Below are 282,873 nucleotides of genomic sequence, written 5' to 3'. Positions count from 1 at the left end.
CTTCACAACAGGACGTCATGGAGGTAGCTTTTAAATAAAGTCTGTTTTTTTAATTTATTTGTTGGGTTTCAGCCTTTACTTTGATAGAACAGTGGCGAGAAGACACTGGGAGAAAGACCAGGGCAGAAGACATGCAGTAAATGGCTGTGGGGCATAATCCAACCTGGGCCTCTATACTAGGCTTATGGCATTTGGGCCACTTGTTCAAATCAGTGAGCTAAAGCAGTGTTTGTAACCATGACAAGAGAAAGCAGCAAATGCTCTGGTTTTTCTGTTTGTGTGCATAAGTTACCTGCCTGGTCTTTGCTTGAAATTTATCCCTTAGGTCATTTTCACATTTCTTACTTTTTTTTATTTGTCATTATTTTAAAAATAGTTTGCATTTTTTGGCCAAAATAAAGATTCTTGATGAAGCCACCTTGGGCTCTTCAATATTGTCTTTGGCATTTTCACAGTTCTCAAATGTGTAGTAGATAAACAGGTTAATTTACTCTATTAACTCACGCTGCAATACTATGGGGAGCCAGTGTGTGCACATGCAAGTGAGCACAGTGTCCATATGAAAAAGCTGGAATTTAAACAAGTCCCTAAATAATAGTATCCATGTGGAGTTTAAGGCACCAGAAAAAAAGTTTGCCCAAACCAGAGTAATAATGATATGCTCAGCCATACAACATGTTCACATGTTCATCATCAACTCAAGGTGTGTGCAGGTTGATTTATTGATTTAAAACATAAAATATTTAAGTTTATAGACTGTAAAAACTTCTTGTGAGGAAAATATATGAAAGGATGAAGACAGCAAGCTGTTCATTGATGACTAAGAGTCAGAAGTACACCTGTATGTTTTCCAATGGTTGATTTTAGGAGTTAATTTTCACAGAAATGATATAGAGTATAAAATACAACGGTCTGTGTCAAACCACACTGTGTCAGCCTCTTCAGCAGTGTATTATAAGCCCTGCTGTACAGCTTTGTTTGCACATATAGTATAACCTAAATGGTGAACATGAGGAGAGGGAAGCTCTTTGGTGAACAACTGCTGACTACAGAACATACTGAGATTGTATCACCGCCTGTTGTTTCTGAATGGCTAGAGACGAGCAATGACTCCAAAAGACTCTGACTATTAATCATCGTGGACAGCCTGTATGATATGGGCACAGCTAACAGGAATGTGGGGGTGGGGGGTAAGGGGGAGGTGGGTTAAAGTCAGAGCCGCCTGGCTGATCATACAACAAACAGCATCCCACTAGAGACACAAGAGGCTCTGCCTACAACATCAGCCCAAAAGCACCCCATTTTCTGTACCTAAAGGGATGATTTATGAATGAAAACAGCCCGTTTTCAATTACATCTTAAGCCACTACCCCTACACCAGCATTTCCTCTTCTCCCACTCAACAAGCCATGACAAGACAAGTTTAGTCTTACTGCAAGGTAAGAGGTAAGCTTCCTCTTTACATACCTGCAGGGATCATAGCATCAGGGGGGTCTCTATATAACAAATAATGATAATTCCAAGGACATTATTAAAGTGACCATGAAGTAATAAAAAATGGTAGTGGCAGGAATCACTAATATGATGCACAATTGCCATGCGTGTTAGCTGTTTGGCTTCTTGGTCTTTTAGTAAGACACTCCACTGCTTTGGTGCTGATGGATTTATTGCAAAAACTCTGGGATGGACAGACATAAAAATTGTTGCAGAGATTCATAATCTTCAGACGGTGAATCCAGTGTGGAGCCCTAACTTAGATAACATGACTTTCTTCTGATAGCATCAACACGTCAAATTTGAATTGCATAAAACCTTGCGTGTGATGTTTAGTGGTAATAAGCAATTACCAAGATAACATTTTAAACCAACATTGTTATTGTTTTTAGCAATGTCATCATTTAACTCAAGGCAGTGCTACAAGCTTTGGTTCATTTACATACCTTTCTGTTTCCTGTTCAAGTGACTGAGTTTTTTTCTCAAACCCAGGGAGGCTGCTCATGTCCACATAACCATCTGTCTCATTGGCAGCAGACAGCACTCGACTGGGACGGACAAAGAAGTCTGTGAGAGGTATCTGCCGAACAGGCCTCCGCTGCGGCACCTGAAGGTTCTCGTAGTCTGAACTGATGACCGGAACATTCTCGTAGTCAGAGGTATCTGTGTTGGGGACGGAGATGGACCGAGGCTTGGTCAGGGGGAGAGGAGTGAAAGGCACACGAGAGCGATCCTCGAAGGACTCCACCCGGACAACGCTGCGATTGAGGAAGGCCACAGTGTTCCCTTTCCTTCTGCTTTCCTTGTAGAACAGGAAGGGAGAGGCCGGCTCAGGTGAAACTTGTAGTTTGCTGACTGAGCGTGAGTTCAGCTGCGGAGAGCTGTTTATGCTGCTTCTATCTAAATCCAGCAGTCTGCTGGGCGTACGGTGGCTGGACTCTGCTGAGGGCTTAAAGAACGATGGTTTGACATCGACCGCAGGCTTGTTTTCTGTCTTCCGCCTAAATTTAAGCATGAGAAAGCGCTTAAGGGAGGACTTCTTTTTCCTGTTTTTCTCTGATGAGTCCCCCTCAATGAGAAGGGAAGGAGAACTCTTTGTAATAGGCCTCTTAGTGATGTAGGCCAGCTCAAACGGAGGAGGGATATCCACTGCAGATGTAGGTGTGGATAGGGCACTGGATGAGAGAGGGGAGCACCTGGAGAAGCTTTCAGATGAACAAAGGGCACCTCTCTGTCTAGGAGATCCTTCCCTGTAGACACACAGAGATGAGTCTTGGCCCTCCATGGACAGGGAACGGGGGTACAGGGACAAATAATGGGGTTTTGAGTAACTTTTGTGCCGTGTTGAGTTTAACATGGGGCTGCTGCTCATTGCAGGTTGTCCAAATCCACTCGTGTAGGGCTTCTGAAGAAACTGCACTCCTGTATCCTCCACTTTATTAGTAATGCGGTGTGACAAAGAGTGGGATCGAATCCCGGTCACTTTCCTATCAAAAGGAAAACCATTTTCCGCATACAAACTTTTCCCTGGCTCCTCGTATAGATGCTCATCGCTGATGTCCTGCTCTGTGTCAGTGGTGTCATCCAGAAAGGGCACAATGTGGCCCTCCGAGTCATCATCGTCTCTGAAGACGTCAGAGTCGTTTGGGGACAGGAGCTGGCTTCCTGAGCATGAAGAGGTCAGTGAGGTATCGGCATCTGTTGGTACTGAGATGGATATCTGCCTGAACCTCGGCTGGAAGTACAAATGATTTAATATGTCTCCCACTGCATGAGAATTATGCTCTTCAGTTTTGACAGGCATCCTTTTCGGACATATCCTTACCTTGTTTTCATGAGTGTTGTTAATGTAATCCTGAGAACCCAAACACTCCGTTTGTATATTTTCGGCTGTTTCCTCATATTTCCTGGCTGATACTCCATGGCTGTTTAAAGAAGAAACGGTACTTTGTGTGAGTGCACTCTCTAGTGGTCCACAAGTTTTGTCTTTCCTTGACATCAAGTCTCGGTTTATAATGTCCTCCGAAGAGATGTAAAACGGCTCATAACCTGGATCGCCTTCTAAGCCAGTGTGTCTCTTAGCTGCACCAGAGATCTGTTTCTGGTCGTCAGGAGTGAAGTCATAAAAACGGGTGCGCTCTTGGCTTTCACCTTTTTCTTTAATCTTAGGGCTACACCTCAGCTTTAGGATGTTACAAGTGAAACCACAGTCAGAGACTGGTTCTACTTTCTCTTCATCTTCTGCTAGAAAAACACGCTTGTCATCAGCCTCAGTTGTGGTTTCTTCACCCAGGACATCAGGTTCATCTGTACAAGACTCAGTTAGATCGTCTGCTGTATTTGCATCCTCTTCAATTTGGCGCTGGTTCTTGTTCAGGTCTCGACTTTCACCAGAATAACAGCCTGCCTCCTCATCGATGCTGTTAACAGAAAAGTCTCCCACAGAGATGCCATCTGTGTCGGCCAGCGCCTCACCTGCATCGCAACCTTCAGCATCCATGTCCTCCGTCACGTCTGTGTCAATCATCTCCACTGCCTCCTCCGAGTCAGCCGTGGGTCTAGCATCACTGATCCAAAGTGTTTCCAGGGAATCAGCTTCCTCTGTCACAGCACTGTCAGTTAATCTCCAGTCCTCATCCATCTTCAGAATCATATCTTCATCTTCGTTTTCCTCCTCTGTCACATCTCTGTCCTCCAGCCCATGTGACCCCGATGGTGAGTCTGTTTGTGGTGATTTGAGGATGTAAGAGTTAAATTGTTGCTCCGTTGGCAATGTGTCTATAATTGCTTTGTTTAGACCATTCTCTGTCTTGTGCTCCTCATCAGCCTCACCATCTGAGGTTACCAGGCTGCCATTACTGCATCCTCCCTGGCTGCCATTTACCTCTGATGCGACTTTAGGTTTTGGGGCTATAGAAGGTTTAGGACCCCTGGCTGCAGACAGAAGGGGGAACAGCTTGGCGTGACAAACAAATCTTGGCTTGGGAGCAACAGAGGGCTTGGTGCAGTCTGAAAGAACAACAGGAAAAGGAAACTGTAAGATTATGTGCTTTAAAATAGATTGCAGGTCATTTGCATTGTTTCACTGTGACCTAAAACTGATTAAAGATTCACAAATGATAAAACTTTGAACCGTGTGTAAGAGTCATATTTAGCTGTGCACATTTTATTCACAAAATCTGTAGAATATTTCTTTGTAAAAATATATATATTTCCATACATGAAACTGACAGTACAAACCAAGATAGCTCCTCCAATTGGTACAGCTTGGTGGTGTAAGATTATAATAAAAAGATGCTAAATTAGTAATGTATACTTTGATATTCTTCAAGAAAGAATTGAAGGGAATTCCCTGATTCACTTCCTGTGATTCAAGCGAGAGACACTCCTGTCAGGCTGCCTGTACTGCTTTAAGAACAATAGGTCACTTTACATGTCGCAAAGGACAGTGCTAATAAATCAGCACATGTACTTCACGTGTATTCAATACATGAATTACATCAATACATTATGCAATGCACAATATCTATATAAAGGAAGTGTTAAAATAGGCAATTATGACAGTTGCCTATAAATAGAAAACATGCAGTTAAAGATTGATTTGAAGTTTTCAAACCCCAAGCTAGCTTCATTTTTTGCTAAAGCGCTCTCTTTTCTTCTATATAACCAACACCATACTTCCTTGTAAAATCAAGAAACACTGGGTAAAGGCACACTTTGATTTGCTCCATATCCTGTCTGTTGCTACAGCTGGAGTCATTCATTTACGAAGAAAGGAGCCAAAGTGAGATATATATATATATATATATATATATATATATATATATATATATATATATATATATATATATATATATATATATATATATATATATCTTTAAAAAGATGAATCTGTAAGATATAAGTAACTGTAAACTTCGTATGTCTTCTAATTTTCTAAAAATGTCGAAAGTGAAGCAGTTCGTGGCTCGAGGCAAATCGTCTCACCTGTGTTCATTTTTGGAAAGCGAGTATCTCCAACATCTCGTCCGCAAAATCAGTCAGGACACAAAAAGTAATAAAAATGGAGCAAACAGCAAACTCTGTTGAATAGTCTAAGCAGAGAGTGAGTGAGTGTGCCTCAACGCAGCCCTGCCTTCTGGGAGGGAAACGCTGCCCAGCTGATCGCTCGCTGGTGCGTCTTGGTGCGCGCCGGACGCGATTGGAAACTGGAATGAACCGCACTTGAGGAGAATCCCTGCACAGCAGCAGGTCCAGTCAAGTGTTGGAAATGTTACAGTCCGCCTACAAATGAATTTCAGCGATGATTGGTACTTTACTGTAATCAGTAAATATAACAGGGATGAGATTAAACGGAGTGATGTGGATGTTTTACGTAGACAGTCACTCAATTTATGTAAAAGAAACTTAATTTAACGCCTGTTCACGAGGTGGACTACACACAAAAACGATAATTCTGGGAAAATCCCATAAAAGCAAAAAATGCCACATTTTGTCCCAGGGTGTGTGTATATATATATATATGTCACTTATATCATCAAATATATATATATATATATATATATATATATATATATATATATATATATATATATATATATATATATATATATATATATATATATATATATATATATATATATATATATATATTTGATGATATTTGTTATCATCATATACTTTCTTATAGTTTCTATTTTTAGCAGTTACAAAGTAACCAAATGTTAAACATTATCACGAGATAATAAAACATACAACAAAGTCATGGCTTGCAACTTATGGGCGTTTTTTAAAGTTGTTCTTGTGAAACTGAGTGTTTGATTTATTAGTGTCAAATCAGAGCAACGACTGGATAATATTCTCATAAAACAGTTTTTCTTAGCAGCATAAAATATATTTGACATTTCAGAACAGCTCTCTTGCATTGATAAACCGGCTTTGTTTCCCTGCACGCCCATCTGTCCATCTGATTGCTGTACAACAGGCTCCTTTTTTGCACAACAGGAAGCTGCTCTCCCATGTTTCCTGCACAGCCCAACTTCACATCCTTAGCAGCCTATGGACATCATTTAACCCCTCCGTGCATTTTACTGTGACTCACCGGTGGTGAAGTAAGGGGAGTTATTTTTACTAATCAATTGTAGTCAGCTGGTGAAGATTTATAACACCAAAAATATGTGTGTGTTACAGCAGCAAACAGCAGGGTTAGGGGAGTGGCTCAGTGGGGGATAAGTCCAGCATGCGAAAAAGGGGGGAGTCAAGAAACAGCTGTTTTGACTCAAAAACACATAATTCACATCAAACAGAAAACAGCAAATGAATTGATCTCTTTTTCTTTTTTTAAATATCCTTTTTTCATATCACAAAACATGAGTGAAATTAGATTACAAAATGCTAGAAAGGCTAATCCAGGGCAAATCATATGTAGTAGACTTTGTGTCTCAAACATTTATAATGGACATTTCCTTGGCTGTTATCCCATTGTACATATTTAGTGGGTTACAAGTGAGCGGAGAGTTTATGTGGCCATGCAACATAAGGATGAATAGCCTCACATTTGATATTCTTCTGCATCACACTTTAAGATCAAAAATCAGTCCCCCGACAATGCCAGTCAATCTTGCATGCATTAAACTATAGAAAATATCATCTCTGATAACCCCACAATAGATGGTTTATCACAGCCCAACATAAAGCTTGAGATGCTCTGACGAAGAAACACAAAACTAGGCTGATTTCAAACAGTTGCCTAAATGAAAAGCACCCCAAATGTGCTGCTCTATGTGAGGCCGTGAATAGTCCTGTCATTAAGAGAGTGTTAGACTCATTACAAACATCATGTGGTTCCACCTTTGACCCTGATTTTGTTGGTGCAATAATTGTGTTTTCATATTGAGTCAATAAAGAGGGGAAGGTGAGCTCTAGCACCAAACAGTAATGACAGATCCGCTAAGAAAAACATGTTGAGGATGAGTGGGTGTTCTCACACACACACACACACAAACACGAGCGCACACAATAAAATAGGGTAAGGCTGGTGATGCTATTGTCAGTCTAAAGTACAGAGCTGAACAAACAATGAGTTAATTTGTCCCTCAGTACTTTGCAACTTCCCCAGTCTGTCGGCATCTGGCTGTTTTCCAAAACAGCTGGGCACAGCAAGTTTTTTTTAACAAAAATTGAGCATAAAGAAGAAAAAATGGTGTGAATTTAGGTATGCTTGTCTCAGGATCATTTACACTCTGCTCTGATACACTATTGTGCACTAGTGCAAACTCTGTCACTAAAGTACCTTCAATAAGTACCTAAAATAATTTTTTTAATTGGATTTGTTTGCAATAAGAAGAAGATAAGATCTCTCTAGACCTGCTCTTTAGGCATGCGGATAGGTGAAAAATTAAAGGATATCTTTGAATAAAGGAAATATTTCATCATAGGATAAAGGTGATTACTCTGAACAACTTTATATTGATTTGCAGTTAATCTCTCCTCTAAGAAGACAAGCCAGCAAAATACCCAAACACAGTATGACAAACCCATTGTCGGGTTTCCGAGCAGCGTGCCCCCACCACTTGGTGTGCCCATTGTTACATCCATCACTGTAATAGTACATATATATGACAGATAATAAGAAATCACTAAAGAACAATGAGTACATAACCTAATAGAGATATAGGCTACACATGTCACGTTATGTTGAAAATACACAATAACAACTAATGGATGAGAAAAGCAGTTTGTTTACAGTGAGGATGGAGATAAACTCAGAGGTTCATCTCCATCTGTGTGTCTCCTGTTTGTGTCAGACAAGAAAAGAGTGCGTCTGCTCCTCTCTCCTGCTCTGAGGTAAAACAATAAGGCCGAGGCTTAAAAAAGGAACTCCATCTTGATCTACTCCTTCCTGTCACTGTTTTCAAGCCTTTCAGTGAAACTACACACAGGGTGTAGTCAACAAACGTAAAGGATAATTCAAGTTATTTTCAATCAGGGCCTCATTGTCCTACTTTTTTATCAGCACTGAGAGGTTACTTGAGAGAAAAATGTCTCAAAACTAAAATCAGAAGGCAAGTAGGTAGCTAGTATAATATCCACACTGATGGATAACTAACAGGTAAACTTTATTTTTGTACATCCAGTGAAAAATAAAGGCGCATGTTCAGTATCCTTGAAAAGTTTTGTTGACTTTTCTCTCTTTGGCAACACTGAATCCAGTAAACTGACAGGGTCTGATAGGATGCAGGAAGAAACTTTTGTGTCATGGCGGTCTAATTTTAGTTTCCCTTCACATCATGACAAGGAAGAAAACACAGCTGGAAGGTTGTTTTTGTTCTTCTGTGAGAACTTTCATACAATAGTGTACAAGAAGTATACAATAGGGATAGTTTTTTACAAAGGAAAACTGTGACCATAAGGTTGTTGATGCAAAATTTTAAAACTGTCATTTCAAAAAAACAAAAGAAAAAATGAACTTAATTTAAACTCTGTCTTGAATATTTTGTGTGTTTCCTGTAATAAAATGTCAGTGTGTGTTTGCACGCAGAGGCCAAGTCGCTGAACTTCAGTAATAGCTCAGTGAAAACAAATATGCTGCTCCAAAAAACTTAAAGGAACACTTTTTAATCACAGTAAAGCATCAAGTCAGTTAAACTTCTGGGATGTTGATCTGGTCAGTTAAGTAGCAGAGGGGGGGGGTCATTAATCGGTTTTAGCTGCTTTGGTGTTAATGAAATTAACAACAGGTGAACTAGAGGGGCAACAATGAGACAATTCCCTAAAAATGTTTTATAGTTGGAGGCCATTGCCATTTTTTTTCCTGCTCATATTTTCTGACTGTTTTTTCACTGGTTTTGCATTTGGCTAGGGTCAGTGTCACTGCTGGTGACATGAGGTGATACCTTGCGCCTACAGAGGTTGCTGCAGGATGGCACATCAATATATGCCATTGCCAGAAGGTTTGCTGTGTCTCCCAGCACAGTCTCAAGAGCATGGAGGAGACCATTTCTCTCAAGGAAAGCTGGGCAAGGCTGTAAAATCTGCTCCTTTGTGCAAGAAGGAACAGGATTAGAACTGCCAGAGCTGCAAAATGAGCTGCAGCAGGTTACTGGTGTGAATGTCTCTGACCACACGATCAGAAAAAGAAGGTCCAACAACCCCTAGTGGGCTCTGTGCCCACTGCCCCATAGAGCTCGATTGGCTTTTGCCATAGAATACCAGAACTGGCAGGCCACCACCGGCACTCTTTGCTTTTCAGATATTAGAGCAGGTTCACCGCATGTGGCAAGAGTTTGCAGGCAGGTCCTAAAGGATGACAGAATTGATACCATTGATTGGCCCCCACACTCACCTGACCTAAATCCAGTAGAACACCTCTGGGACAATATATTTCATTCATCTGACAGTGCCAGGTTGTACCTCAGACTGTCCAGGACCTCAGTGATGCTTCCCACACTGATCATTTCATTTTTAATAAAACAATGTGGCATCCTTTCATTTATAACATATTACCAAACCCATATCAGTGTAGATAGAGTCTTTTCCCACTGAGATCTGATGGGTTTGCAAAGTGTTCCTTTGATTATTTAAGCGTTGTATTTCCAGAAGATTTGCAACAAAGTGAGGAAAAAAATGAGAACAAATGTTCAGTGTTTCACACTAAATCAGATTACATCAGGTGTTTTGTTGGACTAAATCTGTCTGTGTCTATATTAGAGGGATACAGAGTATCTAATTTGCTTAATGTACAGAAAGAAATGTGGATATTTTCATAAACGCACCATGTTCTCTGCCCTATCTCTTAGTAAACAAACAGAAAAACTAAAAATCAAAGTCCTTAAAGCAATGCAACAATAAGTAAAAATCAATATATTAACTAATTAATTAAATGATGGTCTCGTGTGGGAGTGAAACTCATGAAAAGTCTCATGGGTTATGCCTCTCCCATATTTCCCCCTTGAATACATAAATTTCCTAAGAGTTTGATGTGGTTTAGTTCTATGAGTATTTCATCTTTAGGAAATAAGGATACATTTACCATTTACCCAAGTGGACATGGCGCCTTGTGTATCTGCTACATCAACTGACATCCTCTGAATTCAATTCAATTCAATTTTGTTTATATAGCACCAAATCACAACAACAGTTGCCTCAAGGTGCTTTATACTGTAAAGTAGACCCTACAGTAATACATGCAGAGAAAAACCCAACAATCATATGACCTCCTATGAGCAAGCACTTTGGTGACAGTGGGAAGGAAAAACTCCCTTTTAATAGGAAGAAACCTCCAGCAGAAGCAGGCTCGGGGAGGGGCGGGGCCATCTGCCGCGACAGGTTGGGGTGAGAGAAGGAAGACAGGATAAAAGACATGCTGTGGAAGAGAGCCAGAGATTAATAACAAGTATGATTTCTGAATGAGTACTATATGTACTTATTCATATACAGTATTGGCTCTGCTGCATTGCATTAACTGAGACAACATGCATTAAGCAGCTGCACTGACACCATCATCTTGCCTTCTTTGAATTTGTGGAATGCGTCTGAGTCACAGACTCCATTTCACAACTTATAAGCATGAAATCCCTTTAATGTCCCTGATTTGGGTATTTCATTTCCAGTTTGTTTAATACATACTGAAATGTGTAAAAATGTGCTTTTTTACCTGATGAAGCTAACTGACTCCTGGCTGTGGCCTTGTATTTACCACAGAGATGCATTTGTGAAAGCTCAAAATTCTCAAATAAATACAGCAGTATTGACTAGAATGCTGATCTGTGCCTGCTGAATCTTTTAGTTTACTTTGGTTTCGGAAACTGTTGTTTGTGCTTAATTAATAATGAAGTGAAATCCAGCAGGAAAGAGGCTGTTTTACAGAGGTAGCATTAATTCTCTGCTGAAGGACACATTGAGATGCAAGCAGCCCCTTAACAGCTCCTGGATCTAACAATCAATACTGGGCATGTGACTCTGGAGCTAGCAAGAGTGACATCTTTGCTGCCAAGAAACACCGCCTCCGTTCTTTACAGCATCTAATTTAGGGAAGGTCACTGACTGCCATAGATCACCATCAAATTCAACTCAGTAGTCTGACTCTAGACACTTAGTTTTCAGCTGACACTTCTACTTTCCACATGTCACAAAACCTTCAAATTAGGTCACATGGCCCCCTTTTTTGTTAAGGTAAATAATGCATATAGTGTATTGTAACATGCACTTATAGCATTGTTTCTTCAGAAGTGTTGTTGAAGCCTGTGTGTCCCGTAGGAGGGGCGAAAAGTTGTCTAGCCAGCTAGCATCAGGTGATCTTTGTTGTTTATGTCTATTACTTTGATGTAATTGGTATGAGATGTTTGGTCAGAGGCTCAAGAAGTTGTAAAAGTTCACAAAATACTGCAGCTGGTGTGACAGTTGCAGTTAAAACACACTAATATGCGCAATATGTTTATGGAGCTTTATGCAAAAGGAGGACTTTTTTTTTCTCCAAATAACCAGCAGGTGCTGACTCGTCTGGTGCAAAAGTAAAAGTTACAAATAATCAGAAAGTAACAACGAAAAGGTCAGATCTCAACAAACATGTTCCATGAAATGTAATCATTACTTTCAAGTCTTTTTTAATCTTTTTTTTCTTTTAATTAAAAAAAAAAATTAGGTCCTACGTGAAGTAAATAAAGCAGTTTTTATTTTAGAGCTTGGCTCCCACTTACCTGGCAGACCTTCTGCACATATACACCAAACAAAGGTCTGTGACCCCCAAATTATAGAATGAGTTGGTCCTCCACTTTAAATCACATTTAAAAACACACACCAGAGTTAATATTAGTTAGTCAAGATAATTTTAGTCCGTTTTTTTTTTTTTGTTTGTTTGTTTAGCCTTTCTAGTTTTATTTATTGCATATTTTATTGTCTATTTTATACCAACCGGTTGTCCCTCACTCTTAACATCTGGTTTTAAAACCTAGGATGGCAGAAAAGTAGGTGATGTTATCGTGACAATATCCATCTTTCATTTACAGGTAATGACCAAATAATAGTTTACCAGAGTCCAAACACAGCACATTATCAGCTGAACAGACATAAAGACAAAAACTGGCAGCACCATTATTCAACTATATTACACACAAATTTAATTTCCACTTTCATACAATCAAATACCCAAAATCTATCTAAAATAAATCCATAAATATAATATATATACTATTTTTGCCATTTTAGGGTAAAAGTGAATATTAGATTGTTAAAACAATATCAAACATGGTAATATAAGAACTTTAGCAGCACTTTAAAAAGGAGTTACATTCCAAAAAGAAACCATATAACCACAACATGAAGCAGCAGAGCTCTGAAGTGTATCGTAAACACAAATGTCAAATGCTACTTGCAGGACTATTTGCTGCATCTGTTAACTGCAGGTAGAAAGCTTGCTGGGTGGTTTAGAGCAGCAGGAGAATGAGTAGACTTGCAATGAGTCCCCAGTCCCTTTCCTTCCTATTCACTCCTTTTTTTTCTCCCCTTTCACATGAGCAGAATTTATGAGGCCATTACGGGTGTGCATGCAATGTCAACAGTGCCCAGCTAATATCTTTATCCACCATCGTGAAGAGTGGGTGGTGTGTGTGTGTGTGTGTGTGTGTGTGTGTGTGTGTGTGTGTGTGTGTGTGTGTGTGTGTGTGTGTGTGTGTGTGTGTGTGTGTGTGTGTGTGTGTGTGTGTGTGTGTGGGTGGGTGGGAGAGTTGACAGGCGACACATACACTGCCCAGGAGACAAACTACCTCCAAGCTCACAGCTCAGCTCAGCCCAGAAGTACTGTATACACTTGATGCATTTTACACTCCTCAGCATCTCAGACACATTAGTTTGCTTCTATAAGGAAACAACTTCAGTAATGAATTCAGCACAAACCTTTTCTTTTAATAGAGGAAAAGTGAAAAGTGCTCAAAATCCCAGAGAATCAGGAGCAATGCAACAATACAAGTGAAGACATAAATGTACAGAAACACATCAGCTATCAGTTTTACCATAGATTCAAATCAGGTACACTTACTACTGTGTATACAGTTATTATATACAGTCTGATATTTAAACTTGTTTAATGATAGGATACATTCAAGTGTGACAAACATACAAAAAAAGGAAATCAGATCACATCACTTAAAAATAAGTATAGCATTATACTGCTTAATCATGTATAACTGCATAAAATACACTTTTTCTGCATTTTCTCACTTGCCTACAGAGTCTGTGGCTCTGAGCTTCTCACAGAGTGATGTGCTCAAATTGTCACAAATATTATTAATTTAGAAAAAAGCCCACTATTTAGCAGTTTTCAGTGAGCTTTACCAAAACTTACTCAAGGAGGACTATTATTGACTAAAGATTAATGCAGACTGATTTGGTATGTCTGTTAATATTCACCACAGTGATGAACTGAAAAACGCATCCCTGTTCATCTTAAACATGTCACCCAGCAGTGTGGTTTCTGTACCTTTATATTACTCATATACACTATACTCAAAGTCCTGGGTTCTTGTGTTGGACTTGATTCATTTATTTCAAACCTTAAAAGCAAACAAACATAAGCATATTAATGAAAAGATTAAATCCGTTTCTCCCAGTCGTTTTGCTTTGTGGTCCCTCATACAGCACTCAAATGCTGCCGGTACACTGATGGATCAGAATTAATTGTCTAATTATGTTATACACAATGTAATAGCAACCAGGGACATTTATATGTACAATTAATTTTTTCATTATTACTTTTGGGTAGCAATAAGTGTTTGCTTAATCAAGTAGGACAGTGAATGCAGTTTGTTGACTTGTTAGAAGTACTTATGGCATTTTTTTGGATACTAATACTGACTGCACTTTAGTCAGCTGATGCAACCATGAGTCTCTTAACCATACGTCTCACAAAGCAGCAGTATCAGGACCGAGTGGTTGCATTGGCAGTGGAACTGAAAAATTCTAATTGATATCACCCCCGTGTTAACAACATGTGATCAGAGGAGGCAGGAGGTGTTATTTAACAACATAAATTCAGCTGCCCCAAGTCGTGATGTGATCCGCAGCCAAACACTGTCATTACAGACTCCACGGCCCTTTTGTCCCCTCTTTCTCTGATCCATCTGCTGCTGGGGAGACATTGCAGCAGGCCTGCCATCAAGCTCACTGGCACCAGTCTGTTTTACATGTGGCTGTTTGACACAGTGCAGCAGGAGCACATTACGGCCTTGTGGCAAGAGGGGCTCAGTAGCCGTGGCAGCATTAGCTATCATTATGCTCACCAACTCATTACAGCTCACCGTGGGGTGATGCTGACAGAGCGACCCGGGCCTCCATCTGAAGCACATCCTCTCATGGTGTGGAGGTGGCAATACACATAAGTGTAAGACTGTTCACTGATGAACCATTAAGGAAGCCTACAGCAGCAAAGCAGTGCTCCCGTTGAGCAGTGTGGGATGTCGAGCTAATAATGTGATTTAATTGTCTGCTCCGTGCACAAATTTAATTTTTTTTTCTTTGTTGTTGTTGTATTTATTTTTTAATGGAGCTCTCTTTTTTAATTAATTATCTTTAGATGATGCTCATTGAAGATTTTTTTTAAAGGATGTTCTAATGACACATTTTGTTTGGGTGCCATTGCTATTCATTTTTATCAAGCCGTGGGGCAGCATGAGTTTCACCCATTTCTTTTGTAATAGCTGTAGCGAGAAGAAGTAGCAACAGTGGTAAAACAAAGGCATGAAGCCTGTTCTGATTTGTGTTTTCTTCTTTCTATCTCTCTGTTTCTGTTCCCCTGCAACTTTTCAATTAATTTCTATCATGTGGCATTTCTAGGAGGACTCTGGAATCAAATAAGTTGAAGCTCCTGCAGCGCTCCACAGCTGAGATAAGCACACAGAAGAACGCCGCGGATCCCAAAGCAGGAATCATGGATTGTTGAAAGGAAATGAAACCAAGCTGCTGTCCTTCTTTACAGAAGGTGAAATTAATTTTAGAGGCATAAAAATGCTTACGTGTCAGAAATTAAACATAATAAGCTCTAATGAATTTTAGATTTTCCACCAGTCTCTCTTTCAGGATTGCTGGACTTCACAAAAAGGCCCCCCTATTGTTTTATGACTCCAGTGAAGATCCAACTTTAAGTAACTTTGCTCAGTGAGCACATGCAGACACACACACACACACACACACACACACACACACACACACACACACCAATGTGTGCTTACCATCTTAACCTGCTCTCTGCATATCTTTAAAACTTTAATCTGATCTTTTAGTCAAATGTTTAGAAACTTCAGTTTATGTAAAAGAAAATCTCCAATACTTGACACATTCTTTCGCAATTTTTTGCATATAACAATTTCAGTAATCTGTCACTGTCTCTAAATGTCTCTGTTGGTTCAAATGTGCATGTCATTAATCAATAAACGTAATCCCTTATTACCGTTCAAGGAAACCCTGCTATTTCCTTTCTTACCGTTACATTAAACCTTAAAAACAAACCTCTTGATGAAAAAAACTTCTTGATGAAGGTTTCGTTTTATTACCAAACCTCCATCCAGCTCAGTGAACTTGCAGTTGTGTGTCCTGCACTGACAATTTATGAGTTTGATTGCTTTTCCATTTTGAGAGTTTAGTCCCCTGTTGTGCTGTTGATACTCTGCATCATAAAACTGCCCAGAGGATTAAAAACATCCCAAAGACCGGTGTGTCGTCTGAGCTCACAGCTCGCCTGGGCCTAACTAAAGTAATGCCGGTACAGTGTGAACAGATTTTTGGAAAGACCTGTGTGACGTTGTAGTGTAAGCTAAACCGTGAGATTTCAGGAAGTATATAGCTCATGGCCAAGAAGTAAGTAAATAATAATTATACAAAGAGTTTGCCTTCAGACAGAGGCAGGCCAGCTGTTTCCCTTCTTCCCAGTGAACAAGTGGCTGTAGCTGCACTTTTGATTTTAGTATCTCCACTACAAAGCCAAAAAAATCTAATTTGATCAATTTCGATTAATTACAGACTTGAGGACACAGAAAATGTTTGCCTCAATATATCAATATAATAATCAGGATCAGCTCCAAACTATACAAACTTTAATACAAAGAGTCAGTGTGAAACCTCTGCACTGCTCTAGTTTATCTGAACCTCTCTGGAGCACGAGGAGAGGATTTATTTGATCTCCCAGTGCCAGTAGTTTGATGTTGCAGGTAGAAGGGATAAACGCTGCAGCTCACTGGCCTGGTTTGCTTTTTATGTCAGTGTAAGTGCATTAACAGGGGGACAGACCTTCTCTTCCCACCTCTCTGGATCAGGGCCCTGCAGAGATTAGATCATCAGTTCAAGTCTAGAGGGCATCGCTGAGAAAGTGGTGCACATCACCCCCAGTTTGCAACCTTCAGCACTGAGTGGCTTCATAGTTGCATCAACACATGTGTGGCTGTTGGCGAAACTTAATGCTTTTGATTTACCCCCAAAAAATTATTAGGGGAAAAAAAACATCAGAGTGCATTGTAAGTATCCTTGATGTGCAGATCATTTATTGTCCATTAAGAAAATGGCTGATTGCCATTTTTGCTCACCCAGAGCAGAATTAAAATGCCACACAGAAATACAGAAATGATTTCCCAGTGTGGCTGATCCTTGAGAGAAAGGCAGATCTGTCAGCAGGACACACCTTCATGTCCCTAATAAGTGATTAGATTCATTAAAGTGATAAGTCAGCAAGTCAAATCTTGTTCAGTCTTTGGTAAAACTGCACACAAAAGGCACTGACTTACTTCTTGGCCCCACTCAGTTAAGGCTGTATGGTCAGATTAGTCGTGGTCAGTGTTCGGAGCCACTCACTTTGGACAGCAGTGACTGAAACTGAGAAATATTGACTTTGATTTTGAAATTTGATGACATTGACACATTTAATTTACCACTAGGTGCATCTTGGTCGTGCTGGGCTTTTAGACATGTCTTAGAGATTTAACAAGGTGTTAGAAACATTCCTCAGAGATTTTTGGTCCACATTGACATGATGGCGTCACACGGTTTCTGCAGATACGACAGCCGCACATCCATGATGCAATTTTCCTGTTACACTAGAACTCAAAGGTGCTCCACTGGATTGAGATCTGGAGACTGTGGAAGCCATTTGAGTTCAGGGAACTTACTGACATGTTCAGGAAATCAGTTTGAGATGATCTGAGCTCTGTGACATGGTGTGCTATCCTGCTGGAAGCAGCCACCAGAAGATCACTATGATAATAAAAGGAAGGACGTGATTGGCAACAGTAATGGGGTGGCTGTGATGTTTACGCAATATTTAGCTGTATTGGGGCCCAAAACCGTATCGGTAAAGCATTCCCCATACCATTTCACTCCTGAACTCTGATACAGACGGATCATTATCATTTTCTTTAAGCCAAATTCTGGCCCAATCGAGACTAATCTGGTCAGGCAATGCTTTGCCACTCTTCTGTTGTCCAATTTTAGTGAGCTTGTGTGAATTGTAGCCTCAGGTTCTTGTTCTGAGCTGACAGGAGTGGCACTTGGTGTGCTCTTCTTCTGCTTCAGCCCATCTGCTTCAAAGTTTGATGTCTTGTGCTCTCCTGCATACCTCGGTTGTGTCGAGTGGTTATTTTAGTTGCTGTTGCCTTCATTTCAGCTCGATGTAGTCTGGCCATTCTCTGACCTCTGGCATTAGCAAGAAGTTTTCACGCAGGGATCTGGTGCTCACTGGACATTTTCTCTTTTTTCCAATCAGCCTCTTTAAAGCCTGGAAACCATTGTGTGGGGAAATCCGGAGAGGACCAGGAGTTTCTGACATGTCTGGAACCAGCAATCACAGTCAATTAAAGTCATCATTCAAAGTCACTTAAGTCTAATTTCTTCCCCATTCTGAGGCTCAGTTCGAAGTTCAGCAGCTTGACTTGACTGTGTCTAGTTTTTAGCATGTGAGTAACTGTGTCAACAAGCAGTTGAAAAGTGTACCAGTGGCCAGTCAGTGTAAGCTTTAGATGACATACAAACAAAAACAAAATGAAAATCACTGTTTTCTAGTTTGATTGTTTGTTTTTTCATTTCACAGGCAACTTTTTTGGCAATAAACAGACTGTCCAAAGATTATACATGTCACTATTGTTATTACCTTAATTATGTTTATATAGAGTGAGTGATACTTCCAGCTTAATCCTTTTATCAGCACACTAATTTGCTTACAATGACCGTGCACCTGAAACATGATGCTGGTGTTCAGCAATTTAGATTGATTATGATCTACATATTACTCTTAGTGTTTTATCATGCTAACATTTGCTGAGCACACAGTGGAAGCCGAGGCTGATTAAGTGTCATTAGTTTGCATAAATCTGGTCATAAACCAAAGTACTGGACAAATTTAAACTCGGCCAGTTGTTGAGGGATTTCACTAAAAGCCACAAATATCACGTTTATGGTGGCTGTAAAGAAAAACCCAGAGCATTTTTAATATCCTGGGAAAAACAGTCTGTGATAATCACTCCAAAACCTGCTGAGTTATTTCAGTCTGGACCAAAAAAATGAACCAGCTGAGCGATACCATTAAAAGGAACCATGTGGGAGGAAATAAATTATTATTTTGCTCTTTAACTCACTATATGACTTTTAGTCTGTGAGGTCCTGTTACTATAGAAACATATTGTCACCCCACAGGCAGAAAATTTACCTGGCACCAGTTTAGCTTCAACAGTGCATACAAACACATGCTTGACAGAGATACACACACAAATACATCTACCTACCAGTGACACAGTGCTTCAGCTGTCTGAGAGTGCATGGACTCAATGTGAGACTAGAGTAACAAAAAGAGGAAAAAAAACATCATGTTTAAGGTTACAATTGGGTCAAAAATCTACCTCAACAGGAAGATAAACCCAATATGTGTTGGAGAGATCAACAAAACACACAATGCGCCAAACTAACATTCTCGTTAGAGAGGAAACAAGGGAGGGAGAACCCAGGCCAAATATCTAACTGGAAGGCTAATAGGGTGATGAGGGTCAAGTGGTAAATCAGGCTTTTTATTAATCCCTTGAATAGCTCCCTGGTGAGGTGTGTTGTGATTTTTCTGTGGAGCTGCACAGGGTCAGAGGTCAGAATGAGAAAACTGATAACCGTCTGTGTTATGTTTCAGCACATGTAAACCAACATTATCCCACGGCAGAAGTGCTGTCCTTTGTAACGTAATGCTGCATGCCTGAATCTCCGTTATAGGGTAATTTTAGATGCTTTTATGTAACAGCCTGCATTCAGCCCGCATTCAGAGTCAATCAGCATGATTAAAGCTAGTTTTGAGTCACTCTCATAACAGTGATGTGAGGTTATTTAGCTGAGCAGTTGTTATATTGGGCTCTGCTAAATTCTCTCCAAAGATGAACGATGGCCTGGATTTAGACATGTACACATGATCAAGAAGACCTGCTAAAGTTCAACCCGAGTATCAGAATGAAGAAAAAAAAAGTGATTTTAAGTTGTTAGTGCCAGACAGGCTGGTCTGAGTATTTCAGAAATTGCTCCTCTTCTGGGATTTTCCCACAGAACCATCTCAAGGGTTTACAGAGAACGGTGTGAAAAAAAGAAAATATCCAGTGAGTGGTAGTTCTCAGCGTGAACATGTCATGTTGATGCCAGAGCTCAGAGGACAATGGTCAGACTACTTCAAGCTCATAGCAACAAAATAGTAACTTAAATAAACAGTTTTCATAGCCAAGGTATGATTGCACATATCAAATATTAGAGATGGGTCACAGCAGCAGAAGACCACTCCTGTCAAATAAGAACAGGAAACTGAGGCTAATATTCACACAGGCTCACCATAACTGCACCTTTATTCAAGCATGTTTTTCCAAGAGAAGATTGGAGAAAAAAAGGTTTCCCAGTTTGGATTGGCAAAGGAATAAATCGAGGCATCAGAAGATGCTATGCCGAAGCCAGTTTTGAGACAAAGCATAAGAATTTCCTTAATAAATACTCAGTAAATAAACAACTAACAAAGGCTACTGCAACTCTTAAAGGAATAGTGAAGAAATCAATGAACCGTCACTTGAACTTCACATAAAAGTGTATGTGGTACCATCTGGTGGATATTTATATACTGCAACTAAATTACACACTCCCAGATTCCAAACAGCTCCGTGAGCCGACTGACATTAAACACAAATATGAATCATTTTGTGATATACTCTTGCAAGAAAAATTTATGAACCCCTTGGAAGGATTTAGCAGGATTTTTGTTTTGGTTACTCATAAAAGAACGGTTGATCTTCATCTAAGCAAAAACCCACAAATGGTTTTAACTTTATAGGATAGGATAAGCTTTATTTGTCAGTTGCAGTTGCCAGGAGCTGAAATGACAGACCTAGTCGACCATACAGACAATACATAATATACAAACTTACATTGGGGAGACAGGTCCGGCTAGGGAGCAAAAAAGGGGTAGACAGTGAGATATGTAACATATAGGGGCAAAGTTCAGGAGAAAAAAAAGGGGGTTTCTGCCCATGATGACTTCCAACAAGGGAGTCATCATGAGGAGAAAACAGGAAACTCCATAGCACATAAAGAAGCACAGATCATCACACTATACGCCATGAAACACAGACAAGCACCATAGGGGCGGGGATTACGCCGATGTACACAGCGGTCGCGAACGCTGCAGTTCCTCGCGCCTCCAGCTGAGCCGCTGTCTCCATCGAGCGAGGTAAGCATCCGGGGAAGGGAGTGTGGTGAGTGCATATCAGTATCAGTGTGCATGTGTGCATGTCGGGGTGTGTGTCCTTTCGCCTGTTAGGCAAAGATCAACAGTCCTACGCAGGTGGCCTTGATGAATAGGGCAGAGAGTCAGTTCGTTCTCATTATCGTCTCTCCTGGAAGAATGTTGTTGTTCTCCTCGGCGTCAACCTTCAAGCAGCTGGCGCCGTCAGGGGTGGAGGCATAGCCGCATTAGAGATGGAGGTAACTGGTTTAGGTCGAACGAACTGCATCCATTTTACACTCGTCCTAATGTCCATCACTGGTCTCCAGTCTCTCACTGGTCTCTCTTTTAAGAGCCGTGAGCTCCTCGAAGATCTTTCCCATATTTCGTTCAGTGCACTCACCGCTCTTCCCACAGTTTCGATCAGAGCGGCTAGCCTTGTGGGGTTTTGAACAGCAGTCACCTGCACGATGACAATTCATTTTTGATCATTTCTCTCCAGAAAACGGTGTAACTTCAGTATGTCAGGTCAAGGCAGAAGATCTCAGCTGGCTTCAGGTCACTGGTCTCTGCCTGACCTCTGACCCTGAAGTAACAAGGCATTGCATGACATCCCCTCAGTCATTCTTCGTAGCTGGATTAAAGTTTTGATATTCATGTGCAGTGCTTGAGCAGAAATTAATCATTAATCCCTTCTGTGACCAAAATACACACAAACACAAATGATGCACTCTTGATATTTATTAAATATCTAAACTCCAAAAAGCTGACATATTGTGTTTTATTGTTTTTGTGATTTACTCTATAAACAAAGAGCGAGAAAAAAAGAGCAGTGTTTAAACTCACAATATGACCCAACTACACATCAAGCAGTATTTAGACATCAGGTGGAGTTCCTGTAGAAGGACAACATGTCATCCAGACTTTGAGGAGGGCCCTGGTGGAGTTGCTGGGTTTGGCTGTCACCTGCAGGTTGCGCCTGGCTCTGCACCTGAGGTGGATACTGGGGTGGATATTGATGTGGGAACGGTGGTGGAAATGGAGGAAGGAGGTGAGGTGGGCTTGCAAACTGAGGAGTAGGTGGAGGAGGAAATGGAGGATAAAATAGCGGGTGAGGGGGATACTGGGGATGAAAGGGGGGAGCCGACAGCGACGAGCTGTCTGAGGGCGGTGGCTGTGCAGACGGGGGAGGGTTTGGTTGAGGTTCAGGAGGTGAAGATGCAGTTTTAGACCGAGGTTGTGGTTCTGCTTTGCTCTCAGAGATTCCTCCTGGAGCTCTTGCCCACTTGAAGGACATGTTGGATTTATTCTCCTCATTTTTATACTTTCCTGGTTTCGGCCTCTTGTCATCTGCAAAGTATGCAGACGGAGGTGCAAATTCAGTATCCCGCTCCTCCCGACGCCGACTTTTCCACTCAGTAAACATGAACTCTGAAAGGAAACAAAGACAAAAGCTAATGTTAGGGAGGTTACATTCCAGAAAACAGAGGTGCCTTGATCCTTAAAACTCCACCTAAAAGTGACATAAAGCCAATCTGTCAATCTATTATTGGATGGTGCTGAATTTATTAGAAGAACTAGCTAGGCTTTGATCCAAACAGCCAAGCAAATATGAATGGAATTTCCAGAAAACTGGCTGAAGAAGGATGCAAATAAATAACTACTTCCATCCACTTGTGCTGTGCTAATAATAGAAGCTGGACACTTCAGGATGAACAGCTGGTGGTAGTCATTTTTATAGTCAGAAGAGGCTGACTTTGGAGCACAGCTCAGTTGGAGTTATAGATAGTTGTAGACTTGCCTTTCCCTGATATTAAAGGTGATTATCAGCCCTGGTTCAAAGAGCAAATGAGCACTAACAAATTGCATAAAAGTGCAACTGTGACAGCAGTCAGTCACCTCTGACATTTACTGTCACCTGACCTGACTTGCCTTCACCACCTGCTCATAGACTGCATTAAGTCAATAAAAGCTCTCACACAGTCATTATGAGTCCTGTTCATAATGCAGATCAAGGAAAAGGAAATACAAGCAATGAGCACTGTGGGGCCTGGCTCTTCTCTATGCATCAAATGTCATGAGGAGTTTGGCGTCACCATTGTTGGCTGAATGTGGGTGTGCAGAGGGCAGAGTATGAGGCTGACCACACATTTCCGCGTGGTCTATTATCTATAACAGGAACGCTGACTTTTGGCACACAAATATCTTCAGCTTTTGTGCATTTGTACTTCTTTTAGCAGTTTTATAAATGAGACTCTCTGAAGTTTTCATCTGCAAACATAGTTGCTCTGCTCTGTATTTGCAATAATTTCCACAAATAAAAAAAAAAAATACACATCTCAACATTACTACAGCCTAAAGCAGTGTGAGCTCATCAAATGGAAAACCAAATAGTCTTTTTATTGGAGTACTGTATATTATACTATAACTATCAGTTGGGGACTTGAACTTTGGGTTTTTCACAACACATTTTGATTTGTTACAGAAGGACAAACAAGTGTTACTAATAATATCAATGTCTCTGTTTGAATCAAGGGTCCCAGTTAAATCATGCCAGTGACCCAGCATGCATGACACAGAAACCGCTGTATCTAAATAATGAATTAACTTCATCATCGACAGAAAAGAAAACATCCTATTTAACGTGTTATCTAGCTGAAACATACAGCACATTTATTATATTCATAACATGAAAGTGTTTTTTTTTTTTTAAATGAGACTTACCTTTGCCTCTGTCCCACTCTCTGACATGAGGAACTCCTGGTTTGGTGTCTCTCCTCTCCTGGATCTCCACTTCCACCTTCTTGAGTATGCTGACCTCTGGGCACTCCTCTGGTTGAGGGGAGGTCCCTGTTGTTTCAAATTCCTCTTCCTCTCCTGAAACCAAGAATTCATAACTGTTCTTACTAGCATTCGTGCGATCATTGAACTGAAGCCTGCAAACAAATTTTCTACACAAACAGCCGTGCAGATCCGAACCTTCATTCTCTTCTTCTTTCTCCTCTTCCTCTGTACCATCCAGCTTGGCCTTCTTCATCTTCCTCTGCCTTACCTTGGCTAGTCGAGCCTGTAGGATGGCCTGCTTCCTCTCCTTCAGTCGTTCTCTCTTTGTGCGCTGATCTGTAGTCTGCAGGACAGAACAGGTGGAATAAAACACTTATTAGATTATAAAGTAATAAATAATTCCTGATGGATCTAATTTAAATGACAATCACAATCTAAATATTTTTATTACATTATAAATGTTCAGTGTTGTAAACAGTTAAATAATTCCTTTATTAATTCTCTCCATTGTTATCAAATTATCTCTTTCTCTTGTATGTACAATTTTGCACTTCCTCACATAACAAGGCCTTCAATATGGGCCTGTGGTGCTTTTATCAATGTTTTTTTTTTATTATTCTTTATGCTGCTGCTATAACACAGTCATTCCCCTGGGATGAATAGAATATCTATATGTCCATCCCTCTATCAGAAACCATAATGCTGTCCTGGGCCGGCATTTTACATGTGTTTAATAGCTCACCTGATCTCTAAGCATGTCCAGAGTTTCTCTCTGTTTTTGCCGCTGCTCCTGATCCTGAGAGAATGCGTAGTACCCCACACCAAGGTCCCGAGCCTCTGAGATAAGAACAACAACAGTAAGACAACAGTTTCAAACCTGCAAACCAAACTTCCTCTGTTTCAAAGTGTAGCGTAGCATAAAAAAAGACCTTATTTTCAGTCCATAAATTCTTTTGGTATATATTATTTGGCAAAGAATTCAGTGGCGATTAAGCAAAACCCACAAAGATCTAACTTCAAACTCTCAAGATCACCATTAACTCTGTAGCCAACTATGAGGAAAGATGACACAGGCTCAATACTAATCTGTAACCACAAACAAATCGCCTTGTGGCTGACTGAGTGAAAGACGATGTAAGGGCTCAAAGCTCTTTGCTGTGACACTAACCCTGTTGTCTGATATCCTCATAGTGAATCGGTCCAACAGGCCTTTTCATTGCCTCCTCTTCCTCCCTCTCCCACTCCTGCCTCTGCAGCTCTCGTCGCATGTCTTCTGAGAGTAATGTCTTGTCTGATGAAGCTTTTCTACAGGGACCAGGCATATCCAAAAGAGTTAAGAGTTTCAAATATTTCATTACCATCCTTGAAGAAAAAAAAAAAATCACAATACATAAATAATTACCCTTTCCCTTGAAGGTCTTGGTCCATTTTCTTAAAGTCTGGCAGGTCTTTTTTCATGCACCGCCGAGATCGTCCCAAAGCATCCACAAAGTCCACCCTGCAGAGAAAAAAAATAGTTGTTTTTGTTTTTTTAAATATTGTGACAAATAACACAAGGCCTTTTGTTTATCTGTAATGTCAAAAAGCAGTGATAGAGTCTGATCACTCCTTCTATATTCGCAGAGCAAAAATTGTTATTTGCATATAGTGGCTGATAAAAACTTTCTGGCTTCTCAATCATTCAGTTCATGGTAGTCTAGAAAACTGAACTAAGTTTGTGAAGATGTCTCAGCTCTTATACAAGAGGCTTCTTCTGTTCTAAAAACAAAAGGTGGCAAGCCCCAGGTGCTTCTACAAACATTTGTGAAAGAATGGGTCGCTCTTAGGAGCTCCTTACCACCTGTGCAACAGGTTCAATTGTGAAATTTACTCGCTACTAAATATTCAACACTCAGCTGTTACTGGTATTATAACAAAATGGAACTAACTGTGAACAGCAGCAGCTCAGCCATGAAGGGGTAGACCATGTAAATTCACAGAGCAGTGTCAGCGGATGCTGAGGTGTACATTGTGCAGAGGTCGCCAACTTTCTGCAGAGTCAATCGCTACAGACCTACAAAATTCACGTGGCCTTCAGATTAGCTCAAGAATAGTGGGTAGCCAGCATAATGGAATGAGTTTCTATGGCCGAGCAGCTGCCACTGGATTCTACAGCAGTGGTTTCAGCTTCTTGGTTCCAGTGAAAGGAACTCTGCATACTGAGACGTTTTTGACAATTTCATTCTTTTAATATTGTGGAAATAGTTTGGGGATCGGCCCTTCCTGTTTCAACATGACTGAGCACCAGTGCACAAAGCAAGGTTGATAAAGACTTGGATGAGCAAGTTTGGAGTGGAAGAATTTGACTGGCCTGCACAGAATCCTGACCACTGCTGAATTAGAGTGCCAACTATGAGCCAGGCCTTCTCATCAAACATTATTGTCTGACCTTGCAAATGTGCTTCTAAAAGAATAGTCAAAAATTCCCATAAACTCACTCCTAAACCTGTGGAAAGCTGAAAGATATGAAGCTAAGCGTGGGCCAGTATTATCTTAAACCCTATGGATTAAGAAAGGAATGCCACTCAAGACAGACAAGTGAATATTTTTGGCAACATAATGTATTAGCAAATACTGGAAAACATATAAGCCTAATATTGATATGTTATATGATGCCAGCACAAGTTGAATATTGATGAATGCAATCAATGTGAAGTTACCATTCTTCATCCGGGTTCTCAGGAGGAGGGACGGGTGATGAGCTGAGTTGCTCCTCGTCCTCTTTCTCCTTCTGGGCAAGTGTTTCTCTCTTTTTGTCAATAATCTTCTGGGTGAAGTCAACAAGGAACAGCCCTTCCGTCTCTTCATCTGATGAGTTACACAACAAGGTAAATACAAAGTATGCCCACTTTGATGCTGTTGTAGCAGACATAAGGCACAAACAGTTCACCAACCAGGAAAGTCTCCTTTAGTCATCTGTTCGTAGAGTCTCGCCTTCTCCTCCAACTTCCGCCTGTCGAGAGAGTAGAAAAAAAAGCTGTGAGAGGTTTTGGTCCACCTGTTATACAGAAAAACTTCAGCAGTACTGAACTCACCTTGCTGTATCGATGGTGCTCCGCTCCTCTTCCAGCTGCTCTGCATCTTTAGCAGCTCTTGCTGAAACACCCGCATTTTGTTTATTCCAGATGTTGGGCTTCTGCAGAGGAACATGTGGAGAGGAAAATTAGAAACGTGAGTCAGTCATTGCACGCCATTATAAAAAAAACGTTCAGAAATCACTCGTGCTGTACCTTATCTTTTGATTTTGCTTTGAATCCTGCTCCAGAAGTTTCTTGTCCAAGTTTCTGCCGTTTGAACTGCTCCTGTTTCCTGTACAGCTCAGCTTTAAGGTCCACTAGCTGCACGAAATAAAACCGAAATTTAAGGTTTAGCTGTTTATTCTCCAAAGAAAAAAAAAACTAACAAACGTTATGTATTTCTTCTAAATACAGTCCATGCTCGTTGTATGTGCTGCTAGCAACCATGAGAGTAAGTTAGCTATGTTTATCCGTATAATTAAGCTTAAGCGTCTACAGTTTCTGTCAAACAAATATTTGAAGAGCTGCCTGTACATTCAACTCACCGATGAAGCAGTCACGTCTAAAGGTTTCTTCTTTTTATCCATTTCCCCTACACCTTAATCTCCAGTTTGTTGCTGTTTGCTGGAGTCCGACTTCTTCGTTGGTATTTCTGTTGCTACCAAACTGTCGCTTTACAGCCAACTAGTGGCGTCTCTCCGACACTGCACGCATTTCCGTTTCAAACGTTCATTCTTACTTTCACCGTTTTTGTTAAAAAGTAACTATAAACTAAAATAAAATGAGATGACTATTGTCTAGTCTAGATAAAGGAAAACAGATTTTATAAGGAAGGGAAAAAAAGTCGTGCAGACTCCCTCCTGCACGACTTTTAGTAGTTTTATAGTTTTCTTTTTCTTGTCTTTTTTGCTTTATGGGTGATTATATGCATTTATGTGCGAGATAGTTATGAAAATTGCTTTAATTGCAACAGGGCTATTGGCATTAATCCAAGGTTTAGAATCCAACACAATTTCAATATGTTTAGGAGGACAAAAGTGTCTGCACCCTTGTTGGGTAGAAGCTTTTTTGGATAAACTTACCATTTCCTCAATGAAAATTAAACACATCCCAAAAGTGTTTGGGGGGGGGGGGGGGGGGGGGGTTGTTTTTGAAATTGAGAGTTTTCATCAAAAGATGGGTACAGTGTGTTCATTAAGGGGTGGACATGGTCGGCAACAATACTCAGGTAAGCTGTGGAAATTAAAGGATGATCAGTTGGTATTGAGGGGGACAAAAATGTCCCCTGCAGACTGATCTGCTGTTATGAGACAGGATGGATACATGCTTCTGCTTATCCTTTTCAGGGTCGCGGGGAGCGCTAGAGCCTATCCCAGCTGTCATAGGGCGAGAGGCAGGGTACACCCTGCCAACACACAGGGACAGACAACCATTCACACTCACACATTCACACCGAGTGGCAATTTGGTTTATCCAATTAACCTATCCCCACAAGCTGCATGTCGGTGGACGGTGGGAGGAAGCCGGAGTACCCGGAGGGAACCTACGCAAACACGGGGAGAACATGCAAACTCCACACAGAAAGACTCAGGACCTTCTTGCTGTGCGGCAACAGTGCTAACTACCGTGCCACCGTGCTGCCTTGCTTTCAGACTGTTTATTGTTTATTTCCTGAACATCTTAATGTCACAGCCTCATTTTCCTATCCTGAGAAACCGAGTGCGGTCTTCTGTTGCTGTAACCCATCTGCTTCAAAATTGAATGTGCTGCAAATTCAGAGATGCTCTTCTGTGCACATTGGCTGTAACGAGGGACCGAGTTACTGCTTGACTACCAGTCAATGATTATTTTCTCTTTTTTCATACCATTCTCTGTAAACCCTATAGAAGGTTGTGAAATACTCAGGCCAGGCCATCTGGTGCTAACAACCATGCCACACTCAAAGTCACTTAAATCACCTTTCTTCCTCATTCTGATCTTCCATTTGAACTTCAGCAGGTCGTCTAGATCTTGTCTACATGGGTAAATGTATTGAGTTGAGGCTGATTAGATAATCGTGCTGAGTAATTGGACACGTGTACCTAACAAAGTATTGAGTAACCATATGATAGGTGTGATGCCTAAATAAGAAAAAAATTAAATACAGATTACTTTCCTAAATCAAAGAAATGTAATTACACTTCTTGGAGTAGCTGTCTGACCAATGCAAGTTTTTCCATTTCATATAAACTGTCCTTCATACTGTGTCTTATGCATGATGCTTTAGGCTTCGTGTATTTTGTCAATTGGTAGGCTGTTGATTTAAAAACTAAAAACCATTTTGAACCATCACAGTTCCACTGAAAGCACAATTACACAACACAAGCATGTAAATGTGAGTGAAAATCCTTGTAAATCAAATGCCACATGGCTGTGTCAATATCCGCTCCAGTTACTTTGGTTTATTTGTTTATTTCAGAGATATTAAAGTAGCATTCATTCCAGCTGAGCACTGATGTAATGATAACACTATGCTGATATAAATTTAAGTTTCCTGTCTAATCAAACATTAGATTATTGCTAACTTTATTACAGCTCTTGCCTGAGAGTCAGTGCTGCTGTAGAAGTCTGTGACTGCAATACTATTCTGTCCATAGCCCACTGATAAGATGTCCATCACACCTCATATCAGATCACAACACAGAAATGCCCACTTTGCTATCAGATTAAACATTTGAGCAGTCTTATGTTACCAAGATATGATCACACAACATCCTGTTACCGTTGTGTTCAGTGTTTTTTTTTTTTAAACCAGCATGAAGGAGGATGAAAGGTATATAAAGGTACGAAGATGGACAGAAAACAAAGAAAGTTAGATCCATATCAGAATCAGGTGAAAAGCATCAGAGCTGATTTTTAATAGACAACATCTTCATACTGTGTGCAGCAGATCCAGCAGTGGAGACGTTTTTCTTCCACCATGCTTCTGAAAAGAAACACCTGCCTGTTGGCTTTTCTCTTGTGTTCCTTGACCTTGTGGTGCAAGTCAACCAGTGCGGGCTCAAGCTTCCTCAGCCCATCACAGAAACCTCAGGTGAGATACTTTGTCCTAATTTATCTTTTTTTTTTAAACTACATTTTTATAAAATCTTTATGAAAACTTCACTCAGCGTTGGTTTCTTTTTAACGCTTGTAATAACCTATAAATATTTCAATGCTTCATGTTTTTTGTTTTCAGCCTTTGAGTTTAAACTTATTATCACCCATCATAACCACCAAAGCTTTAAGATGGACTAAAAATTAAAACTCTACCAGCTATTTAGACTGTGAACTCACCAACCAACCAGTGACATTATTCTGCACTGTACCTCACCCATGCCATTTGAATTAGGGAGGTTTTCTTATGTTAATTAAACCTCTTAAGTGGAAATTATTTCATAACAATGATGTCATTTTTAAATCACAGAACAAAGTGAAGTCCTCCAGAATCGGTCGCCAAGCCATGGAGGAGCCAAATCAAACCAATATGGACAAAACCATGACAGTGAGTTGGGGAAAAATACAAAACAAATACAGCCCATCTCCCAGCAGTCAATCCTGCAGCTTTGTGTTTTTTTTCTCTTCGGACCAGATAAGTGCGCCCTTTGAAATTGGCGTCACCTTGAGAGCAGAAGACTTGGCGGACTACATTGTAGAGCTGCAGGAGATTGTGCAACGCCTGCTGGGAAACACAGAATCAGCAGGTTGTCCCTTCTTTCTGGTTTATACAGTAAAAAAAGTGTTTCCTTTAAATATTACAATATATTTATATATATATATATTATTTTCCCCAGAGAGACCATCTCCTCGTTGAAGATCAGAGACTGTGTCAGTGTTTTCCATAATCAGCTTTAGTTATCTAAGTTATTAGACTGTGGTTAAATAACATGAAATACAAGATAAATGAATGATGCCTAAAACATTAAAATGCTTACCATGTGACCCTGTGTGTAAAATGGAACACATCAATCAGCCAAATAGCATTTCCTGGAGATTTCAGCCTCAAAGATTATGTTCATCATCAAGGGGTTGGTTCAGCTGTCATTATGAATTTCCCGGGGTGCAGCTTTAGGAAAAATGTCTCTCAAACACCCAAATGTTTAACTCACACTCTGACATTTTGCATTCATTATTAAAACTCCTGTGTCGGCAGAGAAATACGATCTAATGTTAGTCAACCTGTAAAAAATGATACCCTGTATAGATCACTACAGCACACACTATACCATCTGTCTCTTTAGGATTCGGGTATGCCTTATACAATAAAGCATCAATCAACCTTTTGTCTCACTGTATTATATTTAATGAGTCTTTAAATCAGAAGGTCTGTGATGCAACAGCTCATCCGGTTCATGATTTACAGGTTACCTGATGGGTGAATAACAGTTTTCTTGGTGGTAATTAGCTGTACTGCAAAAACTAACAATTAAAATCCACTGAGAAGTCAAGGAACCTCACAAACAGTTGTCCATCCATTTTCCGCCACTCACCCTGGGCTGGGCTGGCCGTGGGGGGCAGCAGCCTAAGCAGAGAAGCCCAGACTTCTCCCCAGCGCAGCTCAGGGAACACCAAGATATTCCCAGGCCAGTCGATTATATCTCTTGACTGGCCTGGGAATGTCTTTTTGCACGCAAAATTTATTAATAAGAATGTTTTGTTAACGACTTTGCTAAATAACCTGAACTGAATATTGTTGAATACATCAGGGAGAAAAAAGTGTAAGCCTTGTGCATAAACATTATGCTTGACTTTGAGTATGATTTGGGTGAAGACCCATTAGGTGACCACCGTGTGCCAGTTTGATTAAATTCTGACCCTCATGATATCATGGATCATGAATGTCTCACCATGTGAACTTTGGTTGTATGAGCTAAAAATATCAAGGAAACAGATACTTAGGATGCAAACACTTGAGTAAAGACTTAACTGGTACCTTTAAAGCTACAATTAAAAGGCTAAATGTCTTACAAAACACAAAATGACCATGTTTTTTTTTTTTAAAAGAAAAAAAGAAAAAGAAAAAGAAAAAAAAAAGGAAGGAGGATGTTGAAGAACATCTTGTCCAAACCTCAGTGACAGAGTTTACTCTGACCTTTTTAAAGGCTCTATAATAAGAAATGTGCTTAAAAAAATAAATAAATAAATAAAAAACTGGCAGGATGAACACACATCTGCTCACTCTTGATATTGTTTAGATTTAAAAAGAAAAAAAAGAGCACTTAGACAAATGTGTGTGACGAGCAGGGCGTCATTAAAGTGGAGTAATGGACCGCTCCCGCAGCCCCTCTCCTTCCCTCAATGCAGAATCAGCTTTGTTCAGTGTACACGTTTGCTCCACTGTAGACTATGCTTTCCTGTCTCCGTGCGCTCCTCCATCAGCACCAGTGTTCGCACTGATGACTAATTTAACAAAACATGTCTCAGAGAAAAAAGAAGCACTATTATAAAGACTTTTAATGCATCTCTACTGCATCACACCAAGGCAGCCAAACGTCCAGCAAACCAAACAAGCGAGCAATGTAAAACTACAGAAACACACATAAAAGAAAAACACAAACTGCTTAGAAATTAATCTATAATAACAACGGCATAAAAGAAATATTCAGATAAACAATTATACACTTGGATCTCTGTTAGACAAGAGATATTTTCATTCCAGTCAGGCTTGTCTCCTTTTTCTCTTTCAGGTTGTTTAAAATGAAATTTCTTCTCCACACGTCAACATCCATATATGGAGAATTGACAAATATAAAACAAAAACAGGAAACGTCTCTCTTCTTTCTTGCCAGTTTACAGCGTTTTCTCTAAAGGTCATATACCATACAGCTGAGTGGTGTTGTTTCGGATGGTGTCAAGGACAGTGGCCATGTCTTCCCCCTTCAGTAGGCTCAGCTCCCGCAGAGTATGGATGCCCATTCCAGGATGGGAAAACTGGCAGACACCTTTCCCAACCTATTAAAGAGCATGACATTCAAAAAGGTCAACATGGAGTCTCATAATAATTAATACCTCAAATATAACAACACGGATATTTGCTTTAAATTCTGATAGTAGTTTTAGACTCAATAGAAATATGTGCCCAGTTTCACTCCACTCTTGGAGGGAAAATTTCGTTTCAGATCAACAAGAGATCAAGCAGTCAAGGAACACAAGAGACAGGCCAACAGGCAGGAGGTTCTTTTCAGAAGCATGGTGGAACAAAAACGTCTCCACTGCTGGATCTGCTGCACACAGTATGATGATGTTGTCTGTTAAAAATCAGCTCTGATGCTTTACATCTGATTCTGATATAGATCAAACTTTCTTTGTTTTCCCAAGACTGTCGTCATACCATTATATACCTTTCATCCTCCTTTATGCTGGTTTAACAAAAAACAAAACAAAAAAAACACTGAACATAACGGTAACAGGATCTTTTGTGATCATATCTTGCTAACATAAGACTGTTCAAATGTTTAATCTGATAGCAAAGTGGGCATTTCTGTGTTGTGATCTGAGACCAAACTCTCTGAGAACTGACCACTTGTTGAGTCTGTGCCACAAAGAATTAAAGATCCTCTGAAGGCAAAAGCAGGTTTAACCAGCACTAGCATGGCGTACCTAATAAACTGTATGACATACCTCTAGTTTGTTCAATAATACATTTCTAATATTTTGCAATTTAAAAAAAAATGGCAGAAACCTTTTCTTTCATTAATGACACAAGATGTTTGTTTTGGATTTCCCGAGCCTCTATCTACACATACCTGTCTTGGCAGGAAATATGGCGCATCTGTCTCCAACACAATGCGATTCAGAGGGATCTGGGAAACGGCATTCCGGACCTCCGTAGCCCTCAAGTAGGTGATTAGGGCTGTGAATCCCACATACAAATTGGGGAATTCTGCCAGGAAGGGCTCAATCACTGGATAACTGTTTGTAAAACAGTGCCTGGAAAGCACAACGTAATTCAAATTAAAAGCCTGATTAAAGGCACTAAGATTTAAACTCCAAAGGTCTTTAGAGTTTAAAAATCCTCAGGTTGTCAGTTCTGATGTGGAAATGAGCAGAACAGCTGTTGTGTTTCAGACATATTAAATAATTCAAATTCACTTTATGACCGTTTTCTGTTCTTCTTCATCACCATCGAAAAATGACAACTATTACGAGTCAATTACAAAAAGGCTAGTCAGAAATAAAGTGCAAGCCTTTATCTTATTTCTCTAAACTGAAACATTTGAATTTCTTACAAAAAAAATAAGCAATTAATTTTAAGAAGAAGCTATAAAAAGAAAAACTGAGTTTAAAGGGTTTTACTCCACACACAACACACCTATGAATTTTGTACTCCCTGGGAACACACTTCTTCATGATTTTCAGCAGGTCGTCATCTGCATCCCTGCAGTGGATCACCAGAGGTTTCTGCATGGCCACGGCCAAACGCAGCTGCCGCTCAAACACCTTCACAGAGAAGCAGAGAAACAAAACAAAGACCACGACATTCTTATTTTCAATATCCAGGCATACGCTGCTCAAGAAAAACTGAGTCTCAAATTAGAAAATCCACTTCAGATTTTACCTTACCTCTTTCTGCGTTGAGGTGTCAGTAGAGTTTTTGTAGGAGTAGTCCAGGCCCATCTCACCAAAGGCCACGGCTTTTGGATGCCTCATCGCCGTCAGTATATTGCGCTCTTGAATACTCGAGTAGTTTTTGGCAAAATGCGGGTGGCACCCAAATGCCCCCCATACCATGTCTTCAGCCAGCAGACCTTCCCACAGCGCCTCTTTCACCATGATATCTGGGTTGCAGAAGTTTGTAATACAGCCTTGAAACTCTCCAGTGAAGCTACTCTGGTACAGCCTTCGAAAGCTGCTGAACGTCCCGCAGAAGCCAAGTTTTCCATAGAGCATGTCCAGATGGCAATGCGTGTCTATGAAGCCAGCTTCACTGCTTGAGCAGGGGTAGCTGGTCCATAAAGGTTCAGCCCCCAAGGACAGTCTTCTAGGAGTCCAAGTATGAGATGAGGAGTAACCAGGGTAACGCATGCGGAAAACACCGTCCGACTGCCTGCGTGAGGCTGTGGGGTCGAAGCACAGCTTTGACGCTCCCGTATTTGAGTGTCGGGGCAGAGCAAAGGGATCCGATGAACGTCCCCTAATGATGGATGAGCAAATATTGTCAGCCTCAACTGCAGATGCATTTAAAACGCTCACGTGCGGTGAGTGGGGCTGCTTCAGTGAGACAAAAACTTTCCTCTGTGGTGATGAGAAAGGCACCTCCATGTCTTTAGCAGCTGCCTCGAGGGTCCCAGTGGTTTCATTAGAGGGTGTAAACGTAAAAGTGGGAGTTACACCTCCCTCACTATCGACTAAAGTTTGATGTTGATCACAGCTCTGGTCAGATGAGAAACGAGATGAAGAATCTGGTATGTACTCTAGTGCAGGGAGGGCGGAGTCATGGTCCTCAGCTTCCAGCTCATTGTCTGGAGGAAATGGTCTGTCTTGGAAGGTCTTCTCCAGAGAAACAGAGTCCTCACTAACAAACATCCTGGGAAAATCCTCTCCTTCAACCACAAAACGCTGAAAAACAAAATCTTGATTCAGCGCCATGATAATTTTATGGTATGATACATTTAAAAACATTTTAAAATAAAAACTGAAGCTGCTTTAGAATTCAAAAGAATCAGTAACAACCAATGCACAACTAAAACATTATAACAAGAAGAAATGCTATATTACTTTTATTACAAGTTGTAGTTGCTTACCCTTCCATCTGTCTTTGGCTCTGAAGCATCACCTTTGATGTCTGAGTCTTCCAACACCTGCAGGGTGGGCCACTGATCTCCTTTGCTACCGCCTCGGTCCTCAGGTGCAGTGTCATACTGGCTCCAGGAGCTGTTAATATCCACAATGGTTGTCTCAAGGTAGGCTGGACTGGGACGTTCAGTCTGCAGAGGTGAAGACAAGCTGTTCATGTCAGTTCTGATGATATTAGTAGTGCTGCACGTTGTTTTTGTGTTTCCAAGGGCTGCCATCAGTGCCTTCCTGCAGATAGCCTTTAATCCCTCCTCAGGTGTCCTGTCTTTCTTCTTCAAGATAAAAGAGTGGGGTGGAGGTGGTGAAGCTTTCTGGATGTTTTTGGACTCTGGCTGTGCGGCTGAGGTGTTCATAGGTTTGTCCTGTGCCAAATTAACCACAAACAGATAATGTATTCACTGGAACCAAGCAACTTGTGAGACTCAAGATAGATTCAAAACATTCAATCTAAAATTATAATCCAATGGCAAAGGTTTACCTTCAAAGTTTTAAATGTTTCACTGTTTTTTCTGGAAAGCTTCCGCAGCTTAAGTTTGCCTACAGAGGGCAGACTTTCAGAGAGCACCTCGGCTTTTCTCTTGGGAGTATCCAGACTCAGTGCTCCAAGCCGCGCAGATCCTGGAGAATCACTGCAGGGCAAAGTTTCTGAATCTTCATTTTGCGTTATGGTCCGGCAAGGCGGTGTGACTGAGTCAGCGTTTCCACCCTGATGATGTGCTGGTGAAGTGACTGTAGTTCGGAGCCAGCTGAAGGCCACCTTCTTTCTTCTGCTATCCATGTCTAAGATCCTGATCCAAAACGCAGTTAGAAAAGGAATGAACACATCTGGATAAGCTTCTTGATAAAAATGACCACGGACTGGCTCTCATGCAATGATGATCATTTTATTAGCTTCTACACAACATTAACTCTACATAAAGTGGGCCCAACACTGGGTTACCTGGTTAAGAGAATTTCTTAAAAATTCATTCCACAGTAATCATATCTCTCCAATCTTACCAGCTCCTTTTATCAGTGTTGGCACGTTCTTACTGGAAGTTCAGAACAAGGACACCACATTCAGCAGTGGAGCTTCTGCACTGAATGTCATGCAAGCATTTTTATACTCTTATTTGACTTAATGAAGCTCTCCTGTTGTGGTGAAAACCTTTTTTGGTCTACCTATATCTGATTAGCAATTAAAAAGGAGATTGATTAAGAACTAGCCCTGTAATCACGGCTGTTATCATCCTGTTATCACAGCTAGAATTTCATGCTGGCCTAAAAGGATCTGCCCTACAGTGGTTTCGTTCCTATTTGTCAGAAAGGTTTTTTTATGTCAATATGGGCCCCCACAACTCCAAAATAGCCCCTCTTAAATACGGTGTACCTCAAGGCTCTATTTTGGGTCGTGCCCTGTTCGCACTCTATTTGTTGCCATTGGGCTCCATCTTCTCGCGGTACAGCATTTCATTTCATTGTTTTGCTGATGATTTGCAGATTTATCTACCTTTAAAAGCAGGGTCAGACCATTCGCAGCTCTTATTACGCTGCCTTGATGATGTCAAACAGTGGTTGTCATTAAATTTTTTTAAACTAAATGAAAATAAAACTGAGGTTGTCATTTTTGGCAACTTTAATCATATCGACAGCACTCTGGGCACCCTTTCCTCGTATTGTAAAACACATGTAAAAAACCTCGGTGTCTACATTGATGGTTCTTTTAAATTGAATAAGCAGGTGAGTGCAGTAGTTCAGTCCTGTTTTTTTCAGTTAAGACAGCTAGCCAAGGTAAAGCCATACCTTCCGGCTAACGTCTTTGAGCGTGTTATTCACCCTTTTCTTACTTGCAGATTGGACTACTGCAATTCATTGTATTATGGTCTAGATCAGGCCACCATCCATCATCTTCAGATGGTTCAAAATGCTGCTGCTCGCCTGCTAACTGGTACCAAACGGAGAGAGCATATAACCCCAGTTTTAGCTTCTTTACACTGGCTTCCTGTCTCCTACAGGATCCAATTTAAACTTCTACTTTTTGTTTTTAAGTCACTTAATGCCCGAGCCCCTCCTTACCTGTCTGAGCTCTCTGCCTATGCTCCAGGAAAAACCACGAGGTCTAGATCAAAACTAATGTTGTCCATCCCACAGACTAACCTCAAATCCCGTGGTGATAGATCCTTCTCTGTGGCAGGTCCTAGACTTTGGAATAGTCTCCCCTTAAATATTAGATCTGCACAAACACTTGAGCAATTTAAATCTTTACTAAAGACACATTTCTATGCCCTGGCTTTTAACACATTATGACCCAAGCATTTTGGTCTTATTTGAATTAGTTTAGTTATTGTTTTAATTCTTTTACTGTCCTTTTGTTTTTTATTGTTATTATTGTATTACATTGTTGCTTTTTAATACCATTTTTATATTGTTAAGCACTTTGTGCAGCATCGGCTGTTTGAAATGTGCTATATAAATAAATTTGACCTTGATCTTGTAAGCAGAAGCAATAATGCGAGTAAATCTATACTTATCAATATTAATCCCTAGGGGCTGATAATTCCCTGCTCGAACCACAGCTCTAAGTGGTCATATGCACTGTTAACCTGGAAAAGGCTCCGGAAAAGCGTGGATGTCTTACTTTATCATCTGACCTTAAACCCTTGTCTTTCAAACTAAGATCACGTAAATCCTAACACTAGCGTGAATATGGGCTTATCATTTCCCTGCACAAATCAATACACATCAACCCCAATACTGCAGCCAAAACTACAACTAAATACAAATGTATGTTTACAAAGAAACAGCTTTTTTCACAGCATTAACAAAAATAATCTGGCCTCAAATAAGTTTGAGTATCTCCATCTCAAAGTTCTGCAGAATGAGTAGCCATTCATTCATTAGTTCAGCTCGTCAAACCTATCCCTGTTTATTAATGAATTAACTTGCAGGGTTACTTGTGGGTCTATCTGTTTCTAAGTGCAGGGCTGGGCTCCGCTGGTTGCACCTGGAGGGAATTTTAGGTGATAAAATTATTAGCGGGATAAACAGTAAAACACAGCTTTAATAACCTATATACAGCAGGATTGTGTATTTTTTTTTAAAACTGTGACACTAAATTAACCGTGTGAAAGCACTCCGCGGGGGGGAAGCGCCTTGACGGTAAAACTTTGGCAATAACTGTGTGCTAGCTAGCAGCTTGACTGCCACAAAACTCCCGGTCACGAATGTTTGCAAACAATAATCATTACCTCAAAATATTCAATCCAACTAGTTAAATCAATATCACTATAATTATTTGACATTTATAAAACGTTAATCTAGCTAAGCCGCTTGTTTTAAGTAGCACTGCCTGACGTTGAGGAGCTATTACCTGGTGGGTCTCCGCGGTGGAAACGGCAATTAAAGCGTCAACCGGCAGCTTAAACGGCTCCTACGGAGATCGGTCTGTAAACAAAAGCACTGAAACGTTTCACTGTCTTCACGTATTATTAATGTATTGAGTTGAACCAAGAAAAGTTTGTTATAAAATTAACCACTAGGTGGCGATAAGAGCGCACATTTAAAAGTTCCTTTGCGCTTTCGTCACACAATCGTGTTAGATCTCGCGAGAATTGTTTACACCGGCTAAAGCAGCAATTACACATTAGTTTTCTCTATATTTTCCTTCCAATGAGCCAGCCTTTCTTGCTTCTTGTTTACGTTACTAATTAAAGTAGTCTTGAAAAGTAGTCCAGTATTCAGTCCAGTCTTTGTACCTGACAATTTTCCGAAAACATTTTTGTCTCTTTGTGAAGCTAGGCTTGATGTTTTGTGTCTGCTACTGAAGACTATAACTTAAAATTTCAGGTTGTTATCTCAAACTTTTGAACAGGGCATCGCAAAAATATCGAAGAAATAACTCAAAAATTACAAAATTACTTTAGAGTTTGAGTTATGTCCAAAGTTTGAGATAATTTTCAGTATTTTTTGGGTTCTGTTTTTGATTTTTATCAGAAGCAGAAAGAAGCTTCCATGTATGATCTATGAATTATTAACACATAAAAAAAAAACACGCCTATCTTCAGGAATTTGTAGGCGAGTGTTGTCCTGCACCAAAAGTTCACTTTACCAGAATAACAGGTCAAATTAAAGCAAACCAAAGTTTATTTTTGTGACACAGTGAATTAAACATTTTTAATTTTGTTTTTTTCATTTAAACCTTCCAAAAATGTAAAACAAGCTCTAAAGAGTGTGTGCAAAAATCAGCTGTATTCTGTATATTCACTTAAGAGGCATTTTTGAATGAATTGAAACTAAAGACAAAGTCAACCATAAAAAAGACGAATACAGCGTTTATAGCACAAGGGAATATACAAGATTTTCACTCAACTTATGAAGGTGATGAGAGGCGAGGCTTAACTTATTAAATTTAAATTTGCCATTATCATTATTACTTATGCTAAAAACAAAATAAAGATGTTTTGCTAAGAGAACTTGAGTAGGCTATATATCAAGTCTCTTTTGGAAATAAAATTTTGTAATTCGCCATACCTCATTACTTGTGCAGAAAAAAATAAGAAAATTAAACAAATTTCTAGAAGTATGTGTATTTCTGATAATACTTCTTTACAGATTTTCAAGTAAGTGCAAGCTCAGCTTTTCAAACTAATGTGGGCATCTTTAGAAGAGGTCTGGTGAACTGTTTCTTCAAACTTTTGGTAATCCCAGAAAGGTTTTATATGCACCCAAGCTGCATCCTTTACCTACAGGAATGAAAAGAAAAAGATGTCAATGTGTAAACTGGTCATGTATCATTATCCTTCCTTATAACAGCATCCCAGTCATGAACATTCCTGTATAAGAATGATCTCTTATACAATCATCTGCTGTGGTGCAGCAGATTTTGATTGTGAGAATCACTTGATTCATTTTATGGTCTGCCATCAAAAATGAGATTCACAATAGAACATAAAATTTTTCTATTGTGAGCATTAAATTGTGAAGACTTTGAGTATCTCATCATCTACTTAATATCATCAAAAGATTCAGGGAATCTAGAGAAATTTCTGTGCACAATGGACACAGCTGAAAAAAAAATCGAATACCCAGATGATGTACTTTTCAGGGAAGGCCTCACCTATTTTAGATAATGCTAAACCATATACTTGATCTACTACAACACCATGGCACCACAGTAGAACATTTAATACATTATGAAACGGAAAATATGAGAAAGAAGACCCAGAATTGCTGTGAAGCTAAAATCCTGTATCAGACAAGGTTAGGACAATATTCCTCCCCCAAACGTTCAACAGCTGGTCTCCTCTGTTCCCAGATGTTTACAGGCTGTTGTAAGGGAGAGGAGCTGACCGTACACATTGGTAAACACAGCCCTGTGTCGACTTTTTTGGGATGTGTTGCTGTCATCAAATTCAAAATAAGCAAATATTTATCTTAAACTGGTAGATTTTTCACAGTTTAAACATTTGATATGTTTTCCATGTTCTGTTGTGAGTCAAATATGAGTTTATGGGATTTGCAAATCACTGCATTCTGTCTTTATTTACATTTTACACAGTGTCACAACTTTTTTGGAACTCGGGACGTCAGTATCACATTAGATAATCCAGCAACACGTGCATGAAAGTTGCAATAAGCAGATTATTGTATGTGTTATATTTTGCTTCAGTCAGTACTAACATGTTGGACTCTTCTCCACAAGCCAGTAGCAGAAGCCCGTCCTAGCGCGCTCATTGAACACATTCCTGTACTGGGACATGTTTCGAGGTGAAACACTGGTTTTTTTTAATGTGCCTAAAGGGAAAAAACATAAACAAAATAAAGATTCAGCAGTGAGACCGATACCTAAATTAAGAGTTCATCACCAACTCTGATGTGACACCTGCTATATGCTCACTAGAGGGAGGGAAGAGAATCATTACCTGCACCTTCGTCTTGAGTCAGGGGAGGTAACGGGCTGCCGGTGGTGCGGTCTAGAGCAGAATTACCTCCATGAGACGGAGCCACTTAAATAAATTATAAAATCAAACACAAATTAGAAATTAGAGACATTTTTCTTGAAAAGGCCAGTTTCTTTTACTTGATTATTCTCACAAACCTGATTCTTTTAACAAGGATGGTGGAAGTGACGCAAAATAAACTGGTACCTATGTGGGAATAACCATGACACCAACTCACAGTAATTTATGATGTAGTAATCTGTCTGCGGCTCTGCAGGTAGGCAGGATTTCTTGTCGTTTTACTCTTACCATTGTTTTCATTTTGCTCCAGTGATCTGTCTGCAGGTGTGGGAAGACAACTGGGTGACTCCTCGGCCAAAATGTTTTGCTGGCGGAGAAAATGAAAAGGATGATGAACTCTGGATCCAAGATCTAATTATTTACAGTTGTGAGAGACGCAGAGAAAAGCTGAGGTCTTACAGCTCTCGCCTGAAACGACCTGAGTGCTGTTTTTTTTCCTTTTCCCCCGCCTGCATGCTCCTGATACACGGCACCCAGCTCAACTCGTTTCACACACACGCACACAACAATGTGTTGTGTTACTTTGTCACTTAGCAACATGTCTGGCAACAGTGCCCCTGCTGAGCAAACAGAAGCACGTTATGATTTCAGGTTGTGATCTGTTCCTGAAAGAGGGCATCCACATGTAGGCTGTGAGTGAGATGCTACAGAAGTGCCAACAGCATGAGGTTATTCGGGTATATTACACGTGAAGTCTGAGCAGTGTCATTGCTATTATGATACAATTTTCAAGTATTAATTTAAAAAAAGCCATATCATAAATTAATATAAAATATAAATGGATACATTTTTGTATTATTAACCAGAAGAGCAACAAATTAGAGACACTAATACATGTAACTCAGTGATATCCTGGTCGTTCCTTTATTTACTTGTTATCCTCACAGAAAGGGAAGCGGGCATGTATGACTGCACACAGAGGAGGTTACGTTGTTCGAGATGTCCTTGAGATGCTCATTGGATGTTTAATTGTTTTGTTTTTGATACAGCATACAGGATTGCATAAATTGCTTTTACACCTGTGTACCCATTTACGCTGTTACCTGTATTAATTATACCAACTTGTTAGAATTCATCTATTCTTGTTTTAAAATGTAAAGAAATGCATTAATTATCTTGGCATTAATTTACACACAGCTCTATTTAAGGTCCCACCACAGCACAACACCTTGATTGTTTTCTTTTTTAGCCATTCTTTTGTAGATTTGCTGCTGAGCCTGGGATTGTTGTCCTGTTGAATGAACCAGTTTGAGCAAAGCTTTACCTGTTGCACAAACAGCCTCACTGGATTCTGTTTTGGTATACAAAAGTGTTCCTGGTCTGTTCAATGACTGCAAGGTACCCAGGTTGTGTGGCTGGACAGTTGGCGTCTGTGTTTGGTTTTCTGGAAATGTGGCACTGTGCATCTCCTCTTTGCTCTCATCTGTCTAAAGGATATTGCTGCAGAAATCTTGTGGTTTGTTTAACTTTGCAAAGTTGATTTTTCTGAGCATTGCACATGTTTTTCAAAGGACTGCATAGACTCTTGTGAAAATGTGCTTTTCGAGGCAGTAAGTTAGGCACAGCTGACTACACTCAGCTAATTGCAGAGATGTGTAGAGGAGAGGATGGTCTGTATGGCATTGGTCTTTGTAATGTTTTAGTAGAGGACACTTCTTTTGACCACGTTGTAATTTTTGCAGCTTTTCTGTTACTGCTGAATCCAATGGCTTATCTCAGCACAGCAAGATCTGTATCTTCAACAGCAATGTGAAAGCAGTGCTTCTGTATGGGTCCGAGACGTGGCGGGTGACCAAGACCACTACCAGTAAGATACAGATTTTCATCAACAAATGCTTGAGACACATCCTCAACAGCAGATGGCCTGAGAAGATCTCAAACACAGACCTCTGGAAGAGAACCAGCCAGAACCCGGTCGGTCAAGACATCAAGAAGAGAAAATGGGGCTGGATAGGCCACACACTTCGAAAACCACTCGACAATGTCGCAAAGCAAGCACTGGACTGGAACCTACAAGGCAAAAAAGGAAAGTGGGGAGACCCAAACAGACTTGGAGAAGATCTGTCGAGAGCGAAGTGAAGGCCGTCGGAATGACGTGAACCCAGCTAAAGAGAGCAGCCCAGAACAGAGTCCGTTGGCGTGGTGTTGTTGCGGACCTATGCTCCCCCAGGAGTCAACAGGAAAATTGAATCCAATGGCTTAGCGGTCACCCTGAAATCTTCTTTTTCTTACAACTATTACTTCCTCACATCCCCTGGACATCCTGTGAAACACAACTGTTATACATTTGCTTTATTTAGAGACAGCACCAACAACTAAAACAGCAATGTAAACTGAAGAGTGTTCCAAGGTATCAAGGCGTCCATCCATTAATAAAACTTGTATATATTTTATTCAATATACAAATAAAACTCTTTTACATACAGCAGCAATGTGTCATCAGGAAAATTATTACAAAGAAGACAGAAAAGAAGACAAAAACAAGAGGATAAGCTCCTCGGTCACAGTATTTTCCCCACATTGGAAATCATCTGCGAGTTAACCTTTATGACAGTCTCACCTGTTCCTAATAACCCAATATTTCTGACAGATTACAGCTACAACAATAGAATACAACACAGCATCCATTTTTGAAGGGAATTGTGCAGGTATGGCAAGATAACCTCATATCAAGCATTACTAATAAGAATATGAACAACACAGATCTCTGAATTCTAATGTGGCTACATACAGAAGATGGATTTATATTACATATAACTCTTACTAAAAAAGGAAAAAACACATTTTCTTCTGTTCAACAACTGTGACAAACAAACAGAAGATCAAACTGAAACTGATTTCCAAAAAATGTGTTTATAGCCACTGTGAAGTAAGTCCTGTGTTTCATCTTTAAAGTTCTTTACGTTCTCGGAAAGTGCAAGAACATCTGTCCTTATGTGATAAATATCCATTCTGCCTTAATCATCACTCCTCCTGCCCTTGTGTGTTCTCTTTCAGATGTTGGGCTACTCGCTGGTTTATGCGTTGGAGATCTTTCAAAACACTCGGGCGATCTTCGAGCTCCTCGTGGAGGGACCACGCTATTTCCAAGCTCCTGTAGTCGTTTGGTCGCACAAGACGCCGAGTAACCTGAAGAGCTCGATCCTTGAGACTGTAAACTGTGTAAACAAACGCTTGTTAACAGTGTGGGATTTTTTGTCAACTCACAAATCCAAATATAGATCAGTTTGTCTCTAAATTTACCAAAACTTCTTATGCCAAAAGTGAATCAAACAATACTAACATCAGAGTTTCTTAATTAAAACATTACAACATCTGTCACACTATTTTGTGTGGTTTCCCCTGAAAATTGCTGATGAAAAAAAGAAAAACAACTGGTAAAATTTCTATAATATCCAGAGAAACTATTACGTATTTTTTCATGAAATTATCCTGTATGATTTGATCAATATGTCAATCACTCTGTATACTCTGAAACTAGCTTAATACACACTTACTACTAAATCATAATTGTATGGCACAGAGACTTCAGGTAATATAACTGATGTTTTACCTGGTAAACTGATATTGGCATATGTCACATTTCCACCCCCTGCTGGCTTAGGAAGAAACAGCTCTTTGCTGTTGACCTTGAGAGGGTCATCGGTCTCTGCATCTCTGAACATCCACGGGTGACCTGGAAAAGATACAAGCGGAAACACTGTTTAAGAGTTAAAGCCTGAGGCCTGTACTACGAACAGTTAACCCTGGGTTAACTGCACACTGGGGTGGTGGTTAAATTCCTGTCAGGGTATATCGCCATGATAACTTGCGTTGTCCTTTTGTTGTACCTTTTCGAGATTAGGGATCAACAGGTACAAAATCGCAGCCTAACGCTCACCATAAAATAGCGTAACCCAGAATGGTCCTAAGACCCCACCTACTGTACCAGAGCCACACCACTGTGCCTGCCTCTCTCTCCACATAGCGCTGTCGCCTCCGGTGAGAATCCTGACACCCTTCCCACACCCATCACTTTCATTGCAGACCAGGTTCAGATGCAAATGAGGAGACTCCACTCAGGCAAGTCTGCTGGACCAGACGGAGTGAGTCCCCGCATCCTCAAGGCCTGTGCCCCCCAGCTTTGTGGAGTCTTCCATAAGCTGTTCATGCTGAGTCTGGGTCTGCAGAGGGTCCCAGTGCTGTGGAAGACATCATGCCTCGTCCCTGCACCAAAGACGCCACGCCCCAGTGGCCCCCAGGACTACAGGCCTGTGGCATTGACCTCCCACATCATGAAGACTCTGGAAAGGCTCATCCTGGACCAGCTCCGACCCATTGTCAGACCACATCTGGACCCCCTTCAGTTCGCTTACCAGCCCCGTCTCCGAACTGAGGACGCCATCATCTATCTGCTTAATCGTGTCTACACCCATCTCGACCAGCCAGCGAGCACTGCGAGGGTCATGTTTTTTTACTTTTCCAGTGCTTCCAACACCATCAGGCCGACCCTCCTGGGAGATAAGCTGACAGCGATATAGGTGGATGCTTCTCTGGTGTCCTGGATTGTTGATTACCTGACCTCAGCAGAGATGATGAGACAGAGTACCGGGCTGTGGTCGACTCCTTTGTCCCGTGGTGTGAGCAGAATCATCTTCAGCTCAACGTGGCAAAGACCAAGAAACTGATCGTGGACTTCAGGAAGACCAGGAAACACTTGACCCCTGTTTCAATCCAGGGGGTCAATGTTGACATTGTGAATTACTATAAATACCTCAGAGTATACATAGACAATAAACTGGACTGGGCTAAAAACACCACAGCACTTTACAGGAAGGGCCAGAGTCGCCTCTATTTTCTTAAGGCGACTGAGGTCCTTCAACATCCGCCGGACAACACTCAGGATTTTCTACGAGTCTGTTGTGGCCAGTGCAATCCTCTATGCCGTTGCATGCTGGGGGAGCAGGCTGAGGGTCGCCTCATGCTAACAGGCTTATAAACTGATCCGTAAGGCCAGTAGTGTTGTGGGGATGGAGCTGGACTCCGTTAAGGTGGTGTCGGAGAGGTGGATGTTGTCCAAAATAAAGACAATGTTGGATAATACTTCCCACCCACTCCATGACATGCTGGTCAGTCACAGGATCCCGTTCAGTGAGAGGCTGAGAGTACCAAAGCACCACTGAACGACACAGGAAATCAGTTTTTCAGCACTATATACATATGAACAGTATAAAGAGAAAATATATATAATATGTACAAATATACAAGAGTAATGCTTTAAAGGTGATACTATTTCATGATTTTCGTGATACAATTCTAGGTTCAGTTTCCAAGACATGGCTTATTATTTTTATTATTATTATCATTATTATGAATCTCGGAATTAAAAGACAGACAAAATACTAAAACATATTATTTAAACAAAGAGACAATCATTAAAATTACACAAAAAACCTCCAGTCAATCAGTCAGTCAGTACAAGGTTCATTACAGAATTAAGCACAAATATCAATAGGAGCTGGCAACACAGATGATAATCAAAACAACTGAAAGCTCACTTCCAGTCTGTAAAGACATCATATGTAACAGACCTGCATAAAAACAGGTCTATATATATATGTGTGTGTGTGTTTGTAGTAAACCTAATCCTAGACATCCATCGTTTTCCTTTAGTCTGGGCTGGGTTCTTCTCTGAGAAAGCTGCGTTCAGGTGATACCAGCATTCCGAGAAAACTCATTGCTTTTTTACACAAAACAAAGCTTTAAATCTCTAGAAATACCTGAGTAAGCACCCTTGCTACAATAAAGCTACAAAGAGCCACTTGTTAGCTAATCGCTTTATGCACTGGTAACGTGCAAGCAGCCGTCTTACCGACGTAAGTGTGCATCCTCCGTCCAGTCCCTGGTTGTATGTCATTGTAAGGATGCGGTTCTCCCTGGTAATTTATCCACAAAGGCCGTACGACACGGGGACTATGGTTATAAAACAGCACTTTAACTGGTATCTGACTGTTCAGGGAACGAACCAGAGGAAGAGTCTCCTCTCTTTCTTGAGGCATTGGAGCTAAATAATGCTAAACTGTTATCGCAGCGAGAGTCGCGTTCTGTAGCTAACGCTAGCAAGTAGCTCCCTAAATGTTTACAATCGTCCGCGACGGCAGCTACTCGAAATTATAAAAATCGTATCAGTTAATCTGTCTAGTCGCTTACTTATCTTATAAAACAGAAAAAGTTAAAAACACTTTTAAACGCCACAGCGAGAAAATTACTTCTCAACTAGTTTGTTTACAGTCACTTTTCCGGTTGAAAGTGTGGAACGTTGAACTGTTCTGATCTCTGATTGGTCGTGACATGCAGTGGCTCGCTACAAGAGATGCGTTCAGTACGCGGTGTACGTGGTGCAGAAGCAGCAACAAGAAAATAAATTTCAAATGAAATCACAACAGGAAAACTGTCAGACTCTCACCCACCTCCACCTAGAAAATAAATAAAAGCAATTATATATATATATATATATATATATATATATATATATATATATATATATATATATATATATATATATATATATATATATATATATTTGCTTTATATATATGTGTGTGTGTGTGTGTGTGTGTGTGTGTGGTTAGAACTCTATATTTTACGTTCTAACCACTTTTACTAGACCTGATCTGTTAAGACTATATATATAATTGGTTTATATATATATATGTATGTGTGCGTGTGTGTGTGTGTGTGTGTGTGTGTGTGTGTGTGTGTGTGTGTGTGTGTGTGTGTGTGTGTGTGTTATTGGAATTGACTGGCCCTCGGATTACTCTGTGTGTTGTGGTTTATCGTCCGCCTAAATACCACAAGATGTTTATCTCTGAATTTGCTGACTTTTTGGGATCCATTCTTTTTAAATATGGTTCTGTTATTATTTCTGGTGATTTTAACATTCATGTCTGTTGTATGGATGATCAATTGGCTAATGATTTTCTTGCACTGACCGACTCTTTTAATCTTACTCAGTGGGTGAATGAGCCTACCCATGTTAAAGGCCACACCCTTGATTTGGTTTTCTCATACGATGTGGATATATGTATTAAGGAAATTCGAAACACTGGACTTTCTGACCATTCCCCGGTTATCTTCGATCTTGACCTAGATAACACCGGATCACGCTTTGAGGCTCCTCTTTGCCCTACGCGTACTGTGAATCCTGATACTGTGTTGAATTTCTCTAACTCTTTTGTGAACTCTCCATTTACTACGTCAGATTGTCTTACCCCACATACGCTTGAGAATTTTGCCAATACTCTATTAACTACATGCTCCTCTATCCTTGACATTGTAGCACCTATCAAAATGAAACGCCCCAGAACCTACTCACAATGTTGGTTAAATGATTCTGTTCGCGCTTTACGACGTATGTGTCGGCGGGATGAGAGGAGGTGGAGGAAAGATAATCTCCAGTCATCATATGACATTTTATGTATTAGCCGCTTGAAGTTTCAATCAGCTGCCAGAACGGCTAAAGCAGCTTTCCTATCTAAAATTATCACCACCAATGGCAACAATCCTCGAATTTTATTTAAAATTTTTAACTCTGTGGTCAACCCCTGCCCCTCTATGCCTCTGCCGTGCTCCCCGGGTCTTTGTGAAAAATTTTCAAGTTATTTTTTAGACAAAGTCGTATTTCTTAAATCTACTCTTCCTTTGGTGACAGATCGTATGTCCATTCCTGATTGTTCTACTACTTTTTGTCAATTTGAACCCGTTTCACTCTCTACTCTGAAGCATCTAATTGAGAAACTGAACAATACTAATCTTGTACATGATGTTCTTCCATCCCGTATAGTCAAGGACTGTTTTAGTGCAATTGGACCTTGTCTATTGTCCATATTGAACTCTTCCTTGCTTTCCGGTTATGTACCATCAGCTTTTAAACATGCTATAATCCAACCTGTTCTTAAAAAAAGTAACCTCGATCAAAATGATTATGCCAACTATAGGCCGATTTCTAAGCTTCCCTTCGTGGCCAAAATTCTTGAGAAGGTAGTTCTGCTTCAACTTCAGACCTACCTGGATGAGAATAACATTAATGATAAATTTCAATCGGCCTTCAAACAACATCACAGCACTGAATCAGCGCTGCTCCGAGTTTTTAATGACCTTTTATTAATGGCTGACAATGGACGCCCCTCTGTCCTAGTGCTATTGGATCTTTCATCGGCATTTGACATGGTTGACCATAACATACTATTGGCGAGACTAGAGCACACTGTAGGCATCAAGGGCGCTGCCTTGGATTGGTTTAAATCTTACCTCTCCAATCGGCTCTCTTCGGTTCACTTGGCCACCTCGTCTTCTTCCGCTGTACCTGTTTGCTGTGGTGTCCCCCAGGGATCTGTGTTAGGCCCTACCCTGTTCTCATTATATATGCTTCCTTTAAGTGCTATCTTTGAGAAATACCACATTGCTTTTCATTATTATGCCGATGACATCCAGATCTATTTTGAGTTAAATGATGATCTAGCTCTGTCCTTCAGTAGCTTTCGAGAGTGCATGTGTGAGGTCAAGCAATGGCTTCTGGCAAATACTCTTATCCTTAATGATAAGAAAACTGAAATTATGATCTTTGGTAGTGACGCTCTCCGTGCCAAACTTCGTGATGCCTTTGGTTTTCTCACTAGCTCTTTCTCTGACACTGTTAGGAATCTGGGTGTGCTACTTGACAGCTCATTTAAACTTGATAAACAAGTGTCTGCTGTCGTCAGATCCAGTTTTTACCAACTTCGCCTTATTTCTAAGGCCAAACACTATATCCCGCACAATGACCTGGAAAAGCTCATCCATGCCTTTGTAACGTCAAGGCTAGATTATTGTAATTCACTTTATTTTGGTCTCCACTCTACCCTTCTACATAGATTACAGACAGTCCAGAATGCCGCTGCACGCATTCTAACTAAAACTAAGAAGTTTGCTCACATCACTCCCGTCCTTGCTGATCTGCACTGGTTGCCTGTGAAATTTCGTATTCAATTTAAAATTCTGTTGCTTACTTTTAAAATTACTAATAACACAGGACCAAGCTATCTTAAGGAACTCTTAAACTCATATGCTCCTGCGAGGGCTTTAAGATCATCCTCACAGTTATTGTTGGTTCAGCCCAGATCTCGTTTGAAGTCTAGAGGTGATCGAGCGTTTGCTCTAGCTGCACCTGAGCTGTGGAACAATCTCCCGATTGGCATCCGGGCGTCTGATTCTATTCAATCTTTTAAATCACGGCTTAAAACATATCTGTTTGAACTTGCTTTTTCTACCAGTTAAATCCTGGCCTTGTTTGCAGTGAGTTATTCTATTAATTTTTCTGTTTGTCTTGCGTTGTCTTGCGTTGTCTATGTTCTCTATCACTGTGTTTGATGGTACAGCTTTACTTTGCTATAGCTATGTGCTATAGTTTACTCTTATTAGTGGTTTTTACCTGTGAACATAATTCCACACTTATATGATTCTGATGTTGGCTTTTAAATGTGCTCTATAAATAAAGATTGTTGTTGTTGTTGTTGTTGTTGTTGTTGTTGTGTGTGTGTGTGTGTGTGTGTGTGTGTGTGTGTGTGTGTGTGTGTGTGTGTGTGTGTGTGTGTGTGTGTGTGTGTGTGTGTGTGGTTAGAACTCTATATTTTACGTTCTAACCACTTTTACTAGACCAGATCTGTTAAGACTATGCATGCGAACCAAAGTTTCAGGTTATACAATAATAAATAAAAAGATATAATAACAGATTCTTTAATTGGTCTATTTATATTTGATAATACAAATGCATATAGGCCTAAAGTATTTACAATTGCTGAGTAAAGGATCTGTGGAGAAGAGATAAATCGGTCAAAATCAAGTAGGCTAAATAGTACTATATATACTATCCTATACTATTATACTTGATATTAAATATCAAAAAATCATTTTTAACATATTGAAAGTAAAAATGCAATAAAAATCACATGATATCTCTTCTTTAGCCTAAACAACAGTCCGCCAGCACTAATCTCCCATATGCTTTATACTTAATTATCAGGATTAACCCATGGCTTTTTTTATGTGTAAGAAATGCTAATCAGATTCAATGAATATGAGCTCCACCCAGTTTCATTCTGACATAAAATACTGAGGCACAGTAGAAACCTTCCAGATTAACACCAGACAGCATTCGCAAGCTGAACTCGACTGCAGGAGTAAAGCTTCCATTCGCCTTCAATATTATTTGAGGTTTAAGCAGGTATACAGAAATAAGCCACATTGCAGTTACTTCTATGGAACAGAATCTTCTTTTCAACAATATTTTATCATGGGAAATTACGTTTTGACTTTTGTTTGTTTGCATAAAATGAAAATATTCAATTTTTCCTTCATTTCAGATACTTTTCGTCAACATCGAAGGTCTTCAATCACAATGAATGACAGTGACTTTGTGGAGGCACAGGATGTGCCAAGAGATGAGAGCCTGGCCAAGGTGGAGATCGCGCTGCTCAGTGTCGTCTTCGTGAGCGCCGCCGTCCTCAACACCAGCCTGCTGCTCGTCCTGTGGAAACAGCGCAAACAGATGTCCAGAATGCGCGTCTTCGTGTTCCACCTGTGCCTGGCGGACCTGGTGGTCACTTTCTTCCAGGTGTGTCCGCAGCTTTTGTGGGACATCACAGACAGGTTCGTCGGACCGGACTTGGTGTGCCGACTTGTGAAATATTTGCAAGTTCTCGGCATGTTTTCATCGACCTACATGATCGTGGTGATGACAGTTGACAGGTACCAGGCTATCTGCAACCCGATGGTAAAGTTTCAGCGGACGCGCACGAGACTAAATGTCCACGTGTGCGTTGCGTGGGGGATTTCTCTGCTGGGCAGCTTGCCTCAGGTCTTCATTTTCTCACAGGTGGAGGTTACACCGGGTGTGTTTGATTGCTGGGCTACATTTATCCAGCCATGGGGGCTGCAGACTTACATCACCTGGACCACGCTGGTCATTTTTGTTTTACCCGTTATCACAGTTGTTGTTTGCCAAGTCCGCATCTGCCGAGTCATCCAGATCAACATCTACCAAAAGACTCAGCAGAAAGGAACGGTGGGTTTGCCATCCAGAGCCAGCGGTGTGGCTGGCATGTCGAAGGCTAGAGTGAAAACACTGAAGATGACGGTGGTCATAGTACTCGCTTATATTGTCTGCTGGGCTCCGTTTTTCACTGTCCAGCTGTGGTCCGCGTGGGACAAGCAGGCGCCTAAAGAAAGTAAGTATTGCGTATATTTGCTGTGTGATCGTCATAATCAATGTAGTTCATTTGGTCTTTTACGTTTTCTAATTACACAGAACCTGAGCATATTTACGCACAAACACAAATTACTAATCTCTAGGTGGCAGATGAGATTGCTTGGCAGACACGTGACACTTTGCCCTCCTCTTTTAATTCCAGCTGCTACTTTCACCATCCTGATGTTGCTTGCCAGCCTGAACAGCTGCGCGAATCCCTGCATTTACCTTTTGTTCAGCGGTCAGGTTCCCAAGAGGCTGGTGTCGCTCCTGTGCAGGAGGCATTCAGGCGGAAAGGACTCAGTGCACGAGGAAACGACGCTGGTCAGCACTTTGTATCTAAGCTTAAAAAATCCCCCCGAGTCCAAGTGAAGGTAGCGCATTACTAAAAATGGGAAACTCCTGCAGGGCAAACCGTGCAAAGTCTGCGCGCCTGGATATGCTGCCTCTCTGAATTTTAGCAACCGTTTCAAAGGGTGAAGGCAACGCATGCTGTATGTTATTTGGCACATAAAAAGATATAGTGTGTAGTAAAAAGCAGCCAACAAAGGCGAGAGAGTGAGAACAACATGCTGTTGGATAACAGCATCTGGAGAGACTAAACAACTGGTGTGGATCATCAAGCTGTTTGGATAAATCTTTTTACTTTGAGAAATAAAATGTTCATCCCATTTAGTGGTACCTGAATGAGCCAGTCTTTTCAGCCAGATTGGATTCAGCTGTATAGTGTTTTGCATACTGCCATATATAGAAACATTCCTTGAGTTGATTTCACCAATCTAAAGTAAATAAAATCTATTCATAGCTTTCCAAACGAAAGATTAAAAGCAAGCATATGTGTTTCACTGATGTAACAGAGAGGAAATAGAGGCACACTTTATGTTGGAACAAACTGTATTTAAAGATTGTGAAATATGTTTGTCAGCCCTTTAAATGTTTCTATGGTGAAAACCTACTCACTGTTCACAAAATCACACACCAGGTGCTTGTATTTTGTAAAATACTGTTCATGCCATGAACAACTTTGTTTATTTATGGAATAAAATGTTGTCACAAATGTGTTGCACTGCTGTTGTATAACACATGAGGTAGCCTTTGTAATCCTAAACATTTACAAATGATACAGATCGTATTTATGGCACTAATATTTAGATATAAGTCCATGCGGTCCCACCTAATGTTAATGTGTTTTAAAACAAGGATTGAATTGTCTACATTGTCAACATATCTTTCCACAAATATTACAGCTGGAAGAATGTAATCAAAAGACAAACAGACAGATGGACAACCCTGCGCTATGTCATGCAACATCTGCAGGTCATCAGAGTGAAAAACCTTCTTTGAAAGAGCAGCACGCCAAAGAGAGACATAGAATGAGAAAAATATGAAGCTCGGAATGTGGCCAGTTCATTGTCCAAGTCAGTCAGTAATTTTGATCAGGACTTCAGGTCAAACTAGAAAATTAGTCATCAGCAACAACAATTAGTTTCAGTGATTGAAGGCATATCCAACGTGTGCTACCTATATGACAGTGGAAAAAAGAGCATTGGTACTGAGCTGAAAAGTTTTGTTGGTTGCTTTGTAACTATGGGAGCTGCAATGGTCTAAATTTCATTTGAGGATCTTAAAATAACTGAACACTTTGACCTTCACAGCAGTGCTTCAGGTTTCACTGGAGTCCACAGGGACCTGCAGTAACGTAATTTTATTTTCCCTCCTAAATGTGTTTTTTGGGATATTATAAAGAAAGAGGCATCACAGCAGACACTAACTGGTGGCAGTTACTCGTGCACATATATGCTCACCTGAGCACTGAGGCAATCCGACAGCTTACGTTGGGAGTCTATCCAATTTTCTCTGGTAAATTTTTATGTGCTAACTTGTACCTCTGCATAAATTTACAACAGAAAGTATTTTATTTATATATCGAAAAACATACAATATAGGCATAATGCTTCAACACACTGGTTTTCTTTCAATATTATCACCAATGTTTCAACACAACCCAGAAATGATTTCCTCTTCTGTCCTCCTGTGTTTGTCTGGTATCTGATGCCAGAGTAAACAGTTCTGTCTGGTAGCAGGCTATTACCCCCCCCCCCCCCCCGTTTAGGTCAATAATAAATCAGGTTACTTTAATTCATCAACACTTGATTGCAGCTCATCAATATTTCTCATTAATAATATTGATGGGTGCAGTAATCAGCCAATCTTTTCAAATCAGTGTAGCTGCTGTTTTCTCAGGGGCCCAGGAACACATTGTTGCCCTTTGGTTCCACTGGATGTGAATGCAGCCCTGCAGTGATCTCATCTCTGCAGCAGCTCTCTGAAATCCAGGACGTCCACCATAAATAAATGCCAATGATAAAGAGCTAACGTGCATTTTCATATGGTAATATTCAATAACTTGTGAGTAAGACTGAACATTAGCTTTGAAATTTAATATCAGCTCATTATGCCATTTTAGCATCTCCGACGAGGGTCGGAGTGTCAACGAAAACCGTGAGGAAGGAGCACTTCCACCTGCTGTTGTGGTTGTGATTCGCCCATCTTGCCTGCCTGGATGAGGTGCGGCAGCTGGAATCAGAAAGATCAAACACCATGGCTAAAGTGAGCATAGAAACAAGACACAAGGTGGTGAGCCTGCACCAGCAAGGTCTCTCACAGGTAGAAATCTCGCGGCAGACAGGTGTTTCCAGATGTGCTGTTCAAGCTCTTCTGCAGAAGCACAAAGAAACGGGTACGGTTGAAGATCAGAAACGCAGCGGCCGACCGAGGAAGCTGAGTAAAGCGGACGAAAGACTCATTAAGATGACTTTGCAGCGAAATAGGAAGATCTCCAGTAGCGCCATCACCTCAGAGCTGGCGGTGACCAGCGGCACTCTGGTGCACCCGTCCACTGTGTGGAGGAGTCTGGCCAGGAGCGGTCTAAATGGGAGGAGAGGGAGCAAAAAGCAGGTCCGGATGTGTGAAACGAGCGAAGACAAGACACTCTCAGGTGAACAGAAACAGCAGAACTGGGATGACAATAAATGGGAGCAGGAGGTCTGGACTGAAGATTCAGAAGCTGAGATTTCTGACTCTAACACAGAGGCTGGAGAGCCACAGGACTGTGAGGAGACAGATTAGGCGACATGTGAAGCACGCTGGAGCTTCCTGATAGGTTTGGGATTGCATGTCTGCAAAATCAGGATCACATTATCCTGAGACAAGCATGTCAACAATCTCAGAGTTATATATTTATATAGATCAGTTCATGTTAAACTTAAAGCGCAAAACTATCATACATGTTCAGCTGCCGTGTGTTTGTATTCGTTTCAAAGAAAAATTATTATCTGAAATATATTTTTACACTTCAGTAGAAAGTGCAATAAATATGAGATGTTTGAGAAGTTGTTAAGTTCTCCTTGTTCTGCCTATTTAAAAAGTTTATTTTTATTTTAAAGAGGCAGGCATTCACCAGGTCACATAGACATATTTTTTTGTGAAAATTGGTGGACATCCATTTAATCCATGTTGCATGTGTTATCCTGTAAAAATGATTAACCTTTCCCCCCGTGGACCCTTTTATATTTGCTGCACCAATTCAGTTTCCCCAGGGATAGCAGTAATGTGCAGTCTGATCTTGAAATTGGTGGGTTTAACCTGATTAAAGGCCTTAACAAGATATGTATTTCACCATCACCTTCAGTTATTTGACACTCTTGTCTCGGTAAAAATACAAAGCTCAGTAAAGGCAGAAAGACAGACCATGTGTGAGACTGCAGGATATAGAAGAGAAGACAGCAGCTCATGTGCTTCGTTGTTTTCTGTGCTCCTCTCACACTTTTTAAATGCGCTGATTAGAAAAAAGCAAAACAAAATGGGAGCAGGATCTAAAAATGTAAGTGTCACTGTATGATTTTTAGAATTTTTGAGTTGTTTTGCAGCATGTGCTAAAATTGAAACCGGGACAATAAATGCAAGCATCCAAAAATCTACCAATTAAACCCTAAATTTAGAATCACACTGTTCATGGTGAGTTCACCTGGTGCTGCAGCACCCCTGAATATGTCTGGACACTTGTAGACAGCAATTTAATGTTTTATTGCAGGTACAGTTCAGGCTCGCTGTGAAACAAGCAGTCCATTCAGACTGCACAGGCACTCCATCTCAACCAGTATGGTTTGCTGTGTCTCCCTGCACAGTCTCAAGACCGGGGTAGACACAGGAAGACGTTTTTAGTCAGTCAGTTTTTACAACCCATGTAGTAGGCTCTCACTGGAATTAATGAATGCCACTCAGAAGTAACTATTGTTTTAGACAAAGAGCAGTTTGTTAGTTAAAATTTAACCATAGTATTATTTCAGGATGTAAACTTTGATAATAACTTTTGATTTTGAATAATTGTGGATAAGCCAAACATGATAGGAAGATTTCATTTTACTTTGAGTCCATATTATTGTTTCATATTAAATTAGTATTTTCACACCTGTTTGGTTTCTGCATACTTTTTCTTTATTACACTGCAACAGCACACATCTTAGACTCTGGCATCCAGGAGTAATGGAGGCTCTCCTTCTAGCTGTGGAGTCAAACAGTTTTCATATCATGTCTACGAGTGCATAGTACTATGCAGCCAGAGAGTCCTGTTTAGTTTAACTTGTGACATAACTGAAATAAATATTTGAAATATAATAAATTACTTCACCTGCACAAGAGACACGAGGAAGAAATGGAAATATGGAAAATGTTTTATGTCTAAATGATGGAAGTTGGGACAGAATCAGTATTAAAGCAGATTCAGCACTAAGAGAAAATCTAATAACCAATCTTAGTGAGACATCTAGAAATATCTTATTAGAGCTGTGTAACAGAGACTGGGAGGCTCTGTTAGCAGTGGTAGTAACAATGTGAAAACCAGGGAAAGATGAGAGAGAACTAGGAAATTACAGACCAGTAACTTAAAAAATCCAAATCTGCAAAACAATGGAGAATATATGAAATGAATGGTTAAAGTACTATATAGATAATAAAATTGAAAGTGGGCTTAGAAGAGGGAGAAGTACAACTGAACCAGCTTTATGTTTAAAACATGAAATTAGAAAAGGCAATGTAAACAAACAAAGTGCCATGACATACAATATGACACAATGTGAAGAGAAGGTCAACTAGTGAAAGTGAGGAAAATAGGCATTACAAATTATTACACAGATACATTTCTTTTAAAAACTACAGAAGGATAAATACATACATGTCATGGGAAGCTTTACACTGGAAAATGTAAGTAATCAAGAGTTGGTCGTGGTTTCATGAAAGGATTACATGGGTCACACACAATGAAGAAAAACAGTAAGAAATGCAAGAGTGTTAAATGTAATCATATGTTTAATTGAAAATAACTAAGCAGACAGGAATTCTATGAGGACCATATACAGCAGATTTATCAGGCCAGTATTAGATTATGGAGTATTGTAGTGTATGGTTCAGCATCAGATACATACAAACATACAATTGCACCCAGCGCACCTGCGTGTAAAACAACCCCAATAGCAGCATAATGAGCAGAGCTGGGTGGAATGCCACTAGAAATCAGAAGGGAGCAGCTAACACTAAATTGCTGAGCAAAGTTACAGGGCCATGAACGGGGTCATCCAACATGAGGCGTTCGTAAGAGCTTTATGGGAAAAGGAAAGAAAAAACAAAGCGCTTTGGCTTGTCTCAGAGAGCAACAGAACTTAAAATAGGCCAGTTAAACATTAGTCAGACCGTGCCATTACAGGCAAAAGAGCAACAAATACTTCCTGTCGCCACAGAAGAATTTACATTAATGGAAAAGAAAGAGTAAGGATGGGGATTTTATTTTAAACATACAGTACAGGCATACATTCATCAGCACTGCAGTTTTGTCCACATTGATGCAGATGCATCAATTAGAGTGATGGTCACTGTTTCTGAGTTTCTTATCAAAGTAGAGGAAAACATTACTGACAGATTATGAATGAACATGGGAGAAATGTTCATAGTACTTGAAGATGCAAGACCAATAACTTGACTCAAATTCACTCAAAACACTCACATAGTGTACAGTATATCTATCTATCTATCTACCTACCTACCTGTCTTCATGTATATACAATTTTAAAATGATCTTGTGTTTTCTTTCTCATTTCCCAGCACAGCCACCCCACCTTGTGTATATAGGTTATTTGAATAACTATAATAAAAAGACACTAATGATAGTTAATCAAGACAACTATTATGAGTGCCTTTTTGTTTGCACTGATGTTCATGAATAAAGTTCTTTTTTTAGAAAAAAAAATGTTTTAGTTAAACTCAGGCTGACAGGAATAAAGAGCATCGTGATGCAGAAAATGTTGAAAAGGTGGCAAAAGCAATGAAAGGACGAAATGAAAGGGTAATGGTTCTGGGGAGGAGCAGGAGAGATTCCCATCTGTCATTCGTAACAGGAAAACACCAAACATGTTGTATTATACTATGAAAAATATGAAGACAGGAGACGCAAAGTGGTCCAGAAACCTCAAGAAACTAAAAGTTAACCTGGCTGTTGAAGTCTTTAAGTGGTGAACGCTATCGGGACCAGCTGGTGGCGGTAATGCACCAATTAGATGTGTGCCAACCTCAAGTATGCATCAAGAAGAAGACGCAGAAGAAGACGCTCTTCCGCCTGCTGTTTTGGTTGTGATTCCCGTCGTCTGGTCTACCTGGTTAAGGTGAGGCTGCTGGGATCAGAAAGATCAAACACCATGGCTAAAGTGAGCATAGAAACGAGACACAAGGTGGTGAGCCTGCGCCAGCAAGGTCTCTCACAGGCGGAAATCTCGCGTCAGACAGGTGTTTCCAAACGTGCTGTTCAAGCTCTTCTGCAGAAGCACAAAAAAACGGGTACGGTTGAAGATCAGAAACGCAGCGGCCGACCGAGGAAACTAAGTAAAGCGGACGAAAGACTCATTAAGCTGACTTTCCTGGAGAATCGGACCATGTCCAGTAGCGCCATCACCTCAGAGCTGGCGGTGACCAGCGGCACTCTGGTGGACCCATCCACCGTGCGGAGATGTTTGGCCAGGAGCGGTCTTAATGGGAGGAGAGGGAGCAAAAAGCAGGTCCAGATGTGTGAATCGAGCGAAGACAAGACACTCTCAGGTGAACAGAAACAGGAGGACTTGGATGTCAACAAACTGAAGCAAGAGGAGGAGGAACAATGGGAGCAGGGGGAACAAGGGGAGCAGGAGAAGCAGGGGGAACAAAAGGTGTGGACTGGAGATTCAGCAGATGAGAGATCTTACTCCAACTCGGAGGGTGGAGACAGCCACAGCGACGAGAGGCTTTAGGCAGCCTGTGAAGCATGCTGGGACTGCATTTCTGCAACTGTTGTTGAGTTTTTTGTCTGAATGTGTGAATTCCTTAAAGATACATCATGGGGGGAATTCAGATGATTTACTTTCATGTTTTTTATTTGGTTACACATTACCGTTTGGTTTACTTCTTTCTATTTAGTCACTTTGTTAGTGTCTGTTTGCCTTTATGTATCTACATTATTGTGATCAGCCAAAGATCTCCTTTGTCTTTTGTCTGCTTTGTCAACTTTGGGCACTTTATGTCACTTTATCTTATCTCGGCCTTAAAAAAAAGTCAAGTTGTTTAATTTTATGTTGCATTTAGTTTAGTTTTTGATCTTTTTGTAAATTGTTTTTCACATTTTGGGGGTAGAGTAAAACTTACATGTGCCCTTCACGCTGCATAAGCAGAAAAGGAATCCGGTGCATGTCCTCAAACGATGTCACTTGAGTCTGCATGGCACAGGCGGAAGAATGGAAGTTTTAAAATAAACAAGGAAGTTAGAGAAGCGTGAGCTTGTTAGGCATATTCTTATAATAATCAGAAGACTGGGGATATATGCTTGAACCCAAATTAGCTGATAAAAGCAGAATGTTTAAAAAAATCTTCATTTTGACATGATGGCATCAAACAGCCGCTGCAGATTTGTCTGCTGCACATCCATGATGTGAATCTCCTGTTCCACCACATCCCAAAGATTCTCCATTGGGCTGATACCTGGTGATTTAGGTACTCGGTCATGTTTAGGGAACCAGTTTGAGATGATTTGAGCCATCAGACAATGGGTACAGTGTGGTCGTATAAGGATGGATGTGGTCAGCAGCCATACTCAGGTAAGCCGTGGCATTTAAACAATGCTCAGCTGATATTAGGGGGCCCAAAGTGCAAAGAAAATATTTGATACCATACCAGCAGCTATCCAAGGTGTTGTTTACACTAAATTCTGACACTACAAATGTCACAGCTTCTTTTTTCCCCCCAGTTTTCTGTTGTCCAGTTTTGGTTTGGTGACAGAAGAGGCACCCAGTGTGGTCTTCTGCTGCTGTAGTCCATCTGCTTCTAAGTTGGACCTGTTTTGCATTTAAAGATGCTCTCCTGCATACCTTGGTTGTAATGAGTGGTTATTTGAGTTACTGTTACCTTCCAATAAGATCAAAGCAGTCGAGCTATTCTCCTCTGATCTCTGGCATCAACAAGGTGTTTTCACCACTACTGGACATTTTCTGTTTTTCTGACCATTTTCTGTAAACCTGAGAGATGCATGTGTGGGAAAGTACCATCACTTCAGTAGTTTCCGAAATGCTCAGACCAGCCTGTCTGGCACCAACAACATTCAAAGTCATTTAAATCTGTCTCCCTTCTGATGACCAGTTTGAACTTTTGCAGGTTGTGCACCTGCCTAAATGCATGGCATTGCTGCAATATGATTGGCTAATTAGACGTGTGTTTAAAAGTGCTGAGCGGGTGTACCTAATAAAGTGACCTGTTAGCATATGTGTAATATATATAGATAGATAGATAGATAGATAGATAGATAGATATACACACACAACACATACATACATACACAGGTATATATATATTTTTTACAATATGAAACTTATGTGAGAATAAAAACCTCACTTTAATTAATAATAATGAGTCAGCTGTCATCAATTTGGACTAATTGTAAAAAAAAAAAAAAAAAGTACATTTACACTTACTCAAAAAATAATTAAAGCACTTTACCAGTTAGCCTATCAATGAGTATCTACATTTATATCTAAACAAATTCCAATAGAGAACTGTAGGGAGGATTTTCTATATTTACGTGATTTTTGTTGACCACAAATCGAGGAACGACTTTACAGAAACTGGTCGCAGACGACTAAGGAAAAAGCACCACCTCATCATCCCTTTCATAAAGGAGGAAAGAGAGAAACAAAACAACTGCTAAAGCCACAAAACAAGCTGACCAATATGCAAACAACAGTATGCTAAATATTTGTTTTCTGTGGTGTAGCAGTTTAAACATTTTCCTAACAAGCCTCCCCTCCTGGGAGGACACACAAATCCCCTGGGGGTTGCATCTGGAAGGGCATCTGGCGTAAAAATCTGCCAAATTAAATACTGCAGAGGTTCCTGCTGTGGTGACTGTGAATAATTTGTTTTTGTTTTGAATAATTTGTTTGTTTGTTTTTCAAATGGTCATCGTACGGTGCCTTCCATTTTTCGTATAAAAATGAATGAAGCTGTCTAATGTTTTACAGAGAAAAACAGGGGGGCAACATTCATGACAAAAATCATACTATGAGAAATATAGTATATGTAAGCATTTATTCTTGGAGGCATGGGTAAATTTTACTTATGGGACCTGTATTTTTGCTCAACTTATGTTAAATTCATAATGACATAGTGTAATATTTCATGTGTTTTTGTTCTGAGGGTGTATTAACCTCATTTAAGACCTGATAATGACCAGAAGATCTGGGATGAGGTGTTTTTACTTTTTAACCACGACCATAGGTCACGTAGTCCACGTGTGAAACCAAGTGAACATTTTTTTTTTTACTATAAATGCTCCTCTCCGATGGGCCCTCACGTTCAAGACCACAGTGGCTGACAATTCTCCGCTCCCATACATGGACTGATTAGATTCTCACACGTGCTACAGAATATCAATGATCCTCCAGCCACTTGCATCTGCATAGTTGCACGTAGTCACATCTGCATACTGCACGCTGCAATGAAGGCGCATGGTAGTTGGTTAGCTCTACCTGCATGTTACAGCTCAGCAGATCATCTCAAAAACCTCCCACAGATGTCCTCTTTAGACAAACATGAGACAAGAGCTACTGCTTGGAACCTGCGTGTTTATTTAAATTTGTGGTACAACGAATGGCTTGGTGAAACGAGCAAAGGCTTTTGCAAACAGATGATTTATCCAGTGAAGCATCCAGGTTATAGTTTTTAATATGTGAGTGTAAATCAGACGGCATGGCAAACACTCAAATCAGTTATATGATGGAGAATGTCATCAAAAGATCACAAGACAGTCATTTAAATTTCTGAGCTCCTCTCAAAGCGGATATATCTGCTCGACGAAACAAAGTGTTTTGATATGAAATATGAAGATTATGAGTAAAAGCTTAAAAAATAAATACTCGGAAGCTCACATTTTCAGATTTTTGAGGGAACAGCAATAATATGAAGATTGGTGATTGGATTACATCTAGATAAACTATTAAATAACAAAGGTATTTCCCCACCAAGTATCAATACAACTCTGTACACTTCATGTTTCAGCAGTAAGAATAACAAGGAAGAAATTTGAAATTGTAAGTTGCTCCCCTTTAGAGAAATAGATTCTTTTTTTAAATTGGCTTGTTAGTTTTTTTTTTTAATGCTGAGAGAAATATGACATGTCTGTTAGAAGAAAGCCCAGAACCAGCTGCTGGTTAGGTTAGCGTGAAGACTGGAAACCAGTGAGAACAACTAATGTGCCTCTGTCCTAAGGCCAAAACAAAAAACAAAAAAAAAACAAAAAAAAAAACTTTGTACCATCATCTCCTTTCTTTAAGGTTTAATAGTTAAGTAGTAATATTATGAGCCTCTGCCTGATTGAACCACTAATCTTGCTTTTCAATTTTTGAGTTAAATTACTGTCACATACAAGCAGTTTCCTCCAGCTTTCTGTTTAACAGGCAGTGGATGTGGCTTAAAGTGGCAATAATTACTTTAAATCCTCATTAAGAAAATGTGGATTACATAATGTACACATTTACACATTTGCCTGACAAGCAAACAATCCCTGGTTAAATCCCAGGAGGAGAAACATATCCCTTTGGGGTTGCATAAGGAAGGGTATCAACTGGAAGTCAAATATTTGGTGGCCCCCTTTGACTGATGCAGCAGCTGAAAGTAGCTATTACAATGTAGTGGCTATCAGAGGCTCCAATGATAAAAATTCTATGACTCCATCCTGAAAGAGCAGAAAGTATACTTGATTTAAACATGGCCAAGCACCTTCTGTCCCTTAAAGGACTTCTCCCGTTCCTGGGCAGCTTCTGTCTCATGACGGCTTTCTGGAAGACCTGTTTGGATCATTTGTACATCATTTGAGGGTAGGTGTAGCCAAATTTAAATGGGATATGTTCCTCGAATGTTTGGCACCAGTTCGCGGAGGTCTCTGGCTCTCACTGGATGAAATCGTAAGCAAACACGATGTTTCACCAAAACCCACAGGTGTTGCATGTGGTTTTAATGTTCGTCTGCAAATACTTCCTATACACTAGCCCAACTTGAAGAAAAATTGTGGCTTGAATAAATTAGCTGCAGAGCTGAGACAACTTTTACTGTGAAGGTGAACTTTCTCTATTTCCTGTCTGTGTCACACTCAGACACTTAAATTCAAACTACAACCACAGCAATATGCTAGCAACCAAAGCAATCACAAGGAGATTTTGGTCAACTAGTTGGCAGTTTTTCTCCTGGTGCCTGCTGGTTGCCATGGGGTCACTGAATAGGCCTGCACAACTGGATCTTTAGCAACCACTTCCCCAGCAGCTACCATTAACCCCCAGCAACCACTCTTAATCAGTTAGGAAATGCTCATTTTTCCCTTGTAACTGGTGGTTGCTAACCAGTCTGTAGATGCGCATACTACTATAGCTTACACCAGGCAGCAATAATAGAAGACTGCAGAACAACCAGAGTAACAATCAAGGGTAGAAAGAAACAGGGGGGGGGGGGGGGGGGGTAAACAGAAAGTGTTGCAGTTTTTGCAGCATTGCTGGAAGGGTAGAGGGGTAAAGTTAAAATGTATCTATTGCCAGTTTAATGTGATCCACAGACATGAACAATGTTTTCCTCTCTCAGCAGAAAAAGTGAAGAAAAAGACGCGTTTATCCAAAAAATGTTCTCTATCCAAAAACATGTCATCAGACAAACATTCGAGATGATTTCTCATTGTGTTACTCAGCTTACTCATAAAAAGATAATTTCCTAACAAAGAATCAGCAAAAGAGTTTTGCAAAAAAATAAATAAATTAGACTCTACAAACAGTCGGTCGACAGCCATAACAAATACTGCCCCAGTTTTACCGTACATAAATACAGACGTGAGCCATTACCCTTGCAACAGAATCCTGAAAACTGTCACCCTACAAACCCAAGAGAATATTAAAATAATAATAATAATAATAATAATATTAATAACTCTTAAATCTTATCATCATTTTGCCTTTCTGAATCCGATTCCTCGCACTTCAAAAGACACCGAGCTGGAGCGTAGGCACACCATTTTAACATACCACGCGTGAACAAACTAAAAGAAGGGTAAATGCTCCTCTTGCTCTGTCTCAGTGGGCTTTGACCTTTGATAAACAGTCTGCCGCAAGGCACCAATGCATCGCTAATTTTCACTCGTGCAATCAAAGATGATGCTCGTCTCCAGATGGGATAATGAGTCTCTAGTGAATACAAAACAGACACAGATTATATCAGATATATTACACAATATCATTATTGTCACTTCAGTTTCTTTTGTTTCGAACAAAACAAATCCACTGTGATAACAAATTGCAGTTTCACCAAACATCAATGAATATGTTAGCTTAATTTCCAACCTTCTTGCATACAAAAATACATCCGCTGTAATTCCAAAATTCAAAATATCTCCTATCGTGACAGATCTACACATACATGAGTGCACTCTCTTTCTAACAGTTTTCTCCACCGGTCTCTCGCAGCTGATAATAATATTAGAAATCCTATCTGAGAAACTCACAAAGGATCTGAATGCTAGACTATTAAATTACTGTGTGCGGATTTTACAACAGCTTAAAGTGGCCATCGCAGCTTGCCGACGACATCTCAATTTTAGCTGCATGCAGCCAGCTAAGACAGAGGAGAGGAGGTGAAGGTAAAGAGTATTATGCATTCAGCGTCCCCCTGTGGGTCTGTGTGTTCTTCTATTTGGAAAACAGCTGGAAAGAGGTGCAGATCAGGCAGCTGCATGCTGGGATCTTAACCACATATCATGGTCTATTCTGCAAGTCTCAGTTTGACTCTCACTCTAACAGACTGCTTTCAACCTCGACACTGCCTCCGCATTTTAAGAACCTTTTAGAATAATAATTACATCCAGCCTGTTCAAATATGCACTTAAAAATTGCCATCTGAAGGCCAAAATGACCTTTCTGCTAATATGCTGAATTTGTTGCCAGGGGTGACAGGCATTGTAATTGAAGAAACTGCAGCCAGACAGTGGCTAAAGATGCAGACTGTGGGAAGTTTGCAGGAATTTTCTGAATGAGGCAAATAGATGGTCTGGTATCACAGACAGAAGAGGCGAGAACCCTCTCTGCCCTCCTCCCCTTCACTCTGTGGGATACGAGGGAGCATGGCTGAACGGGTCAGACCCCAGAAACGAGGTGGAGACAAGTCCTTCTTGGTGGCTGTGAACTTCCAACCCATGTGGGATCCGCAGGTTCGACACTGAGCAATCGTCCAGGCGTACCTGAAAGCAATTAAAGTGCCACATTTTCACATTTGTGATCAGTAGTGCATACAGTACTGTGTATACTTTTGGCACTTTGCTACAAGCAGAAAGCCTGAAGAACTGTTGCTCAGGACCACTTTAAAAATTACAAGGAGGTCCGGCTCTTTGGAGGCAAGAAAACAATGCAAATAAAAAAATAAAGTGCAACTTAAGACTTATGCACTGTACTCTATTGCCGCATGATTAGATGACTTCCAAGTTCCAAGTTAATGCCAACACAGTCCTCCCTGTGAGTGTGCCATAAGAATAGATTCAACGATGTCTCAGTAAAAAACGCGCCGAATCACATGTACAGTAAAGGTGAAACATACAAATGAAAACTATGTACAGAAAGTCAAATATACCTTGAATTCACATAACTAAGAAGTTCACAGTATTACTCTGTAAGCCCAGAGTCAAAGCAAAAACAAAACAAAAGCAAACCATGTCTCAAGAAACTTCTAGAATAACTCTGTATTATACTGGAGTAGCCCATTTTATCATGTGGCAGAAAAAACATAAGTAGTGGTTTGCAACTACAGAAACTGTTGATTTTGCTCATCTGTGTATCAATATTCAGAGCATGCACAGCTGCTGGAGTTGTTTATGTGTACATCTCTCAGATGAGTCGGAATGAGGTCAGATCACGTTTGCACTGAAAAGTAAAATTGATCTAGAAGTCATTTGTGTCCAAACTCATTCCTCTTAAGAGTGTGACTGTTTTTGTCTGCGACAGAACCAAATCACAAGTCCCACTCTGGAGTCTGATTCGCCTGGTCGAATCTAAACCTCAACTTCTAAAACTCTGAAACAGATTCTTACAGGTCTGTTTAATTCTGTTATCATTCACCAAATCTCTCACAGTGTAGTTCAGCGATACAACCTTAAAAATATCTTAAAATTTTAAAAGAAAAACTGACATTACTGTCAGCATAAAGTGCTTTGCACAGGTATCATGTTGCAGGAATTTAAATTGGGTTATTTAATTACTAAATGAGCCCAGTGACAGCCTGATGGCCTGTCCAGGGATTACCCTCACTTTTGCCCTATGGCAGGTAGGACAGACTAACACCCTGTGACCCTGAATGGGAAAAGCAGGAGAAGAAGGATGAGCGGATTATTAGTGTAAGTAATTTGGAGGCTTCACTGACTGCAGAATCCAAGATTGCACAACCTGAACATGCATAAAGAGATGCACCATTGATAACCAAGTTGACACAAAGTACAGTACAAAGCATTTTAATTTCAGGCACTGAGCAGTGTCACAGCAACTTGCAGCTACACCAGATGCCATTAAATTCTAAGCCCTGGGCTGTGAGGTATCAAGAGATGTGTCTCTTACTTAAAACATCCATTTATGGAAAGCACACTCATGCTGTATGCTAAAAATATTTACCCTGGAAACCAGCTGTGCAGCGTAGATGGCCTTCCAACCAGGTTAAGGTTGTTGGCTTTGTAGACAGTCAGCGTTTCGTGGACGTAACCGTGAGGGTTGACGTACGCAGCCATGGGGCCGTACAAGGACAGGCTGCAGAGAGAGGCAGAGAGAGAGAGAGAGAGGCAGGTGGAAAATGTGTGAATTCAGTAAACTGTTGAGCCAAAACAAAACATCATGAAAGCGAGACACTGAAAATGAAAAGGGGAAACGGGCTTTAAGAGGTCTAAAATTGAAAATGCCAAAAAAGTTCAGCTGTGCTCATCATTTTTATATTAACAATGAAGACAAATTTTCTGTCTTCATCGTTTCCTTCTTAGAGCATTTTAACTCTTTTGGGTAATGTTTTCAGTGGAGCTTCTTAAGAACTTTGAATCTCATCTGTGCTATTTTCAGCTAAGCTAAAAATGCAACATAAAACTGCAGGCGTACGCATGACTCACACAATTTTAAAAACTGAATGCTTGACCACTAGATGGAAGGACTTTGGCTCTGATATACCGTGAAGGCATTTTACTGGCATGGTTGGTATCCACTTCCTGCCTTAGTGGGAGAAATCACCTCTCTCCTGTTGGTCATGATCTCTTTCAGAGTGACAGAAGAATATGAAAATAACATGAATCTTATGCTAAGACCTTAGCACCACCAGATAACAACCCATTTGGTCTGATTACACAGTGGCATCATTAAAACAGGGAGAGAAAAAAAATGAGGAAATGTCTTTTAGAGGAGTGGTGTTCATCTCCAGGACCAGTGAAGCTGTTATGTTAGGCTGAGGTTAAGGCTTCTTATGATGGGGGTTTTTTTTGCCTTTATTTGTCATCTACCTTTAGCTGGAGGAGAACATTTGCTCCTTTTCATGGAGCTAAGAGTGAAATTTGGAAACTCAAAAGGACTGCGCAAAAGTTTCAACTCATCCCTGGAGAAAAATGGGAAGAAAGTGCAGTGATTTATTAAAACATGTGCAATGATACAATGAAATACAGTATCTAAGGTAAAATAAGAGTTTGTAAAATGAGCTTGAAAGTCAATATTTACTATGATCACCTTTATACTTCAACACAGCCTGAACTTACTTATGAAAGCTTTCTTCTAATTTATTTAAGGAGTCTTCAGGAATAGTTCTCCAGGCTTCTTGAAGGACATTCAAAGAGCTTCTTTGACTGTCTTTTGTTTGTGCTGTCAAGATTACCCCACACTGTTTCAATAACCTGGAGAGGCTAAGCCAAGGCTGATATCGTTCCATTGTGCATTTTTCAAATTTGGATTCGTCTTTCAGACTTTCCGATATTGTTCATCTGCTGATGTTACTTCAGCCTGTCATTTCTTCTTTTGTCCTGTCCAGTTTTCCTACATTTCTTTAAGGACAGACCATAGACAATGGCAGGTTTTCCTAATATCTCTTTGCGAATCACCTTGTTGGTGCAAAAAAATACTATTTTATGCTGTAAACTGTATTATCTGTGGCATTTATTATAGAGTCAACAAAAACAAATGTGATTAAATTATGTGTTTTGTAGTAGGCTGACAGTAACAAAGTACCTAAAGACGCCATTTAAAATTGGTTGTTTGTATTACGTCTAGACACAATACTGGTTCATCACTTGAGCTAGGTGTCTTTTTTATGCTTGAATGATCCATAGGTCAGTGTTACGTGGCTTAATAAATAAAAACATTCCTCTCAAAATGGTCAGTTACAAGGTTTACACTGAAACGGAGTGAAAATGTCGAACGGAAAACTTCCAAAGACCTTCAGAAAAGCCTGAAGAACTATTGCTTAAAACAACTTGAAAAGGTTACAAGAAAGTCTGGCTGCTTGGAAGCAAAATATAAAGAAATGAAGATGACTCGAGACTTTTGCACAGTACTGTAAGTGGTAAAATTGTAAATTGACTGATTCTTGTATAGCTCTTTTCTACTCTCCTGGAGTACTCAAAGCGCTCTATACAACATGCCACATGCACCCAATCACACCCATTCTCACAAGCACTTTCTCTATACTGAGTGCTTCCTAACTACGGTCACGCACATTCATACTCCGATGGATGCATCGGAGAGCAACTTGGGGTTGCTCTCCGATGCCCAAGGACACTTGACATGCAGACTGGAGTAGCCAGGGATCGAACCACCAACCTTCCGATTAGTAGGTGACCAATTCTACCGCCTGGCTGCTCTACCGCTACAGCCAGGCGGTAGAGCAGCTCCTGTACAGCGCTAAACCCACACCATGAATAAGGTTTGAAGTATCAAAAGCCAAACACAATCAGAAATGACGCATCAAAAGACATTTTGATGTCCCACACACACAAACACACTAAGTATAATCAGCCCCAAAAACTTCATTTTCAGTCAGTCTTTAAAGCGGTAATTTGGTTACATTTAATGTACTTCTGCTCTGGCATTGAAAGAAGATGCATTAGCACCATACAGTATGTAAATTCGTCAGAGGCAGTGCTTCAACTATTAGTCTGCTTGCCTCTCTCACACATAATCACTCACTGACTCAAAATATATGGATGACAAAACAGAGAGTGCACTTTTCTCGTAAACCCCTAAGAATGTTCTGGGCAATTTCATGACTGTTCAAGGTTTTTTGTGTCACTGTTGGACAAACAGATTAACCATTACACAGCAAACCGTCAGAAAATGACATTATATAACAGTGTGCATATAAGAGAGTGCACTTAGACTGTGTGAGTGAGGAGGTGTAGAGAAGCACCACTTACTTTCCTGATGTAATCCCAGAGTTTACGTAACTCTCAGACAGACAAATTGGTCTTAACTTTGACGTGCTAATAATTTCAGTGATTACAATGAAGAAAAAAAAACAAGAAGAACTTGGATAATAAGACCTAATAAAACTGTCATAAACCTCCACCCCCAATTATGCCAGCTGCTCCGGAAACAACTCAAAAAACTATAAAAGTCTACTACACTCCATTATTGTTAAAAGCAGGAAAAACTGCCGACTTGAACATGGAAATCTGTGAAATCTGTGAAGTTGGTTACATCATCTTTTATTCTATTACTGAATCCAAATTTCCAGTGATGTGAGAAGGATGTTACTAGTGCTGAGACGGAACCACTATGTGCTGATCACTATCAACTACTATTTTAACAAAAATCAAAAACAAGCGCTCACCTGAAGATCTCATTTTTTGTGGTGATTTCCGTGTCCTGGCACTGTTTACAGCACAGCGACGTGCACTGAGGAGGAGGAGAGAAAAGAGGGTTTTAACAATATGTATACATGTCACATATTTTCAAAGCAAAGCGTCCACTGTTGAGGCTCATTGAGGGCGTTATATTAATCATGCCATTCGTCACGCTTCCACAAATGCGACTCAAAACATGGCCCGAGCTCAGGTCACGTCAGTGTCGTTGGTGAGAGGGATTATTATCCTCAATCAGAAAGAAGGGACAACAGATAATGGGCAAACACATTTAACGAGCACTTCACAAATCAAGCTTCAGCTTCTGATTCAACACAAGTGCGACACACTGATCACTGTTTATATAAACATGCCTGGAAAATCATTAACATTAACTTACCATCCTCCTCCTGAATCAGTCATCTGAGCTTGCTAACCAATTAGATGTTTGTTTGTTTTTCTAATTTTACTCCTTATTATTTGGATTTGGCTAACTGACTAGAGCCACACCTTTTTTTCTTTCTTTTTTTAAAACCATTTTTCATTCACAACATAGAAAACATGTTAGTAAATCAGTCTGTAAATGACTAAGAACTGACGAGAGGAATGTTGTCCTATTCTTCTCCGAGTCATTTGATGTTACGTACTGTATGTTTACACTGAGGAACAATTTGTTGCAGATTGGTGAAGGCCAGCCCATCTTTACTTCTGAGGAACTCTACCTCTCTAAGGTGCTTTTTTAAAAAAAATGTTATACCCACTCATGTTACTGGCCTCTTGTCAATTTAATTCATTAGTTGCAAAATGATTTCTTTTTAGTACCTTGCTTCCTTTCCCAGACTTTTTTGTTTTCATCCCAGCTTTCAGAGACATGGTGCTGCCATCAAACAGCTTAACATATCCTCTTACCCCAAACGGTCGCAGCAGATGGCCACCCCTCCAGGCCAGCCTAGTTCTGCTGGAGGTTTCTCCGTGTTAAAAGGGAGTTTTTCCTTCCCACTGTGGCCAAAGCGCTTGCTCATAGGGGGTCATATGATTTTGGGGTTTTTCTCTGAATTTATCATTGTAGGGTCTACCTTACAATATAACGCGCCTTGAGGCGACTGTTGTTGTGATTTATATTTAATATTTTTAAGTACCTTGATTGCAATCTTTTTTTTTTTTTAATTTGTTATTAGATTAAGACCCTGATATCATAGTGTGAGCCACTACGATATCAGATGTGTTGTCCATTCAGAGAGCCGCCGGTCATGGAAGAAAGGTGAAGAGCATATCAGGATGATTTGTGATGGAAGTAAAAGGAAAGGTGGCAGTGAGATCGGGTGTGTCATATACAGTTAGGTCCATAATTTGTTGTAATTAAGCACCTTTACACCACCACAGTGAGTTTCAAATTAAAGAATCAAGATTGTAGACTTTGAGCTTTAATTCCAGACGCTTCAAGTCCTGCATTAACTGTGTGGGGATTTCAGCCATTTTTATACAGTCTCCCATTTTCAGAGACTCAAAAGCAACTGGAAAAAAAATTACATAATTTGAATAAGGAGCCTAAAGTCTAAAACTCATGAAGAAGACTCTTGATTGGAGAACCTGACAGAACCTGACTTAGTTAGATGATCTTAACTTCCATATATTACATATACTTTATTTCTCATTAAATAACGGGGAAAAGGCTTCAACTAGCCTTGTCAGTCAATCGTCCAGTTCATTTTGTACCTCTGAAAATGAGGGACTATGCACATAAATTGCCAAAATTCCTAAACAGGTAATACAAAGCTTTCTGTAAAAAACCTTTGAATGAAAGCTAAAACGCTGCACTTCAATCACTTCAATCTTGAGTATATAAAATCCACTATGTTGGTGTACAGAGGCAAAATGACAAGAAATGTCACAGAAACTTATGGACTCAATTGCAGGTTCGAGATAAAAGGTCAGGAAGCAGAACTGTAGGTAGTTTCTCATGCGAAGGAGATTTACACTGGGAATGAAAATGATGGACAGGATTAGGAATGAGCATATTAGAGGGAAGGCTCAGGGACAAAATGGAGAGGAAGGAGAAATGATGGTTATCTTTAAGAGAAGGTTATTAAAGTTTGAGCTTCTGGGCAAGAGGGGAAAAAAAAGAAGGCACAAGAGGTTTGTGGATGTTGTGAGAGCAGACAGTCAGGTGCTGGACATGTGACAGAGCAAGACAAAAAAGACTGGGAGAGATGAAAATGGATGATCGACAATGTGGAATCCTAATGGGAGTATCTAAGAGAAGAAGGAGTAAACAATGTGTGTTTGATGCTGATGAAAGCCCCGTGAGGGCGTAACCCGTCTCCGTATTAACCAATACGCTACACAATATAGGAGCTTTAATGCAACTCCTCTCCTTCCCTTCTTTGATTTTACTCTCATTAAGCACTCACACATAGCTTTTTGTCATCCTCTTCAGATGAACACAAACAAAGTAGCTATTGCTGTTCTCCACTGAGCATGTGTGGAACATGTCTTCCTGTGCTCAAGTATGGCAATGACTGAAGAGGGCCTGAAGAATAGTCTCTGTAAATAGCGGAGCTGACTAAAGGGATTAGAAGAACAGCTACCAGACCAGAGATGATTTCAAATCATCTGGAGTGGGAGTTAAATGTTTTTGCCAAATGTAACAATTATGAAGCAATTTCAATCGCAGCAAAGTGATGAAACCACTGACCAGCATAAGTGTCCTTACTACAAAGCCATACTGCTAACACGGCTAAAAACAACCTGTGACTGCTTTGGCCCACATGACTGAGTAAAAGCAGATCTACAGTGGCCAGAGTGCTTTGTTTTGAGTTTTTTTCTTTAATTGAAATATGGATAGCTCTCTTGCTGTGTCCAACCTCTCCTTAAAATCAGATCAACCCCTTCAAGGTGACAAACAGCTGATGTTCACTGCATGCTAAATACCGGTCCATTAACCTTAAATGCTGCAATGGCTGCTTTTGACTCTGAAAACTGAAATATTGCAGCACTAACACATCTGTCAGCCCCCGTCAGACATGGTTAAATATAACAAGACACACCAGAGGGACACTGTGTGCTCAGTAAAGCACAAGTAGGAATCTTATCACTGCATAAGACAAATTATGTCTGAGGTTTGGGGCAGGTCAGCGAGGCTGTTGGTGACTCTTACTTACCCGATCCATAATGTCTAGCTCACAGCGAAGTCTCTGGATGGCGCTGCCAATCTTTAATAGCTGGAGCCGCAGAGCATCATCTATGGGCAGACAGGCTGCTACTCTGTAGGAGAAATCTGACAGAGCGTAGACAGAAGGACAAGAGAGCGATGAAATAAAGAGGACAGAAAGTACAACGAACACAAACAAATTGCGAGTGTGCATGTTTACATACAGATGAGGACAGAATTATTAGCCCCCCTAAAAAAGTAGTTCCCAATAGGGATTGCGTACCATATTTTACTTTGCACACAGAAACAAAACAATTTCACAAGAAACAGAAACAATCAGGTGAAAATTATTAACCCCCCTGATGCTAATAATCTATTGCGTATCCTTTTTTCTGGGTAACACCTTGCAGATATTTGTTGTGGTTTTCACACACGTCTTCTGAGCAATCCCAGCCCATTCTTCTTTGGTCAATCTCCACCACCCCCTCCTCCTTCTGGTCTTCGGTACACACCATAAATTTTCATTCAGATTCAAGCCAGGGCTTTGTGCAGACTAGCCAGTAATGTTCACTTTGGTCTTCTGATAGCAATTCTTCACCAGGAGCCATGTATGTTTTGAGTCACTGTGCTGGAAGACAAAGCAATGACCCAGAACCAGTTATGCTGCTGACTGCTTTCTTTTAAAATCTCCATGTCTTTCTTCTTTATTCCTTCCACCTTGATGAGATTCCTAGTTCCAGATGCACCGAAGAATCCCTACATGATACTCCGACCACCATGTTTCATTGTGGTGCTCTCTGGGCTGTCCACCGCTCTTCTTCCTCCAGATATAAGCAACGTTTCTGTGGCCAAATAGTTCTGCGTAATCTTTTTCCAGGTTGTCTTTAGCATATTTCAGTCTGGTTTAAAAGTGTCTTTTTCTACAGAAGTGGAGTTTTTCCCCTTCAGCAACCTTGCAGTCCATTCCTGTGCGGCGTTCCAGTGAGTGTCCTTTGATCCTACAATTTCTGACTTTGCTAAATCATTTACTAGTGTCTCTGCATTTTGTTCTGGGGTCTTTAAACACATCTCTCACTAGTTTTCATTCCAGAGCCTTTGGAAGCCTTTTTGGCTTCCTGCCTCTGCCAGGCTTGCTCTGTATTAATAGCTCTCTTTGAATTTATTATTGATACGTCTCACTCCAGTTCGTGACTCTCAGAAAACCTTGTATATCCATCTCCTGCCTTGTGACCATCAACAATTCCTTTTCTTAAATCTAAACTTATTTTATTTTATTTTTGGAACAACACTTTCTCAAGTGACATTCTGCAAAAAAACTAGTGTGTTTAGAAAAGCTAAGTAGAAATTCCCCTTGACTTTATCACTTTAATAATAGGGGAGGTAATAATTTTGTCTGCATCTGTACCTGTACCTTCTGGAATAAAATCAACATAGTCTGACCTACTGCATTCGCCGGGAGGGAATCATCCTTCAGATTCTCATCCCATTCATGAAGCTGTTTCTTCACCCTGTTCATGAGCGACTCCTGTGAGGTGAACCACCAAAAGCCGAGAAATCTTGGTTTATATTCATTTGTGTGTCATGTTTATATATAGAGGAGGAAGTGCCGCGGGCTGCAGTACTTACTGAATCATAGAGTGCGTAGACCCAGGGTGGCCATGGCGTCAGACTGGCACAGTGAAACTTTCTCTGTGGTCAATAACACATGTATCACTTAAATCAAATCTAATCTGATGATTATGGAAGCAACACAAGATCCGTCCCTTTGTCATATAGAGAAGTAAAAGTAGCATGTTCCAGGTCACGGTTTTGCACATGGGCTACTTTCACATCCAGTGTTAATGTCACCTGCACAGATACCTTAACATGTCATCTACTTATTCTCCTTTAACAGTAGACATTAACATTTTCTCCTACTAAAACAATCTAACACCTGCCAACACATCTGCACTAAGTCACTTTCTCTACTGTTTTTAACTGTATTGATTTATTTCACATCTTTACATTATGAAACACATCAGCTGCAACAACTAGTCAATTCATGTGAGTGAACTGGATTAAAATGAACTATGTACTAACTAAACACACCATAGGTTATATGTACAGGTTGTATTTGGAAATGTCAAACAATAAAGATTAGCATGCCCAACTCCAAACATGCTGAACCATAAAAATATCAAGCTAATTCAGCACTCAGTTAAATGTAGGCAGTATTTAATATTACAAGACAGAAAAAAGCCGCTTATCTTTTTTTTTACCACTTACAGTTTATGGAGGTAAAAATCCCAGAATTTTTGGACAATGACACATTTTTTGCAATTTTGCCTCAGTACTTCATCACAACAGATCTGAATCAGACAATCAAAATGCGTTTGAATTGGCAGAATTTCAGCTTTAATTCAAGTAGTTTTACTAACTGCATTAACAGTTTAGGAGTTAGAGACGTTTTTATCTTGGGTTTTTTTTAAATTGTTTTTAATAACAATTTTCAGGGGCTCAGAGGTAATTGGACAATTGAATGTTAATCAGTATAATGGGCAGATAAGGTCTCTTCCCTCGTTGGCGAGATGTTGTTGGAAGTGAGGGAGGCCATCATTAGACTGAAAAAAGTAAATAAACCTACGAGGGACAGCACAAACTTTAGGTCCAAATCAACAATCAAAGGCCTGAAAGACCACAGACGACCCCTACCAAATGATCATAACCAAATTAATTTAATAGCAACATCTGACCAAGTCAAGAACACTCAGTGAGATACAGTTGCATCATTGTCAAAGTCTACAATTAAGAGATGACTTCATGATTGGGAAAGGAGGATTTACAAGAAGGTGCAAACTACTGGTTACACTAAAGAACAAAAACACTGATAATCGCCAATGGTATGACTCACCCTAGTAGCAGAGACACCTGTGGGATCAATTTCAAAACCCTACATGAACTTCTTCTTGTGTTACTGCGTTTAAAAGATTTTCAGAAAACTTGACCTTGGGCTCAAACTCAAGGTCGTTGAGATTTTTATTAGCTGCACCCACTGTATTAAATTCAAACATTGTGATAACTCGAGAATGAGGCATTCACAAACTCACAATCATCCCGCTAACTGTGATGACGACAATACCCCTTCAGCCATAAGAGGACAGATTAGACTTTCCCAGAAAACATCTAAAGAAAACATCTAAAAGAGCCCGCGTCGGTCTAAAATAAGTTCTTTGGACAGATGAACCCAAGAAGAACTTGTACGAGCTAGGAAGAGAAAAGTATGGAGAAGGAAAAAAACAGCCCTTGAGCCAAATCAAAATACATCTGTGAAACATAGTGCAGGAAGTGTCATGATACAGGCATGTATCGTTTGCCAGTGGAACTGGACCACTAGTGTTTATTGACGATGTGACTGCTGATAGAAGCAGGAGGATGAATGACTGATAAAAGTGTACAGGGCTATGTCTGCTCAGATTCAACCAAATCCTGCACTTCACACTGCAAATGGACTATGACCCAAAGCATACTGCAAAAGCAAGCTGAGATTTTCTCAAGGCAAAATATTTTAGATATTCTTCGGTGGCCAAGTTAGTCACCTGATCTCAACCCAACAGAGCATGCTTTTCAGTTATCAAAGACAAAACTAAAGGCAGAGAGAGCCAAGGTCTAGCAGAGGATCTCAGGGGAGGAAACAGCTTTTGATTATGTCCACAGACTTTCATCAAGTATTAAAGACATTCCATGTAATTAACATTATGTTAGTTTGTCCAATTACTTTTAGGTAGTTAATGCAACATTTTAGGAAAAATTGTGATTTGATTTAAAATCTACTGTGGTGGTGTAGAGAGGCATAATCTTTTTTTATGTCACTGTCCAAAAACCTTTGGATCTAACAGTATAGGATTAGGGTGGGATTCAGTGAAAAGGATTCAGGTGAAAATGCTCATTTTGCTCATGATTCAAATGGAAACTTCACCACATATTTCTAGTAATTCTTTGAATGTATTTCAGGTCTTCACTTTCACACAAAACTAGACTTTGATTATTTAGTTGGTCCGCGCAGGACCTGACAGCTCGAGGGTCGTCAGGTCCTGCGCGGACCAACTGTGTGGGGTGATGGAGCACCTCTTCAACCTGAGCCTGAGGTTGGGAAGAGTCCCACAGCTCTGGAAAACCTCCTGTGTTGTACCAGTGCCAAAGACTTCACGCCCCAAGGACCTCAACAGCTACAGGCCGGTGGCTCTGACATCCCACCTGATGAAGACCCTGGAGCGGTTGGTCCTGGCTCAGCTTCGGCGCCTAATAAGCTCATCACTGGACCCACTTCAGTTTGCCTACCAGCCTGGCATTGGAGCGGATGATGCCGTCATTCACCTCCTACATCGTTCCCTCGCTCACCTGGAGACCGCTGGAAGCACTGTGAGAATCATGTTCTTTGATTTCTCCAGTGCCTTCAACACCATTCTTCCCTCGGTTCTAAAGGACAAGCTGGTGAACTCTGGAGTGGACCATCACCTCACTACCTGGATCCTGGACTACCTCACCGACCGACCACAGTATGTGAGGACTCAGGGCTGTGTGTCGGACAGGGTCGTCTGCAGTACGGGGGCCCCACAGGGAACGGTTCTGGCTCCGTTCCTCTTCACCATCTACACTGCAGACTTCTCCCACAATTCCACCCAGTGCTTCCTGCAGAAGTTCTCTGATGACTCTGCAATAGTGGCAAAATAGTGGACAGCTACAGGTACCTTGGTGTTCATCTGAACAATAGACTGGACTGGACTCATAACTCAGACGCCCTCTACAGGAAAGGGCAGAGCAGGCTGTACCTGCTGCGGAGACTCAGGTCGTTTGGAGTGGAGGGCCCACTCCTGAAGAAATTCTATGACTCTGTTGTGGCTTCTGCTATCTTTTATGGTGTGGTCTGCTGGGGCGGCAGCATCTCTGCTGGGGACAGGAAGAGACTGAACAGGGTGATCCGAAGGGCCAGCTCTGTTCTAGGATGCCCTCTGGACCCAGTGGAGGTGGTGAGTGACAGGAGAACGGCGGCTAAGCTGTCATCCCTGTTGGACAACATCTCCCACCCCATGCAGCAGACTGTGACAGCACTGAGCAGCTCCTTCAGTGGGAGACTGCGGCACCCACGGTGTGGGACGGAGAGATTTCGCAGGTCTTTCCTCCCCACTGCTGTCAGACTCCATAATAAAGACTTTAACTGATCAAGCACACACATCCATACATATGCAATAACACTAAGTGCAATAATCCTTTCTGTCATCGTTGTATTTTTACTCAGTTGTATATAGCATTTGTATTTGTATTCTATTTTTATCTTATTGTATATTTATTTTATTTTATTCTACTGGATATAGTATTTTATTTTATTCTATTCTGTACAGTTGTGTACTGTATTTATTCTTATTGTATTCTAATTTTTGCCTCATAACTTTTGCACTGTCCACTTCCTGCTGTGACAAAACAAATTTCCCACGTGTGGGACTAATAAAGGTTATCTTATCTTATCTTATCTTATCTTATCTTAAACAGGCACCGACTGATCTGATGTTTTACTGAACAGTTTCTCAAAGTGGAAAAATACATTTTGCATCTTAGATGAGGAAATTCATCTTAACTTTCTTGTCACTGTCATCTGATTCAAACATCTCCAAAAGTAGAAACTGTTACTTTTAGAAAGCGCACACAGATTTCACGTTTGTGCATGATTCTCTGTACCTGTTTGTAGTTATTCCACCAGCACTGAGCCTGTTTGCAGCTCTGACTTGGAGGTTTGGAAGAAGGGTGCATGTGGAGCCTGGACAGAGGCGTTAGCTGCACAGCGGAGAGGGGGTCTGGAAGGATTCGTTCTGGAAGGATCTGCACTTTAGCCTGTTTGATCCTGAGAAGAGGAACAAAAGCAGACAATAACAAAGACCCGTGACACAAAAGAAGGGAAATGTGAATGATGACAGCAGAATATGAGTGAAACTGAGCAGGCGAATAGTAGATTAAACAAATGGTGCACTGGCCAAACGCTACATTACAGGATGTTTGGATCATTGAGGTGATCACAAAAAGGTGCCATCTGGGTTTTTTCCTCACTCGACAATAAGAAATATTTTGCCAGTGCCCGACACAGATTATTCTCAGTGAACTTCGTGCAGAGAAATACAAAGCAAAGCCAGACCACAGAGAAACAAGAAACGCTGCCTCACAGCTGTAGGGCTAAATCCATGTCTGTCCAGACTTGACCTTTTAATCTGATCTAAAATATAATTACTAAGCCATTTCATCCCTTTACACATCTGAGAGACATTTTGTCATAGTCCCCTCCCAAAAAAAAGTAATAATTCAGACTCAAATATCAAATTATGAGCTTCCACATAATGAGCTTGGTGCCATTCTCAAAGAGGGGGGATAAAAGTCAACAGATTTTAAGGGTTTGTTAACTGGGGTGTAATTTCTGTAGCATGATACACATTTTGTTTATCAAACTATATAAAATATTGGGAAAATGCACAGACCTCTGTCAAATAAGGTAACACAGACTCACTGTCTCTACTGGATGTGACTGATAACCCTCCACCTCCACCCATGAAAGGCAGATTCTTATCCCTGACACACCCTACAAATATTTCCCTCTGCAGGAAATCTTAGAAACATTACAGGGAGGATGTTTACTGAAATAGAAAGAATAGACAGAAAAAGTACAAAGTATATTTTAATTTTAAACAAGTCCGAGCTGCAGCCTGTCAGCATCAACGGGGAGTGCGTGGAAAGGGTCTCCAGTTTCAAGTTTCTGGGTGTGCACATAGACACAGACCTCCAATGGAGCTCTAACACCTCTGCGATCTTAAAGAAGGCCCAACAGCGTCTCCACTTTCTGAGAATCCTCAGAAAAATGGACCTGAAGAAGGAGCTGCTGACCGTCTTCTACCGCTGCTCCATTGAAAGTGTGCTGACATATTGCATCGGTGTGTGGTTCTCCAGCTGCACCACAGCACACAGAAAGGCACTCCAGAGGGTCATCAACATGGCCCAAAAAATCATTGGACATCCTCTTCCCTCCCTGAAGGACCTGTACAGCACTCGCTGTCTCAAGAGGGCACGCAGCATCCTACGGGACTGCACACACCCAGGACACCGGGTGTTTAAGCTGCTGCCGTCTGGCAGGAGGTTCAGGCTGCTGAGGTCCCGAACAAATAGACTCAAGGACAGCTTTTACAACAGGGCAATAGCCCTGATCAATGTAAATAGCTGACCTGACTGGATACCTCCCTGGACTTTTTAGGGGGAGGTAACAATGTTTAAAACGATAACAATAATATTTATATTTATAACAAGGTGCAATAATAATTAATGTGCAATAATAACAGTGTGCAATACACATACACTTATTCTTCTTTTTTATACTAAGTTAATATACTGTGTTGTGTTGTTTGTTACGTTGTGATGTGTCATATCGGGCCGTGTTGTGTTATATGTAGTGCCGACGTAGGACAGTTTTTCCAATTTCATTGTACTACTGTACTATGTATGACTGTGCAATGACAATAAAGAGTTATCTTATCTTATCTTATCTTAAGAGAAAGAGCAGACTGCATGTAATTGAGTGATTGATTAAATGCTGTATTTTCCAAGAGTCACAACAGAAGGTCAACACAATCATGGCAACCACTGTATGTGTATTATATAACCTCAATTAGAGAAAAGGAAAATGCCTTAATAAAGCCTCATTTTTATGGACAGTATGTGCCGATGATTTCCAGGGAGGATGTGGGTTAATATGATCTATTACATGACTTCAATAGATACATCTTTATCAATGCTTCCTTTGTTTTCAGTCCAAAAAGACAATATGCTTTGCATTTACGCAGCTGCACTGAACTCTGGAATAAGTCAGAAACGTAAATCTGTTGTTGCAACAGCCCTCTTCACAAATTTCAACATGTGAGGATGATTCTAGAGGCGGTGAAAAAAAATATTGCAAAAGCATAGTATTGTGATTGTGATTTTGTGTGGTGATATTGTATGGATCTGGAGACACTAAATATTGATATTTTATTAAATACAATTAAAATACTCTGGGAGTACTATGCACGAGAGGGCATCTCATGCATCATCATCCTGTGATAATGTTAGCCAAGTAAACTTACATTATATAAGATAAGAGATAAGATAAGATAGAACTTTATTAATCCCTCGGGTGGGTTCCTCTGGGAAATTCGACTTCCAAAAAAAAAGCACAGCAACGACCAAAGTTACAGTTACAGAATTGTTATATATATATATATATATATATATATATATATATATATATATATATATATCATCTCAACCGAAAAACCATCCAACACTGGACACGCTTAGCTTGACAAAGCTACTTCCAAATTAAAAGCAAGCTAATGACTCAGTGACGCAAGTAAAAATAGGACTTATGGTGGCGAGATGGTTGCCCAGAACTTGAGTGTTGCACAGTCATGACCACTTGTGCAGTCATAAGGCAAATGCACAGATCACCCAATAGGAGACAACCTTTCTGCAAACAGTCACATTCTGATTTGAACTGACTGCAGTCACTCACAGAGAGATTGTTAAAGGTTTGCACAGACATGCTGTCTAATTTATAAATGCAGACAGTTTGCCATCAGTCTGAATGAGTCTTTGTCAATGAGCACAACTCGAGGGGACTCGACACAACTGGCTGTCAGCTGGTTGTATTCTGGTTTTGTTCCAATGGAAGAGGAAGACTGCTGAGCATAAATGTAATAGATAGATGTGAATTTCAGTTTATGTAGACAGCAACAGATATGCAAATTTCAATGATTTACCATTGAATTATTAGAAACAGACTGCGTGTACTTGCCAACTTGCCCCATTCAAAGGTAGACTGATTACAGACTTTTAGTGATAAGTGTTGTTATGTTTGACAATCTCATTTTGCAGCAAAAAGAAAAAAAAGAACTAAAATGACATAACATTATCTTACTGGATAAAAGGGATACTTTGCAGTTGATGATAAATTGCAATATACAGTATGTTATTAAAATACACAACATTTTGCAGAATGTTCAAAATCATAATAATCTCATATTGTGTAGTCTGTTTACCACCTCTTGGTAATATAGATAGGTATAGAGCTGACATCACCTCTACACATCCACATGCACATCCGCGCGATGCTGAATTGCTGTAATCTCTGGTTTCCACAAGCAAATGTTTTAAGAAACTACATTTCTTTTAAGTACATCTATTAGAGACAGCCTCCATGCTACTTGTTTTGAAGCAGTTTGTGACGCAATAAAAACCTGTGTTTCTAGTTGATTTTATCAAGTGTTAGATTGCCCCCTAGTGGTCAAATACTGTGTGACCGTTGACGGTGTGTCTCTGTGCCATTATTGACATAGTTTTCCTTCTCATCTAAATGTGTTTCTGACTAGTTGTCCGGCTGAAAACCTGCAGGTATGCAACTCCTGTAGAAAACAGCTGTCTCACTAAATGCAAGAAACAAAGTTTCCTTTTTTTACTGCAGAAACTCTGAATTAAACAAGAAAAATGTTTTGCACCCATTTTCTGTTCCACAGCTGGCTGCATTTTTTTCCTTTGCATATATTTGATTTCATTTGGCATTTTTTAAGGGTTATGTGTGGCTTTGTTGATTTGTCGCACATCTTTGAACCAGGGATTGGCAGTAAGAATTCAGCCCCCACCTTTGGTTTAATACTTTATGAGGGAACTTCAACTTACCCATCTGCTTGAGTTCTTATCTCGTGGACCTTAAATCGCTGCCTCCCTATAGCCTTCACTTTGACTGTTTCAATGCCGTACTCCTGCTCCTCTCTGTATGCATAGATTTCAGCCGTAGTTCCAAACTCTGCATCCGGCTCACCTGTATCGCTGCAGACACACATCAGATGCAGAAATTGAAATGAAATGCTGAGAATTATCCACCAGTGACCCACAAGAAACAGTTTACATAAAGAAGAGTCATGGAAATTTGCAGCTGTGGTCACAAGGTTACACACACACTCAACGTGGACATGAATGCCATAGTAATTTTGGCTTAAAAAAACAACAACAACAAAACAAACAAACATTAAAACAAGAATTAGAGTACACAAGCCTGAATTTATCTGGGATTTTCTATAACCCATTTTCTATAATCCACAGAGGATCTGCCACTCTTCTTGGCAGAATTGTTAAGAGTGCGTTTCAATTCATTGATTTCCTGGTATGGACCTGGCTTTTAAGTGTTGTTTACAAGTTTTCAATTGATTTGAGGTCTTTAGAAAGACCATTCCAGAAGCTTTTACCTGCTTTAGCCATTCCAAAACAAGTTTTTGTGTGTGTTTGGGATCATTGCCCTGCTGAAAGATGCAATTCTATACACGTTTTAACCATCTAGCTGTGAGTGAGTTAAAGTTGAAGAATTTAGAGGTGGTACACTTTCATTATTTCATGTACTTTGTGCCATGTACCAGAGCCACAGGCAACAAAACAAACCTGGACCATGATGCTATCACCACCATATTTATGCAGCTAGTACTGTGTTACTAGGTTTGCAGCCTCACCTGACGCCAGTGTCAGGTAAATAACATGTGACCACACCCTCATGCAATCACCTGAGGTGCAGGAAAATCTAAACACCTGTGCCACCATAACAAATAAACAAAACATAAACATTCATTTTGGTTTTATAGTGAGGTCCTTGGACTTTCCCATTGTTCTAAGTATTGGTCAATCCTGGGAAAGAGACACTACCAGTTGTAGTCAACCGTGATCAGAAATGAGATATTAATAGACCTAAGACTTGTCAGGTTAAAAGACACTGCATAACCTTCACATATTTGAAGATTTAAGTGAGTGTGTGTAAGCCAGAGTGTATAACTTTAACCCTCCATGGATTAGAGAAAATCCAAAAATAATTTCAAACTTCTGATATATGTTTTACAATCATTCAACCCTGGGGGAAAAAAACAGTTCAAAGACATCATTAAAAGCCCAAAATTGCAGTGACATTCATGCCTATGATGAGTGTGTGCAACCTTCTGACCACAACTGTATTTTCTTCAAATGAAAACAAAAAAATGCTTTCCATTTGTAGGAGTTGTGCATCTTTCCATGATTGCCAGCATACACAGAGATTTTAACAGCATCACACACCTGTGTGCGAGCACAGCAAAAGTGCGGTCTCTCTGGATGACGCTCCTCATCATGCTGACCTCCTGCGGCCTGAAGAGCTGCAGAGGCAGCGTCTGGCCCGGCACCAGCATCACAGCTGTGTGTGGCAGCACGGGAATGGTCTGACAGCTGTCGTCATCGTGGACCGTACGGCCATGAAACTCCTCCATGTCTGAACCCAGGTACTGGCACACAAAAAGGGGGTTAGATTAACACAGCAGCTGCAGAGAAACTAAAACTCTGAGAAGGATCACATGCATGAAAGCAAATCATGTAAAAAAAGATGTTAGAATAAGAGGGATTGTGATGCATGACTCACTGAATGTGATGTGGGAAGACTAGGGTCAAAGGTGATGATGTTGGGCTTTTCTGCCTCCTCACTGTCTCGATCTTCGGTCTCCATGTCATCCTCCTCTTCCTCCTCCTCATTGTCTGTCACAGCGCACAAGTGTACACAGAGAGGCTAAGTTAGGTAGCTCGTTGACAAGCCTTAGACGTAAAAGCTTCACCTTAATAAATCGCACTGATGGCATAATTGAAAAGAAAGCGAAAGCAGAGGGTTGAGACAGTGAGAGTGATCACTAACAGTGGCCTGCTGTGGAGGTGTGTTAGCTAGCATTTAGCAGGAGGAAGAGAAACGCACTGTCCCGGTGAAAACACCGAGCAGGCTTTCGGTCAGCTTAACGGGTACCTGGTAAGAGCTGTAACTGGTTCCCCATGTTGTCGTTGGCGTTGTCTTCCCCTCCACCCCTCTCGTCAGCCATATCCTTGTGTTTACAATACTAAGTCTTCTTCTACGGCGTATCAATGTGCAGGACCCGGTGGAAATATAGCGCCCCCCGGCGACATCGCTACATAATGTACACTGTTGAAATGCCATTTTACTACGGTGGCCCCGAGGGGCCAAACGAAAGCAGAATAAATGCAGCAAAAGCATAAAAAAACACGTCGGGGGAAAAAATAGAGAAAAAAGGAAACAAATTAAAAAAGAAATTAGAAATAATAAATAAATACAATTTTTTAAAAATGGCTCAAACGCGACAGCCAAAAAGTAAAATTTTAAAAGTAATTACTGGGTTTTATCTCACTTATTTGTGCAGCGATACAAATGTTCCAATGACAAAGATCATGAAAAAGTTCAATTTGGCTGCATGTCAGCAAAGTTATCTGACATTAGTGATGTTAGTTAGTACTTAATGCAGGTTCCACTTGCTTTTAAAGCTTTTACTTTATGATGCACGCCATTCAAAGATCGACTTTAACGTTAAAAAGACATTACGATTTTATGAATAACTAATGCCAGAATATTCACAAACAGAACAAGCTGAAACATGTAAAAAGGGTGTGAATGCTGCATAAACATTAGCAGACAGCTGTGGAGGACAGGAGGACCTTGACACTGAGCTTAAAATCACTTTTACAGCCCCGCAAAAACAGCACGATCAATTACACTAATGTTAATGTTAGTTCGGTTATTTCGGTTATGCTGCCTTAGCTGGTTCTGTTGGTGGTGTTGAGCCATATTTATTTTAAGAAGAAACAAGCAGACAGTTCACTTGTTAAGTTAAAAGAATAGTAGTTTATTCACAGGACCCAAACATTTGGCCAGTGTACAAACTTAACCACTTTATACTTAAATTTAGCTCTCATCTTATTTAGTACCCCTAATAAAATAAATACTAATAAAACAGGAAATACTCCCTGTGCTATTTTTGTACTAGTGTATATAGCCTGAGCCTGTCACCTTTCTGTCTGTCCTGCACCTTTCCCTTCTCTTTTTCTTTCTCTCTGATTGTAAAATAAAAGTATGAACATGTATTTATAAGTTAAACTTGTGTTTTAATCACACGTTTGATTTCCAGTCTGAGAACTAAGAGTGTTGAGAGTCAGGACAGACTGCGTGACATCTTGAGGAAGAAGCTGATAATCCTCCACAGAGCAGAGTGGCACAGGAGACGGGGAGGAGAGAGAGCCAGGAAACGAGCAGCTTTTATTGCTAAAACAACTGCTCGGGACAAACACAGCGGCCAGCTGAAATGCTCAATAGAGGAGGTGAGTCACTTCCTTCAAGACATCATGAGTGACCCACAGAGGGAACAAGATTTGGGACCTAATGAAGCTCTCGTCAACCCCCCATAGCAGAGTTTAAGTTGACAGAGCCAAGTTTGAAGGTGGTGTGTGAGGTCATCAAGTCAGCCTGCTCAGCATCCTCCCCAGGTCCCATAAGCACTGCCCAGTGCTTCTCTGACATCTGTGGAAGATCTTAAAGGTGATATGGCAGAGAGCAAGAGTTGATGACCAGTGGAGGTGCACAGAGGGAGTCTGGATTCCCAAAGAGGAGGACTCGAAAAACATCAACCAGTTTTGGAGCATCTCGCTATTGAGCGCAGAGGGGAAGGTTTTGTTTAGCATCGTCTCCCGGAGACTGACCGAGTTTCTTCTTAGAAGCAGCTACATTGATCCGTCAGTTCAGAACAGGGGGGGGGGGGGGGCTCCCAGTAGTTCCTGGTTGCCTAGAGCACACTAACGTAGTTACACACCTTATAAGAGGAGCCCACAAGAACAAGGGCGACCTAGCTGTTTTGTGGCTTGACCTGACAAATGCCTGTGGGTCTATCCCACACAAGCTGATTGGGCGTGCTCTACACCTCCACCATGTTCCCAGCAAAATCAAGCACCTGATCTTGGATTATTATGGCAATTTCAGACTGAGGGTCACTTCTGGGTCAGTGACTTCAGACTGGCATCGCCTCAGGAAAGGTATAATAACAGGCTGTACCATCTCAGTTATGCTCTTTGCTCTCGCAATGTACATGGTGGTCAAGGCCGCTGAGGTGGAGTGTAGAGGGCCGCTAACTAGGTCAGGACTGATGGCATCTCACCATCACGATGCCATCAGTCCCAGGGTGCAGGTGGATGTTATGAGGTCTTGAGAGTCTCATCTCAGGGGCAAGGATGAGTGTCAAACCTTCCAAGTCAAGATCTATGGTGCTGAAGAAGGGAAAGGTGACGGACAAGTTCCGGTTTTCAATCTCAGGAACTATAATCCCGTCCATAACGGAACAACCAGTCAAGAGCTTGGGAAAACTCTTTGACTCCAGCCTGAAAGACTCTGCTGCCATCTAGAAGGCAAATGTTACTGCACTAAATTCTGTAACTAAATTACAGTTACAATGATGTCGTTACTTGTGTTACAAAGGTTCTTCAGTTATCTGAAGACCAGTTGGTTAACAGTTGGTCGTATTTTACCCAGTAGGCAACGATCTGTAAATTAATTTAAATTATAAAACTCAAACAGAGATATATAGTCTTTCTGTGTATACTTATAAATTAAAAAAAAAAAAAAACAAACTCAAAAACTTTGGGATGCATATATTCCAGAAATCCACACATTCTGAATGAATAGCTACCATTGATAGGTACTATTCAAGTTAAAATTACCACACTTCTTAATGTCCAAAAGCTAACCTTATCTTCTGTGAAATTTTTCAGTTTTCAAAGCAATCAGATGGACCATACTGGACCGTTTGGCAGGTTACTTCATATCAAACCACGTGTTTGATATTCCTATAGTAAACCTTTACAGTCCAGCAGGTTTTGAAAAGAGAATGAGATAACGATGTAGTTTAAATTAGAATATACAGGAAATAGGGCATTTCATTTACAGTGGCATATACAAAGGGAAAGTTACTACATTTACTCAAATAGTCAGGTACTTAGCCTTGAATACACTGAATAGTGACTTTCTAATCCACATCTACTCATTATCAGTGTATATTAATGCCTGCAAAGGGGATATTTGTCCCTTTCAATACATTTCATACATTTTGCAAGAAATTTAATAGTATGAAATTTTAACTTTAATAACATGTCCATACTTGATCTTTTCATTCATAAAGTTTATTTCTAATGAGCAACTATGTAGCAGATTTTGCATTATGTCATTGGGCTAAAAACAAAGAACCAGAATGGTTGAAAATAGAGATGAAAAATAATGGAAATGAATGACTTGTTGTGGGATGGCCCTGAACAGCAGCATTTCATCAGCAAGATGCAATTTACAACTTGATTGAACTAAAAACACTGCCACCAGGATTCTGTGTCACAGCTGACCCTTTAGCAGTTCACACAGGAGTCAATCTTGACCTATGCTTTTAAACACAACGTGTACTATAAGTTGTCTTCCAACTGAAGGACTTTAACCTTTTTGATTTCAGATCGAAAGCAATTTTTCTAAAAGGCACTTGGATAAATCACCTGCAGTTACATTTGCCTCCAATTCTTTTCATCCAGCTAACACATTAACATTTAACACTCCCTGCATGCAGTTAGCCTGCCCGACAGCCCTGATAAAACCTACACATTGTGTAATTCAGTAGTGTCGAACTCCAGGCCTCAAGGGCCAGTGTCCTGGAGGTTTTAGATAACACCCTGGGTCAACACACCTGAATGAAATGATTAGTTCCTTACCAGGCTTCTAGACAACTGCAAGACATGTTGCCGTAATTTAGCCATTTGAATCAAGGACACATCCAACACCTGTAGTGTAATTTATTTCAAGTACAAGTCAGTCAACCTAGCCTTACTTTATAACATAAAAATCAAGAGGTTTAAACTGGTGGTAATTTAACAGTGTTCATTTATTGTTCAAAACACCACAAACAATTGTACAGAAACAAGATGCATTATGGTCCATGAACAACGCAGCTGTAGTCATGTTCTTCTCCAGCATCTTCACCATCTTCCAGTCAGACCGTCACAGCGGGCTCCGTGAAAAGCGTGGTCATCTGAAATCGGGGGTTTAGGCCTTTAATTTCGTTGATGGAACCGCCGAGCAATCCCCCTTCGTCCGCATGTCAGTCACCTGGAGAGGCTCAGATGTGATCACAGCTGGCAGGCAGGAGGAGGGGCTTACTTTGACCTCTGCCTCATCTTTCTCCTTTTACGCTTCAGCCTGTTGGAAAACAGCAGCTGTCAGTAAAACACTCAATAGCACAAGGACTAAGATAGTAACAAAAATTGTTAAACTATAATTCAGTAATACTAGTTATTGAGATTATGACCAAAACTGGACAGCCCTGTGATGCCCATCAATATCGGACCAATCATGTAAATTTCCCTTCAGCTGTTAAGGACAGGACAGGAGTGTTTTCTATTTAATGATTTTTATCACCACCTAGACCAAGCGAGTTTGTGAGTACATTGACATGTATTCATTTATTCATTCATTTTGTAAAGCTTTTTAACAGTGTTCCCTCAGTTACAAACCTGTACATCTTTAAATTAAACACTGACACTGTACAAACTTGGCTGAAAACTGAATTTCAGTTATTGGAGTAATGCTGCTCAGGAACTATATAACCCAGGTCATTTTCAGTAGATATAATTTTCCCTGCATCCAATTGAAACGTAGGGGCAAACAATTGTCAACATTTGAACAAGCCCAACCTAACATACTTTACAGTTAAAGCTCAATGATATCCACTAAATGTAAAATAAAACAAAAAAAAACAGACTTCCTTCCTTATAAACCTGACTTTTCCAAAGCCTAAACAATTGTGTTGTCTAGCCTAAATTTAAGCAGCTTGGATTAGGGAGCTGACAAAGACATTTTCTTTGTTTATCATGATGCTTACCTGCGCATACGCTTCTTCCTCCACTGAAAAAAGGGAGAAAAAGCACAGTCATTAAGAGTACATCAAGACCACATTTGCGCCACTACTTGGACAACATGCTTACTGTGATGCAGACAGTTACAGGGCCTCAGAACATGCAGTACATGTTTGTACTATAAAGCATTTCACAGTGGTGTTTGTCACGCTGCATGCAGATCTGTTTTCAAACACGCATGGCTGCCTGGGCTCAGCCAGCTAGCTACGGTGCCAACATTACAAGATGCCCCAAAGAAAAGCTTCTAGTAGTATTAGCATTTATACTACTATATGTAGCTAATGCCCTGTTATCACTTAAAATTCTATTAATATTTTAAGGAGCTGGGTAGCAGGGTATATTTAATGATATAAACACGAAGAGCTTAAGGAAGGAGCTAGCAGCATTAGCTGGCGCGGGAAGAGGACACAAACAGCTGAAATATCGATATTGGTTTGTTATCTCACCTTGGCTCTCATCGTGTGGAGAGGTTTCTGTGAAAACGAAAACAATTAGTGATCAGTAAGAGTGGATGACCGGTTAAATTAGCAGATTAAATTGGATCCTGTTAGCGGGGAATAAACTCAACATACCTCAAAGCGAGAAGAGCAACGGAAAGAGGATGTGACGAAGAAAACGAGCGGCTTTTAAAAGTGTCGTGACGTCATGTTCAGGCGACAGCTGAAGCGCCTCAGCTCAACGGGAAATGTAGTCCAACTGTTCAAATCGACGTACGAGCGAACCAGGTGATATTTTCCAACCACTTTTCCTGCTTTCTAAAGGCGACGACCTTCCGTTGAGCACAAAATTAACCCTGCAGTCGAGTTGGTTTTATTGATTTTATGTGTTGTTAAGACTCGCATTTTTTAGTGTACATTACTAACACAAAATTACTGAATCAGCTGTTAAAGTCATAAATATTAATCATAGTAATCGATTATTAATTAATAATGCAATATGTGTGTGTGTGTGTGTGTGTGTGTGTGTGTGTGTGTGTGTGTGTGTGTTGAAATACACATATTCATACACAATGGTGGACTAACACCAAAAAATAGCCACAAACCTGCTTTGAAGATCCTGTTTTATTTCAATGTCCCTTTAGAAGTTCACCTGGATCTTTCATTCATTCCAGCTGTTTTACACGTATATTTTGAAAGTGTTTAGAAATTTATCTAATAACCAGTATATGTGTGTTTCTAAATCAAACCAAATTAACTTTAGATTATCATTGAGTTAAATAAAGGTGATTTAAGTGAATTTAAACATAGTTCTTGGTGCTAGACAGGCTGGTCTGAGTATTTAAGAAACTGTTGAACTACTGGGATTTTTCCACACAACCACTTCCAGGCCCTACACAGAATGGTCCAAAAATATCCACAAATATCCAGTGAGCGGCAGTTGCCTGGGGGAACATGTTCTGTTGATGTCAGAGGTCAGACTGCTTCAAGCTGACATGAAGGAAATAGTAACTCAAATAAACACTTGTTACGATCAAGGTCGGCAGAAGAGCAGTTCAAACCATGAAACAGACGGACTACAGCAGCAGAACCACACTTATTCCCACTCCTGTCAGCTAAGAACTGGAAACTGAGGTTACAATTTGCACAGACTCAACAAACATTAGAAACAGCAGATTGAAACAACATCATCAGATCTGATGGTTCTCGAATACTGATGCAATATTTAGGATGCAGGGTCAGTACTTTGCATAAACAACACAAAAGCACAGCTTCGTTCTGCTGTGTATCAGCAGCTCAGGCTGCCTGTGGTGTAATGGCATGGTGGATATTTTCTTGGCACACTTCAGGCTCCTCAGTATCAGCAGAGCATTGTTTAAATACCACTGCCTACCTGAGTATTGTTTTTGACAATGTCCATCTTCTGACACCAGCTTCCAGAAGAATAACACATCATGATACAAAACTGTCTCAAACAGGATTCTTGAACAGTTTGTGTCGAGTTTCTGCTAATATCAGTATTTGCTTCATAGCTTAAAACAAACATTAAAAGACAAACAAAACGTCTAATTTTTGGACACAATCTGATGATCTTGATACTTTAGACTAGACATAATACAGCAATGCCCTGAAGAAATGATGAAAGACAAGTGTATGAAAATGTTTTTTTATTTCATAGATGTAAAGGTCCATTGCCCACTGACTGAGCTACAAAGCAGGATTTTCCGATTTCCAACATATTCACCTGTTGACAAATGTGACCCAACATTATCCCAGATCTCAAAAATCAAACTCTGACCAGAGATGATCTGCATGGTCCAACTCCTCTGAAGACACCCAGAAGAGTTTACCTAAAACCTGATCAGCTTTAGCTGTCATGCTTCACGAGACAAATGATGTAGTAAAGCAAATCACTGATAGAAAAGTTTTCTTTTTTTTCCTTTTCCTGTCGTTAAACTGGAACATACAGTTATAGAGTTCTCTCTTTTCATAAAATTCAAGGGGAATGGCAGTAAATGTAGCAGTTTGTTCCCTTAGGTCAAGCTGATTACAACTTTGTTGCCAGTATACTTAAAAATATTTGCTCTTCTGCTAATTCTGTTATTGCTTTTAAAAATCTAGTGTAGGTAAAACTTCGTAGCTTTAGCGAAAAATGTACTCCGGTCATTATTATAGAAGAATAAACCTCCAATACATAAAATCTAAGTAAAAACCAATTTGTAAGCATGTCTGTGTTTCTCAGGTCCTGCAGTCAGATCATTTGTAGATTGTAACAATTAATGAGAGATAAAATTATAATTTAACCCTTTACTGCATGGCGTGGTTAAGAAATGTCTTAATAATCAAGTGGATGAAAAATTAGCACTTAAAGTGAGCTTTAAAGGCGGCCAATCAAACCTCTGGATTTCCACATGAATGTAAAAGTCTGTTAACACATCTCCTGAAATGACTTTGTTGCCAAAGAGAAATGTGGCAAATCCCACACAACATGATACGACGCATTAAACAAATATGATGCAAGTTTCTGTTGGTATAATTCACAAACCTTATGCCAGTTTACTCCCATTAATGCCCACTTGTAAGCCCCAGTCCACTCAAAAATAAAGTTTTCAGCTGCCAACAATACAAGTGTAAAAAGGACTAATATACTTATAAATTTAAAAGAAAAATTAACATTCAGCAACAAATTTACTGAAACCATCTGTAAAGATTCTGTAGGATCCTCGGTGCTGTAACCCTTTTCATGAATGCAATAAAGGGTTAATAATTCACATAGGAATGTCAAATATTTATATGATGCCAATGCTCTTATGAATTGATCAGTTTAATTGGCTATACTGAGTTGAGAATGGGCAGCGAGTTCAGGGAAGTTTGTCATGTTTTCTCTTGCATTTCTTTGGAGTCTTGCATGTGTGGAAAGGCAGTTTTCATTCTGCGGCTTCTGTGTCCTCAGTCGGCTGTCCACTTGCGTTTTCTGCTGTCTTTGAGGCCTTAAAGATCAAACGAAATAAGTAAATCAGTAAAAGGAGGCATTGTTGTAGATTTTAGTCCCATCTTACCATATTCCAAAATTTGTTCGGAATGACCCGATTATGAGGGCTTATGATCTAGTTACTGAACTCGTTGCTTTTATGCACCCGCAACACCTTATGAAAGAATCCTATCATTTTAATTTTATGTAAACGATTCAGATCCACAAAAGCTGAACGATATATATCATGACATCGTTATGTTGCCTAACAACCACATACCAATAAGATTACCCCCCCATCAATTATGTACCCATAACACCTTTTAAAAGCATTATATCCAGGGGTGCACATAATTAGTCCGCAGGTGTGGATTCGCTGTCAAAATAAAAGACGCAAACCAGATAAGAAGTTGCAACGCACGTTTGCATACATATTAAAGGCACTGTTTTTGTCTGCTAGAGTGGGATCTTCACACCATATTCTGCACCACATCTCTGTGCGTTCATCATTTGTTGGAAGACAGCTCACCTCTTGCAACCACTTTTCCGAGAATACATGCTTCTTTTGCGGTTCGGACTCCTTCTGACATTTCTTTGGAGGTGGAGGAACACTAAAGTAATTGCTTAAAGGAGTTTGCTTCTTTGATATTTTTAAGAGTGCTAAACAAATGTCTGTCCTCCTCCAGAAAATCTTATGTACCCAAACGCGCATTTCAACTTCTTATCTGGGGCGTGTCTTTTATTTTGACAGCGAATGCGCACCTGCGGACCACTTATGTGCACCCTGATTATATCCTTTTCATTTCACAGCCAAAAGCGCCAACAGGCCAAACAGTACCGCAGCATGAGCATACACGAGTCTTCCTTGAGTTCATCTCCGTCCACAAACTACTGCTAAACAATCAGGGCACTTACCACTTTAATTTCACAACAATAACATCTCAGTCAGCAAACACTAAATACAGTCATTTTTGATATTTCCAAACTGTGATGTTTACCATATCAATATCAAATCACACCATCTGAAACATTAACTTATGACGTCAGGTTTAAATGCATTGGCATGTACTACTACTAATAATAAAATATTACCTTCTTTTTCTTTTTCTTCTGTGTTTTGCGGCTTGCAGAGCTCTGTAGTAAAGTCTAGAGAAGAGACAACAGTTTGACATGATGTGAACAAGACGTTTAATGAAATTGACTTATTGTATATATATTTATTATTGTTATTATCATTCTTACCTTTAGCTCTGGATCCTGAACTTCATGCTCTGACTTGTACAGCTCTGGGTCTAAAGGTCCGTTGGTGATTCTGTGAGGCCCATTGGCCATCAGCAGCACCGTGAACTTAAACTGAGCTACAACCTCTCCTGAGAACAAGATACAGGCGTAGGGTTAACAGCTTGTGAATAATTCAAACCTGTCTAGCAGAGAGCCAAGACGCTCACCCTCTTTCTCATGCAGCACACTGAAGGGCTGTAGCAACTCATGTTTGGCACACTCCACCACGCCGAGTCGGGCTTTGGCCTCATCCTCAAAAGCTCTGAATGAAAAATGGCTGTTAGCACCCAACTCGCTGTCAGCTGGCTACAAGTAAAGTGTGGTGTTCCCACCTGAGAGTGAAGGGCATGGCATCGAAACGTCGCTCAACCTCGCTGAAGAACGTACGAGAGGTCTTCATCTTTAAGCCGTACTGTTTACTCGGGTCCCTCTTATAAATCGTAGTCCGCAGACCCGAGTCTCTGGCCTAAAAGCAAATCGCATAGAACACAATACTTCAGTGCTGATTACTGGGAGCAGAATCATAACATCCATTCACAAACAAGAAGAAAAACAACAAACCTTTCCTTCTCCAGTGCTGATTAACACATCCACAGCGTAGACTTCATGTACCTCAAACTCTGCCTTCTCATGGTCTTTTCTGACAATCAACAGAAAGAGCAGGCAGTCAAAACACATTGCGAGCGTCAGTTTTATTCCACAATACAAACAGTCCCACAAAAATCATTCAAGTTACTCAGGAGGATCTCCCTCTAAATATTTTTCATTCCAATGCAGCACAACTACCGCTGTTGACATCGTCACACAGGCAGAAAAGCTGCGTACATGCACACAGTCACATTCTGGGGCAATGCCAATATTCAAAAATAATAACTTGGCCCATACCTACCCTGCACTGGACAGCAACACATTACATGAATATACATTTATGAAACTTTCTTTCTTTTAAATTCATGACTGAAAAAACTGTCACATAACCAGATTTTCTACAGTTGTACAAGAGTTAGCATCACAAAACAGATTTCTTGGGATTGCACTGGAAGGTGGATGAAGTTCAGCAGTGGGATTCTCCAAAACTGATCAAATTCAGTGGTGGGATAGCCTGAGCGAAAATATTTGTTTTCTGTTTTCCTCTGTTTTCTGTCTTTACAGAGAACTTGGATTTATTAAAAAAAGTCACAAGGCCATGCAGTATTTTATTTTTTTTAAATCTTTTCAAATGACGTGGGCATTTGTTATGCACGGCTCAGTGTGCACATCTACCATCTGGTTATCATTTTTCTATCATCCATATTAAGCCTGCTCTTTCCTCTTGCATTCATCCCTAGCAAGCAGGCTCACCCACCCTCATATAAATTCAGAGGAGACAGAGCAGTCTCTTTTGTAGGTGCGTTTGCTCCTTCAGTTGCTTTTAACAGTTTTGTTCATTATTACCTAAGCTGGGAGTTATCAGCAGCCCTGTTTCAGTTTTACTAGTTTATTAACATTATTTTTAGAAGATCAACCTGAATCCGAACCAGCCCACTGAGTGGTCGGTTCTCGGTCTTCCTCCTCTTGTTTGTTTTTGCGTTGGCTCCAGTTCTTCTTATTTGTATTCGATCTTTGTAAGTAATTATTTTTGAATTATTAAAAGTGCCTGCAACTGCAGCAGCTTTGTGGCATCTTGTGTATGTTAGGTTCCTTTGATTTGGGAGACTAACATGCATGTTAGGTTAACTGACGGTTCTAAATTGGTTGTAGGTGTGAACACGTGTGTGAAACTGTGTTTGTGTCTTTGTGATAGCTTCGTCATAGACTGGTGACCTTTTAAGGGTGTGCCCTCCCTCTCACACTGTTACAGCTAAGATAGGCTCCACCCAAACTATAACCCTGAATTGGACGAGTGGAAGAAAACTGAGGGAAATAGGGTGATTTTGTCTTTAGTTCATATTTATTGCAAAGATGTACCTTTGCTGGTCTGTTGGGTTCTGGATGATGGTCTTCTCTCCATCTATGACATGTTGCTTTAACTGATGAGACAGCATACCTTTAAAACAAAGAGATGGGCGGAACCCATAAGCTTAAAACATGAACTGTTTCCATGAAAACATTCCCATACATCTCATTAATCCCACACATCATCATCTTGTTATGTGAAGACAGACAGCACATTAAAATACAAAGGTTTTTATAGGAACCCACCCTCAATAGGTGTGCACTTGAACGACTGTGCGATCTTGTTCCAGGCTTCTGTCACTTGAGTGTTCTGAGGCAGAGAAAATTAATTACTTTCACATCCAAATTACATCTTTGTACGACATAACCGTTAAAATACATGTGAGACTGCAAATAAGTTTACACCTAGTTTGTAGCAGAACTAGTCTATGATGGTATTCGAGCCAGAAAAATGTGGACTAAAGAGTAGCAAAGAAGCACTACTGGAGCGAATTACACATCCATTAATTTTCTTCCACTTATCAAAAATGCATTAAAAGTAAGATCTGTGCCAAATTAATAATTACAAGTCATTTAGATGTTTTGATGACTAAAGCACACCCCTGCAGAGAATATTAGTCCTGATCACAGCTGACGTGGAAAAGCCTCATGAAACACTCAAACATACCTGGTTACCAGGTTTCACGAGGCGTAGCGCTGCTTCTGCGCATAGATGAGCTGCTTTGATCACATCAGCTTTCCGGCCTGTGACGGGGTTCTCCTGCATATAGAAAAACAAAAAAAGACGACTTCAGGACTCACATGAGATGATACAAAACTGTGACCAAGGTGTGATATGTACACGTGTCTGCTTTTTTGTTTTTTCACCTTACTGGCTCCCACGATAAAGCTGTGAGCAACATTGGCGATGAAGCCATCAACATGAACTCCGAGATCGCTACACAAAATCAGAAGAAAAGGAAAAACGAAAGAATTAACTAACTGTAGGATACAGATCATGCCTTTAATTAAGTGCTACCCGGCTGTCAAATGTACTAGTACTGATGCAGGAAGTAATCAGATCAAATCTACTGGGAAGGACAAAAGATCGTTCCACTTTGGAAAATTAGCTTAGTGAGGACTACAATAATAAGAGAAGGTCAGACAAAAATACACAATTTAATCTGCAATAAATGGAAGCTATAACCCAAGGTGAGTTTCTTTTTTGGCAGTAGATCAGCTGGAATATGGTGAAGGACTTATTATGAATTCAAGGCAACAGCATTACTGACTGTATTAAACTTTCCAGACGTGCCCAGCAAAGAGGTTAGCAGAGTGAGACACATTAAAAAAAACAAAAAATATAAAAACCACATCACGACACTTGAAGAAACATCTTTACAACACTGAATATCCACACACAGCACAAAGACGTTACAGAGGACAAAGACATTAGTGGCAACGCAACAACTAAGATGAATCGACTTTCTTTTTCAAAGCCAAATACTGCATTTGAGTAACGTCATATATGGGATTTAGCGGATAAGATGGGCAGTAAAGCTAACATCCGGCATACCGCCCGTTCTAAAAAGAAACCTTACTTGTCGTTTGCCACACACACAGCACACACAAGAGGCAAGACCATAGAGATGAAGGACACAATCAACAGCAAAGAGAAAGCGGAGCTATCACACAGAAAGTAGGGAGGACAATACATTGGGAGACTAGAGACACACGGGGGAAAGGAGGGGGTAACATTATTACAGTGCATGGTGCCTACATTTTGACCAGATCCCCATCTTTAAGTGTGTAGTCAGGGTCACTCTTCAGGGGAGAGAAGTGGCAAACACAGTTATTGACTGAGACGCTGGTAGGAAACGCAATGCCTAGAAGAGGGAGAAGAGAACCACCAAGTCTTCATTTGGAAATTATCCACAAATGTAATCAAGAAAGCCATACAAGAATGGAGTATGGAGGAGTATATCACTTAGAAGATCTACTCTGTCACCATGCTAGTTTTTAAAGCCCCTTCTGCTATTAGAGTTACTCGATGCTGTGCGAAATGACACAGAAAACACTGCCAACAGTTTGTTCTACTGGATCTAATTTCCTTGATGTGTCCACCTCGGGAAAACAAAACAAAACAAAACAAAAAAAAACACAAAAAACCCCACAAAAAACACAAAAACCCATAACGGGCAGATGCGGGCCTCACCTTTCTTCATTTCTTTTTCCTTCTTGAAGACCTTCCCGGTCTCCACCATTATATAGGCATCACCTTTTTCACAGAGACTGAGCACTGACACCCCGGGTTTGGCTGCTTCCATGACCAGACGGAGAGCCTCTGGATGAGACAGGAGGGAAGTCAGGCAGATTGATGCATTAGCTCACTATAAGTTTTTTTTTCTGATTATGTTAGCATGCTAGACCTATGACAGCTGAGATAAGCTCCAGACCACCACTGTAACACAAACACAGAGTGTAAATATAAACTGTGGTGGCCAGGATATGCATTTAATGTACTATGAGGTAGTGCCACAGCAAATATGTCCCATCTCCCGACTGCACTATCCATCCAAATAGATTAAATGGATAGATTTAAGTTTGTTTTTCATTACAGCATTAATCTGACCAAGTACCTCGACCTAATTACTGCTTAAATTGTTAAATACAACCATACATCTTGTGCGATGTTTGAGATCTATAGAATGCAGGTGTTTCCTGTGTTTTCATCATATAATGGAGCAGTGATCATGAAACCACAATGTGCTGGTCGTTAAATGCACAAAGAAGCCTTATGTGAATGATTTTAGAGCAAATTTCATGCTGTCGACTGACCATGAATGTAATCTGTCACCATAAACGTAGTTTAAAAGAGCTTCAGCTCATGACCGTTTACGTGACATTTACAGCCGAACACCGGTCACCATTCTGAGCTAGCTGGTTTGTTAGCATCCCACACTAGTTAGTGACACAGACAGCTGCCTGTAAGAAACCCTATCGCTGCTGTTGGGAAACAATAGCAGAAAGCCGAGCAGTCGTTCAGTTATTCAGTTAGAAGCAGCTTTCAACCGACCCGGCTGCACCTGGTAGCTAGCTAGATGTGATAGCATATGTGTGCTTCGAATCTAAACCACATGGTTGCTGCTATAGGGAACCAATGTTAGCTGCTGTACGACAGGCCGAAAAGAGCAGGTCGTCACATCCAGTCACCGACAGTTACTCGCTGACATTAACTTACGGTTAGCGATGTCACCGCCCATCTTGTACTTGGTGACGACCAGATCCTCGGCTATAGTCTGTTCTTGCTCGTCGTCGGACATCTTGGCAGTGTAGTCTGAAGTCGCTAGTCGGCTATGGACAGCGACAGTTCCCCTCGGCTCAGCTCTGACCGAAGCTGCTACCGCAAGCCCCTCCCACTTCACCCTGACGTAAAGCGACCCCAGCCCGCCAATAAAGTCGCGCTACCAACTGTTTAAACCATGGCTGTGAAACATCCGGCACGAGGGTCTCGACCGGCTCGCCAAATGGTGTAAAAGCTAGTTTCTCTCAGTTTTTGGACAACAACTGTGGGTTTTGGGGGTTTTTTTTTTGCTTCTAGCACCTTTTACAGGGTGTAACTGACTTCTCCCCCAGCTGTAGCTGAGAACAATGAAACATTAATAATTATATTTCTCCTGTGGGAGCATTTACCACTTGAGCAAATGTCTATAGCTCAGCCAAGGATATTTGTTAATCTGTAATTAGATGTGCGCCCTTTGACAGTTTGCACACTTTGCATCATTATACAGTTCACCAGCTCATTTAAAATAAAAATGTTGCAGTTCCATACCAAGTATTCAAAATATTTTTATTGAGTAAACATCTTTAAATGATTCTTCAAATGATATTGTCACAATTTCTTACCTGAAATCTCTTTATTTACAATGTAAACACAAAAATATAGCTTGTATCACATAATAAAAACAATTTTGATGTATAACAAAGGACAAAGCTGCAAAATAGTCACGTGTTGTTTGGGGGGGTTTGTACATTTTGTTACATGCTACATCTTTAACGTGGCTTTTGGTTGCTTTTCTCATTTCAGATCCTTCATGACTGTGTTTGAGAGGGAAGTCCATGAGATTTAAAATGTTCTTCATGTTGGCACAGCACTGGGCTTAAGAAACATCCTGCTGTGCCAGTATCCTGGGTTGTCGAAAGATCTGTCACCGACAGCAGGCTCCGTAACCCTGACTCCGGCCCGCATAGACTGGTGTTGCTCTCTGCGCCCCGCTGCCCCATTTTCCTCCCTCTGTAAGTTTTGATACACCACACCATCTCCGCCAGGTGGTGGGGCAGAAAAGCAGTCCATATCCTCGTATTCATCTGCCTCTGTCCCCTCTACATTCAGCTCTTTCTTGTCTTGAAGAGCCTGTCGCAGCTTTGGCTGCCTGTTTGTGTAATGATAGTTACCGTCCTCCACGTATTCATCCTCCTCCTCTTCCACCTTGCTGCTCATCCTCACAGGAGCTGGAGGAGGAGGAGGGTCACGTACTGGCGGACCTTCCAGCTTTTCACCACCTCTGATGTCCATGTATTCATACTCAACTTCACTGGAACCCTGCTGCTCGGAGTCAGAGTTGTCCTTGCTCCTGGTGTAGCTTCCCCTGACCTCCACCGACACACCGGTGTCACATGAGGACGCTGTCACGTGTGATGACATTGAAGAGGTTCGCTTCTTGTTCGGCTTCAGCCACTGGCTGCCTTGCCTGAGTGATACAGGTGTTAAACACACCTGCTTGTTCATGTACTCGTATTCTTCATCATCTGGGTCGTCCAGGAGCTCTGATGAACGAGACTTTCCCATCCTCCCAGGAGCAGCTCGCGATGAGAAAAGCAACGTATCTGAAAGAAACAGATAACAGTAAAAAACAAAGACTAGCTAAACTGGGGCTATAAAGACAAAGTATTTTAAACAGCTGGCTTAGTACAGCTAATCTTCTAGGGCTGCTGCTCATTTCCAAGTGGTAACTGTTAGTGTGTTGTAAATTAACAATTATGGTATCACCTCTCTCCGGGCTCCCTCCAGGAAGCACATATCCGTTTTGATCTTCTTCTTCCATCTCTGGTGAGGGAGTCTCAGGTGGCCCGCCGGACATGCTGTCTCTCTGCGACACATAAGCGCTGTCCTCACGATGACGTCTTCTTTTCAGGCTCCCTGCTAAGGGGAAGTCCTCACCCATCTCCATCTCCATTCCAGTGCCGCAGCCTTCCGAGCTCTCGGACACAGTACGGGCAGAATTTAGCCGAGAGCGTGACTGCCACATCGCCTACCCAACAAAACACAATCAGAACTCTATTGGCAAACTGGTAACAGCAGAAATCTTCAGTGGACTCGTTCTGGTCATGTGTATAAACACTACGAATTGGTTTAACAAAACAAAAGTCTCTTTTATCTACCTGTGTATGGTTGTCAACACCTGAGGTCATGGGCAGGTATCCAGTTCCGCTGGATGAATTAAGAATCACCTGTTATAAGAAAAGAGACAGTAAATGGATGATATCACACACACATACACACACACACATGCACATTCATTAAACACTTGAAGAAAAAAAAAATCGTGCATTGGGGAAATTTTGAGATTCAGTATCTTGCCCAGGAATATGATTTCTAAAGTTGACACTAAGTTAAGAGGAAAGTGGTATGCCCTACTTTGGGAGTGTCCATCCTAGAGTAACGATTGAGACTTTTTGCCATGTAGTAGTTGGCTGGAGACAAGTCATCTTCTTTCTCATCTGCCAACGGGTCCTCAAGGTTGACATCTACATCATCCAAGTCATCCAGGTCTGCACTTCGTTGGATGGGTTCATCTGGGGATGAGTCCTGTTGGCTACAGTCCTCCTGGCCAAACAAGGCAAATCATATATATATATATATATATATATATATATATCACATAGCAAACTACACATAGCTTTAACTGAAGCGCCACTTTACTGTACTGTGATGAAACTGTCTTACTTTGATCACCAAGTAGCGAGGTGGGTCTCTGGCCATTCTGGTAAATTCACTCGCCAGCTCCTTGAATGTTGGACGGACATTCTCATCAATCATCCAACCTGGAGAGTCATGAAAGGGCATCGGAACCAATTACAAAATGAAGAATTGACAGCCTACTTAATACTCGGCGGCTTTCAGTCATTTTCATATTTATTTTAATGTCTGTCAGGTTAAAATGTGCAAATTAGTTTTAACATTTTATTCATATGTCACGCCTAATGGACGTGGCAGATAAAAAATCAGAGGTTTATGAACCAAATCATCTTCTGAGCTCCATGAATTTATACTAAACTTAATGGCACACAGACATTTCAGTCCAGCATATTTTTTTTGCAATCCCTCAGTCCACGCCACTGGTATTTGCACTACTGGCTGCACATGAAAATGAGAAATACTAGTGAGGTACTCACACTTAACCATGACCATATAGACATCTATGGTGCAAATTTGAGGCTGGGGCAAACGCTCGCCCTTTTCCAGCAGATCGGGAACCTCCTGTGGTCGCATCGTTGAATACGGCTCTGCTCCATAAGACATCATTTCCCATATTGTCACACCTAAAGCAGGGTGAAGAATTTAGTGTGGCCTGCATTTACACTTCTCCTATACTGACTCCGAAATTTGCGTACTTTAATACGTGAGTATGAAACAATCTGGCGCTGGTAAAGCGCTTTAAAACTCACCATAACTCCAAACATCGCTCTGATGAGTGTATCTGCGGAACAAGATGCTCTCCAGGGCCATCCACCTGATTGGTGTCTAAGATTGTGAACAGAAAAGTTCTCTCTTGGTTACTTGAGTAAAAACAGCAGAACAAGCAGTCAAGTCTTTGAAAGAAAACAGCATAATGTTTTAAGGTGTGCAAGGTATTTAACACTGTTTAAAGAAGTGTGACCAGATGTCACGTTTTCTGCTAAGAAACAAAAACAAAAAAGAAAACAGACCTTGGGCTCGTTGCAATAGTACTTCTTGTCATCAGAGTAGAGCAGGTCTGCAATGCCATAGTCTGAAACCTGGGCAGTGAAATTATCATTCAGGAGTACATTTCTGGCAGCCAGATTCCTGTGAACCATCCTGTTCTCTTCCAGGTAATTCATACCCTGACAGGAGAGAGCAACAATGGTGGTGAAGTACTTGGAGGAATAAACCAAACTGTATACATATATATATATATATATATATATATATATATATATATACACACACATATATATATATATATATATATATACATATATATATATATACATATATACATATATACATATATATATACACATATACATATATATATATACACATATATATATATATATATATATATATATATACACATATACATATACACATATACATATATATATATATATATATATATATATATATATATATATATATACATATATATATATATATATATATATATATATATATATATATATATATATATATATATATATATATATATATATAAAAAGTTTGACATCAAACAAAAAATATTAAGCATCTTCCATACCTTTGCAATTTGAACACACCAGTTGAGCAGCCTCTGTGGGCTGAGCTTGCCCTTATTTTTCTTTACATGTGCCAGCAGCGAGCCTTGCCTGTTGAGCGGGATAACAAGTTGCAGGCTGTCACCGGGACAGATACCCAGGGTCCTGACAACGTTAATGTGGTTCAGACTTGCCATCGTCCTCATGTGCTGTAGCAACCGAATAAGTAGATCATTAGTGATTTAATTTAGTGTCAACAATCACCAAGATTTATGGTATTAAAGGAGGTGCTCCACAACAAAAAAATCTGTATAATCCATACTTTCAGTGTCAAATGCTCATCGCCTAGAAGCCTGGCATGTGGTTCTGCATAGGCAGTGAGTGATTGGTTCTGAAAATATATCTCTTTAGCACATTTCTTCTTTTTGTTATGTTTCTTACATCGGTCACTCCAGAGAATTTCCGACGACCACTGCGGTCATCAATCGTCTTAATGGCCACAGGAAGCTTCACTGTGTCGCCTTCAGGAATCCAAACACCCTGTGAGGTGCAGAGAGACAGATTCATAATTTGTTAAATAGAAAGTAAAATGCACAAGAGGAGCATTTTATAGGATTCTGTCTTTTCAAGTACCTTATGGACTGATCCAAACACTCCATTACCCAGGAGCCTGATCTTACGCAGCTCTGTAGGTTTAAGGGTCCGAGCTTCATATTTTGTCCCTTTATCTTCCAGGGGCTCAAAACTCTGCAGGCACACAGGGGCATGAATTATGACAAACCCAAAACAAGCACAGCGGCACAGTAACACTCGAATACAGATACTGACTTCGCTATTCATCATGTATCTTCTCATGGCGCGCTTGCGACGAATAGCGAGACTTCGGCGGTAGAGAATACTTAGCACGAAAATGGAGAAGGAAGCAAAGATGAGGGCAATCACTCCCAGTACGATAGCCGTGGTCATTTGCCTAAAGGCAGAGGAGAAAAGGGGCACAGTGTCAGCTCTTAATACTTGAATGTCAAAATTACATACAGCATATATCAGAATGAGAGGAGAACTTACCCTGAAATGTACCTAGATGATATTGTACAGTCCCCGATTCCTGGACCGGTGCACCTAAAAACAATAAACACAGGGGATCAGTTTAAAGAAGCAAATTGTGTGTGTCTAACTACATCATTCCACTTGTACTTACCTCTGGGTACAGTTGTTGTGGCAAGGTTTACAGTTGCCCTCCTTGTCTGGATATTTAAAGATGGTTCCCTCCTGCCCCATAACACCCTCAGGACACATGGAGACACAGTGTGGGCCATCTTTCAGGCTGGCACAAGCTAGACATTTATTTGCTCCCTGCAGACAAAAAAAAAAAGGGTGAATAAAAGCAGAAAGGTTTTTGCAAGAGTTGAAGGCGAGTGGCATTATGGTGGACAGCCATTTTTGTAAGGCCGCTAGGTGGCAGCAGAAGCCTTATGCCAGTTCTTTTCTTTTCTTTTTTTTTCCTTCTAGAAGTTTTAAGTCAAACATACCGGGCCTGTGCACGTCTCCTTCCCCTCCTGGACCTTACACTCAGGGTGACAGGGCAGACACTCCCCTGACTTAGTAGCAAACTCCCTCTGCTTCCTGCAATCGAGGCATAAACCCAGTTTCTATTCAAGTTCAAAGACTTACAGCAGACATTAGTCACATCTTAGGGCCAATGCTCAGGATTTTCCTTAACAATGTATAGACCTATACACAGTAATCACTCTTAGTCTTCACTTATAACACACTAGAAGTGGGCAGCAATGCATTTGAATCAGTCATTCGATTTGTCTCCCCTGTTGATTTGTACACAGAGAGCGCGGTGGATACGATTAAGCATGTACTTTATCTGTATTTGCACATAATCCAGCAATGTGGCACTTCAAACAGGGTGTGAGTATTTGTGCTTTAAAATGTAAATTCTGTTTAAAACTATCAGAAAATATCAATTCTCTAAATCACTGCTTGTTTCTTTAATACCACTCCTTCTTGTCATTCACTCTCTAACAACCTGCATACATGTTACACCGTTAAAGCTTTATATTAATAATCGCTTTATACGTCATTTTGTGAATACTGACCCAGTTAAGAACATGCAGTCTGGTACACAGGTTCCTCCCCTGCTGTATTTCTTACAGCTGACACACTGGTCTGGGCCCGGACCCCAGCAGCCATCAGAGGAGCACAGCGGGTGACACACATGCTTCTCTTTAACTAAGGACGCAACCAAAACAGAAACGATGTTATGAGCAGAGCCATTGTTCACAATCACGTCTTGCAAGTTTTAAATGGTCCGTCCCCACTCACCACATTCATCCTTCTTTTGGTTGTCGGTGACGTCTAAGAGCTTTGAACGTTTCTGTGGACGGGAGCCTAAAAGCCGTGTCCAGTTGACAGTATCATGATAGCAGAGATTCTTGTTTCCTTTAATGTACACGGCACCATCATTTATGTTTTGCAGCGAGCGCAACCCCAGCGAGGTCAGAGAATTGATCTTAACCACCATGAGTGCATAGCTCCTGTAGAACAGCAGGAAGTAAATAAAGGTCAGAAAGTGGATGAAAATGTTCCAATTTTGTTTAAAATACCACAAAATCAAAGTGAATATTGAAAGCCATATTTCTTTTAGGTTTAGCAGTTTTCAAGAACATGATGTCAGACATTATTTTTTAAGGTTTACAAACACAATTAATGCACTTTAGCTGTATTTGCAACAAAATCCAGCAGTGTGGCACTTTGTGTTTCTTGTTGTTCTTACTGATCACATTTAATGATGTAATATAATCTTTCACAGTGTGTTTTCTTTGAGAAGTTTGTCACCATCTATTCATTTTGATACCTTTTAGACACAATATGAATTCAGTGATTCGGTGTCTGAATGTCATGTTTTTCAAATTGCATAACCCGTGTACTTAAAAAGACAAACAGCCAACAAACATATTCATGTTTAATCTTCAGTATTTTCATGCATCATGTAGTATGTAGTATGGAAATACTACAACAAAACTGATACTGCGGTATCAATTTTGTAGAATCTACTTTGGTAAATTCTTTAGTTATATGTGAACTCATTAAAGCTGAGAAGGCGGTTTGTTTTTAATGCTTTAGTGCTTTTGGTTTCAGACGGGATTTAAACCCAGGTAAAAGTACTCTGATGTACCCCATCTTGCTTTCCTCTCATTTACTGAAGCTTGAGACCAGCCTGAAAAGAGCTTTTTCTTTGTCAAATTGATGTCAAAAACATGCTGCCTCTCCCAGCTTTAAAAAGTTGTGCCCACGGCCAGCTTAACCAAACAATCCCAGTGCTGAATTACCCCTGAAAAAAATCATACTGAAAAATACCAACACCACGGATTCGGACAGAACATTTGTAGGCTCTAAGAGGAGATAGAGAGATGTGAGCATGTGAAATCTTTACTGTACCTTTTACTAACCACTCCTCTAAACAGGATAACAAGATAGGATAAAAATTAGAAATAACAAAGAAAATAAAAACAAAATTACTTTTATATTCCAGCAAATACTCTGTCTGCATAACAATGCAGAAAAGACAAAAACAAAACAACTGTTTCTCACTTGTAAAGTTTTCTTCCCTGAATTGTTTGGAGGTTGGAGAAGACTGACAGGTCAGACATGCTTGCAGGCCACGACTGGATGTTGAGGAAGTCTGAAAACAGAGAGATTGTTTTTCAGAAGCCTCAACCAGACTGCAAATGGCATTAAATAACATAAAAAGATAAAAGCAGTCTAAGTGACAGTCTAAAAAAAAAGCACAACCCCACAACATACACACACCTGTAATCTCCTCCACTGTGTTGAAGATTTTCAGTTTTTCTGGATCAAGGGGTGGTACCTTGTTGTAGGCATCACTGAGCCAAAATGAAATAAGTAAGTAAAAGGAAAAGCATGTTGCAAAAACGTCAAAAAAGTGCAGGTTAATCTAGAGAAATTTTTTTTAAATCTTTGCTGCGTTTTATGAAAGAAAGTTTTTTTTACCCTTCTATTCCCGTCACCAGGAAGTTAAGACTTCCCTGGATCTTAGTGCAGTTTATGAAACTTTCTATGTTGCGAGCATCGACCGTTTCGCTGTTTGAATCAGTCCAGCTTGTGCCATGGCAAACTGGGAAAAAAAAAAAGATGAGAAGGAAACAGTTAATAACAGCAAAGCTGTAAGGTATCTGTAGAGAGAGCTTGAGTTCGATCTGCATGAAATACCTTTAGGGCAGAGGCCTTTGCAGGGCTCACATGTTTTCACACCATTTTTCTCCACTTCCATTTTATTAGATGGGCAGTTGCTCACACATGAACTGCCATCCACCACAAAGATTTCTATTAAAAAAACAGAAAACGCATGAGAATAAATGCATAAATGATCGTCAGTGACTGCGTTACGCCTTCAGTAAACACTGTGAAGAAAGCTGAACAGCGCAGTCATAACAATGATTAAAAATATATAAAAACAGCAATCTTACAGGAAGAAACTATGTATAAATTCTGAGTTTATGTGAATATTGTCATGTGTGGGACTCACTGGGGCATTGGGTCACACAAATAGAGCCGTACTGGTACTTGGCATTGGGGTTGGGCTCCATTCTATATGTAAGCCTGTTGTAGATCACAGTTTGTGGGCACTGAGGCACGCAGGAGCCCGAGTTGTTGAAGTTCCTGCAGGCCTGCAAAATGCAATTTATAACAGAGGAACGTTTTATTTTTACATCTGCGTTTTCTGTACTGCAACATGTGAAAATATCTTCTCATTAAAGCCTGTGGAAGACTTGGACTCACAAAGCAGTCTGTATCCTTGGGCCCAGTGCAACCTCCAGCACACTCAACGTGGCAGCACTCGCTCGGGTTTCTACCAAAGCAGCGGCCACTACACTGAGGGGCGCACACGGTCTTTGTCACTGTAAGAGAGTCGACGCTTGTAAAAACCTGGCGTGAAACTAAAACTGTACCGTAGATGCATATTAAACTTTTAACTTTGAAGTTACGTATATTATTAACAATGTGCAATGTAAATGAACAACTCTGGCAGCAGCCATGATTCATGTGTGAGACATCTCACAAGGTAACCAGTGCGTGGAAAATCAAGACATTAAAGATAAAGGTGCTTGATATGACTCACAGATCTGGCATGTGTCATTTCCTGGACCCCAGCATGGCACGTCTCCACAGGCTTTGTGACAAGGCTCTGAGATAAAAAAAAAAAACTCTCATTAGTTTCCGCATTTTAATACAAAACCAGAACAAAAGTCTTAAATTAAAGGAAAAGTTCAGATTTTGTTTTTTGTTTTAAATCCAAAGTTCAGCAGAAGAAAAAAATGAAACCTCAACAAGTTACAAGATGCAACTTGCAGCGCTGAAAAATGAAGCCTGCAGTTCCTCTAATGGCCAGTTGAGGGTGAATCCAAGTGCGAGTTAACCCCAATAAGACATTCATATTAAAATGTTTCGCCAGCGTAAACATAACATGTTTACAGACTTAAACAAAAAATGGTTTCTGTCTTTAGAACTAATTTGACCTTCTGTGCTTATTTTTTTTAATGACTCACATGTTTAAATTGTTTTAAGGCTTTGAAGTTTGAGACCAGGGGCTGCTAGACCACCACGTGTCTGCTAGGTGTCACCTCAGATGGTCCACTTTACCATGTTTGTCGTGTTTGCACCTTTTAAGGAGGTTTTTGGGTGTTTTCTGTGTGGTTAATTGCATCATTTTGTGGAGTGAAATTCTACTATTTTATTTGTATGTTAGTACAATTAGCAGGTATTTGTGTCTGTGTAATGCAATGCATCAGTCTATGGATGCACATTAACATTAAGCTTGCTAGTATTAGCTTAAGATTCCAACCTGTCGGCTAAAACGGATTCACTTCTGGCTCCTAAAAACAAGACGCAGACTGTCTAATGCTTTCACAAACCAGCGGATGAAGTCGTGGTGACTACATCCATCTATTATATGCACTCCAAAGAGTGGATCTTTTTAAGTTACCTATGTTTTTTGCTCCAATTTTCCTCGACAGTGATTTCTCCTCCTTTCACTGAGATTTGGCCGAGAGGCAGTAACACAGAAAGGGAAATAAGCACTGAAAAGACTGGAAAAACAGCTACCTCTTTCAGTTTAAAGTTCCATGTTTACCTTTGCTGAATTTCTGTTGAACTGTTTTATAGTGAAACGGAAATCTGAACCGATCCTTAAACATACCTGGTGCTCATATTTATGTGTGTAGTTACAACCCAGTGCACTCACTTTCAGGCCCATTGTCCTCTATCACAATTTGGGCTGTTCCATCCTTCACTATGTCCAGCCAGTTCACCTGCGGGGCATAGCTCAGATACTTATTCCGGATGATCTTCACTCCTCCCCTGAGGATCTCTGTAGAAGGTACACATAGGTGTAAATGGGGCAGTACAATTAGGAAAGCAAGCCCGAACAGGCCTGTGACTCATCCTAACAAACTCTGCCATTCTCTGTTTACTACACAGCAAACGTTTCATGTGCTGGAGCTCATGTTACACTGGCAGTTGAGCGGTTGAGCACATGGTACATTCCAGGGACTTCATATCACTCCTACACACACAAGCACACACACGGGCACAAACACACACACTGCTGCGTTTCAACAACCGGTATTCTAAAGGTGTGGCTGAACTGTGTAGGTGTGGGAGCTCCAACAGTAAGAGTGCCACATCCAACTTGACCTCTTATCTGCTCCAATCCAGCCTCCCACATGTTAAACACACTCTATACATCAAATGAGTGACTCTCTGTGTACCTGTGAGGTGAGTCAGGCCCAGTTCTTGAAGGCCATGCTCCCCATCCCTCTGATAGTTGACCATGACAGCCAAGGCATACTGGTCCTCATACAGTGTGCTGCCTCTGATGATGCGCAGGTGGTGCAGTGGGAGGCGGCTGAACTCATTGATAGCAAAAAGGATGTACCCTGTCACCTCCTTGATAGACTGCAAGGCAAAAGAAAAGAACAAGGAAGAGAAAAATGCAGTTTGTCAATTCTTCTGCTCAATCAAATTGTTATCAGGGTCACAAATCAGCAGGGGCGTGTTTGCTTACTGAGTTAGTCACTGACTTCAGTGGCATGACTAGCACAAAAGGAGTGGGGGCATAAATGAGCTCATTCTGGATTTGAGACAAAATCCATTACAGAGAGCGATCAAACACAACAGAATGAAAATGGTTGATTCACATCCTTACTCATCTTGTCAGTGACACAATTTGCAGTGAAAGCGGTAGTCAAACTCTCTCTTGGTTTGTTGTTTGTAATGTTTGCAACCTCACCTCCAGAAAGCTGAAGTCTCTGGTGTGGTCCATCATGGTGATCTCGAGGTTGCCCATCACAATGTCGCAGTTATTGTACCTCGTCTTCATCAAGTTGTACTGGATCTCTGAATTCCCAGTCGTGCTCAGAAAGTTCTTGGTGCCGTCACAAACGGTCACTGTGAAAAGCAAAGGTTCTTAGATTTAAAAAAAAAGTTTTTTCAGAAAAACATGTGTCCTCATTTCAAATAACCAGAAGAGTTGGGAATGACAGTAAACGCTGTAATGATTCATTAATCATCTGATTTTTAAAAGGCTATCCACGTCAGTATACAGCGAGCCATTTCCCACAACCTCCAGCACACTGCGTTACCTAGTTTATCATGTTCAGTTTTAACAGTTTAATTAATGAGCTAAAAATAAACACTTTCCATTCACGTTAGCACAGCAGAGAGATGTTCTGTCAATTAAAGAAACATATTTAGAAATGTGGCTGTTTGTGTGGCTGTGGAGATCACTCTGGGGTGGCTTTGGCTGTCTCCTCACTGTGTTGGTGTGTTTGACTCTAGCCTATAGGTTTACATAGCTAACTGGTGTGTGTATGTGTCAATGAGTTTCAGGTGAAATTGTTCGATACATTACTTTTTTTGGGTAATGACCTCAACACTGGTTACAGTCTTAAAATAAGCCCAAAAAACTGACTTATGAAACCGTAGTGCCGGCGCTGCGTGCCACTACCTTCAGATAGACCAAACTGGCTCCTATCAGAAAAGAAAGTGGAAGTCTTTAGTTTGACAAACAGACGCCACACAGCTACTTGGTGGGAACTTTTTTTTATATCTATATCTATGCATCTGTCCACATTTTTTCTGACTTGATTTTAAAGAAGTTTCAGACCTGTTTTTAAACTATAAACAAACCCGCAGAGGCCATCCATCCATGTTTAATTTATAAAACACGTCAAATGTATGCTTACTTTTAACAGGATAAACTTTAATTAGTTAACACAAAGCAGTGGTTGTTGGATCTTCTAATAAGACTCATGAGAAATTATATATGATTGAAATTATACTCTTTGTATTTTTCAACATTTCGGGTTAATTTCATGCCTTACAATATATATAAATATAAACAAATGTGTCTGTGTTTAAGAAAAACAAAACAAAACCCCAATAAGCATTCTAAGTGATCCCAAACTCAGGAGCAGTACTCTACATTTCATTCACCGTGTGAATATATTATTGTCCTGAGTACATTATTTACTCAGTTGAGATAAAGTGGGTAAAACTGCTAAACATCACTGGTGATTGAGCAATTATATCACAACACAAATAATCCCACAGAGGTTCTAATGAATCATTAATGAGTCAACAGCATAATTCCTTACAAAGTGTGCTTTATGCCACTTACTACACACCACTGTGTTTGGTGTGCTCAATATGAATAAATGTACTGTAACAGTTTGAAACGAGCTAAGGATTGTGCAGAGCATGCCCTTCTTTCCAATAAAAATACAAAGCCTTGTTTATGGTCTGTGGGACTTTAGCCATTCAGCATCACTCGAAGGCTGCTTTGCTATTCAAATGTTAGACGGGAGAGAAGCTGCTGAGAGAAAATGGAAGAACGGGAACACGGACGGTGAACAGAGTGTGGCTACTGATGTGAAACTCATAGAAAAGCAATACTTTGCACAGAAATATGCTTATGTATGATATGTCAGCTTTATGCACATCCAACTTACAGTTAGATCATACAATTATCTTTTAAACAACAGAGTGCTTCCAGTAACTTGGTTTGCTTTCCTACAACCTGATCCAACACCTTTGGGATGACCTGTAAGCCCAGCTTTAATAACTAACAGCACTCCCTATTACCTTCACTACATCTTGTGTGGTTGAAAGATGAGAAATTGCGCTACAACAATGATGTAAAATCTCATTAAAAAAAACTTTAAAAGGAATGCCCACATGCTCATGGTCTCAATGTATCAATCACATGCATTTCCTGCCAGTTAAGCCATTTTAGATCAAGAGAGAGGATTTTTGCCTCTTGGATTAAGTGATACTTAATAAAGTCAGACACCTGTTATTTTTAGGATGAAAAAAAAGCAGCCTTTGTGATCCCGGGGCAAGCTTGAAAGTCTTTGTAGGATACATTTACTTACAGTTTATGCCAAATTAACTATCAGCAGTTCGTGCTTGCAGCGTACTGGATATATGGACGACTATCCCAGGATTACTTTGTACTGAAACAAATTTACAGTAAAAGCAGAACAACAGGATCAACAAGGGCATAAAAAGACTAATGATTATTAACCTCACAGCAAAGGAACGCTGCGCAGGTCAAAGTGTGTGTGTGCGTGTGTACTTGTGTGATACAATGTTGCAAAAAGCATGTCATAAAGTCCCGATAAGGATTACTTTACTGTGTTTTTGAGAACACCATCTTCAAAAAAAACCCTAGCTCTGTACTAAAAATATGAAACGACTCAAATCAGAAAAATACGCTGCATGATGTTTAGCCATCATGTGTGCGTTTGCTTTTAACAGTTATTTTTAGATATCCTGCTCAGAAGCTCCTGTCACCAGTGCAATATAACAGAAACGACGAGTATTTGTTTATCCTGCTTTCCAGAAAATGATGTCTTACTCATAACACCTGCAAACTGTCCAGGACAGTTCACCGCCGTTCTAGGATGACAGCAGAAGCAGCATCTCGTGCTCAGCTTAAACACATAATGGTGAAGTGACATGAAACTCTGCAGATATTAGACATAAAGATGTGATTGCTCACCGTGCAGTCACACTTAGCTTGTGCAAACAGTTGTAAAATGTTCTCTTGGGCTCATGAGGAGCTTTGTTAAGTCTTGGAGAATAGCCCTGATTATGTGATCAGGGTTTACTCGGCTTGGACTGACAAAACACTTTAACAGGAAGCCTATGTTTCAAATTGGGGGTGAGAGTGAAGTTCACAAAAATAAAATCTGTGAAGGTTTACATCACCATTATCTGCTGTCATCCCAGTAATGTGGAGGTTAACTGGCCTTGACAATTTAGCAGTCACACAGCAGATTTGAAAGTGTGGGAAAGTTGGAAGTTTTCACACATTAGTCTAGGATTAAAGTTGTAGTTCTGTGGTTATCATGTGAAGATAATGCCAAACAAAAGTCTATAAGTCTATATTTTGCAACAAGTGAAAAAAAACTGTTCTACTTTTATTTCCTCTTGAGGCCTTTCCTTTTCATATTTTGCTTTGCTTTACTTTTGCTAATTAAAATCCAAATAATTGAAAGCTCACGCACAGCTCACAGGTCAAATTCTTTGTCTGCCCTACCCTGTGAGGTGCACAGTGCTATCAGTGGTTGACAATGTCTGAATTGCCTGTTGGGAAATACTTGCCAACACCTCTACACATAGTCCACAACCTTCTACCCAGTAACTTATATAGAGCATGCATAAGCACAGCCCTCTAGAAAGGGAAAAACCGGTGTGTACGCATGCAGGACTGTATGTGACAAAGTGTGTCTGTCATACAGGAAGTGCACAAAGTTGCAGCTGTGGGAGCTGAAAATCTCAACAAGCTGAGTGGGTTTTTCCTCTGTCAAAGGAGGACTTTCAGTGTTGGCAGATGGATGATGGAGAGAGAAAAAAAGAATGGAGTGGAGGGTTTAGAGTCAATGCACACACATTGACACACACGAACACAATGGCCCCATTTTGAAAGAGTGCAAAACAAGTGTCGTACTGTATCAAGATGTGCACCCAAACCTCTCTCTGTCCAAAGCCGACACTTTTTGTTTGTCACCCCAACTCTTTACAAACACTGAGGTATGTCAGCCTTCCTACTTAAATCCATCACTAACGAGCATGCACGAATTGTGAACTCACTTCAGCGTGTTGTCATTGTCCTGACAGGTAACCTAACACACGATGAAAACGCAGCACGGATCGGGTTTAGCTGTTATTTTCATTTGTCTGTTACCAAGGATTCAGTATTTGAAAAGAAAAGAGACAGCGAAAGAAAAGAATAGAGGGAGGAGGAGATAAACAAGCCTAATAAAAGCAGCTGAGACGATGAGGTAAACAGAAACTTGGCACAGGACGTACAGAGATTGCTGCATAACTCAGAAGTGAGCGTGCACACGCGTGCGCACGCGAACGCAAACACAGGCTCCTGAGCAACTCGCGAGGTATTGACTAGGCACAGATTGTGTGTAAATGAATTGGAAGACTCTTTACGTGCTCCACAAAGCATTGCTGAACACACCAAGACAGAGGGTTGCTTAACATCGCACTCTGGCAACAGGAGCAACAGCATATTTGCTTTTCGACACATCAGCTATTTGGTCAGGTCACACCTGCATGAGTGCAATTTTTAAAAGGTTCTAGTTTTTCTTTTTAAAAGACTTTTTTCCCTCCTAATATTAAAGGAAACCCCCTCTCTGATACACCTGAGAGACTGTTTTGCAAAGGTTGTGATATTCAGAGTATAAAATTCCTTGTTTTTCTTCTTGGGAAAACAACTGCATCCAAAAATGCAAGTACTACAACTTGGCTGCAGCAGTACAGTTCACTTAGAGTGTGCTTTATGTAACGCTGTCTTTTAGGCTTTGTGCTCAAAGGAGTGTGTGAACAGCATTTCATTTGCTTTATTGTAGAAAGCGACTTTGATGTTTCATATAAAAAAGACACAAAGAAAGCAGCCAACAAACCACAGGCCAGTGTTATGATTAATTTCTCTATTATTTAATATATTAATGACGGCATGTGTTTAATAACCAGGTCAAAAGGAATGAAGCTGTGCATTAGTGGTCCTCTTCAAGAGGTTTAGAGTCATTTCCCGCACTTTCATGAGTTGTTTTTTTTTTGGGAAGTGGCGATGACTACACAGTAAGTCACGGAACAGCACCTGCCAAGCATTGTTTTTTTCAGACACTAAGAAAAGAGACACACCTGGAAATTCACCTGTAAAAGCTGGCAAAAGCAATAACACAAAGTCAAAGTTCACAGCGTTCCTTCAGGACTCAAATCAAAACTCAAACATATCAGAATGCTTAGTGGTGACAGAGTGCATTTGTAACAGATCTAAAGAGACCACTGCAGACCATTCAGATCATCTGATTAGGATCTCCTGACTGTACCATGCTCTTACTTTACAATCAGAGGTGATCATGTATTGAGGTTGTAGCTCCCAAACTCTGGAACAGCCTTCTACTAAAAAAACTAATTTTTATAAGCCATTTTTCCCTTAATGTTTCCCCCAATATTCTGGGGCCATAGTTTTCATTGTGGCTGTCAAACATAAGGTCCGGGGATCAGAATCGACCTAGCGAAGACTGAAATCTGGCCCACTGGACAGCTTTAGAAAATGTAAGAGAGTGCACAGATTTTGATCTTTTAATTGTGTTTTCACAAGTTTTATGGCTTTTCCTATCAATTAAGACTGCCTACCTCCATGCCCGTCTATGCTACACCAAAGTTCCTGTTTTTGAACTATTAGTGAGTCCACTAGATTTACAAAACTTACTATATTTTATAAATGCAGGTCAGTCTGTGCATTTAACTTTTTTCTTTACACATTAATCACGTCGTTTCACTGATCGGGCCCACTTCAGAGCAAAGTGGGCCGTATGTGACCCGCGACGTAAACTGAGTCTGACATCGCTGGTTTAGGTCTTTTTGTGTGGGTGGAAGTTTATATGTTGTGTGTCCCTGTGGTTGAATATGTGGTTGAATATGTTGAAACGTGTACATCTTTAATGTGCAGCTTCTATAATTTCAAACTCTGAAGCACTTTGAAACTTTGTGTTTAGAAAAGTGCCACACAAATAAAGTTCTTTTTATTATCACTCAAGCACGGCAAACAACTAAAAGTTTCATGTATGTGAGCACTTTAAGTCTATGCTACCTTTACTTCCCATACACCTATATGACGTTTAATGCTTATGTGTTACTCTGAGAGCTGATCAATTGATTAATTATGTGGTAATAAAAGTGTAATTATTCTTGAAGAGAACATCTGTTGAAATTTTAGAATATAAATGATCAAACTATTAAACAGATGAGGGGAATAAAAACCCTGACAGATGATTCGCTAATGAAAATAATGACTAGTTGCCCTATATGAACCCACACATTAAGATGTGATCAGTTTCAGTGTGATGTCCCTTATAGATTAGGCTAAACTATGCCAAGAGCAAGCAGTAAACCAGCACTCGTGTTTTTTCTACTTCACACCACAAACTGTTGCCATCCATGTAAAGTTTGGGCACTTTTATTTTGCGATATTTTACTTAATAGCCACTGCAACTGCGGAACTATTAAAGAAATGCACATTTGGCTGTCAGTAAGGCAGAGAAGCTGGGCCACTCTGTCACAAACATGATAAAGCATATCGAGCCGTGGGAGAGGTGCAGGTGACTCACAGCAAACAAGTATGCAGAACAGGTTCTGCATATGAGGTCTGTGAGGACAGGTGATTACCTCTAACTAAGGTGGAAGTGAGAGGGGGTATTCATCGTTCCTCTCCCAGGCTAATGATAAAAATAAACGTGTGTGCGGGTGTTTATACCCACCTCCTTGAGTCTGAGCGCAGCAGAGCTGGAGTACACACGGCAGCAGGACGTAGAGCACCTGCTGCACCTTCTTCACAAGGACCTTCATTCTTATTCAAATCTCCAGGCTGGCGTCGAATCAAATAAACATCACCATCGTATTTATAGAGAAGAAATGTGTCCTTGAATCTTCCCAAATCCCCTCGTTGCTTCCGAGTCTGACCATTTAGACCACTACTCGGCTGTCGTTTTCTTAATCCTCTGCTTCAACTTGTTCTAGTCTTCACGAACAGGAGTACATCCAGTTAGAAAAACAAAACCAAACAAAACCTGTTTGTGTTTTCGCTACATTTGTCACAACCTTACTAGTCGACCGCTCGGGTTTGTGTGGAGAAGAGTCACTACATCGCGGTGATTGGAGCGCACCGCGGAGCCAATCAGTAGCGGGAGCGGCTGTTTTCCTCTAGCACTGATTTTTGTGGGCGGGAGCAAAATACACAATAGCATAAAAGAAAGCCAGTAGAAACATCGAAAACAACTTGAAAAATGCGTTCACACATTTGCTCCTATGTCCAGTTGGAAACTGTATTAAAAACGCGTGTTGCCTTCAGAAAACAGTTTCCCTCTCTGTACGTGAGGCCGATTGATCCACAGTTCTGTTGTCTACAGTTCAGTAATAATAATAATATTGGTGTGAATTAAAAATGACAATAAAATAGCAACAAATGTGTGCCACAATAGTGGTTCTGGGCCATTTTCTTCCTGCTGTTTGTCAACATGTGATGAATATTTCATGAAGACAACGTTTTTTGTTGATAGTGTGTGCGTGTATCTGTTATCATAATTTGTAAAGTGATTAAATGTAGCTAGACTTTGAGTGGGTAAATTCCCCAACATTATTCAGGCAAACAAGTTTGTGTTGTTGTTTTTATCATTCGTTAAATCACGTAAAATTCAGCCCTTCCGTCTTGTTTTCCTGCGCGTGTAAATAGCTTTATTATTACAGTCAGCGCATGCAAGTCACTCCCTCCCATTATATTCCTTTGCTACAGAAAACAACAACAAACGCTTAGATTGACGTCTTCAGTTTGTTCTCTGCTTCTTTGCATGTTCCACATATGATCTGATGGCATGTTTCTTCCATCTGTTTTCTTGATAACAGGACTTTGACCTCCTCAAAGTCTGAAAATGTACGATTGCTTTTTTAAAATTTTTTATTGCTGCATCATATCATTGCTCCTGCGTGATTTTACAGTTGTACTTGGGACTCCTTGCAAAGTTTGTTAAATGCTTGTATAACAAAGGCAGTTCTTGAATAGTTTCAGTACAGGGGAGTAAGTCAAACTGCACGTTTAAACCAAACTAATGTGAGGTATTGTAACAAAAAACAAAATCATATCTGTTGTCATCTTGTTTATCTTCACACAAACACCGTGTACCAGTTACAGTGGATGAGCGAGCTGAACAGCTCTGTGGAAACTGGCTCTTCCTGAACCTCCAGTTCATGTCACGCACACACTGCCATGCAAAATAACTTCAGTGGAAAACAAAGACTGACACACTGATTGCATAAATCTGATTGATGCAAGTTTGTTTTTTCTTCACATGTATAACCTCTCTCTCTCTCCCCCCCCCCCCCCCCCCCCCTGCCTAAAGGTAAGAAGGAAACTCAAAAACAAATGGTTAATGTTTTACCAATGACAGGAATCATTATCAAAAGCATTTCTTTCCTTTTTCTCTTCACAGAAGCTGCCTGCTTAGGAACAGAAGTTCAGAGAAACATTAAAAGACTTTAACATCTTTAATGGAACCTGATGCTCAAATTAACACTCTACTCTCAGGCTGTTTTACCAAAGAAAAATCTCACAGAAAGCTACTGAAGTGTAACTGAAGTATGTTGGTGCTTCAGGGCAAAGCTGAGAGTAGTGAAAGTAAATGGACTCGTTTTGCACCTGATGCAAACCTTGAAAAAGTGCATTAAACTGTTTTGTACACACCACTAAAATGTTCAGCTCCTAAATATGCACTTTTTCCATATGTCAATATTTGTCTTTATCTTCCTTTTGCTAAACTGGCAAATTCAATGAAACCTAGTCTGTTAAACATTTAAATCTCTTTACTCCCTCATGTGTCATGTGAAAAAGAAATGCTTCCCCGGACTCTTCTGTAGGAAATAAGAGCGATCAGACACTCTTGATTATTGGCCACTCTGATCACATCATGTAAAAGCAGGAGGTTTGGCAGCAAATTCAACCCAAGGTCAGACTGTGCAATGTTCAGACAAGTCAAGTTGAGTCAATTTACTTATAAGCACATTTAAAACCAACATAGGTTGACCAGAGTGCTGTAAACTTATAAGGAAAAAACTAGAGCAGGAAAATACAGAAAAATAGAAGAAATACAACAAAAAGAAAAGTGTCAAAACGCAGTCACATTTAAATGGTCTCCTCCTGTGCTTTACTCTGCTTCCTTGATCAGCTGACCTTAAAGACCTATTCAGGAATATGCATAGTTAAAAGTTCAGAAAGGTAAGTGGGTGCAAGGAACCCAAGAGCCACGTCTCAAACTCTACAAGACTCAGCTAGTATGTTAGATATTAAAATTCATGAAACTACAGTTAGACACGGGCTGAGAGGTTGTTTGGAAAGGTTGCTAGGATAAAGAACATGGCAGCAGGGCTCGGGTTAGCATCAAGTTGCATCTAAATAAACCACAAGACCTCTCAAACATCCCTTTGGAGTGAAGATGTTTGGGCATAATACACAGTGCTCTGTTTGGCAAAAACCACAGGATCAGCACAAGCGCCTCATACCAAGAGTCAAGCACAGTGGTGGAGGGGTGATGATTTGGGCTTGTTTTGCAGCCACAGGACTTGGACACTTTGCAGTCATTGAGTCCACCATGAACTCCCATGTGTACCAAAGTATTTTAGAGGCCAGTGAGACTGTCTAACATGTAAATCACACAATAGGACAATGATTGCAAGGACAGCAATAAATCTACAACAGAATGCCTGAAAATAAGGGAGCGGTGCATAAATGAATGCCTGCAAACCTCAATGGACTGAAAATTTAAATTAAAAAAAAGAAGAAGGCTGAAATTGCTCTACGACAAAACGAGACCCTGATTACAGAAAACAGTTACTTCAGCTTATGGCTGCTGAAGGTGGCGCTACAAACAGTGGACTCATTAGGTGCACTTTGTTTTTGTACTTCCTTTTTCACATGACAGTATATTTCCCCTTTCACTGCAGATTTAGGAATTATTTCATATGTTTTGTGAACAGATATCATTGTGGAACAGTGTCCTCTCCTGGTTGGAGCCTGTCACAGCAAGACATTTGTCACGTAGACATAGAGGCAGGTGTAACAGTGAAGTGGAGGAGTTGAAATACCTGTGGTCAGCAATCCAAGATATTGGACAGTGCACAAGACAGGTGAGTGCAGAATGAGAAGAGAGTGCAGGCAGGGTGGAGTAGGGTGGAGACGACTGTCAGGGGTGATTTGTGACAGAAGAATAGCAGCAAGAGAGGAAGTAGTTTACAAGGTGGTAGTGAGACCTGCTGCCATGTACGGTTTACAGACGGTGATACTGAGAAAAGGACTGAAAGCTGAGTTGGAGATGATAAGATTTTTACTAGGAGTGACCATAATGGACAGGATTGGAACATCAGAGGGACAGGTCAGGTCGAGCAGCTTGGAAACAAAGTCAGAGACGGGGATTGTGAATGTACTGGACAAAGCATGTTGACTATGAAGCTGCCAGAGAAGAAAATCAGAATCAGAATCAGAATACGTTATTGATACCTACGGGAAATTATTTTGGTTACAGTGCTCCAGTATAAACAGTAACAAAGACAGACAATACACTAAGTAAGAAATAGACACAATATATACATGCATATATATATACATATAAGTCACTTATTGATAAATAGCTGAATAAGAAAAAGAGCACGTGCAAAAAGGGTGTAGCTATTGCACTATACAGTGTGTTAAGTGGATGATTTGTACAGGCAGATGGCCACAGGCAGACGTGATTTCCTGTGTCATTCAGTGGTGCTTTTTGGTAATCTCAGTCTCTCACTGAATGTGCTCATGTAGCTGATCAGTATGTCATGGAGTGGGTGGGAGGTATTAACTAACATTGTCTTTATTTTGGACAACATCCATCTCTCCGACACCACCTTAAGGGAGTCCAGCTCCATCCCCACAATATTACTGGCCTTACGGATCAGTTTATTGAGTCTGTTGGCATCTGCGACCCTCAGCCTGCTCCCCCATCATGCAACACACAACAGACTCGTAGAAAATCTTTAGCATTGTCCGGCAGATGTTCAAAAGATAGAGGCGACTCTGGCCCTTCCTGTAAAGTTCTGTGGTGTTTTTAGCCCAGCCCAGTTTATTGTCAGTGTATACTCAGAGGTATTTATAGTCCTCCACAATGTCAGCATTGACCCCCTGGATTGAAACAGGGGTCAAGTGTTTCCTGGTCTTCCTAAAGTCCACGATCAATTCCTTGGTCTTTGCCACGTTGAGCTGAAGATGATTCTGCTCACAACACGTGACAAAGGAGTCGACCACAGCCCGGTACTCTGTCTCATCATCCCTGCTGATGCATCCAACCACTGTAGAGTCATCAGAAAACTTCTGAAGATGGCAGGTCTCTGTGCTGTGGCTGAAGTCTCTGGTGTAGAGGGTGAAGAGGAAGGGGGAGAGGATGACAACAAAACAAAGACAGCAAAGATTCATGGATGTGGAGAAGAGCTGGTGTGACAAAGGAAAATGCCAGGGTGAAATGGAGGCAGATGAGCTGCTGTGAAATCAGCCAAAAGAAGAAGAAGCTGTACGTATGTAACATTGAAGCCTATTAGTTCCCGCTCCCAGCTGATTCAGAAAATGGGTTTATTCGTAATACAGCAGGATTTTGGTTTCTTACATCACATACAGATGTCTCCATGCATTCAGCATTGAAACATGGTCTTCAACATTTTTTTTTAAATCTACTTGTGTAACTATAACGGTACAGAATGAATCATCAGAATCTTTTATTTCTCTGCACTGATTGTTTCACAGACACAGTCTACATCAAAGTTCATTTAAACCCCAAAGAGAACTGAAGAAATCTACCACCAAATATGAATCAAGTATACGGGCAAAAATCAAAAGAACACATTATACGACGAAATCTTTGCCTTACCATAGTGAGCTGTGGTGCGAAACCTGCCATTAGAGGGCAATAAGGAATAAATCATTCTTTACTGGTAAGTATGAAACCAAACTCTGTGAGAGGAAATCAATCGGAATATAAGGCCACAAAAACCAAAGGATCTAACTCATGGTTACAACAGATGCTGGATATGTGCTGATAAGTTGGTAGGGCGGATGCACAGCGTGTTGCACTGTGACTGGTATATGAGTGGCAGCAGTACCCATGTGTGGCACAAAGGAATCGTTTCATTGACAGGAGTCTGCGGATTCTGCTGGTATCAGTGGCGACGCCGCAATCCCGTCTGCTGTTCGGAAAGTTGGTGGTTTGTGAATTTCTGCAAACTACAAAATCAACATACAGTTTAAAGTTCAGTTCAGTTTAAAGAAGCAAATTGTGTGTGTCTAACTACATCATTCCACTTGTACTTACCTCTGGGTACAGTTGTTGTGGCAAGGTTTACAGTTGCCCTCCTTGTCTGGATATTTAAAGATGGTTCCCTCCTGCCCCATAACACCCTCAGGACACATGGAGACACAGTGTGGGCCATCCTTCAGGCTGGCACAAACTAGACATTTATTTGCTCCCTGCAGACAAAAAAAAAAAGGGTGAATAAAATCGGAAAGGTTTTTGCAAGAGTTGAAGGCGAGTGGCATTATGGTGGACAGCCATTTTTTGTAAGGCCGCTAGGTGGCAGCAGAAGCCCTATTCCAGTTCTTTTTTTTTTTTTCCCTTCTAGAAGTTTTATGTCAAACATACCGGGCCTGTGTACGTCTCCTTCTCCTCCTGGACCTTACACTCAGGGTGACAGGGCAGACACTCCCTTGACTTAGTAGCAAACTCCCTCTGCTAGTTTCTATTCAAGTTCAAAGACTTACAGCAGACATTAGTCACATCTTAGGGCCAGTGCTCAGGATTTTCCTTAACAATGTATAGACCTATACACAGTAATCACTCTTGATCTCCACTTATAACCAATGTTCCCTCTAATTTTTCATGTGTCTGAGCGAACACGCAAACTCCCTGAGCGATCCTTTGGACCACTGTGAGCAACAGCAGACGTGAGCACTGTGGTCATGCCAGCATCGAATCCATCCAACCATTACATGGTTTATTAAAATAATCAAATTACAGCATTTACATTTATGTTAGACTACTTTTAATTAACTGCTTTAGCCCACTTACAATGAAATTTTAAAAAAAAAATCTTGTTCATGACCAAAAATTAAGATGAACTTTTGCGAGATCTCGCAAAACAAACTCGCAAAAGTTTATCTTAATTTTTTTTTCTCCCATGTCCCTTGCGGGGCTCCGTAGTGTAGTATGTTAACACTATTGGAAGTAAAAATAACTTGAACTCCAATTTTGAAAACACAACTTTCTTTTTTCTTTTTTTTATAAAGCTCTGACTTGTATTATGAGTATGAGTCTGTGGTCTGGGAGAGAGTCCTGTAACTCTCTGTCTGCAAAATACAGTATATTGTTATGATGATTTCTGATATGAGGTTCAATTCTACGGTGGTGATCGCAGGGTGTGCACAGGTCAAGGGCCACTATGACCCTCCAGAAAATAACGAGGACAGGGGATGATCGTTCAGCTCTTTAATGGCAGATTTAGCGTGGGTTTGGGTATGTGTGTGTGGTTCTACAAACAGAATGGAAAAACAGAACACAAATTACAATCAAATTATAGACAACAATAATCACCATATAACATATTACAGCCACATACTTGTCTTATAGGCCCTACTACTAAGCTGGCGGCTTTTACTTATAGTCTGAACCATATTTGGCAACAAAGAAAATAAACATCTTTCCATCACTTAACTCTTGCGCCCCACTCACTTATGATGCCAACTAAAGAAGGCAAATACACATATCAAATCACCAACTCAAACCAAACTCAGTTTGGCCTAGGCGAACTTAGCTTAGCTAAGCCCGCTTAGCTTAGCGATAACTTAGCTTATAGAAAATGTACAAACAGAGGATGTCAGTATCTCAGCTGGTTTCCCACGACGAGAGACAAATCTTCTTAATGCTATTAGAAATGAGTCGGTGTTGATGCTAGACAGCACCTCAATATGAATGGCACGAGTAGTCAAGCATTTGAAGAGCAGGCCCCAGCGTTTTTCATTTCTCCGACTGTCATGTTCGGAGGCAATAAGACGCAGGGTTCTCAAGCACGAACCGCTTTTTATTGAATTGTAGCAGCAGAGTACGTGGCTACATCAATTTCTGGAAAACACATATACACACCGGTCTCCTAGCGACCTCTAGTGGCTGCCCTCATGGTAGCCTTACTAGGACAACATAAACAGATTTCACAACACCGACCAACCTTCACCTGCAGTGGCCCAAAGCAGCCGATGCCTGTTGAGAAGAAGGCTGGCTGATGTAATCGTAGGCGTGCAAGGGGAAGGTCAGCCATCTTTGGCTCCATTTTTAGCACTCAGGGCAGGAGCGCTGTTCACTTCTTATGACTTCATGGCCGCGAAGAATCCAGTATTTCCTTCTCAAATCTGCAAACAATCTCTCTGCTCCTGGGTGTTTCAAATCACTGTCAGCCTGTCGGATGAGTAGTCTGGTGACTGGATGTTTAGGGTCCAATACAACTGAGGAGCTCTCAGCAGAATAAGCTCAGCCTCCTTGTAGTTCTCTGATGTGAGATTGTCACCAGCTGCCCCGTGAAGGCACCTGGCTGTTTCTTCCAAAAGCTCGCTAAAACTGGTAAACTGCTGTGCATCAGGCAGGGAGATAGAGTCAGTAGACACAGCTAAGCAAGTTATTGGTTTACGCTGCTCCTCAGCAAAGTCTGTACATGGTGTGGCTGGGTGCTCTGGCCACTGGTCTCGATGTAGATGCAGAAACAGGGGCCCACATGCCCAACGGGACTGGACTGTGAGGTCTTGTAGCCTTTTACCCCTAGTTAGATCATCTGCCAGATTGTCACATGTTGTCGCATAACGCCAAGACTGTCTGTCTGTCAGTTCCTGGATCTCAGCTATCCGAGTTCCAACGAACACCTTGAAATGACAGGACTCTGACTGGATCCATGTTAGGACAGTGGTGGAGTCTGTCCATAACACCACTCTGCATAGTGGTAGGGTGAGTTCTTTGGTCAGCAGGCTAGCGAGTTGAGCTCCAGTCAAGGCTGCACATAGTTCCAAAAGTGGCATGGAGATCTGCCGTTTAGGAGCCACCCTAGAGCAGGCAGTCAGGAAAGCAACTTCCACCTTTCCAGCAGCATCTTCCGTCCGTAGGTAGGCAACACTTCCATATGCCTGTGGAGATGCATCGCAGAAGATGTGCAACTCACGTCTACTGTAGGATTTGTCCAGCTCTGGGCTCACATAACAACGTTGTAGACTGATGTTGTCCAGATGTTGCAGCTCACCTTCCCATTCGTTCCATGCAGAGCAGGTCACTTGGTAACAGGGGGTCATCCCACTCACGCTTTTTGTCCCACAACTGCTGGACTAGTACTCGCCCTCGTTGTGAAGGGGACGAGAAACCCTAGTGGGTCATACTGACTCGCCAGAACCCGGTAGAGGTTTCTCATGGTAGGAGGATTCCTCTCCAACTGCATTGTAGTGCAGAGTGTCAGAGCAGCACATCCAGCGCAGACCTAGAGCAGATTCTTGAGGGTCCATATCAGTTTGATTCAGCCACTGTACGCTGCTCTCCGATCTTATTTCCTTTGGTAGATGGCTGATGAGATCTGGAGTGCTGCTGGCCCACTGTCTTAGCTCAAATCCTCCCTCCTATAATAGTGACCGTAGTTTGTCCACAACCTTTGTTGCCACATCTGGAGAAGAGAAGCTCTGTAACCAGTTGTCAACATAAAAATTCTTCTCAATGGAGTCACGCACGTCATCTCCCTGGTCACTGTGGTCATGGACGTGTCGCTGGAGTGCATAAATTGCACAGCATGGTGAGCATGTTGTCCCAAAGGGGAGCACCTGCCATTCTACACCTTGGGATGGGTGTCTCTTTGCAGATCGCGCCAGATGAAACGTAGTAGTGGCCGGTCATCGGGCAGTAGCCTCACCTGGTGGAACATCCCCTTGATGTCACTGCTAACTGCGATGGAGCATTCTCTGAAGCGTAGCAGCACACCAAGAAGAGAGGCCCCCAGGTTCGGGCCTGGTAAAAGCAGCTCGTTGAGGTTCTGATCCCTATAGGTCAGGGGTCGGCAACCCGCAGCTCCGGAGCCGCATGCGGCTCTTTAGTCTTTATTTTGCGGCTCCGGGTGGTTTGGGAAATTAAATTAGAAGCATTTAGCTGAAGTGTTTTTTTTTTATGTTTAGTTCTTTTTTTAACTTGTAGTTCTAAATTGGAAGATTGTTGTGATTTTGAAATATAAAAATAAAATTATATCTTGTTTTTTTCATCGCTCAAAATAAGCGTCACACTCGCGGAAGCCGGTGTACCCGCTGAAACGGCATGCATTTATCGAGACTTTCGACCCCAGGTAGGCCAAATATGGATCTTCGGATCCATATTATGTCGGCAGCTGTTCTCCACCGTGAACTATGTTAAAAACAAACACCGCTCACGCCTCACAGATGACAGCTTACAGTCCTGCGTGAAGATGAAAGTGACTTCGTACAGCCCCAATTTGCAGACGCTGCGCACAGAGGTTTGGGACCAGAAGTCCCATTGTAAACATACCACGGCAGACCCGACAATGTTTGCATGAACACTCTTTTCAGCATCTCTTTATTGACCACTTTTCACACACGGTTGCTGTACGCATACAGCCAGCTGTAGCTTTGCAGCTCACAGCCTGACAACACAACAGCAGAGAGAGCACAGACTTTAAGGTGGCGAGACGTGATTGCGGGTGCCGCTGAGGTGCGTCCGACTCCCATACAGCGGCACTGCAGACCACGCCCCGCCACACACATTAACCAGGTAAAATACATATTTAGGCAGAATTTTGCAAATATCTATTTGTTTTAGCAGCATTGTGCTTTTTTTTCCAATTATTTTTTAAAAGTCAGATCAAGGCTCCAAAAGCCCAAAGGCGATATAAGGGTGGCGGCTCACAACAGTTTTTGTTTGCTACATGGATCATTTTAGTTCAGCTGGGTGTCTTTCCTTTTGTTATATTTCTTTATGAGTTCAAAATGTGTTAATTACATGAATAAAATGTAATTTTCTCTGTAGCACTTCATGGATTTCATAAGCAACACACCTTAGTTGATCTGTGGATTCTTTTAAAAAGCAGTTAAAAACTTTTCTGTTCAAACAAGCCTTTTGTTGATCTACGTATTTTATATTCTTTATATTATTTACATTTGATCTTTTACATTGTGTATAATGTCTATTGATTGTATTGTTTATTTTAATATTTGTGTACAGCGCTTTGTAACTGCCTGTCTGTGAAAAGCGCTTGATAAATAAACTTTACTTACTTACTTTAGTTGTTCACACAAAGCATAAAGGTAAAAAAACAAAATAATATATACAGTGTTATCTTCATTTTAGATTTCAAAAAGTATTTGCGGCTCCCAGTGTTTTCTTTTGCGTGGAAACCAGGTCCAAGTGGCTCTTTGGGTGTTAAAGGTTGCAGACCCCTGCTATAGGCGAATGAGCAATTAAACACCACACGGTTCTTTCCGTTGTGTGTCACCATGTGGTGGGGGATGAACCATGATTCTTTGGAGGCCCTCATTTCCTCTTCACTGATTTCTCTGACATAGCCTGCTGCTATCAACTTTGTAATCTTCGCTTGATAAGCTTTAGTCTTCTCTGGGTCTCGACTGAGGCACTTCTCCGTGCCACGTAGATTGGGGAGTACTGCTTCAGGTGGCTCCGGAGTGTAGGCATATCACTGACACGCAGAAGGGGAGTTGAATATCTGTTTACTCCCTCGACATTCAGTCTTGTCGTCTTTGCCTCCAAAACCCTCATAGCTTGCTCTTCCCTCCGAGACGTGTCACTAGTTTCTCACTCCGATATGGGAGAGTGTCGAGATGCCAAAGCCTATCTACTTGACTATGAAGCTCTGATTGAGGAGAGGCAGTTGAGAGGAAGAGGCACTGTCGCGGTTGAGCATAGTGCTTAAGGGAGGGGATTGGTGTTAACTCAAAAGACATGACGTCGTATTCTCATTCACAGCGCTTTATTCGTTCCGCCATTTTTTATACCCACCACAACAACAACACTTCGCGGGCAACAGTACTCTCGCGATAAAACAGAAAATAACAAGTTAACAATCTCCCTCTTTCTTAAAAAAAAATTAAATAAAAGTATAAACACACCCCTGTAAACATTTGTATACATATATGTATATATTTATATAAACAAAAAAAACATTTCAAAAGTGCTTTGCTTTACTTAAAGCATACTATCATTGCACACAATAAACAATGGTACATTTGAATGCAAAGACAACTTTGTAGACAAAGGATTACAGTATCCAGAGTCCTTCATCTAGCGCCTTTAGAAGGGTTAAAGGTGAAACTCCCTTTTTTGTCAGACAATCAGCAAGTTGAGATTTTGAATCTGACCAACAAACCTGTCTGATTTTCTTGGCTTGTATGAGCTCTTTAATGCTGCTCATTTCTAGCCTCAGTCTCTTCTCTGTAACCTGCTTAGTAGACTTGAGTGCATCAAACAAGGAATGATTATCAGTTACACAGATCAAAGGAAGAGCGTTTAGACCAGTGTTACCAGTTGTAAGCTCAGAAAAAAGTGTTGCCAGGAAGACAGCACTGTCTATTCCATCTGACATGGCAAGAGTTTCTCCTGCCAGTGTACTTCTGACCACGCGCCTGATTTTTTTAGACTGCCAGAAAAGAGAACAAAACTTTCCTCCTTTACCCATAAGGACGATTAATGCCCCTCCTTGAGTACCGCCATCAGGAAGGTTGCCAAATGAAGCATCACTGAAAACAACCAATGCCAGATCCTCACTGTTACCCAAGTGCCGAAACTTAAGAGTCACTTTCTCTGCCTTAAGTTTACGGATAACTTTGTTCACTTCATGAATGGACTGTACAGTTGCATCTTTGATATTAGATCCAAGGCTACATGTGTCAAACATAACATCAGGCCTTGTTTGTTTGGCAACCCACAAAATCTGTCCTATTTTTGACCTGAGTTGCTCACGTTCTGTTTCACTTAAGGAAGCCTCCCTCTGTACAGCCCGTGCTGCTTGTAACTGAACCGGTTGTAGGTTGTCAATGTAAAGTTGTTGATGCACCTCTATTACATCATTAACTGTACAAATGTCCATACCAACATAAGAAAAGCTGTCATGTTCTTCACGGCCCACAAGGAAGGTAGATCTCAGTACAGGAATGATATGAGTTGCAAAGTGACTTGAACCAGCCCAAAGGAAATCATCAACGTGACATGCAAGCACTCCTGTAACCTCAGATTGTTCATTCTGCCAATAGAACACTGCAGGATCAACCTGTGATATTTTACCACCAGTTTTGAGCATAATGTCTTTGACCTTATTGTACCAATAAAGTGAAGCATCTGCAAGTCCATAAACACACTTTTTCAGTTTCCATAGAACATTGTCCTTGCCAGCTTCAGGTGGGGGACGAAGATAGATGTCTCTTGACAGTTGCATTCCCTGCAAGAAGGCAGATTTAATGTCCATTGAATTTACTCTCCACTTGTTTTGACATATCACAGCTAGCACCAGTCTGAGGGACTCAGACGCACATGTTGGAGAGTCTTTCTGTAGTTCTTTAGTATTTACCTCTTCAAACCCCCGTGTCACAAGTCGAGCCTTTGGGACAACACCATTAGTAGTTTCTTTGAGTGTACAGACCCATTTAGTAGACACACATTTTTGACCCAGGTCTTTCATTTCATCAAACACACCATTACTTTGCCAGCTCTCAATCTCCTGCTGCTTAGCAGAATCAAAGGAAATATCTTTTGTTGTGAGTACATCTGCATCTCTGTTTTCAGCTTCAGTGCAAAGACCATCAACAAGTGACATGTCTACAGCTTTCTTTTCACCTTCACTACCATCATGCTCAAGATATTGCACATTGTACCAGTTTTTGTATTGCCCTTTTGCTTTTCCCACTCTGCCTAGCACTCTGGCTGTGTGTTGAACACCGTTGTCTCTGTTGGTAAAAGCAATCAGCTGTCCTTATCTTAACTTTACATTTGCAGAGACATGATCAGTGGGTGTAGAGGGCTCATTTGCAGTTTGTGTGACAGACATGTTTTCTGTAGTGTGTGTGACAGACATGTTTTCTGTAGTGTTAGTTTCTCTGTCAATAGTGTTAGTTTCTCTGTCAATAGTGTTAGTTTCTCTGTCAATAGTGATGTCTTCTTCCTCACTAATACTCTGTTCACCATCGGGTGTGTCAGTGTCATCATTTTCAACTGCGTCTTTGTTGTCATCATCAGTAGTACTGTGTGGTTTTTGTTTATCTCCAGTCTGTGAATCCACTTTAGTCAATCTTGACTGGTGTACTCTTACAAGAGTCCCCCCATGTCTTACAAATACAACAGTTCCATCCTGCCCAATAACTACACCTGGACCCTTCCACTCTGTACAGTCGACTCGTTTGTAGTATACTTTATCTCCTGCCTCATATTTGTCATCTGTAGGCCCAAGTTGTTTGGGTAGTGCTCTCCTGATCCTTTCTGAACACTCTGCCTCAGTAAATGCTTTCCTGGAAGCATGTAATGCTGAGATATGTTCAGCTACTCTTGCACTTACAGTTGTGCCCTCTAAGGCAGGTGGCTTATCCATCAACACAGAAGGAAGGTTGGGGTTTTGGCCAAACACAAGTTGATGTGGACTATAACCATGTACATTAAGCATACTGTTTTTGGCCATAAGGGCCCAGTCTAGCGCAGTGTGCCAGTCACATCCTCATTCCTTTTTTACCTTCAGGAGGATTTCTGTAAGTGTCATGTTATGTCTCTCCAGTAGTCCGTTGCTCCAGGGACTATACCCCGCCGTTGTTTTTACCTCAATGTTGAAGTTTTCAGCCATGTCCCGAATGTCTGTGTTGTTGAACTCTCCGTCGTTGTCTGTGTAGAGCCGTCTGGGGGCACCGTGAATGCTTATCCAGGTGTGAATGAAGGAGTTGACGATCTCTGCAGCTTTCTTTGTCTTTACGATGCTGCCGGCACTGAAGCGTGTGAAGTGGTCGATGATGTGAAGGTACCACACATTGGGCTCCAGCTCATGTAGATCCATCGCTACTGTCTCATTATACTCAGAAGCCAGGGGTAGACCAACAGCAGGTCTCGGCTTGGTTTTGCAATATTTCTGACAAATGTCACAGTCACGAACTATCTCTTGTAGAATAACTGCACATTGTTTATCTGTATTGCCAGAGCTTTGGATGAGCCCCAATAACCTCTCTGCAGATGCATGACCAAACTGCTTATGAAGTTTCACAAGGACTTTCTGTTTCTCTTTTGTAGACATTTCAGCAGTTACCATGAGAACTTCATTTTCATTGCAGCTTTCTGTAGTATTTTCATCTCTAATGTCCACACAATAGTGTCCCGAACTAGTGAGCTCTAGGGGAACAGGCTGCTTGAACATGACAACACTGTCATTCTCCATGTCTAGAACAGTCCCTGCTTTCTTGAGAGACGTTTTGCTCAGTAGTAGTGGAATGTCAACAGGAACTACTTCACTTTCAATGTCACATTTTGTTTGTCCAATTTTGGCTGGAAGTTTCACTTTTCTGCTGGAATACACTACAATTCCATCCCCAAAGCGAAATGGTCTGGAGCTGGGGGTTTCTGATTGCAACAGCTTGTTTACTTGGCCTTGGCTGAGGTCACGCATGTAACTATCTAGCCACTTCTGACCACAAACTGTACGTGTACATGCAGTATCAATAATGGCTGACCCCAGTGCCTCAGTCAGGAAGATTTCAGAGTCTGTCATTGAGGCTTTAGTGTACAAAGTAATGTTACACTCCTCCACTTTCCCATCTTCAGTTAGCTTTACTTGGTCACCATTACAATGAGGACAGTCTTTCGCCCAGTGGTAAGTGCTCTGACAAATAGCACATCTTGTTCGCTTGCCAAACTTGTCAACTGGGTTGGTACCTTGTAGTGGTTGTTGCTGTCCACTCCGCGATGAAGTACCGTTGTTTCGTTTGTATTTGGGACCTTTTTGTTCCGTAAGGAAAACTGCTTCTTGGTTCAGTTGAATTCCGCTGAAAACTCCGGTTACTTTCCCTCCGAAAATCCGTTTCAGTGCAGACTTCATAGACGCAAACGTTAAGTCCGTGCACGCTGTCAGTGCAAGCTGTCGACTTTTCTCATCAAGACAAGCTGTATCTAGAAGCTTAAATGCTAGCACAGCGTCAGGCAGCGTCATGTTGTACTTTTTCATCCGGTTATAACGCTGTTCAAAGTCTATAATGTAGTCTGCCATCGACATGCTGTGGTTCTTTGCAATGGAGTCAAAACACGAGTAGGCTTCATAAGCGCAGTCTTTCTCTTCTCTCTGAAACACCGCGTCAAGTTTTGCAAGTAGTATTTCCATACCGTCATCTTTGTCCAAATCTTCCGCGGGTATCTCCATGGCCGTTTCTCTGGCTCTTCCCTCGAGCCCCAGCGCCACCGCGAGTGCCTGTTTCTTTTTATCCAGCTCCGTAACTCGTCTCCAGATATTGACTTCATTCTTCCAGCATTCGTATGGCCTGGCTTCATCAAGCTTTGGTGGTACTTTGTAATTGGAAACCATCCTCTGCTACCAATGTTAACTCAAAAGACACGACGTCGTACTCTCATTCAGTTCAGTTCAGTTCAGTTCATTTTTATTTCAAACATTTCAAACATGTGCCTTCACAATCATTACAAAATATCATTCCATTATTTGTTTGAAAAGGAGTAGGCTGAAGTATTTACTTATTTGTCCCTACCCCCTCAAGTTTTACCTCTCATTCATTTAATTTTTTTTTGTCTTAAATTAAACAAACAACATATGAAACATATAAACATATGAAGTAAAACAAAACATAACATACATAAATCAAAAACAAGAAATTAGCAAGCAATTCACAGCGCTTTATTCGTTCCGCCATTTTTTATACCCACCACAACAACAACACTTCGCGGGCAACAGTACTCTCGCGATAAAACAGAAAATAACAAGTTAACAATTGGTCCCTGTAGTACCCAACCAAGTCTAGTCTTGACTGCAGCTGGTCCTCCAGGTAAGCCTAGGCGCACAGGTTTGATGGGCGTTACTAGGTGAGGACAGTCAGAGCCGATCAGAAGGAGTGGCTGGGCATTTGTGAAGGGCTGCAAGGGAAGCCTTCTCAAGTGTCTATATTTCTGTTGAAGTGCTTTCACGGGGTATGAATGCTCAGCCAAGCCTAGGTCATCAGCTGTGAAGGCTCTCTCAATGGTGAATGTTCTGGATGGTTGGCTGGCAGGGGAGACTTTGACTGTCACTGATGCACCATGCAAGGTTCTCAATCCTTGTCTCACCATACGTAGAGTAAGACTCTCTGCCATGCCCTGTAACTGCAGTCTTTGAGTGGCCTCAGGGAGAAGGATCGTCCTCTCAGATCCATCATCCAATATGGCGAATGTCTCCAGGGTGTGCTCACCGTTCTGCAGGAGCACTTTGGTTATCTTCAGAAGCACAGCGACGTGTTCCATTGGTGGATTGGGTGCAGCAGGTCTGAGATTCACTTCATGGAGGGCCTCTAGGTGTTTTCCCCTGCATGCCTTACACTGCATTTTAAGTCGACACTGAGCGGCCTGGTGGTGCCGCCCACAACACCAGCAGCGATTGTTGGACTTAATCCAAGTTGATTTCTGCTCCTTAGTCAGCATCTTGAAGTTGACACATTGATCTAGGAAGTGCAGAGTGTTATTACAATATGGACAATAAGCTGTGGGCTTGTCTTGGACCTCAGAAGTGTAAGGGGTTGTGGCTGAGGACCTTTGGGGGGCAGTGTTGTGTGTTGCACCGTGCAGCACGGTGGTAGTCCTTTTGGTGGCTCTTTTATCTCTTTTCATGCTGCTCCTGTCTCTCGAGCTCTCTTCTACCTTCTCTGTGTGATCTCCGCCCTCTTGAATGACCAGCTCATACTCCAGCCACTCTGCAAAGTCTCTCAATGATGGTATTCCATCTTTCTGTGGGTAAAGGTAGCGGCGGAAAGCAGCACGTAGGTCTTGGGGTAGCTTTCGTGTCAGTCTAGCAACATGAGACCCGCATTGCAGCTCTATGTGTCCATCTTCCCCAAGTTGCTCTAACATGCCGACCAGAGCACGGACTCTCAGTGCAAACCTTCTGAATCCAGTTGTGTCACCTGGGCGGATGCTGGGCTCATCCATAAGCTTTGCTATCCTCTGCAGTGACAGCTGGTGCGGCTGACCGTAATGTTTAGTGAGCGAGGCCATCGTGTCAGAGTAGGGGTGAGGTGAGTTACTGTAGGAGTCAGCAATTAAAAGAGCTTCCTCAAACTTAAGGTGGTCACATAAGACCTGATATTTGAACCTCTCGGTTGCATCAAAGGGGAGAATATTGTCTAGGGCAAGCCTTAATCTAGCAAACTGCCTGGGATCACCCTTCGTGAACTCTGGGATGGAGGGCGATGGTCCTCTGTAGGTCTTCTCCTTTACAGCTACAGCTGTAGTGGGAGCCAACACTTGTTCTGGGGGGAGCATGTTCGTGTCGAAACTAGGTCCAGCTAGTGATCGAGATAAGGGGGTGGACTGTGGTGCACAAGGCTGAAAGTCAGGAGCTTCAGTGGCTGAGGGTTGCTGTAACTGTAGCTCTTGTAAGCGTTGGCTATGCTCTTGTGCAATGGCTGGTAGCCGTGGAGGTGGAAAAGACTGTACCTCTGGTAGATCAGAATGATCTCTCGGGAGAAAAACTGGAGGTGGTGGTACTGGCCATTCTTCAGCTGCATCCTGTGTGTAGGATATATTGTGCTGCTCTGGTCTCAGGGGAAAAGGCTGTGTAGTTAGAGGTGTGGAGACCCAAGTGTCATCAGCTGAAATGTAGCCCCCTGGTTGCTGGGCAGAACGTAAGCAGGTTGGTTCCAACGTGGTGACATTACGGTCCATCTGCCTCCTCATGTCTCCTACCATCAGCTGAAGTTGCCTGTTGTCCTCCTGCAGTTGCTGCACAATGTTCATGAACTCCTGAGGGATGCTGGATGACACTGGGGTCTGTCCTGCAGCTCCAATAGAACCAGGAGTCTGGGTGAAGGGCGTCATCTTGGCGTATCCTTCTCTAGTCTGCTGTTGCTCCAATGTAGCAGTTGTGGCAGTGTGTAGCCTTCATACTGAGTCATCCATCCTGGAGGTCGCACAGCCCTCCATGGACGTGCACCTGCTCTCTGGGGGTCATAATCCATCTTCACTCTGTAATCACCTGATCCGGCTCGAAGGACCAATTTTGTTATGATGATTTCTGATATGAGGTTCAGTTCTACGGTGGTGATCGCAGGGTGTGCACAGGTCAAGTGCCACTATGACCCTCCAGAAAATAATGAGGACAGGGGATGATTGTTCAACTCTTTAATGGCAGATTTAGCGTGGGCGTGGGTATATGTGTGTGTGTGTGGTTCTACAAACAGAATGGAAAAACAGAACACAAATTACAATCAAATTATAGACAACAATAATCACAATATAATATATTACAGCCACATACTTGTCTTATAGGCCCTACTACTAAGCTGGCGGCTTTTACTTATAGTCTGAACCATATTTGGCAACAAAGAAAATAAACATCTTTCCATCACTTAACTCTTGTGCCCCACTCACTTATGATGCCAACTAAAGAAGGCAAATACACATAACAAATCACCAACTGAAACCGAACTCAGTATGGCCTAGGCGAACTTTGCTTAGCTTAGCGCGCTTAGCTTAGCGATAACTTATAGAAAATAAGAAAATGTATAGAAAATGTATAGAGTGATAAACATACAGGCTATCCTTCTTACACAAGAAATATCCTGAAACTCACCAGTCTTATGGACGCACACTCTCAATGAACCCACATAAACTGCTCCCGAGCATAACTTGTGATTCACACCGCCTCCATGAACACCATTTTTCATCCCAGTCAAAACATTACTCACAAAACGGCCGCGCCCTCTAATGGCGAGGCAGAAAACTGCATCACAGTCCTGCCTTCAGAACAATATAATGACCAATGTTGGGCAATTAATTATATAGTTACTTCTTCAAAAAAGTAACTGAGTTATGCAATATGTTTTTTGCAGCCGTTTACCTAAAAATGCAGCCAAGGCGGGTTTTTTTTTTTTTGTTAAAATAAACATTTTAAACTATTTACAGAACAATCAGGTGTTCTGCATCAAATTTGATGCCACACAAATTATTTGTGCCACTCCAAAAAAACATTTCTGTCCACTATGAGATAAAGAAGAACAACAGCTTGATACCTGCAGGCCTGACAACAGGAGATGTATCACTCCTGTAACACCTGTAACATTCAGCAGTCGCTGCACACTAACTACACAAGATTTGCACTAAACATCGCGAATCTCTCACGTCTCAAAACACCGCCACCCTTTCCTAAACAACTAAATGCCAGGTTGCCATATCATTTTTTGATTGGTCGACATGGTACATTGTTCGACCAATAGGAAAGGGTGGGGTTTTTTTTTTCCTGTTTTGTTTTTTCACTCACAGGCGGAGAGTGCTTTCGAGGTTTTCTTTATAAATCGCTGTTTTTACCGTTTCTTCCTGCAGTAAATATAAACAACGATAGTATTCAGGAAGAAAACCAAACATTACATATATTTTTATCATAAGTCTGGTTTTACGTGGCTTATCAACACAATTTAAAAACTGGTATAAAGTCCACACTTTTCCGTCATTTGTGCCGTCTGTCCTGCTCACATCTCCAATGGTTGTACACGTTGTCATTAACGTGGCTTCACTCCACATCAGCCACGTCGCTTTGCTACCGGTGTCGGCACACAAGGACGCTTTTTTTTTTTTTTTTTTTTTTTTTTTTTTGGCACACAAGGACGCTGTCATAGCCTGTCAACGACGTTGATTAGCTGCGTATATACAAATGTGAATCGCATTATTGGCTGAACTACGGGATAAGGTTGGCATCGTTCTAATCCCATACAGGAGCAGCCAGTCACTTACTGACTAACACTGCAAAACAAAAATTGTTAACATTTTAATTTTAATTTCAATTCAGGTTAGATTTTTTTTTTGTGCGCAACGCAGATTTCTGTGCGCAGAGACTGCACGCGCGCAGTTTAGAGGGAAAATTGTTTATAACACACTAGAATTGGGCGGCAATGCATTTGAATCAGTTATTCAATTTGTCTCCCCTGCTGATTTGTGCACAGAGAGCACGGTGGATACGATTAAGCATGTACTTTATCTGTATTTGCACATAATCTATTTGCAATGTGGCACTTCAAACAGGGTGCGAGTATTTGTGCTTTAAAATGTAAATTCTTTTTGAAACCATCAGAAAATATCAATTCTCTAAATCACTGCTTGTTTCTTTAATACCACTCCTTCTTGTCATTCACTCTCTAACAACCTGCATACATGTTACACCGTTAAAGCTTTATATTAATAATCGCTTTATACGTCATTTTGTGAATACTGACCCAGTTAAGAACATGCAGTCTGGTACACAGGTTCCTCCCCTGCTGTATTTCTTTCAGCTGACACACTGGTCTGGACCCGGACCCCAGCAGCCATCAGAGGAGCACAGCGGGTGACACACATGCTTCTCTTTAACTAAGGACGCAACCAAAACAGAAACGATGTTATGAGCAGAGCCATTGTTCACAATCACGTCTTGCAAGTTTTAAATGGTCCGCCCCCACTCACCACATTCACCCTTCTTTTGGTTGTTGGCCATGACTAAGAGCTTTGAACGTTTCTGTGGACGGGAGCCTAAAAGCCGTGTCCATTTGACAGTATCATGATAGCAGAGATTCTTGTTTCCTTTAATGTACACGGCACCATCATTTATGTTTTGCAGCGAGCGCAACCCCAGCGAGGTCAGAGAATTGATCTTAACCACCAGGAGTGCATAGCTCCTGTAGAACAGCAGGAAGTAAATAAAGGTCAGAAAGTGGATGAAAATGTTCCAATTTTGTTTAAAATACCACAAAATCAAAGTGAATATTGAAAGCCATATTTCTTTTAGGTTTAGCAGTTTTCAAGAACATGATGTCAGACATTATTTTTTAAGGTTTACAAACACAATTAATGCACTTTAGCTGTATTTGCACAAAATCCAGCAGTGTGGCACTTTGTGTTTCTTGTTGTTCTTACTGATCACATTTAATGATGTAATATAATCTTTCACAGTGTGTTTTCTTTGAGAAGTTTGTCACCATCTATTCATTTTGATACCTTTTAGACACAATATGAATTCAGTGATTCGGTGTCTGAATGTCATGTTTTTCAAATTGCATAACCCGTGTACTTAAAAAGACAAACAGCCAACAAACATATTCATGTTTAATCTTCAGTATTTTCATGCATCATGTAGTATGTAGTATGGAAATACTACAACAAAACTGATACTGCGGTATCAATTTTGTAGAATCTACTTTGGTAAATTCTTTAGTTATATGTGAACTCATTAAAGCTGAGAAGGCGGTTTGTTTTTAATGCTTTAGTGCTTTTGGTTTCAGACAGGATTTAAACCTAGGTAAAAGTACTCTGATGTACCCCATCTTGCTTTCCTCTCATTTACTGAAGCTTGAGACCAGCCTGAAAAGAGCTTTTTCTTTGTCAAATTGATGTCAAAAACATGCTGCCTCTCCCAGCTTTAAAAAGTTGTGCCCACGGCCGGCTTAACCAAACAATCCCAGTGCTGAATTACCCCTGAAAAAAATCATACTGAAAAATACCAACACCACGGATTCGGACAGAACATTTGTAGGCTCTAAGAGGAGATAGAGAGATGTGAGCATGTGAAATCTTTACTGTACCTTTTACTAATCACTCCTCTAAACAGGATAACAAGATAGGATAAAAATTAGAAATAACAAAGAAAATAAAAACAAAATTACTTTTATATTCCAGCAAATACTCTGTCTGCATAACAATGCAGAAAAGACAAAAACAAAACAACTGTTTCTCACTTGTAAAGTTTTCTTCCCTGAATTGTTTGGAGGTTGGAGAAGACTGACAGGTCAGACATGCTTGCAGGCCACGACTGGATGTTGAGGAAGTCTGAAAACAGAGAGATTGTTTTTCAGAAGCCTCAACCAGACTGCAAATGGCATTAAATAACATAAAAAGATAAAAGCAGTCTAAGTGACAGTCTAAAAAAAAAGCACAACCCCACAACATACACACACCTGTAATCTCCTCCACCGTGTTGAAGATTTTCAGTTTTTCTGGATCAAGGGGTGGTACCTTGTTGTAGTCATCACTGAGCCAAAATGAAATAAGTAAGTAAAAGGAAAAGCATGTTGCAAAAACGTCAAAAAAGTGCAGGTTGATCTAGAGAAATTTTTTTTTAAATCTTTGCTGCGTTTTATGAAAGAAAGTTTTTTTTACCCTTCTATTCCCGTCACCAGGAAGTTAAGACTTCCCTGGATCTTAGTGCAGTTTATAAAACTTTCTATGTTGCGAGCATCGACCGTTTCGCTGTTTGAATCAGTCCAGCTTGTGCCATGGCAAACTGGGAAAAAAAAAGATGAGAAGGAAACAGTTAATAACAGCAAAGCTGTAAGGTATCTGTAGAGAGAGCTTGAGTTCGATCTGCATGAAATACCTTTAGGGCAGAGGCCTTTGCAGGGCTCACATGTTTTCACACCATTTTTCTCCACTTCCATTTTATTAGATGGGCAGTTGCTCACACATGAACTGCCATCCACCACAACGTTTTCTATTAAAAAAAACAGAAAACACATGAGAATAAATGCATAAATGATCGTCAGTGACTGCGTTAAGCCTTCAGTAAACACTGTGAAGAAAGCTGAACAGCGCAGTCATAACAATGATTAAAAATATGTAAAAACAGCAATCTTACAGGAAGAAACTATGTATAAATTCTGAGTTTATGTGAATATTGTCATGTGTGGGACTCACTGGGGCATTGGGTCACACAAATAGAGCCGTACTGGTACTTGGCATTGGGGTTGGGCTCCATTCTATATGTAAGCCTGTTGTAGATCACAGTTTGTGGGCACTGAGGCACGCAGGAGCCCGAGTTGTTGAAGTTCCTGCAGGCCTGCAAAATGCAATTTATAACAGAGGAACATTTTATTTTTACATCTGCGTTTTCTGTACTGCAACATGTGAAAATATCTTCTCATTAAAGCCTGTGGAAGACTTGGACTCACAAAGCAGTCTGTATCCTTGGGCCCAGTGCAACCTCCAGCACACTCAACGTGGCAGCACTCGCTCGGGTTTCTACCAAAGCAGCGGCCACTACACTGAGGGGCGCACACGGTCTTTGTCACTGTAAGAGAGTCGACGCTTGTAAAAACCTGGCGTGAAACTAAAACTGTACTGTAGATGCATATTAAACTTTTAACTTTGAAGTTACGTATATTATTAACAATGTGCAATGTAAATGAACAACTCTGGCAGCAGCCATGATTCATGTGTGAGACATCTCACAAGGTAACCAGTGCGTGGAAAATCAAGACATTAAAGATAAAGGTGCTTGATATGACTCACAGATCTGGCATGTGTCATTTCCTGGACCCCAGCATGGCACGTCTCCACAGGCTTTGTGACAAGGCTCTGAGATAAAAAAAAAAAACAAACTCTTATTAGTTTCCGCATTTTAATACAAAACCAGAACAAAAGTCTTAAATTAAAGGAAAAGTTCAGATTTTGTTTTTTGTTTTAAATCCAAAGTTCAGCAGAAGAAAAAAATGAAACCTCAACAAGTTACAAGATGCAACTTGCAGCGCTGAAAAATGAAGCCTGCAGTTCCTCTAATGGCCAGTTGAGGGTGAATCCAAGTGCGAGTTAACTCCAATAAGACGTTTCGCCAGTGTAAACATGTTTACAGACTTAAACAAAAAATGGTTTCTGTCTTTAGAACTAATTTGACCTTCTGTGCTTATTTTTTTTAATGACTCACATGTTTAAATTGTTTTAAGGCTTTGAAGTTTGAGACCAGGGGCTGCTAGACCACCACGTGTCTGCTAGGTGTCACCTCAGATGGTCCACTTTACCATGTTTGTCGTGTTTGCACCTTTTAAGGAGGTTTTTGGGTGTTTTCTGTGTGGTTAATTGCATCATTTTGTGGAGTGAAATTCTACTATTTTATTTGTATGTTAGTACAATTAGCAGGTATTTGTGTCTGGGTAATGCAATGCATCAGTCTATGGATGCACATTAACATTAAGCTTGCTAGTATTAGCTTAAGATTCTAACCTGTCGGCTCAAACGGATTCACTTCTGGCTCCTAAAAACAAGACGCAGATATATCTATGTGTGTAGTTACAACCCAGTGCACTCACTTTCAGGCCCATTGTCCTCTATCACAATTTGGGCTGTTCCATCCTTCACTATGTCCAGCCAATTCACCTGCGGGGCGTAGCTCAGATACTTATTCCGGATGATCTTCACTCCTCCCCTGAGGATCTCTGTAGAAGGTACACATAGGTGTAAATGGGGCAGTACAATTAGGAAAGCAAGCCCGAACAGGCCTGTGCCTCATCCTAACAAACTCTGCCATTCTCTGTTTACTACACAGCAAACGTATCATGTGCTGGAGCTCATGTTACACTGGCAGTTGAGCGGTTGAGCACATGGTACATTCCAGGGACTTCATATCACTTCTATACACACAAGCACACACACGGGCACAAACACACACACTGCTGCGTTTCAACAACCGGTATTCTAAAGGTGTGGCTGAACTGTGTAGATGTGGGAGCTCCAACAGTAAGAGTGCCACATCCAACTTGACCTCTTATCTGCTCCAATCCAGCCTCCCACATGTTAAACACACTCTATACATCAAATGAGTGACTCTCTGTGTACCTGTGAGGTGAGTCAGGCCCAGTTCTTGAAGGCCATGCTCCCCATCCCTCTGATAGTTGACCATGACAGCCAAGGCATACTGGTCCTCATACAGTGTGCTGCCTCTGATGATGCGCAGGTGGTGCAGTGGGAGGCGGCTGAACTCATTGATAGCAAAAAGGATGTACCCTGTCACCTCCTTGATAGACTGCAAGGCAAAAGAAAAGAACAAGGAAGAGAAAAATGTAATTTGTCAATTCTTCTGCTCAATCAAATTGTTATCAGGGTCACAAATCAGCAGGGGCGTGTTTGCTTACTGAGTTAGTCACTGACTTCAGTGGCATGACTAGCACAAAAGGGGTGGGGGCATAAATGAGCTCATTCTGGATTTGAGACAAAATCCATTACAGAGAGCGATCAAACACAACAGAATGAAAATGGTTGATTCACATCCTTACTCATCTTGTCGGTGACACCTTTGCAGTGAAAGGAATAATGGTAAGGCAAGCCAAGGCAAGTTTATTTGTATAGCACAATTCAACAACAAGGTGATTCAAAGTGCTTTACAGAGACATTAGAAACAAAACCAAATAAAAAGCATGATTTAAAATTGATTAAAACAAGCAAACAAACAAACTAATTAACAAACAAACAAACAAAACTGTATATAAAATCAAAACAGATAAAATCAGAACAGTAGATAAAATCAGTAGTTAAAATATAAGTTTTGAAATTTAAGCTTAAACGTGTGGATTTGGTGCTTTATTCAAATGCAGCTGAGAATAGGTGAGTCTTCAACCTGGATTTAAATAAACTGAGTGTTTCAGCTGATCTGAGGCTTTCTGGGAGTTTGTTCCAGATATAAGGAGCATAAAAGCTGAATGCAGCTTCTCCGTGTCTGGTTCTGACTCTGGGAACTGATAAAAAACCGGATCCAGATGACCTGAGGGATCTGGAAGGTTCATACTGGGTCAGGAGGTCACTGATGTATTTTGGTCCTAAACCATTCAGAGCTTTATAGGCCAGCATCAGAACTTTAAAGTCTATCCTCTGACGGACAGGCAGCCAGTGTAAAGACCTCAGAGCTGGACTGATGTGGTCCACTTTTTTGGTCTTAGTGAGGACTCGAGCAGCAGAGTTCTAAATGAGCTGTAGTTGTCTGACTGGTTTTTTTAGGTAGACCTGTAAAGATGCTGTTACAGTAATCAAGCCTACTAAAGATGAATGCATGGACTAGTTTTTCCAGGTCCTGTTGAGACATCAGATCTTTTATCCTTGAAATATTCTTGAGGTGATAGTAAGCTGATTTTGTTATTGTCTTAATGTGTTTTTCTAAGTTTGGGTCTGCATCCATCACTACACCCAAATTTCTCGCCTGGTTTGTGGTTTTTAGATGTATAGATTGAAGTTCTCTGGTGACCTGTAATCATTTTTCTTTGGCGCCAAAGACTATTACCTCAGCTTTGTTTTTGTTTAGCTGGAGAAAATGGTAGTCAAACTCTCTCTTGGTTTGTTGTTCGTAATGTTTGCAACCTCACCTCCAGAAAGTTGAAGTCTCTGGTGTGGCCCATCATGGTGATCTCGAGGTTTCCTATCACAATGTCGCAGTTATTGTACCTCGTCTTCATCAAGTTGTACATGATTTCTGAATTTCCCATCGTGCTCAGAAAGTTCTTGGTGCCGTCACAAACGGTCACTGCGAAAAGCAAAGGTTCTTAGATTTTTTAAAAAAAAGCGAATTCATTAATCATCTGATTTTTAAAAGGCTATCCACGTCAGTATACAGCGAGCCATTTCCCACAACCTCCAGCACACTGCGTTACCTAGTTTATCATGTTCAGTTTTAACAGTTTAATTAATGAGCTAAAAATAAACACTTTCCATTCACGTTAGCACAGCAGAGAGATGTTCTGTCAATTAAAGAAACATATTTAGAAATGTGGCTGTTTGTGTGGCTGTGGAGATCACTCTGGGGTGGCTTTGGGCTGTCTCCTCACTGTGTTGGTGTGTTTGACTCTAGCCTATAGGTTTACATAGCTAACTGGTGTGTGTATGTGTCAATGAGTTTCAGGTGAAATTGTTCGATACATTACTTTTTTTGGGTAATGACCTCAACACTGGTTACAGTCTACAATCTGGTTACAGGGTACAATCCCAAAACACTAACTTATGAAACCGTAGTGCCAGCGCTGCGTGCCACTACCTTCAGATAGACCAAACTGGCTCCTATCAGAAAAGAAAGTGGAAGCCTTCAGTTTGACAAACAGACACCACACAGCTACTTGGTTTCTTGGATATCTGTATCTAGGCATCTGTTCACACCTTTCTGGCTTGATTTTAAAGATCAACTTGCAAGTTTAAGAGCCGTTTTTAAACTATAAAAAAAAAACCCACAGACAGTAGCGATTTTTGATAAGGGCGACATGGGCGGTTGCCCAGGGCGGCATCGTGGTGGGGGCAGCATCACGGGCATCGGCCAAAAAAAAAAGGAGGAAAAAAAAGGAAAGGAAAGAAAAGAAAAGAAAACATCATGCCAGCGCATTTTGGGGATGTCATAGGCACCGATCGGTGGGAGTAAGGGCGCCCTCAGTTTGCGAGGTGTGCCTGCTGCTTGCGGCACAGGGAGGAGAGGGGCGGGGCGACGGGGGATTCTCTGGCTGGCTGGAGCGGCATTTAATAACCAGGGGCCCGTTCTTCGTACCTCGCTAAGTAAGTTAGCTGGATTAGATTGTTGACGATTTCGCGTGATCTTTGATCGTTCGGTTCTCCGAAGCTCATCCGGGACTTGCTGTCATAGCAACAGAGCTGTAAGCGTAAACCTGCTCGGGAGCAGGTTTACTTTATGTAAACAGGATTAGATCGCGGCCACTCAGGTATGTCCGCTTCATTTATACGAAAGCAACAGCGATATTTTTCCACTGTTTTTCCATAAATAAATATTATCAATGTAACTAAAGATAATGCAGTATTTGATTCTTTTATTGATTTCATACAGATACATACAGGCCATTTCCTAAAAAAAGGGAAATGTACTATTAATCATTCTATTTCATGTATTTGATTATTTCAGATGTAATTCATATTTTAGAGTAGTAATAGTAAATTACTTCGTGTAATCAAGATGAGGGACCACGGCTATAAAAGCGAAGGTGGATTTGGGAAGTCTGTCGCAGCCATGTCCTGTCCGTTTACGCGACCAACCCATTGCGGAAGGTGCAAGATTGATAAGGAGAGTTTTCAGAATTCAGCGTATATTGCGGGATAGACAGGATCCTTTAGCTCAGCGCGACAGTGTGCTCATAGAGACATATCGATTTTCCCGTGAGGGTATTATTTACTTAACCAACTTGTTGACGAGGGGGTGCAGGACCACCACCTGTCTTTTTGTGCTCTGCCCTTTTCTTGGTTGCTGTTATAGCATGTGTGTGGGAATGTATGTGAATGTTTTACTGTTACATCTTATTAGTATTTTAAGTATTCCATCTATTTTATTTATTGAATTTTATTGTTTTATTTATATTTTGATATTGCCAGGGATGATGCAATGATCGGGGACCATTCTTCATTTCGTTGTTCTCGTGACAATGACAATAAAGTTTCTGATTCTGATAAACAAACAAACAGATTATTTCAGGGTCTCTTTTCAAGAGACTAAAAGCAATATTAGTGATAAATAGTACCATTCTGTAGAATATTCTTATATTTCACCTTTACTTGTTCCCATGTTCTAGTGGGTCCTGTTGTGGCTCTAATGTGAAAGAGGATATAATGTAATATAATAAATCTACCCTACCGCCTACTGGTGTTGGCCAGAGGGGCCGATGGCGCGATATGGCAGCCTGGCTTCTGTCAGTCTGCCCCAGGGCAGCTGTGGCTACAACCGTAGCTTGCCTCCACCAGTGTGTGAATGTGAGAGTGAATGAATAGTGGCATTGTAAAGCGCTTTGGGTGCCTTGAAAAGCGCTATATAACTCCAATCCATTATTATTCGCCTCTGTCAGTGCGCCCCAGGGTAGCTGTGGCTACAATGTAGCTTGTGTTACGTTCCCCTGAGGGGTCTAGGCGGGGAGGGGGAAGTAACAAAAGTGACCGGGTCAGAAAAAGGAGTCAGGGAGGCAAAACAGTTAAATAAAACAGTTTTATTGAAGTAATTCAACTAAAAGAGACGGACAAGCCGTTATCACCATAAAAGAAACAAACAAAACTCAGGCGTCGGTCAGTAAGGCAAAAAGTCAAAAGGAAAGCGCAGCTCACTAGCTGGAAACACCACAAGACACTCAGCTCACTAGCTGGAAACACCACAAGACACTCAGCTCACTAGCTGGAAACACCACAAGACACTCAGCTCACTAGCTGGAAACACCACAAGACACTCAGCTCACTAGCTGGAAACACCACAAGACACTCAGCTCACTAGCTGGAAACACCACAAGACACTCAGCTCACTAGCTGGACCCACACAAAATGGCACTCTGGCCCAGAGCTCACCCTGCTCTGGGCTTAAATACCCTTAATTGCTGATGGGAGTCAGCTGTACAGGAGGGAAAGGTGGCATCTCAGGCAGGGGAGGTAGTGGGACACGCCCACACAGGCACCCTCAGGAGAGAGAGAGAGGCTAGGGCCGTAACACTTGCCATCGCCAGTGTGTGAATGTGTGTGTGAATGGGTGAATGACTGAATGTAGCGCTTTGGGGTCCTTAGGGACTAGAAAAGCGCTATACAAATGCAGGCCATTTACCATTATTATTATTAAATTACTTACGAGTTTAATTTGTCAGCAACTTTCTGCCAGCCCTCTCTCCTTGCCTTTGCAGCCTTTGCAGTGTTCCCTTGCAGTGTTCTCACACAACCCGTCGAAAGGGGAGGGGGGCCGGCTGCTTCCAAATAGAGCACATTTCATTCATAATGTTGTAAATCCAAGCCCATTATGTATTCATGATTTGAATCCTGGGTTGTGTGAAATCCCAGAAATAAACCCAGACAAAGCAAATCTGTGAACTAAGGTGTAGATTTATTAGGTTATGTTGTTGTGAACCTTGGGTTAGGGGATGGGTCATACTGGAGTGCAAAATTCAAACCAATGGAAGATGGACAAGAAAACTTCTAAGCCATCAGGTGCTCAGTTTAGAAAAAAAAGAGCAAAGAAGAAGAGGAGAAACGAGCAAAAGATACAGGTAAGCAGATGTGTCATTGGATAATGGCAGGTCATCCTGAAACAATCAGAATCAGAACACTTTATTAATCCCTAAGGACATTATGTGGGTTACAGTTGGTCCAAGAAGAAATTGTAAAAATAGTAACAGTAACAGACTAAACTCCAAACAATAATGATGTTACAGATTTTACACATCTAAGAAATAGCACTAATATATACAGACATAGCTGGACTGGCCACGGGCATACCGGGCATTTGCCCGGTGGGCCGATGGTGATTTTTGGTTTTTATGGGCCGATGATTTTTTTTAAATGTATTTTTATAACAGTATAAACAATGAAAGGTGATGGATTGGCCAGATGCTGACAGATGTGTAAAAACAACTCAGTTGTTTGGTGGTGGCTATGGCGGAGCTGCTACAAGAGGCCAGGTGGATGAGGGAAAGGTGAGGCAGGAGGAGGAGAGACCCGAAGCAGCCGCCGGTCCGAGTGTCAGGTGAACTGAACTTCAGGTAAGAAGTTATGACCTGCAGTCTATCTGGGTCAGATATAAACCAAGTTTAGGTGGAGTTTATTTTCGTTGTGCTGACTTTTTACCGTCAGTTACAATAACTTGTACTGCGTACTAGCTAGCATGACGGAATTTCTACAGCTGGGTGGTGCTATGTTACTGATAGTGAACTTTATTTTATTCATAAGGTTAGTTACTAGAGTTGCCAACTGTCCCCTAAAAAACAGAATTGTTCCGTATTCAGAGAAAATATTACGCGTTTCGTATTGAGGTGAAAAGGAACGCAGTTTGTCCCGGACTTCAGCTAGAATAGAAAAAGACACAAAGCTGGAGTTTTTCTCTGTCTTTACGCTGTCAGTTGTCTCTTCTTCTCTCATTCAATCGTGAAACTGATCAATGATCAGCTGATCGGCTTTTCTCTCTCGCTTGTTTATCGCCCACTTTGCGCCAGAAAGGAGAAACCAGCGGTTGTCGCGCTAAACAACAGCAGCATGTTTAAGCTTGATCAGCTGTTGTTAGAATTTATTTCATATTAATTTCTAGTATCAGCTGATGTTTGCTGGAACCACAGCTGTAAAAGCTGCTGGTCATTATGTCGGTTTGGTTATCTGGTGAGAGGGAAACATGAAGATGAAACCAGGAGATTTCCTTATTGAATCATCAGAGCTGAACAGGTGATGGAGAAACAGGTTTACCTTTTAGGTGACATGGATGAGTTGAAGGGAAGTTATGAACTGTTTCTGAGCGACAAATAACCCCAGGATCCTTTCTGTGTAGCTGACAGCTGGTAACTGTGCAGGGGCGGGTCTAGCAAAGTTTTGCCAGGGGCCAGGTAGGGCATTAACAGGGAGAGGGGCACAAAGAAATACTTTTCTTTCTTATTCTCATTTAAAATATCTCGCTTTTATTAAATAATTATCTGAATCTTACAACCAAAGTTTTTATCTGGTTTACAACGTATAGAAATCATACATAGACCAATAAGACAGCGTACATCACTGTCACAACAGCGTTCGTTTTCATTCAAAGGCTTAATGTTTTTTCGTATAATACCTGGTGGGCCGGTCTCTAGTCAAAATGCCCGGGCCGATTTTTTGTCCCAGTCCAGCCCTGTATACAGATCACTCAGTTTTAAATATCAAGGATTAAAATTGGTGATTAGAAATAAATATAAAAAAAAATATGACAAGAATATTACAGAGTAAAAAAGAGCGTGTATAAAAAGGGTGTAACTATTGCAGTGTTTACAGTGTATTAGATGGAGGAATTGTACAGGGAGATGGCCACGGGCAGGAATGATTTCCTGTGTCGTTCAGTGGCGCTTTTTGGTAAACTCAGTCGCTCACTGAGCGTGCTCCTGTGAGTAGCCAGGACGTCATGGAATGGGTGGGAGGTATTATCCATATCTTGGACAACATCTGCCTCTCAGACACCACCCTAACAGAGTCCAGCTCCATCCCCACAACATTACTGGCCTTGTGGATCAGTTTATTTAGTCTGTTGGTATCTGTGACCCTCAACCTGCTGCCCCCAGCATGCAACAACATAGAGGATAGCACTGACCACAACAGGGATACAACAAGATAACATTAATTAGTGTGTGTGTGTGTGTGTGTGGGGGGGGGGGGGGGGGGGGAGTGTTCACCCAGGGTTCCAAACAGCCTAGGACCGCCACTGTATTCATCGTTCCTCTCCCAGGCTAATGATAAAAATAAACGTGTGTGAATATGTGTGTGCGGGTGTTTATACCCACCTCCTTGAGTCTGAGCGCAGCAGAGCTGGAGTACACACGGCAGCAGGACGTAGAGCACCTGCTGCACCTTCTTCACAAGGACCTTCATTCTTATTCAAATCTCCAGGCTGGCGTCGAATCAAATAAACATCACCATCGTATTTATAGAGAAGAAATGTGTCCTTGAATCTTCCCAAATCCCCTCGTTGCTTCCGAGTCTGACCATTTAGACCACTACTCGGCTGTCGTTTTCTTAATCCTCTGCTTCAACTTGTTCTAGTCTTCACGAACAGGAGTACATCCAGTTAGAAAAACAAAACCAAACAAAACCTGTTTGTGTTTTCGCTACATTTGTCACAACCTTACTAGTCGACCGCTCGGGTTTGTGTGGAGAAGAGTCACTACATCGCGGTGATTGGAGCGCACCGCGGAGCCAATCAGTAGCGGGAGCGGCTGTTTTCCTCTAGCACTGATTTTTGTGGGCGGGAGCAAAACGCGCAACACACAATAGCATAAAAGAAAGCCAGTAGAAACATCGAAAACAACTTGAAAAATGCGTTCACACATTTGCTCCTATGTCCAGTTGGAAACTGTATTAAAAACGCGTGTTGCCTTCAGAAAACAGTTTCCCTCTCTGTACGTGAGGCCGATTGATCCACAGTTCTGTTGTCTACAGTTCAGTAATAATAATAATATTGGTGTGAATTAAAAATGACAATAAAATAGCAACAAATGTGTGCCACAATAGTGGTTCTGGGCCATTTTCTTCCTGCTGTTTGTCAACATGTGATGAATATTTCATGAAGACAACGTTTTTTGTTGATAGTGTGTGCGTGTATCTGTTATCATAATTTGTAAAGTGATTAAATGTAGCTAGACTTTGAGTGGGTAAATTCCCCAACATTATTCAGGCAAACAAGTTTGTGTTGTTGTTTTTATCATTCGTTAAATCACGTAAAATTCAGCCCTTATTTATCCGTCTTGTTTTCCTGCGCGTGTAAATAGCTTTATTATTACAGTCAGCGCATGCAAGTCACTCCCTCCCATTATATTCCTTTGCTACAGAAAACAACAAATGCTTAGATTGACGTCTTCAGTTTGTTCTCTGCTTCTTTGCATGTTCCACATATGATCTGATGGCATGTTTCTTACATCTGTTTTCTTGATAACAGGACTTTGACCTCCTCAAAGTCTGAAAATGTACGATTGCTTTTTTAAAATTTTTTATTGCTGCATCATATCATTGCTCCTGCGTGATTTTACAGTTGTACTTGGGACTCCTTGCAAAGTTTGTTATTTGCTTGTATAACAAAGGCAGTTCTTGAATAGTTTCAGTACAGGGGAGTAAGTCAAGCTGCACGTTTAAACCAAACTAATGTGAGGTATTGTAACAAAAAACAAAATCATATCTGTTGTCATCTTGTTTATCTTCACACAAACACCGTGTACCAGTTACAGTGGATGAGCGAGCTAAACAGCTCTGTGGAAACTGGCTCTTCCTGAACCTCCAGTTCATGTCACGCACACACTGCCATGCAAAATAACTTCAGTGGAAAACAAAGACTGACACTGATTGCATAAATCTGATTGATGCAAGTTTGTTTTTTCTTCACATGTATAACCTCTCTCTCTCCCCCCCCCCCCCCCTGCCTAAAGGTAAGAAGGAAACTCAAAAACAAATGGTTAATGTTTTACCAATGACAGGAATCATTATCAAAAGCATTTCCTTCCTTTTTCTCCTCACAGAAGCTGCCTGCTTAGGAACAGAAGTTCAGAGAAACATTAAAAGACTTGAACATCTTTAATGGAACCTGATGCTCAAATTAACACTCTACTCTCAGGCTGTTTTACCAAAGAAAAATCTCACAGAAAACTACTGAAGTGTAACTGAAGTATGTTGGTGCTTCAGGGCAAAGCTGAGAGTAGTGAAAGTAAATGGACTCGTTTTGCACCTGATGCAAACCATGAAAAAGTGCATTAAACTGTTTTGTACACACCACTAAAATGTTCAGCTCCTAAATATGCACTTTTTCCATATGTCAATATTTGTCATTGGGCATATGCATAGTTAAAAGTTCAGAAAGGTAAGTGGGTGCAAGGAACCCAAGAGCCACGTCTCAAACTCTACAAGACTCAGCTAGCATGTTAGATATGAAACTACAGTTAGACACGGGCTGAGAGGTTGTTTGGAAAGGTTGCTAGGATAAAGAACATGGCAGCAGGGCTCGGGTTAGCATCAAGTTGCATCTAAATAAACCACAAGACCTCTCAAACATCCCTTTGGAGTGAAGATGTTTGGGCATAATACACAGTGCTCTGTTTGGCAAAAACCACAGGATCAGCACAAGCGCCTCATACCAAGAGTCAAGCACAGTGGTGGAGGGGTGATGATTTGGGCTTGTTTTGCAGCCACAGGACTTGGACACTTTGCAGTCATTGAGTCCACCATGAACTCCCATGTGTACCAAAGTATTTTAGAGGCCAGTGAGACTGTCTAACATGTAAATCACACAATAGGACAATGATTGCAAGGACAGCAATAAATCTACAACAGAATGCCTGAAAATAAGGGAGCTGTGTGTTCTGGAGGAAGGCTCAGGATTTAAGTAGTCATCATCATGGGCTCATCCGATTAGAATGAAAATAAGCAGTCATCAATCATTCACAGGGTTCTCCTTTTATTCTCAAATCAGTAAAGGAAAGACACATGGACTGCCATCTCTGAAAGGAAATAAAATATGATTTAAGTAACTCAAAATAATACATAAACTCAGGAGACTCAAACAGAAACTCACCTCAGCTGCTGCCCCATGTGGGAGTGAAGAAAGAGTGAGCTGTAGGTGACTGCAGTCCTTATATAACGAGTGACAGGTGAGTGCAATTAAGGGCAAGCACCACACCCAATCAAAGGTGAGGAAAAGAAACAAGGTGCATCTGGTCAAGTGAATGTGCTGAAAGGTGAGCCTTTACAACACTGTGCATAAATGAATGCCCGCAAACCTCAATGGACTGAAAATTTAAATTAAAAAAAAGAAGAAGGCTGAAATTGCTCTACGACAAAACGAGACCCTGATTACAGAAAACAGTTACGTTGACTTATGGCTGCTGAAGGTGGCTCTACAAACGGTGGACTTCCTTTTTCACATGACAGTATATTTCCCCTTTCACCGCAGATTTAGGAATTATTCCATATGTTTTGTGATGTATGAGTTATGCATATATATCTATTTCTGAGGAGTCCAGCTGCAGCACACTTAAGCGTTAATCTAAGTAGCTCTTGCTGGCTCAAGCATGTGTTTAAAGAGTAGCAATAGTCTGATTTAGAGGAAATGGACGCACTTATGACCATCTCTATTTCTTTTGGATAAGATTGAACCGATCTTGCCTGAGATGAACAATTAAAATCATGTCAGCTACTGCATGTTGTTCAGCAGGGGTGTCTCAGAGGACAAATAAACCTTTCAATTTTTAATGGATTTGATTAATGCTTTGGGACCTCTTTGACCGAACAGATATCATTGTGGAACAGTGTCCTCTCCTGGTTGGAGCCTGTCACAGCAAGACATTTGTCACGTAGACATAGAGGCAGGTGTAACAGTGAAGTGTAATGAAGTGGAGGAGTTGAAATACCTGTGGTCAACAATCCAAGATAATGGACAGTGCACAAGACAGGTGAGTGCAGAATGAGAAGAGAGTGCAGGCAGGGTGGAGTAGGGTGGAGACGACTGTCAGGGGTGATTTGTGACAGAGGAATAGCAGCAAGAGAGGAAGTAGTTTACAAGGTGGTAGTGAGACCTGCTGCCATGTACGGTTTACAGACGGTGATACTGAGAAAAGGACTGAAAGCTGAGTTGAAGATGATAAGATTTTTACTAGGAGTGACCATAATGGACAGGATTGGAACATCAGAGGGACAGGTCAGGTTGAGCAGCTTGGAAACAAAGTCAGAGACGGGGAATGTACTGGACAAAGCATGTTGACTATGAAGCTGCCAGAGAAAAAAAAACAAAGACAGCTAAGATTCATGGATGTGCAGAAGAGTTGGTGTGACAAAGGAAAATGCCAGGGTGAAATGGTGCTGTGTAAGCAGCCAAAACAAGAAGAAGAAGCTGTACGTATGTGGCAATGAAGCCTATTAGTTCCCGCTCCCAGCTGATGAGACAGATCATTCAGAAAATGGGTTTATTCGTAATACAGCAGGATTTTGGTTTCTTACATCACATACAGATGTCTCCATGCATTCAGCATTGAAACATGGTCTTCAACATTTTTTTTTAAATCTACTTGTGTAACTATAACGGTACAGAATGAATCATCAGAATCTTTTATTTCTCTGCACTGATTGTTTCACAGACACAGTCTACATCAAAGTTCATTTAAACCCCAAAGAGAACTGAAGAAATCTACCACCAAATATGAATCAAGTATACGGGCAAAAATCAAAAGAAAAAAAACACATTATACGACGAAATCTTTGCCTTACCATAGTGAGCTGTGGTGCGAAACCTGCCGTTAGAGGGCAATAAGGAATAAATCATTCTTTACTGGTAAGTATGAAACCAAACTCTGTGAGAGGAAATCAATCGGAATATAAGGCCACAAAAACCAAAGGATCTAACTCATGGTTACAACAGATGCTGGATATGTGCTGATAAGTTGGTAGGGCGGATGCACAGCGTGTTGCACTGTGACTGGTATATGAGTGGCAGCAGTACCCATGTGTGGCACAAAGGAATCGTTTCATTGACAGGAGTCTGCGGATTCTGCTTGTATCAGTGGCGACGCCGCAATCCCGTCTGCTGTTCGGAAAGTTGGTGGTTTGTGAATTTCTGCAAACTACAACATCGACATACCAATCCGGTTACCCTGCTTCGTTTTGCATGACTTATGCAGATACATCACTGAAATGATGGCATGTCAGATAAACATCATTACAGCCACTTATAGATTCATCAACAATATTCACATTCAGTAATACGGAGTTATCAGTTACAGCATCGTCCCCCTCCCCATCCCCACCCCCCCGGTATGCAAATTAGACACAAAAAATTTAAAAATTAAAAAAAAAAAAATCCACACAAGCAAGAGCAACCTGACGCAGTTCGAGTACTCGTATAGACAAGCAGCACAGGCCATCTGTGCTGAGTTAATGTGCTATATGCTGTTTTCACATCTAAAAAGACCATAAAGCTGACTAGTCGCTTTTTTTGTTGGCTTTTTTTTGTTGTTGTTGTTCTGAGCAAATGTTGCCACCAACTGCACTAAAAGTGGTGATTTCGGATAGTTTTGCGCATCCTACTGTAAACGGCGCGAGAACACGATGAGGGGGGAAAACATACAAATAACATCTATGCGGTTCTCTGGATGGAGAAGTACCCAACAGTGGTGGCAGGATGCATGCAGGTGAGGCAACTGAGAAAGAGTGTTGTGCGTTTTAAAATATTTAAAAACGGCGGCTTCGACGCTTCGGGTTGCCACACGGGGAGTAGAAACATGGCACAGATATCAAAAGACGTCAGAGAGCTGCTTGGGATAATACTGTCTAGGCTGCGGAGTTCAAGTACACGCTCGCAAGTCAAAAGGAAAAGCAAAGCAATCATATTAATCATTGTGACATGAATCTGCCAGATGTGACTGTTCTCAAACATGGCTCTGGAACTCTGTAGGAAAAGACATAAAAAACAACAAAAACAAGAAAAAAAAAACAGGACGTGGAACAGTTCCTTTCATGGACCACTGACAACGGGAAAACATACATCAACAAAGTCAGATTGGACTCATTGCTGGAGTCCCATGTGACTCGACACAGCACCTAGAGACTAACATACAGTACATTATATACCTAAAGACGATTGGTGGACGAGAGGTGGACGGAGGAAAAGCAAGTGCCTGCTGTGATTGCTTATTGTTAGTGTGCATATGTGTGTGTCTCTGTGTGTGTGTCTGTGAGTGACTGGTTAGATACGAACATGAGAATGTGTTTTTTTTATAACCACAGAAAACCAGAAGGACCAGACCAAAAATCTAAATCTGACACCCCGCCGCCCCCACCCAAGACCCAGAATCTTTTATCAATCAAAAACCTCGGTGCTCAACCCGCACCCTCATCCCTAAAAAGAAATAAAAAGTTGGTATGGGTGTGGTCGCTGGATGCTTTCTTCCAGTTTTCTTCTTACTTCTTGTTCTTGAGTTGATTGGCCAGCCAATCGAGGCCCTCGTAGAGGCCATCGCCGCTGGTGGCGCAGGTGGCCTGGATGTACCAGTTGCGATGACGCAGAGAGTGCAAGCCCAACTTGTCTGTGATCTCTGCGGCGTTCATGGCATTTGGTAAGTCCTGTCAAAGAGCAGACGGGTCAGTGAGGAGAGAAAATTGCGCTTTCCATCTCTGCGTGGATGAATTTTCTGCATGTTTTATTTTGACTGGAGTATTATTATTACTACTTTGCAATACTCCAGTGTTTTCACAGGAGCTTTAGAGAGTAGTATGAGGGGTACCGTATTTTCACGACCATAAGGCGCACTGTGCTAAAAGGCGCAGTCTCAGTTATGTGTGCCCTTACTGTATTTAACACACACATAAGGCGCACTGGACCATAGGGCGCATACAAGTACCGTATGCGTATTTAAAAATAAAGCGGGAGCAAACCTGAATTCGGTACCTTACTCACATTTCTATTGCCGGTAATCGTCATCATCAACAACACACAAGCATACAAGTGTGCGTATTTAAAAATAAAGCAGGAGCAAAACAAAGTTTGGTACTCACATTTTTATCATCAATCAAACCCATCGAAGTCCTCATCCTCTGTGTCTGAATTGAACAGCTGCGCTAAATCTCCATCAAACATGCCAGGTTCACTGTCTTCACCGTCAGAGTCACTTTCCGTGCCGTGCGGCTCCTCGGAAACGATGCCGGCTTTTGCGAAAGCTCGAACAACAGTGCCAGCAGACATGTTAGCCCAAGCATCTACAATCCATTGGCAAATTGTGGCGTAACTCGCCCGGCGCTGCCTTCCACTCTTAGTGAAACTGTGGTCTCCACCGGTCATCCATCGCTCCCAGGCCGCTCGCAGCCTTACTTTGAACGGGCGGTTCACACCGATGTCCAGCGGTTAGAGTTCCTTTGTCAGGCCTCCCGGAATGACAGCAAGCTCACAGTTCATTTGCTTCACTAGTTTTTTCACATCGGCTGTGAGATGGGCACGCATAGAGTCACAGATTAAGAGCGATGGTGATGCGTGGAAAAAACCACCTGGTCTCCTTACATACACCTCCCTCAGCCAGTCTTTCATCATTTCCTCATCCATCCAGCCCTTTTCATTTGCCTTAATGATGATTTCTGCTGGAAACTTCTCTTTAGGCAAAGTCTTTCGCTTAAAAATCACCATAGGCGGCAGTTTCTGTCCATTAGCATGGCAGCCAAGCACAACAGTAAAAGAAGACTTTTCATACCCCGTTGTGCGTATCGCTACCGTGCTGGTCCCCTTCTTCTCCACAGTGTGACTCACCGGGATGTCAAAAGTGAGCGGGACCTCGTCCATGTTTGTGATGTGGCTGGGCTGGATGTTTTTGTCGCCGATGTGTTTGCTGCAGTAGGAGCGGAAGATGGCCAGCTTTTCCTTATAATCCGCTGGAAGTTGCTGCGCTACCGTAGTCCTGGTCCGGATGGAAAAATGGCACAGTTTCATAAAACGAAAGCACCAAGACGGACCTCCTTGGAAATGTTCAATGTTCATCTCTTCAGCTAGTGAAACTGCTTTTAGCCGAATGGTGACCGTCGAAACGCTTCTCCCGCTCGCTCTTTGCTCGATGATCCACCGCTCGAGTCTTTCCTCCAACTCGAGCCACCTCGCCTTATGTCCGTGGAAACTCAGCTGCGTTTTCTTGACCTGCCGGAGCTTGTTTTCCAGCTTCCTCCATTTGCGAACCATCGATTCGTTAATCTTAAATTCTCTCGCCGCTGCTCGATTTCCATGTTCCTCCGCGTAGCTGATGGCCTTCAGTTTAAACTGTGCTTCGTAAGCGTGTCTCTTTGCCATTTTCAGGGTTGTTAAAACAACGATGTCCTGCATAATGCACATACCTGTTCTTTTATACAGGTATGTGCGATTGTCCCGGTATATACGATCAACGCCCACACTTCACCCTTTAACGTTCTCATGGTGTTCTCTACTACGTCCTCCTTACAACACATAGGGCGCACCGCGCTATAGGGCGCGCCGCACAAATCTAAGACTTTTAAGTGCGCCTTATGGTCGTGAAAATACGGTAGTTATTCTCTAAGTCTTCTTCTTTCATAGGAGTATTAGAGAGTAACTTTTCTGTAGTAGAGTCTAAGAGTAGTCCTGTGAAAACACAGGAATATTAGAGCTCTTTAACAAAGCATAACAATAGTATTATAACATATAATAATAGTATTATTACAGAGTAACTAATCTCTAAACTGCTCTATAATATTCCTGCTTCATTAGAGAGTAGTCTTAAGACATTAGAGCTTAGAAAGTAACTGCTCCCTAATACTCCTGTGAAAACCTTTCTCGATGTGGAATATCACATGATGTTAATTATAAGTCTGCACCTAAATATCACTGACCTCACTAATGTGACTAGTAACATCTGTGATTACCCATTAGTTCATGTCACAATGACTGTTTTACTACCTTTTTACTACCCTGGTAATGATTACAACTCACACTATAATTTAATGCCACCTAATTTCCAGAACTGCTTTAAAATTACACAGATAAGGAAGCTGGTATTTGGGGGCTCACCCTCTGCTATGAGCCTGCTATGTGTATGAATATACGTAACACTAGAGTCTCTTGCCTGTTTATTAGCAAACACGAGGAGCACGGCATCCCTCAGCTCGTCCTCAGCCAGCATCCTCATCAGCTCCTCTCGCGCTTCGTTCACACGCTCTCTGTCATTACTGTCCACCACAAAGATTAGACCTGCAGCGGCAAGAGTAAGAAACAAAATAAACCATTTGCATTAGAAGAAGAGAAATGCAAGCATTTATGTTGCTGTGACCCTCTGATTAGCTCCGCTCACCCTGCGTGTTTTGAAAGTAGTGTCTCCAGAGAGGACGGATCTTGTCCTGCCCACCCACGTCCCACACAGTGAAGCTGATGTTCTTGTATTCCACTGTCTCCACGTTGAACCCTGAAATAAGAGGTCACACAGTGCGTGAAGCAAAACATCATATCCACTGTTGGCTGATGCGAGTAGAAAGCTGCTTTCACATACCGATTGTTGGGATTGTGGTGACTATTTCCCCCAGTTTGAGCTTATAGAGGATCGTTGTTTTTCCAGCAGCATCAAGCCCCACCATCAAGATCCTCATCTCTTTCTTCCCTATGAGGCTCTTCAGCAAATTCCCAAAAATGTTCCCCATGATTCAGACGATGTTCCTAAACGTCAGTTTAAGTGCTTGAGGCCTTTCTGCAAAGTGTCAGTTGTCCAGCGGGGATTGATTTTTTTTTTGAGGAGGGCTGAAAAGAAACAGACATTGAGAAGCAATCATGCTGGTCTTAATTATTAACATGCTGGAATGAGACAGAATGATTAACGAGCCAAACTGTCAAGTCTGTTAAATTACAATCCAGTAAATACTCTGGCTCACTCCTCCTCTCACCTCTCAAACACTAAAATGACAAAATCAAGCCAGAGAAATCTCACTTCTACATGCACGCAGCAAGACAGGTGCAAAGCTGTGTTACTCGCCCACAGTCATTATCACAGAGCGGGTGATGGAGATGTCATGACTCCAGGCTTCAGCACAATCTGTTCAGACCCTTTCTGATGCTTTTTTCTCCTTCAAATGTTAGCCTGTAATGGTGCCAAGCCCTTAAAGCACATGAAAAATGTCCTATATTACAGAGCGTGGCTTGAACACATCTATAACAAAGCCATCTGGTCATAACCAGGGACAAATGACTAAAATTCTCCCTTTAGATTACTTTTACACCGAGTCATATCAGACACAAATAATGATTTTTAAAAAAGTGCCCTAGGTGGGTGTAAAATCTATACAGCACGAAGGGGAAAGGAGGGATAACCTCAGGGAAAGCAGCAAGAGGAAGGATATTTCTTTCAGGGTGGACACAGCAAGTAGAAATAGTCAAATGACAACTCAAGGGACAAAAATAACTAAAAATACTCAACACAGGTGGGATTTCTTTTCTAAGGCTGCAAAATATGCTCTGCACACTCCACCACCTAAGTATTCAAGTAAGGTCACACAAGCCAAAGACGAACAAATCAAATGAAACTATAAAAGGTACTCAAACACTGTTGATTGTATGTTTATTTTTAATGTGGACAAGAGCTGCCCAATGCCTAGTTTTTAATATGTTGTAAGTGCAGTAATTAAACAGTCCTATGCTGACAGCTATTCAGAAAGCGAGTAAACAGGCTCAGTAAGGTGAAATTTAAGACTAGAAAATAAAAGTAAACGAGGACTTCCCGCAGCCCTGTCCATGGTGCTGAACACGATCGGCACCCTGCTGCTGTTTCTGACACCAGCTCCTCTCCTCATCCAGCTACCGCAGGTTCAAACACGGCATATTTCATTAAATGGTGATCTTAGGTGGGCGAAGGGCCGCGATGTGCCGGTCTGATAGAATTCATTCAGCTGCCAGTGACTCAGGTTAGCCCGGAATGCTACGTTAGGTAACCCTTACACGGGGCTCCTGTAAAATCTCTCGTCGTTACCCAAGCTTAGTTGCACAAAGTCGCGCCTTCCCCCCCGAATTATCGCTTCTATAATAACTCTATTTATCAGTCTAGTTTGCTTCAATCGCGGAATCGATTAGACGTGACCGTAGCTAGCGTGTTGATCCGCCCCATTCATCCATCCGTCCGCTCATCACCTCAGCGGGCATCCGGCTGCTAGCGAGCCGTCACTCGTTGTTACCCGGAGCTTAATACATCCCCCACCGGACAGACATCTGCTCCACTACAGTTTCATCACCTGCCGGGAACTACATGGATTTTTGTCGTGCTGATGGTGGAGCCAGTATCCTCACTTACCTTAGCCGAGCAGTCCTCTACTATCAACGTCTCACGACACTTTCCGAGAGAAGCGACTCAGCAGCAAGCGGGATCTCGCGAGAGCAGGTGTCACTTCAACAGTACAATACGACCAAAAGGTTGTAAAAACTCTTCTCTGTTTTTCTTTTCTTTTAAAAACAAAACCAGGTTGTCTGTAAGATTATTATAGTTAACTAAAACGTCACGTAAAAGAGCGAACCGTGAATTTTAGTTAGTATTTTGGTTAACTGAAATAAAAATAGAAACTAGACTGAAACACAAAAACCGGGAACTCTGTGAAAGGATGCTGAGCAAGCTACTCAACACTAATAAACATTTAAAAATGTATAGGGAAGCTGTCCTTTATTTTACTCATTAGCAAATGGGTTGTCTGAACCTTAATCATGAGGCTTTGAGATGCCTATGACTGAGATTCAACTCGATTCAGTAAATTCTTTAATGGGTTATCTATTCTAAACTAACTATCTGTTCAGCCTTTAATAATTAAAAAGGTTAAAACTAACACCAAAACTAATACAAACAGCTAAATGAGGAAGAGGTAAAGGAAGTAAAGAGGATTTTTTTAAAAAGGAAGTGAGGAGTGAAAACAGATAGATACAGACTTTATTAACGCCACACTGGGGAAATTCACTTCTTACAACAGTACAAGGGTCAGAAAGAAAAAGTGAATAAGATATATTTTAGAAACAATAAAAACCTTGGGTCTTGAGCATTATTCAGTGGGCTGTGGACAGCCAGGGTCTCCTGTGTGTCTCTCTGTCCACCTCTGGCTCTCGGTGGGGGGAGTTTTTGCAGTCTCTCACCCTCATTTTCAAGTATGTTTCATGACAAGCACTCATTGACACTCCCCTTCTCTCTATCTTACACACACACACACACACACACACACACTGTAACAGCATGCTGCTTAAGGAGCTGCTTGGAGCCTCCAGTCTTTTGCAGGGGTGAAATAAAATAAGAATACTTATTACACATAGCATTCTACCTTACCTCATGCTTGGTTGAGTTGGCTAAATGAGGTCACTCATTTAAATGAGCCAGTTTATGGGGAAACAACTGTATAGATATGCAGTGCTTTTAAATCAATGGGCAATCTTTTGGATCTTTGAAATCTTAAGTCATGTAAATAGTCTGAAACATGAATGAGACATATAAATTTACACTGCACACCATGGAAAAACAACCAGCTGCTCCATGTATGAAAAAGTCCAAAAGTTGGGGTCCTTATTAGGATTAAATGCAAAATTCTGACATGTCAGAGCAGGAAAACTGCACTAACACCAACAGCAGTCACAGTCAGTTTAGGTTTAACATTTTTAGGGTCTCAGTGTTGTTCCTCACTGAGGTAAAATATACAGAAAAGACGCTTCGTCAGTGTTATTAATTACACCTGTGCTCTTCATTTTATCACCAGTGCCTCGAGGGCCTATCAGCTGCACAGTTTCTCAGACACCCACATCACAGTGTGCTGTAACACATGGGAATTTCTAAACATTTCCCAGATGCCACAAAACCCACCATTGCCCCAGTTCAGGGAATACTCTTTTAAAGTGGTTTAGTTTGTGGAGATCCTATTAAGCATAAATGCATTCAATTACATAAACTATGGATGTATAATCTTTAATGAAATAACAAACCTGTTTTTAACTCAATTAAAACAATCTTGATTGGGGTTAAGTAGATGTTCTCTTCTTACTATTTTAGTTTATCTTGATTTTGCAAAGTACAATATGAAAACAAATCAGTTCCTGAACAGTAGAGTTAGAACGTTTTATTGTAGCATAAGAGGACAATCTAGCACCTAGAGACAACAGGGAGTGGGGGAGGAGTGCAAGACTGGAGGAGATCAGTAAAATATGCAGGGCAGAGACTATGAAGAGCTTTAAATGTTATCATGAGTATTTCATAGTTCATTTGTTGTGGTACAGGCAGCCAGTGTGGTTGATTAAGCAGACATGTGGCATTTTCTGCTGACTTTTGGAGTTCAATGATCAGTAGAATTCAATAAAAAGTTTGCATGAATAAGTTTATAGTATATTTATGGGCCTCCACCGTTGTGTTGTTGAGACCAGACTGAGTTCATGATGTTGGGACTGTCTTTTGCAGAACTCATGGTTCTTTTTCATGAAGACAACTTTTTACAACAGGCTGTATGCTGAAAGTCATTGACATACTGTAGAAAGAATTTGTGACCAATCAGACTGCTCCCTGATGGTACTACATAACACATAGAAGTATTCTTGCTTATGACAACACTGAAATTGTGAATAATATGTTGCATTACACTAATGCACAAGCAAAAAATTAAACATGTAATGTAGCACATGCAATTGTTTTAATGGAGCTAGAGCATTTTTAGGACAGGTTCAAACAACAGTCACAATAACAAGTGCTGAGAAAACAACTTCTTAAACCAGCTCAGCAGGTTCACCCAGAGACAACTAAAAGCTACAGATTTACTTCAATTATTTTGAATGAGTCAATCACCATCAGCTTCAGCATGGGTGCAACTGTAAATGAAAGAAATCCAAGTGCCACTGTGCCCGACACAATGTTACATAAAACTTCTGTTATGTGCAAAATTACTTGGTTTTCAGGAAATGGTTGAAATTGTTTTTCAGAACTTAGTAACACTTGTGCAATACTTCCCTGCACAGATGGGGAACAAAGTAAAGCATTTGTTGCGTAACAGTAACATGGCAAATGATCATTCTGGACTGCATAAACGAGAGGAAGTAGTTTAGCATAAATCAACCTGATTTATCATGTAGATACGAACTGTACCACGACGCATAATGGCAAATCAGAATATTATCACCATCATTGTAGTTCAGTCAAATAATTAGATTTTGGTCTCTGGATATGACTAAGCCACATGGTGCTTCATCCCGGCATGCGGTGTTGGAAGAATCACATAGCAAGCAAGACTATATGTTTGTTTTAGTTAACACCAGAGCTAAATACTATAATTAACTCCTCTGCACGAAAAACTATCCTTTGTCTAACACATGAGCATGTGGCACAAATACTGCAATCTGGGACAGTGTTCTTGCAGAGAACCTGAGTTAAATGTGTATAGACTGAAGGCCATTTCTTTAAAATTTGCTTTGAGAACTGGCAGCATTTAAGGAAGACATAAAAATACAAATGAAATGAAACACAACAGATTTGCGATACAAATAATCAATTTGGCATGCATGACTGTGACTATATGGGGTGGCACAGAGAGACTGACATAATTAAAATGTTGGATGTTTTGACCAGTTGTACCTGAATTTATACCATTTCACATTTTCTTTACGTTAAAGATGTCATTATGTTTCACAGCCCAGTACAGCATTTCTGGATATTTGTCTATTCATTCATTTGTATTTTACTGCACGTGATTTTCTGTCCCCTTTAAAGTTACAGTGTGTAAAATCTCACCAGTGGATGTCAGTAGACTGCAGTCAAATAATTTTGGTTTTCTTGCCCCTCCCACTTCAAGTGCATGATGGTAGCTACACTAGGTGCTGTACTACAAATAATTCTAGTGACTGTATATTGCCAGCCTGTTTACCTCAGCTGTCAATACGCTGGGTGAAAAGCGTCCACGTCTATTTACGCTGGAGGAGGCTGTAAAACTTTATGAAAGAAGTTTAACATGATTGATGAGTCAGTAAAGCTCATTTCTGTCTGATGACAGTGATACAGAGGTGAATTCTTAAGGATATTATTTTAACACTTTTTTTTTAATCAGAAAGTGTTGCTGTTAGCTGCTGTAACTGCTGTTAGCTGCTGTTAGCTGCTGTTAGATAGCGTTAGTGAAACTTACTTTGAAGTGGAGATAACATTGTTGGACTCTGAAACACCAAATAAACTCTCATACAATGTGAGAATGTAATGAAACTGTTTATCGGAAGGAAAGTGTGATTCTTAGGACACTTGAGTCTAACATTAGTTGGCATAATTTTATCTTATATGCAACTATTGCTGTTGTTTGGTCGGCTCGCTGTCAGCTGTCCTTAGAGGGTGGGGTCACATGTCTGCTGCTGACAAGCATGTTCGTACATATTTTCAGGAAATGAGGCTTGAGGAGGAGAGGTGGTGGAGATGAGGGAGGGGAGACACAATAAAAAAGAGATTATGAAAAAACACATGTACAAATGTTAAATGGTTATATGTAGCTTGAAAGATCAATTTATGATCTTTAAATTACAAAGGTGACTCTGTTCATCTGGATGAGGCTGCTGGCAGGGTTTTCGCTAATGTGTCAGGAGTATTGAAACAGTGGAGACGCATTTTTTCTAAACACAGCATCTCTGTGGTTTTCAAACCCCAAAACAAGCTGTGCCAAAAACTGGTCCACCCCAAGGATCGGGTCCCCCAGGACAAACAGAGTAATATAGCGTAAGCTGTTAAGTGCCACGAGGGTTGCCGTGATTTATACATGGGGGAAACCAAACAACCTCTGGCTAAGCGGATGGCACAACACACAAGAGCTAACTCGTCAGGCCAAAACTCCGCAGTCTATTTACACCTACAGGCCAGTAGACACTCAATGATGAGGATGTACACATCCTGGACAGGGAGGAATGCTGGTTTGAGTGGGGAGTCAAGGAGGCCACGTGAAAAGGGAAAGACCATTTCTGAATCGAGGGGGCCTGAGGGTACATATTTCACCATCTTACAGTGTTGTGATTGCAGACATTCCCCAACTTTTTGAACGGTACTCATAGCCATTTGTCAGTGATCACTGATCAATGCAATGGTCATGACAATATGGATATTATTGATCAAGAAACTGACTTCACAGCCCATTGTTCGTTAGTGTTGCTAGTTTCATTCAATATGTAAATGTATTGTTTATAAGGTTGGGGAAATGTGCAGTCAGCTGATACTGAAGGAGTCACTTGGATGAATGACCTAACACTTCTTCTCCCACTAAAAACGCTACGTCCAGATGAACAGAATGAACTAGTACATGGCCGGTCTTTAGCCACATATATAAAACATTAAGCAGAACATGGATGTCCATCTTGTATTCAAGATGGCAAAGCAACATGGCGGCTTTCACAACCTAGTTCCCGCTCCCATGTGTAATTTCAATTTGCTGGAAGACGTAATTACACACATCAGTGTGTGTTTATGACTACAACATTGATTGCTTTTCTATTAAATAACCTAAAAATTACTTACTGTACCTTTAAGAGCGGGGCATCTTAGAAAAAAAAGAAAACTGATGATCAGTTGACCATTGGTTGAGAAATCAAATATAATGCTGTTCTTCAGAAAAACAACAAAACAAAGACTTTCTAGAATATTTCTAATACGATACATTATTTTACATCACTTCCGGACTAAAGCTGGGTACTACCCATCACCTTTACGTTTCCTGCAGTCTAAACCGGAGGGCATAGGGAGACGTGGCGTCTGTAGCGGAGGGGTGTTTGCTCCTCAGCACGCCGACTTTCTCCAGCATGGAGCAGCCACACAGTGAAGGAGGAGAGCCTGCAGAAGCTGCGCAGCACCGCCCCCCAGCGCCTCTGCAGAGTTTCCGCTTGACACCCACGGCAGCCTGATGGGATGCATGCGGAATGTTTGAGGCGGGCTCTTTTGGAGGACCCAGGTGTTGGGACGGCGTCCAGCAGCTATTAGGGCTTATCGCTACAGTGTTACAACACATCAGCATTACCTGGCGCTGAGCCACTTTGGACGCAGAGGTCGACGGGCACGGCTCTCTCACTCTCTTTCGCTCTGCTGATGAGTGGAGAAGACTCCTACACGGAAGTTGTTGTTGTCGGATGGCATCTCTTTCCCAGAAGTTCACAATGAGGACGGGCGTCTTTCTGCTCCTTCTCGCAGTCTTCACCTGTGGACTCGCGCAGGTAGACCACGATGACGCCCCCGAGGAGCTGCAGGTGGAGACCTTGGTGAGTATTACAATGCAATAGCAGCAGCTCTAACACAACTGCAGCCACAAAGATGCATGAGTATTAACAGCTAACTCTTCTGACCAAAGGTGAAACCCGAAACTTGCTCCATGCTTTCCAGAATGGGAGACACGCTGCAGATCCACTACACGGTGAGTCCACGGCTGCTGATGTGTATCGCTTCACTGAGATTTGCGAGGAGAGAAGCTGAGTGCGTGCGCGGTTCTTGTCTATGTGGCACCGTGTGCGTGAACCATGTGGACCTGCGCTGTGTTTGTGCATTTTCGTACACACGTAAATAAAACAAAGGCTTTGCCGCGACTGAACGGCTCTGATCGTCAGCCAGTGCTTCACTGTGTGCTTTAAATGTGGTTTTATGTGGAGATCCACTCTGATTTTACTGTGTAACGATGGGGCGGTGCAACACGTCAGCAGTAGCAGTACCAAGACCACAGCTCGTAGTTTTGCCACTCAACCTGAATATAGAAACTTACTGATTAATTATATAGATTTCAAGTGGCTAAAAACTATGTAAAATTGGCTTTTTAAAGTACATAATTTTGCCATTACAACCCAGAAGTCCAAATTTAACTGCTGCAATTCTTTTTTTCACCTGGAGTAATAATTATTATAAAAATTAGTTAGTTTGCTGATGCCTCACAGGGAATTCTGGGTTCACATCCAGTGTGTGTGGCATTTGCATTTTCTCTCTGTGTACTCAAACTTCCCACAGTCCACAGGCAAACGTGTTAATTAGTGCTACCAGTGCTGATGCATAATATCCGCAGTGGGACACATGGCTGCAATAAACCTTACATGGTCTTGACTTTGTGTCAGTTTATCAAAATCCCATTACTTCTATCTCTGAGATCACTGTCCTCTGCTCCTCCAACACGGGTCCATCTTACGGCAGCAGTTGGTCAAGTGGTGACTTTAAACTGGCCCCTCGGTGTGAATGTGAATGGTCATCTGTCTCTCTGTATTAGCTCTGTGATAGACTGCCAACCTATCCAAGGTGCGTTCAGCCCTCCCTGCCATCTTGAATTAGATAAGTGGAAGAAATGGATGAACAGATAATAAAAAATACAAATACAAAAAAAAATCTTGTGCTTCAAAGGTGGCAACAACTCACAACAAACGTCGAAAAAGACAAAAAACTAGAAAACTGTAAGCATCACTGTTATACCCATAAAAATAAAACTGTATACAACAAGAAATTAGACAGTTTGAATAGAGAATAAAACATTTGCTACGCTGTTACACCCTGGTTACTCAGTTTAGGCAAATGAAAAACATGTTTATTTATTATGAATCTTTAAACTTACATTTTGTTTTTGCACCTCTCTAGTTCACCTGGTGTTAAAAAGACATTCATTAAGGGTTCAATTAGACTCTGAGTGCTTTTTAATTGTTAATTAACGCTTCATGATTTAGCTCTTTGTGGACTCAAGTGACACAGATGGCACAGGATTGCTTAAATGAAAGTGTGTTCAAAGAATCTGCTGCAGGGAAATATTTTGCTCATATCTGACTCATATTTGGTCATTCGTTTACCAACATCCATCCATCCATCCATTCGCTTCCGCTTATCCTTTTCAGGGTCGCGGGGGGCGCTGGAGCCTATCCCAGCTGTCATAGGGCGAAAGGCGGGGTACACCCTGGACAGGTCGCCAGTCTGTCGCAGGGTCGTTTACCAACATTTATATTATAAAAACTGATATATGGTGAATTTTTTTTTTGCAGAAAGTTGCATAAAAGCTTTATATATTTATTAGATAACCAACTGGAGCTACAGTAGCTTTGCTTAGCTGAAAACAGAAATAAGAGCTAGTTTGTTTTGTCACAAGTAACAAAATTTGTTTCTAACATCTGTAAGTGATGTGTTGTGGATGTGTAGAAAGCTGGAAGGCAGATTTTGTTCCGTTAGCTCCCTCCTGGTTCCCGTCTTAGTGCCAAGGTAATCCAACCACAGACATGCCTGGCAATCAGTCTTTTCATCTAACTCTTAGCAAGACAGTGAATTACAAAACTGTCAGGACCTTCCTTTAAGGTGTAAGCACTGTGGCTTATTTTCCTAGACATGGATTAAGACGAGTCCTAGACGAAGAACTTTTTGCAATAGAGAAGTTAATTACTAATCTTTTCAGGGTTGGCATAGACTTAATCCACATCTGAGAAACTCACCAAGTGAGTCTGTCTTCTTATTGCATCAATAACTCTCTCACACACACACACACACACACACACACACACACACACACACACACACACACACACACACACACACACACACATATATATATATATATATATATATGTATATATATATATATATATATATATATATATATATATATATATATATATATATATATATATATATATATATATAACACCCAGCACGCCCCTGCGGGCGGTTTATCCTTCAAGCTCGGGTCCTCTACCAGAGGCCTGGGAGCTTGAGGGTCCTGCGCAGTATCTTAGCTGTTCCCAGGACTGCGCTCTTCTGGACAGAGATCTCCGATGTTGTTCCCGGGATCTGCTGGAGCCACTCGCCTAGCTTGGGAGTCACCGCACCTAGTGCTCCGATTACCACGGGGACCACCGTTACCTTCACCCTCCACATCCTCTCGAGCTCTTCTCTGAGCCCTTGGTATTTCTCCAGCTTCTCGTGTTCCTTCTTCCTGATATTGCTGTCATTCGGAACCGCTACATCGATCACTACGGCCGTCTTCTTCTGTTTGTCTACCACCACTATGTCCAGTTGGTTAGCCACCACCATTTTGTCCGTCTGTATCTGGAAGTCCCACAGGATCTTAGCTCGGTCATTCTCCACCACCCTTGGGGGCATCTCCCATTTTGACCTCGGGACTTCCAGGTTATACTCGGCACAGATGTTCCTGTACACTATGCCGGCCACTTGGTTATGGCGTTCCATGTATGCCTTGCCTGCTAGCATCTTGCACCCTGCTGTTATGTGCTGGATTGTCTCTGGGGCATCTTTACACAGCCTGCACCTGGGGTCTTGCCTGGTGTGATAGACCCCAGCCTCTATGGATCTTGTGCTCAGAGCTTGTTCTTGTGCTGCCATGATTAGTGCCTCTGTGCTGTCTTTCAGTCCAGCTTTGTCCAGCCACTGGTAGGATTTCTGGATATCAGCCACCTCCTCTATCTGCCGGTGGTACATACCGTGCAGGGGCCTGTCCTTCCATGATGGTTCCTCGTCTCCCTCCTCTTTCTTGGGTTTCTGCTGCCTGAGGTATTCACTGAGCACTCGGTCAGTTGGGGCCATCTTCCCAATGTATTCTTGGATGTTCAGCAATAAATGTGTTTTGTGGTTAAAAAGACAGTGTTTCACGCTTCTTTAAGCTCAAACCTGCCTCTGTAAAATATGCACCCACTGAAATCTCTCAGCATTTTTTAAAAATTCTCGGCACCACCTCACTCTTCCTGTTGAATGTTTTCAGGGTAAACTGATGGATGGAAAGGTGATTGACACATCTCTATCCCGGGATCCTGTTGTTGTCGAGCTGGGGAAGAGGACAGTCATCGCTGGTAAGTTATCGAATGACAATCCTTAAGAGCAGCTCTGTCAGACTGATTAGCTTATATTACATAATTAGTGGTGGGCGTGCTTTTTATACTGATCGAATGTCTCTGTACAAATTTCATATCAGGTCTGGAGCAAAGCTTGATTGGCATCTGTGAAGGGTAAGTGAATAGCAAACCAGTTAATTCACGATGCATGTCGTCACAAATCAGAAATACCAAAGTGGATAGTTTTGAAGTGAATCTGAGGAATGCTTCCTGTATGTTTCTGTTCTCTCATTCAGGCAGAAAATCAAAGCCACTATTCCCTCTCACCTCGCATATGGAAAGAAAGGTTACCCTCCAACAATTCCAGGTACTAGACTAGAAATATCCTACAGCACATGGCAGCGTGACAAATATAAAATCAATATCATATTTCCATATGTATATATAATATAAAGGCAAATTTGGAAAACCCTATGGGTGTCAAATCCAGCGAAGTCTGTTCCAGGACTACAGCTTTAGGTGATCTGTTAAAAAAAATGCTGAGTGGATGACAGATGAACGACAAAAACAGCAAAAGCAACTGTTTCCATGACGGAGATTCAAGAGTCTTTATTATAATTATGCAAGCATAACAAAATTAAGACAATACTCCCTCACGTGATGCAAAAACTTCTGACAGAAATATAAATACAAAATACAGTATTTAAACATTAAATATATACCGACCCGTATTTAAAAGTTTATACATAGTTATGACGACAAGATGACAGGTCATACAAAGTTTGGTTAAAGAATTAATGATTTACAGGAATCACATTTCTGCAGCGACGTGCCCACACTCTCTGGCACCATCATCAAAACACCATAAAAAGAGATCATTTGTCCAGTAAAATATATGTAGATAAACACTTGACAAATTAAAGGAAAAAAAGTATAGGAGGCATCTTAGTAAGCTGCTGTTCCACCACACATCTGAATACCAGGTTTCTAAGATGTACTTTTATTACCCATCAGCCATAATAGGCTGATGGGGTATAGTCGTCACACTGTTGGGCAGCTAAATTTGTGAATGCCATAACTCATGAAGTCAAAGGAGCTTGCAAAGAAAAGCATCTGGACTTCTTTAAGTTACTTGAAGACGTTTCACCTCTCATCCGAGAAGCTTCTTCAGTTCTAAGGTCACTCATGAACTGACCATCAGTGGTCTGTTTCAGTGAGGTTTAGTAACTGAAGGCCTTCATCATCAGTAGAAGTGTTTTACCATAAGATAAAGGCGATCACTCGTGGCTTTTCTTTCAGCTTACTATCACCTCAAGAATATATCAAGGATAAAAGATCTGATGTCTCAACAGGACCTGGAAAAACTAGTCCATGCATTCATCTTTAGTAGGCTTGATTACTGTAACAGCATCTTTACAGGTCTACCTAAAAAATCAGTCAGACAACTACAGCTCATTTAGAACTCTGCTGCTCGAGTCCTCACTAAGACCAAAAAAGTGGACCACATCAGTCCAGCTCTGAGGTCTTTACACTGGCTGCCTGTCCGTCAGAGGATAGACTTTAAAGTTCTGATGCTGGTCTATAAAGCTCTGAATGGTTTAGGACCAAAATACATCAATGACCTCCTGACCCAGTATGAACCTTCCAGATCCCTCAGGTCATCTGGATCCGGTTTTTTATCAGTTCCCAGAGTCAGAACCAGACACGGAGAAGCTGCATTCAGCTTTTATGCTCCTTATATCTGGAACAAACTCCCAGAAAGCCTCAGATCAGCTGAAACACTCAGTTTATTTAAATCCAGGTTGAAGACTCACCTATTCTCAGCTGCATTTGAATAAAACACCAAATCCACACGTTTAAGCTTAAATTTCAAAACTTACATTTTAACTACTGATTTTATCTACTGTTCTGATTTTACTGACTGTTTTTAAAAAAAAAAACTATTTTAAATCATGCTTTTTATTTGTTTTTGTTTTTTAATGTCTCTGTAAAGCACTTTGAATCACCTTGTTGTTGAATTGTGCTATACAAATAAACTTGCCTTGCCTGAGAGAGTCTGATCATGCCCTCAGGATGAGCTGCACCCCCCTGTCTAAGCCTTTCTGCTACATGGGGGAAACGATATCTTCTGATGTGTCCTGATTTGATTCTTCCGAGTTAATTTCTGAAAATATATGCAGAGAGGCACTGCGTTGCGTGGAAGCATTTCATTACATTGTTTTTGTTTCTCCAGTTAACTTTTATATGTTTTTCCCCTTTATTTTCTGACTCATGTAACATATAATCATAAACAATAGATATAACCTTTAAGAGCTTTTTGCAGAATAGTGACTGTGATATGGATCTGTCCTAGGTAATGCTGCTCTGGAGTTCGAGGTGGAGGTGATTTCACTCTCGCAGCAGACGCAGTGGCAGAGGATGGTCAACGATGTGTTCCCCCTGGTGTGTTTGGCCCTGGTGCCCACTCTGCTGGGCTTGGTGGGACTTTACCTCTACAAAAAGGCCAGTGCCCAGAAGGCTAGCAAAAAGAAGGCCAAGGATAAGAAGATCAAGAAGAAATAAGGACAAATCACTGAACTATTTAAATAAATGTTTTTTTAATTGAACTTGTTCTTTATGTTTGTGTTGAATTGAGATGAGATGGATTTAGAGTAGGTCCTTGTCCATTGGTAGTATGCCAAGACTTTAAAGGCTGTTATGTGCTAAGTGTCCTCTCAGGACAAACAGAAAATTGCAGGTGAAGAACCTGAAACTGACAGTGCTTGTATCTGAACAGGCTCTTTCTAGGAGGTTAGGCTCACACTGTATTCAGATCTCAAATCAAATGTATATTTAGTCCATGCAGCATGCCAGCTTCAAACATACATACAGAAGCACTGTCCTGCATTGATCTGACAGGTGGAAATCATCTTGGGAGCAATTGAGAGAGCAGAGAACAGCAAATACTGATCATCACCTAATAAGTCCATAAATAAATTGGACCATTTTTCCTTTTTGAAGATAACTCGCATGAAACCCCAAGATCAAGTTGTAAAAAGAGTCATGTGGACCTTAATCAGAATACAGTCATGAAAAATTATTCTAATGTGGTATTATCAGCATTTCACCTGCTTTTCTTTTGAGCACTACACTGTCCTTTAAGCACAGTGACTCATAATGTCTTGTAGCTTTATTGCAACTACACAGCCAATTTTGGTCTAGTTAAACACTGTTTCCTGGAAAAGAAAGAGTGTGCCAGTATAATAATACAATACAATATAATAATAATGATGATGTAATATAGTAATTTAATACAATTCTGCTGTCAGATTAAGAAAATATCTTCAGGTACTGGTGTTATTATCCATACTGATATTTATATAGTGAACTTAAAGGCCATTTTGCTGTGAACCCCAAGTTTTATATATTCATACATATGTATATATATAGAGAGATAATGTGATTAATTTATTTGACTCTCATTTCAATAACAATTAGAACCTGTTGTTTAGCTAGACAAATCCAGTTTTTAACGGGCTTTAGTCGCAGGTGAGCTTGTTTTAATAACCGGTTAGGCCGATGACACCGCCTTTGCCGTTCCAGCATTGCCTTAACTGTTAACTCCGCTCACTCGGGAGACGCGTGGAGTTTTAAGCGCGTTTTGATATCCCTCCGCGAATTTAATGTTGTTGTTTTTGTTATTTCCCATAAAAAAAATCAATATTTTTGCTTTTGTTTCAGCCTAGTGCACAATAGCCACATTTCTTTTGCAAATATTGAAAAGTAAAGCAAGACATCAATGGACTTCGTCGTTTTGTTCGTAACATTTAGAGGGCGGAGCATCCGCACTACTTCTCACGGTGCAACCTCTTCCGGTCCTCTTTCCAGCTTCCCGTGCAACATGGTGAGTGTGTTTCACTGATGGCCGAATCGTGAAAACAGAATAAACCTATGTTTTAGTCGACTAGTGGCACATAATTACATTTCTTTGGGTATTTTAATCCCACGTGTAAGTCACAAAACTGAGAATTGATATTAACTCTCATCCTGGACGATTAAAAATGAGTTTGGGCCTAATGCTAGCCGTTAGCACGCTAGCCATTTTGTGCATGTGTTCCGTGTGCTAGCAAAGGATAACGACGGTGCAGGTTTGGGCTGTAACATAGCTAAGAGATGCGGCTAAAAAGAAAAGCCACATCACAGCGATTGACAAAGCAACCGATAAAATATAACAGTTCATGGTTAAAAATGTGTTTTTCAGTAAGCCCCAACCGTGACTTGAGTCAGTCATACCGTGTAAGAGTGATAGATGATTGTACAAAACTCAATAATGATTAAATGTCTCGTGATTGATGGCATTAGTTCATACGTGTATGTGGAACTAGATTGCACGTGCATCAGTTTAAGGGGTTCCCTTAAACTGATGGTTTATAATTCCCTTGGTTTATAATGGAGCACTGTAACAAAAAAATAATTTCCCCCAGGGATCAATAAAGTATTCTGATTCCCACTAACGTTGAGACATTATAGTAAACTAGACCGTCAGTTTGAAGCGACTGCTTTGTGGCCAGTGTTAATAACTGGTGTGGCTGGGTGGTGGTGAAAAGGTTTTGAAACCAGTGCTGATGTGGGATTTCAAGGGGAAAGCAGATATATTCTTGTGATTGTTAATTGTTTCCACCTTAACACAGCTGAATTTTTGAGACTGCCTAATGTAGTTCTGTTTTAACATTTTACTCAGGTTTACTTTGTCATTGGTAACCCTTAATGTATTTTGGCAGACCAAGAAGAGGAGGAACAACGGTCGTGCTAAGAAGGGCCGTGGGCATGTGCAGCCCATTCGCTGCACCAACTGTGCCCGTTGTGTCCCCAAGGACAAGGCCATCAAGAAGTTTGTGATCAGGAATATCGTGGAGGCGGCAGCCGTGAGAGACATCTCAGAGGCCAGCGTCTTCGACTGTGAGTGTATTGTATTGTACTTAATTTCATAAAACCCCCTTTTCATCCCGATGATTTGACTCATCTGTACCTTTGTCCACTCTGCAGCATATATTCTGCCCAAGCTCTATGTGAAGCTGCACTACTGTGTCAGCTGTGCCATCCACAGCAAGGTGGTGAGGAACCGCTCCTGTGAGGCCAGGAAAGACCGCACCCCACCACCCAGGTTTAGGCCTGCTGTAAGTACTATTTAAACACAGTTCTTACCTCCTGTTGTGTAGCTCCATTAAGTGTTTAGAATTATTTTTGTATAGCACCTTAATTAGGTAGATAATCTCATTACTAATAACAGGAACACAAAAGTATAACTTGGGCAAAGTTCCATCCGTGGTTACACCTGTTTAATCTAAGAATGTTTCTCTTTTACAGGCTGGTGCACCAAGAGCTCCTCCGAAGCCCGTGTAAAGCAGAAATTGAAAATGCTGTAAACCTGACAAATAAATGGAGAAATCTTCACAAAAACATGAACGTGTGAAGCTCATTAATTGAACGATGTTTACTCATAGGAAAGACAAACTGCTCAAATATTTTATTTGGAATAACTTTTTTTACAGTACAAAACTAACAGTAGCTTAAGATCAAATTATGCAAATGCAAAATTACATATGATACATTTAAAAACGCTCTGCGGTTACTTAAAGCGATATCAGACCACTTGGAGAGCAGGGAAATGCAGGTTAGAAAAACTGAAAAGAACAAAGTGCAACAAGGAAAGTTTAAAAACACGGAATACCACAAAGCTGGAGTTTATTTTTGTAAGTATAGGCTAAAACTGGAGTAGACTGTTTATTTGGTTGTCTTTAAGATTAAAACAAAGGTGGCTGGGTGTAAGCTGAGGAGCAAACAGCATTAGTACCACATGCATCAGGTTTAAAAGCACATTACCATTGTAGCACACATGAATTAATGGTGAATTTGCTCCACTAATAATGCAGAACTTGTTAATTAAATATCCAAATTCTGTCAAAGAACTGAACCATTGAATAGAGTAAAACCTTTTTACTTTGAATGTTTTTGTACAATATTTCACTGAAGGTCAACAAAACTGGATACATCAAATATTAAGTTATTTCAGTATTTTTCTTTGGCTCCTAAGTAGCATTACCCAAGTCCTTTTGATGAATTAGTATTTAATGGATTGTTGGTAAAAAAAAAGAAAAAAAAAAGACTAGTTTTGGGCAGGGTCACTGAGTGGTGGGTTGAGGTATACTCAAAACATGGAGCCTCTTGCACTAACACAGCATAAAGTTTCACACTGAAAATAAATTTGAACCGTTTAGACATAAAACACATTTAAGACCTCCAGCGGAAGGCACAGCAGCAACAACCCAATTCACGCACGTCACACCAACTGGAGAAAAGTCACGTGGGCCTAAATGAGAATATACACAGTGTAAGATGATATGAAGTGACACTGCTAGCTTTGGTGTTACTGCAAATGTTTTGTAGATTTTTAGACTCCCAAGAAACTTTCAGATTCTGATTTGCAAACTAACGTCAGTCCCAACTTAATTTAACAGTCTGCTCACAAATTAAGGCAAGATGATTAGAATATTAAAGTACCGTAACCTGATGAGAAACAAAAATTTAAAATGTGTTTAGGTTGTGTTACTAGAGTGGCAACCAGATCACCTTACTGCACTTTGACAATAAAGGACTGAAACAATAACCAAACAAATGTAGATCCACTTGTAACAATTAATCCACCATCAAATGAAACAAGCTGAACATTATGTCATGTATTTTCAAAGATCTTCTGCAAAGAGAAAAAAATTTGAATATATCAAGGCTTTAATAACAGCGTTATTAAAAGAACAAGAACACCTTGAGGTTTTCTTGTAACTTATACTTTATGTACAAATATTATTTACTTTATGTTTTCATTTTTTTGCCACTGTAGTAGGGAAAAGTGCTTAACAGTAGGAAACAGTGGTTCTTTGGCTCAGCATTGGGGAAATTATTTGGTGCTTATAGAGAACCACGGTACTGCTGATCTTAAAAACAGTTTAAAAATGATTACTGTTTTATTTCTCTTTGTAGAACAAAACATCCAGAAAGCTGTTTAAATATAAGTCAAGATAAAGTTCAGTATTCTCAAACACTGACATGACCCAAAATATGCTTAGATCTGACTGTGAAGGTTCTACAGGAAGTAATATTTCTTGGGCATCTATTATGAAAATAGGAAATACCAGTTATAACTACAAGGGAAACTTTACTCAATAAGACACTGTCTGAACTTAAAAAAAAAAAAACTAATGGGATCAAGTTACTTGATGAATTTGACTAGAGTCACTGTTTTTCCAGTCTTCTCTGCAAATATCTGTGTATCTTTGGTAAATCTGTCACCATGTCCCAGATTGATCTTTGTTGTTGTTGAGGATGTGAAAAGAAACCCTAGCTACAGTCAACATCAATTAAGTTTTAATTTTTGTGCACAAGTCTTCAATTTAGAATTCAAAGCATCCTTCTCAACAGTAAACGTATTGTGCTTGTGTTAAACTAATTACTCACAGAGATTACAACAACCATCTCTGCTGTTTTAACATGAAAATAAATAGAACCAAAAGCTGACACATTTCTCTTCACATTTCATTTCCACACAAATGACCAAGACAGGATATTTTTTTTTCCCCTTGTTTTATGTGTGTATATATATATATATATATATATCTATCCCAAGCGATATGAAAGACTCCCATTTCGTTCTATTGTAACTCAAGCGACTGGTTTAAAATGTCCTAACAGGAAAAAAATGTAAATAAAAGTCTTTGTTTCTAACCCATGAGGACGGTAGTGAAGTGCTACTGATTTACTGCACACCCATGTCATAGCAGCATGTTTCAAAAGCCATGCACATTTCATCATCATCAACATTGCTCAGGCATCAGAATTGATCTTTGCTGATAAAACTGTTGGGGGTGGTGGGGGGAGCCAGACTTCTGTTAGATAGATTAAAAAGCTACAGTCAAACTACAAGACAGAAATGATTTTATATCTCACATCCTTCAGTCTGGTCAGAAACGTGTAGAAAGGCACGGGACAATGACGCAACACCAAAATCATGTTTAAATACAGCATAAGCAGATTTGTTGATTATTATTGTTGGTTTGCCATATGAGGGAGTTTTTGTACGGGGAGAAAACGAACACCTAAACCTCCTTCGGTAATCTCTCAAGTTGTGGCAGTGATGCTCGAATCCTGTTCCTAGTGAGAAAAACATTCCACCTGTTCTTCCCTCACATTTTCAGAGAAATGTGCAGGTCATTAATGTATTCTATAAAATAGTTTAATATAGTCATTGTATTCTGGCAGGTATCAGTGCAACAAAAGCAGTTATAGAAAAGGAAAACAATTCATACACTTCCAACACGGCATTCACTCACAGGAATAAAGGCCTTCATTTTCCATTTTACGTTTTAAATTTACTTTCAAAAACAATCACACACAATCTTGCAGCTTTCCTTTCTCTCAGACACACACACACACTCTGTTCACTCCATTCACACTGAAACCAAAGTGCATTTCTATTCCAATGACAAACCCTCAAACATTAAAGTCTACATGACTTGGATTTTAAGTTTGGTCTGCACTTTACTTTGCATTATAAAACTTGTACAGAATCAACCCCGGGCTAGGAAAAAACCTGGCCAAACCTAAAGTCTGTTTGAGAATCACTTAATTGGAAAAAGTGCTTTTAGAAGGTGTCAAAAAAATTCTGTAGGGATTGCAAGCCTACAAACTTTATATTTAGCATTTTCTTTCATCTCTGCTAAATTGTGCAAGGGGTGAAAGATTTCAGCAACAAAAGTCAGATTTGTCTACAATAATGTGTGCAGCAGAGCTAAAATTCTCAATTTTAGAGCAAGGCACATCTGTGGATGAAAAAGTGTTTGCTCTTCATCTACTTTAATAATTTAATATAGATTTCTTGTTAAAAGTGGACAGAAAGCAACTACTACTCTAATTCTTTAAACATATACACGAGCTTTCCACTAATGCCAACTGTGTCGGTGTCGTTAGGAACATCAGTTTCACATCATCACAGATGCCTTTCGCTTTTGTGCAGACCAAACTCAACCAGTTCCCATTCTCAGTGTAAAATAAAAAAATTTAAAAAAAACTAAGGGCAGCAGGCTGTCCTTTTATTCTCAGTCAAAGATGTGCTCTCCACGGACAATGTGCGAAGAAAATTCATAGCGATCCTGGCTGCGATGGCCACAGATGTTGCACTCAAAAGGCTGCCGAAAACCATGGCAACCCATGTGGATTGTAAACATAACATGGTCCAGGAAAAGCACGCGGCAGTGCTCGCAGCGGAAAGAGCGCACAGCTCGCCCCTCCCCGTCTACAACCCGAAAAGTCTCCTTGGAGGTAGAAGAGGGTGCCGTAGGTGAGCTCGGTGTTGGAGCATGTGTGGGAGGAGGGAGAGCAGAATGGCCTCCATCCTCTCTTTTCATCTCCCGGTCTTTGGCATGACTGGGGCTGTGTCTGCCCCGACTCCTGTGGTGTGCGATGGGTGGAGGTGCTGGGTTATGGTTGTTAGAGTGGAGGAGGTGATGGCCGTTGTTACTGTACAAAGTCGGAGTCGGAGCACAGCTGTTGTAAGGCTCATCTGCCATGCTTTCTGTGTCCGTAGAATCCTGGCAGCCATTGCTAGGAGAAGGGGCGTGATTTCGACCCGGAGGCAGGTCTTCGTGACCCTCTGCTGCCTCCCTGCTCCCAACACCCACAGCTCCCAGGCCAGCTCCTGCCCCTGTGCAATCTAACCTTGGCCCAAGGGGAACAGGAGCATGACTGAAGCTGTGAATCGGCCTGAGTTCTGATAAACTTGAAGAGTGACTGGTGGGAAGGTGCAAGGATCTGAGTGTGTCTGATACCCCTCCTCTTCCAGTACCTGCAACACCTACATATTCTCCTCCCAGACCAGTAAAGTGTGGGGCATCAAGGTCCACTGGGTGCATGTCTCCATCTTTATCCAAACTAGCAGTGAGCTCGTAAGGTGTATCTGCAAGGTTGAGGCGTATGTGCTTCTGCCCTGCAACACAGAAAGATATGACTTTATAATACAGTACAATGACAGTCAGCATTTTGGATACATTCTCTATTTTACGATGATGCTGGTTATTTTCCTAATTTTACAAGATGCTCAAAACTTAGTTTTTTCCTTGTGTGTTTCTTTTTTCAGTTAGATTGCTATACTGAGAGCAGCTTTCAGACCTTTCCTAACCAAATAAATACTATGTGCTAATTGGATATCTAAAATTATAGTGGCTGGTAATATAAGCACAACAAAAGATTTCTGTCTTACTTCATGCTGTATTCCAATTCAAGTAATGATTATTGCTTTCTGAGTTTCCTGAAACCGTCCACACTGAGACCAAATGCTCACCTACAAATTTTTGTGGCGTGGATCTCTTGCGTTTGGTGATGCTGTTGGCGAGCCGATCGATAAATGCCATCTTGTCTGAGGATGGCTGCAGTAGAGGATCTGGTATAAACTCTAGCTCTCTCATTTCCTCTCCTGTACAGAGTATAAACAAACTATTATTACTTTTATTTTAGGATTTTCTATTTGTGTTTGCCTAAATTCCGGTTTGGATAAAGTGGGTTCTAAGCGTTAACTTGCTAAGCTGGCAAACTACATGTCTACATTAGATGCTACTACACTCCCTTTAGGAGGCTGGTATTTCTTTAACACCATACTGTGCAAGTTATATCTATGAACACATACCTGAATTTGGTGCACTGGTTGGCTGCTGGAAATCCAGACTCTGTAAATAGCTATGACAGCGCTCACGGTGCTCCTCCAGAGTGCTTTGCTGCTTGTAACTACGGCCACAATAGCTGCACTTATACGGCTTCCCAACAGTTGGAGAAGACACTGGTAAAACAAGTGGAAATACAGCATTTTCACTGTTATTGTACACTACAATGGAAAAAACAAAACTGAAGCAAACAACACACAAACACCTACCGGGCTTGAATCTGTCCTACCTGCATGAGTGCGAAGATGGCCGGTAAGTGCATCCCGTCTTCGACAGGCATAGCTGCAGAAGGGACATTTAAAGGGCTTCTCCCCTGAGTGCAGCTTGATGTGGCGGAGTAGGTTTCCCTTTTGAGTGAAGGACGCGCCACACTGATTACACTGAAATGGTCGCTCACCTGTAGAAAACTTAAACTTGGTAACTCAACCTCTTAAGCATAATTTATATTTCAAAAAATTTGAGTTAGTTGCAACTATACCTCAAAGGGTTTTTTTTAAGTCAATATAGTACATCAATTGTATACAATGCTGATTTTCTATAAAATTCCAAGATGTCGTCCCCCCCCTCATCTGACCTAGTTTCATTAATAACAAGCAAAGATACCATCTCTATATTTATCCAAACTCAACTGACTGATCACCTGTGTGGCTGCGTTTGTGCACCATAAGCACATTAGGCCCAATGCAGATCATTCCACAGATGTCACACTTGAGCTTTCCATTTGGCAGTCTGGTGGCTCCACCTGGCATAGTTTCAGAATTGGTGAGCTCTCTATAGCTTGTGACAGCCTCAGAACCTTGCTCTGGACCTCCTTCCTCCACCCGCTCTCCTCGCTCATCTTCAGTACTCCGACCTGGGTCTTCATCACTATACAACTCCACTTTAATGGAGTTGGCTACAGAAGTACAAGCGCATTTGTGTTATACAGCAAAACAATAATTGGAAACACACCAGCAAGCCTACTTCAGACTGGCTAAAAATTAAAAAAAATAAAATAAAATAAAAAAAGATTTTGGAGTGGCCTAGTCAGTATCCGGACTTAAATCAGATTGAGATGCTTTGGCATGAGCTTAAACAGGTCATTTATGTTTGAAAACCCAACAGTGTTTTCAAAACATTTTGAAAACAATTCTCCAAAGATGTGTGAGCCAAAATTCCTCCACAGCAATGTGAAAGAATCACTGCTAGTTATCACAAATGCTTGATTGCAGTTATATATGTTATATAATGCATTTGCTTGGACTATATTTAAATTTTGTTCGGTGATCTTAAACATGTAAGTGGGAAATCATGGGATGTAGTTCACAATGCTGTAAAATACTTTCCCCAGCACTGTAGGGTGAATAGTGCTGCTCCAGTAAGTTAATTTAAAATTCATATTATTAATGTATAAACATAATCTGATTATGAGAAGAAGATTATAAAAATATTTATCTAGATTAGAAAATAAAAATTTGACAATCACACTGAGAGAATAAAAAGCTTCATATAGATGGAACTAATGAAGATGCTATAAGTTCTCACTGACCACTGAGGGAGCGACTGGGAGAGTTTTCCTTGCTGTTTGGGGTGCTCACTGTTGGACCTCCAAGAGCTCCAGAAAACTCTCTTTCCAATGAAGAGTCTCCACTACCTGCTGCCAAGAAAAGAACCAAAATAAGATATCATTTAAAAAAAAAACATGCCTAATTTAGAAGGTAAGTATATATGGGTGACTAAATAAATCAGAGCTGCACCTGATATGTAAGACCGTCCATTGCAGTCATCAACATCCATACTAGTTCAGACTGAATACTGAAATGACATTTGTGACAAACATAAATTCTCTTTCACGCACACAAACCTAACCATTTGTCTACAATCGCTTAATTCTTTAAACATGAATTATTGCAGGTTGAGGTCGGAACGTGACATTTTCTGAAATCAAGTAATTGTGGTGTGGCTTAGATTGTAAACAGCACGTTAGACTACACCCCTTTCAATTAACAAAGGGATAAAAAACTAAATAAACGCTTACATTTAATTTTCTAACTAAGACGTAATATCGTTAATTTGTTGTTGCGGCGCAAGAACGGCCATTCATTTATAACAACAACAATTTAAAAAAATCAAATCAAATCCGTGTCTGTTGCTATCAATAAGATCAATCAAAAAAAAAATTAACTAGCAGCTAATCTCAGCATCATACCTAACCTTACCAACCCCAGATAAGACTCCCTAACAATTGAGGTGAGCGATGACAACGCTGCTAAAGTGACTTAAAGTTGCGCTAATCTAACATGAGAAAGATTAAATCGGAAATTGAGACAATAAACGACAAAAAACGGTGCAAACGTTTACATAACGGTGGCGTTGAGGTAACCTAAGTTTACGGCCTTGGCGGCTAACGTTAGCCTACTGCATGTGATGGAAATTACCGTTGGCCAAGTTAGCTAAACTTAACACTTTAACGTTACGGCGGTGTGCCATCACCGACAGCTTGCTAGAAAGCACGGAGCAAAGTTGGAATTAAGTAACATGCGCGGCGATGCGAGTAGATAGCGCTGACTTGTGACAATAATTAACTAGGGCTGACTTGGACACTCCTCGGCGTCGTGTTTAACGCTAGCATAACAAACCAACGCTAGCCTAACGAGCTAGCCACTACTGCCAGTGTTTCCTAAACGGTTGCTATGGCACCCACAGCCAGCCACAATGCTACAGCTTGCCCGCTAGCTGTTGGCCTGCTCCCCTAGCAGCTTTAAAGCTGACTTGTATAAAACAACACCACAGAAGCAGTAGTTTTAAAGCTGCCCAGTTGTCCAGTAACTACTAAATTACCTTTCCCTGTAAGGGCCGTTTCAGTGAGCTTATTCCGTATTTTCATCTGTTTGATTATGACAGCAGCATTTCCTGGCAGGGTTTACCTCCAGCTTCAAATAATTTCCGGGTTACATCTCCAACGCAGCAACAGCTACCCGTTTCCCAGAGCTCTGGTTAACTGCACAACCATCACCCGGCTCATAAAGCAAGCATGCAAATTAATTTGTAATAATTTATGTTGAATATTAAATTAAAAATATTTTCAACACAACCACTTTTAGTTACAAATAGCCCAAGATTTCTTTGTTAATGGTTTCTTCAAAAGTAACCTTGCAAACCTTAGCTGTGCTGCTATATTCTTTTAAGAGAGAAGATTGTTTCTCATGGCAACCCTTTAAAAACAAGTCATACTTGTTCAGTTATTTTCTAATTGTACTGTCATGAACTTTATCATTTACATGCTAACTGAGGAATATGGAGTCCAAGATGTGAGTCTTGGGGGTTTTTTTGGCATTTTTTCTGAGCACTGCATGGTTTGACCTTGGCGTGAATTTGCTAGCACATCCACTCCTGGGAAGATTATGGCATTGTGTTAACACACAACAGATGCTAAGATCCCAAGCCTGTGGGTTCTATGCAGTATGCTTTCTGTTCCTAGGACTGCATTCTTCTGGAGAGAGATTTCTTTACAGCTCCTGATCAATTCCCAGTATGTCTTGTCTTAAACGAAATAACTAAATGGTGAGGTATGCATCTTCACTGTTAGAGAATACGTTTTTTTTTTAAACATGATTATGACTTCAGCTGAACATATAAACAAGTCACTCAAATAAATGTATTCCGCTGCGGCATTGTTTAACCCAGCCTAAATAAATAATTAAATACACGTTTCTTTTTATTTCAGTTTTAGTATATATGTTTGTGGCAGCTGGCACTAGCACTAATTTTTTTGCACATTTTCCCGGTGGTGCTCATACAGGTTTTAAAGACCTGGGCAAAGGTTTTAGTCACTGATCCAGCAATGAGTGATTCCTCTTCCCATCAGACTGTTTTTAAAAGTGTTTTGCATCAATATACAGATAATTGTACTCAGCAAGGAATCATAATACTTTTCCCACTACTGCTGTGGATCAGAGCTGGGTACTTTTCTCTTCCTGCCACATACTCTACTGTGTTTACAAAAGGTAAATTGTGTGGTTTTTTCCAGTGTATTAAAATGATATCCTTTAGTGGTTATCTTTGAGATTCATATTTTGAATAAATACATTATAAGCTGATGAAATGCATTTTAAAAAGATTTAAAAAACTAAAAATAACTGAAATTATTTTGTGAAAAAACCAAAAGGAAATAAAACATTTAGAGGAAATGTTGTTTTAGTATTTGTTGGTTTGGTAAAATTTGTTATTACAACATGTGTGGTGATATTAAGGCTTGTTTCTGCCACTGAAGAAAAATGACAACAAAAAGAAGCAAGTGAAAAATGTCAAGTTATTATCTCCAATTTTCACGTTAGATAGCCTGATCAACTTACAGGAAAAAAAATTAATTAGTGGTGGAAACAATCTTCCTTATGATGACACTTTGGTGGATGTGTTTATTGAGACCTTGGATTTCTACAAGACTGAACGTTATACTAGTTTTCCTAAATCGTGCGTCTCACATATGCCCTCCAAACAATACTTACAAAGACTGAAACTGACTAACTAAATAAATAAATAAAAAATCTGAACATTTTCAAACAACAAAAACTCAAATGGTCAAACCTGCTATGAAACTAACTGAAACTAAACTGAATTAAGAATAATAATTTAAAAAAAAGTTAAAAAAAAAAAAAACCTCCCTAAAAACTAATTAAATAGTCCAAACCTATAACTCCTCCTCTCTCATCCCAGCTTCTTGGTAACCATGTCAAATATAACAGTTAAAATAAGATATAAATCCACAATTTCTGTTCATCCATATATGTCCCTTATATTTTTTAAACCATTTATTCAACATCAACATATTTTAAAGAACAACAATTATATTCTGCAAATTGTTTCCCACAGCGTGTGTGCAATCAACTTCCTGAAACCTACTTGGCCTGGAAAAGGAAGAGACAAAAAGTAAGCAACATGACAAAAAGGAGTTGACATGTGCTAATACCATGGCTAGACCAAAAGTCAGTCCTCTTTGGCATATTTTTTATTTTTCCTTAATCTTTTCTGAGTGTCATTTTAACATGTTACCCAAATTCATTCTCGACTTTCACACTACATCACATTCTGCAGCTGACATCTTTTTCCAAGAAAACGCTAAAACTAGCACAGATATGCAACTCTGGTAAAACAAACATTACAAACATTTATTAAAAACATATGAAATATTATTAAACAGTCCTGAGTATGTATTTGCCAGAGATACAGTAATTTCTTTTAGACTTCAGCGGGTCCAAAATTACTTACAAATCTCTCTCCACACAATATCTTTAAAATTGCATAGCACACAACAAATAATATATATCATAAAACGTTTACCTTTGATTTATTGCTTATTATTATTTTTTAAGTAAATTGTCCCCCAATTGTAGAATGCCCCCTAAGTCTAAAAAAATCATGTCTGCACTGAAACTTGGAAAATCAACACTGCTTTATCTGACATTTCTCCGAGTACTGTGCATTGAAGGTCGGTCTGGAAAAGTCTAAAAAAAAGTAAGTATGGTGGTCACGCACACGCTGGGACGTACAAAGAGTGACCTCTGCTGTGCAAACGGCCCGTGCCGCTCTGACGTGTGGGCTGATTTTACGACGGTGTGCTTACACAATGACAGTTTCCGTCAGTTTGACTTGCAGATAGCAGCGACCGCGTTGAACCAGCTTTTTTTTTTCCTCCCCCCCTCCCCGTTTCCACTTTGGGTTGGAACGACAGTTACATCCTTTCAGAATACCCACCAGAATCGATGATGTACTGGATGAAGGCAGGGGCTTAGTTTTATACGACTATAAGCTGTATTTACGGTAGCTAAACTCTGCAGTTCCAGTTTGAGGCCCAGCGGAGAACTCGAGCGGCGGCTCGAAAAAGTTTGTTGTTGTCACGTGACGCGAGACGAATGTGGCGATAAAAGTTTGCTTAGATAGTAAATATAGGTGGTGTACTACATTTTTCAAAGACCTACTCAACACCGCTTTTCACTACAATGCCTCAACCGAAATACAGAAAGATCGCCGTTATAGGTTACCGGTCTGTAGGTGAGTACAGGTTCGAGCTCTTGCACAGCTAGCTTGGGTAACAGGCTAACGTCCTGGCTTTGTTTTCCTTGTGAGCGTATCCGAAGTACAACAGTAACGCTAGCTTACCTTTGTTTCTCAGGGCTCTTTTTTTCTCTTCTACATTAACTACTAAAGCACCTTCAAGTCAACCAGTGTTGCTGTACAGTTGTATCCACACGTTTCTAGATGAAAGGTGACCGGTGAAAATAAACTTAGCCGGGGATACCCTGGTGGAGTGCCAAGTAATGTGTGCTCCAAACTTCTAGCTTAGCAGGTCAATCATAACGTCCAGATTTTAAGAAACTCAATCTGCAACAAGAATAAACCTCTTATTGTATTATTTAAATTAGTTTAAATTATGAAACCTCATTGTGTGACCAATGAAGCGCCATAATTTGTTGTTCTGGCCTAGTGACTTTTTGTTTACACAAGTGTCGGCGTCTGTATTAAAAAGGAGAGTGTAAAGTATGTCCTTTTAAAATCTGTTGTTTTAAAAAACAAAACAAAACTCTTGAAAGAGAGTTTCTTTCTAAAAGTCTACAAATAAATCAACTACAGTTTTGAATCAGCATCGGTATAGTAATAGGTGCATGTGTTTTACAGAGAAATATCAGTATTTGTCACAGAAACTAAAAATGAAACTAAAATAATAAAAACCAAACTGAAATGAACAAACCCACTAACTGAAAACTAAACCTAATTACCTAATTAGAAATTTTTTTAAAAAAGTAAAAATTCTGGTATTTAAAGAAATATACATGTAATTTAACTTAATTGTTAGTATCTTTAAGATTTAAGACTTTGTACAGTACTTCCTTTAAAACTGTGTTCTTTTGAAATAGCACTTAAAAACGTTTCTCTTTCTGTATGTCCATAATTAAATAATCTACAGTTCTGATTCAGAAACTGTACTATAATATGTGCAGGTGTTTTACAGAGAAATATCAGTTTTTTTTGTCACTGTGAAAACTTTTATCACATCATTACTTAGATAAATTATAATTCTAAATTCATTTACATGCCTACATAAAATTTGTATATACTCATAAAACGTTTATAGCTGTAACAGAACATAACCCCATAGGAATGCTACATGTCAGCATTTTATGGTTGTATAGCAGATACGTCTACAGGGGTAGGCAACTCAAGGTCTCAAGTGCCGGTGTCCTGCAGGTTTTAGATGTGTTCTTGATCCAACACAGCTGATTCAAATGGCTAAATTACCTCCCCAACATGTGCTGAAGTTCTCCAGAGGCCTGGTAATAAACTAATCATTTGATTCAGGTACGTTGACAAAGGGTGATATCTAAAACCTGCAGGACACTGGCACTCGAGGCAGTTGCCTATCAGAAGAACAGTCCTCCACTTTTTGCCAGCCATCCTTTGCTTTCATTACCTAACTTTTAAAACATGTTAGCTTATCTAGATACCACAGGGGGACTATAATTGGACATTAAAATAACTATGTGAAACATTTACTGTGGCAATACATCTTAAATTCCTGACCAGGTTACAGAATTTGTAGGATTTGTAGTGCGTTAAAATTACTTATCTACAGTATAAAGGCTTAAACGATCAAGAAATCAACAACAAGCACAAGATGTTTAAATCATGTCTCAGAATAATTGTAACTAACTGCATAATGTTTGTTTATGTTTTTATTTTATTTTTTAACGCTCAGGAAAGTCATCCCTTACAATACAGTTTGTGGAAGGGCAGTTTGTCGATTCCTATGACCCCACCATTGAAAACAGTAAGTTTGCCATTAGTTTTTTCTTTTTTGGTACAGTGTTACAACAAAGACATTTTTTCCTGTTTGATTGCATATAGCGAATTGTAAAACTAGTTCACCTTTCTTTCCTTTAACAAAGCCTTTAACAAAATGGTCAGTGTGAATGGTCAAGACTTCAATCTTCAGCTAGTTGATACAGCTGGACAAGTAAGTAGTTTATGTTAATATGTAAACTAACGCCGAGCATTTGTTTTCAGTCGATAATTTGCCCATGTCATAACATGTGCTCAGATGTCTTATTTGCCCTTGTCTGTAGGATGAGTACTCAATTTTTCCACAATCCCACTCAATGGACATCCATGGCTATGTCCTTGTCTATTCAGTGACTTCCATGAAGAGGTGAGTTGATGATTGGGACTAATTTTGGATACACTAGCACAGGTTTCCAGGCTCTTTGTACTACAACTGCCATGCTTTATGTTTCTAGAAAATCATACCAACACTGTGATTTGACATATTTTCAGATATAGCCTCCGAGGGAAGCTGATAATACACTAATCAGAAAACACAAGTGTAGTCTTTTTTTTTTTTTTACCCTTATTTTTTGCAGTCATGTTATATTCTCTTTTTTCTTACTGTCATAAAGTGTTTTTCAATCAAATCCACTTTATTATAATTTTCCAGGCTGTAGTTTTTTTGTTTTTTTTTTTAGGTTTTTTTTGTACAAAATGTTTATCGTGATAAATTATAGATACATAAGATGTATGTTAAATCTACTGTCTGATCAGTGTCTCACATGCTGAAATATCTTTCTGTTCAGTTTTGAAGTTGTGCAGGTTCTACATGATAAACTGCTAGACATGGTTGGGAAGATTCAGTAAGTTTAGCTGGTTCTTTAAATTTCAATATTTTCTATGTTGTCTTTTTGTTCCCTTTTCTTTTCTTTTTTCTTTTTTTTCTCTTTAAGTTATGTTTAATACAATCAGGCTTTTGTCTTTTTAGGGTCCCAACTGTTCTTGTAGGGAACAAAAAAGATCTCCATATGGAAAGGTAATCCAGATTTCGGAAAGTGTAAAAATATATCTTAGTAGAATGGTAACTGTACCAATGGCACCTTTTTGTTTTTAATATTCTAATATTTATGTATTTATTTTTGTTTGTTTGTTTGTTTTTTTGCTTGTTTTTTTTTTTTTTTCCTTTCAGGGTTATCAAGCCAGAGGAGGGAAAAAAACTTGCTGATTCCTGGGGTGCTGCATTCATGGAGTCCTCAGCCAAGGAAAACGAGGTAGTGAGAAATATCTTATTGAATGCTAACTCTGAATGCTAGCGAGTCCACATTAATTTCTGAGAACATTAACACTCTAATGGCAAAATTCTTGTGATGCAGACTGCTGTGGAGGTTTTCAAGCGGATCATTTTGGAGATGGAGAAAGCTGATGGCAATGCTCCCCCAGAGGAGAAGAAGTGCATTGTGATGTGAAAGTGTATCCAACACATCAGTAAGCTAACTTACTGAAGACAGGAGGCACAACTTCACCAGCTTGCCAATCGTGACCTCACCGACACCAAGACACAGCGGTGGAACTTTTCTGCTTCATTGTGATGTTAGATTAATTTACATAGCAAAGCAACTGCTCAGACAGTTGATAAACTGAGACAGAAGTTTCTAAAACAAGGATTAAACTCTGTTTTAAACAAAGCAGCATCTTCGATGAACACCACCTTCCAATATTGAAATGTAAGCTACGTCTGGGCATAATCTTGATTTATTTTTTATTTTTTTATTTTTTTTTTGAGTTGAACAAAATCCTCGGAAAAAAATTAGACATTCAGATTTGTTGCTTCATGTTGATTGCATCATTTCCCCCCCTAATCTTTGAGAAATCACTGGCATATGCCTTATTACTCTCCAGTGATGGCTGGTTAATGGTCTTTCCGAGGACTGGTGTATTACTTCAGCTGGTCTTTTTTGGCATCGATGCAGAGTCGCAGTTCACATTGCTTTAAATGTGGTGTTAAAGTGTCATTGTTTCTTACAAATGGTGGGTTTCCTTGGATAGCCTATACTGACATTGTACATTAGATATCCCACTGTGGTTTCACAGTCCTCACTGTAATAACTTTGTCTCCTCATCTTCAGGTACCTTTCACTAATGAACTGTGGGGCTGTGTCTTTATGACAAGAGAAGTCTGTTATATATTCAAATATTTGACAACTCACATCTTAGGTTCTGATAAACAGACTGTCATTGTTTCTACATTTTAATTTCTGATTAACTGTAATAAAGATGTTATGGACAGCACTCAGAGAGATTTAGGATAGATTTGAGTAGATCTTTGCTATTTACCACTTATGGCCTTTTTAAAAAAAAAAATAAAAATAAAAATTTAATCTTAGAAATTGGTTTTTGGTATCATTGGTTATCTCTTGAGTGATGCAGTTTTGCTCTCTTAAATATCCTAAGTAGAGTTTATGCATATATGTGCATTGTTAATTATGAACATTGAGGGTTTTTTTTAAATACTTTTTAACATTGTGTAAGGTTAAGTGGCAAAATGCCTGAGTTAGCTTAGAATTTATTATTATCTTTTTTTGATCTGGTGGTTTTGATTTGATGGTTCCTGTGGGTTCGATAAAGCCAAGTCAGTATGGTATGCAGTCCACTGAATTCAAACTGTGGACTTGCATGGTTGCAGTCAGATACTTGAGGTCCTTAATGATGATGTGTTTTTTGTTTTTCCTCATAGAATCTGTAGCCTTATGAATATGTGACAAACTGTGGAGCTTCTCCCCATAATCCCGATGTTGTACCTTTAGTGGTTAATTGTAACTTTTTATCAAGTGCTGTGCTGAATGAATAGCTGCAAATTGATGACGATGGTTGAACAGAAGCTGGTGATGCTGTGTCTTGTGCCTTACTGTTGTTCAAACTCCCTCATCTGCTTCCTTTCATGACTCAAGGTGCTCTTAAAAGTATTTTTCCCCCCTTCTGTTAACTTGACACCTTGGGTGTAGGTGTCGTACACCTGAACACCAATATTTTCCTATGGGTCAATGTTGATTCAGAAATCTTGCTGTAAACAGTTTTGTATATAAATAAATCTGTTACTCATCTGATGTGCCTGATGACTTTGCCCCCCCCCCCCCCCCCCTCCCCCCGTTCCTTTTTGGAACTTAGCTTGTGAAATTAGTTTTATTAAATCTGCTTTTTGTACAAGAATTTTATTTTTTAATTTTAAGTTTTATTGCCCTTTACTACAAGATTTGAGTACTCTACCCATTCAAATTTGATGTTACTCAATAGAGAAACTATAACTGCTGACATCAGTCCATCTAGTATTATTTAACAGGCCAATGACGGTCAATAGGACAATTATATGCAGATACCAATATATTAGAGCATCCTTATATTGTGAATATTGATTATATTGGTGATATATGTGATGAAAAATTTTTGCTGTTAGCAGATGATTCAAATTGGGTTTTTTTTGTTGTTCTATAGTGATTCCCAAAGCTACTTAAACTAAATGCATAAAAAGGGGTTCTTTTTCAGTTTTGAAATCATGTTAAATATTCATATTGACATACTTTCTTTACAAAAAAAAATCACAAATAATAATAAAGCTATGGGATTTAAGTTGCGTGTAGTTCTTTGTTTATGTGATACAGATGATGCAGATACAGTGCAGAAGTCTCACCAGATAAAAGTTCAGCTATTAATGAGGAAGAAATAAATCACTTTGGAAAATACAAAGAGAAGGAGTAAGGAAATATATTGAGTTCGGTGTAGTAAAGGTTTTTTTTTCTTTTGTTTTTTTTAGAAATTTAGAGGTGTGATTTGGGTTTTCAGTGTCCTGTAAAATAGCCATATTTATATTATTTGAAAATAAATGGTACTGGTAGTTAGTACTGGCATTATATTTGAGTCAAACCAAAATTGTATTTTTCCAAAAACTGCAATTAAGTCACAATGTTTTTGCCTTATAAAAGAGATACTGGTGGTATTTCTGATAATATTCATAAAGGGAGATGCTTCTACTGCTCTGCAAAACAGTTATCAGGTGTAAAATTGTGCACATATATATATATATATATATATATATATATATATATATATATATATACACACACACAACTGGGTCACTGCAGCAGATTTCAATGCAAGACACCCTACGAGACCACTCAACTCCCATGCTACAGTCAGCAAACTGCTTGCTAAGTTTTGTGAAACTGGTTCCGTGTTTGATTTGCCAAAATGTGGACACAAGAAAACTGTCACTAATGAAGAAACATCAGTGGCTGTCCTAGCTTCATTCAGCAAGAGCCCACAGCGTAGCACTTGTCGCATGTCGCTGGAGAGTGGCATTAGTCGAACATCCTTCGGCGGATATTAGCTACTCACAAATGGCACCCTTACAAACTCCAGCTGCTGCAGCATCTCAACAAGGATGACCCAGATCGGCACACAGAATTTGCAGAATGGGCAAAACAAAAAATTGGAACAGGACCCTCAGTTCATGCAGAAGATTTTGTTCAGTGATGAGGCAAACTTTTATGTGAACGGTGAAGTTAACAAACAAAACCACCGCTATTGGTCTGACACTAACCCACATTGGATGGATCCCTCCAAGACTGTTGGAACAGCAAAAGTGATGGTTTGGTATATGGGGTACAACAATAGTGGGTCCATTCTTCATCAATGGAAACCTCAAGGCCACTGGATATTTGAAATTGCTACATGATGATGTGTTTCCCTCTTTATGCACTGAAGCTGGCACGTTCCCTGAGTTTTTCCAGAAGATGGTGCACCACCACATTATGGGTGCCAGGTCCGAGCATTCCTAGATGAACAGTTTCCTGGAAAGTGGATTGGTCGTCGTGGGCCAGTTGAATGGCCCCCAAGGTCTCCCGATCTGACCCCCTTAGACTTTTATCTTTGGGGTCATCTGAAGGCAATTGTCTATAGTGTGAAGATACGAGATGTACAGCACCTGAAACTACGGATACTGGATGAAACCAAGCACACCATTGTTTTTCTTGTGACATTACCAATAAGTCTGATGTGTCACATGGCCCTCTTCCTATTGAAAAAAAAAAAAAGTTGTATCCAAGATGGCCGACTTCTAAATGGCCACCACCCATCTTGAGGAGTTTGCCCCCTCACATATACTAATGTGCCACAAACAGGACTTTAATATCACCAACCATTCCCGTTTTATTACAGTGTATCCATATAAATGGCCCATCCTGTACGTGTGTGTGTGTGAGAGAGAGAGATGCTTGTGACGTGTATAGTCTACTTTCTTCTTTTATTATATAGTATTATTGTTATATGTTAGAGGTTATGCTGCTTCTAATTATTCTGCACTGAAACTGAGAAGACTCACATATTTTCTCAGCCAGTTTTTTCAATATTTACCAATGTCCCCAATTTCCCATCTTCATCCTGCTCAATAGTGGCTGAGTCCCACATATTACTGTATATACCTGAATATACCTTATCAACCAAAACCTTTTTTTATTTTTTTGAAGTTGTCTGAGCCAAAAAGCACTAGAGAAGATTTTCTTAAGCGTTAACTTTTTTTTGTTCAACCAACTTTACGTAGCATCTGAATGCAAGAGTTCCAAGACAACAGAGTAACTCTAAATAGTTGGGGAATTTTTCAGTTTTCCTTAAAAGTAATATTCCATAGGACTCCTAAACGCTTTTTTATTTACACAATAATAAAACAAACTACAAATTCTTTACTCCTGAGCGCTACCTGCTTCAGAGCTAAAATGACATCCCTGGAGTGCGGCAATATTACGGCAATTACGGCAGAGACAACACAACCATTCATGCTGATCGTTGTTAGTTAGTTAGCGGAAGACCTTCGAGGTTTGGAGAGCTGCACACGAAACCGGCTACAGAGAAGCGAATCAGCGAATGGAACATGGAGTGTGTAAGTTAGTAGCTTGCATATACAGAGAGGTTTTCCACCCAGCTTTCTCACGTTTAAACCAAATGAACTTACCCGACTTTTTGAAGCATGCTAACGGTACAAGCTAGCTAGCGAGCAAATTCTTGGTGGAGTGGTCGTTGGGGCCAACCCGCTTATTATTGCGCTTAGTCAGTTGTCAGGAAAACGGATATAATTATCAGTCCCGGTACCTGTCACAATTACCAGTCAAATGTAACAATACGCGACATAATGACGCAGCTTAAGAGCCTTAGCGTAAATAGAAAGTCACCTCGACAGGCTCAGTAATGTCAACTGACTGACAGGCTAGGTAATACTCCGCTAACCTTTCTGTTATAGTATTTATTTATTTATTTATTTATTTTCCAAAGTTTCGTTACTTGTCAGTGTAACCGAGTCTTTTTGGACACCTAGAAATCACAAAATTATCTCACTAATTACAGAGGATCTTATTTGACTGCAAAGTTATACTGTTTGATGTTTAGCCAGCTGCTTAAGTGCAGTCTATGGCTCGGTGTTAAAGTACAGTTACCCACGTCTCAGAGTCAAGTCATAAACAATGAAACTGTTCACATTTTCGTGGTTTTCATGACTCCTCTGGAAACAGCTGACCTGTCAGCGACACTTCCAGTGAATACATGTTTATCAGAGGACTCATTGGGCTGTACTTCTCACGGTCTTTAAACTTTTTTCCGACATCAGCTACGATAAACTTCTTTAAAACAAACAATAAACTTCAGATCTGACTTTGCCGTGCATGTCAAAAACAGACATTCCCACATCTTACCCAATATATCAGGTTGCGAAACTTTACATAAACACAACCATTTTTCTAGAAATAACCACTTCTAGAAATATCAGGTTATTTCTAGAAATGCTTTGTATGGATGTATCTCTTTTGTGCCCCAAAAATTGTAAATATTAAAATGTATAAAATAAAGTGTTGTAGCGTCAGAGCAATATTGGTGTGATATAATAGAACGCAACCAAAAAATATTACTTCATTTGGTGATATAAACGTTATCTTTCAGATTCCAGTAACTATTGATGATCTTGAGAGCAAGAAGGACCCAGTCATTGAAGGTAAGGGGCTTGCAACACAGTCTGTCATGCTGGGAAAGTTATTTTTAGAAAATAGTGACAGCTGATTCTCATTCCTGTAGATCCAGAACACAATGTGTACACCAGGTTTATGAAGTCCCATCGTTGTTATGACCTTGTGCCCACCAGCTCCAAATTAGTTGTGTTTGATACATCACTTCAGGTAAAACAAAAGCCCTAAATTAAATACATATATTTTTCATGATCTAGTATAGCTTTAATCTGTTGTGCAATTCATCCTCAGGTGAAAAAGGCCTTTTTTGCTCTTGTTTCTAACGGGGTGCGAGCTGCGCCTTTATGGGATAGCAAGAAGCAGTGTTTCGTTGGTAAGAATAACTTTCATTTGGCTCTGTTGCACTAAAAGTAAAAAAAAAAAAAAAAAAAGAAGTTTAATAATAATGGACTCCTGTTTCTGCTCTGCAGGTATGCTAACCATCACAGACTTCATTAACATTCTTCATCGCTATTACAAATCTCCATTGGTAAGATGTAGACACTGAATAGATGTAACCAATTAAATCTCAAACTTAAACTCCATCCATGGTTGTTTTAGTTATGTATATTTTACCTTATTTTTGGTCAAACATGCACTTTCTCTTCGTTTCTGCATTACTTGATCCCTCCATTCACTTATTGTAAATTTTCAGGTTCAGATATATGAGTTGGAAGAGCACAAAATTGAAACCTGGAGAGGTGAAAATCCTTTATTAATATGTAACATAATGTACTTGTAATATCTTAAAGGGAAAATTCATATTTGTCTTTTCTTATTTCCAATAGAGGTGTATCTTCAAGACTCTTTCAAGCCCCTGGTTAGCATATCTCCTAATGCAAGGTAAGTAACAGAATGTGCTATTTTAAGTTTGTGAATGCTTATTTGCACTATAATATTAAACTCTGAAAAGTCCCTTTGGATGTTAGTTTGTTGACCAGAATCACTTTGCATAGATATACTATTGAGAAGGAAAGGCTAGAGTATACAACCTCGATTCCCCCAAACCTTGGGATCCTGTGTTGAAATCTAAATAAAAACGAATGAAATGCGTGTTTGCCAAACATGGCAAACCCACCCACAATAATTTTGAATTCGATGTCAACAACGCATCTCAAATGTTGGGACATGGCCATATTTAGCTATGTGTAGCGTCCTTTTTTTTTTTTTTTTTTTTTTTTTTTTTTTGAAAAAGTGTGTCTTTTCTTCTTTGTATTCACATTTTGCACAAATAATCATATAAACACAACACTCGCATACAAATCAAATAACTAAAAAATAAAGTAACCCCTCCACCCCCCTTCACCCCCCAAAAAACCGACAACAACAAAAAATAGGGCAAGTGGTGATGGGCTGAGATTCACAATAAAACACATGATTGGCGGTTTAAAGGGCTATATAACACCATTGTTGCATCATTGCCTCTCATTTTCACAACAGTTTGGAAACAGAGGAGACAAGCTGCTGGACTTTTAGAAGAGGAATGTTGTCTCATTCTTGTCTGATATTGGATTCTAGCTGTTCGGCAGTCATGGACGATCTTTGTTATATTTTTCATCTCTCGATGCTCCAGATGTTTTCAGTGTTTTCTGCTTTAAGCTTCAGTGTGTTGTGTGTTCAGGGATTTTCTTCTGCATACTTTGGTTGGTATGCAGAAAGTGTTTGTTTGAGTTACTCTTACCTTCCTATCAGCTTGAGGCAGTCTGGCCATTCTCCTCTGACCTCTGGCATCACCGAGGCATTTTTCACCTTTTTAGTGTTGTGTTTTTTTTTTTGTTTTTTTTTTAATTATTAAAAAACCCTAGATATGTCTGTGCAGGAAAATCCCATTAGATAACCAGTTTCTGAAATGCTAACAAACATGCAGTGTTCAGAGTAAAATCTGTCTACATGCATTGAGCTGCTGCCATGTGATTGGCTGACTAGATAATTGCATTAATGAGCAGCTGAACAGGTGTAACTAATAAAGTTGCTCATCAATGTGTCTCTTCATAATATTTTATTCAGTCGTTTTCTGTCTCATTTAGCAGACTAAATAACTTTAACTAACTTTCTGTGTTACAGTTTGTACGATGCTGTGTCATCTCTGCTGAAGAACAAGATTCACAGATTGCCTGTAATTGACCCGCTGACGGGGAACACGCTCTATATTCTCACACACAAGAGGATTCTCAAGTTCTTGAAGCTTTTTGTAAGTCCCCCGGGGCTCCTCACCTCCTCACCACACTGCAGCTGCATTAAGTACTTTAAATCATCTGCCATCTTCATTTTTGTTTTGAATAGAGAAGAGTCTGCAGTTAAGTAGTCTGGGAATATCTCATTTCCTTAACTAAAACACCCACAGTTTTTATTCAGTTATCTAAAATGCTTGTTATGTTTTCAGATAGCAGAGATGCCAAAACCCTCGTTCTTGAGGCAAACTTTAGAAGAACTGAATATCGGGACTTTCAAGAACATAGCAGTGGTCCGTGCAGACACACCGCTCTACACAGCTCTGGGTATTTTTGTTGAGCAGAGAGTGTCAGCGCTCCCTGTTGTTGATGACAAAGGTATGAGGACTGACTGAAATGATGCCCCTGTTGGTTTTCCATTAACCATCTCAGAAATCTTGAATTTTATGCTCCATTGTGCTGTGTCTGTCTCGCAGGTCGAGTGGTGGACATTTACTCAAAATTTGATGTTATAGTAAGTTATAAGCACTCACTGCATGCTGTTTAGGTGTCTCACCACCATCTGACAGGGCACATTGTGCTGTCTGTGACACCATAAATGCACTTTTATGATGACAGTAAATCATGAACAATGCATTAGAAGCATCATATAAGAGCATGTCTTTTTACAGAATCTAGCAGCAGAGAAGACGTACAACAACCTGGATGTGACGGTGACCAAAGCCTTGCAGCATCGCTCACAGTACTTTGAAGGAGTGCTGACATGCAACAGGCATGACACCCTCGAGGCCATTATCAACAGACTGGTGGAGGCTGAGGTGAGAAGAGGATGTACACATTATTTGTTCACATTATCTACTGCATGTGTCAATCATCCACTATTTAAGCTCCTTATCATGCATAATCTGAGTAGCAGATTTTGAGCTTTAACTTTCAGTGTTTTGTCACTGCAGCTGTAGGAAAAATTAAATATTCATTAAAAGGGGACTTATTATGCCTTTCATTATGTTCTCTTTCCATCTATATAATATAAAAGTTTAAAATATTGAGGTCAGTTTAGGTAAAAGTATTCTCTCATGCTCTGTTTCAGAGTCCCCCCCCCCCCCCCCCCCATTGTTAGGTCTGTATGATTTCAGTGAGAGGTGATATCCCTGTGATGGTCATTGTAGGAACACAGCTCTGCCTGTGACTATAGAAGCCTCACCCACCTGCTGTTCAAACATTCTGTTTGAGAGGTGCAGCAAATCAGGAGAAGGCTGGCTAAAGAGAGGGTGGCCTTAAAGGGAAAGATGCTAAACCTGTTTGTTTCAGGCAGAGGAGAAATTCAGAGGCTGTATCAAGGCTCACTATGAGATGAATGAGGATTAGGATTATAATCAGTATTACCACATGTCTAATTAGCATATTACTACATTGTTTCAAAAAGAGGATAAACCGAGGGTTTGCAGCAAGGCCATGTAGATGGACAAAATAGGTATTGTTAAATTTGTGATTTATTCCAAACTACTCAGTTAAAGAACTAAGTATACATTAAAAAAAATCAGCACCATAATAAATAATAGCACACCCCCGTTTGCCTCACAGCAAGAACATCCTGCATTTGAATCCATGCCGGGGCCTTTTTGTGTGGTATTTGTGTGCACACCTCTTGTCATAATTGTTTCAAAACATAATTTGAAATCATATTAAAAAAAAACAACTCTTTGTTACTTCTGCTATCAAAGCTGCTGTCTGTGTACAGTTTGTCTTACACCAGTTTCTCTCCACGTTCCTTATGTAAAAATGGTACCTTGCTGAGATAAGTGTAACACCAACGATGTTCTTGTGTTCCCTGCAGGTGCACAGGCTGGTGGTAGTGGATGAGCACGAGGTGGTGAAGGGAATCGTCTCCCTTTCGGATATCCTCCAAGCCTTAGTGCTTACAGATAGAGAATAGAGTACGTACACTTCTGTACTGAAGCCTACCTATTTTTTATTTTTTTTATATAAGGGGGATTCACTGAACATAAACTTGAAGTGATTATTTGATTTTTCTGCCTACAGGGACAAATTGGAAAAGTTACTCAAAAAATGAAAGGCTGCACATTTTAAAGGTGACACCAGAGCATAGGAGAGGAGATAACCAAGCCTGTAAGAGGGGAATTATGACAGCAAATGGAAGTTCTATCAATAATTTTTGTTTGTTTTGTTTTTTTTGTAATTTACCCATGAATAATTCTATTTGTCTACAGAAACCAAAATATTGTGAATTTTAAACTATATAAAATATTTTTTTGGTTCTACAGCTTATACAGAACCTCCTGTAAATTGAGCCAAATTTTGAGTCACTGGAAAACCAAGAAAGATGCAGAAGCACAAGAATCCTCTGGAGGGGAGCTGTAGCTGCTCAGGAATACCCAGCAACATATAGGACAGTTAGACATTTCCAATAATAAAATAGTCTGTAACCTCACAGGAAAACTGATTTTCCTGTTTTGCCTTTTGCTGGCATCACTTTTCTTCTGATCTAAAGCTGAAATCTACACAGATAAAGCCTGTCAATAGGGTGATTTTGAACTGTGCAGCTTGGATTGATCAGCACTCTCTTAACACATCAGAGCCTTTTCTGAGCCTTGTTCTCTGATTAAGTAAGTAGTAGTATGATGTTATTGATATTACTCCTCATTCAGTTAACTTGATTATATAAATGCTGGTAAAATAAATACATACATACATACATACATACAAACTACCATATTCAATTTGAACCACTTCACCCTTCCAATGTGCAGACTTATTGAGTAGTTACCTCCACCAAGGTTTTGTGACCCGTTCCCCTTTACTTGATATATAAAACTGGGGCCAACATAAAAATCACTGACCTTTCAAATTCATTTGGTTTAAAAAAAAAAATTATCTGGATGAAAGCTTTGGTGGAGGTGTGCAGCCTTAGACTGCCCTTTCTACTCGAGTATCAGCATGATGCAGTGGATACAGCCACTCAGTACCTTTCAGTTAAGAATGAACCATTATTTGGCCTGATAAGTTTCCCCCAAAACACCTGAATGAGGTTTCTGTAAAGAATCCAAGGCCTCAGAGTTCAATCTGTTGTGTAGCCAGACAGCCACGAAGCAAACCTGGAAGAGCACTTAGAGTGAAGTCTAAAATGAATTTGCTGTTGAAGACAACCATTAACTGTGCTGTATCCTCTTTGAGTGCTTGTCTCCGGATATTTATAGGTGTTATATTTTGCCATTTTAGTGTGTTGTCTTATAACTGCATGTGTAATGGATTCTATACTTTACTCAAGAGACCCCCCCCCCCCCACACACACACACACACACACACACCCCGGTGTCATTATTAGTCGTAAAGGGATCTGCTTATGGCTTCAGTGCTCCAAAATCTCATTCTGTTAAAAAAACAGTCCTACTTTGTTAATTTGACCATTACTTTCAGTTATTCTACTTTTGTTTTCTTTGTTCTGTGTTGTGTTGATGTGATTTATTTACTGTGTCAGAACATCGGCTGTTATAGGTTTATGTAGTTTTTATGGGGTTTTTTGCGTTTAGAGGACTGACTTTATCAAAATCACTACATACCAGCGTTTTCTATTTTCTAAAGAAGATAAAGTGAGGAACATGTCACACTTCCTGTTTTAGGATATGTGAAATGGATTGTGTACAACTATGTAACTGCACAGTTTTTGTACTAATCTACAGTGATATTATAATTTAAACAATGAGCAATAAAGGTTCTTTAAGAGTGCTTGTATTTATTCTAACTTTTTCAGTGGCTAATTTCTCACATGAATACAATCCTCGACCCCCTTTGAGTATAAAAATATTTCTTTGAGTGGGGAGGGTGACGAAAATGAAATAGGACACCACATAGGAAAATGACTGAATTTATTACATTTGTGTTGAATGTTACATGATAATTGTCCTGAAGGATTTTTTTTTAAGTAGAATAATTTCAATAACATAAACAGAGTTTTACAACATGTAATATAATACCTATATATATATATATATTTTTTTTGTTGTTATTTGTTTTGTTTTGACTCTCACTCCAGCGTTCCTTCAAAGGGATACAGACACCGAAGTATTAAAAACACTGAACGCAATATTCACTTTTAAGTTGTAAGGCAAACAAAGAAAGTATAAATATGCTTCACATTCAGTAGAGCTCCCCGGTCTTTTTAAAAAAAAACAACACAGGTTGGAAAAAAAATGTGAGCTAACACGAAGGCATTTCAGCAGTATTTAGTTTCAACACTTCTTTCTCCCAGAGATTAAAGAAAAGCAAAATTATCTTTACAATTTTCAGTCAGAAAGGTAGGTCATCTGACTGGCATGATTTGTGTAAACATTCTCGTTTTCAGTGGCGTGATTTTAAACACTGGAGGCCGTGGCCGGAGATGATTCTGAGAAAAGGTTGGTGTTAATGCGAGGTCAGTAGTAGTGCACAATTGGTCTGTCAGACTTCACATGAATACATGCAAACAGTACCTGCAGAATCTGCATACAGCTCAAGACAGAAAGTGCACATTTTTCCTGAATACATAAAAAAAAATGCAGTGATTTCTGACAATGTTAAGAGTGAAGTGATATACATAAGGCAAAATATGCACATTAAGGAGGTATAGCATGATGGGGGTACGGGGGCACAGAAAGAAATATGAATTTAACTTATACTGCTTGGCAGTAATAAAGTACTATAAGCAGGTCACCTGACAACTACAATGATGTTACTTCACAGGTCACAAAGTAATTTGGTAAATATTTGTCTTTACAAAAAAAAAAAAAAAAAAAGGCTAAAAAAGTCATCTAAAAACACACTCAGACCTAAACTGAAGTATCACCTTAAAAGGCTAGTGTATGTGCAGTGCAGTAAATATACTTGATCAGGAGGAAAGTGCCCTGGGGGGAAAAAAAAACCTCTGACATGCTGTAAGAGTATAAAATATGAGCTTAAACATGGATTCTGGACTGCACTGAAGGGGCAGTGTAATATCTGAATGTTGTGTATACAAGCTTATCTGAGGTTATGCATTCATAACAGGAGACTATGATACTAACATACAACACATGGATCTGCATGCATCTTGTATTTTACGTGAGTGGTCTGAAGCTAATGAAGATCAAAGTCAGCAGTAGCTGCTGCTCTTCATCCTAGTGATGTTTAATAATTCCTAAATATGTACTTTTCTAAATGTGAACAGACTAAAATCAGGTGAATTATTTGTGCTAAAGGATTTCTAAGCAATGCAATATGTCAGGAATCAGGAAATGTAAATATTACTCACAGCTTATCTGTTCCTATTAGCAATCATTTCAATCTCATAACAAACTCACAAAGGAGTCCCCCACAGTCTTTTTTCTATTTGTTTCTGCACTGTGTTCAGACTCTGAGAGAATGAAACAGTAAAAACTGTGCAGGCCTCATTTCTCCTGGGCTGAAGGGTACCAGGAGTCCTGATCTCTATGACACTGGTATCAATAAAATCTTCCTTTGAATGCTGCAGGTATGGCAGGAATTAACCTACACAGATAGCCCACAAGCTCCCGCACAGTGTTCAATTACTGATATAACAGAATCAGTATAAATGAGTTAATGCTCTTCTGCTAAGACAAAACAAGCAAATGCTGTTTACTAACTAATAATTACTGTCAACACACTTTGAAACAATAAAACACCAGCAACTGATTTTTAAAATGTAACTTGGTTAAGTACATGTGCTGTTAATGACTGCATACACAAGAAATTCAGGAAACTGTTAGTGCAGCGTACAGGGTGAGGAAAGAGGGCGAGGTTTGGCAGCGGGAGCTAAGGATGAGACAGGGAAGGTGTTCCTGTATGTTTTGGCTGGGTAAAGCGAGGTAGGGTTTGTCAGAAATAAAGTGGTTTCAAACCTGACAGAAGTGTCTGTGCGGTAAAATTTTACAAAGTGCCACTCTTCATTGTGCCATCTCTTTAGAAGGCCCGACCCCTTCCTCTCAGTCTGGATGGAGGGGCCGGGTCCTCTTCAGTGCTCTGCTGTCTCACACATGCTCAGATTTTAATGTCCTCCTGAATGCTGAGCTGGGACAGCGTCTTTTTTATGCGCAAGGCCGTCAGGCGTGCAGCTCCGTTAGCATACCAACACTCCCTCATGATTTTACCCATGATCCGCAAGGCCTGATAAGCACAAGGAAAACACCAGTAAGGCTTAAGAGCTTGTATTGCAATATAAATAATGGTGGTGATGACACAAAGTAGTTCAGACACTCTATGAACAGCATTTGAGTGCTACTTTATACTGAAGAATACAAGTATCAGATTACCCTAATTCATTCACATAAAACACTAATAAGAATCAAAACAATGTAGAAAAGCAGTTTTAATAATAACCCGGTTTATTTCATTCTGGGTCTTATTTTTGTAGTTTGGGCTATCAGATTCAGCATGAATGCAGATCACCAATGATCTGTACACATTACGGAAAAGGCAACACGGAAATATATATAACAAACTGAAACAAAAACATAAGATCATTGTGAAAAATATCATTTAAACTTAAAAAGTTTTCATGATTGGCTTAAAAAAAAATCTCAACAAATGTGGATTTTTTGGGAACTGTGATCAAGATTTGCAATGTATGCAAACAAAAATACCAGAGTGCCTCCACACGTTCTGCTTAGCCATGCAAACCCATGCCAGAGGTGTGGCCTCAGTCTAACAAACTAAAGTAATCATTGCTCTCTGGTGGGGGAAACTATGCTTTATCACGCTACACATGGAGCTGCACAGAAATTACTAAAAGACTCACAAACTAGTGAATCTTGGAAATGAATGAACTCTATTATGTGTTGTCCTAGCTGTAACAAAGCCAACAGTGTAGTTCAGAAACACCACAAGCAAAGAACCTAAGTGGAGGTTACACTGTTAGTTTAAGATGATGAATGCAATGTTATAATTAGAAATATAAATAAAGGCCCAAACTGCAAAAGTAAGATCTTTCTGATGTAAGTGCAGATTTTAGTTCGATTTGAACTTAATTTTCATACCTCGTAATTCTGCCACCAATTTGGAATATTGGGTCGAAGCTTTTGGTCACACACCACTTTTCTCATCTCCTCTATGGACGGGTCAGACGGTACCAGATCATAGTAGGGCAGCTGGTATTCTTGATGGATACCTGATAACACAGAATAGTGTGAGGTCAGATCAGTGCCGTCTCTGGCATATCCAACGAGAGGAAAAAAATAACAACAACAAACAAGGCAGTTCAAGTATCCGAAGAGAAAACAAAGAGAGTCCAACCTCCACTGTTACAGCGGCGTGCAATTTCCCAGTAGACCAGGCCTAAAGCGTAGATGTCAGCACATTTGAATGATTCGAAGTGTCTTGTGTTTATGGTCTCATCGAGAACCTCTGGGGCCATGTACCTGGGGAACATAAACACAGTCCTGGTTTGTGCTGGCGTAAAGGATAAAGGGATATTCTGGGAAAGATGTCAGAAGATATCTGTGAGAAACGATGGTCAGCGTTAAGTCAGCAGATGAGAAAGACCTGTTGGTTCCCACTCTCTGATTGGGCGCGATGTCGATCGTATCCGTGGCAGAGTCGTGACGGACAGCCAAGCCCAGGTCGGCAATGGCACAGGTGCAGTTCTTCTTCACCAGGATGTTCTTGGACTTCAAGTCTCTATGGGAGATGCCTGGCTTTCCTATCATGACATGAAGGAAAACAGTCACTTGTTAATACTTTCTTCTGCATCTAATTGTTTTGTCAACATGAAAATAGAGCCTGTTCGTGCAAGTACCATTTTTTTAAACTTTCATTTACTACAAGTTAGAATTACTCCTCCACTTTTGCAACAATTTATGATCAAGCAGACTCAACAGAGAAAAATGTTCAAAGATAAGTATAGGTGAGACCAAGCCTTAAAAAAATGGAACATAAATCACTGAAAAGCAGCTGTTTTGTAACTTAACACGGCTTACACGCCCATTCAACAAAAAAAACATTGTTCTTTGATTAACCAAAATATGCAAAACATTACAAAATATCACAGTCGCCTTTGTCAGTGCACAATCTCTGTGAGTAACATTTAAATATCAGGTTGTGACATAGTCTGTTGACTCAAGCCAGTTACGTCAGAGTCTTGCAAAAAACGGAAAAGTCCAGCTGTCAACGCCCGATGCCTTTTTCCTGTCTGTGGCTGGGGGAGGCAAAGTTAAAACTACTGTGGAAGTGATAAAAGGTGTTGATCAAAGCACTTTTTGATAACGCAGATATGCACAGAGTGTAAGGGAGGTGCACACAAGCAATGCTTAAATTCACTGGCTTATGAAACTGAATTACAGCATACCAGTTTAAACATAAGTCAGAAAACTGATGTTCTGAACTGCCAGTCGTTTCTACATGAATACATTTACCAGACAAATTATTAGGTAGACCTTCCTAGTCCTGGGTTGGCCCTTTTACTTTCAGAACTTTCTTAATTCTTTGTGTGACAGATTCAACAAGGTGCAGTAAAACACTCCTCAGAAATGTTTGTCCATACTGATATGACAGATCACATGATCACACAGTTGCTGCACATTCATGAAATTAATCTCCTGTTTTTCTATTGTGCAATTTTGTTGAGCCAGTGTGTAATGTGGCCTCAGTTTCCTGCTTTAATGTTTGACGCGTTGTGCATTGAAAGTTGCACACATTGGCTGTAATACATGATTATTTGAATTACTTTTTCCTTCCTATTAGCTGAGAGCAGTCTGGCCATTCTCCTCGGTCCTCCAGCATCAACCAGACATTTTCTTCCAAATGTCTTGCTCACTGTATTGTTTCTCTTTTTTCACACCATTCTCTGTAAACTATAGAGATGTTTGTGTGGGAAATCCCCAGCAGGTCAGCAGTTTCTGAAATACTCAGACCAGCCCATCTGACCATGCCATGTTAAAAGACTTTGAACTTCAGCATGTCTACATGCCTAAATGCATCCAGTCGAGCCATGTAATTGGCTGATTAGATATGGAGATATGGAACACCTGAACAGGTTTGCCTGGCTGGTGAGTATAAATGAGAAAGTAAACTTGACCTGCCTCTGTGTTACTGCGTCATTACTGTGACTGTGGCTGTACAGGAAAGAGACTCTTTATCTAAAACAATACTATCAGGGAGGTGTCTTGATCATCTTATGACAAAGACTCCAAACACAGCCACAATACAGAAGAACAAGGAAGGCTATTTACTCAAGGCAGAAGTTTACATGTAGTACCTGAAACATACGTAAAAAACTGCATATTTACTGAAAGTGTAATCTAGGACACATAAATAGAATTAACATGATTACACAATAGAATAACAAACACTACCTTGCGTTCCAAGAATCTCCATGTGCAGATGTGCGAGGCCGTTCGCAGCTGATAGTGCCAGTTTGATCGTTTCCTCGGTAGTGACGGAGTAGCGGTTTAGGTAGTCAAACAGAGAGCCGTACTCGTGGTAATCTGACACCAACCACAGCTGAGTCCACGTCCCGTTGTCTAAGGGAGAGACATATAAATGAAGATACTCGAGAAATGATCATTTTACTTTAGGATAACTAGTTATTATACAGCACAGTGAAACAAAAATGCATAATAAGGTCTTGTAAACTGCTGAAAAGATGAACTGTGTTTCTTTGACTAAATAAATTAAATATTGCATATAACTGGGTTGCACCTTTGTTGTCAGCAGCTATAAAGCCCAAGATGTTTTCATGGCGAAGCATGATCGTCTGGTAGATTTCAGCCTCACGGAACCAGGAGCGCTCTTCCCTGGATGAGAAAATCTTCACAGCCACGTCGCCACCCCTCCAGCGTCCTCGCCACACCTCCCCGAAACGCCCCTTACCAATGATCTCCTGCAGGACGATTGTTCTGGCTACAGTCCGCTGGACAAAGAGAGGGAGACCTGCCCAGAAAAAAAAATGACAATAGAAAAAGATTACTAGATACCAGCTGATGAAGATCCACAACATGACTGTCAGGCTGCAGTTCCACCACCAAACTGCGTACTGACCAGAGCCTGAACCAGACGTGGATAGATTGCAAAGGAGATCCTCCAGGGATCTGTCTTTGGCCAGGTAGAGATGGTCACAGGACGGATCCTCCACCTCCAGCCTTTGCCTGTGGTTGTAGCCCCTCCGGTGATAATGATATATGAACGCACCCACCAACAGTAGCAGACACAGCAGGAACAGCGGCCCTGCGATCACAGCAACCAGTTCCACGAGCCTCCATGTCCCACCCGGGCCGTAGCCTCCCCCGATTTCTGATGGAGTCACAATGGAATGGAAGAAAAAGCATCACAAAAATATTGAATTAGAGTAATTGCAAATTAATCCTGTAAAGGCTCATTTTCTTTAAAATATCCAAATTATTCTGTTTTGTTTGGTAAACAGCCAAAACTTCAGTGAACTCATCCGCACAGCTGGGAAAAATATACACACTATATTTTAACTCCAAGACACCAGAATAATTAAACCTCTGTAGAGACGCATGTGAGTAAATGAGTTGCATTCATTGCAACTACAAAGTCTTTTAAGACAGTCAAGAAATACAATAAGGCTATATGCAAACAGCTGACTAGAACCTGTCCCCCTACTTCCCACAGCTTTGATTTAAATTTTACTGGTGATTCCCAATGTGGAATATTATGTGGATTTCTTTTGGAGGGATCACTGAACAGGCAGGACATTTAACACTATGTAATTTTAATTTAGCACAGCAGACTTTCACAGACATTGGTGATATAAACAGTACAGGTAACTAAATGTGAATCTCACCAGTGGGTACTCTGAGGTCAATGCTGTTGCAGTAGTCGGTGTAGCAGCACTGCGTGTATAGGTAGCCTTCTACACCGAGGCAGTAGATCGGTTTTCCAGGGGGCACGAGATCTTCCTGTGGGATACAGCCGCGGCTGTGCTGCTGTTTTCCATTGCTGAAGATGGTGGAAGCCGTGCAGGCCCCATCGGTCTCACACTGGAAGTCAGACTTCTTACACAGAGGAGTGGTGCAGTTACACCACAGAGCTGAAGAGACATAGCAAAACATTTGCAAGACCATTAGCTTGCATGAAGTCAAGCGAACTGTGACCCGCTGGCACAAAACTGTTTAAGTACTGAAGAGTTAGAGAGAATTTTACAGCTCCTATAATACACAGCAGGGGGCAGCAACAGCCTGAAGACTTACCGCTGTGTCCCAAAACCTCACACAAATATGTGAGGATTGTAGGCTGGTTTTAGCATGTCAGGAGACATTAAAACACCTCAAAGGAGGTACTGTGCCCTGTAAATAAGCACACTCTTCTCCTAAAATACATTGCATGATGGAAATGTGCTTTGAGAGGGTGGTGAGGCAGCTTCAGGAAAATCTCAGAAACATACATACTACTTTAAATCATTCAAAAAAGGTCTGTTTTTCACCTTTTTAAAGCTGCAGTTTGATTGAAAGCACATGTTACTGTGTGGTTATATTTCCTGTGAGCTTAAAGTGATGAAGATTTTGATGATTTGGTACATGTAGTACACCTGTGAAGAACTGATATTGGTATTGGTATTGGCATACAGCTTTACTATCTACTACAACTTATAAAGCCATAAATAAAGCCTAAATATTTTTAAATGATCAGCTTTGCTGTTTAACATGCAGCTATTTCCCTTTTTGGCTTCTTACTGGTTTGTGGGGGGATCTGTTTAAGGCTACTTCCTGCCAAGGATGGCGAACCAAAATATACCGCATAACTAAATATCTCAATGCAAAGTGCTAAAAATATGAAGTAGAGGAAGTGTTAAAAGTGCAGTCATTGCATTAGGTGCAGGAGAGTGTTTTTTCTTTTTTTTTTTTAATAACTCGCTTAGTATAATTAGGCAACCAAGAGACTGGGTTCCTCTGAAATGGAGTAATGCTATTTAGGCAAGAATGGGATGTGGCATTCCAGTTATTCTCAAAGAGCTGCCAGGGAATTCTCAGTGGGAAAATGACCTTTCAACAGCCTGTGTGCCGGATGGGATTGATAAAAACAACAACAACAAGAAAGCCACACATCCAGGAGATAAAGGGGGAAATATAATGGGCTACAATGTATTTTGTAGTGCTGACTCACACGATGCCCACACATACTGGACGCAAGAAATAGAAGAACCACAGAAGAAAAAAGGAAGATAAACGCTGACTAAACATGAAACAAGACTGACATTTCAGATTTTCCAAAGCTAGAAATGTCACAATTTTAATATACATTGTTGTGTTTGAAACCACAAAGATGTCAAGCGGCACAAAGCTACCGTGTCTGACAAAAAAATTAAATAAAATAGAAATGCAAAAGCAAAGATGGCTACCTATAAAACTTTTCAAGTGGGTAAAGTAATTTACAATGGAAGCATGCTACTTTGCTTTTTTCAGTGACACAAGCCTTCATAATCAGCACAGGAATTTGGCAGGCTGAGCCACCGACTTTGTTCACTTTAATTTTCCTGTTTTCAACCACACTGAAAGCTTTCAACAAGTTAAAGAAAAAACAAGAAAAAAATGTCCGCCAAGTTTTTGGAACTATTTTCTAATGTAATAACATCAATAACTAGCATTAGTTTGCTGTCTAGAGCATTTCAATATACTAAAAACTAATAAATTAAAAATAAACTTTTGCAGAAACACAATATGTGAGGGAAAATATATTATGAACATCAGACTTCATCGTGAAGCAGCATTTTCAGATGAATGCACAAAGCAGACATGCCCCATGTGACCATCTCATCTAAGGACAATTAAATGCCAGTTGGGCTATATCATATTATGATACACATCATCAATAGCGCCATATAAAGTAATTGCAAAATCGCTCCCATGATCATGATTTAATCCCTACTGTCCAGCATTACTCCAATAGGCTATAATGCACACATTACTACCTTTGTAGCTAGAAGATTAGCAGAGTTTCATCAACGCATCACTCCTACCCACGAGTAATTTCATTAAATCGATTCTGCATCAACACTTTAAGCCATTTTTTCAAAGGTGCCTGATACCTGGATGCTTTTAAAGGACGCATACAGGAACTGGTGTTTAAGGTAGCTCTCAGTATAAACAGACTGCTACCTGAGCTCCTATTTTACCTGCTGTATCAGACTCACCTAACAAACCTCGACGTGGACGAGATAACATAGATAGACAGATAACATAACATGATTTATAAACATGCAGTGAAAGGCTCCCCGTATCGACAGCAGGAGGTTTGACCTGTTTTTTTCTGGTTAATGATGGTTAGTTTAGCGGTAGCTAGCAGCTAACTTCGCGGAGCGTCGGCTCCACAGCGGTAGCGACAGTCCTCAGACAAAACAAACAGTAAGTTACTCACCCTGGCAGGCTGTGTATAGGACAGTGTGAACAACCAGGACAGCGAGTGACATCCGTAGGTCAGCCATAATCAATGCATTCCAGGTTCATCGCATTAACACGTTGTTAACCAAGGATCTGGTGAGCCGTCATGTAGACAGTGAGACAGCGCAAGTAGTGTAGAGGCTCCACCAGCAGCAGGCAGTGACACACGCAGACAGCGAGGAGGTAACATCTATCTATCTATAGATTAACTATAGATAGATGTTTAATGGAGACACGCAGACTGCGCAGTTACATCCTGTGCCTTCAATACTCTGGTACAATATTTATAAATTGCTATATTTACAAATTGGTTGATATAAAATTACTAACCACTGTGCTTTTAAGACCCAACAAATCTACTAATAGATCTTCACTGTCCTTTATTTATTCATTTATTTTTATAATTTCAAACAGCTGAAATCCATCTACAGTCATGTGAAAAAGGAAGTTTTCACTGGACTCTATGAAGTCCTGCATAAAGAGCCACCTTTAGCAGCAATGATTTGACCCAGTCTTTTGCAGTCTTTTGCATTAGGACTTTATCAGTCTTTCACATCTTAACAGCCCACTCTTCTTTCAAGCAATGCCTCATTTTATTGAGGTTTGCAGGCATTCATCTATGGTTCCACCACAATATTTAAGTCAGGTTAAGGTCCGAACTTTGACTGAGTCATTGCAACACGTTGATTCTTTTTCAGACATGCGTTTGCAGATTTGCTGCTGAGTTTGAGATTGTTGTACTGATGCATGACCCAGTTTCAGCCAAGATTTCGCAGATGGCCTCACCACCGTGCTAGACAGTTGGTATGAGGTGTTTGTGCAGATATGCTCTGTTTGGTTTTCGCCAAATGTGCCGCCACCAGACATCTCCTCTTTGGATCTATGTTCCAAAAGTCTTGTGGTCTGTTCAAATGCAACTTTTGCAAAGATAAGCAAACAAGCCTCACTTTTCTAATTGTTCTCTAATTAATTTTAACATTTAACATTCTAGCTGAGGCCTGTAGAGTCTCAGATGTAGCTCTTGGAGGTTTTTTTTTGCAGCTTATTTTGAGGATTGCACGCTCTGACCTAGGGCTGAATCTCCTGGGACATCCTCTCCTGGGAAGACTGTGGCATTGTGTTTACAGACACCTGAATGCTCCAGATCAGCAAACTGCCAAAACTTCCGCATCTGTATAGAAACTCACACCTGCTGATGATCAGTTAATCAAGTGCATTTGATCGGCTACCCTTCAGTAAGGGTGTACATGATTTTGTACATAACTGTACGGAGTCATGTGCAAACTTCCTTTTTCATGACTGTGTGCACGGTATTCAAAGATTACATAAACATTATTGGCAATATCACAAAGTGGCAATAAACCTAGAAGATTAAACAGATCCTGAGTTTTGATGCTTGTTGTCTAAACACTATACAGTATTTTCAGTTCATGTTTTCATCCATAAACTCTTCTTATGTATAAATATTATACATACTACTTAATAATACAAATTAGCTGTAGCATATATGCTTCTAGGTTTACATCTCATGTTATAAATGGAGGCAGGTCTACTCGTACTGTGGCTGTGATTTATTTGAATAATGAGGTAGACATCATGGATGCTTTAGCACCGGTAAGAATGAGCCAGTAAATATGGATTTTGTGCACTGTGCCATATTCTTCTTTTTTTTAAGAAGTTCTTTAAAGTCTTTTAATCCCTAATAGAATAATAGACTTATTTTTCACATTAACTCCAAATATAGGTACTGCTTTTAGCGTAGATGCTTCAAACCTTCTCTGAAGAGTCTTTACAGTTCTCTTCCTCTGTCACTCCCTTTCAGATTTAAGTTTAGTATTCACTTGAATGCTCTTTGGTTTGAACATTTTAAGCCCTGAGTTGAAAAGACACTCACTTTTCTCACAAAGGATATTTTGTACAGCCCTTTCTTTTTTAAAACCTTATTTTTTGGCCTTCTTGCTGTCCTTTTCTTTCTTCTTTTTCTCCTTTTCTTCCTTTTCTTTTTCAGCCTTCTTCTTGTCCTTTTTTTTCTCATCCTTGATCTCCTTGTACTTCCACTTGGGTGGTTCCAGATAGCCCTTTTCCCTCTTCTTCTTCTTTTCTTTCTTTGGCGTTGCTTCTGTTGGCCTGTCTACATTGATCTTTGGGATGCAGCCAGAGGGGAACACGCTGTTCCGCCTCCCCATACTCCGGGAAATAAAAGTTGTGGCAGCTTTGGTGGAGAGCATACTGCCTCGCCGCTCGGTGTCGGCACAGCATGTCGTAGCAATCGACTCCGCAGAGTGGATTGTGGGGATAATGTGTGACACTGAGCCATTACTGTGGCACACTGAGCTTTCCTCAAGGTCCTCTTTTGTATGTTTGCTGACCAGCTCTTGTACGGCCAGACGCTTCTTGCCAATCTCTGGAGGGCTCGTGGGGCAGAGTGGGTGACATCCAGTTGAAATCAGAGGACTGTAGACACTGGTGGTCATGCGCACCATGTGGTCCAACACCCCGTTGTCCTCGGGGTCACGAGGTAATCTGAATCCAAAGGTGTCTTTGATCTGCTGGGCAATTTTTTCCCTGGGAGTTTTCTGAGATACGGCCTTGGCTACTCTCTCCTTGAGCTCAGGCCACTCAGGGACATAACCCTCACAGAACTGCTCAGCTCTTGGACGCATATTGAGGCGACGGAGACGGTGCAAGGTCTCGTAGCGACCTGTCTTAAAGGCCCAGTCCCGAGCACATCTTCCTCTGGTGGAATCTACTGCATGTATGTCAGCCCCTGAAAAGAAATACCACGAGGAAAAACAAACACAAGAACTGATTAATAATAACTCATTAATAATAAGTTCATATTAATAACTTGTTAAAGTGCTGTTTTGGGCTGCCCTACAAAAAAATGTTAAACATCAAAGTGTCTGACTTGATAATGTATTAATACTTTTTAGTAAATCTTATCGCATACAGCCTACACACGTCAGACTTGATGCCAAACCTGAGTTCTCGAGGTTCATGAGGCGCATGGTGGCTTGCAATAAACGTGTTGCTGTCTCACAGTTTGTAGATAACTAAGTTACAGCACAGCCCTGAGCCGTTTTGCACAGTTAAAATTATCTACATCTGTGGTTGTCATACTGTGAAATGTGAAAATGACTTGTGTGCCAATGCCTGTTTACTAATGTTTTATTTGACTTACTAACTTAAATTTTCTGATACAGTGATATGCTGTCTAAATGCGGTAGAATAAAGCAGGCAGGGGTTTGTAAAGTTCAGCTGACTTTCCCACAGTCTCCTTCAGAAATCCATCTTTATGGATTTCATTATGAGGGCAGTTTATTGTATGATATTAATGTTGGACTAAGTGTTACTCCTGGCAGAGATTTGAGGAAACGTGCAGTCCAAAAATAAGGAAACGACTAATCTGCGACCAGCCCGCAAGTCTAGTAAGGTAAAGATTACAGAGTCAGTATCTGTTAAGATGTGATAATGTCCTCAGACTGATCCTTTAAACCAGTCTCACGTCACCGACACGTTGACATATGCGCAGAGTTAGCCGGGTTCAAATACGGTCAGATAAACCATGTAGTCAGCCGTTCTCACTAGCAGTGCTCTTAGTCTTTATTTAGAGCAGTGAAAGACAGAGTTAAAGAGCTGATGTTAGAGTTTCAGAAACGATCCAGTGATATCAGTTGGGGCTAGCATTTGTATGTTCAAACTGTAAAAAGTTCTTTTAATGGAACATCAGTATAGTTTGAATTGTAGCAAAAAGAGCTAGCTGAGTAGCTCATATGTGTAAGTGACTAATCTGTTGTATATATATATATATATGTATATATATATATATATATATATATATATATATATATATATATATATATATATATATATATGTATAATATACATATATATACATATATATATGTATATGTATATATATATATATATATATATATATGTATATATATATATATATATATATATATATATATATATATATATATATATATATATATATATATATAAAAACACCCAGCACGCCCCTGCGGGCGGTTTATCCTTCAAGCTCGGGTCCTCTACCAGAGGCCTGGGAGCTTGAGGGTCCTGCGCAGTATCTTAGCTGTTCCCAGGACTGCGCTCTTCTGGACAGAGATCTCCGATGTTATTCCCGGGATCTGCTGGAGCCACTCGCCTAGCTTGGGAGTCACCGCACCTAGTGCTCCGATTACCACGGGGACCACCGTTACCTTCACCCTCCACATCCTCTCCAGCTCTTCTCTGAGCCCTTGGTATTTCTCCAGCTTCTCGTGTTCCTTCTTCCTGATATTGCTGTCATTCGGAACCGCTACATCGATCACTACGGCCGTCTTCTTCTGTTTGTCTACCACCACTATGTCCGGTTGGTTAGCCACCACCATTTTGTCCGTCTGTATCTGGAAGTCCCACAGGATCTTAGCTCGGTCATTCTCCACCACCCTTGGGGGCATCTCCCATTTTGACCTCGGGACTTCCAGGTTATACTCGGCACAGATGTTCCTGTACACTATGCCGGCCACATATATATATACATATATATATATATATATATATATATATATATATATATATATATATATATATATATATATATATATATATATATATATATATATATATATATATATATATATATATATATGGTTCCATCCACCATGGAGGAGGGAGACGAGGAACCATCATGGAAGGACAGGCCCCTGCACGGTATGTACCACCGGCAGATAGAGGAGGTGGCTGATATCCAGAAATCCTACCAGTGGCTGGACAAAGCTGGACTGAAAGACAGCACAGAGGCACTAATCATGGCAGCACAAGAACAAGCTCTGAGCACAAGATCCATAGAGGCTGGGGTCTATCACACCAGGCAAGACCCCAGGTGCAGGCTGTGTAAAGATGCCCCAGAGACAATCAGCAGGGTGCAAGATGCTAGCAGGCAAGGCATACATGGAACGCCATAACCAAGTGGCCGGCATAGTGTACAGGAACATCTGTGCCGAGTATAATCTGGAAGTCCCGAGGTCAAAATGGGAGATGCCCCCAAGGGTGGTGGAGAATGACCGAGCTAAGATCCTGTGGGACTTCCAGATACAGACGGACAAAATGGTGGTGGCTAACCAACCGGACATAGTGGTGGTAGACAAACAGAAGAAGACGGCCGTAGTGATCGATGTAGTGGTTCCGAATGACAGCAATATCAGGAAGAAGGAACACGAGAAGCTGGAGAAATACCAAGGGCTCAGAGAAGAGCTCGAGAGGATGTGGAGGGTGAAGGTAACGGTGGTCCCCGTGGTAATCGGAGCACTAGGTGCGGTGACTCCCAAGCTAGGCGAGTGGCTCCAGCAGATCCCAGGAACAACATCGGAGATCTCTGTCCAGAAGAGTGCAGTCCTGGGAACAGCTAAGATACTGCGCAGGACCCTCAAGCTCCCAGGCCTCTGGTAGAGGACCCGAGCTTGAAGGATAAACCGCCCGCAGGGGCGTGCTACATATTTCTATAAGAGTCTAGTCTCAATTAATGATGGATATTTATTCATATTTGCTATTTCCCAAAGCATTAAGAAACAGAGAATATACCATACCTTTGTTTTTATACTGGTAGCTGAAATGTATAGGTAATGATCCAGTGAAATAAAGTGTGCTTTTGCACTCTACTCTTACATACCAGCCATAACAAGGGCTGCCACAACGTCAGTGCGGCCAGTCATTGCAGCTTTGATGAGAGCTGTGAAACCTCTACAATCCCTTATTTCTGTGTCTATTCCAGGATAATAGTTCAGGAGATACGTCACTGTCATGATGTGACCTGTAAAAACACAGAATTTATACAACAGTGCATCAGAAAACACGAGTTGAGTGCATATTTGCAACTGGTTAAATCTCCGATTAAATCAAGCTCAAGCTATTTGCAATCCCAATCCCAAAGAAGTTCTCAGGAATCTGTGTAAAATATAAAAACAAAATGGAATAATTACAAACCTAATAAACCCAGATTTTGTTCACAATAGAACACATAAACCATATCAAAGGTTCAAACAAAAACATACATACAAAAATATTAGCTCACTTTGAGATTACTGGCACCAATAACTCTCAGTTGGGGCAGTTTGCCACTGTCTAGCATCCCCGCTTCTTTTAACAACAGTCCATAAACATCTGGAAACGGGGGAGACCACCTGCTGGACTTTTGGGAGAAGACTGTTTTCCTGTTTTTGTCTGATACAGGATTCTAGCTGCTCAACAGTCCTGGGTCTCCTTTGACATATTTTTAATTTCATGTTGTTCCAGATGTTTTCAGCTGATGAAAGATTTAGAAGTTGGATGGTCAGTTGGAAGGACACAGCTGTTGTCCATGTTTTCCAAAAAGAATGTCAAATGTTTTGATACGTCTGACCAAAGTACCATTTTCTACTTTGTCTCAGTTCATTTTGAATGAGCTTTAGTCCATTTACATGGCTTCTTTTTTGCTTGATAAAGCTTTAACCAGCATTTAAGGAATGCATTTAGTTATCTCTTTCCTGAACTGTTTGTCCATGCAGTCAGAGTGAGTGGGGAACCCATCCCCATCTTTACTGAAACAGATTTTATAGCAAACATGTCACTTGCATCAAATTAACTTTTTCGTGAGCACCCCAGTTGTAATAAGTTGGTAAAACATACCTGCTTGGGATGCAATCATCAGTGCTGTGTTGCCTTCATTGTCCTGGTGATTTATGTCAACATATGGACAGGTATGAAGTCCATGTACGATCTCTAGGAAACCTTTACAGCACGCCACCATTAAACCATTCTGTTGGTTTGAAGTTAACAGTTAAGATCAGCGATGTTGCAATATGTTGCTCACTGCTAGTCATAGAGATCATGAGTTCATTATGGATGAGACTCTCACCCAGCCATTGATGTCCAGCTCCATCGCCTCTTCTTTTGTGACCCCCCTCTCAAGCACTGTCTGCAGAGAGACCGGTTCATTACGGGCGCACGCTTGATACAGTGTTGATGCTGCACTCCCATTTCTTCTCTCTGGCGTGTAGTCTGGAAGCACCGAGTCATCCGAAAGAATGCTATCTGAGTCTGACTCTCTCCCGGATGGAGACACTTCGCTATCGTCAGGGCCTGATCCCAGGTGGGGGTCCTCCGCTGCAGTGGCCATCTTCCAGCAGAACAGGTGAAATGGGCCCAAATGCCTTTGTCTACATCTAAAACAATATCAAAAAAAGAAACTGGTCAGGCAGAAACCTCCTGTCAGATGTATGTTTTTTTGGCTTCCTGGAAAGCAAGCTATTGTTTTACAATCTGTCCACTTATTCTAAGCATAAAGCTGTTGTTTCATCACAACATGCTATATATCAGGCTTCAGGAAGATCAAAGGTTCACTTGGTGACAGATGAAGTGTGACATGAGTCCGAGCTCAGCGCTGCCTCACTGTTAACTGGATAAGAATCTAAATGCCCTGCTGAACACACAACACGGCTAAATGAGGAACAACCCACCTCAGAGTAATCTTGGTCACATGTGAACCTGCTTGCTTCAATCTGAAGCCAACATAGGTATTGAAAGTAATCACTTCTGCTTTTTGACTTGTATAATTTTTACTCCGCACAGCAAAAAGTTAAGTTTACATATTTTTACGCTGAAATCAAAACTGCAAATATATGATTTAAAGATCTATCTAAAAAGAACATCACTGACAGGTGTTTTGATGGTACAGCCATGACCTGTTATGACTGAACTGTACATTTTTTTATTCGCTCAGTATAGACTTCTCAAGTATTTTATATCAGTACATAACTGTGAAGCCACAGTTCATAAAACAGAAGTAAAGAAATAAAAATTCAGAGGCGCATCTGCTGCATTGACTGTCATTCATCATTATGTAATAAATAATAATACCATGACTGTCAAACTATGAGACACTCATAGACATGAACAGGAAATACATACACTTACCATAAGTAGCATGAACCTGTCAGCATTTGTCTGTGACTCGTGCTAAATGACTTCTGATTTCAGCCCTCCTGCTTTGTTTGCAGAGGAGCCGTTTCCTCCCAGGCCTGTGAACAGAGATACTTTACCCATTTCCATCCCACATGTTGTCATCATGACATAAAACTAAGAGGAGGAGTCTTCGTTGAGTCTTCACTGAGGCACTGTGTGCTCATCTCCTATGCTTAGCTCATCCCACTTGTAACAGCTTTATAGAGGGGATTACCTGTTGCTCTCTTCATCTTTTAATAGCAGTTAAAAGCTAAGTATGTCTTAGCTGGATGAACTAAGTTTTCTCCTTCTACAAATTATTCAAGTTCCACTGCTAGCATTGATGCAAACCTCAAAAAGCACCTCAGCTCCACATCTGGATTTTTACTTTTCATAAATAATACCCTTGTTTAATAAAATAGCTTTTACGACTTTTACTGCCGATTTATGAATATGCAGATTGACGCTCCGACTCCTCTGTTGCAGTGGACTGCTCTTAAACAGTTTAAAAAGGCCTTATGCTAAGCTACAAAGTAGCAGGTTTAGACTAATATTCAGCCATACCATTCTGAATTTTGAGGACTATTTATCTATGCAGTTGTTATTATTATTATTGAAGTATTTATTTAAACACAAAGTCTCACTGAGATTGAAATCTCTTTTTCACAAGAGACCTGTGTACAAAAAAAAACTGAGACAGACATCGACATATTAAAATCACACATTTCACATGGTAAATGGACTGGTTCTTCTACTCAACTTGAGTAGAAGAACACTTTATACAGCATGACTCATTCACCCATTTTCTATGCCTAAGTGCTTTCTGTCTCACATTCACACACATTGACACTTGAATGATTGCATTGGAAGCAACTCAGGGTTCGGTATGTTTCCCAAACATATTTGGTATGCAGTCTGGAGCAGCGAGGGATTGAACCACCAACCTTCCCATTAGTAGATGAGCTGCTTTACCCCTGATCGGTCATAAGAATGAAGATAAACATGTGCACGAGTAGCTGTGGACAAACAAATATAATCCTTCATAATGTTTCTGTGAAATAAAAGATTATAGCTTTCTTCTCCTTCATATTTCAAATTATGAAGGAGAAAAAAAAGAGCAATCTCTACAGGGTCACCTAGAGGTCGATGTAGCTTACAGGAATACACTCCTCTTTTTGACCACCTTATAAAAATCTGGAAATAAGTAGCTACTACCATATAAAAGTTTTTTCAGTCTTCAAAATTATTTTTATTGGTGGACATCTTTAATTCATTTACGAGTATAAAATGTTAACAGTAAGCTGCTTTAATCCAAAGAATCTAATTAATTTGTTAAGACTAACTAGCAGAAAGTCAAATCCCATTAGACATGACCAGTGTGTTCGGAATAGATGGGACAGACTCCAAAACAAAGAAATTCCCAAACAGCTGCAGTTCAGGGATGGTATTTCTCAAATTTACCTTTTTGGTTGGTCACAGCAGAGTGAAAGTGATGACATCCTACATCTGTGATAGAAGTGTATGGGATATACAAACTTCATTGGCATGATTTAAATCTGTGGATTGTTTACATTCCAGGAATTACCTCAGAGCACAAACTGGAATAAAAGTGTTAAATCAAATCTGGTTTAAAAGAAAAGGCAGTAAGTCTGTGTTTCTTTATCATAATAATAATTATAATAATAAGACAGTTGAGGTTTTTAATAAACTATTCTGAGTATATTTTTTTGTTCTGGGAATGCAGTAACAGTCTGAAATTAGCCCAAGGAATCTGCTGGACATGGCAGGACCTGTCTGGATGGCTTGACCCTCTCTAATCCAGAGCGGCCTAAGGAGAAATCCCACTGAAATTGACCAGCTGTCCTCATCTTCCCGCAGGAGACCCGCTGCAAAGTTTAAGCTGTCTGCTTTTGTCTTTTTGTCAGGCAGGATGAGTTGGATGTTTCTCTGAAGCCTAAGCTTAACTTGTTTTCTACCTTTGATTAAAGTCCAAAACTTGGCGCACGGATGATTTAATGAGGGGAAAGAGTACAGCACCAAGTGAAGAAAGATGATGCAATGATAGAAGAAGCTCAAGAGGAAGAAAAATGAAGACTTTGGAAAAAGGGAGGAATGAAGAACTTCTGGAATACAAGCTTGATAAAGTGAGTACCCGTGTGACATAAAAGGAAATGGTCTCATATAAAATCTTATGTATATATCAGCATATTTTTGAACAAATGTTTAATTAGGTATTAATTTATGTCAAATATTATCCAGTATAATGGATGTTGAATTACATAACACAAGAAGACATCTCAATACAGGAAAATAAGTAATTTTTCAAAAACTGTGCAACTATTATTTGATTCAAATTATATATTTTTTGTTTTCAAATCTTGTTCTCTTTGCCATGTAGTCTTTAGATTTCTAATGCAAAGAATCACATAAATGTAATTTCTTCCAAAATCCATTAAAAGTGATTCCATTCTTGCTAATATGAGTGCAAACAAATTAACATTATTATGAAAATTATTATTACTATTTTGCCCTAAAATAGGGCTCATTTCAGTTTAATTTAATTCGTCATCTGTTATGGAAAACCAAATCCTGAGCCTTAGTCATTTAGCCAGCATGCAGACACGCGCTTCTTGCTGTTTTTATGGCCACACGTTCGAATTTGTCATAAATGCAAAGACAACAACATGCAGAGCAGTGTGGTTTCCTTAAAAAAATCTATTCAAATGAAATAAGCTGCATGTGATCTTTCTCACATGTCATGCAGTAAGACTTGTTGGGGTGGTGATCAGCAAATCTAGCTGCATTCTGCATTTTTGTTTTGTAGGCTAGAAGCTGACTATTAAGATTCAATTACCCTGGCTTAACTTGAGTGAACATCATTGACCCCAGGCTGTGATACCATCCACTCTCCTGATCGTTTTTGTTCTCTAAGAGAAATTCCACAGATAAGATAAGAACCCACTTAAGCTGAAGCAAAAATAAGAGAGACAGGGGGTGGAGGAGAGGTGAAACAGAGTGTTAGCCTGGTATAATTAGCTCTGTCTGGTAGGATCTACCTACCCCCCTAATCTATCACATATATATGTATCAAAATACAAATCCAATTCCCTTCACTGATCACTCGCTTGTCTTTTCCATGTATAAGATTTCAGACACCAGCAGGGAGAAAATGTTGTTGCATGGTCATAGCCGGGACATATGGACTCGGGAGAAGTGGGCCAGGAAGTCACCTGTGACCGCAGGTTGCAAAGGTACCGCAGTGTCATGTGCTCCTTTCTTTCCTCTCATCTGTCTGCCATTTTTGATCCATGATACTATACAGTGGTTGGGGAGTGACCACTGGTTGTACACGGCATTTAACGAGGAATTGTGGGATACTTTGAATTCAGGTAGTGTAGTGAAAGTGCTATAAAATGTCTATATAGTCAATACTTGCTATAAAGTGAGTAGTGAGTGATTTGCACACACTGTTTGCTGCTGGGTGCAACTCTTACATCACCCATAGTGGGGAGCTGTTTGACAGAAAAGCAACGCATGCACAAGAGTTAGAATTGACACACCAAAATAAACACCGAATGCAACCCCACATTATGTTATTCTGGTGATTAGATATTGACTGATTAGGCATGCGCAAGCTGACATACACATGCACGCACGGACTGTAATCCTAAATTGTGGCGGGATTAGTGCAGTTCAGCTCAGAGGGATCATCGTCTCAGCAGAGTTTTTAAAAGCTTAACTCGACGGCCGGCAGAACGAGAGCATTTTGACATTTTTGCAGCCGTAATTTCCCCCTCTGTGGACTGAGATGTCATCATTTGCACTGGTCATGTGTGAATGTTGGTTTGCATGTGTGTGTGAAACTGTGCAGTTTGCATATAGTAAAAAATGAAGCTGTGTCAAATTCTTCTATTCCTTTTTTCTCCCCCTTCTTCATTGACTTTGTCCACATTTGGGATCATGCGAGTTTACCCGTAAATCTTCTTGAGTCACCGCTGCGAGCACGGACAGCTGTGCTCGTAAGATCATCTCGTCAAGAATACTTAATCTTGGCTTTGAGATTGAATCGGTCCGCCTCCATCTAGCTACCTCGGTGGGCTGTGTGCAGGATATTTTCATATGTTGGCTTTTCCACGGCAGTGCTTTGGTATCGACGGGTGGCGAGCGGGGAAGAGTAGGCTGTCATACTGATTTGAGAGAATGGTTTAGTTAAAAGTTTTGAAAACATAAATCGTAGATTAAGCTGAGAGTGCGGGCCCATTTGAGTAACTGTGGGTGCTTTTTTTTTTATAGACTTTAAACGAAATTATGACTGCTTGTGGTATTTCTTTTCACACTTTCTCACTTTTTCCCCTCTACTCCTGAAATACACAAATGTGGGTCGTTGATGTGTTTCCAAATCTGCAGCTTGTTGTCTCTTAGTAGGTTGTGATGGCACACAATGTGTTCTCAGCTTTTATTACTTTAGCTGAGTGATTTGTTTTAACTAAGAGTCCACGGTCTGCAACCTTTGGAGTCAAGTGGTGTTGAATAGTAGAAGTAGAATAGTTTTTGTAATCTGGAAGTGGGGAACACCTGAGATTAATTGGTAACAAATTTGTAGCAAATAGTTGTCAACATCAAAATTATTCAAATAAGCACTTCTTCCTTTGAAAAACATGATTTATAGTGTACTTTCTTTCTTGCTAACCCAGCCCAGACCAAACGTGGACCAGTCAACAGGCAGGCATTGCCTAATGAAAATGACTGTTTGCCTGTTCAGTGGAAAAGTTCATGCTCGTTGTTATTCATGCCTGCTAATGGTAAGCAGAGAGCAAACACTGATAATAGAAGCTGATGAAGGAGGTGTGAAGCGAGAGTGGATCAGGAGGGGAGGGGAGAGGCTGAGAGGAGGGACTGGAAAACAGATGCTGGTGCAGCAGCACAGCATGCTCGCTACCATCCCTCCCTCATCAGGGCCCCTCCCCTTCCCTGCCCCTCTGTCGCTCCCTCACTTACTTTTGGTCCCTCTCATAATCTTTGCCCACTATCTCCCAGCGCAGAGAGGCTCATAAGCCGAAGCCCTCAACAGCCTCTCTGGTTTTCCTGCGATTTGCCATCAAATCATGGGATAGTGGTGGAGTTTTTTTCCCCATCAGGTGTTGTTGCTCGAATTTGGAATATGGCTGTGAAGCTCTGTGTACACTTTTCCTCTCTCCTGCGGGGATTACCACAGAAATAGTGTGTGTGCATGTGTGCATGTGCTTCTGTGTGTGTGTGTGTGCTCAGCACTATGCCTATTTCTGATGGTGTTGAATGGACCGGCAGAAGTGCATCACCATGAGAGGGAGTCACCATCACCGAGGGTGTGGGTGTCAGCACCTGTTTAGAAAACTACTCAGCAAATGTGGCTGCTGCTTTGTCAAAGCCAGAGGTACGTAGAAGTTTTACTGCAGGTTTATTCATCTGTTGTTGCGGTGTCTGCAAGATGTTGCAGAGTGTTCATATTTTGTAATATGAGGAGATGCATTCAGACTCTGTAGTTTCACTGCAAAGTAAGAGCTTTTATTCAGTTATACAATATAATAAAGACCATCGATCCTTCCTCATTTACTTTTGATTTTTAATCTTTTAATTATTTGCATGTATCTTTCATCTGTTCGGTTTCGGGTAATTATTAATATTTTCCATTTCATTGTACGGGAAAACAGGAAACAGGAAAGTTTCAGGTGAAAAGTTATGCAAACTTTTCAACCAAAAATCTCTTCCCTCGACTTCACCTGTTAGAAGATCATCATAATCCTATGGATGGAGGTAAACTGCCAAGAAGGATGTTTTTCAAAAAAATTATCTGAATGTTACCTGCTTTTGGGATACTGAGACATTCCAAAATCAGTTGAGAGACATAATCTCGTTAGCGTGTCCTTGGTCCACCCTGGGGTGGAACCTGAAACATCTCCCTAGGAGGCACCCTAGCCAGATGCCCAAACCACCTTAACTGGTTCATTTTGATTGAGCTGAGCTCCTCCGGAATGATTGAGTTCCTAAGCTATCTCCTGACCTTGGAAGAGCCCAGATGCCCTTCGAAGGATACTCATTTCTGCTGCTTGTATCCACGGTCTTATTCTTTTGGTGACTACCAACAGTTTGTTATCCAAAGGTCAGGGCAGGACTGTAGATCAATCAGTTAATAAGCAGCTTTCACTTCACACTCAGCTGTCTCTTCACCACAACGATTCCCTCACTTGTGACCACAAGATACTCTAACTCCTCCACTGGGGGTAGCAACTCATTCTCACTGAGAACCATGCCCTCTGTCTGGGAAGTCCTAATTCCCATCCCAGCCTCTTCACACATACAGTACATACACCCCAGTGTGAGCTGGAGGTCATTGGTCAGTGAAGCTAACATGACCATAGGGTAAACCCTTTGCCCCTAAAATGTCATGTCCATACAAATTATGAACAGAATCTCTGACAAAGGGAAAGCATTTAAAGTCCTACACAACTGGGAGCTAGTCTTAATCCTTGGAATCTGGACCAAGCTCTCACAACAGTTATTCATGGACCAAATAGCACAGAGATATGCCTTTTCCAAATCAATAAGTTTAAACTTTAAACCTTCTGACTCAAAGGTTCAGTTAACAGACTCCTCTATCCAGTAACATGGTAAAAACCTTCCTAGGCTGAGGACTGTGATCCCCTGAAGCTGGAACATACTCTGCAGCACCCTCGCTTAAAAAGGGGGACCACCTCTTCGGTCTGCTAACCATTGGCACTATTTCAGAACTCCATGCAGTATTGCAGCAGATACATCGAGATGCTTGAGGATGTCAGGGCATATCTTATCCAGTTTTTCATACTGTGACCATGCGCATGAAAAAATGATCAAGGTCTGGCTGTCCTAGTATATTTAGGAAGTCTTTAAAACTACTACCACTATAACTACTACGATTACTACTGCTACTAATAACAGCTGTTTACATTTTGTCTTAAATATTGTCCGAGTGCACTGTTAGTAAATGACGTCTGCTGGGCCCAGCCTTGCTGTGGTGTGAGGTGTGAGCTCCTGGATCAGGGCCATGTTCTCAGAATACCCCCACTATGTCATTTACTAGTCCATGGCTTGATTTAGGGATGAAGGGGACTTGGTTAGATTTAAGAAAGCATTGTGGTTTGTGTTAAAATATGGCCCTTTGCATCATTGGAACATTTGCAACATTAACCTTGCACACTGAACAATAACACGTAAGGGTACTCGATGCATTAAAATTTGATGCCAAGGGGTTCTGACTAAGTCCTTATTTCATTATGACATACCTGTGTTGTGTGGGTTGCTGTAGAAATTCCCTTGTTTTCTCGTTGGCTCAAATAATGAATCACTTCCACAAAAAGCCTTTGACAAACAAACTGCATTTCACTGGATTTCCTTATTTGTTTGATTAAGGATTAGTTTACTGAGATTAGGTGGATATGCCCATAGCCATGGCTAGAAAAGAAAAAAAATTCTCATCTGGTTGTTTCTCACGTTGGATGCATTTTTGAGTGCTGTTCTATGTAGAAAAAATCATTCCCCTAATACTGTGACACTGCCTCATAGCTAATGCGGCTGTAAATACACACATATTAAGACATGCACACACAAAGGCACATGCATAGACACAGAGCCATGTCCCACAACTGCAACCCTTAAATCCTCTGTTGTTCCAGTTGTTTCAGGAAGTGATTACAGGGCAGCTCTCCGCACTGTGGCAGACCCTGCAAACAGGCATGTAAAATGTGAAAATGAAAGCAGCGTTGCGTTGCCTCACTTTCTCACCTCCTGATTTCCTTTGGGATACTCATCTTCTTAGTGATGTGATTCCCCCCCCCCCCTCCCCCGCCACCCCCCTCTAGACATTTCTAAAAATATCTGTTTTCTATTTGTGGATTAGTCATAGATGACACTAAAACACTAACTGCTTTTTAACATCTTTTTGCTCATGCCTTTTATTTATTCAGCATTTTTTTCCTTCTCATTTTATAGTGTTTATCTTGTTTGGTATGGAGATTTCTCCTTTATTTTACAAGACCTCCTTCTTCTCCTTCACTCTGTGATCCTACTCACTGATTGCTCATTTCATTTGGCACAATGTCCAAGTGCTATTTATAAAGACAGAGAAACACTTCCAGTTAAAGTATTTTTGGGTAACTTGCTTGGAAATCTACAGTTTTCGGTGTGTCACCAGACATTCTTTCACTGTGGCGCAGAAACTGCCTTGATTAATAGCCAATTAGCCAGTGTGTGTGACATCATCCTTGCCAGCATGTGTAGAAGTAAACCCGATGAGTAACAAGCATGAAAGTGTCTAGTTTCACAGATCACCTCCATATACAGGAGTTTACACACTCACTTAGCCATCTTACACTTTTTTGGGTAATGGTATGTTTCCTGAACTAAATGTCTGATTTTAACCAGATTTACATCACAGCATAAAGTTAAACAGTACCTGCAGCAAGGGAAGGTTTCAGTCTTCTCTAAGACAAAGCAGTTTTATTTATAGTGCATATTTTACACAAACAATGCCCTAAAATCATGGAACAGGAAACACGGTTGTGATATATTTCTACATCAGTGTTTGTTGGGAACCATTAGCTACACGATGCAAACAATAATGTGTGCTTCTGGTATGTGCTCAATGGTCAATGTGATGCTTACTTTTTATCTTTTCACTCTAAACTCTGTCCTTAACCTTACCTACAATGAGGCAAGATGGCGTACGCTGTGTAGCTTGTGTATTTAGCAATAGACGTTAGCAGGAACAGTGTGTGTAAGTAACCAGTATGAGTAAAAGCGGGTTAGTTCAAAGTTATTTTTTATTCTTAGGTAATCCAAGCACTGAGGGGAACCCACAGTCTGTGTCTTAAATCATCACTTATTGCACTTCATGTGTACAATAAGTTAATATCTTGCTGTAAGACTTTATGCAGGAAGTTGTGTACGTGCTGCTGACACACTGTTTTGTTCCACTGTGGATCTTTCATGGTTTGATATTGTAGTGAACTTCCCATGCAGAATTAATTTACACTCATGTAAAATTAATGTAATTCAAAATTCAGTTCAATTCAAGTTTATTTTGTAGCAATCCATGAGGTGCTTTTTACTGTAAGGCAAAGACCCTACAGTGTTACCAACAGTCAGACCACCCTTTATGAGCAAGTGACAGTGGGAAGGAACATCTCCCTTTTAAGAGACTTCTGGCAGACTCAGGGAGGGGCAGCTGTTTGCTGTGGTTGGTTGGAGGGGTGACAGGAAAGAAAACAGCAGAGAGAGAGAGAGCAGAGGGAGACGGGACAAAACAAACCTTGTGGGGGAAAAATGCATGTAGTGACTCGCTGCTGTGGTGTATTAACACATAGGGAGGGAAAATGGTGAGTGGAGAAGAAGTGCTAAGAGGACCTGCAGCAGTCTGAGCCTATAAGAGCAGGATAACTAAAGGATGGCCTATGGTCACCTGATCCTGTTTCCTGGATGTCTGTTTCCTGAATCCAAACTGGGAGCTTGTTCCACAGGAGAGGGCCCTGATCGCTGAAGGCTCCGGCTCCCATCAACTTTTAGAAACTCTAGGAACCACAAGTAAACCAGCAGTCTGAGAGCAAAGTGATCAGTTTGTATAATATGGTACTATGAGGTCTTTATGAATTAAATAAACAGGGCTTTAAGTTGCGGCTCATGTCTAAACAGGTGTGTATTTTGTGCACAGGTAGGTCTTGATCAGATCCTGTTTAAATCTATTTTACTGGAATAAATAAATTAAATAAATGAAAGCGCATGTTGGCATCTGATTATTAGGAGAGATTTTCTATCAAATTATACAATCAATTTAATTTCCTGGATGGATAATACTTTATGATGTTAACTGTAACTTTAACTGTAATTAAGCGTTCAGTTATGTTGCAAAATGTTTAACATAATTTTTAAAGCATTAGAAAATTAGAATTAGATAATATGTACCGATTGCTGTCACTCACTGTGAGCCAGACATGGTACTAATTCAAAATATTTAAGTGAGTTATTTGAACACTCAGTTGCAAAAGTTATTCAGTTATTCTTTCTGTGCACACATCAAGGAAATGTGGTCAGTGCTGACACTGGTCAGGAGACTAACTATAAAACTAGAGAATGGGAGGACCTACACTTCTTTAAAGTGGAAAAACATCAAAGTAGCAAGTTAAATGCTCAAAAAAGGTCAATTGGCCTCCTTTTCCTTGATAACTGACTATGAATGACTCTCGATGTGATTCCAACTGGGGTAAGATTTGCTGACTCACTAGAAGCTTTAGAAATAATCCACAACTACCCAGATGGTCTACTCCAGTTCAGTGAGTCAGTTTCTGCCCTCACATATCAAACTCCATACTGTAGTAAAATGCACCAGAAAGGATTACTGTTGGAGTGAGTGACCCCTCCTTAATGTTTTGGTCTCATTTACTGTCATCTCCTTCCATCTGGGCATGGATGCAGAGAAAATTATCCTCTTCCAAACTCTCATCTATCCATGGATCTGTATGTTGTTGAGCATTTATGTTGTGAAACCACCTGAAAATAGTTGCTAATGTTACAGTTTAAATCAACAGGTTTTAAACTGAATATAAAACTATGTATTTAAAATAAAAATCTTATGTCTGTAATGTCTGAATGCGTGGATGCATTAGCAGCATGCATCCTTGCATGCACTTCAAACACTCCCTTAAGTCCTGATGGTGGTCCAGCTGTTGCTCTGTTGGAAAATGACACCTTACATAACAATTTTAAACAAACATGACCGGCTGAGTTGCTCAGCTCAGCGCTGATCTGGGTGTCAGAGAAGCCACTATGAATACTAAGAGTCATTTCAGGGTAAATGTTAGTGTATTTGCAGAAAAACGAGCAGTGATTTGTACATACCTCATTTTAACAGATGTTGGGGTGGTTGACAGCATTCATGAATGACCTTGATAGTTGTTTTTTTTTTTTATTTAAAAAAAAAAAGGAGACCAGATGGCAGTCTCTGCTCGGGGTTGTTTGTAGTGACTCGTTTGAATTTGTTCTGTACTTATTTGGATCACATAGTTGTTGAGATGCTGATAAAGATGCTGCAGTCACTTAACTGATTGAAACATCTGCTTTGAAAATAAAAAAAATTAACTGAAAAAAACATCATTTTATACTGTGCGTGATTTTGGCTGTAGCACTCACCAGTGATGTGACTCTGCTGTGGTCCAGAGAACTAATATATGCATTCGTTATCCTAACTTGTCATCTTAGTAGTTTCCAGCTGACAGTGGGCAACATGCATGGTACACCCGGACAGGGTCGACATCTGCGACAGTACTGATGAGAAAGGGACACAGAAAAGCATCCAACCCATGAAGGCACAGTGAAAATATACAAGCGTCAGTCAGATTTGAACCCTGAACTTGCTTGCTTACCGCTGTTCCACAGTTTGTTTGTTTGTTTTTAACATAAAGAGAAGAACGTTATAAACCGAATTGTTAGTACTGGATAATGTCTTCTAGCTGTTTTACTTCTTGTTCTCACCTTCTCATGCATCTATTTTCTGTGTTCTTCATCCTCTAAATTCATCTTGTTTTGGATTCACCATTATTTCTTTTACATTTCCAGACTCTTCCATTATTTTTGGTCAGCATGTTCATTTAGAATATAAGCAAGCTGTTGACAAGTTCATCTCTGAACGTGTCAACAATCCCAAACTCTAAACAGACACAAACACCTCCCCTCTGTCTAAATCATCCCATTACAGAAATCGGCTTGTGTTATTCACTGCACGAATAAAGCAGCAGACAATTGTTTTAGTATATAATCTTACTTGAATGCAGCCTCCATTAAATGTATTGTTTTGTTTTGTAGGATATCTTCATGCCAGCTGAAAGCATCAGTTGGTATCACTAATCGTGCAAATATCATGAATAGTGCATTTAATATTTGTCTGTTTTTGTACACAGGGAACAGTTTTTTTCCAGTCTTTTTTAAAATAAAAGGAGTTAAAATGGAACAGGAAAAAAAAATCCCACATGATTTAGTATTTTATTGTCAGTATGGTGTCTTGTTTAATGGCTGCATCAGGCAGTTTTGGCAAATGGCTGACCCAGTTTTCCACTGGCTTCTAGAAAGCTTGTTATTATGATTACAGCTTACATAAATGTGCTGACAGGGAAGAGTGGCTTCTGGGAAGAATCCAAAATGACAAAATGGGGCTCCTGAAAGATTTCATTTTGCTATGATCAGCAAAACAGAGTGAAATTTTAAGGTTGCAGCTCTTGATTAAAACCGTGTGGTTCACGATTTGATACCAGTTTCCACAGTGGAGAGACTTAAAGCTGGAAACAAGATCCAGCTGTGGTGTTAAACGGTGTCATCTCTGGTACTGGTCCAGGCTGAGCTGCTGACTGAGAACATTCAGTGCAAACATGATGATCTCAGTTGTGACTATTTTAAAATGCTTTAATTTGTGTTATCAGAAAGGTTTGATCCTATGAACATGATATATATCCGGGGGTCACTAGCTATATTTACCAGAAGAGTTCTGACATAGTTGCCACTTTATTTTTTTATTATTTTTTTTTAAAGAAAATGCTCTACAATGACAAGCTAAAACATTAGTTTTCCATGAAAATATTTAACTAACAATAAATAATATAACACGATATATAAACAAGTTCATTTGCTTCATAATGCCAACTTTAACTTTTTATACCTACTTTTTTAACTAAATGATGTGAATACTACTACACTACTACATCCCCAATTCCCCAAATTTGAGAAAAAAAAATGCAATCATTTGTAAATCTCATAAGTGGATATTTTATTCACAATAAAACATTTTTTCGAATTTGATGGAAGCAGCGCATCTTAAAGAAGTTGGGACAGGAGCAACAAAAGGCTGGAAAAGTTAGTGGCCCTCAAACAGCTCACAACAACTGGCAACAGATCAGTTTTGGGACTGGGTGTAACAAGAGCATCTTAGAGAGGCAGAGTTCCTCGGAAGTAAAGATGGGCAGAGATTCACCAATCAGCAAAAAACTGCAATCTACAAATGGATGAACAATTTCAAAATAATGCTCCTCAATGTAAACTGTAAACAGTACGTAATATCATTAAAAGATTCAGAGGGTTTGGAGAAATCTTTGTGTGCAAGAGACAAGGCAGAAAATCAGTATTGGATGTTGTGTATTTTGTTCTTGGGCAGCACTGCTTTAAAAACGGGCATGATTCTGTCATGGAAATCACTGCATGGGCTCAGGAACACTTCCACAAATCACCGTGCCATCCACAAATGCAGATTAAAGCTCTGTGATGCAAAGAAGAAGTCACATGTGAATATGATCCAGGAACATTGCTGGCTTTTCTGGGCCGAAGTTCGCTTAAAATTGCCTGAGGCTACAAGGTGGAAACTGTTCTGTGGTCAGACAAATCAAAATTTGAAATTCTGCTTGGAAAACATGAAACAGAAGAGAGCAAGACCATGAAAAGCTTCTGATAGTATCCATGGTTTGGCAGCTTACTTTTATTTGACATTTTACACAGTGCTCCAACTGTTTTCTGGTGCTGGGTTTGTATTTCCTTTAATGCATAACAAAATAAATCAAATTATATAGTGTTGAGTAAAAGAATGTTAAAATAGGAGAGATCTTTTAAAAAAATGATTATTATTTTACAAAAGTATTGCTTTAACTACATTTTCCTGTGAATTTGCACAACAAATGCACGCAAATCAACTTTTACTATAACATTTCCAGTTGAATTTATTTAGCCTTTCCTTGTGAGAACAGACCAGCTCTGGTATTTAAAACCATTTAGTGCCCGTAGGTACAGTAGCTGCAGCTACTGAAGTTACAGTGTGGGATAAAGACAGGAAATTGAACATTTTTGTGCAGAATTCTGTCTGCAACATTTGACCTATGAGGATATACCCTGCAATTAGCTCCTGGACTTTATTCATGTTCTCTTCCCCCCCTTCTTTCTTGCTCCTTTTGCAGCAGAGTCGTACTCTGTGGCAGGCAGTGATGGCAGTATCACTCCCTCAGTGGGCTCTGTGCCTCACCAGGCCTCAGGCGGCTCCAGTCCCTGCTCGCACTCCTCGTCTGGAGGCTCACGGCACCCTGTCACCACTCTGAAGAAATGGCTTACCAATCCCGTCCGCAAGCTGAGCTCTGATGCCAGAAGTGGAGCGGGGAAAGGCGAGAAGCAGATGTTTGGGTCAGATGGGAGGCAACCAATGTTGATCCTTTCCCACACTGAAACTCAGCAAAGGCCTATGGAAGTGCACAATAACTACACCATCCTCACCTCTGGAGACACAGTTAGTATTTAAGACAGACATATAAACTCATTTACGGTACTGAGATATGCTATATTAGTATAATGATATATTTATTCCTAATTACAGTTTATTTTTGTTGCCAGGAGTGGAAAGATGGCCTGTTGAATCCAGCAGTTCATTCTCCTTTACATCCAGCTTCTCCGAGCTACTTATCGGACCTCCTGCAAGGCAGAAACGCACAGAGTCTAGTAATGATGTTACGCCTAACCTGTCTTTACACACCTATAAATGCAACTGATTCAAAGCCTCTTTCTTTCTCAGCAGTTAAACACCATAAATGGGTCTCATAGAAGTCATAAAAGTAACTCTGCTAGAAGCACACTTTTAAAATTCATCCATATCAGACACAGGCAGTAAATGTTTCTTTTGCATGCTGTGAATACAACCTGGTACATTGATGCACATGAAGAAAAAAACAACTAACAATTTTGTTGTGTATTTGTGCAATAAATACTTGAAAGGGTAGTTATGATGGTTCTCAGAAGAAGCAAGACCCAAACATAGGACACACAAGACACAGGGAAAACTCAAAATCCAAGAAAACAAATCCTGAAATGGGCAGAAAAAAGGAAAAAAATCCCAAAAGTGATACACTGAGAAATCTAGGAACAAACATGCGCACAAAAGCTTGACTATTATCCAGACAAGTCAGTCTGGTAAGTGAAACGTGGACAGCTGATGGCATATATTCTCAGGGGACTGACTGACTAATTGAATGCAGGTTGTCCAGAAAAAAACAGAACAAAGGTTGGAAGTACAACTGAGAGGTCGTAACCAAGGATAACAAAATAAAACAGGAAATAACTCACACAGTAAGCACAGCAGGAATGCCAAAACATGACAATACTAATTCATTTATTATTCCACGAGTTATCAGCCCATCATCGTCATCTAAATGATCTGTGTCACTTGTGGGCAGTTAAGGACTGAACATTGATCCACAACATAACACATTAAATGATGACTACGTTAGAGGTATAATTGAATTCACACACAAACATACATGTGTGCATGAAGAGCTTTGTATTCCAACCCATATTTGGTGATTTAAAAATCGGAAGTATCAGTCAATGTTTTTGAATCTTTCATACATAAAAAACAATGAGCTCATTTCTTTAACATGGTGGCTCTATATTGTAGTGGTTTATGTATTTGCAGAACAAGCAAAAGACCCCGGAAGTAGACATAAACTCTTATTTTCCTTGGGGATTGCAACAGGAAAGGTATCTGGTGTAAAATATATATACATTTTTACATTTTTGTTGTTAACGAGTCCTTACTAAAATAATGTGACAATGCAATTTAAAAAATAGTCTTGTTTAATTGTCACAACAAGTTTGAATTACTCATTTACAGTCTACAGCACACTCTCTGTTGCTGCTAATTATATTCACAGTATTCACTCACTATTTCTTAAGGGATTCGCTAACTTAGCTTGTAGCCAACTTGGTAGCTGCATGGCCCTCTTGCACCTTCCTTCTGTGTGTCAGATGTTTAGTTACTCCTCGGTGTCCTTTAGTAATAATGATACTTGTAATAAATGTAGCCTCTTTGCAGTTTTTTTTGCAGGTAGCTTAGCCCCGTTAGCTCTCAGAAGATGCTGTAGGTATTACGGTTACTGCACTGCAGTTGTTTGTATCATATCTATATAACAGATTCCAATTTGTTCATGTAAATGGAGAGTCCTCTTCATACACTGATGTTAATTACGGAGTTCCACAGGGTTCAGTGCTAGGACCAGTTCTGTTTACATTATACATGCTTCCCTTAGGCAGTATCATCAGAAGGCATAGCATACATTTTCACTGCTACGCAGATGACACACACCAATTAGTTAAACTGCAGAAATGTCTTAAAGCAGGGGTGTCAAACTCAAATACACAGTGGGCCAAAATTCAAAACTGAAACAAAGTCGCGGGCTAACGTTAATATTTATTGAAATATATTTAATCCTCCAGATATAAGAATGAATCTTTTCTTATGGACTCAAACACGTTTTGCTGTAAAACTGAATATGGAACAAGCAAAGCTTAATACTAAACAATATATATATTAGCTGTATAATACCAGTAGGCCAGCTCTAATAGTAATTTGGTATGGCTTCGCGGGCCAAATGTAATTAGGCTGCGGGCCAAATTTGGCCCACGGGTCAGAGTTTGACACCTATGTCTTAAAGACATAAAGACCTGGATGGCCTCAAATGTTCTGCTTCTAAATTCAGATAAAACTGAGGTTATTGTACTCGGCCCTGAAAATCCTAGAAATGCTGTTTCTACTCAGATACTTACTCAGGATGGCATTACCCTGGCCTCCAGCAACATTGTGGGGAATCTTGGAGTCATTTCTGACCAGGATATCTCCTTCAGACTGCAGGTTTACTTGTGGCTCCTAAATAATTTAAAAGCAGAATGGGAGGCAGAGCCTTCAGTTTTCGGGCCTCTCTTCTGTGGAACCGGCTTCCAGTTTGGATTCAGGAGATAGACACACTCTCTACTTTTAAGATTAGGCTTAAAATTTTTCTTTTTAATAAAGTATATAGTTAGGGCTGGATCCGGTGACCCTGAATCCTTCTTTAGTTACGCTGCAATAGGTCTAGGCTGCTGGGGGATTCCCATGATGCATTGAGTCTTCTTCAGTCACCTTTTTCACTCACTATGTTTATACACCTCTCTTCATCTATTTTTTTTTGTTATTATTAATCTCTGGCCCTTTTCCACAGCATGTCTTTGTCCTGTCATCATTTACTCACGCCAACCAGTTGCATCAGATGGCTGCCCCTTTCTCAGCCTGGTTCTGCCGGAGGTTTCTTCCTGTTAAAAGGGAGTTTTTCCTTCCCACTGTCGCCAAAGTGCTTGCTCATAGGGGGTCATATGATTGTTGGGGTTTTCTCTTATTTCTTTGTACTGCTGTAGGGTGTTTACCTTACAACATGCAATGCCTTGAAGCAACTGTTGTTGTGATTTGGCACTATACAAAAGTTGAATTGAAATTCAATTAAAAGCTGGAATACACCCTTGACATGCCACCAGTCTGTAGTGGGGGGCTAGACATAGCTCTATAGAGTATCATTCAGATTTATCTTATGTTAGCTCCCTGATTAAAATGTAAGTTCTTAAAGTAATGGTTCTCCTCTGTTAGAGACTCTGCATGTGCCTCTCTTTCCTGCTCTCAGGCTGTGTGTCAGACTGTTGAGAAAGCCTAACAGAAAACAGCTTTTAGCCAGAATATGAGAACTGAACAACAGGAGTACACCTGCCAAGTGTTAAGAAGATCAGATGAAAGATTCTTGAGAAACACACACTCATATGCACACTCCAAGAGCCCTTCGTTTATTTTTTTTTCCTCTGTGTATGTTACTAATTAAAGTATTTTGACTCTCGGACTGCAATTTGACAATCAAAAGAAAAAACAAGCAAAAAAAAAAAAAAAACTACCTAGATTAAGCATCAACAGACCTGTAACATAGCTGGGTATAAAAATAGTATCTTAAAGACGCAGTGGGTCACCAATTTGCAAAAACGTGTGGAAAAATTTCAGAATAATGTTCCTCAATGTAAAATTGTAAAGACTTATTGTAAAGAGATGAAATATGTCATCGTCTACAGTCCATAATATCATCAAAGGGTCACGGGACAAATCAGAATTGTGTGTACTATATGAAAGATAGGCATGATTCTGTCATGGAAATTACTGCATGGGTCAGGAACACTTCTAGAAAACATTGTCTGTGAACACAATCTGACTTGCCATGGATGGATTCAGTTTAAAGCTCTATCATGCAAAATCAAATCAATAGAAACTCCGCTGCCTCTTCTGGGCCATAAAAAACATTTTATTAGACAGATTTTAAGGCAAATGTTTGATTTGTGAATTAAACAATTAATTGGGCAATTTGTTGGTTAAGAATATATTTTAAAAACACAAAAAACAGTAAAGTCCTCTGCACTTTCCCACAGATTTTCCATGGAGTGTCTCTTGTTATTAAATCTTCTGATAATGTAATGCAGAGCTTGTAGCAGATAATGAATAACTTAAAGCATAATTACACTTACACTGCACATGTCTCCATCTACATCCTGCCCATATAAAAGCACTCCTATTCATATACACCACCTGACCTTTGTGCATTATGACTCAATTTTGCTGCATTTTTCATGTGCACGCTCACACACAAATAAATATATAAAAGCACCGACAATATTTCTCAGAAACCCTACACTGTACTGAGTAATCTTTGAGAGGGAGTGGAGTAGATTGAATCCTGTGGGCTTTCGTTGATCGCATCTGGAAGTAATTAAGTAAAGAAAACAGCCTTTAACAGGGTTAGGGTTGAGGTCGGAGTGCATGCCAAAATTAGAAGAAGAGCCTCAAAGGCAAGGTGAGAAACAGGTCTGTGGATGTTGGACAGTTCTCCAAAGATGACAGAGTAAAGTTTTGTAAGCTTTGCAAAGGTGATAAGAGGAATTTTTAAATGATTAAATTAATCCTTTAACTCATAAAGCACATTATTTTTCTTAATAAATGATTGCTCTCACTTTTAGCCTTTTTTTTAACTCATGGCCCTGCAGAAAAATGTCATTGCTTAGATACCTGTAGCTTCATATTTATTTTCAGTTATTAACTGTTTACTCTGCTGCTGCCTGGGTTACTATAAACAGTCTTACTGTCCCTTTAAAAGAGTAGTTTAATAGTTTGGAAAATATATTGGATACATGGTTTGTATGGTCAGTATAACAAACATCCAAAAGGCAGTTAGCCTGGCGCAGAGACTAGTAACAACCACTAATCACCAGCATGTATGAGCAGCTCCATAAATTTGTTTGCACTCAAAAAGTCTGGACACTGTCAGGTGAATCGGGCCAGGATACTATGGAAAGTTGGGATGTTGTGTAATACATTGTCTAAAGTAGTAGTGCTTTGTACATGTGCTACTTGTACTTGCTGCTTTTTCTTTCAGTAATTTGAATAAATTAGAAAATTAAACTGTTTGCTGGAGAAGCCGCTGAGCTGCTCCCTGATCTCAGAGCATTACCAGTTATCTGACAGCACAACAGCAAGTCATTGCAGAACAGAGCATCCCTGCAAACCAGTTGAGCTCCACACATTTGAATCATTCTCCAAATATAAAATGTACATTTGATCTACTTGACAACATGTTCTGATTCTGCAATAGGCTCTTGTTCACTGAGGCAAAAGATAAAAATTAGGATTCCAGTTAAATTCACATTAGATTACAGTGCTTTTAGGTGAAGAGTGATGTTTGTTACTTAACAGCTTTCTGTGCATTTTTCAGTTAGCAGGCTCTCAGTTACAGTATATGACTTGACAAACTGCTCATTATTAACCTTGCTGTCTGCCCAACACTCTCCTCAGCAGCACAGAAAATGTGCTTATTATTCTCAGGTTACTCAAAATTGCCCCACTGATGTGTTTCCCGCGGCGATTACTAACTGCTATACAAATAAACTTGCCTTGGATGTGCCGTGCATGAAGCCTAATGATTTTAGTGTGTGTGAATGGATTGCTCCACAGCACTGTGTTGCAGTGGGGGAAGAAGTAACAGAATTTTTAACTAGCATACAGATTAAAATACTGCTGTATCTACAATACTACTTGAATAAAAGTACCTAGAGTTACTTTTCTACTCTTTATTTCACAGTCATCCAGAGCTCTTTAACCAACTGACCTCTCTGATTGAATGTAATACTGTATGTTACAGAAATGCCAAAAGATGTAATGTTTTCCTTTTGTGTTTTAGAGTCAAAGCATCAACACTCTGCAACGGGAGGACAGCTGTACTGTAACCGATGACTCAACCAGCCAGTGTTCTGGTACAGTGGACAGTGAAGAAGAGAGAAACATTGCTTTAGAGAAGAGCATGTAAGTCTAAAGCATTATACCAAATACTGTAACTTCTCTAACTTCTTTATCCCCTCAGGATTGCTGAGGTCCATGGACCAGCTGCTCCTGGCAGTCCCAAAAGCCCCTTTGAAAACCACGGGCAATTGTCCGATTTCAATTATTTCCCCCAAATTGTGGAATGATCCCCTTGCTCTTTTATCATTTTTCCCTTTTATAGATAAAGGCTATGTGTTTGCCCTTGTTTCATGCCTTTATGCTGAGAGAACTGTGACTAACTATGATTGATATTTCGCACAGAGCCCTGAGATCATCATCATGTTTTTTAATGTTTGTCTTTCAGATACGTGCTAACAGAGCTGATAGAGACAGAAAGGCTATATGTTGAAGATCTTGGACTTATAGTGCAGGTATGCCTCACCTCAAATGATCTACTTATTTGTATTTATATAAGAAACACCTGACATTGCTTAATTTGTACCAAAAGCAAAGGAGTTTATTTCCCGTATAGAAATAAGCAACTTAGATACATGTTTGTGTTTATACAGGGTTACATGGCCACCATGGGTAATCAGGGCGTTCCTGAGGACTTGAGAGGAAAGGACAGGATTGTGTTTGGAAATATCCACCAGATCTATGACTGGCATAAGGAGTGAGTCAGAATGTCTCCCCCCTGAGTTCCTCTGAATATGAACATCTCTTATGTTTAACAAGTTTTCCCCCTAAACTTCTCATGTTTCATAGCTGTTAAGCATGTGTCATACCCCCTGCTACTGTTTGTTTCCTGCCTCTGAGTACGTGTGTGTGTGTTTGGCTGGTTGGCTGCTTTTGCCTGACCTTCTGTGCTTCGTGTCACACAGTTATTTCCTGGGAGAGCTGGAGAAATGTGTGGGTGATCCAGACAGCCTGGCCCGGCTCTTCATCAAACATGTGAGCCTAAAGATCAGTGAGAGACTAGTGTCCTTTTTTTTTCTCAGTCTGAACATTTAGTCATCACAGTCCCCAGTGATGTAATGCCTCGGCCTGCTGCTGTGCAGATGTGTTTTCTTTTTGTAGATCAGCTGACTGCAGGTGCAGCTGGTAAATAACAGGCAGCAATCAGTGTCGAAGACGCTTCCACTGAGACCCTGCTGTTTGTAAAAAGGAGCTGAATCTACACCTCTCTGAGCTCTATTAAATTTTTTTGTTGTTTTTACTCTAAACTTCAGAAGATTTGATGATCATCACTGCAAACGGCAACATTAAACACAAAGAAAGCAACTTTTATTTTGTGTTTTGATGTAAAACATCAAAATGTGGAGAAACTGGAAGGGTGTGGAAAACGATTATTGGCACTTTACAGTCGAGCATCCGTATCGCTGTGCTACAGCAGGAATATAAACAGAATAAACTCATAATTTTGATTTGATTTTCGATCCAAACATCTTTATTTCTTTAAGTTTCTGCAGCATGTCTAATTCAGCTTTGGACACTAAGGTGTAATTCTTACCCTGCTCATTGCTCCACACTTATTTGTAATAATTTCCATTATCCCTCTTCCACTTCCAGGAGCGGCGTCTTCACATGTATGTGGTTTACTGTCAGAACAAACCCAAGTCCGAGCACATTGTCTCTGAATACATCGAGACATACTTTGAGGTGAGAGCCCAATGGTCTCTGTCCGCAGAGATGACTTTTTCAGCCTAAAAAACCCTTGTTTTTCACATTTCTTTCCATTTTTGTCTTCTGACAGGATCTCAGACAACAGCTGGGTCACAGGCTGCAGCTCAATGACCTGCTTATCAAACCTGTTCAGAGGATCATGAAGTATCAGCTACTGTTGAAGGTTTGCTACTTAAAAAGATGACCTATTCACTTGCATGGCACCTGCTACATGTTAATATTAAAATAATCTGTCATTCGTTTGATTCAGGAAACATCAAAATGATCAAAATATTAAATAGTAAAAGGTTTAATTTACTTAAATTAAAACGTTCACAACTGAAAATTGTGAGTAGGCTCTCAGCAACCTTGCATACAACTAGCGGGTAACCAGTTGAGTCACGTTCTCTATTGCAGAAAGATGTCTTGCGAACGAGTTGTACTCAGGCTCATGCTGATTGCAACTTATTGAAAATCCATTTGCTTTTATAAATTAGAGGGCAGCTATTTAAAAACCTTCTCCAATCTGTCTGAGAGTGGTTGCAGAGGGAGATTAAGATTATTTTGAGACAGTTTCCTTCAATCCAGGTGACCTGTGCGTTCACTTTGCACAGGTCCAGGTGACCTGTGCGTTCACTTTGCACAGGTCCAGGTGACCTGTGCAAAGTGAATGCAAAAGGTTCGGCAACTGGTTGCAAACAGCTGTCACCCAGTTTTTTGCAACCGGTTGCCAAATATGAAAATTTAAATTCAGCCACTGATTTTGATCCTAGTCACAAGGAGGTTTTTATTATACTGCACCATTATAAGTCCTTATTTCCTTACTTTATGTTACAGTTTTCTATTCGAGTTGTTTCAGTTTATTTTATGAAAATTAAAATAAATCTCTTATTGACTGGCACCTTCAGGACTTCTTGAAGTATTACAGCAAAGCTGGGAAGGATGTGGAGGAGCTGCAGGTACGAGCTCATTATGAAATGGAAACTCCAATAAAATGCTTTATCATTTCAATCGCACACTAAAATTATGTTTTCACTGCTATCCATCTGACTCAGAGAGCAGTGGAGGTTATGTGTTTTGTGCCAAAACGATGTAATGATATGATGAATGTGGGAAGGCTCCAAGGTTTTGAGGTAAGATCCGCCGTTTTTTAAAAAATAAGACGCATATCCGGGATGACTTGTGTTCTTTGACAATGGTATATGATATATGTACTGCTCAGGGGAAAATCACGGCTCAGGGGAAGCTGCTCCAGCAGGATACCTTCTCCGTCAGCGAGCAGGAAAGTGGCTTCCTGTCCAAAGCGAGGGAGAGGCGGGTCTTCCTGTTTGAGCAGCTGGTCATCTTCAGTGAGCCAATTGATAAGAAAAAGGGTTTCCCTTTGCCGGGGTACACCTTTAGAAACAGCATCAAGGTGAGATTATATTTGAGTGCTGAGTGTTGAGTGCTTTTGTTAATGTTCAAAATGAGCATGTTGTGTTTTGCAGGTAAGCTGCCTTGGTGTGGAGGAGCACTCTGAAGAAGATCCCTGCTGTCTGGTCCTGACTTCTCGAGGCACTGACGGCAGTGTGACGCGCTTCATCATGCAGGCATCATCTCCGGATATACAGCAGGCTTGGCACAGTGATGTGGTCCAGATATTAGAGACTCAGAGGAACTTCCTTAATGGTACCGGAGCTCAGTCTTTCTTCTATACGACTGTTGATTTAAGAGTTTGGTCTGTCTGAATAATGCAACATATCTTCCTGTCTGCTGCAGCTCTTCAATCTCCGATAGAATACCAACGGAGGGAAAGTAAGTCAAACAGCCTGGGCAGGAACACAAAGTCTCCATCTACATCAGCATCTGGCCTGTGGCCTCACACCTCAGCATCCGTGGACAGGCGTCAGCAGCCCTGTTTTCTGTCTTATAACACCTCCTTGCCCTCTATGCATTCATCCCAGCACAGCCCGGCCTCGCAAACGGTGCGTGTGAAACAGCAGTGCTCACCATCATATTTATGCACAAACATGCATCTGTATTTTTCTCACGATTTAACTTTGACTTCTTTGTCTCTTTAAGGTGTCTAACCCTTGCGTGGTAACAGTTTGTGCAGCTCATCCCTCACTTTCCTCCCCCATGCAGCTCAGTCTGTGCTCAGAGGTGAGACGTGACTGTGGCACATCCAATGGCCTGGCTCCCTGCAGCTATCACAGCCTGCAGGTAAATAATACACAACACTGACTGACCTCAGTTATTTAACAGATGAGGCATCTGCCATGCTGATAATTTATTCTTCCTGAAAGAAAATACAGTAAAAGTTGTTTACGGTCTATAGTTATGCACTGGTGTCATCAATGAACATTTAAAGTGTCTATTTGAACCCAAATTATCTGTATAGGTAGAAATTCACATTTAACGATTACATTTGCAGGCAGCCAATTGAGTCGGGTCCCTTTGAGCTGTGGTCATTGGTCAAAGACTCATTCAGACTGATGGCAAAATGTCACAAGTCTGTCTGCATTTATAAATTAGCAGGGTTTTTTTGCAAAATTTCAACAATGTCTCTAAGAGTGATTGCAGTCCGTCCAAGTCAGACTGCAACTGTTTGCAGAAAGATCCAATCAGTCGTCTGGACAATTGCCCTGTCATCAAAGGGATGGTGAATGTGCACAACCATCAAGCTCTGGGCAGCCATTTAGTCAACACTAGTTGCAGTCGGCTGCAGAATGTGATATAATTCAATGCAGTCAGCATTTCTAAATAAAATAAAGTGATGTAGATCAGCTCTGTGGAGCTGGTCTGTGTGCGTGGACTGAGGCTGTTTGTTGTGGCGATCACTGATGGTGATGGGAAATGACTCTCTGTATGCCTTTGTGAAAATATCCTGTTGTTGTTACTGCATGGATTTACAAACCTGGTTGACCTAACCTGCAGCCAGTTTATGGAAAACCCGTTGACCTGCTCTTTTATCTCATTCATTCAGACTTCCACCAAGAGGAGGAAGCAGTTTGATTACAATACTTATTAGACGTGCTGATCTGGCCTGATTCCACAAAGTTGTTCTTGTCCTCTTGGCTTGCTCTTTGTGTTTTGGATCAGCTGTGTTTCTATTGTGCTTTAAATGCACAAGAAAATAAAATAAAAGTTTCCTATCTACCTTTTCACACAGCCTTTATCACACATGTCATGCATGATTCCTGACTCCGTGCCATTTTTATGTAACAGCTTCTTAATTACATTTATGTAAAGAAAGTCACTGAGTACCGGTTCATTTTTCATTACTGATGAAGTAACTGCACATAACTTTTGCAGCCCTATTCTCCTAGATCCAGGCTAAAAGAGCAGAGGTGACAGGGCCTTCATAATCGGTGCAACAACTGACCTTTTCACATATGATTTACCTAATGACTAAAAAACCCCTATTTGTTCTTGCTTGCTTTGAGTTCTACTTGAGCAGGGTTTCCTGGCTTTTTATTATGCAAGCATAGCCTTATTTACTTCTCGTATTACTTTAATTGATTAAAGTTTCTATTTTTAAAATGTATGTTTATAGTTTTTTTTGTGCATACTGTATTAAATAATTTAACAATTTTTGTTTAAATTACCTCAAATTTACCTCAAGTGGTGAAAACAAATCACTTTATTCTGCAAATGCTAATATTACAGCCTTAACAGCACAATTCTTTTATCTCCGTGTTATTTTTAAAGTTTGCCTTTTCAGTCTTATTTTGCAAATGTACTAAATTACACTGATGCCAGAATCAATCACCTGATTAACAGGAAGCCTTTGAAAATCTGCAGTGTGTCTTTGCTTCAAATGCCAGTGTAAAAATTGCCTATTTCCTCTCAGGGTGTGCCCGCCAGTTTCCAGACGATCACATTTAAGGACGCTGGGACTTATTCAGCGCATCAACTAAATAACTTGGATCAGCTCAAGGAGAGCGAGCAATAATGCGCTGCAGTGTCACATGAACTCAGTTTACCCTTCTGGAGCTGGAGTACCTCGACTAGGTCTGACTGCCAGGACACTTTGTTCCACTCATGTACACAAGCTGTCCGAGTCTGCGCGTCTCTGTTTTCACATATTGTCTCATATTTCCTTTAGGCTTATGATGTGGGGACTATTCTAGTGAAGTTACTTTGGTGTGACTGTATTCATTTGAGTGCATCTGCATATACATTACCAATCAGCTATAACATTAAAAACAAGATGAACCGAACAATTCCGATCATCTCTTGCAATGCAAAAACCTGCTGCGAAGCCTTAGGTGCTGCCATTCATCTGGATGTTTCTTCCACCTTATTAGCGAAGCAGCCTCTTCCAGCTGGACAGTGCACAATACGCACTGCAAAAACTGGACGTAAAGTCAGATTTGTTGACTTGGCCTCCAAACTTTACCCATTCTGACTGAGGATCTGCACGAAGGCACGAGAAAGCCCCGTCCACAGGCAACACGTCCATTCCACAGAACACAAAGTTTTCCACAGACTCAGTGAACCTGCATCCATGCCTCCAAAGCTGGGATGCCAAATTTGTTTTACATTGAGGGGGCACATATAGCCCACTTTGATTTCAAGTGGGTTAGGTTTATCTACACATTTAATGCCTGTGATATCTTAATATAAGAAAAAAGTGCAATTTCAAAATTTTGTCTCAGTTTTTCTGCTTGATTAAAAAAAATGTTGCCATAAGACATGAACTAATTTTATCAGGATGACTTTGGGGTTAAATTGTAAGAAATAATTGTGTAAAATTACAGAAAAAGTTCTGGTACCTCATTTCCTTGACTGTCCTGTAATTATAAAACAGAACATTGTTGTTAATTCACATTTTTAGAATTATTTTATTATTATTGTTTTTAATGTGGACCCATTATAAAACAAACAAACAAGAAATGTTTTAAGAGTAGACATTTAAGAGTAAAAAAAAATGGGGGCAAACAAAAATTCTGTTTTTTTCTAATTGTTAATACTTTAGTGTAGCATGAATGCAGGAGGGCAGTCCTTATCAGCAGAAAAAGCTGTTAAATATACCAAAATAGAGTTAAAAGTCGAGACTACGCCCTCTTTCACATTATCCAGTAGACCAGATTGGTGTCTGTGTCAGGAAGATTCTGGCCCCCAGGCCTTATGTTTGACACCCTTTCTCCAAAGAGGTCATTTCACTAAGCAGGTTATTTTAATGTTTTGGCTGATTGGTGTAAATGCAGGCATATATTTCCTCTCAGGGTGTGCCCGCCAGTTTCCAGATATATATATATATATATATATATATATATATATATATATATATATATATATATATATATATATATATATATATATATATATATATATATATGTGTGTGTGTGTGTACATGAAGTGTATATATCTGTGTCACCACAGAGACTGTGCTTCACGGTGTTTATGTATTCATTTCTTCCTGTTTCCTTTGAAAATTCTTTGATGGATCTTTGCATAATGCGTAATATTTTCACAGGAGACCAATTCCACTTTATTCCCACAGAGAACTGAGATCTTAAATCCCTCCTCAAATAACTGTATCCATGAAATTGCCAAGTGACTGTAAATCCCAGTTATAGTCCAGGATCTCAATCCACACGAGTTATGTGTATCCCTGCAGTCCCTGGAGATTAGCGAATAGCTGTGCTTTCTGTCTGGTGGCCTGTTTTAACCCTGCCATTGTCAGTCTTATCTGAACTAAACATATTTGTGGACTTACACAAAGCTTGTCATAACCAAGCAGAGAGAGGAAAAAGGGAACACAGATAAAACCGAGGTGCTCATTCGTCATTGTCGTCTTGAATGTAAATAATTTTGTGTTGGATCATATCGGTGAATCTCGTGCTGTCCTGATACACTCGTGGAATTAAAGAAGTTGTTCAGATATTTGTTATCATCATTTTTAGTTTTTCACTTCATGTGTCTCTTTTAGCGTCTCCTGACTGTTGTGTGTCTCTTGTTATTTGGACCCATTGAATAACTTGTTCTCGATATTTGCTTTGGCCCTTGTGCCTATGAGGTCTCAAGGCTGATAGGTCAGTTCATTTATCCTTCCATGTTTCCCGTCTATTTTAAATATAAATGACCCATTAAAGCATAGTTGCTGGGAAATATGAATTATTTCCATCTTAAACCAACAGTCTGCAATCGATCAGTCAGAGTGTAAGTCAGCAGCTATTTCCTGTCATTTATTGTCTTTTCCATGAATTAGTTTTCCTAATACAGGCCAGAGGACCCCTTCCTAGCCTCATTATAATGTGCAGTGTATAACTTAATGGATGCCTTTGGTCGCTATCCAGAAGATTTATGTTCCCAAATGTGTAATAATCAGGTTGTTTTGTCTTGTTTTTATAAGATTATTTAAAAAGAAAATCCAAACGAAACATCGAAGCTGCACACAATCTGATCTCTGGTCTACAAAGCAGGGAACCAGATGGTGCTTAGCACCCTCTAGTGGAGGGAAATGCTCATCATTATGAATTAAAGAGTGAGTCACAATGTGAGCTCTTTAATTTACCAGTTTACAAGTCAAATATTTTATATTATGATTAATTATATGGTCTAACTAATTAATTATTATATTTTATATTAAAAATTGCAGCTGGGTCTATACACATACATATAAACAGAATTTTTATACAGTAAGCAAAATCATGAAAAGGCATAAACTCGTGCTGCTGGCACCTGCTCTACACTTCTGAACATAAAAAATTTCAGTACTCCAAGCAAAAGACTGCCTGAAATTTCTGCATCACGCAGAGGCCATTTGTCCTTCAGTCATCTGACTATGTGACACACAACATCCTAGTGGTCTCGTTGTTCATTTGCATTGCATAGACTCACACTGCCTCATCTTTTACATGTTTGTCTGCTTGTTTAACATCTTAATATTGCTACTGAAAATGAAGACGAAACCTTGTAATTAATATGAAGGCTTTTGTTTTTTATTTTTGTGCTTGGCGGAATTTTAAGGGAACATCCATTATGCAGTTTTTCTGGGTGAAACTGACCAGACTGCGTTGAGCTGATAGGAAGGCAACGGTAACTTAAATAACCACTTGTTACAACCAAGGTGTGAAGAAGCAGAACCTTGAAGCAGCTGGGCTACGGCAGCAGAATACCACACAGAGGATCACTCCTGTCAACTAAGAACAGGAAACCGAGGGTTAAACTGAACTTTTGCTATCAAAATCTGGTGGTAAGCAGTAAAGCACAGATCCATGCTGCCTTGTATAAACAGTTTAGTCTGCTGTTGATGGTGTGAGGGTGTAGAGGATATTTTCTTGGCACAGATTGGGTCCCTAAATACCAACACAGAATTGTTTAAATGCCACAGCCTATCCGAGTACTCTTGCAGACCATGTTCAACCCTTTATCACCACATCGAACTGGTATTTTGATGACTGCCTCCAGCAGGATAATGCACAACGTTACAAAGCTCAAATTATCTCAGACTGGTTTCTTGAGCATGACAATGAGTTCCCTGTACTCACATGGCCTCCACAATCACCAGCTCTCAATCTAATAGACCAGACTCAGGATGTGGTGGAACGGCAGATTCTCATCATGGATGTGCAGCAGACAAATCTGCAGCAACTGTGTGACGCTGATGTGGACCAAAATCTCTGAGGAATGTTTCTAATAACTTGTTGAATCTTTGCCACAAATAATTAAAGCTGTTTTGAAAGAAAGACAGGGCACAACCTGGCACGAGCAACATGAAGCTAAAAATAAGACTTACCTGCATGTTCCTTCATGTTCATGGCCCTCAGTACCTCTCTGATCTCCTTCAGCTCTACACCCCCAGCCCCACCTGAGAAATCTTCCTCCTGTGTTGACATGTGGTTGCTGTACATTCCTCTCTCCAAGTTTCAGACGCTCAGGGATAGAGCCTTCAGCTTCCAGGCTCCGACACTCTCAGACAACTTCAGTCATTAAATTCAAAACCTGGTTTTAGACGCAGGCTTTTAGTCTCAAATATAAACCATGCTTGCTATTATTTGACAGTTTTTGCCTCTCATCTATCATGTTCATTTGCTTCAGTAGCATAAAAGATGTGCTTATAAATTAAGTTCTGTAATCTGTAATCAAAAGACTGTAATCTATTGTAAGTCAGCGTCTTCATCCTTTGAACCAACATCACAACATTGAACACAAGATTTCGTTTTTTTTCCCCACACACATTTTTTATAACATTTGAAATGAATGTAAAAACTCTCATAATGCTCAAACAACTCATATTTTTTTGTTTTGGGTGTGGGGGTGGGTGGGTGAAGCAGGCAGCAAATGATTTCTGTGTCCACACAATAAACATCACTGTTAAAAAAAATTCTACATCTGTCAACACTTACAAATTAAAATGTGAGACAAATTCTTCAGTACACAACTACATACAAACCAAGCAGCAGGAACACTGCTGTTAGTTTCTTCCATCAACAGAACGAACGTCACATTTTGGTGAAAAATAGAAATGAATTAAAAGTCACAAACAGATGCCGGTGTAGCTCAGAGCAGATCAGGTTCGATTCCGATGTGCTGCTTTCTGACCCGACACCCCCCTGCTTACTTGACTCTCTTCACTGTTCTATCTAATAAAAGGCAAACAAATTGTTAATAAATTAATAAATAAAATAGTTACAAATAAGTCGATATTTCTCTTGGGGATTAAAAAAAACAGTTGATAAATCTCTGGCACCTTATTGCTAACAAAACAAAGTTAAAAAACTTGCTTAGGAAACAAATACAGTGATACAAGGGTGCCATCTAAAGACCATGGTATAAAAGAACAGCATCACCACTTGAGTCTCTGACATGCAGGAGTGCTCCAAAGAGGAGTTTCAGTATAAAAACTGTATTCTTGCTTCATCCCCCCCCCTTCTCCATCCTCTTTTCATAATGATGTGAGTATTTTACAAGTACTTTAGTTCAACCAATGTTTCTTTTGGCCACATGTAAAGATCCGGTGGTGAGCACTCAAACGCCTCGTTTTCCTCAGATGCTTGTTGGGGAAACAGACAAACAGCAGAAGACGACGATTACAGCTGCTCCCGCAACCAGGTAACACCTGATGAACTGAGACCAAAAGGTTCTCCTCCTCAGATCTTACTTATCTCTCCATGGGTGACACAAAAGGATTCTGGGTAATGGGCAGTAAAACCATAATGCACACACAGATTAAAGCACCCAAGAGCTAGCAGCATCCAGACCTTTGGCACGGCCAGTCAGTACCAGAACCCGACAAATGAAAAGACTTGGAACACGTTCTTCATGTGGCATTGGCAAGGAGGTCACACTGGAGCTCTGAGTCTGCAGCTCTGTCACTTAACTGATAGGGTTTATTGTCACTGACAGAAAGACCTTGTTCCAAGCTCAATTCTATATTCGGCTAGTGCAAATCGAAGGAGAATGCATGCACATCTACCCAAAACAGCATGACAATGAAGTTACACTGGCTGCTACCTGTTCGGTTCTCCCAAAGCCTGGTCTTTGTGCAGGGTATGAGCAAGATTCCTTTATGACTCGAGATGTTACTGGGCACTGCAGCTCATTTTCTCCTGTCTTCACACCAAAAAGGAAGCCTAAATTTTTCTGTTGGGCTTCTAGATGCTAGAGGACTTTTTAGCTCACTGCAGAGCTGTGCACTGACAGATAAAACATGCTAAAACTGCTCTAAAGGCTGAAGCTGGAAAAATAATTTCAAGGTTCTCAAGAGAAGGCAAACCAAAATTTTATCTGACAGGGCGTGGGGGAGGAGAACTTCTTTGGCAACTCGGGGAGAGCGGAGGAACCTTCGAGAAAAAGAGGAGAGGGGAAGCTAATTATGAGTCAAGCACTGAAACCGATTCTTGAAGTACAGGAGGCCGTTTTTGGTGTGCGTGGCATCAGAGGAGGCTGATGGGTAACGGAACTTGGCGTAGGTCTTGTCGCTCTCTGACTGGCTTACCCAGGGTAGTTTGATTTTGGTCGCGTGATTGACAATGACATCATCGCAAGAGCCCACATGGAGAGAGCCGAGGCCATCGATGAAAAACTCTAGAAAAAAAAGGGAGAGGGGTAAACATCCCTCAGTGGGTCAGGAACACTTTTAATTGATGAAATATTTCAGGTATGAAAGTGAGGAGAAGGTGGCGTGAGCTAAATGTTCCATTTAAATCAGATTTCATTCAGTTTAATGTAGGTAAATTAAAGCCGAGCTGCGACTCCTCCATGGTGGTGTGTGCTGATAAGAAAATGTCACAGCATAATTTGCTAGCAAAAATTATCTTGCACACGTTATCGTCTCAGTAAGTAAAATAAGATATGAATCTTTTTTCTTAAATTGCTAAGATATTGTTGCTATCAATACCTTAATCTGAGATATTCATCTCTCTTTTATTCTTAAATGATTAAGGAAACATTAAATTAACTTGATATGGCACACAAATTGACTCAGTGCTGCAGGAGGATAGAAAAACAATGAATATGAATATACGATAAAGTGCAAAAGTCTTGAGTTACACCTCATTTCTATATATTTTTCTAGAACAAATGGGAAATAGGTGATCAAAAACAGTGTTTGTACAATTCTAACAAGCTTGAAAGTAAATATTTGGTTTTACCACCTTTCTCCTTAAACACAGCCTGAGCTTTAGCTTTCCTATAATTTCTTGAAGCAGCCTTCAGGAATAGTTCTTCAGGCTTCTCAAAGGACATTCAAAGCTGAGTGTTTGCTGCCTTTTGTTCTGTTTTCTGATCCCACACTGCTTCAACAATGTTGAGGCCTGGGTTCTGGACACTCAAAGAAAGAAAAACTTTCAAAGAGCTTCTGAATGCCTGAAGAAATATTTCCCAAGACAATTACAAAAAAAAGAATGGTGGCTCAAGACTTGTGTATAAATGCGTAAATAATAATAATGATAACATTTTTTTTTCTTTTCAATTTTGGCATATTTTTGCATCCGGCAGTCAAAACACTGAATAAATAACAGATGGCATGATGCTAAATTTGCTCCTTTGATAAGAAAGGAAGCCCTGTACTCACCCAGATGAGCGACCCTGGTGAGGCGTGGGTCAAAGCCGACCTGCTGGACTTTGTCTGTGCGAGCTAAAAAGAAGTTGATGACCCCATCAGTCACAACGCAGTTGGGGAAGCCTTCAATGACGTGATGAAATCCTCTCCTCATGTGTAAACAGTCACCATCTTCCTCTCCTGGCTCAATGGAGATGGTTTGACGGTAGGTGGCGGTGTACCCCGTGGCCTCCCGCACGGCACCACCCACCTAGTTCACACACATAGATACACTGTCTCTACAAGAGCCCCAAAACTTTAATATTAACTGAGAAAAAGAAAAAAAATATTCTTCTGCTACTCACTAGATCCAGAGTGGTCCTTTCTAAAACATCTACAAGCTTCTCCAGCTTGGTGTTGGCTGTGAAGATGAAGTCATCATCCACCCACAGTACGTACTTCGTGGTCACCTGGGACACGGCCAGGTTTCGGCCGGCAAACCAACCCTAAGAGACGCAACGCTGAGGTTTAGATTGAGATCGCATCACCAGTGACAGCAGGGAGAAGACTTCAGTGTGTCCTTACCTTTCCAAAGGGCATGATGTAATGTTCGATGTAAGGCCCAGAGATGGTTTGGGGATTTTCACTGTCATCAGCTATAACTATGGTAACAGTAGGGTAGTATCTTCTGATGCTGTCGATAAGATCTCTAAGCTTATCGTAACGCAGGAACGTTTTTGTGGCTATTGTCACGAGGGCGCTGATGTTGTACTCTGCAGAGAGTTGATGGAGGAAAACTGACTTTAGAAAGTGCTGTTTGACTCAGAAAGGACGTCTGACTTTAGTTACAAACACCGTCAACATGCCGGTGCTGTACCTCCTTTGGATCCAGTGTTGTACAGTTTAGGTGTTGTTCCGTGTCGGATCTTGATGCTGAAGAAAGCTTGATGTCCCTCTGTCTCAAGCTGCACTAAAAGACCCCCGACACAAAAAAAACACGAGTATCATTAAGATAAAACTATGAATGCCTCACTCTCATCTGGTTCTCGTAAAGCATGTAGACATAACAATGTCATGTCTTTGTACAAAACCAATTTTTCAGACCCTCAGGTTAAAATGCTAAACTCTACAGCATTTTATAGACAATTCCAGTAAAAAAAACAACACAAAAAAACAAAACACAAAGCACTTTTAGCTCCTACGGCTAATTTACCTTTCATAAAAACTCTACAGGGTTGGGATGACAAGTAAAGACAGATGTTATTAACAGATATTAACCCCCAGGCCGAGTCGTTCGGTACTGGGACGCGAGAGTTGAAGCTCAGGTGTGAAATTTATGGTTTTCAGCATTTTTATTGTCAACTCGGTTTCCCTGGGTCTTTGTAGTTGTGTGTCTTATTTTGAAAGAAATATTTAAATGTTACCATAGTGACCAGAGAGCATTAAGGGGCAGAGAGGAGGATGTCACTCGCAATGTTGTTGGCACATTTTCAGGAGGAAAATGCTAATAAAGTTACACAATTACAAAGTGAATTCGCATTTATTATCATATTTACAAATTACCACGGTTTTTGTCTTGGTCATATCATTTTATTTTGTTGTATTTATCCGCGACACCTTAAAGGCCAGTTCGTGAAAATATTGTTTGACACTGGAGGTTGGGGATCACTGTATTAAAGCATATCCAGTGTTTAAACGGCCAGTTTAAGGAAAATATTAGTTCAGTTTAAATTTGATGGAAGCAACATGTCCCCAATTGAGACAGGAAATGCTGGAAAAGTAAGTGTTACTAAAAATAGAAAAGAAATAGCTAGAGGACCATTTAAGGAAAAAAGAAGCATCTTAAAAAGTTTTCTCAGAAGTAAAGAAGGGGAGAGGTTCACCAATCTGCATAAAACAGTGTCTACCGATTGTGAAAGAATTGTGTTCCTCACTGTAAAACTGTGAAGACTTTAAATATCTCGTCATCTGCAGTAAAAAAATATCATCGAAAGATTCAGAGAACCTTGATAAATCTCTTTTTGCAAGGGACAAGACAAGGCAATGTCTTGTTTCTGTTGGTTGAAATGGCAAAAAGTTGTTAAAAGAGCTTTAAAGACAGTTTTTCACTGTGGGTTTTACTTTTTCTTGTGAGACAGGAACACGGGGTTTGATGCACCAGTCCAGCTATGGTCATGTTCAAGTGTTCAGATACATTGTCATCCTCAGCGGAAAGATTGTGAAAGCCTTTCCTACTTGTGGTTAGGCAAATTCGATTTAATGTCCTACATCACTCAGATGCGCGTGCATTAAAGACAGACATGATTCTGTCATGAAGACAAAATGCTGATCTGCCTTTTTGTAAAAGGTCCATACTCTCATTATAAAGACTCAATGTATTTTCTAAGTTTTGCTGTGAATAAAATCGATTGCACTCAGTTTTTATTTACATTTTAAAAAGTGCCCCAGCTGTTTTGAAACTGGGTTATACTATACAGGCAGAAAGTCAAAAGACAAGGGCAAACATGCCTTCAGCCATTCAGGTTTTGTGCATGCTTACTATTGTTAATTTTGTGCGAAACAAAGAGGCTCTGATATCAGACTGAATCCTGCTTGGTTGCCCAATTCTAGCTCAAGAGAAACAGCTCTGCAAATAATTTTCTCTGCCAGGAATACCATACAAGAGCAGGTGTGAGGCCACTGAAAAGGGAAAAAAAAGCAAGGTACACAGAGTAGCTTAGTATAAAGGCTGGAGACACTCGGGAAGGTTAGCCACGTCTGATAATGCGATGATGGCAAACAAACAAAACAATCCTGGTGTTGTACAGACAGTGCTGGGGAGTAACGGAATACATGTACCGCCGTTGCATATTTAAAATACAAAATATGAGTAACTGTATTCTATTACAGTTACTTTGTTGAAAAAAATGGATTACACTGCGGTATTTTCCTGTTTCATATGTTAGGCTATGCCCTCTCTATATTTGGTAATTCCACGCCGGTGAAAACCCAAACAAAACGCGCATGAAGAGGCTCTAATGCCTGTGTCTCAATCTCGCGGCCCTACTTGCGGGCCGCATAATGACGTGAAGAAATATTTTTTTGAATTTTTATTCCAAAAATGATTTAATATCAAGGCAATAGGCAGAGTGTTACAGGCATAGCCCTAAAGAATGTAGCCTCATGGACAGTATAGTCCGTGCAGCAGGGAGAATGGACTGCTGTACCCGTTATGTGTCTGTGAGCACGAGGGAGGGAGAAAAAGGAGAGTCTAAAAGTATGAGTTGCCACCTACCAGAAACGGGAGATGGAAGCATGCATGTCAGTCACCTCCTGCTGTACCTTCGTATATACTGTATATGCATGATCAAAGTATCAGAGTTTTCATCTAATGACCGAGAGTGAAAAAAAATCCACATATTGCTTTAAATTTAAACACAGATTCAAATTAGGGTGTGAGATGATTCTTTTTCTGTATCTTTACTTTCTCCTTTGTGGAATTTGCTGAAAAATACAGAAGAACAAAGTCCAGAGCTGATAAGACGGTGGATTGTTTCCGAGGGCTCACCTGTGTCTGCCGTGCTGGGATGAAACAGCGTGTTCGTGTAGGTGACGAACTGCAGCTGTCGGTTCATGTTCGGCAGCAGGCGGCTGGAAAGAGTCATGTGCATCTCGCCATCACCTTTGATTTTCACCTCGTCTACCTCCGCGGCCACATTTAGAGTTCCCAGCGTGGCAGTGATGTTTATCTGCATATGATGGAAAGAATAGCGGTCAAGGTCAGAGGACTGCAGGCATCTAAAATATTTAAAGACAGACACTTTTGAGCACTCACTGAGTAATTATCTCTGGGAAGGTCATGTAAGGCCAAGCCTGGAAAAGGAGAAACAAACACTGATTGATTTTCAGTCCATTTCCTGTATGCACCAGCTGGATAAATAAGGCCTTTCAGAGGGGTGACCTTACAATATATGTAGGTACAAAGAATATCCAGTATATAAACCACCTCTAGTTCAGGTTAATTTTTAATGTTTAGGGGCCAGTTTAACTACTTTCAAATGATAAAACCATGAGACTTTCAAAAATATCTGAGTTGCTCACTCGCTGAAGTCGTACCTGGGATGATGCTTGTTTTCAGGGGTCGTACTTCCACCCCCTGTGTTGGATACTGCAAGGGGCTGTTAGCCTCAGCAATAATGAGTAGATCTGCAGGGGTCTTTGACCTGAAATGAGATTTTTTTTTCCATCAACAAGCACAGCAAGCAGAAAGCAGGAAGCTCTTCGCAAATAACAGTCACAATTACTATTATCCGCGGATATCATTATTAAAATGACCTCACGTTTCTTACTGGAGAGCAAAGCTTTTGATAAAAACAAGTTTTGTCGTATTAGGAATTAATTTCAGTACTTCTGAAAAGTTTAAATTTTTCTGGAAAGGTGGCTAATTTTGTGTTACTTTTTAATTGCCTTCATCATTTCAAATGTTAATAACTAGAGTCAGTATTCAGTGGATTTTGTCTCACTGGCTCTCTCAGCCAGAGTTTATTCAATAAAGAAACTGAAAATTTAGTCTGAGTGATTCATAATAATGGCGTCGGGATTTGGATTGTGACAGCGTCTGTGTTGCATGTAGAAGCCGCGTCGATGTTCACTATGATGCCTCTGTGTTTCTAAATGGAGGGACAGTAACTGTGTGTGTGTATGTAAGCGTGTAAAAACTGCAGATAGTAAGATTAAAAGCAACAGTATTTTATCTATACTTGCCATTGTACAAAATTCATCTCATGTAAACAATAACGTGACGCACAGCTTGACGTCAAAAAAAGGCGCTCACCTTTGACGTTGCGTGGCTAAATCTCTGTTTTCTTTGTACAGACGTAAACGCAAAACTTGAGTTTTTAAAAAACCTCTATTTTCAGTGATCCAAAACGCTTTTACGTGTGGACGAAAGGCCCGAACAAATAGAAAAAGCTGCATTTTCAAAAATACCCGTCTATGTAGCCTTACTAATGCACAACTCCTGCACGATCCACAGAGATGCGGGGAGGTTTTAAGGCTGCCAGTTGTGTACAGGAAGCAAGCAAAAAGCAAGGTCTGTGTTTATATATGTTCTAATGCATGTATATTCAAACCGCGTAGTAACAAACCACAAAGCGAAGCAGATCAGCAGATAGTGATGTGAGATCATGGATGATTTTCCATGTTAGAGATAGATAAGTCTAAAAAACAATTTCCTGTAGCGTGCACTGAGACAGATGGATTATTTCAAGTAACACATTTTGTTACATCATTATTTAATTTAAATAAAACAACACATCAGGCCACATAATAATATTTTAGCCACACAGATAAAAAAAATGTGAAACATCTCTTAAGTACTCCTTACCTCGTCTGAAAGCTGCTGTACTCTTTAGCCCGTCTCCTCTTCATCTCCTCCAGCTCTGAAGCCTCGAAGGCAGTGTGCAGCGGGTGAGCTGACACCCGCGGGAACAAGAGTTGTGCGAACGGTAGGTTTACCCCCCCACTTTCGCCCTCACATATGCATCCATTACGTGCCAGCAAACTGGACAGATTATAAGACACGTGTGATCAGATTTAAGCTCAGGTCCGTCCGCTTTGGTTCAAAATAGCATTACTTACCTCGCCACATTATCCCTTACATGGAAGGGAATATTGCTCAATCGATGGTCTGACTCAGGGACCCTCTCTTCCAGATGCCTCTCTACTATAAACGCTGGTCGCTGCCAAACATCCACTGTGGTATAACCCCGAGTGGGCCACGAATGGAGGAGAGCCAGTACTAGCACCACAGACACCAAGATGACTAGCAACACCGTCTTCCTCATGGACCGCATCCTGGAACCTGTCAGAGATTAGAATGCTGGATGACGCTCTGGTTTCTATAATTATACTCTGACGATATTTCCGAACAGGAATGCGATTTAAGTGACGGGAACAAAATCAACAGTCTCTGTTTTGTGTGACAACTTTGTGAGGTTTTGCTAAAGTTAAAAGGTTATGTCATCCCCCTGCACCACCCCTTCCACTTCAGCTCAACCCCAAAAACAGCCCACAGGAAGTTGTTTAATCGCAGTTGTTTAATTATAGTCTCAGAAGATTTTCTAAGTCGTCACCACAGCTACAGATCGATGGAAAATTATTCGCATTTTTGTGGTTGCACTCACAGTGGTGCCATTAAAAGAGATCTATATATCTGCTGAAAGGATCAGCATAATGAAATCATGAATGCCTTCCGATCCCTCATTCCCCTCCCATATTTTTTCTCCTCGATTCTTCTAGAAAATTCTTCTAGAAACTTGCCAGCACACAATTACTTCTTTCTCCTCCAGCTGTGAGAAACAAAAACTCCATTTCTGATTCTGCATGCACTTGGGTGTGGGCGAGATGGTATTCTTGTAAATGGATTGCTCATATTGTGGGAACGTAAATATTATACACAGCTACAAAGTAGGAATCCAGCCTTCTTGTTAAAGACATAAATGCTTACATCTAATGATGACGACTTTGTTTATGTCCAGAGTAGGAAAAGTCTAGTGTTAGAAATAATGTAGAAAACCTTTGAAGTGATGGAATCAAGACTCTGTCTCTTGTATGTGTGTGTGTGTGTGTGTGTGTGTGTGTGTGTGTGTGTGTGTGTGTGTGTGTGTAGGCTTGCTTACAATGACAAAATTCACTGCCACAAATGGAGGAGATAAGACATTAAATTAAACATTCTGTAACCATTTAGCAGACAGACTTTCATTTCTAGCAGTTTAAAAAGTATTTATAGGAATATATACCTCACTGCCTCTATCCAGTCATTGAAAGGAAAACCTCTGTTGACACCTGCATCTCCAGAAACCATGTAAACATTCGTGGAAATGAGCAAGCGCCTTCTCCATCTGGAAAGAACAAAAAAACAACTCAAAGAGTACAGACTGAAAAAGTGGATAACAACTAATAATAATATAACAGAATGTACTCTTAAGAAACCTGAAGTGCATATAAACTTATATTATCATGAGGTAAGTGACCATGTAGTGTCATTAAGTGACTGCATGGTACCACAGCTGCCGGGGGAAATTAGTTTTTGTCACGAAATCAATCAATGTAGAGCAGTGTCACAAACCACGGAGGCCCCAGGAAAGTGCAATCAAACGGTGAGTTTATTAACACCCAGGAGAAAACATCAGCATATGTCTTCTGACAAAAATACATGTTGAGAACACTTTTAAAGCAGTGAGGTATCCGCCCCCCCATGGCGTAAAAATAGGTTAAAGACGTCAGTTACAGTAAATGGTACATTTTAGATGGCTATAAACAGACATAGAACTTCTCATTCCTATAACATCTTCCAAACAAGGTAATAACTTCAAGCCTTCGAGGTCTCTGAGGGCTGGTTGTCGACTCCGGTCATCTGTTACCAAGTAGGCTAAAATGCAGTTGGAAGCTAAATGAGTTAAGGTCTCAGGCCTGACACATTCCTAGATTATATGTATTGTAAGCATGTCTGTGAAGGTTCTCAGTCATACAGGTCATCGTAGTCAAAGGAGCTTGCAAAGAAAAGCGTCTGGACTTCTTTAAGTTGCTTGAAGACGTTTCAACTCTCATCCAGGTTTCACAATGAACTCACCCGAAACTCTGGCTGATTGGGACCCACACCCAGTTTCACACCTTGGCTCAGGCGATTAGAGGATCATCAGGGGGTCCTTTTGTCCCTCTGTGGGGGGTCACTCCCACTAGGTTTATATCTGGGACTCTCCACCATTTGACCTTAGAACTGAAGAAGCTTCTCGGATGAGAGGTGAAACGTCTTCAAGCAACTTAAAGAAGTCCAGACGCTTTTCTTTGCAAGCTCCTTTGACTATTGTAAGCATGCATGCAATTATCCTTCTATGCTTTAGTCCTTTTCACAATAGATTGTGAAGACTCGCGCTTCATAAAGCTTAAGACCTTCTTGTAGACTAATGCAATAACTCTAAATGAGCACAAATATTATGCAATGTGTATGAAATACTCCTGGCTGTATCTGTAATAAAAGTTAACATAATGAAAGGATCCTTAAATTAACATCTTCAATAAACAACTTTAATGCAATATCAATACTGTGAGAAATATTATTAAATGGAATAATGCTGTAGAATGTTATTAATGCAATTATAATGATGCAGGTTATATGGCAGCAATAAAAGAATTTCTGTATCTCCACATTTTACAAAGGGCTGGAGGGGAAAAACTAAATCAATACAGGGGAAAGATTAATAGGATCAGAACTAGCAATGTTCCTCTAAATCAGCAGATGGCTTACAGATGGCTTTGGCCACTCACTGTCGTACCTTTCAGTCTAGTTCTTGAATAATCGGTAATCTGCTATACCTCAGAGTTTTCTTGCAGTTTTCATTATGTTAAAAAAAAAAAATACAATTTAGAATTGGTTCTTTGCCAAGTTATTAACTAAATGTGGACACCACACAGGTCATCCCCTGATTATGTTTGAATTGTTTATAGATCAGTGGCTTACAAAACAGCAATAACAAAAACATTCCTGTGAGATTGCTCAGGTACAAGGACCAGACTGAAACTAGGTCAATAAGCAGCCAACGACTTTGAAAGAAAAATGTTTAAGACCTTCAGGATGTCTACTTTTTAAATAATTACAAATCTGGCTTCCTGGAATCAAAATATAAAAAATGAGGGGTTGGTCTCGACTTTTTGCATAGTACTGTATTTCAACAGAGATTGTAAGGTAAGACAACATGACATGATGCATATCTGTGAAGATATGCCTGCAGTAATGCAAAACATTGCTTTGCATTACTGCAGGCCTCCCAGATTTGATCTCCCCGTCTGAATGATAATTAGCAGCGATAGTGGAACAGCCCTAAGACATAACAGATAATCTAAGCCAATCAGAACATAGCATAGCTGTGTGCTGCACGCTGTTGTCATTAACCTAAAAACGAGCCTATGGTAGGGAGTGCCGCGGTGAACATGCTATGGGCATGCATATAGTCCGTGGGTTCCTACCAAAGATTTGCTCGCATGTTTCGGACTATTTGGGATAATTAGCACAAAATTAGCACACCTTCCTTCGTACTGTGAAACATGAGGAAAATATGGAAAAAAATAATGCGAATGTGTGTACACAAATCCGAGGTAGCGAATATAAATACCCGGCTAAACACAGGCCTATTAGCCCTCCTTATTCTGAGTGAGAGCGCAAGAAAACCCATGCATCCGAAATTATCTTTAAACAGCACTTCTAATATGCTGAAAAACATCTCCAGAATAAAGACATACTGTGCATTTAGTTATTTTACCACCATGTTAATGTCAAAAATTTAAAAAAAAATCTCACGCCTATCCCCTCTTTGTCTATCAAAGAAGCTGTCAAACGTTCAGTCAGAGCTGAAAAACAACAACCCCAGAAAAAAATCCCCTGCCGAAGACGGGGACACAGCAGCACCCCACTGTAGAAAAAATCAAATAACCCCAAAGCTCACCTCAGTTAAGACGCACACACTACAGACTCTTTCACCTCCCTGCTGCACGGAGCTCGCCCCTCTCTCACGAATCTGTTCCTCGGAGGTCTTGAAAACGATTATGCGGGGGGAAGAGGCGCAGAGAGGAGCTGCCGCGCATCGCAGCACTGCAGGCTGTTGGACGGATGCTCCCCCTGCAGCAACAGCGGCTGCAGCGCAGCGGTGAGCGCACCGATATCGCCGCTACACCAGACTCATCAGCGGTCAGTCAGCTGAGCACGCACACACACAGACATAGAGGAGAGGATAACACTGAACTGACTGCACGATTTCTCAAAAAAAAAAAAAAAAAAAGGAGAATTATGATCAAACAATAAGATTTATGTCTACATACATGTTTAGATTGGTGTGTGTGTGGGCGTCTGTGCACACAGTCGATAAATATGTGTACTGCTTTTTCAGCTTTTATAGTATCTCACCCTCTGTACTTCCCCTCCTCTCTGGTATTCTGTTAAGGAATGCTTTTTTTCTTCAAGGAACTCTTGATTTTTTCCTCACCAGATATTTAAACCCAGTAGTTTGACTGCACTTTTCGCTCAGCTCGGTGTGTACTTTTTGGGTATCATATGAATCGTTTTATTGTTTTGTCATTATTTTACCTAATTGTTATTGTAAACCTTTAAAATCAGTTACTTGGAACTGCTTTGCATCAAAACAAAATGAAACAAACGAAGACACCCCCCACCAAACATTTTACCATGCGACAGCCCGCCTTGTCTTCGTGCTTATGTGTGAGCCTATTTCATCGCAAGACAGGCGGTGACAGCGGAGATGTGCTGTTATTCATTAGCGTGCTAAATATAGCACAAACACGCCGTTCATTGACTCTCCGCTGGTATGAAAACCAAACGCACCTCAGAACTCGGGAAAAACTTTGATTGACTTGGAAATTGGCCAATGACAAAGCAGGGCTTTTCAGCTCGACCAATCCGCTGCTACCATGTCAGGCATTGTGTGTTGTTGCTGTCAGACAGGGGTAAGAGGCGATAGTCAATGATGGCTGCTTCCTTGGTTTGGTTGTTAAAGAGACTGTACGTTTTCTTGTTGACATGTCCCCTCTGTGTCCCGGGCTTCTTGAATTTGGAGGAGCTTAATGACATGAAATATGGGATTCAGATTCTTCCCGATCCTGTCATCCTGGGGCAGGTGAGTCAGAAAATGCTAACGGATATAGCTTGTTAGCTTAAATATGAGCTAGCGGTATTTATTTACTATTAATAGTGTCAAATAATTCACAAAGCGTGAGACCTGATGTCATAAAAGCACAAAACATGTTAAAATAAATCTTATAGAGTTACATGAAGACGAGTAATTCTCAGGTGAAGTACGTCACAGCATGCTGTGACAGCTGTTATGTTCATTGCCACATGTCTATAACTAGCTAAAAGTAAAGCCGCAAACCATGTTTTTATCTGTTTGCATTCACCTGATGCGTTGGTAATGTGTGAACATGTGTGTCAACATTAAATTCACCCCCTTTTCCATGTCTGTCTTACGTTTGTAGACTAAGACAGAGGAGGTTATGATGGTGTCCAGTAAGTACAAACAGCTCTATGAGTGTCGACTTCCAGCCCAGGCTGTGCGTTTTCATCAGGATCCCGCCACTGAGCCTGACTCGGAGGGTTACACTGGGCCAGATATCCCAGACCTGCTCAAGCCCATGCACAATGCCCCATGTCTACTCAAGGTTGGTCCTTAACTACTTATCTGTGTAATCCAACAGAGAAATGCTTAAGCTGTTTACACAGTGGTGTGACTACAATAATAATACAACAATAAGAACACAAGAGCAAAACACACCGAAAGCGTGTGTATATTTGCCAGCTTAAGTAAACCATTTTTAAAACGCACATGGATGCCCCAGAAGCTTGCCAAAAACAACACTGGGAGGCTCTTGATTCAGTATTCATTGGATTAAAGGTTGCTCGTCTGCATCAGTGACTGGGTACAAAAGCAGTATATCTAAGAGACACACATCTGTTAATGTACCTGTGTTTTCAATTGTTCAGCTTATGTGTTAAGGTTTACCCAAAAGCTCACAAGTACTTTATCACTATCTTCTTGCTCACAGTGCATCTTATCCATGTATCGCCTTACCAGTGTTGGGAAGGTTACTTTTAAAATGTATTCCATTACAGAATACAGAATACATGCCCCAAAATGTATTCTGTAACGTATTCCGTTACGTTACTCAATGACAGTAACGTATTCTGAATACTTTGGATTACTTAATATATTATCATGCTTTTTACAACAACGTGAATGTACTATTGCTGTGTGATTTATTACTATTACTGAAGGTCCGCGACTCCGAACTGTAGTAAAGGGACCTCTGACTAATACGGCGGGGTCCCTGGCGGGCTCGTAGCCGAAAAATAGCTTTACTTTGTTGTGTGGGTCAACTTTTCTTGCGAGAGACAGAGAGAGGCGTTGAAAGGCTGCTCCAACGGAACTTATTGTTTTCGGAGGAAAACACGAACACGGTGTACAGTCGAGTCTTAATAGCTTACTTACAACTGGGCTCGTCAGGCACTCTTCTTGGCTGCAGTGGTTATTATTATATTTACATGCTTCCAGCTCCCGTTTTTCCTCGATGACAACTCGTACCTTTCCACTCCCCTTTTTCTCCCTCCTCGCGCTCACAGACCCATAACGTGTATGGCAGTCCATTCTCCCTGCAACACGGACTACACTGAACATGATGCTACATTCTTTAGAGCTATGCTTGTAGCATTCTGCCTGTTAGCTTAGCACAACAACAACAACGAAAAGGCGCTCTCTCACCCAGGAAACACACAGTCGCAGAGAGAGAGAGCGTCGCCCTGTAACCATGGCAACCGTAACGCTGCCGCCTGGAACAAAAGAACGTAGCTGTCAAACAAAACCCAAACAGTCCTGACCCGCGACAAAATGAAACAGGAAAGTACCGCAGTGTAATCCATTTATTTCAACAAAGTAACTGTATTCTGAATACCACCTTTTTAAACGGTACCTGTAACTGAATACAGTTACTCATATTTTGTATTTTAAATACGTAACGGCGGTACATGTATTCCGTTACTCCCCAACACTGCTCCTTACAATGTGTTTTTTGTATAGTCATGAGACAAAGAAAGTTTGTCACACTTTCCGCTTCCATAGGCATAAAGAGGTTAAGTCACAGCCTGGTGCTGTTAATCAAATGTGCTTGATTAATTGATCATGTGCTCTGGAGCATTCAGGTGTGTTAGCACAGTACCAACGAGGAAAAACAATACCAAAGATCTCAAAGAATCAGTTGTTTCTGCCCATCAGTCTTGATGAGTTATAAAGCTATTGCCTTCAAAATGAACTCCATCATTCTACAGTAAGAATTTTTCCCAACATTTGAGACAGCCGCCAATATTCCCAGGAGTTGATGTCCCAGTAAAACCCAAGGTCAGCCTGTGCAGTCCTCAGAGAAACTGGGAAAATACCCAAGAGACTAGCTCAAACTCCACAGGCCGCAGTTAGAATGTTAAATGTTAAAATGGTAAATGGCCTGCATTTGTATAGCGCTTTACTCAGTCTCTAAGGACCCCAAAGCGCTTTACACTACATTCAGTCATTCACCCATTCACACACACATTCACACACTGGCAATGGTAAGCTACGTTGTAGCCACAGCTGCCCTGGGGCGCACTGACAGAGGCGAGGCTGCCGGACACTGGCGCCACCGGGCCCTCTGACCACCACCAGTAGGCAAACATGGGGTTAGTATCTTGCCCAAGGATATTTGGCATGCAGCCAGGAGGCAGCCTGGGATCAAACCACCAATCTTCTGATTAGTGGCTGACCTGCTCTGCCACCTGAGCTACAGCCACCCCAAAGTTTACAACAGTACAGTTAGAAAAAGACTGAACAAGTATGACTTGTTTGGAAGGGCTGCCAGAAGAAAAGAGCATATTCTCTAAAAACAACATGGGAGTCTGACTTAGATTTTCAAAGTTACATCTGATTAAACCACAAGACTTCCTGAAAAATAGTCCTCATTTATAGGGCTGCCAGGATTAGTCGACTAGTCACGATTACGCGTTGTTTGAAGCTTTGTAAGATCCCAAAAGACGCAGGAATAAGTAGTAGTATTTAAGAGTGTAATAACGGACTGAAACAGAAGATGGCAGCACTGCATGTACAAGGATGCCAGCTGCCGTTAAACCCCGAAGAAGTAGCTCTCTCCCAGAATTCATAGCGCAGCCCAGCTCAGTTTCCAACAATAGCGGCAGCTAGTTAGTTTTAATATTACTCTTATTATTCTTTCTGGGTCACAAAATAAACGTTTAACATATTTTTAGGCGAGAATGTAGCTGTGTAAACCTCAAATATCTGCTCAGTTTATCAAGACACCACATATTTTCAAAAGCGCTCCGGCGTTTTCGGAGACGTCTGTTACCCACTAGCTCGATAGCTAGCCGGGGGCAAGGCTCACTAGAGCCTGTGAGAACACCGGACTCCCGGCAAATCATTTTCAAACCCACCGCGGTCTTTCGCTACTCAGATTAAACATACATAAGTCACTTAGATAACTTAAAAATGTTATTGTTTGGCTTTTTTTTAGTATTTTATTTTTTCCTGAGTAAATCGGTTTGGCTGAGATTAAAGTTATAGTTTTTACACAGCTGAATAAACGTCAAGCAGACAACTGATTATCAGAAGTGTGAGATGCTCGAGAATATACTCCGGTGTCCTGTTATATTTTAGATAGCAAGGAGTTTATTAACCTTCACCGAAACAACCTGCAAATTTCATTAAAATTTAATAAACTATCATCTTGTTTTAATTTTTAGTTAGCACATACCTTAAACACTTAAAGCTTTAAGCTAATGATAGTTATATAAGAGCAGATGCATGCTGGTGCAATAAGCTGTACGCTGTATGTCCAATGGATGCATGATCTGATTAGTCGACTAATCGCAAAAATAATAGTTTGTGGCAGCCCTATTTACAAATATATGCGTGGGACCATTTCAGGCTTAGGCACTGTGTCAAAGTCTAACAGAAATACCTGTCCTGCAGACGAAGGACTGGTGGACGTACGAGTTCTGCCATGGCCAGCATATCAGACAATACCACCTTGAAGGTGAGAGGCCACTTCTCTGTTTTTTTGTTTTTGTTTTTTTTAACCTACAAGAGGCTTTCAGTTATTGTTTTTGACAAATTTTGTTCTTTTGTCCTTAGACACAGAGATCAAAGGAGACATTCTCTTCCTGGGTTATTATGAGTCAGAATTTGATTGGAGCAATGAAACAGCAAAGGTAAAGTTGCCTCTATGTTGTGGCTGATTTGCATGACTGTACAATATGAACCAAACAATCGTGGGTGCATCCATTGTGTTTTTTCTCTCAGGCCTCCAAACAGCACAGGCTAAAGCGGTACCACAGCCAGACCTATGTAAATGGCTCTAAGTGTGACCTAAATGGAAATCCCAGAGAGACTGAAGTCCGGGTGAGATATTTACATTTGGAACACATCCTGCTTGAGATGATTTGTGTGTTTCACTTTTTTTTTCTTTTTGATTTTTGACTGTCTCCTTGCTTATCCAAACACTCATATGCAAAATGCCTGTGCAGATTTATAAGCCTTTCACTTTTAAATATATCCCAAGCAGCAGACATTTTGAACATGAATATGTTTTATGTTTGCTTTGCTTAAAAGACTCAGCTGAGTTTTAATTTTTAAAGAAATTATTATTGTTCTTTGTTGTAGTGTAGTCTAGTCAAAACAAGTTATAGCATCTTAACTGTCTCCATTTTTACCTCCACTTTAATGCCAGAGTCATCTTTGCGATTCCTTCTGTGTAGAAATATTTATGAATAGTTTTGAGGGAGGTCAGGTGGGAGACGCTGGCTAGTTTTTCTGGAAAAATTAAAACTGTGACTTAGACATTAGTTCAGATTATGACAGCATGTTTTTTTGTGTACTTAAAAGAGCTAAAAATACTTCACATGCCAAACGCAAAGTTTGGCATGTGAAGTATTTTGCTCATCCTGATACTTTATTGGGTCCAAAAACTAAACCTGTTTGACCTTATTAAATGAAGGAACCCGTCATCTAGTCAGCTGTCTTAATCTCATGGAGCAGCCAGTTTTTTAGTGCTAAACAACCCTAAACCCCCAAACTAATTAAGACAAATTGCCATCTGAAAACTAATGGTTTTGAGATTAATTTAGGCAAGTGCTTTGTTCACATGGGGACTTAACTGCACACTCAGATGAGACTGATTATTAGAACAAGAACTAAAAGAGGAGAAGAAATAAAATCCAGAAAGCTTCCCGGTCCCCAGATATTCATATACAGCTGTTTGTTTAGAGATACGGCATTAGTCGACTCTTTAGCCCTTCTACAGGAGATTAAGTTTATCAGAAGATGATGATTCTCTGATTACACAGATGTTGTAGTGAAACTTAATAACTCTGGAATCCTCTTAGGAACTCACTAAAGATCTGAAAATGATCGGGGTCTGTGGAAGTGATCAGAAGGAAACCTTAAGAGAGTAGAGTCAAAGTATTTGAGTTGTCAGTTGTGTGTGTTAGTCACACAGGAAACATTTCACAAACAGGAAAAAGGTTCTCTGTAAATTCTCAGTCACCAAGGTATTGGCAGTCGTAAGCACTTGTTAAGACATGAATAAAGCAGAGATTGGCCACTGTTGGTTATACTGATCTGTCTGTGTTTTGGCATTTGTAACAGTTGATGAATTCCCTGTTTATTTACTGTATTTAAACATTTTCACCTAAAAAAAAAGAAAAGAAAAAAGAACCAAATATGTTGCAACCCAGCAGCGCCCAAACAGTTGGGCATTTAATTCAGCTCAAAGTAGTTTGCATACTTTTGCTCTGTTTTGTTTCCAGTTTGTATGTGAAGAAGGCTCAGGTGACTACATTGCGCGAGTAGATGAACCTCAGTCATGTCGATATGTGCTGACAATTCACACCAGTCGCACCTGCCAGCACCCATTCCTGCGGCCACCATCCACTGCCAAGCCTCAGGGCATTGTGTGCCAGCCAGCACTAAGTGCCCAACAGTACATGGATTACGTCAAGGCACAAGTCTGTGAGTGAATAAAAAAACATTGAAGGGCAAAGCAATGCATCTTGGAGGCCTCTTGATTTTTTTTTATTTTTCGCATTTTAAAACAGATTGTGGTCTTTTTAATAAAAATACCAGCTAAGAAGCTAACTTGGCTTTCAAACTTCAAGCTTGCTCTCTCCTTTGTCTTGTGGTTGATTCCTCTGCCAATCATCCTGTTTCCGTTCCCAGCGGACACAAAACGTAAAGTGGAGCAGATCTCGGAGGAATTGAGGAGTCTTGATGAGATGTTAGCTGGTAATGAAGGAGGAGATGGTGCAGTAAAGGTAACAGCAGAGGAGACATCGCCTAGCAGTCGTAGAAAAGGTGAGTTTTTTTGATGCTTATGAGGCAAACGACCCCGCAGTAGTAACTTGTCAGTGCACCTAATAATAAAGTGCCGATCCATCCATAATGGGCGTTTGTGTATTAATTCTGATTCTAACACGAGTGTCTATTTCTGGTTTTGAAACAGGTCCTGCTGATGTATCAAAAGATGGAGAGTCAGATGAGGCAGAAGACTCTGACTTCTGGGAGGGAGTGACAAAGCCAGCAAGTTCAAGAACATCTACTTTCCAACAGGAGAATCAGGTATAGCAAGTGCAATTCAATTCAATTTTATTTGAATAGCGCCAAATCACAACAAAAGTCGCCTCAAGGCGCTTTACATTGTACAGTAGATACAGAGAAAAGCCCAACAATCATATGACCCCCCATGAGCAAGCACTTTGGCAACAGTGGGAAGGAAAAACTCCTTTTTAACAGGAAGAAACCTCCGGCAGAACCAGGCTCAGGGAGTGGCAGCCATCTGCTGCGACCGGTTGGGATGAGAGAAGGAAGACAGGATAAAAGACATGCTGTGGAAGAGAGACAGAGGTTAATAACAGATATGATTCAATGCAGAGAGGTCTGTTAATACATAGTGAGTGAGAAAGGTGACTGGAAAGGAAAAACTCAATGCATCATGGGAATCCCCGGCAGCCTACGTCTATTGCAGCATAACTAAGGGAGGATTCAGGGTCACCTGGTTCAGCCTTAACTATATGCTTTACCAAAAAGGAAAGTTTTAAGCCTAATCTTTAAAGTAGAGATAGTGTCTGTCTCCCGAATCCAAACTGGAAGCTGGTTCCACAGAAGAGGGGCCTGAAGGCTCTCCCTCCCATTCTACTTTTAAATACTCTAGGAACAACAAGTAGGCCTGCAGAGCGAGAGCGAAGTGCTCTAATAGGGTGATATGGTACTACAAGGTCATTAAGATAAGATGGGGCCTGATTATTTAAGACCTTGTATGTGAGGAGCAGGATTTTGAATTCAATTCTGGATGCAACAGTCTGTCTTCTTGGTAGAAACACACAACAGTGAGTAACTCAAATTGAAATGTAGCCATAAAAATACATTTGTAATTGGCTCTGCAAGGTCCAATGACATGTTCATTTTGGTACAGTTTTGACATCTTCTGATTATCATTCTACTGTTACTTACACTTTTGATTATTATTAAATGTAGTACTGTGTATATCGTATAATACTGAATTTCCAGGTATTTTTGACAGTGCGATCTGGCTTTTTTAACCACTAGAGGGGGCAGTCAGATGCTTTCTGTCACCATTTCCTCCCTCTAACCTGATTTTTCCTCTTTCTGACAGGCAGCAGATGGTGGCCATACCTCACATGCAGACAATGAAATCATAGATGATGGTGATGAAGGTACTGAGAAAGATAGTGCTGTTTTAGTGCACAGCTTATTTAAAAAAAAAAGAAAGAAAACAAAGCAAATACAAGCTGGAGCTTTTTCTTCTCTGATATTCTTCTTTTTTAGTAGAAAAATTCAACTTTAAAATCATCACTGACCCAGCAGACCTGATGAAATTTGTCCAGCACCTTAAGGAGAGTAACAGGAAGGTCAGTATTTGCTGTTGTTAGTGACAGCAAATGACTGCCTTTTTTCTCTTGGCAGTGCATAGGCTTTCCAATCCTTTTCTGTTTTGTTTTTATTTTTAGAAAGCACAAGATCAAGCCAAAAGTAGAGAAGAGACAGCACGACACAACAGAGTAACGGAGAAACTTGACAAGGAGGAGAAAGATGAAGAGGACCCCGTGCTACAGGAGTTTGAGGATGAGATGGCTGACCTCTCTGTGCCTTCGGATAAAATCGAAGAGATAAAGGAGGAAATGCAGAAGGAGTTTGACAACATCATAAACGAGGTTTAAGACTATATATATATAAGTTGATACCTAAAATACCTAAAATTTGATTAGACAGATACGTAACAAGGAAAAGACCAAACTAAATACTAACTTTAGGCGTTGCTTGGCTCTATCTGTGTTGTAGGCTCAACAGGAACTCGAGACAGAGGGTCTGAAAGGGGAGTTTGACCGCACTCAGGCAACACAGACACTGGAGACGACGCTGGATAAGATACTCGATCATTTGGAGGAGAAAGACGTTCAGGACCCAGAGCAGAAAACGTCCGGAGGCCAAAGAGCCAGCGACCCAGCCCGGGGGAGCCCCAGCCTGGCTCCGAAGCACCCAGGTAACCAGGGGGCTTGACCCTTTTGTAGTCATGTGCATGTCCACACCCTCTGTGTATAATCATCTTCATAATTCATCAGTCTGTGCAGTAGATGTGTGTTATGACATCCTCCATCTCAGGAAAGATCCACACATGGAATTTGAAGAATTCAGAGAATTTATGTTATCAGATCACTTTCGGTCAGTTGCAGTCTTTCTTCTCCAGCCATTAATGTCACCGTGGGTGACTTTTGATTGCATTAATCTAAATCTAAATTAAAATTTCTGAAATCAGACACAGTATTTTAATCTATGTTCATAACACAATGCTATGCGAGGCTCTTGCCTCCTTCATCTCGTGGCCCTACTGGTGGGTTTTGAGGTGAACTGTCTTGTTTGTCCCTCTTTTGTCTCGTCACCCTAGACCAAGCAGCTGACGACCATGTTAAGATCAAAATAACTAAGTATAAGACGGGTATCAACCCTGATGGGGAGGTGAAAGTTCAGGAGGTGGGCGAAGGAGACCCGCAGTGGCAGCACATAAAGGACGTGGTTAAAGAACAGCTAGAGAAGGCAGGACTGAAGGCCGAAGGTATGAAGGGAGAGTGCCCGAAACACTCACGGCCTTTTCTCTCTTCCATCTGTTATCTTCAGTGTACAGCACTGTATTTCTCTTCGTATCCTATGTAAAATAAAAACCTGTCTAATGAGTTAAAAAGAGAAGATTTTGAAAAATCTGTTTTCATGTAAGGAAAAAAATAATAGCAAGCTTAAAGCTCACCTTAATCAAAGAACATATCTCAGCCAGGTGTGCTGTGTTTTTCCACTCATATGTTTGTGTCATTCATGTCAATCATCCCGTTGTCATTGTTGACTTGTTCAGCAGTTTTCTTACGCCATTTGGATGTGTTAGGCGTAACTGCTGAACCTTTTTTGTCTTCCGTCTGTTTTTCTTTGTTGTTAGGAAAAATCGAAGTGAAGATCTTGACACGAAAAAACGCAGAAGAGGCAGGTGATCAGTGGCTGACTGAGGAAGATACAAAGTCCTTCAGGGAGCTACTCATTAATCTCCTGGTAACTGAAGTAGTACTTCTATTGGGTTCCTTTGAATGCTTCTAGCTGTTGCTTGCAGGCTTGGACTGTGTCTGACGGAAGCGCTGTACAGTTTGCTGAGTGTTTTCCTGTCTGCAAGAAAGAACAGAGTGGCCTGCTGTTCTTGTGTGTTTGTCTGCTTTCACAGAAATTAATTACAGAAACCAAAAGCTCATTGGATTGTAGTTATGACACATTTAAAGTTTATTCAGGCTGGGGGCATCAGTTGAGATGTCAGTAAGCACAATTCAACAGAATTTGTGGACGCAGTATTAAAGAAAAGAAGGAACAAAATGTCCTTGTCACCAGGTGAAAAGGTCAATGTCACTTTCACAGCAGACCCTCATGACTGCTACATCGTCTCTTTTTCCTGGTGTATGTTGAAGTGGAGCCAGCTTTCACTTCTGCTTCTTTTACTGGCTGCACTCTAAGTACAGATTTGTTTATGTTAAGTGAATTCCCGTCCCCCCTCTGTCTTTGCAATATAGTGTGTGCAATTTCCTGCCACACTACCCAAAAGCAACTATTTCCATCACTATTAAGAGCTGCTGGCTAGTTACTCAATTCGTTGGTAGGTACAGTTTCCTTTGCGACCAGTTATTGCCAGATACAGTAGTTGCCAACTGGTCTCTAGACCTGTGTGACTGAGGGCTCAGGAAAGGTGCTCTTATAAGCTTCCACGAGCACTGTGGTTACATGTTTGAACTTTATGGTACAGATTTCTGTGTCATCTTTATGTAACAGAAGATCCTACACTCTCAAATGTGCAATTTCATTTTTTTGGTCTTATTCTTATTATCTTCATGGTAAATTAGACAGTAGAGGACTTTTATATTTTTCATCCTGCTCTGTAGGAATCACCTTGCTGAATTTTGATTGGCAGCTGAGTGTTAGCACAAGATTTGATGAATCTTCTAGCAGCAAAGTGGATTAGATTTGTTGTTTTAGTTTTTAACCCATTCCTGTTTTTACTCCCCCCCCTCCCACCACCACCAGACTGGAGGCACTGAAGAGGTTTATAAAGAGGAGAAAAGGCAGCAGGAGTTGGAGAACAACTACAGATTTGTTTGGGGAGATTCCCAGGAGGAGTCAAAGTCATCCAGCTCCTATGATTCAGATGACGTGGATATATGAGCTCATTCAGAGTGACCCTTTGTGATGTTGCACTCCTATGGAGAGCAGGAGGGAGGAGGACTCTTAAGGTTTAGTCATAATTTTGAGAAAGCCCACTTGATTTGGTCATTGCTGTTAAAACCTGTGCTGTTTACACATTCAGAAAATGTGTTCATGTGGCTTGAATAGGCAATAATGCAAGTGTCTTTAATGGGGCAACGTTTATATGTTGCACAATGTGTCAGCTGTACTTGTGCAGTTGAAGTTATGCATTTTCCCCTTTTTGACGGGATTCAGTTTTTGTTTTCAGTTTTACTAAATATTCACGATTAGTTCTGACGTCGTCTGCAGCACACTGTTTATCCTCAATTAAATTATTACTTGTTTGTCTTCTGTGTTGCCATTGACAGAGACGTCCGTAGTGTGAGTCAACAAGGGAATTCTGTTTACTTCAGCAGATTGTACGATCTGCACAGGTTGTTTTGTTCGTCTTTCTTTCTTTCTTTCTTTCTTTCTTTCTTTCTTTTTACTGAAAAGTAAAAGAAAAAATGTTGAAAACAAAAGAAAAAAACCCTCAAATTCCAGTTTCCACTGATCCTCGAAGCTTTCTGATTTGATCCATTTGGTGAAAACAAACAAGTAAACAGTGTCTGCACACACTGGCAGTTGATATATAGTTTTTGTTTTGTTTTTTCACAAATGTCCTGTGAATTCAGAAGAGAACAGAAAAATTTTGAATACTTTTTGTTTTTGACAGTAACTGGATTTAATATATCTCAACTTGGAAATCAAATAAATCTACAGTGTCAATCAGATTCAGTGCACCACATTAATGCAAACATGCACTTAAAGGGCTGAATTTGTAAATTTTGTGAATGCTTGTGGGTACTTGCAAGTCAACATGTACATAATTATTGTGTCATTATTTTTTTGATTTATTGTAAAATAGCACAGATTAAGTGGCGACGGAGTTACCTGAGTAAATGAGTTTTAAAAATCCTGACTCTGCACTCTGTTATGAAAAATAATCTCATATGAGATGTAAATCACATACACACTCTTTTTTTTTCAGACACAGTAGTGTTTTCGTATTAAAAAGTCTGCATCTGTTACCTCAGATATCTTGTAAATACAATTCTGCTGCCTCTTTTCAGTTGTTTGTATTGTGTATTAAAACTGCCAAATGTTAGATGTTAGACATTTGTATTTTTATTATCTCATACATTCAGTGTTACAATCCTTACTAGTATGGCTACTTGTATGCTAGGCCAACTGTATCAACAAATTTCCATCCGATACTATAACTGTTAAAGTGAGCAGTGGGCCAACCCTGGCGACTAGTAAAATATTGAGACTGAGAAGACTGGCTAACCTGAGAACAAGATGGGAGCAGCATATGGAAGGACAAGTTGTTTTTGGATGTAAAATAGTACAAAACAACTAATCAAATGTTGAAATTAAAAAAAATGACAAGATTGAATTTAATGCTATCAAGTTTCTAAAGTGTCTACAGATGCATCAAGAAGGCTGGAAAAGTTTTTGAAATGCTCAAAATCAAAGAACATAAGAGACCTTTTCAACTGGGTGATCTATTATGAGGATGAAGGTAGTGAAAGAGGACATGTAGAGGGCTGGTGTGACAGGAGAGCATGCAAGGTGAAATGCAGGCAGTTCACGGGTAAGACTGCTGTAAGTATTGTTGAGTGGGTGGATAAGGGTTCAGACTTGTTAAGGGCACGACATCTTTCGCCAGCTGAACAAGCGCTTTTTATTTATGACCATCTAGACAGGGAGCCTAGGGAAGAGAATAAGTATCAGCAGAGGTGGCTGGTATGAAATTGGCTAAGCCCTACCCATCCTTATTTGAACAAATGATGTTCAAATAGCACAGTGGGGGAAAAATGACTGAATCGTAAATTTTGTGTTGCGTGTTTTCATGAAAGGACTGGCTAATGGCAAGTGTAAGTAGGCATTCCCTTTACTGTTTCCAATGTCTGCTTTTTGGAGGAGACGCAGCTTGGACCTAACAATGGATTGTAGATTTGAAGCATTTATCTGACAAAATTGTGAAATGTCTCACTTTCTCTCACTCATATATATCACTACTAGTTGCCACTGAGTATCAGCCTTAAGTGGAAAAGACAATCCAGAACAGATTCTGACCATTTCACAGGAATTGTATGGATGTACTAAGTCCAGGCCCAGAAAATCACTGATATCAACTGATATGTGCAGCTCACCGTCACCCATTTACTCATACTATGGTGCAGCTCAAACCATGGGTGCATAAATAATCGCAGCACACGGAAGGTCCCACCACCAAGGCTATAGAGGATCATAAGAGAACTTTTCAGCAGAAAGTCTAGCTTCTTACCACCTGTTTACATCAGGCCATTACTCCTTTTTTGATTATTTTCTGAACTACAAGGTTTTGGACATTTGAGTTTCTATGCACTGTCCAATGAAGGCTAGCTTGAAGTTTGCAGTATAATGTGTCACATATAACCCTTCTGAATGAAATCTAGCAAGTCTGAAGCATAAAAATTGTTTCAGTGACAAGTTATAGGCCACAATCACTTTTTGGCAGCGTGAAAATGGCATGTTCTCAGTCGATATTCTCAAAAACACAAGAAAGGCTACGTTCACACTGCAGGTCTTAATGCTCAATTCCAATTTTTTGATCAAATCCAAATTTTTTGTCTGCTTGTTCACACTACAAATAAAATGTGACAGCAAACGCACTCTAGTGTGAACTCTTAAAGCAGCACGTCACACACAACGTGCTCTGTTTAGATCCAGACCAAAAAATATTGTTTGACTGATGGCCCTTAATATAGAGACTTGTTTCGAACTTTACGTTTCCCAATTTTGCTTTAAGTTGTAAAGCTATTTTGTTATTTACATATGGCTTAATAATTATCATTATTGCTGTTTTAGAGAAGAGCAGTGCTTCAAAGGATAGTTGCAGATTTCGGTCAGAATCTGCAGATTATACAGTACAAATAAAATGTTCACGTTTCTCCACGTTTCTGGATGTCCAGGAAGCGTTCACGATGTCTTCTCGGGCACTGATAATTGGCGTCTGCCTCGTGTCAGTGACGTAAAAGACGGATTTCATACGACATGACCATTCAAACAGCAGTCGCTTTCTAAAACATCAGATATGTATTGGATTCAATACCACATACGAAAGTGACCCATATTGGATTTGAAAATATCAGATTTGTGCTTTTCACATTGTCATACCATGATTGGATATGGGGCGCATAGGGTCAAAAAAATTTGACGCGCTTTCGCGTGGAGTGTGAACGTAGCCAAAGAGTCATTGGGATACTGGCACAATAGGTCTTTAGGTCAATAGACCCAATCACTTTCTGGCACTTCCTAGCACACAGTTTTTGTAAGTTTGTATCTTTCCAGTTATTGAGTCGGTAATTCACTTATCCACCCATTTTCTTCTTCTTATCTAAATGAGGGTTATGCGGAGGTTTGAGCCCATAGAGCTAGATTCTGGGTACCGGTTGCAGGGCTAACACAGAGCCAGAGAACTATTCGCACTCACATTCACACCTATTTAGAATCACCAGCTAACCTAACCTGGTAATTGCATGTCATTGGACTGTGGGAGGAAGCCAGAGTAGCCAAAGAGAACCCACACACAAAGGCCAGATAGTGTATTTGAACCCAGAACCTTTTTGCTGTGAGGCAGCTGTTCAAACCAGCAGTAACAGCAGCACTCAGCCATTTCTTCATAAATATTTGGAAAGGTGGACTTTGTCTGTGTTTGATTTATGGAACATGGGACTTTTTCTAGGAGAATAACATCACTCTTTTGGACCATCCTGCGTCTTCACCACTTGAAGAAATGTTCCCACTCACCTCGTGGAAACGTTTGCATCAAACATGCTGCAAAGAATTTGTGAAGTGATCAACAATAACGGTGGTGCTACTCATTACTTGTTCTTGTTTGGAATTTTGATCTTTGTTTTGGGGGCGTTTATGGGGTTGTTTTTTTTTGGAGGTGTGGTCCTAAACTTTTGATCAGCTGTATATGTATGTATGTGTTTCAGGTTAAGCATTGTTTTCAATAAATTGCATGCTCAAAAAATGTTTTGAACAGCACTGTATGTGTATAATGTGTAAAAGTTTAAGTGGTATGGAAACTTTTTCAAGGCACTGTAGGTGTTAAAACAGTAACAGTAAACCAATCCCTCTCAGTGGAGCCATAACCCCACTCGTGACTAAGAACAGCTACTGCCAAACTGAGACATCCCAAGGTTTTTTTTTTTAAATAACTAGTCATTAAGACATAGAGGGGGTAAAGGCATAAAAACATATATAACGTTCATGCTGAATATATAACATATAGTCTAGCTGCATTCTACCGATAGTATAAGGGTACTTTACTTTTGTTTGCAATGGGTATGACTAGTCACCATGCCCTGTGGTATATACAGAAGAGAGGAAGCAGATGTACTGATCGTGCAGGCTGATGTAAAAAAAACCTACAGATTTGAGAGGAGAAAAAAAAGGAAACGTAATTTTTTTTGTTTTACAGATGTCTTGACAGAATTTTTCTTGTATTCAGGATGGAATGTTTGTTTAATGAAGACATGACACATACTCGTATCATCGCGCTGTAAACCCTCAGGGCTACTGTGGACAATGTCCATCCGCCCATCAAATATTATTCAGTCATAGTAACCCTGCATGAATGTTCCTCTGCTGTGATGAGAAAAATGCTCTGTGCAAATACATGTAAACAAAATCAAGATATAAAATAAAATATGCTTTTATTTATAGTGATTAAATTACCATTTCACTAAAAACAATCCTGCACACTGATTATATCATGTGTGCTCACACATTAAAATGAACTCATATCCACACTGAAGTGTATCGACTCAATTAAGATTTCTATTCCAATATAAATACGTTCCAAATATAAATATAGCACTGTACACCATTCCCTTTAAGAAAACTCTGAAATGAGAAGATTGTCAAGGACCATTAGAAATGATGCGGCTGATATCAAATGTGAACGTGAGCAGCCAAAAGAAAGATGAGAAGAAAAAAACATTTTTTTTAAACCATGCTCTGGTGAACATGCATGTGTTCGTGCACATACTACAGAAACCAAGTGTAAACACAAAGTTATATTTGAAAATATCAACCTCATACATTTTTAACCTTGAAGAAAATGTGGTCATAAAAAGAAAAAGAAAAAAAAATGGCCAGCGTTCCATGAAAACCTTTAGTCACTCTGCAGATATGTGCCAAATTCCTTCTTCTTCTTTCAGCATTTAAGCTCACCTTTGGTGATTACTGCATCTACCACAGGTTTAATGTCTGGTTAGAAACTAGCAAAAGAGCTGTTATTAATTTTATTTTTTACATGTGCAAAGTGTACCAACTTCAAATGAGGCCTGACTGGCAAAGACTTTCAAAATAACACCACCTTCGTCAAACTTAAAAAAAAAACAAAAAAGACATTCACTGACTTGAATGAAGCTCAAACACATTACAACAGATGGATTCAGTAAAATAAAACAGCCATCTGAATCAACACTCTCTTCACGCTCATGTCACAGTGCTAAGTCAAGTGTGGAGCTAATGGCTGGCTCATACAATCTCAATTTACAAGGCACAAGCTAATGACTCCACTGTAGGAAGATGCAGGAAACTGTGTGCAGCACATTACACAGAAAGGTAACAATGTGCTGTGGGTTGGTTGATTAAGATCATTTTTCATTCCAGAGAAGACAAAAGAAGTTTGACTAACTTGTTCTTCATCCAACTGACTTCCCAGAAAATCTTTGCTGACTAAACAAAGTCCTCTTTGTTCAGTCCACAAGCGCCATGAGTCACTACATACAGTAATTAGCTCAACCACATATAACAGCTGAAAAGGCTCATCAGTCTTCACTGTGGTCTTGTGTGAAATCTTTGGCTGCATTGTAGAAATTTAGATTCCTTTTAAAGCATAACAGTCACCTCACTATTGAGGAGTACGCAATCAAAATATTTTCCTAAAATACATTTAGTAACGTATGATATCGGTTATATCAAATATTAATACAATCAGTTGCCAGTTTATTAGGTACACCTAGGAACACATGTAATAAATTCTTCTTTCTACACTAATTTCAGACATGTTTTATGTGTAGTTTGAACATTGCACAGCTGGATGTGTTAATTAAAGAGAAAAAACTTCAGTTCTAGTCTATCTAATCTGGCAACTGAGATCATTTTTATTAGCTGTTACTGTTTAATTAAGTCTGAATGTGTGATGAAAATTCTTTATTTTGCCAGATTTTGAGTGCGTGTGTACATATATATACATACATATACATATATACATATATGTATACACATATATATGTATATACACACATATATATATATATATATATATATATATATATATATATATATATATATATACACATATATATATATACATATATACATATATATATATATACACATATATATATACACATATATACACACATATATATATACACATATATATATACACATATATACACACGTATACGTATATATATATATATATACACGTATACGTATATATATATATATATATATATATATATATATATATATATATATATATATACACGTATACGTATATATATATATATATATATATATATATATATATATATATATATATATATATACATACACGTATACGTATACGTATATACACGTATACGTATACGTATATACACGTATACGTATATATATATATATATATATGTACACACACACTGCCTGGATTGATTACAAGAAGGCCTATGACTCAATGCCCCACAGCTGGATACTGGAATGCCTAGAATTGTACAAGATCAATGGGACCCTAAGAGCCTTCATCAGGAACTCAATGGGGATGTGGCGTACAACACTAGAGGCCAACTCCAAGCCCATAGCACAAGTCACCATCAAGTGCGGGATCTGTCCCCACTGCTGTTCTGCATAGGCCTGAACCCCCTCAGTGAGATCATTAACAAGACTGGCTACGGA

The 282,873-nt window shown here is 40.4% G+C and overlaps 22 protein-coding genes and 2 long non-coding RNA genes across 43 annotated transcripts in view; 9 read left to right on the top strand and 15 right to left on the bottom strand.

The window, feature by feature from the left end:
- fgd5b (FYVE, RhoGEF and PH domain containing 5b) overlaps nt 1–5,690 on the bottom strand; it is a 21,905-nt gene extending 16,215 nt beyond the window's left edge. For 2 of the 3 annotated variants that reach the window (XM_085406507.1, XM_085406508.1), the window contains exons 1-2: nt 5,482–5,690; nt 1,941–4,503 (exon numbers count right to left, since the gene is read on the bottom strand). In XM_085406507.1, coding sequence (XP_085262633.1) covers nt 1,941–4,503; nt 5,482–5,491 — 2,573 coding nt within the window. In that variant the 5' untranslated portion in view covers nt 5,492–5,690. The remainder of the gene's footprint in view (nt 1–1,940; nt 4,504–5,481) is intronic. The other variant, XM_085406509.1, reaches the window with a different exon arrangement.
- Nucleotides 5,691–20,842: 15,152 nt separating this feature from the next.
- On the bottom strand, nt 20,843–27,715 carry ccdc174 (coiled-coil domain containing 174). Its single transcript, XM_085406506.1, has 11 exons — nt 27,588–27,715; nt 27,256–27,363; nt 27,061–27,161; nt 26,920–26,978; nt 26,686–26,833; nt 25,389–25,484; nt 25,155–25,291; nt 24,729–24,823; nt 24,182–24,329; nt 23,927–24,079; nt 20,843–22,633 (listed from the first exon to the last, which is right to left on the bottom strand). Exons 1-11 carry the CDS (start codon nt 27,627–27,629, stop codon nt 22,086–22,088), a joined length of 1,635 nt encoding a protein of 544 aa, XP_085262632.1. The 5' UTR covers nt 27,630–27,715; the 3' UTR covers nt 20,843–22,085.
- Nucleotides 27,716–29,972: 2,257 nt separating this feature from the next.
- ghrl (ghrelin/obestatin prepropeptide) lies at nt 29,973–31,303 on the top strand. The gene is made up of 4 exons (XM_085407927.1): nt 29,973–30,115; nt 30,488–30,565; nt 30,653–30,764; nt 30,855–31,303. The coding sequence occupies exons 1-4, from the start codon at nt 30,002–30,004 to the stop codon at nt 30,872–30,874; spliced, it is 324 nt and encodes a 107-aa protein (XP_085264053.1). The 5' UTR covers nt 29,973–30,001; the 3' UTR covers nt 30,875–31,303.
- Nucleotides 31,304–32,508: 1,205 nt separating this feature from the next.
- On the bottom strand, nt 32,509–39,347 carry tatdn2 (TatD DNase domain containing 2). The gene is made up of 7 exons (XM_085407926.1): nt 39,206–39,347; nt 36,335–36,644; nt 35,805–36,218; nt 34,624–35,619; nt 34,373–34,500; nt 33,807–33,990; nt 32,509–33,012 (listed from the first exon to the last, which is right to left on the bottom strand). Exons 2-7 carry the CDS (start codon nt 36,632–36,634, stop codon nt 32,872–32,874), a joined length of 2,163 nt encoding a protein of 720 aa, XP_085264052.1. The 5' UTR covers nt 36,635–36,644; nt 39,206–39,347; the 3' UTR covers nt 32,509–32,871.
- A 652-nt stretch (nt 39,348–39,999) lies between these two features.
- Nucleotides 40,000–42,771, bottom strand: LOC146669865 (uncharacterized). The gene is made up of 6 exons (XM_085407925.1): nt 42,255–42,771; nt 42,084–42,162; nt 41,933–41,981; nt 41,757–41,840; nt 41,515–41,628; nt 40,000–40,577 (listed from the first exon to the last, which is right to left on the bottom strand). The coding sequence occupies exons 1-6, from the start codon at nt 42,308–42,310 to the stop codon at nt 40,522–40,524; spliced, it is 438 nt and encodes a 145-aa protein (XP_085264051.1). The 5' UTR covers nt 42,311–42,771; the 3' UTR covers nt 40,000–40,521.
- Nucleotides 42,772–44,220: 1,449 nt separating this feature from the next.
- vhl (von Hippel-Lindau tumor suppressor) lies at nt 44,221–48,144 on the bottom strand. Its single transcript, XM_085406504.1, has 3 exons — nt 47,707–48,144; nt 45,409–45,531; nt 44,221–45,013 (listed from the first exon to the last, which is right to left on the bottom strand). The coding sequence occupies exons 1-3, from the start codon at nt 47,891–47,893 to the stop codon at nt 44,820–44,822; spliced, it is 504 nt and encodes a 167-aa protein (XP_085262630.1). The 5' UTR covers nt 47,894–48,144; the 3' UTR covers nt 44,221–44,819.
- Nucleotides 48,134–48,340, top strand: LOC146669863 (uncharacterized). The gene is made up of 2 exons (XR_014911743.1): nt 48,134–48,229; nt 48,281–48,340. It is a non-coding gene; the product is annotated as an uncharacterized LOC146669863 (long non-coding RNA).
- Nucleotides 48,341–52,269: 3,929 nt separating this feature from the next.
- On the top strand, nt 52,270–53,490 carry LOC146669862 (vasopressin V2 receptor-like). The gene is made up of 2 exons (XM_085406503.1): nt 52,270–53,098; nt 53,282–53,490. Exons 1-2 carry the CDS (start codon nt 52,270–52,272, stop codon nt 53,488–53,490), a joined length of 1,038 nt encoding a protein of 345 aa, XP_085262629.1.
- Nucleotides 53,491–61,468: 7,978 nt separating this feature from the next.
- Nucleotides 61,469–86,681, bottom strand: crbn (cereblon). The gene is made up of 11 exons (XM_085406502.1): nt 86,563–86,681; nt 86,191–86,303; nt 85,854–86,056; nt 84,438–84,587; nt 80,427–80,589; nt 76,341–76,403; nt 76,155–76,239; nt 74,725–74,840; nt 71,554–71,618; nt 68,373–68,504; nt 61,469–66,955 (listed from the first exon to the last, which is right to left on the bottom strand). Exons 1-11 carry the CDS (start codon nt 86,633–86,635, stop codon nt 66,772–66,774), a joined length of 1,347 nt encoding a protein of 448 aa, XP_085262628.1. The 5' UTR covers nt 86,636–86,681; the 3' UTR covers nt 61,469–66,771.
- Nucleotides 86,682–90,492: 3,811 nt separating this feature from the next.
- LOC146669860 (uncharacterized) lies at nt 90,493–92,223 on the bottom strand. The gene is made up of 4 exons (XR_014911742.1): nt 92,114–92,223; nt 91,988–92,014; nt 91,508–91,530; nt 90,493–90,825 (listed from the first exon to the last, which is right to left on the bottom strand). It is a non-coding gene; the product is annotated as an uncharacterized LOC146669860 (long non-coding RNA).
- A 1,405-nt stretch (nt 92,224–93,628) lies between these two features.
- On the bottom strand, nt 93,629–101,555 carry pa2g4a (proliferation-associated 2G4, a). The gene is made up of 13 exons (XM_085406501.1): nt 101,386–101,555; nt 100,360–100,488; nt 99,925–100,030; nt 99,033–99,102; nt 98,833–98,925; nt 98,412–98,475; nt 98,178–98,256; nt 96,792–96,870; nt 96,563–96,696; nt 96,398–96,492; nt 96,192–96,319; nt 96,042–96,095; nt 93,629–94,968 (listed from the first exon to the last, which is right to left on the bottom strand). Exons 1-13 carry the CDS (start codon nt 101,465–101,467, stop codon nt 94,906–94,908), a joined length of 1,176 nt encoding a protein of 391 aa, XP_085262627.1. The 5' UTR covers nt 101,468–101,555; the 3' UTR covers nt 93,629–94,905.
- A 424-nt stretch (nt 101,556–101,979) lies between these two features.
- Nucleotides 101,980–119,956, bottom strand: LOC146669858 (receptor tyrosine-protein kinase erbB-3-like). Of its 2 annotated transcripts, none has more exons than XM_085406496.1 (29): nt 119,555–119,956; nt 113,002–113,159; nt 112,481–112,667; nt 111,955–112,080; nt 110,833–110,898; nt 110,493–110,611; nt 110,239–110,380; nt 109,923–110,036; nt 109,704–109,827; nt 109,503–109,576; nt 109,284–109,374; nt 109,131–109,148; nt 108,015–108,226; nt 107,789–107,921; nt 107,213–107,306; nt 106,882–107,036; nt 106,749–106,802; nt 106,512–106,653; nt 106,317–106,430; nt 106,125–106,223; nt 105,707–105,892; nt 105,135–105,290; nt 104,874–104,949; nt 104,601–104,747; nt 104,152–104,249; nt 103,843–104,028; nt 103,587–103,655; nt 103,195–103,456; nt 101,980–103,031 (listed from the first exon to the last, which is right to left on the bottom strand). In XM_085406496.1, exons 1-29 carry the CDS (start codon nt 119,640–119,642, stop codon nt 102,283–102,285), a joined length of 4,239 nt encoding a protein of 1,412 aa, XP_085262622.1. In that variant the 5' UTR covers nt 119,643–119,956; the 3' UTR covers nt 101,980–102,282. The 2 variants fall into 2 exon arrangements, with proteins under 2 accessions (XP_085262622.1, XP_085262621.1); XM_085406495.1 differs by having other exon boundaries at nt 103,843–104,031; nt 119,555–119,955.
- A 17,999-nt stretch (nt 119,957–137,955) lies between these two features.
- On the bottom strand, nt 137,956–152,507 carry LOC146669857 (receptor tyrosine-protein kinase erbB-3-like). 4 transcript variants are annotated; one of them, XM_085406499.1, is made up of 16 exons: nt 152,083–152,507; nt 149,427–149,538; nt 146,203–146,360; nt 144,686–144,872; nt 144,160–144,285; nt 143,366–143,431; nt 143,026–143,144; nt 142,772–142,913; nt 142,455–142,568; nt 142,238–142,361; nt 142,036–142,109; nt 141,817–141,907; nt 141,664–141,681; nt 140,549–140,760; nt 140,323–140,455; nt 137,956–138,284 (listed from the first exon to the last, which is right to left on the bottom strand). In XM_085406499.1, exons 3-15 carry the CDS (start codon nt 146,320–146,322, stop codon nt 140,376–140,378), a joined length of 1,473 nt encoding a protein of 490 aa, XP_085262625.1. In that variant the 5' UTR covers nt 146,323–146,360; nt 149,427–149,538; nt 152,083–152,507; the 3' UTR covers nt 137,956–138,284; nt 140,323–140,375. The 4 variants fall into 4 exon arrangements, with proteins under 4 accessions (XP_085262625.1, XP_085262623.1, XP_085262624.1 ...); XM_085406497.1 differs by lacking the exon at nt 149,427–149,538; XM_085406498.1 differs by lacking the exons at nt 141,664–141,681; nt 149,427–149,538.
- Nucleotides 152,508–156,229: 3,722 nt separating this feature from the next.
- On the bottom strand, nt 156,230–163,159 carry arf3b (ADP-ribosylation factor 3b). Its single transcript, XM_085406493.1, has 5 exons — nt 163,093–163,159; nt 161,308–161,552; nt 161,113–161,223; nt 160,888–161,012; nt 156,230–158,395 (listed from the first exon to the last, which is right to left on the bottom strand). Exons 2-5 carry the CDS (start codon nt 161,453–161,455, stop codon nt 158,234–158,236), a joined length of 546 nt encoding a protein of 181 aa, XP_085262619.1. The 5' UTR covers nt 161,456–161,552; nt 163,093–163,159; the 3' UTR covers nt 156,230–158,233.
- A 5,383-nt stretch (nt 163,160–168,542) lies between these two features.
- fkbp11 (FKBP prolyl isomerase 11) lies at nt 168,543–175,168 on the top strand. The gene is made up of 6 exons (XM_085406490.1): nt 168,543–169,025; nt 169,115–169,177; nt 172,493–172,580; nt 172,703–172,736; nt 172,859–172,929; nt 174,916–175,168. Exons 1-6 carry the CDS (start codon nt 168,897–168,899, stop codon nt 175,122–175,124), a joined length of 594 nt encoding a protein of 197 aa, XP_085262616.1. The 5' UTR covers nt 168,543–168,896; the 3' UTR covers nt 175,125–175,168.
- Nucleotides 175,169–176,325: 1,157 nt separating this feature from the next.
- Nucleotides 176,326–178,003, top strand: LOC146669854 (small ribosomal subunit protein eS26). 2 transcript variants are annotated; one of them, XM_085406492.1, is made up of 4 exons: nt 176,326–176,445; nt 177,323–177,500; nt 177,588–177,718; nt 177,909–178,003. In XM_085406492.1, the coding sequence occupies exons 1-4, from the start codon at nt 176,341–176,343 to the stop codon at nt 177,942–177,944; spliced, it is 450 nt and encodes a 149-aa protein (XP_085262618.1). In that variant the 5' UTR covers nt 176,326–176,340; the 3' UTR covers nt 177,945–178,003. The 2 variants fall into 2 exon arrangements, with proteins under 2 accessions (XP_085262618.1, XP_085262617.1); XM_085406491.1 differs by lacking the exon at nt 176,326–176,445 and adding an exon at nt 176,775–176,837.
- Nucleotides 178,004–180,438: 2,435 nt separating this feature from the next.
- On the bottom strand, nt 180,439–186,243 carry LOC146669853 (zinc finger protein Eos-like). 5 transcript variants are annotated; one of them, XM_085406485.1, is made up of 8 exons: nt 186,128–186,243; nt 185,044–185,101; nt 184,836–184,943; nt 183,948–184,202; nt 183,537–183,704; nt 183,274–183,423; nt 182,932–183,063; nt 180,439–182,577 (listed from the first exon to the last, which is right to left on the bottom strand). In XM_085406485.1, the coding sequence occupies exons 2-8, from the start codon at nt 185,081–185,083 to the stop codon at nt 181,691–181,693; spliced, it is 1,740 nt and encodes a 579-aa protein (XP_085262611.1). In that variant the 5' UTR covers nt 185,084–185,101; nt 186,128–186,243; the 3' UTR covers nt 180,439–181,690. The 5 variants fall into 5 exon arrangements, with proteins under 5 accessions (XP_085262611.1, XP_085262614.1, XP_085262615.1 ...); XM_085406488.1 differs by having other exon boundaries at nt 184,836–184,940; XM_085406489.1 differs by lacking the exon at nt 186,128–186,243 and adding an exon at nt 185,725–186,028 and having other exon boundaries at nt 184,836–184,940.
- Nucleotides 186,244–188,909: 2,666 nt separating this feature from the next.
- On the top strand, nt 188,910–194,205 carry rhebl1 (Ras homolog, mTORC1 binding like 1). The gene is made up of 8 exons (XM_085406484.1): nt 188,910–189,337; nt 191,040–191,111; nt 191,230–191,297; nt 191,407–191,489; nt 191,911–191,967; nt 192,093–192,140; nt 192,294–192,375; nt 192,478–194,205. Exons 1-8 carry the CDS (start codon nt 189,286–189,288, stop codon nt 192,568–192,570), a joined length of 555 nt encoding a protein of 184 aa, XP_085262610.1. The 5' UTR covers nt 188,910–189,285; the 3' UTR covers nt 192,571–194,205.
- Nucleotides 194,206–196,885: 2,680 nt separating this feature from the next.
- Nucleotides 196,886–204,062, top strand: prkag1 (protein kinase, AMP-activated, gamma 1 non-catalytic subunit). Its single transcript, XM_085406483.1, has 13 exons — nt 196,886–197,033; nt 198,083–198,134; nt 198,215–198,315; nt 198,397–198,478; nt 198,576–198,634; nt 198,800–198,845; nt 198,933–198,987; nt 200,209–200,335; nt 200,528–200,693; nt 200,792–200,829; nt 200,987–201,133; nt 202,153–202,252; nt 202,359–204,062. Exons 1-12 carry the CDS (start codon nt 197,025–197,027, stop codon nt 202,249–202,251), a joined length of 981 nt encoding a protein of 326 aa, XP_085262609.1. The 5' UTR covers nt 196,886–197,024; the 3' UTR covers nt 202,252; nt 202,359–204,062.
- Nucleotides 204,063–204,481: 419 nt separating this feature from the next.
- Nucleotides 204,482–213,817, bottom strand: LOC146669850 (activin receptor type-1B-like). The gene is made up of 9 exons (XM_085406480.1): nt 213,678–213,817; nt 211,108–211,353; nt 210,342–210,593; nt 210,003–210,233; nt 209,657–209,824; nt 207,849–208,005; nt 207,600–207,724; nt 207,344–207,474; nt 204,482–206,474 (listed from the first exon to the last, which is right to left on the bottom strand). Exons 1-9 carry the CDS (start codon nt 213,742–213,744, stop codon nt 206,349–206,351), a joined length of 1,503 nt encoding a protein of 500 aa, XP_085262606.1. The 5' UTR covers nt 213,745–213,817; the 3' UTR covers nt 204,482–206,348.
- A 1,823-nt stretch (nt 213,818–215,640) lies between these two features.
- On the bottom strand, nt 215,641–221,990 carry ankrd33ab (ankyrin repeat domain 33Ab). The gene is made up of 5 exons (XM_085406482.1): nt 221,663–221,990; nt 220,605–220,911; nt 220,376–220,505; nt 219,381–219,521; nt 215,641–216,467 (listed from the first exon to the last, which is right to left on the bottom strand). Exons 2-5 carry the CDS (start codon nt 220,863–220,865, stop codon nt 215,641–215,643), a joined length of 1,359 nt encoding a protein of 452 aa, XP_085262608.1. The 5' UTR covers nt 220,866–220,911; nt 221,663–221,990.
- Nucleotides 221,991–223,534: 1,544 nt separating this feature from the next.
- arhgef25b (Rho guanine nucleotide exchange factor (GEF) 25b) lies at nt 223,535–249,400 on the top strand. Of its 5 annotated transcripts, none has more exons than XM_085406479.1 (17): nt 223,535–223,833; nt 224,835–224,940; nt 235,687–236,009; nt 236,114–236,218; nt 241,789–241,910; nt 242,233–242,299; nt 242,438–242,541; nt 242,750–242,819; nt 243,438–243,527; nt 243,622–243,714; nt 244,439–244,489; nt 244,586–244,663; nt 244,753–244,944; nt 245,018–245,198; nt 245,289–245,494; nt 245,655–245,732; nt 247,363–249,400. In XM_085406479.1, the coding sequence occupies exons 1-17, from the start codon at nt 223,777–223,779 to the stop codon at nt 247,462–247,464; spliced, it is 2,025 nt and encodes a 674-aa protein (XP_085262605.1). In that variant the 5' UTR covers nt 223,535–223,776; the 3' UTR covers nt 247,465–249,400. The 5 variants fall into 5 exon arrangements, with proteins under 5 accessions (XP_085262605.1, XP_085262602.1, XP_085262601.1 ...); XM_085406476.1 differs by having other exon boundaries at nt 223,536–223,833; nt 235,690–236,009; nt 245,592–245,732; XM_085406475.1 differs by having other exon boundaries at nt 223,537–223,833; nt 245,592–245,732.
- A 2,272-nt stretch (nt 249,401–251,672) lies between these two features.
- Nucleotides 251,673–264,221, bottom strand: b4galnt1b (beta-1,4-N-acetyl-galactosaminyl transferase 1b). Of its 2 annotated transcripts, XM_085406474.1 has the most exons (13): nt 263,986–264,221; nt 261,283–261,384; nt 260,123–260,345; nt 259,869–260,045; nt 258,599–258,705; nt 258,318–258,355; nt 258,051–258,231; nt 255,381–255,473; nt 255,089–255,276; nt 254,869–255,009; nt 254,537–254,774; nt 253,460–253,548; nt 251,673–253,304 (listed from the first exon to the last, which is right to left on the bottom strand). In XM_085406474.1, the coding sequence occupies exons 3-13, from the start codon at nt 260,335–260,337 to the stop codon at nt 253,245–253,247; spliced, it is 1,527 nt and encodes a 508-aa protein (XP_085262600.1). In that variant the 5' UTR covers nt 260,338–260,345; nt 261,283–261,384; nt 263,986–264,221; the 3' UTR covers nt 251,673–253,244. The 2 variants fall into 2 exon arrangements, with proteins under 2 accessions (XP_085262600.1, XP_085262599.1); XM_085406473.1 differs by having other exon boundaries at nt 251,674–253,548; nt 263,986–264,213.
- Nucleotides 264,222–264,968: 747 nt separating this feature from the next.
- On the top strand, nt 264,969–280,141 carry os9 (OS9 endoplasmic reticulum lectin). Of its 4 annotated transcripts, XR_014911741.1 has the most exons (16): nt 264,970–265,170; nt 265,529–265,711; nt 269,059–269,122; nt 269,221–269,297; nt 269,389–269,487; nt 270,894–271,095; nt 271,303–271,437; nt 271,586–271,701; nt 272,756–272,816; nt 272,929–273,011; nt 273,111–273,314; nt 273,442–273,643; nt 274,046–274,213; nt 274,586–274,695; nt 275,710–277,237; nt 277,350–280,132. XR_014911741.1 is itself a non-coding variant. In XM_085406470.1 (15 exons), the coding sequence occupies exons 1-15, from the start codon at nt 265,018–265,020 to the stop codon at nt 275,845–275,847; spliced, it is 1,992 nt and encodes a 663-aa protein (XP_085262596.1). In that variant the 5' UTR covers nt 264,970–265,017; the 3' UTR covers nt 275,848–280,134. The 4 variants fall into 4 exon arrangements, 3 of the variants coding, with proteins under 3 accessions (XP_085262597.1, XP_085262596.1, XP_085262598.1); XM_085406470.1 differs by having other exon boundaries at nt 272,932–273,011; nt 275,710–280,134; XM_085406472.1 differs by having other exon boundaries at nt 265,012–265,170; nt 275,710–280,134.
- Nucleotides 280,142–282,873: the final 2,732 nt, after the last annotated feature.

The sequence above is a fragment of the Rhamphochromis longiceps genome, linkage group LG5 (assembly GCF_057381845.1).
Source record: "Rhamphochromis longiceps isolate RC_006_pf linkage group LG5, R_longiceps_female_GT1.1, whole genome shotgun sequence".
Taxonomy (NCBI): Eukaryota; Metazoa; Chordata; class Actinopteri; order Cichliformes; family Cichlidae; genus Rhamphochromis; species Rhamphochromis longiceps.
This window is presented reverse-complemented; position numbering and strand designations above follow the sequence as displayed.

Bases quoted from the DNA above. Each gene is read 5' to 3' on its own strand.
- ccdc174 (XM_085406506.1), bottom strand. From the start codon at position 27,629: ATGGATAAAAAGAAGAAACCTTTAGACGTGACTGCTTCATCG. The intron at 26,834-26,919 runs GTTGGTGAACTG...GTAACTCATCAG, and splicing joins GACTAAAGGAGACTTTCCTG to ATGAAGAGACGGAAGGGCTG. The intron at 25,292-25,388 runs GTAATTATTTAT...TGGTCCCTGTAG, and splicing joins CAAGACCTTCAAGGGAAAGG to AAAAGCTTCATCAGACAAGA.
- ghrl (XM_085407927.1), top strand. From the start codon at position 30,002: ATGCTTCTGAAAAGAAACACCTGCCTGTTGGCTTTTCTCTTGTGTTCC. The intron at 30,116-30,487 runs GTGAGATACTTT...TTTAAATCACAG, and splicing joins GCCCATCACAGAAACCTCAG to AACAAAGTGAAGTCCTCCAG. The intron at 30,566-30,652 runs GTGAGTTGGGGA...TCTTCGGACCAG, and splicing joins ATATGGACAAAACCATGACA to ATAAGTGCGCCCTTTGAAAT.
- tatdn2 (XM_085407926.1), bottom strand. From the start codon at position 36,634: ATGGATAGCAGAAGAAAGAAGGTGGCCTTCAGCTGGCTCCGAACTACA. The intron at 35,620-35,804 runs GTAAGCAACTAC...TTTGTTTTTCAG, and splicing joins AGCCAAAGACAGATGGAAGG to CGTTTTGTGGTTGAAGGAGA. The intron at 33,991-34,372 runs GTGTGTTGTGTG...TGTGCTTTCCAG, and splicing joins AGGGAGTACAAAATTCATAG to GCACTGTTTTACAAACAGTT.
- LOC146669865 (XM_085407925.1), bottom strand. From the start codon at position 42,310: ATGCAGGCGGGGGAAAAGGAAAAAAAACAGCACTCAGGTCGTTTCAGG. The intron at 41,629-41,756 runs GTAATGATTCTC...TTTTCCCTTTAG, and splicing joins GACTCAAGACGAAGGTGCAG to GCACATTAAAAAAAACCAGT. The intron at 40,578-41,514 runs GTTAGTACTGAC...TCATTCCTGTAG, and splicing joins TGTGGAGAAGAGTCCAACAT to GTAAAGGATGCAGCTTGGGT.
- vhl (XM_085406504.1), bottom strand. From the start codon at position 47,893: ATGCCTCAAGAAAGAGAGGAGACTCTTCCTCTGGTTCGTTCCCTGAAC. The intron at 45,532-47,706 runs GTAAGACGGCTG...TATCTTTTCCAG, and splicing joins GAGGATGCACACTTACGTCG to GTCACCCGTGGATGTTCAGA. The intron at 45,014-45,408 runs GTAAAACATCAG...TTGTTTACACAG, and splicing joins TGCCAATATCAGTTTACCAG to TTTACAGTCTCAAGGATCGA.
- LOC146669862 (XM_085406503.1), top strand. From the start codon at position 52,270: ATGAATGACAGTGACTTTGTGGAGGCACAGGATGTGCCAAGAGATGAG. The intron at 53,099-53,281 runs GTAAGTATTGCG...TTTTAATTCCAG, and splicing joins CAAGCAGGCGCCTAAAGAAA to CTGCTACTTTCACCATCCTG.
- crbn (XM_085406502.1), bottom strand. From the start codon at position 86,635: ATGGCTGACGAGAGGGGTGGAGGGGAAGACAACGCCAACGACAACATG. The intron at 86,304-86,562 runs GTACCCGTTAAG...GCGCTGTGACAG, and splicing joins CCAGTTACAGCTCTTACCAG to ACAATGAGGAGGAGGAAGAG. The intron at 68,505-71,553 runs GTGAGCGCTTGT...CTCTCTCTGCAG, and splicing joins ACAAAAAATGAGATCTTCAG to CCTGTCCTTGTACGGCCCCA.
- pa2g4a (XM_085406501.1), bottom strand. From the start codon at position 101,467: ATGTCCGACGACGAGCAAGAACAGACTATAGCCGAGGATCTGGTCGTC. The intron at 98,476-98,832 runs GTATGTTTGAGT...TCTCTGCCTCAG, and splicing joins TCGTGAAACCTGGTAACCAG to AACACTCAAGTGACAGAAGC. The intron at 96,871-98,177 runs GTACATCTTTGC...GTTGATTGTCAG, and splicing joins AACCCAACAGACCAGCAAAG to AAAAGACCATGAGAAGGCAG.
- LOC146669858 (XM_085406495.1), bottom strand. From the start codon at position 119,642: ATGAAGGTCCTTGTGAAGAAGGTGCAGCAGGTGCTCTACGTCCTGCTG. The intron at 113,160-119,554 runs GTGGGTATAAAC...TGCTTTTCACAG, and splicing joins CTGCGCTCAGACTCAAGGAG to TGACCGTTTGTGACGGCACC. The intron at 112,668-113,001 runs GTGAGGTTGCAA...TTTGCCTTGCAG, and splicing joins GAGACTTCAGCTTTCTGGAG to TCTATCAAGGAGGTGACAGG.
- LOC146669857 (XM_085406497.1), bottom strand. From the start codon at position 152,170: ATGAAGGTCCTTGTGAAGAAGGTGCAGCAGGTGCTCTACGTCCTGCTG. The intron at 146,361-152,082 runs GTGGGTATAAAC...TGCTTTTCGCAG, and splicing joins CTGCGCTCAGACTCAAGGAG to TGACCGTTTGTGACGGCACC. The intron at 141,908-142,035 runs GTGTGTGTATGT...CTCTGTTTTCAG, and splicing joins CACGGTGGAGGAGATTACAG to ACTTCCTCAACATCCAGTCG.
- arf3b (XM_085406493.1), bottom strand. From the start codon at position 161,455: ATGGGGAACATTTTTGGGAATTTGCTGAAGAGCCTCATAGGGAAGAAA. The intron at 161,224-161,307 runs GTATGTGAAAGC...CTCTTATTTCAG, and splicing joins CACCACAATCCCAACAATCG to GGTTCAACGTGGAGACAGTG. The intron at 158,396-160,887 runs GCAAGAGACTCT...GCTCTTTGACAG, and splicing joins TCGTGTTTGCTAATAAACAG to GACTTACCAAATGCCATGAA.
- fkbp11 (XM_085406490.1), top strand. From the start codon at position 168,897: ATGGCATCTCTTTCCCAGAAGTTCACAATGAGGACGGGCGTCTTTCTG. The intron at 172,581-172,702 runs GTAAGTTATCGA...ATTTCATATCAG, and splicing joins GAAGAGGACAGTCATCGCTG to GTCTGGAGCAAAGCTTGATT. The intron at 172,930-174,915 runs GTACTAGACTAG...GATCTGTCCTAG, and splicing joins TTACCCTCCAACAATTCCAG to GTAATGCTGCTCTGGAGTTC.
- LOC146669854 (XM_085406492.1), top strand. From the start codon at position 176,341: ATGGACTTCGTCGTTTTGTTCGTAACATTTAGAGGGCGGAGCATCCGC. The intron at 176,446-177,322 runs GTGAGTGTGTTT...GTATTTTGGCAG, and splicing joins CCAGCTTCCCGTGCAACATG to ACCAAGAAGAGGAGGAACAA. The intron at 177,719-177,908 runs GTAAGTACTATT...TCTCTTTTACAG, and splicing joins CACCCAGGTTTAGGCCTGCT to GCTGGTGCACCAAGAGCTCC.
- LOC146669853 (XM_085406485.1), bottom strand. From the start codon at position 185,083: ATGGATGTTGATGACTGCAATGGACGGTCTTACATATCAG. The intron at 184,944-185,043 runs GTGCAGCTCTGA...TTTTCTTGGCAG, and splicing joins TGGACGGTCTTACATATCAG to CAGGTAGTGGAGACTCTTCA. The intron at 183,705-183,947 runs GTGATCAGTCAG...AGTTTTCTACAG, and splicing joins GCACAAACGCAGCCACACAG to GTGAGCGACCATTTCAGTGT.
- rhebl1 (XM_085406484.1), top strand. From the start codon at position 189,286: ATGCCTCAACCGAAATACAGAAAGATCGCCGTTATAGGTTACCGGTCT. The intron at 189,338-191,039 runs GTGAGTACAGGT...TTTAACGCTCAG, and splicing joins TATAGGTTACCGGTCTGTAG to GAAAGTCATCCCTTACAATA. The intron at 192,141-192,293 runs GTAATCCAGATT...TTTTCCTTTCAG, and splicing joins AAAGATCTCCATATGGAAAG to GGTTATCAAGCCAGAGGAGG.
- prkag1 (XM_085406483.1), top strand. The intron at 200,694-200,791 runs GTATGAGGACTG...TCTGTCTCGCAG, and splicing joins CCCTGTTGTTGATGACAAAG to GTCGAGTGGTGGACATTTAC. The intron at 200,830-200,986 runs GTAAGTTATAAG...GTCTTTTTACAG, and splicing joins ACTCAAAATTTGATGTTATA to AATCTAGCAGCAGAGAAGAC.
- LOC146669850 (XM_085406480.1), bottom strand. From the start codon at position 213,744: ATGGCTGACCTACGGATGTCACTCGCTGTCCTGGTTGTTCACACTGTC. The intron at 208,006-209,656 runs GTAGTGTTTGTT...ATGTCATGATAG, and splicing joins GGAGATTCTTGGAACGCAAG to GAAAGCCAGGCATCTCCCAT. The intron at 207,475-207,599 runs GTTGGACTCTCT...CTGTGTTATCAG, and splicing joins ACGCCGCTGTAACAGTGGAG to GTATCCATCAAGAATACCAG.
- ankrd33ab (XM_085406482.1), bottom strand. From the start codon at position 220,865: ATGGCCACTGCAGCGGAGGACCCCCACCTGGGATCAGGCCCTGACGAT. The intron at 219,522-220,375 runs GTATGTTTTACC...GTGTTTTTACAG, and splicing joins GATGATTGCATCCCAAGCAG to GTCACATCATGACAGTGACG. The intron at 216,468-219,380 runs GTATGTAAGAGT...ATTTCTTTTCAG, and splicing joins GGCAGCCCTTGTTATGGCTG to GGGCTGACATACATGCAGTA.
- arhgef25b (XM_085406475.1), top strand. From the start codon at position 223,777: ATGAAGACTTTGGAAAAAGGGAGGAATGAAGAACTTCTGGAATACAAG. The intron at 242,542-242,749 runs GTGAGTCAGAAT...CGTGTCACACAG, and splicing joins ATCTATGACTGGCATAAGGA to TTATTTCCTGGGAGAGCTGG. The intron at 245,733-247,362 runs GTAAATAATACA...ATTTCCTCTCAG, and splicing joins GCAGCTATCACAGCCTGCAG to GGTGTGCCCGCCAGTTTCCA.
- b4galnt1b (XM_085406473.1), bottom strand. From the start codon at position 260,337: ATGCGGTCCATGAGGAAGACGGTGTTGCTAGTCATCTTGGTGTCTGTG. The intron at 255,277-255,380 runs GTACAGCACCGG...AACTCTCTGCAG, and splicing joins CAACACTGGATCCAAAGGAG to AGTACAACATCAGCGCCCTC. The intron at 253,549-254,536 runs GTGAGTACAGGG...TTTTTTTTCTAG, and splicing joins CACCAGGGTCGCTCATCTGG to AGTTTTTCATCGATGGCCTC.
- os9 (XM_085406472.1), top strand. From the start codon at position 265,018: ATGATGGCTGCTTCCTTGGTTTGGTTGTTAAAGAGACTGTACGTTTTC. The intron at 265,712-269,058 runs GTTGGTCCTTAA...CCTGTCCTGCAG, and splicing joins ATGCCCCATGTCTACTCAAG to ACGAAGGACTGGTGGACGTA. The intron at 269,123-269,220 runs GTGAGAGGCCAC...TTTTGTCCTTAG, and splicing joins CAGACAATACCACCTTGAAG to ACACAGAGATCAAAGGAGAC.